The 288,358-nt window shown below is 39.5% G+C and overlaps 2 protein-coding genes and 1 long non-coding RNA gene across 4 annotated transcripts; 2 read left to right on the top strand and 1 right to left on the bottom strand.

The window, feature by feature from the left end:
- Nucleotides 1-60,003: 60,003 nt before the first annotated feature.
- On the bottom strand, nt 60,004-280,909 carry LOC124120811 (tyrosine-protein kinase SYK-like). The gene is made up of 16 exons (XM_046483671.2): nt 280,691-280,909; nt 251,558-251,785; nt 244,747-244,981; nt 225,454-225,614; nt 222,425-222,560; nt 221,917-222,010; nt 205,034-205,116; nt 187,766-187,892; nt 158,391-158,531; nt 115,573-115,682; nt 110,064-110,130; nt 100,672-100,753; nt 84,995-85,184; nt 74,519-74,659; nt 69,844-69,956; nt 60,004-66,091 (listed from the first exon to the last, which is right to left on the bottom strand). The coding sequence occupies exons 2-16, from the start codon at nt 251,734-251,736 to the stop codon at nt 66,010-66,012; spliced, it is 1,941 nt and encodes a 646-aa protein (XP_046339627.1). The 5' UTR covers nt 251,737-251,785; nt 280,691-280,909; the 3' UTR covers nt 60,004-66,009.
- LOC125382042 lies at nt 92,678-94,803 on the top strand. Of its 2 annotated transcripts, none has more exons than XM_048399801.1 (2): nt 92,678-93,100; nt 93,943-94,803. In XM_048399801.1, the coding sequence occupies exons 1-2, from the start codon at nt 93,034-93,036 to the stop codon at nt 94,218-94,220; spliced, it is 345 nt and encodes a 114-aa protein (XP_048255758.1). In that variant the 5' UTR covers nt 92,678-93,033; the 3' UTR covers nt 94,221-94,803. The 2 variants fall into 2 exon arrangements, with proteins under 2 accessions (XP_048255758.1, XP_048255757.1); XM_048399800.1 differs by having other exon boundaries at nt 92,678-93,124.
- Nucleotides 127,870-128,819, top strand: LOC125382043. Its single transcript, XR_007222203.1, has 3 exons — nt 127,870-127,904; nt 128,245-128,305; nt 128,532-128,819. It is a non-coding gene; the product is annotated as an uncharacterized LOC125382043 (long non-coding RNA).
- Nucleotides 280,910-288,358: the final 7,449 nt, after the last annotated feature.

Raw genomic sequence — 288,358 nt, 5'->3', positions numbered from 1 at the left:
ACGACCAGCTCCCAAAGCCCTGTGTCATCATGGGTGATCTAAATGGGCATAATCCTTTATAGGGAGGTTCTATCATTAATCCAAAGGGTAAAGTCATCGAGGATTTTGTTTCTGATAATGACCTCTGCATCTTTAACGATGACTCGGACACCTACTTACACCCTGCAACTGGTACGTATTCATCATTAGATCTGTCTTTGACGGATTCAGTTTTGTTGAATGAATTCTCATGGTCCGTCCATGATGACCTATGTGGGAGTGACCATTTCCCCACCGTGCTTAAACCCATTCATCCCGTTGATGATCCACCTTCACCTCGATGGAATTTTGTGAAGGCTGATTGGCTTTTATTTCAATCTTTATGCAAAGATAAATTACAACCTACGTCTTTTCAGGATGTTATTGACCCCATTCAGTTGTTCTCAGATCAACTGAATGAAATTGCTGATGAATCAATAGCTAAGTCCTCTATCAACCCACGTGTTCGTAAACCATGGTTTGATGACACGTGCAAACAAGCTAGGAAATGTCGTAAGAAGGCGGAGAAATACTTCCGTAAACATCCTACTGTCCATAATTTAAACACTGTCAAAATTTCAAATGCTAAGGCAAGACGTCTATTTAAGCAAAATAAACGTCAATCATGGAGGAACTATGTCTCCAAAATAAACACTCGTACCCCTATGTCCAAGGTATGGAATATGATCAAAAAGATCAAAGGCAAGGGATCAAATTCTACAGTTAACCATTTAAAGGATGGTGACACTTTGCTAACGGATAAATCTGCTATTGCCAATAGAATTGGGAAAACTTTATCTCAACATTCGTCTTCATCAAATTACGTTCCCGAATTTCAAAAATATCAGCTTCAACAGGAAAAGAAAAAAGTAAATTTTACATCTGATAATTGTGAAGATTACAATGAGGTATTTTCACTACATGAGCTACATACTGCCTTAGGGCAAGCTCATGATACAGCAGCAGGCGCTGATAATATTCATTATCAGCTACTTAAACACTTGCCAGAATCATGTCTTGAAACTTTGTTGAATATATTCGATGATATTTGAACAGCAGGGACATTTCCACCTTCATGGCATAATACCATTGTTATCCCCATACCCAAACCTGGGCGGGATCATTCTGATCCATCAAATTACCGACCTATCTCTCTTACTAGCTGTGTTTGTAAAACGATGGAACGCATGGTAAATAATCGATTAGTGTGGTACTTGGAAACAAATAATCTTCTTACCAATATACAATGTGGTTTCCGGAAGAACAGAAGTACTATCGATCATTTAGTGCGTTTAGAATCGTTCATTAAAAACTCCATTGTAAATAGACAACATGCTGTATCGATCTTTCTCGATTTAGAAAAAGCTTACGATACAACATGGAAACATGGTATTTTAAAAGATCTTCATGATTTTGGATTAAGAGGCCGTCTGCCTCATTTTATATCCCAGTTTTTAACAGACAGGCAATTTCAAGTCCGAGTGGGTACAACCCTGTCTGATCATTATAATCAGGATCAGGGTGTCCCACAAGGCAGTATTTTGTCTGTCACTTTATTCAGTATAAAAATTAACAGTTTGTCAAAAGTTTTAAATGATTCAGTTGATGGATCACTTTTTGTGGATGATTTTAATCTATCTTGTCGGGGTAAAAATATGCACACAATTGAAAGGCAATTACAATTATGTCTTAATAAAATTAACAAGTGGTGTCTAGAAAACGGGTTTAAATTTTCCAAATCAAAAACTAATTGCATACATTTCTGCCGAAAATATAAACCGCATAAGGACCCTGAACTATTTCTGAATGGCACTCCTATCAAAGTTGTTAAGGAAGCCAAGTTCTTGGGACTTATTTTTGATCATCACTTAACTTTTCTCCTGCATATTAAATACCTCAAAGCTAAATGCCTGAAGGCACTCGATCTATTAAAAGTTGTTTCTAATTCAAAGTGGGGAGGGGATCAAACAACCCTCTTACACTTGTACAGGTCACTAATTCGTTCCAAACTTGATTATGGCTCCATCATCTATGGTGGAGCCTGCAAAAGTAATTTACAAAAACTAGATACGATACATCATCAGGGTCTGAGGCTTTGTCTTGGAGCCTTCAGAACGTCTCCCATTCACAGTCTCTATATAGAAGCAGATGAGCCTTCTCTTAAACAACGCCGACTAAAATTATCTCTACAATACATCACTAAATTATATTCTATCCGTCAAATCCAGCTTTTGAATGTATATTCCATCCTCTCTACGAAGATCTTTACAATAAGAAATCGGCACTCCATCCACCACTCGGAATTAGAATAAAATCTGCAATATCAGCTTCAAATATTAAACTCCAAGATATAGCTCCTACTCAACTTTTCTCCTCTCCTCCTTGGCAAATGGTAAAGCCAGAGGTAGACCTGACATTAACCAAACTTAAGAAATCAGATACTAACCAATTAATATACCAACAAGAATACCACCAACTTAGAAACAATTATGACACTTATAAATCTATATTTACCGATGGATCCAAGGATGGTGGCACAGTTGCTAGTGCCACTGTCATTGGATCCAGAACAATCTCTTCCCGTTTACCTGATAACAGTTCCATATTCACTGCAGAAGCAAACGCCATTTTTACAGCACTTAAATATATCAGTAATCAATCTAAACATAAACAATTCATACTGTTTTCAGATTCTCTTTCATGTCTTCAGGCAATTAAAAATATGTCTTCAAAACATCCACTTTTAATCCAAATTCTTGAGTTATTTAATGATCTTGCTACTGGCCAATATGACATCGTCTTTTGTTGGTTACCAAGCCATGTTGGTATTAAAGGTAACACAATGGCCTATGCTGCTGCAAAAGCAGCCCTCAACAAATCTGTGACACCACTTCTGATCCCATACACTGATTTTAAACCCATGATTCGATCTTACATCCGAGATCTTATGCAACAGAAGTGGGACGCCCAAGTAGGTATCAATAAATTACATGAAATTAAACCAAATATCGGTTACACCTACTTGGGCTGTCAGTCCAGATTTGAAGAGGTCATTATGCGACGATGTCGTATTGGCCACAGCAGATATACGCACGAATATTTATTACAAGGTGAGGATCCTCCGTTTTGTATCTCTTGTGATGAAAGAATCACGGTCAAGCATGTCCTGCTTGACTGTGTTGATTTTTCCATCACAAGGGATAAATATTTCAATGTAAAAACAATTAAGGACCTTTTTAATGATGTTAATTCTCGTTTAATATTATGTTTTTTAAAGGAAATAGAGCTTTTTCATAAATTTTGATGTGTTCAATGTATTGTTTTACAAATTGGTAGTGCGAAATTCATAACTTAGATTGTTAGTGGCTGTACCCTTGAGGGGGGTTGAAGTAGCGTAAAATTATTGTCCCCCTAAGAGGGTATGTAAGTCCCAAATCATTCGAAGTATTTTTCTGCACACTAGGCTTTTAAACGTAGTATCTTCGTTATTTTAATCTAAGGCTTAACTGGTACACTGTCGCCAGTGACTGAAGGGATGATATAAATCCTGCCGGGGTCCATGCAGGAAGCAAAAGTACTGTAAGTCCCCATGGTCCCCAGTATGGTGATCTCCCTTCAGTTGCTGACGATTTCTAGCCCATTTTTAAATTGTGATGTTCATTAATGCTTACTGCCTTTTAATATTCTCAACTAGTTTTAAATCAAGTCTGTGATATTCTAGTTATTCTACTGTCCTTCGTTGACAGCTTTTTATTCAGTTTAAATATATGTATCATAAATGTATCATAAATGTACTTTCTCGTCACGATATGGCTGAAATATTGCCCATGTGACGTTAAATAATAACTCACTCACTCACTCAGATGTAAAATTTACTTTTTTCTTTTCCTGTTGGGGCACTCGTGAAGAGCAGCCTCCTCGTGGTGAGTGCTTGGTAATGCTAATAGCTCTTCCCCCTAGTGGAACTGGGGTAGAATATTTCCACAGCACCCCATTGCTGGTCGTAAGAGGCGACCAAAGTGGGCAGCCCGTTTGCCGTGGGTTGCGTCCCTGGCATTTTATTTGATAGACAAATACAGCTATTCATGTTGTTTTTACTGGAGTGTACTACCTCTGTATCCCTGATGTTTGCATGTTGGAGATCCGGTGCAATATAACATCGCTCTTTGTGGCACTCCATGGTGGGTGGGGAGCAGAGGTGCTGAATAATTTACTTTCACCATGGCAAACAATCTCTCTGGTTCAAACCGCAACGAAAAGAAAAGACGTTTAGAAGCTGAGACTTTCTCATCTGACGCTGCTTCTGTTCAACAAAATTCCAATTTATCACGATTTCTTGTAGTTGAATCTGGAACTGAACATCCTTTAAAAATGAATCCATTTGCAATTTGCAAAGCCATTGAAGGTATTTGCGGAAAGGTAAAAAATGTTTCACGGCTCCGGGGCGGCTCTCTTTTGGTGGAGTGTGCACGGAGACAGCAAGCTATCAATCTTTTTAATTGTACAATGTTTGCAAACACTGCAGTAGCTGTCTCTGAGCACAGAACGCTAAATTCAAGTCGAGGTATCATCCGCGACAGAGCCCGTTGTCTGGCTGAGATGTCAGAGGACGAAATACTTGTTGAATTAAAGGAACAACATGTCACTTCAGTGAAACGTTTCTCAAGAAAAGATGGTGAGACCTTCGTTCCTACGAACACATATTTGTTCACCTTCTCCCTTTCAACCATACCCCAATCAATAAAGGCAGGCTATTTCAACATCGGAGTTGAGTTGTATGTCCCCAATCCACTCCGATGTTATAAGTGTCAGAAGTTTGGACATGGGTCCAAGACATGCAATCGATCGTCTGTTTGTTGCCGCTGTGGTAGCAATCATGACGGTTCTGATTGTACAGCTGAACTCAAATGTGTTAATTGTAATGGCCGACATGTTGCATCTTCCAAATCCTGTCCACTGTGGAAACTTGAAAAGGATATTTTGACTGTCAAATGTCAAAATAATTTGTCTTATCTAGATGCTAAAAAACTTGTTGCCAGCCGGTCTCCTCCATCAACACAAACCTATGCTGCAGCTGTCTCTCGCCCTTCCACAACTAGATCCATAGAATGTCAAACAGATTTGACATGGACAAATTCTGAACATCCATTGCCTATTACGACAACATCTGAAAGCCAGACACCTCAATTAGCTAATACAGCATGTGACCCTTCTCCACCATCTAAGATTATGAGTGAAACTTTGACTCAATCTTTAGCAGCTCCAGAAATGTCAGCTACTGTACAAACATCAGCTGACACGTCAAGTAAAGGACCTTTTTAATCACGTACATTCTCATTTAATATTGTGCTTTTTAAAAGAAATGGAATTAATTCATAAATTTTGATGTCCATAATAAGTTTTTAGACATTGGTAGTGCTAATTAATAACTTAGATTGTTAGTGGCTGTACCCTCGAGGGGGGTTGAAGTAGCGTAAAATTATTGTCCCCTAAGAGGGTATGGTATGTAAGTCCCAAATCATTCGAAGTATTTTTATGCATGCCAGGCTTTTAAACGTAGTATTTTTGTCATTTTAATCTTAGGCTTAACTGGTCAATTATCGTCAGTGACTGTAGGGTGATATAAATCCTGCCAGGGCCCATGCAGGAAGCAAAGGTACTGTAAGTCCCAATGGTCCCTGGTGTGGTGATCTCCCTTTAGTTACTGACGATCTCTAGCCCATTTTTATATTGTGTTGTTCCTTAATACGTAATGCTTTTTAAATGTTCCACAACTAGTTTTAAATCTTATCTGTGATATTCTAGTTATCATACTGTCCTTTGATGACAGATTTTTATAAAGTTTAAATATATGTATATTTCATGTCTAATTTCTCGTCACGATATGGCTGAAATATTGCCGATGTGGCGTAAAGCATTACCTCACTCACTCACTCACTCAGATGGTTAACTGTAGAATGTGATCCCTTGCCTTTGATCTTTTTGATCTTTTTGATCATGTTCCATACCTTGGACATAGGGGTACGAGAGTTAATTTTTTAGACATAATTCTGCAGGATTGACGTTTATTTTGCTTAAATAGACGTCTTGCCTTAGCATTTGAAATTTTGACAGTGTTTAAATTATGGACAGTAGGATGTTTACGGAAGTATTTCTCCGCCTTCTTACGACATTTCCTAGCCTGTTTGCAAGTGTCATCAAACCATGGTTTACGAACACATGGGTTGATAGAGGACTTAGGAATTGATTCATCAGCAATTTCATCTGAACAACTGAATCGGGTCAGTAACATTCTGAAAAGACGTAGGTTGTAATTTATCTTTGCATAAAGATTGAAATAAAGGCCAATCAGCCTTCACAAAATTTCATCGAGGTGAAGGTGGATCATCAGTGGGATGAATGGGTTTAAGCACGGTGGGGAAATGGTCACTCCCACATAGGTCATCGTGAACGGACCAGGAGAATTCGTTTAACAAAACTGAGTCCGTCAGAGACAGATCTAAAGATGAATACGTGCCAGTAGCAAGGTGTAAGTAAGTGTTGGAGTCATCATTAAAAATGCAAAGATCATTATCGGAAACAAAATCCTCAATCACTTTTCCCTTTTGATTAATGGTTGAACTTCCCCATAAAGGATTATGCCCATTTAGATCACCCATGATGACACAGGGCTTTGGGAGCTGGTCGTATAGTTTTTGTAGATCATTACGCTGAAGATTTGAAGAAGGTGGAATGTATAAGGAGCAAAATGTGAAGGCAATATGCAGTGTAAGTCTAACTGCAACTGCTTGTAACTGAACAGGACTGTGAACAACGCCCCGCCGCACTAACATAGAAGCACCTCCAGTAGCTTTATCTCCTGGAGGAGAAAAAGAATGATAGGAACTATACTGCCTTAATTCAAATTTATCAGTATTTTTTAAGTACGTCTCTTGTAAACAAATTGCTGATGGAATAAAATCAGTTGTTAATAACTGTAGTTCGTTAAAATTGTGCCTAAGCCCTCTGCAATTCCATTGAAGTACATTTGAATGATTCATGGCGGTTCCACAGGAGATCGCTCACGTGAACGTGAAGAGGAGTCACAACTGTTGTTGTGATGTGAGGATGGAGTAACATCCATCTCTAAAGGATCAAAGAATTTGTGAACATCTACAGATGTTTCAGAAGGAGTCGGGATCTTTGTTGTAATTTTCCTGTTTTGTTTTTTCTTTTGTTTTCTTGACCTGTCAGTTGATGTTTGTACAGTAGCTGACATTTCTGGAGCTGCTGAAGATTGTGTCATAGTTTCACTCATAATCTTAGATGGTGGAGAAATGTCACATGCTGTATTAGCTAATTGAGGTGTCTGGCTTTCAGAAGTTGTCGTAATAGGCAATGGATGTTCTGAATTTGCCCATGTCAAATCTGTTTGACATTCTATGGATCTAGTTGTGGAAGGGCGAGAGACAGCTGCAGCATAGGTTTGTGTTGATGGAGGAGACTGGCTGGCAACAAGTTTTTTAGCATCCAGATAAGACAAATTATTTTGACATTTGACAGTCAAAATATCCTTTTCAAGTTTCCACAGTGGACAGGATTTGGAAGATGCAACATGTCGGCCATTACAATTAACACATTTGAGTTCAGCTGTACAATCAGAACCGTCATGATTGCTACCACAGCGGCAACAAACAGACGATCGATTGCATGTCTTGGACCCATGTCCAAACTTCTGACACTTATAACATCGGAGTGGATTGGGGACATACAACTCCACTCCGATGTTGAAATAGCCTGCCTTTATTGATTGGGGTATGGTTGAGTGTTTCCTGTCAACGATGGACAGTAAAATTACTAGAATATCACAGATTAATATTTAAAACTAGCATACAACTATAAAAGATATCACTATATATAACGGTACAATATAAAAAAGGGCTATAGATCGCCAGCAGCTGAAGGTAGATCACCATGCTAGGGTCCATGGGGACCTACAGTACTTTTGCTACCTGCATGGACCCCAGCCGGATTTACATCATCCCTTCCGCTGTTGGCGATTAATGACAAATCTAGCCAGAATAAATGAACATATATACTACGTCTAAAAACGAGCAGAAATAAACATACTTTGAAAGACGTGGTCTTACATACCCTCTCAGGGGGACAATAATTTTACACTACTTTAACCCCCTTCGAGGATATAGCCACTAACAATCCCAGTTACTGAATAATTCTACCAATTATAAAAGTTATTTATTTAATTACAAACTATAACAATCAAAATTTATGCAGTAATTCGATTTCCTTTAAAAAACCAATAATTAAATGACTACTTACCTGATAAAAAAGATCCTTGATACCTGATACCTTGAAATATTTATCCCTTGTGATGGAAAAATCAATGCAGTCAAGCAGGACATGCTTGACCGTGATTCTTTCATCACAAGGGACGCAGAATGGAGGATCTTCACCTTTTAAAATATATTCATGAGTATAACGTGAATGGCCAATACGACATCGTCTTAAAATGACCTCTTCAAATCTGGACTGACAACCCAAGTAGGTATAACCGATATTCGCTTTTATTGCATGTAATTTATTTAAACCCACTTGGGTGTCCCACTTCTTCTGCATTAGATCTCTGATGTAAGATCTAATGACAGGTTTATAATCACTGTATGGTAAAAGAAGTGGTGTCACAGATTTGTTGAGTGCTGCTTTTGCGGCAGCATCAGCCATTGTATTACCAACAATCCCAACATGGCTTGGTAACCAACAAAAAACGATGTCATATTGGCCAGTCGCAAGATCATTAAATAACTCAAGAATTTCAATTAAAAATGGATGTTTAGATGACATATTTTTAATAGCCTGAAGGCACGAAAGTGAATCTGAAAATATAATGAAGTCTTTATATTTTGATTTCTTCTTGATATATTGTAGTGCTGTTAAAATTGCGTGCGCTTCTGCAGTGAATATGGAACTATTATCGGGTAAACGTGAAGATACTGTTCTGGATCCAATGACGGTGGCACTAGCAACTGCGCCACCATCCTTGGATCCATCTGTAAATATAGATTTATATGTGTCATAAGTGTTTCGTAATTGATTGTATTCTTGTTTATAAATAAGTGGATTTGTATCAGATTTCTTAAGTTTTGTTAATGTGAGGTCTACAGTTGGTCTTACCATCTGCCAAGGAGGCGATAAAAAAAGGGGGTATGGTTGAAAGGGAGAAGGTGAACAAATATGTGTTCGTAGGAACGAAGGTCTCACCATCTTTTCTTGAGAAACGTTTCACTGACGTGACATGTTGTTCCTTTAATTCATCAAGTATTTCGTCCTCTGACATCTCAGCCAGACAACGGGCTCTGTCGCGGATGATACCTCGACTTGAATTTAGCGTTCTGTGCTCAGAGACAGCTACTGCAGTGTTTGCAAACATTGTACAACTCAAAAGATTGATAGCTTGCTGTCTCCGTGCACACTCCACCAAAAGAGAGCCGCCCCGGAGCCATGAAACATTTTTTACCTCTCCGCAAATACCTTCAATGGCCTTGCAAATTGCAAATGGATTCATTTTTAAAGGATGTTCAGTACCAGATTCAACTACAAGAAATCGTGACCAATTGGAATTTTGTTGAACAGAAGCAGCGTCAGATAAGAAAGTCTCAGCTTCTAAACGTCTTTTCTTTTCGTTGCGGTTTGAACCAGAGTGATTGTTTGCCATGGTGAAAGTAAATGATTCAGCACCCCTGCTCCCCACCCACCATGGAGTGCTACAAAGAGCGATGTTTTCCTGCACCGGATCTCCAACATGCAAACATCAGGGATACAGAGGTGTTATACTCCAGTAAGAACAACATGAATAGCTGTATTTGTCTATCAAATAAAATGTCAGGCTGGTTCTGCCCATGACAAGAAATTGAAGACATACAGAACTCAGAGGTCGAAAGTACCAGATTGGCCCATGAGCCACCGCCTTCTGGCGTAAGACTCTAGGCAATTTATTCAATGCAAAATTGAGAATTCACACAAGTTATGCACGGCCAAGACCAAAATATACAGTAAAATACAACACAGGTGTGCATATACAATATTACGCACAGGGCCTAGCATGACCAGCCGATTGATAAGACCGGGCCCATCGAACCACCCGTCTAGGCGAAGTAAGGGTCGAAGTAGTGTGTTGGGCAAAGGAACACAGTTCCAGGAACCAGTGCCCTCAACCACCAGACTCCCGTCCTCCGCCGACACAGGGACGCAACCCACGGCAAACGGGCTGCCCACTTTGGTCGCCTCTTACGACCAGCAATGGGGTGCTGTGGACATATTCTGCCCCGGTTCCACAGGGGGGAAGAGCTATTAGCGCTACCCAGCACTCACCACGAGGAGGTTGCTCTTCACGAGTGCCGCAAGCTCTTAGAAGATTTTATTTCAGACAATACTCTGGATTTTTCTGTTACAGATTCCAACCTGCTAAATGAATTCGAGTGGTCAGTCCACCATGACCTCTGTGGAAGTGACCACTTTCCATCCATTCTACACCCTATTACCCCATCTGATGTTCCTCCGTCCTCTAGATGGAACTTTACCAAAGCTAACTGGCCTCTGTATGACCTTCTATGTACAACAAAGTTAACACCTGATCACTTTACTGACATTCCTGACCCAATAACATGCTTTTCTGATGAACTCATCAAAATAGCTGAAGAATGTGTTCCCAAGTCCTCTGCAATTCCACACATACGTAAACCATGGTTTACCGATGACTGCAAGCGAGCTAGGAAGGCGAGGAAAAAGGCAGAGCATTATTTCCCCCGCCATCCTATGGTCCATAGCTTAAATAAATTTAAAATCTTAAACGCAAAAGCACGGCGTACATTTTAAAGAAAGTAAACGCCAATCTTGGCGAAATTATGAGTCAAAAATAAATTCAAGGACGCCCATGTCCAAGGTATGGAACATGGTCCAAAAAGTCAAAGGTAAGGGAACTAAATCTAGTATTCACCATCTTAAAAATGGGGACCAACTACTAACTCATAAATCAGATATTGCTAATAAACTTGGCGAAACTTTGGCAAAACACTCTTCCTTATCTATCTATGTACCTCAATTCCAAAAGTATCAAACACAGCAAGAAAAGAAACCTATAAATTTTAATTCAGATAATGGGGAAGATTATAATGAACTATTCTCTATTCATGAACTCCACACTGCCCTTGGACAAGCTCACGATACTGCTACAGGAGCTGATAACATACATTATCAACTCCTGAAGCACTTACCTGAATCATCCATAGAAACACTCTAGAATATTTCTGATGCCATTTGGACCTCAGGGAAGTTCCCTCCTCCGTGGCGTGATGCTATAGTTGTCCCGATACCCAAGCCCGGTCGAGATCATACTGACCCATCAAATTACCGACCAATATCATTGACAATCTGCGTTTGCAAAACCATGGAACGCATGGTAAACAATCGTCTCGTTTGGTACCTGGAATCCAATAATCTTATTACTAATATACAATGTGGTTTCCGGAAAAACAGAAGTACCATCGACCATTTGGTTCGCTTGGAATCATTTGTTAAAAATACCATTATAAATAAACAACATGCAGTGTCTAGAAAAAGCATATGACACTGCATGGAAACACCGTATTTTAAAAGATTTACATGATTTTGGATTACGAGGCCGTTTGCCGCAATTTATATCCAAATTTTTAACTGATAGGCAATTTCAAGTCCGCGTGGGTCCTACTCTGTCTGATAATTATAATCAGGATCAGGGTGTCCCACAAGGCAGAATCTTGTCTGTCACATTGTTAAGTATTAAGATAAATAGTATGTCCAAAATTTTCAAACTGGTGCCTTTTGATATTTTGGAATTTTTATAATTTTTACTTTTTTCCCTTTTTATGGAAACAAGTTGGACATAGACTTGATTGGGGTGGGGTTCGTTTCCTGTGTAGAATTCAAAACGTATGTAATATTATTTCACGAAACTTTGCACAATTATCAAATAGATAAGGAACTCGTGCCTTTTGCTATTTTCAGATGATTTTTTCAGTTTCCATGGAAATATGTTGGATATAGACTCAAGTGGGGGATGGGTTTGTTTACTGAGTAAAACTAAACAAACTTGGAATGTTTCTTCACAGAACTTAGTACATTTATCAACTAGTAGGTGAACAGGTGTCTTTTGCTGTTTTGATTTCTCAGATTTTATTTCTTTAGTTGACATTCTTGTATGAGGCTTTTGTGGGTGAGCTACATCCTTATGGCATTAGCATTCAGACTGGATTATTCCCAACAAAATGTTCTGCACAATTTGTTTCAAATGCAGTGCCATCTACTGTTGTTATTTCATAAAGTACAAAGAAAATATAAACTGGTTAAAACAATTCATGCGGGGGATGTTGTGCTCTCAGAGCACTCTTGTTTGGGTTTCAGTAGACCTTTATATTTTTCTGTTTTCATGGAAACATTTGGGGTTTGGTTGCTAATAACCATGTAACAGCAGTATTAATTGAAATTCAAAAGAATTAAGTGCATAACTGAGATCAGTCGGTTATTGGGTGTCATATAATATGCCGGGGATGTATGAAACATGGTTATATATTATATATGAATCCTGTGTTGTATTAAAACATGTCTGATATGTATGAAACATACTATTTTGCATTTTCATTCAACCTAATTATCTATTTCAGGCAACAAGTATATTGTTGTCATCACAGAATATCTGACCAAATGGTCTGAAGCAGAAGCGGTGGAGAACAAGTTGGCCGAAACTATCGGAGACATTCTCACACGCTTAATGTGTCGATTTGGGGTTCCAGAGACGCTTATTACAGACCAAGGTCGTGAATTCTGCAATACCTTGAATGATGAGCTGTGCGAGCGTTTGGGAATAGACCACAAGATATCATCCCCGTACCACCACAGACAGGGGGCCTAACTGAACGTTACAATATAACTCTATGTAATATAATAGCCTTGTTAAGTACACAAATGAGTGAGTGAGTGAGTACGGTTTTACGCCGCTTTTAGCAATATTCCAGCAATATAACGGCGGGGGACACCAGAAATGGGCTTCACACATTGTACCCATGTCGGGATTCGAACCCGGGTCTTCGGCGTGACGAGCGAACGCTTTAACCACTAGGCTACCCGACCGCCCCGTACACAAATGAGGCGAAGATAACTGGGACATGCATCTTCCTCAGGTGCTATTTGCCTACAGGACATCACGACAGACGTCAACCAAGAATGAACCATTCTTTCTAGTTTACGATAGAAGGCAAGGTTGCCTGTTGAGTTGAACAAGAATGTGTCCTCAGCACCCCATTGCTGGTTGTAAAAGGCGACCGAAGTGGGCAACCTGTTTGCCGTGGGTTGCATCCCTGTGTCGGCGGAGGATGGGATTCTGGTGGTTGAGGGCACTGGTTCCAGGAATAGCGTTCTTTTGCCCAATACACCACTTCGACCCTTACTTCGCCTAGACGGGTGGTAGGATGGGCCCGATCCTATCAATCGGCTGGTCATGCCAGGCCCTGTTCATTACTATTATATGGCACAAATTTGTTAAACTATAGACATATTTGAAATGTTAAAATGTTGAAAGGATCTGGTGTTGACGTGGCTAAACGATTTTGTACTTGAATTTCAAATGTATAGCTTAACTTTCATAATTTGCCTAGAGTCTTATGCCCAGAAGGCGGTGGCTCATGGGCCAATCTAGTACGTTACACTACTGGAGTATATCTATCCTGTTACCTCTTGGTGTTAGTCTGAAGGAGATCCACTGACAATCAACATCGCCAGTATAGGCGCTCCGTGGTGGGCGGGGAACAGGATTGATGAAACTTATTCTCTTAACCATGGCACCCAAAACAAATTCTAAAAAGGCGAAAAGAACACATTCTGATTCAGAAAGTGAACTTGACTCCTCGGATGATGAAAAAGTCGGTCGATTGTGTTATTCAGAGAGACACTTGGCCCAAGTTCATTGTGCTTGAGGACACTGAAGAATGCAAATTAACATCCTACTCACCCTTTCTACTAGAAAAAGAATTAAAAGGTAAAGTTGGTGAAGTCACTGATGTAAAGAAACTGAAATTTGGCTCTCTTCTAGTGGAATGCAAATCTTGTAAACAAGCTGTTACCCTTCTTGAATCCACGAAACTGGCAGATATTAGGATCAAAAGTTACGCTCATAAATCGCTCAACTTCAGCAAAGGGATCATCCGCGACCGTGATCGCAGTTTAAATGACCTATCAGTTGATGACATTGTTTCTGAGCTCAGAGATCAAGGCGTTATTGAAGCAAAACGTTTCACGTTCAAGAAAGATGGGAAAATTTCGCCTTCCAACACTTACCTCTTGACGTTTGATACACCTAAATTGCCAGAACGTTTAAAGGTAGGTTGCTTTGCTAGGCGGATTGATTTGTTCATACAACGTCCTATCCGCTGCTTAAAATGCCAAAAATTTGGTCATGGTCAAATTTCATGCAGAAATCATGTTGTATGTTATCGCTGTGGAGATCGAGACCATGAAGGCTCTGCTTGTGATGCTATTATCAAATGTCCTAACTGCCAGGAAGCTCATATGGCATCTTCCCCTGAATGCCCAGTGTTCAAATTTGAGTCAGCAGTGCAGCGGGTCAAGTCAGAACAAAATCTTGGCTACGTGGATGCACGGAAGATAGTCAGTGGCTATTCTCCTGCAGGACCAACGAAAAAAAACTTATGCATCAACTCTAAAACCTACAAAAAAATCTGTTATGTGTCAAACAGACTGTACATGGGTCAAGGCAGAGATTCCTGCATATCTTTCTTTGAACACAGATCAATCTAACAATGTATCTTCGGTTTCTGTTCAAACATCCCCTACAAATGTCCAAACACAGCAACAAACAGAAATATCACCAATAGAAGGTATACCCAAACCAGAAGTAGCACGAGCAGAAGCAGTACGCCCTTTAATTAAACAAAGGGTTCAAAACAAACCAGAAACGGACAGATGTCCAAAAGGACTACAAGATCCTGTGCAAATTTTCAACCGGTTTGGTCTCCTAGAAGAAATGGAAGTGACTCCTGAACCAGGTCAAAGTGGCCTTATACATGGCCACTCTTCAAAAAAGAAAGAGGGTAGAGGTAGATCACCTGTTCACCCTCCATGAATCATAATATTATACAATGGAATTGTCGAGGAATTAGAGGTAATTTTGATGAAATCAAACTTTTAGCTAAAGACTATAACCCTGTGGCATTTAACCTCCAAGAAACATTTTTAAGAGATGATCAACTATTTGCTTTACGTCAGTATGACAGTTATAGTTCGTTTGCAAGGGTGACGAATGGTAAGGCCTCTGGTGGCACAAGTATACTAGTGAAACAGGGAACACTACATAGCCCTGTTGCTCCAAATACTTCCTTACAGGCTGTTGCAGTGCGTATAACATTGCATATTACAATAACTCTATATTCCTTATATATTCCTCCATCATGTGCTCTTCAACTCAGGGATCTAGATAATCTTATTGATCAACTTCCCCAACCAATTTTGGTTATGGGTGACTTGAATGGTCATAATCCCTTATGGGGCTCATCCCATCATAATGATAAAGGAAAAGTACTAGAAGAGTTACTAGATAAGCATAGTCTATGCCTTTTTAATGATGGAAGTAACACCTACCTCCATCCTGCAACAGGTACGTACTCAGCTTTGGATTTGTCCATTTCTGACCCATCACTTTTTAATGAGTTTTCATGGTCAGTTCATGGTGATTTATGCGGCAGTGATCACTTTCCTACCGTGCTTAAGGTTATATCTCCCTTTGAGGATAGTTCTGTTTCCAAATGGCAATTTTCAAAAGCTGATTGGCTATCTTTTAGCTCTTTGTGTAGCACTCAATTGAAAGTTGATCATTTCATAAAAGGCCAGGACCAAATGAAACTGTTTTCTGATACCTTATTAAATATTGCCACTGAAACCATCTCTAAGAGCTCAGCAACTCCACGTATTAATACACCATGGTATAATGATGATTGCAAAACAGCTAGAAAAAAAGGAAAAAGGCTGAAAGAGTTTTCATTAAACATCCGACTCAAGATAATTTAAACCAATTAAGGATATCAAGAGCAAAAGCTCGTAGAACGATTAAAAACAATAAAAGTAACAGCTGGAGACATTTTGTTTCCAAATTGAATACCCGTACTCCCCTCAATAAAGTCTGGAATATGGTCAGAAGAATAAAAGGTAAAGGGTCCTCTAGCAGTGTTCAACACTTGAAAACTGATACTGATACACTGACATCCAAAAAGGACATAGCAAATAAGCTGGCAGAGACAATTAGTAAACATTCATCATCTACCAACTATGACCCCAAATTTCAAATCTACCAAAATCAGCAGGAAGCGAAGATTCTGAGTTTCAGATCCGATAATTCTGAAGATTATAATGAATCTTTTTCCTTAAGTGAACTGCAAGAGGCACTACATAAAGCATATGATACAGCATCTGGGCCAGATGATATCCATTATCAATTAGTGAAACATCTACCTGAGTCATCTCTTTTAACCCTCTTGTACATTTTCAATAATATTTGGGAATCGGGTAATTTCCCTTCTTCTTGGCATGAGGCTACTATCATTCCTGTGCCAAAACCAGGGAAGGATCACACAAATCCTTCTAATTACCGTCCAATAGCTTTAACAAGTTGCATCTGTAAAATCATGGAACGAATGATCAACAGGCGTCTTGTCTGGTATTTGGAATCTAATAATCTGATAACTGATATTCAGTCTGGTTTCAGACATCAGATGAGCACCATTGATCATCTAGTTAGATTAGAGTCATTTGTAAGCAACGGTTTTATTAATAAACAACATGTTGTTTCAATCTTTTTTGATTTAGAAAAGGCGTACAATACAACATGGAAATATGGCATTTTAAGAGATCTCAATAATATGGGTCTTCGAGGACGCCTGATTTTATCACACGCATTTTAGAAGATAGACAATTTAAAGTTCGAGTGGGCTCCACATTATCTGAGGTATATGATGAGGAAATGGGGGTCCCTCAGGGAAGTATATTATCAGTGACACTTTTTAGCATAAAAATAAATAGCCTTGCAAAAGTTTTAAATGATAATATTGATGGTTCGTTATTTGTTGATGATTTCAATGTTTCTTGCCATAGTAGAAATATGACTACCATTGAAAGACAATTACAACTTTGTCTCAATAAAATACATAAATGGTGTCTAGAAAATGGTTTTAAGTTCTCTAAATCTAAAACCTGCTGTATTCATTTTTGTAATAAACGGAAATTACATAAAGATCCAGAATTGACTTTGAATAAAACTCCAATAAAAGTGGTCAATGAAACCAAGTTTTTGGGTCTTACCTTTAATAATAAGTTATCTTTTATACCTCATATAAAAGATTTGAAGGCTAGATGTCTGAAAGCACTTGATATCCTTAAGGTGGTCTCAAATGTTAAATGGGGTGGAGACCAACAAACTCTGTTACATCTCTATAGAACAATGATTCGGTCCAAACTTGATTACGGCTGTTTCATATATGGTTCAGCCCGTAAATCGTACATTAAAGAGCTTAACACCATTCACCATCAAGGTCTAAGATTGTGTCTGGGGGCATTTAGAACTTCACCTGTTGAAAGTTTATATGTTGAAGCTAATGAACCTTGTCTTGATATCAGAAGGATAAAACTGGAACTGCAATACGTAACAAAACTTCATTCCAATCAATCCAATCCGGCATTTAACATTGTTTTTAATCCCCCTTATCAGACTTTGTATGACAAGAAACCAAATTCAATTCCTCCACTTGGTATCCGTATTCAACAACATATTGCAGATGCGGATCTAAATATTTCTTCCATTGCAACATATAAACTACCTGAAGTGCCACCATGGCAGTCAATGGATCCAAATATGATGAGAAGGCGTCAGCTGCAGCTGTTACGCATGATGGTATTCTATCAGTACGATTAACTGATGGAAGTTCAATTTTTACAGCAGAGGCTAAGGCTATACTGTTAGCCTTGCAACTTATTGAATGTTCAAAAGAGACCAGTTTTATCATTTTTTCTGATAGTTTATCCTGTTTACAGGGGCACTCGTGAAGAGCAACCTCCTCGTGGTGAGTGCTGGGTAGCGCTAATAGCTCTTCCCCCGTGTGGAACCTGGGTAGAATATTTCCACAGCACCCCATTGCTGGTTGTAAAAGGCGACCAAATTGGGCGACCAAATTGGGCAACCTGTTTGCCGTGGGTTGCGCCCCTGTGTTGGTGGAGGACGGGATTCTGGTGGTTGAGGGCACTGGAGCCAGGAACAGTTTTTCCTTTTGCCCAATACACCACTTCGACCCTTACTTCACCTAGACAGGTGGTAGAATTGGCCCGATTCTATCAATCGGCTGGTCACGCCATGCCCTGTGCATGGTATATTTGAATATTTCGAACTATAAAACTATTTTGGATCAGGATATGTCATAACCTTGATTGTGTGAATTTTAATTTTGCCTAGAGTCCTATGCCAGCCTGACATTTCTATTTTATTAACGACACTTGTTGACACTCCATGGCGGGTGGGGAGCAGGGATGTCAAAACCTTTTCTTACACCATGGCTCTTCCCATTCCATCTGGTTCATCGAAACATAAACAGAGACTTGTGGAATCCTTATCATCTGATGAAGGCTCTCCTGACATTGTTGACTCGTGGCCAAGGTTCATTGTTAGCTCATCTGCTGATAAATCCCATGAAACTAAACCCGTTTGCCATTTCCTTGGGCATTAAAGGCGTCTGTGGAGAGGTCAAGAACGTTACACGCCTCTGTAGCGGTTCACTATTAGTGGAATGTGCACGGAGACAACAATCTGACAATCTCTTGAAATTGTGAATAGTTTGTGAATACACCAGTTGTTGTCTCAGTGCATAGTACACTGAACTCTTGTCGAGGCATAGTTAGAGACCGGGCTCATTGTCTTTCCGATATGAGTGAGGAGGAAATTACAACTGAGCTAAAAAATCAAGGAATAATTGCTGTGAAGCGATTTACCAAAAAGAAAGAAGATGGCAGTATTACTAAATTACATACTTATCTGTTTACATTTGCCCTTGCATCTGTTCCCAAGAATATAAAAGCTGGATACTTTAACATCGGAGTGGAGGTATACGTACCAAATCCACTCCGATGCTTCAAATGTCAACAGTTTGGTCATGGGGCCAAGTTCTGTCGTAACAACACGGCGTGTTCCCGTTGTGGTGGAGCTCATGAGGGCTCTGAGTGCACCAATACCATCAAGTGTGCTAACTGCAACGGAGAACACTTGGCCTCATCCAAGTCCTGCCCCAGATATGACCGTGAAACAAAAATTCAAAAAATAAAACACACCAACAACATCTCTTACTTTGAAGCTAAAAAGTTGGTGCCTGCTCAAAATCATTCTACAATTACGTACTCAGCTGCAGTTTTCTCTCAATCGTCAATTTCCTTTGCGGCCCCTGTTGTCAGACCTTCTATGATCTCGACTTCATGCCAAACTTCACTATCTTGGGTGAATAAACAGCTCATCCTTGATGAACCAGCTCAGATCTCTCCAGCCTCGTTAACTTTGGCTACATCGGCCTCTCAGACGGACGTTTTAACACCACAGCCAACATCGGAACCAGCCTCAGACCCATCATCTGATCCGTAATCTGAGCCAGAAACTTTCAAAGAAATAGTACACGGTGAAGCCCCTCTTTAAAAATAACAAAGAAGCAATTGAAGAAAAAGGCCACGGTCCTCCAGCACTTGGAGGTGCCTGACCCTCAATCATCTCTTGTAAAGGTTCACAATCAGTTTGAACCTTTGGAGATGGAGGTCAGTCCTTCACTCCCAGTCGATGGGAGTGGGCCCCCATCCCAGTCCCGATCTCCAATTGAGCCACCATGACCAGCTCACGTACCCTTATTCAGTGGAACTGTAGAGGATTAAAGAATAATTTTAATGATTTACAGTTGTTGATACAAGATTTTAAACCATCAGCATTTTGTTTACAGGAAACCTATTTTAAAGATACCGATCAACTTGATATAAGACAATATAATTCGTATAATTTCTTTTCTCCTCCAGGGCCTAAAGCCACTGGAGGGTCTTCAATCATGGTGAAGCAGGGTGTCATCCACAGCCCTGTCTCTCTGAATACCCCACTACAGGATGTTGCTGTCCGTGTGACATTGCACATTGTTATAACCTTGTGCTCTCTCTATGTTCCTCCGTCTTCATCTCTACAGCAGGTTGATCTCAAGGCACTTTATGACCAGCTACCTTAGCCCTGCATCATCATGGGTGATTTGAATGGACACAACCCCCTATGGGGCAGTGCACATTCTAGCAATATAGGTAAAGTATTGGAAGATTATATTTCCAACAACAATTTATGTATTTTTAACGATAATTCAAACACTTATTTACATGCTGGTACAGGTACATACTCTTCCCTGGATTTGTCCATTACGGACTCTGATCTGCTGAATGAGTTTGAATGGTCAGTCCATGATGACCTGTGTGGAAGTGACCATTTTCCAACCATTCTCAAAGCTGCACTTCCATCCGATGTCCCTCCATCATCACGATGGAACTTCACTTAAGCCAACTGGCCTTTATTTGAAATTCTTTCATCTGACAAGTTAAAACCTGATCTGTTTATCGATGTCCCCGATCCTGTAAAACTGTTCTCTGCTGAACTAAACAAAATAACTGATGCATGTATCCGTAAGTCCTCTACGGTTCCACACATACGTAAACCATGGTTTACTGCTGACTGCAAACAAGCTCGGAAGGCTCGGAAAAAGGCTGAACATTATTTCCGTCGCCATCCTATGGTACATAATTTGAATGCTTTCAAAATTTTAAATGCTAAAGCCAGGCGCATCTTTAAGTAAAGCAAACGCCAGTCTTGGCGGGCTTATGTTTCAAAGATAAACTCACGAACGCCTATGTCGAAAGTATGGAACATGATCCAAAAAATCAAAGGTAAGGGTTCTAAATCTAGCATTCACCATCTTAAAAATGGGGATGAATTATTGACGGATACTTCAGATATTGCAAATAAACTTGGTGAAACTTTGGCTAAACATTCTTCCTCATCTAACTATGTACCCCAATTTCAAAAGTATCAAAAACAGCAAGAAAAGAAATCTATTAATTTTCAATCTGATAATGGGGAAGATTATAATGAAATATTTTCAATGCATGAGCTTCATACTGCCCTTGGGCAAGCTCACGATACTGCTACAGGAGCTGATAACATACATTATCAACTTCTGAAGCACTTACCAGAAACATGTTTAGAAACCCTTCTATCAACATTTGACGACATTTGGACATCTGGAAACTTTCCATCATCATGGCATGATGCCATAGTTGTTCCCATACCCAAACCTGGTCGGGATCATAATGATCCCTCAAATTAAAGACCTATTTCATTGACCAGCTGCATTTGCAAAACCATGGAACGCATGGTCAACAATAGATTAACATGGTACTTGAAATCTAATAATCTCATTACTAATATTCAGTGTGGATTTCGGAAAAATCGTAGTAGTGTTGACCATTTGGTTAGATTGGAGTCATTCGTTAAGAATGCCATTATTAACAAGCAGCATGCAGTGTCTATCTTTTTCGATCTAGAAAAAGCATACGACACTACATGGAAACATGGTATTTTAAAAGATTTACATGATTTTGGATTGAGAGGCCGTTTGCCTCAATTTATTTCCAAGTTTTTATCAGACAGACAATTTCAAGTTCGTGTGGGTTCTACCCTGTCCGATCATTTTAATCAGGATCAGGGTGTTCCACAAGGCAGTATTTTGTCAGTCACGTTGTTTAGTATTAAAATAAATAGCTTATCTAAGGTTTTAAACGATTCAGTTGAAGGATCTCTATTCGTGGATGATTTTAATATTTCGTACCGTGGTAAAAATATGAATACTGTCGAAAGGCAACTACAATTGTGTCTCAATAAAATCCATAAATGGTCATTAGAAAATGGTTTTAAATTTTCAAAATCTAAAACGAACTGTATCCACTTTTGCAGAAAATACAAACCACATAAAGACCCGGAACTAGTTTTAGATGGCACTCCTATTAAAGTAGTTAAGGAGGCCAAGTTTTTGGGCATCATTTTCGATCATCATTTGACCTTCTTACCGCACATCAAGTATTTGAAAAAAAAAATGTCTGAAAGCACTTGACTTGCTTAAAGTTATCCGATCTAAACTGGATTATGGCTCCATCATCTATGGTGCAGCCTGTAAAAGTAATTTAAAATTACTGGATACAATTCATCATCTAGGTCTGAGGCTTTGCCTTGGTGCCTTCAGAACTTCCCCCATTAATAGTTTGTATGTGGAGGCTGACGAGCCATCCCTAAAACACCATCGCATTAAATTGTCTTTACAATATATCTCGAAATTACATTCTAATAACGCGAATCCAGCATATGACTGTGTCTTTAATCCCCTTTACGAAACTCTCTACAATAACAAATCATCTCTTATCCCACTACTTGGAATAAGAATACAATCTCATATTTCTGCTGCTAACATAAATCTTGAAAATATAGCCCCCACTCAGCTTTTGTCTTCTCCACCATGGCAGTTAGTGAAACCAGAGGTGGACCTAACCTTTACTAAACTAAAGAAATCTGACACAAACCAGCTGATTTATCAACAACAATATACTGAATTAAGAAACTCTTATGATACTTTCAAATCAATCTTTACAGATGGATCTAAGGATGGTGACGCTGTTGCCAGCGCCACTGTCACTGTATCCAGGACTATATCATCCAGATTACCTGATAATTGTTCTATTTTTACAGCTGAAGCCAATGCCATTTTAGTAGCTCTCAAATATATCAGTAGACAGTCAAAATGTCAGAAGTTTATCATTTTTTTCTGATTCTCTTTCGTGCCTGCAGGCTATTCGTAACATGTCATATAAACATCCACTTTTGATCGAAATAATTGAATTGTTTAATGCTCTTGCTACTGGACAATACGACATCGTTTTTTGTTGGTTACCCAGCCATGTCGGAATAACTGGTAACACTGGTAACACAATGGCTGATGCAGCTGCAAAAGCAGCGCTCAACAAATCTGTGACACCACTTCAAATACCGTACAGTGATATTAAACCTGTTATTAGATGTTACATTAAAGATCTCATGCAACAGAAGTGGGACACCCAAGTAGGGTTACATGAAATTAAACCACATATTGGTTATACCTACATGGGTTGTCAGTCCAGATTTGATGAGGTCATTATGCGACGATGTCGTATTGGCCATTCAAGGTATACTAATGAATATATATTGAAAGGTGAGGATCCTCCACTCTGTATCCCTTGTGATGCAAGAATCACAGTCAAGCATGTACTGCTTGACTGTATTGATTTTTCTATCACAAGGGATCAATATTTCAGTGCAACATCAATTATGGATCTTTTTAATATTGTTTCGTCTCATTTAATACTTAGCTTTTTAAAAGAAATTGAACTGTTTGATAAATTTTGAATATGTGTACATAGTGAATATTTTACTGTATCAGTAGTGTTTAACTTGTAACTGAGATTGTTAGTGGCTATATCCTCAGAGGGGGTTAAAGTACTGTAAAATTATTGTCCCCCCGAGAGTGTATGTAAGACCACATCATTCGAAGTAAGTGTATTCCTACTACCGTTTTAGTCGTAGCATACTTGTTTGTTTTAATTTGGCTCAACTTGCTGATAATCGCCAGCAGCTAGGGATGGCGTAAATCCTGCTGGGGAACCGTGCAGGTAGCCGAAGTACTGTAAATCCCCACGGTTCCTAGTATGGTGGCCTACCTTTACATGCTGGCGATCCCTAGCCCCGTAGTTATACTGTCTTGTTATTTATGGTGATATCTTTTTATGGTTCAATACTAGTTTTAAAATATACATCTGTGATAATCTAGTTATTTTACTGTCCTTTGACGACAGGTTTTATAATAACATTGTATGTATTATTACTGTCTAACTTGATTTAGTCACGATATGGCTGAAATATTGCCGATGTGACTATAAATATTCACTCACTCACTCACTCACTCACTCACTCCTGTTTACAGGCAATCAACAACCGTAAAACTGACCATCCTTTTTTAGTTGAAATTTTGAAATGTCACTTGAATTTGTCCGTGGCTAATAATGACATCATCTTTTGTTGGCTCCCCAGTCATGTCGGCATCAATGGAAATACTAAAGCAGATTCTGCAGTGAAAGCAGTGAAAGCAGCTGGGAAATCGTTCTCGATGGGTACTTTCCCATATACTGACCTAAAACCTGCTATTTGCCAATATGCTAGCAATATGTGGCAGCAAAGTTGGAATAAACAAGTATTGAATAAACTCCATGCCATACAACCCTTGATTGGAAATCATGGCCCTACTGGATTAAGTCGTCAGGATGAAGTTGTTATCCGACGGTGTCGTATTGGACACAGTCATTTGACTCAGTCATTTGACTCATTCCTTTTTATTGAAGGGAGAGGATCCCCCTCAATGTATTCCTTGCCATAGTCCTTTGACTATCAAGCACCTTTTGTTGGAATGTGTTGATTTTGCACTTATTCGTCAACGCTTTTATACTGTTCAAACTATTTCTGAACTTTTCAATACTGTTTCTAACCACTTAGTTTTAGCCTATTTGAATGAAATTAAACTGTATGAAAAGATGTAGATTTTAAATTTTGAATGTCAGTTTTTACTGTTTACTGTGATAAGGGACTGAAGTTTTAGTGATCGTCGTTATCACTTTTAAATAATGTTGACTAAAGGGAATTGATTTGGTTTTTCTAGCCGCGAATAGCTGGAATATTGCTGATGCGGCTTAAAGCAACATTTACTCACTCACTCACTTACAAGAATGGTGATAAAGTGTTGCTGTTCAATTCCAGGAAACATTCTAGGAAAGGCGATAAACTGAAAACTCGCTGTTCTGGTCCGTTCATTGTAGCAGATGTACTTAACAAAGGGACGTATCGTCTTCGTGAAAAGAAGACAATAATCAATGGTTGCAATTTGAAATTGTACAAAGAATCGAAAGTTGCGAAGTACAAGTCAACTACAGCAGAAAGGAACACACTCTTCACCCAGGAATCAAGCCAGAGTACAAAAAGGCTATCGACGCTCCCATTCAAGAAAAGAAAGTTGTCAGCAGAACAGTCAGAGGATGATATTCAGCAAGGGTGTCAGGTTGGGGAGCCTACTGATACACAAAGCTCCCCGGATGTCATACCACAACGTCCCGTGAATCAGGAAAACCCAATCAGGTCGACTGCGGTCCAGACCCCCTTTTTTATTATCCAGTTGGCCCATACTGGCAAAGGGAAAAGCAAGCTTGTTTGGCGTAAATGTCAAAACACTCCATAATGAAAGCTCTTCAACTTTATTGCCTGCAAAAGCTACACCAAAGGATGTTGCTCGGATGCGAGGTGACGGAAACTGCCTTTTTCGTTCATTACGTTTTGCAATTTTTGGAAGCCAGAGTCTTCATGGTATTGTCCGAACATCTGTTGTACAGTTTATGGAGTCCCACGCACATCTTTTGGATGATATATCCATCACTCCTATAGAAGAGTATATAAGCAGAAGGAAAATGGATCTTGATGGTACTTGGGGAACAGAGATTGAGATTTTTTCCGCAGCTACAATGCTGAAGACGTCAATCCATGTCTATAGCAGAGTAGGAATGAAGAGTGGAGAACCCACATTCGGATGGCTCGTATATTCTCCTCTGGGAAACGCAACAGAAATGACTGAAGAAGCCATATATCTTGAGAATATGAGCGACCATTTCCAGCCAGTCAAAAACACCGATACTACTGGCATCCATACCCTGGAAGCCCCGTGAAGATTCGGGGTAGAATAGGTCTTCAGCAACCCATGCTTGTCGTAAAAGGCGACTAACGGGATCGGGTGGTCAGGCTCGCTGACTTGGTTGATACATGTCATCGATCCAAATTGCGTGGATCGATGCTCATGATATCAATCACTGGATAGTCTGGTCCAGACTCGATTATTTACAGACCGCCGTCATATAGCTGGAATATTGCTGAGTGCGGCGTTAAACAACAAACCAACCAACCGACCATACCCTGTAAAGAAGACCGTTCTTCAGAGTAGAAAAACATCTCCCAAGGAAGTTCTTGAAATATGTTCCCCGTGATGTTCTTGACCCCTTCTTAGTCGACAATTCAAGGACGCGCAGTTACTTGAAACTCGGTGTCCTGGGCGGGATATCATTATCCAGAAATTCCAAGATACCTACTACGATGTTGGTGCTCTAAACGAGATTGGTGAATGTGCACGCCGGGAGATGAATGCAAATCTTTTCAACATGTTGTGTAATCAGGTTTCATTTGAAGAAAAACTTCAAATTAAAGTACTGAACCTTCTAGCTTAATAGCTGACTTCATTGTCAGAAATGTGTCGAAGGTGTGGACAACTAACTACAGATTTCAAATTGACCGAGTAGAGATGGTTTGTGTGTAACATATTTCTTTCATATAAATATGCATTCAATCACAAAAATGCAAACGGTGTTGTTGTTACATGGATGTCCATTATTTCCGAGATTTACATTTCCCTGTCTTTAATTAAAACACTATTTGTGCAAATAGGATCGCAAAGGGTTGTACATTTGTCCTTTTAAGCACAGAGATGATCTCATTTTAGTGTTCTAACAAGGTCAAAGGGTTAATTTATCTAGCACTCTTTTACATAAAAGTGGACAGTCTTTATTTTAACGAAATCGCTGTAATGCTAGGGAACAAATGGTATTAAGCATCTACAATAGGAGATCCGAACCCACGATTAATGAATTTAGGCAGTACCTTTTACAAAAAGAGCCATCAATCCGTCATCGACAATCGTGATCCGCCCAGACACGAGGATACGAGGATGAGGGTCGGCGCGGATACGATAATATAACATGATCGTTGATGATGTCATCAAGAAACAGTGGGTCTATCGGTCTTGTTGTACATGAATACCAAGTGATAAAACATGCCATGCGACTGGGTTACTTTGCACAGATAATTTATATGCATGTTGTATATGTCCTGCACAAGCACCTGGTGTTAACATTATACATAGTGGAGAATACAATTCTAAGATTGTCGAGACATTTTTTATAATTTTTAAAATTGTTTTAAAAATTAAAAAATCACTTGTTGATAAACACCAGGTGCCTGTGATGTGCTGCATCGGATATTCAATGACGGGCCAGAAACTAAGAGGAAATCGCATCACCATAAATAGATTCACCTGCAATCAAGTCCATATATCAGGAGAACGAAGTAGAACACTGCTGTAAACCACAGTGTAACATTGCACCCCACCATTGCATAATATAATACGAATACCTACCACTGACAGAGTTACGTCGCCTTTGCAGAATTCGAACTTGGGATTAACTTTGATCAATGCCGAGTGTTTTAACCACTATGCTGGTATAAATCGCGCTGGGGTCAAATTACTATTGGGGCCAAAATGCTATGGACATATAATTACTAAAGGAGTCCAATTATTTTAGGTCAGGGGGTCCAATAGCCACGGAAGAGCCATAGTACTTTGGGATGGGGGGTCCAATTGCTATGTATTTTTGTCAAAGAAGTACCGGGGGGTCATAGTACTATGGGTTCAGGTCCAAATACTATGGGGTTCCAAATACTTCATTACACCGGCTGCAAACAGGAGAATCATCTTCAGCTGTAGTCAGGTTTTTCACCAAGAACCATTGGACTGTGGAACCGTTATCAGACACACGGGACAACACGTGGCCTTCCCAGATCCGGACGACCACGTATCACTATTAGAGCACAATACGTCTACGTCACTTACGTGAAAAAATCACCACGTCCACCTCTACAACAACAGGCAGAGTGGGTGAACATTCCCGAGACCACAATTCTGGATCTGATTGCTCCCATGGGACGAAGATGCTAGTCAGTTTTGGACTCTCAGGGTAGCCATAAAAGACATTGAGAACAGATGACCTTCCCTTTCAATTTCTACTGTTCCGTGTGTGCCATATGGAACCTGGGTCAACGACAGTTGTGTGTGCCAATTTTGAACACTCGATTATTAGGTGTTAATTACTTATAGATCACTTTTACGGGTTATTTTGCAGAGTAAATTAACTGTTGTCACCACATCACCTGCAATAGCTTCGCGTATTATGTAATCAGTACTTCCACTTACCAAACAGTTCCCGCGATATACACGTGACTTTCGCGCGTATCGTTTTGTGTAGACGTTGTTCTATATTTCTTATTAGTCGTAAATATTTATCTTTTATCTATACCAAAATACTTGCGTTTCACAATAGCGTCACATTACACTGATGACTAATTCTACTAAGGATAATGTTTACATCTATTTCAGTCTTCGAATCACATCAACTTGCTTGCATGTTGAGATCTTCTCTTATATACTGGTCGCGAATTTGTTTCGTTTTTACTTATTGTAAATGTAATGTTTATTTCCACAGTGGCAACTTTAAGGAGATGGCTGTCTGATTTATTTGTTTTCCTATTTTCATTGCTATATTCTTAGTTCTGTTTGTGTTTGTGATTTTGTTTCTTGATCAAGAAAATGAATCCATTACATGCTTATGTTCATTGTAACAAGCTAGACCTGTAGTTGGTGTGTGTCCGAACTATTGTTCGTGTTTTTTCAGGGCCCACTGTCTATTTGCTTCATACATTATTTTTCGAATATCGGTGACATACTGCAGTATAGACAGTCATTTGGTCCCTTTGCATATATAATTCACGCAAAATAGTTATTCAAATTTCCGATTTTCTTACATATTACCAAATTTCGTTGCCTGTATAATCACTGTGTATCTACTTTATTTTCAAGCTTGGTAGTTGTTGAACTCGCCACAAAAGTTGCGACTACTGCCAGGCCACAAGACACCAATAACAGTGCTTCTATTAATAGGGATACAGCTGAAACGGAAGTCAGAGCACCACCTGTAACTCTATCCAGGACAGGGGGAACAGGATACATCTAACCGATAAGGGTGTGGCCACGGCCAAGATTTCTGCTAATCAGCCAAATCCCAAATGCAGTGTTTATTTTGGAATATTCTGGCATTGTCAACAAACTTTCTGACTATCTTCCTCAAAATCTGCATGACTTGATTATTCCCGTGTGTCTATATTCTATATCCATCCTTATGATTCCCCATGGCTTCACACCAAATCAACAAAATATAGCATCTCAATGTTACATTATGTGACAGGATCAGATAGTTGTATATATTTTTGAGAGTTTTATTAGTTTAGATTTTTACTGAATTAAATATTCAGTCAAGTATGTTTTAAACATTATATACTTCACACTTCAGCTCTCCTAATTCTCTGTTTCAGCTTACTGCATGAGTACTTTGCCACAGCCTCAATCACCTAGTGCACTATCACACAATAGCCTGCCCAAGCGCGCCCCTCACAGCCCCTTTGTGTTTAACTTTCTAGCTTAATGTCTCCAGTTTGAAGGGTTTAGTTTTACTACAGTTTAGATCACATTTGATGTTACTGTCAAACACATGTATAGCATTGGACATTTTGGAATCCACAATTTGACTAATTGTGGTGTTTGATTTATTGACTTTGGAATTCACATCTAAAGGTTGGTCTTTTGATGATATTTTATTGTTTGTGCGTATTCCTAGGATTTGTAGGTATATTGTGTTTATGCTGTTGATAATTTGGCTGTTTTTGTCATGTTGTAAATATTAGCCAGATCATAGTAATTAGTTGTATTTCTGTATGCATTACAAGTGTTATTATTTACGTAAGGTAAATAATTCAGTAAGTGCTAAGTTTAGGCCTAAAATACTATTTAACTAAATCTTCAATCACTGTGAAGCTGATGTATGAAAGTATGAAGTATGAAAGTAAGAATGTGAAACATATGTGTTGCTAGGTAACATATTGGTATATATGAATGTGTAATGTATGAATGTATGATGTATGAATGGATCAGGGTTTTACTATTATATTTTAGAAAATGTTTTAAGTTACTCTGCAATAACACTATGTATCGGTTTGTAGTAATATTGCTGCTATCAGATTGGTCTGCACAGTGTGTATATATATTCATTTATTTGTCGTGTCTGGACTGATGAACCAGGTCCACACACTTGGTGGGTTTACTAGGTTTTATATATATTCTCATATATTGTATATTGTATGTACACATAGTAAATGTATCATGTCACGTCTATCTTACTCTATTTATATGATACACATATATAAGTATATATGCGGGTTAAGTAGGTTTATAATATAAGATTAGTTAAGTTTTGATGAGATGTAATTTTATCAATTAGAATATATAGCGTTTTGTATATATCATCAAATGTAATGAAATATTTGATGTCAGCATATGTTTATATTTTGTGTAATGAATGTTTTACAATTGTTTCAGGGTTTAAAAACATTTATCAGTAATAAACTTGGCTATAACTTCGAACAACACCTGCGTCTGTCCTTCATGTCAAGAAGCAGTCCCGGTTTCAATTACTACATTACTATTCTACAAGAAATTGATGATACGCATATTTGTTCCTCGGTGGCGACTTTAATGCCAGGAGAGCCAGTGAATCCGACTTAATAGACGATGACATCGCAGCGACTGGACCTGTGTTGACTGATTATTTCTATTATATATATACTGAACCGCAAAAGAAACGTCACCATGGATAGATATATGAGAAACCTTATTTGTCCAAACACTGTAAACATACTTTGAGACATATTAAAAAGATGAAACCTCGCAAAACTGATCATCAAGGTTGAAATTAAAGTGTCAAATGTTCTTAAAGTGAAACAGATTCTTTATTACAGTATAAAGGCCAAAGGCCCATAATACATGCTTGATTTTATTAACATGTCCAGCGCTTACGCTAATATAAAGACAGATGTACAATCATATGCAAGAAAGTGTGGTACATGTTTCAAATGTTGCCAACAGTTGTTTAACAATGAGACATTATGTGTCATTGAACTATAAATATCACTCATCATTTAAGAGTGAAGTTCCGTGTTTATAAACTTTATGTAAATACTGACAAGTATCATGAATAACATAATTATCTGATGACCTAATACTTATGCAAGAAAGTGTGGTACATGTTTCAAATATTGCCAACAGATGTTTAACATTGAACATTATGTTTAAATGAACTATAAATATCACTCTTCCTTTAAGAATGCAATTCTGTGTTTATAAACTTTATGTAAATACTGACAAGTATCATCAATTACTGACAAGTATCATGAATAACATTATAATTATCTGATGACATAATACTTATAAACGCCTGTAATGAGGCTGATCTAAAGTGGCACTCGTGAAGAGCAACCTCCTCGTGGTGAGTGCTGGGTAGCGCTAATAGCTCTTCCCCCGTGTGGAACCGGGGCAGAATATTTCCACAGCACCCCATTGCTGGTCGTAAGAGGCGACCAAAGTGGGCAGCCCGTTTGCCGTAGGTTGCGTCCCTGTGTCGGCGGAGGACGGGAGTCTGGTGGTTGAGGGCACTGGTTCCTGGAACTGTGTTCCTTTGCCCAGCACACTACTTCGACCCTTACTTCGCCTGGACGGGTGGTTCGATGGGCCCGGTCTTATCAATCGGCTGGTCATGCCAGGCCCTGTGCGTAACCATTCAATTTTTACATTTGCATGTCTTTTGCTTTTCACAAATGTATTGCTTGGTTTGTATAACACAACTGTTGTATAATATATTGCCTAGAGTCCTATGCCAGAAGGCGGTGGCTCATGGGCCAATCTGGTAATGTTGACCGCTGAATTCTGTATGTCTCTAAATTATTGTTATTGGCAGAACCAGCTTGGCAATAAATTTAGTAGACGAATATAGCTTTTCATGTCATATTTACTGGAGTATAACACCCCTGTAGCCCTGGTGTTTGTAGTTGGTTTCCACTACATCACTGTCCCTGTTGACACTCCATGGTGGGTGGGGAGCAGGGGTGCAGAACCACTTTCTCTCATTATGTCTACAAAATACCCTGGTTCAAAAAGAAAACACTTAGATGCCAGCTTTTCTGATGAAGAACCTGATCTACAATTAGATTCCTGGGCTCGATTCATTGTAATCGAAGCTTCAGATCACCAACCCTTAAAATTGAATCCGTTTGCCATTTCCAAGGCCATCAATGGTTGTTGTGGCAAAGTTGAAAATGTCTCCCGCCTGCGTAATGGCTCCATACTTGTAGAGTGTGCAAGAAGACAGCAATCTCTGAACCTGCTATCAATCAGCCAATTTGCAAATGTAGAGGTTGCTGTCTCGGCACACAGAACGCTGAACTTGTGTTGGGGCATTGTAAGAGACCGAGCCCGATGTCTGTCTGACATGACCGAAGATGAGATTGTGACTGAACTGACAAAACAAGGCGTAACAGCTGTCAAGCGATTCACGCGAAAACAAGATGACCAAATTATCAAGACTAACACCTATCTCTTTACTTTTTCCCTATCTAAAATACCAACATCTTTCAAAGCAGGATATTTTAACATCGGAGTGGAGGTTTATGTACCTAACCCACCCCGATGTTGCAAATGTCAACAATTTGGTCATGGTGCAAAGACCTGCACTCTCAGTACAATCTGTGCCCGCTGCAGTGGGTCACATGAAAGCACTGAGTGCACAGCTGCCATAAAACGTGCAAATTGCAAGGGGGACCATTTCGCCTCAGCTAAACTCTGTCCAGCATTTCTTCTTCAATCACAAATCTTAAAAATCAAGCACACAAACAATATCTCTTTTTATGAAGCTAAAAAAATAGTTCAGTCACAGTCTCCAAATACCTCAGCTAAATCTTACTCAGCCGCAGTAAGTACTATATCTGCTATCAAAGTTGCCACAGTGTCCATAGGATGCCAAACTACCGTCTCCTGGATTGGTGATCAGAGGATGCTACCAGATATTACAGCTCAACCATCTCAGAATGGTACTGCAACATCAGCTTCACAGACGGAGCTAGTAGAATCCACAACAACAGTGCCAGAATCATCTCCAATTCATGGAGACCAACATTTAACTAAAACGGAAAAAACAGCTGTCAAGCGATTCACGCGAAAACAAGATGACCAAATTATCAAGACTAACACCTATCTCTTTACTTTTTCCCTATCTAAAATACCAACATCTATCAAAGCAGGATATTTTAACATCGGAGTGGAGGTTTATGTACCTAACCCACCCCGATGTTGCAAATGTCAACAATTTGGTCATGGTGCAAAGACCTGCACTCTCAGTACAATCTGTGCCCGCTGCAGTGGGTCACATGAAAGCACTGAGTGCACAGCTGCCATAAAACGTGCAAATTGCAAGGGGGACCATTTCGCCTCAGCTAAACTCTGTCCAGCATTTCTTCTTCAATCACAAATCTTAAAAATCAAGCACACAAACAATATCTCTTTTTATGAAGCTAAAAAAATAGTTCAGTCACAGTCTCCAAATACCTCAGCTAAATCTTACTCAGCCGCAGTAAGTACTATATCTGCTATCAAAGTTGCCACAGTGTCCATAGGATGCCAAACTACCGTCTCCTGGATTGGTGATCAGAGGATGCTACCAGATATTACAGCTCAACCATCTCAGAATGGTACTGCAACATCAGCTTCACAGACGGAGCTAGTAGAATCCACAACAACAGTGCCAGAATCATCTCCAATTCATGGAGACCAACATTTAACTAAAACGGAAAAAAAGAAACTGAAAAAAAACAGCCAGGGCCCTCCAACACTTGGAGGTGCCTTCTTCTCAGCCAATACCTGTTAAGGTTCAAAATCAATTTGAACCTTTGGCGATGGAGGTTACTCCATCTCAAACAGGCCATGGGAGTGGACCTCCCTCCCGATCAAGATCCCCCGTGGAACCGCCATGACCTGTTATAACCCTATAATACAATGGAATTGCGAGGACTAAAAAACAATTTTAATGATTTTCAGCTATTAACACAGGATTTCAAGCCAACAGCCTTTTGTCTACAAGAAACATTTTTTAAAAATACAGATCAACTCAACATCAGACAATATGATTCTTATCATTTCTTTTCACCTCCAGGAGCTAAAGCAACTGGAGGATCTTCAATCCTGGTGAGGCAAGGTATTATTCATAGCCCTGTTCCTCTGAATACACCTCTACAAGCTACCGCAGTTCGTATCACTATGCACAATGTTTTTACTCTGTGCTCTCTTTACATTCCTCCATCTACCTCTCTTCAGCAAACCGATCTTCAAGCTCTCTATGACCAGCTTCCTAAGCCCTGTATTATCATAGGCGATATGAACGGTCATAATCCACTTTGGGGTAGTGATCATACAAGCAGTAAAGGCAAGCTCTTAGAAGATTTTATTTCCAACAATAATCTATGCCTTTTTAACGATAATTCCAACACATATTTACATCCTTGTACAGGCACATACTCTTCTTTGGATTTGTCTGTTACCGATTCAAACCTGCTGAATGAATTTGAGTGGTTGGTCCACGATGACCTCTGTGGAAGTGACCACTTTCCAACCATATTAAACCCTATTTCCCCATCTGATGTTCCTCCATCATCTCATGGAACTTTACAAAAGGCAACTGGCCTCTATATGCCATTCTCTGTACAGAAAAAACTAACACCTGATCATTTCACTGACGTTCCTGACCCAATACAATGTTTTTTCTGATGAACTTATCACTTTAGCTGAAAAATGTGTTCCTAAGTCCTCTGGAATTCCCCACATACGTAAACCATGGTTTACCGATGACTGCAAGCAAGCTAGGAAGGCGAGGAAAAAGGCTGAGCGTTATTTCCGTCGCCATCCTATGGTCCATAACTTAAACAAATTTAAAATATTAAATGCTAAGGCAAGGCGAACATTTAAACAAAGTAAACGCCAATCTTGGCGAAATTATGTGTCAAAAATAAATTCTCGGACGCCCATGTCCAAGGTATGGAACATGGTCCAAAAAATCAAAGGTAAGGGAACTAAATCTAGTATTCACCATCTTAAAGATGGGGACCAACTACTAACTCATAAATCAGATATTGCTAAGAAACTTGGTGAAACTTTGGCAAAACACTCTTCCTCATCTAACTATGTACCTCAATTCCAAAAGTATCAAACACAGCAGGAAAAGAAACCTATAAATTTTAATTCAGATAATGGGGAAGATTATAATGAACTATTCTCTATTCATGAACTCCACACTGCCCTTGGACAATCTCAGGAATACTGCTACAGGAGCTGATAACATACATTATCAACTCCTGAAGCACTTACCCGAATCATCCTTAGAAACACTATTGAATATTTTTGATGTCATTTGGACCTCAAGGAAGATACCCAAGCCCGGTCGAGATCATACTGACCCTTCAAATTACCGACCAATATCATTGACAAGCTGCGTTTGCAAAACAATCGTCTCGTTTGGTACCTGGAATCCAATAATCTTATTACTAATATACAATGTGGTTTCCGGAAAAACAGAAGTACCATCGACCATTTGGTTCGCTTAGAATCATTTGTTAAACATGCAATAATAAATAAACAACATGCAGTCTCTATCTTTTTCGATCTAGAAAAAGCATATGACACTACATGGAAACATGGTATTTTAAAAGATTTACATGATTTTGGATTACGAGGCCGTTTGCCTCAATTTATATCCGAATTTTTAACTGACAGGCAATTTCAGGTCCGCGTGGGTTCTACCCTGTCTGATCATTATAATCAGGATCAGGGTGTCCCACAAGGAAGCATCTTGTCTGTGACATTGTTTAGTATTAAGATAAATAGTTTGTCTAAAGTTTTAAATGATTCGATTGATGGATCGCTCTTTGTGGATGATTTTAATATTTCGTGTCGTGGCAAAAACATGCATACTATTGAAAGGCAGCTTCAGCTATGTTTAAATAAAATCCAGAAATGGTGTCTCGAAAATGGCTTTAAATTTTCAAAATCTAAAACCAACTGTATACATTTTTGTAGGAAATATAAACCCTATACAGATCCAGAATTAATTTTAGATAACACTCCCATTAAAGTTGTAAAGGAAGCCAAATTCTTAGGTCTAATATTCGATCATCATTTGACCTTTCTGCCCCACATTAAATACTTAAAGAATAGGCACACGCGAAGAGCAACCTCCTCGTGGTGAGTGCTGGGTAGCGCTAATAGCTCTTCCCCCGTGTGGAACCTGGGTAGAATATTTCCACAGCACCCCATTGCTGGTCGTAAGAGGCGACCAAAGTGGGCAGCCCGTTTGCCGTGGGTTGCGTCCTTGTGTCGGCGGAGGACGGGAGTCTGGTAGTTGAGGGCACTGGTTCCTGGAACTGTGTTCCTTTGCCCAACACACTACTTCGACCCTTACTTCGCCTAGACGGGTGGTAAGATGGGCCCGGTCTTATCAATCGGCTGGTCATGCCAGGCCCTGTGCGTAATATTGTATATGCACTCCTGTGTTGTATTATAATGTATATTTTGGACTTGGCCAAGCATACTTTGTATGAATTACCAATTTTTGATGGAATAAATTGCCTAGAGTCTTACGCCAGAAGGCGGTGGCTCATGGGCCAATCTGGTACTTTCGACCTCTGAGTTCTGTATGTCTTCAATTTCTTGCCATGGGCCGAACCAGCCTGACATTTTATTTGTTAGACAAATACAGCTATTCATGTTGTTCTCACTGGAGTATACCACCTCTGTATCCCTGATGTTTGCATGTTGGAGATCCGGTGCAGGAAAACATCGCTCTTTGTAGCACTCCATGGTGGGAGGGGAGCAGGGGTGCTGAATCATTTACTTTCACCATGGCAACCAATCACTCTGGTTCAAACCGCAACGAAAAGAAAAGACGTTTTGAAGCTGAGACTTTCTCATCTGACGCTGCTTCTGTTCAACAAAATTCAAATTGGTCACGATTTCTTGTAGTTGAATCTGGAACTGAACATCCTTTAAAAATGAATCCATTTGCAATTTGCAAAGCCATTGAAGGTATTTGCGGAGAGGTAAAAAATGTTTCACGGCTCCGGGGCGGCTCGCTTTTGGTGGAGTGTGCACGGAGACAGCAAGCTATCAATCTTTTGAATTGTACAATGTTTGCAAACACTGCAGTAGCTGTTTCTGAGCACAGAACGCTAAATTCAAGTCGAGGTATCATCCGCGACAGAGCCCGTTGTCTGGCTGAGATGTCAGAGGACGAAATACTTCTTGAATTAAAGGAACGACATGTCACGTCAGTGAAACGTTTCTCAAGAAAAGATGGTGAGACCTTCGTTCCTACGAACACATATTTGTTTACCTTCTCCCTTTCAACCATACCCCAATCAATAAAGGCAGGCTATTTCAACATCGGAGTGGAGTTGTATGTCCCCAATCCACTCCGATGTTATAAATGTCAGAAGTTTGGACATGGGTCCAAGACATGCAATCGATCGTCTGTTTGTTGCCGCTGTGGTAGCAATCACGACGGTTCTGATTGTACAGCTGAACTCAAATGTGTTAATTGTAATGGCCGACATGTTGCATCTTCCAAATCCTGTCCACTGTGGAAACTTGAAAAGGATATTTTGACTGTCAAATGTCAAAATAATTTGCCTTATCTAGATGCTAAAAAACTTGTTGCCAGCCGGTCTCCTCCATCAACACAAACCTATGCTGCAGCTGTCTCTCGCCCTTCCACAACTAGATCCATAGAATGTCAAACAGATTTGACATGGGCAAATTCTGAACATCCATTGCCTATTACGACAACATCTGAAAGCCAGACACCTCAGTTAGCTAATACAGCATGTGACCCTTCTCCACCATCTAAGATTATGAGTGAAACTTTGACTCAATCTTTAGCAGCTCCAGAAATGTCAGCTACTGTACAAACATCAGCTGACCCGTCAAGAAAACAAAAGAAAAAACAAAACAGGAAAATTACAACAAAGATCACGACTCCTACTGAAACATCTGTAGATGTTCACAACTTCTTTGATCCTTTAGAGATGGATGTTACTCCATCCTCACATCACAACAACAGTTGTGACTCCTCTTCACATTCACGTGAGCGATCTCCTGTGGAACCGCCATGAATCATTTAAATGTACTTCAATGGAATTGCAGAGGGCTTCGGCACAATTTTAACGAACTACAGTTATTAACAACTGATTTTATTCCATCAGCAATTTGTTTACAAGAGACGTACTTAAAAAATACAGATAAATTTGAATTAAGGCAGTATAGTTCCTATCATTCTTTTTCTCCTCCAGGAGATAAAGCTACTGGAGGTGCTTCTATGTTGGTGCGGCGGGGCGTTGTTCACAGTCCTGTTCCGCTTGACACGAATTTGCAAGCAGTTGCAGTTAGACTTACACTGCATATTGCCTTCACACTTTGCTCCTTATACATTCCTCCATCTTCAAATCTTCAGCGTAATGATCTACAAAAACTGTACGACCAGCTCCCAAAGCCCTGTCTCATCATGGGTGATCTAAATGGGCATAATCCTTTATAGGGAGGTTCTATCATTAATCAAAAGGGTAAAGTCATTGAGGATTTTGTTTCTGATAATGACCTCTGCATCTTTAACGATGACTCGGACACCTACTTACACCCTGCAACTGGTACGTATTCATCATTAGATCTGTCTTTGACGGATTCAGTTTTGTTGAATGAATTCTCATGGTCCGTCCATGATGACCTATGTGGGAGTGACCATTTCCCCACGGTGCTTAAACCAATTAATCCCGCTGATGATCCACCTTCACCTCGATGGAATTTTGTGAAGGCTGATTGGCTTTTATTTCAATCTTTATGCAAAGATAAATTACTACCTACGTCTTTTCAGAATGTTACTGACCCGATTCAGTTGTTCTCAGATCTACTGAATGAAATTGCTGATGAATCAATACCTAAGTCCTCGATCAACCCACGTGTTCGTAAACCGTGGTTTGATGACACTTGTAAACAAGCTAGGAAATGTCGTAAGAAGGCGGAGAAATACTTCCGTAAACATCCCACTGTCCATAACTTGAACATTGTCAAAATTTCAAATGCTAAGGCGAGACGTCTATTCAAACAAAATAAACGTCAATCCTGGCAGAATTATGTTTCCAAAATCAACTCTCGTACCCCTATGTCCAAGGTATGGAACATGATCAAAAAGATCAAAGGCAAGGGATCAAATTCTACAGTAAGCCATCTAAAGGATGGCGATACTTTGCTAACGAATAAGTCTGATATTGCCAATAGCCTTGGGAAAACGTTATCTCAACATTCGTCTTCATCAAATTACGTTCCTGAATTTCAAAAATATCAGCTCCAACAAGAAAAGAAAAAAGTAAATTTTACATCTGATAATGGTGAAGATTACAATGAGGTATTTTCACTACATGAGCTATATACTGCCTTAGGGCAAGCTCATGATACAGCAGCAGGCGCTGATAATATTCATTATCAGCTACTGAAACACTTGCCCGAATCATGCCTTGAAACTTTGTTGACTATATTTGATGACATTTGGACATCTGGGACGTTTCCACCTTCATGGCATAATGCCATTGTTATACCAATACCCAAACCTGGGCGGGATCATTCTGATCCATCAAATTACCGACCTATCTCACTAACTAGCTGTGTTTGTAAAACGATGGAACGCATGGTAAATAATCGATTAGTGTGGTACTTGGAAACAAATAATCTTCTTACCAATATACAATGTGGTTTCCGGAAGAACAGAAGTACTATCGATCATTTAGTGCGTTTAGAGTCGTTCATTAAAAATTCCATTGTAAATAGACAACATGCTGTATCGATCTTTTTCGATTTAGAAAAAGCTTACGATACAACATGGAAACATGGTATTTTAAAAGATCTTCATGATTTTGGATTAAGAGGCCGTTTGCCTCATTTCATATCACAGTTTTTAACAGACAGGCAATTTCAAGTCCGAGTGGGTACAACCCTGTCTGATCATTATAATCAGGATCAGGGTGTCCCACAAGGCAGTATTTTGTCTGTCACTTTATTCAGTATAAAAATTAACAGTTTGTCCAAAGTTTTAAATGATTCAGTTGATGGATCACTTTTTGTGGATGATTTTAATCTATCTTGTCGTGGTAAAAATATGCGCACAATAGAAAGGCAATTACAATTATGTCTTAATAAAATTCACAAGTGGTGTTTAGAAAACGGGTTTAAATTTTCCAAATCAAAAACTAATTGCATACATTTCTGCAGGAAATATAAACCGCATAAAGATCCTGAGCTTTTTCTAAATGGCACCCCTATCAAAGTTGTGAAGGAGGCCAAGTTCTTAGGACTTATTTTCGATAGCCATTTAACTTTTTTACCACACATTAAATACCTTAAAGCTAAATGCCTGAAGGCACTCGATCTATTGAAAGTTGTTTCTAATTCAAAGTGGGGAGGGGATCAAACAACCCTCTTACACTTGTACAGGTCACTAATTCGTTCCAAACTTGATTATGGCTCCATCATCTATGGAAGAGCCTGCAAAAGTAACTTAAAAAAACTCGATACCATCCATCATCAAGGACTGAGGCTTTGCCTTGGAGCTTTTAGAACGTCTCCCATTCACAGTCTCTATATAGAAGCAGATGAGCCTTCTCTTAAACAACGCCGTTTAAAATTATGTTTACAATACATCACTAAATTATATTCTAATCAGTCCAATCCAGCTTTTGAATGCATCTTCAATCCTCTCTACGAAGATCTTTACAATAAGAAATCAACACTTACTCCACCACTCGGAATCAGAATAAAATCTGCAATATCAGCTTGTAATATTCAACTCCAAGATATAGCTCCTACTAAACTTTTCTCATCTCCTCCTTGGCAAATGGTAAAGCCAGAGGTAGATCTTACATTAACAAAACTAAAGAAATCAGACACTAACGAATTAATTTACCAACAAGAATACAGTCAATTAAAAAACACATACGACACTTATAAATCTATCTTTACAGATGGATCCAAGGATGGTGGCGCAGTTGCTAGTGCCACCGTCATTGGATCCAGAACAATATCTTCACGTTTACCTGATAACAGTTCCATATTCACTGCAGAAGCAAACGCCATTTTTACAGCACTTAAATATATCAGTAATCAAGCTAAACATAAACAATTCATACTGTTTTCAGATTCTCTTTCATGCCTTCAGGCGATTAAAAATATGTCATCAAAACATCCACTTTTAATCGAAATTCTCGAATTATTTAATGATCTTGCTACTGGCCAATATGACATCGTCTTTTGGTGGTTACCAAGCCATGTTGGTATCATTGGTAACACAATGGCCGATGCTGCTGCAAAAGCAGCCCTCAACAAATCTGTGACACCACTTCTGATCCCATACACTGATTTTAAACCCATGATTCGATCTTACATCCGAGATCTTATGCAACAGAAGTGGGACGCCCAAGTAGGTATCAATAAATTACATGAAATTAAACCAAATATCGGCTATACCTACTTGGGATGTCAGTCCAGATTTGAAGAGGTCATTATGCGACGATGTCGTATTGGCCACAGCAGATACACAAATGAATATTTATTAAAAGGTGAGGATCCTCCGTTTTGTATCCCTTGTGATGAAAGAATCACGGTCAAGCATGTCCTGCTTGACTGTATTGATTTTTCCATCACAAGGGATAAATATTTCAGTGTCAAAACAGTTAAGGACCTTTTTAATGCTGTTAATTCTCATTTAATATTAAGTTTTTTAAAAGAAATAGAACTTGTCCATAAATTTTGATGTGCTTAATGTATTATTTTATAAATTGGTAGTGCTAATAAATAACTTAGATTGTGAGTGGCTGTACCCTCGAGGGGGGTTGAAGTAGCGTAAAATTATTGTCCCCCTAAGAGGGTATGTAAGTCCCAAACCATTCGTAGTATTTTTATGCATACCAGACTTTTAAATCGTAGTATATTTGTTAGTTTTATTCATTGGCTAAACTTGCATATAATCGCCAGCGACTGAAGGGATGGTGTAAATCCTGCCGGGGTCCATGCAGGAAGCAAAGGTACTGTAAGTCCCCATGGTCCCTGGTGTGGTGGTCTCCCTTTAGTTACTGCCGATCTCTAGCCCATTTTTATATTGTTTTGTTCCTTAATACTTACTTCTTTTAAATGTTCCGCAACTAGTTTTAAAATCTTATCTGTGATCTTCTAGTTCTCATACTGTCCTTCGATGACAGATTTTTATAAAGTTTAAATATATGTATATTTCATGTCTAATTTCTCGTCACGATATGGCTGAAATATTGCCGATGTGACGTAAAGCCTTACCTCACTCACTCACACTCACTTAAAGAATAAGTGCTTGAAGGCCCTAGATTTATTAAAAGTTGTCTCAAATTCTAAGTGGGGAGGGGATCAAAAAACCCTCCTCCAACTATATGAAACACTTATCCGCTCGAAACTTGATTATGGCTCCATCATATATGGTGGGGCCTGTAAGAGCAATTTAAAATTACTTGACACCATTCATCATCAGGGCCTGAGACTTTGCCTTGGGGCCTTCAGAACTTCTCCTATTCATAGTTTGTATGTGGAAGCTGACGAGCCTTCCCTAAAACACCGTCGCATTAAATTAGCTCTACAATATATCTCTAAATTACGTTCAAATGACTCCAATCCAGCATATGACTGTGTTTTTAATCCTCTTTATGGTAATCTCTACAAAACAAAATCTTCTCTTCTTCCACCACTAGGGATACGACTACAAGCAGATATTTCTGCTGCTAAAATAAACCTTGGTAATATAGCCCCCACTCAGCTTTTCTCTTCTCCACCATGGCAGTTAGTACATCCAGAGGTGGACCTAACTTTAGCTCAACCGAAGAAATCTGACACCAATCAACTTATTTATCAACAACAATATAATGAATTAAGGAACACATATCATACTTACAAATCCATATTTACAGATGGATCCAAGGATGGTGACGCAGTTGCCAGCGCCACTGTCATTGGATCCAGAACCATATCATCTAGATTACCGAATGACAGTTCCATTTTTACAGCAGAATCACAGGCAATATTAACAGCTCTCAAATATATAAATACTCAATCTAAACATACAAGGTTCATTATATTTTCTGATTCCCTTTCCTGTCTTCAGGCCTTTAAGAATATTTCCTGTCAACATCCACTTATACGTGACATCATAGAACTTCATAACGATCTTGCTACTGGCCAGTACGACATCGTCTTTTGTTGGTTACCCAGCCATGTTGGAATAACTGGTAACACAATGGCTGATGCTGCAGCCAAAGCAGCACTCAACAAACCTGTGACACCACTTCTGATCCCATATACTGATTATAAACCCGTGATAAGATCTTACATCCATGATCTAATGCAAAAGAAGGGGGACACTCAAGTCGGTATAAATAAATTACATGAAATTAAACCAATTATTGGCTACACCTACTTGGGCTGTCAGTCCAGATTTGAAGAGGTCATAATACGACGATGTCGTATTGGCCATTCCCGTTATACTCAAGAATATATTTTAAAAGGTGAGGATCCTCCATTCTGTATCCCTTGTGATGAAAGAATCACCGTCAAGCATGTCCTGCTTGACTGTGTTGATTTTCCCATCACAAGGGATAAATATTTCACATTATCATCAATGACGGATCTTTTTAATAGAATAAATTCTCATTTAATTATTGGTTTTTTAAAAGAAATTGAACTTATTAATAAATTTTGAATTGTGTAAATAGCTATATTTTCTATTAGTAATGTATAATATGTAACTTAGATTGTTAGTGGCTATATCCTCAAAGGGGGTTGAAGTAGCGTAAAATTATTGTACCCCTGAGAGGATATGTAAGACCACATCATTCCAAGTACATTTATTCTTACATTGGTTTTAAAACGTAGTATATTTGTATATTTTAAGTGTTGGCTTAATTGCATCCCATCACCAACAGCTGAAGGGTTGGTGTAAATCCTGCTGGGGAGCCGTGCAGGTAGCAAAAGTAATGTAAGTCCCCACGGTCCCTAGTGAGGTGGCCTAACTTTGGTTGCTGGTGATCTATAGCCCATTTTGATATTGTATTGTTGAATGAAATGTATTTTTTAACTGTTCTCAACTAGTTTTAACATTGAAACTGTGATACTCTAGTTATCTTACTGTCCATCGTTGACAGCTTTTAATTAAATCAAAATATAATTATTGTAACTGTTCCGTCACAATATGGCTGTAATATTGCCGATGTGACGTTAAATTCCACTCACTCACTCACTCACTGATCTAAAGTGCTTAACAATGTACATACTTCTTAAGGTATCATACTGTTTACACACAAGTAATACATGATGTTCATCTTCAATAGATGAAATACCTTCCTTGGGACAAAAAGGGCACAATCGCATTAAGTATTCAATATTATCATAACGTCCCGTTTCTATTGCAAGTCCATAATTACCACATCTAAATCTTGACATGGCTGTCCTGATAGATAAAGGTAGATTATAGGATAGATACAATTCAACATTGAGTAATGACTTAAACTGCCCATAATAATATGCTTTTGAACAACTACCTAGTTCTGGAACCCATTTTTGATGGAGATTATCAAACAATCTCTGCTTGATTGTTGAAATAAATGTATCAATATGACCCACATCCTGTGCAACCCAAACAAATTCAAATCCAAATTGAAACAGAATATGTTTTATATGTGTGACCCAATTTACTCTTCCACTCTCATCCTGTGATAACATCATGCTATAACATTAAAATGGTAATCTATTGTCTTGTCATTTTCGTCACGATATGGCTGAAATATTGCCGATGTGCCGTAAAGCATTAACTCAAACTCACACACTCTTGTCATTAGAATTAATAAGTTTAGTCCTATATTTAACTGCTCTTGTCATATAAATATACTGGAGAGGAATTCTTCCACATACCCCTAGAACCATATTATTTGTAGTACTTTTACCAACTTTAAGTATCCATTTACACAACTTTATCTGTACACTTTCAACCCTCTACAGTAATTCACACCCCATATCTCTGCACTATAACAAAGAATGGTACAACTGTAGCATCAAATATTTTAAACAAATCTTTACATGATAAATTACCAATTTTCCTGGAATATGTATAAATAGCCAATAAAGCCTTTTGAGCTTGGGCGGTAATTGAAAGATGGGCGTAAAAACCAGACCCAGATATCTATATGACGATACAACATCAATCTGTTTTCCCATAAAATACCACTTCTCATATGCACGCAAAGGGCCTCCATTACGAAAATCCATTATCTTTGTTTTATTCAAATTAACTGTCATACCCGTTACATCACAAAAGTGTTCAAAGGCATATATCTTTTTTTGTAACTGTAAACACGAATCTGCCATAGATGACACATCGTCAGCAAACATCAAAACAAACATCTCTTTAAAGGAAGGTGAAACATAGACACCCCTGCCACCAGTTTCTTGCATGAAGTACATTAACTTGTTTATAAAAATAATAAAAAACTGCGGGCTTAAGGGACATCCCTGCCTCGTACCAATGTTACACCTAAAATAATTTGATAAACCACCAGAGAGTCTTACACAAGCACTTAAATTTGAATACATTGAAACTATGATCTTAAAAAAATTGCCACTAACTCCTACTTCATTTAAGCTTTTTAACAAAACGTCATGTTTAATCGAATCAAAAGCCTTTGAAAAGTCTATAAATAAACAATAAAATCTTCCTTTTTTCCTATGGGCAATAGATTGCAAACAGAAAATACTATCAATAGTGCAGCGATGAGCCAAACTGTGCTTCATTAATGACATTATGTTCGTCACATCAAATCTGCAGTCTAGAGTTAATAGTAGAGCAAAAAACTTTACAAATATCTATCAAGGAGCTTCCACGATAATTATCAATACAGTGTTTATCTCCTGACTTGAATAAAGGACATATTATACTTTTCCCCCATTCTTTAGGGAATACACCATTATCAAATATGTTGTTAAACAATAAGACCAACACAGGTAGAATATAATCTGATGATGCTTTCAGAAATTCAGCAGCAAGGCCATCAGGACCAAGGGATTTATTTAATCCCAACTTATCAATATGAAACAAAACTTCCTTCATAGTAATAGGGCCAATATAGATGCCTCTTCTACCTCCGTATTACATATGTCATAATCAAAACCCTCAGTGGATATGTTATCTACACACAGAAGGTTACTAATCTGTTGTGAAATGCTTTCACCATAAGCACCATGTTTTAGCCTTCTCCAAAATAATTTAGCATTGTTTCTACAGTCAATTAAATTTTGTCTCATATAATTCTGGTAAACATATCTCTTAAATCTAAATTTATATTTAAACAAGTTTCGCAACTTTCTAAATTCACCAAAGTCATAACCCTCTGGGACAGCTCGTGTTAGAAGATGTGGTACGTTTACTTCTCTTCCACTGTGGGTGGCACTCAGCAACCTTCTGAAAAGATTTCTTCCTTGCTTAAAGGTATTGGTTTGAGTTGACTTCTATTGATACCTGCATGGTGTACAGTGCGGAACATGTACTGTTGGACGTATTTTCTGATATTTTGTCATGAATACTCTTAGCATTATCCGCCAATTGATTGTCAATGAACTCTGACAAAAGCTTGTCACCTCGATTCATACCATGATGATGTAATATCTTCCTTAGATCAATCTGCAGCAACACCAAATCTACTATAAACACATGAAGAGACAGATACACGAATGATGATGCATGTCATGGTTGCCTCCTGCAATGGATACGACCACATTGTCATTCACAACCGAGACACTGATGTGTTAGTACCGTTGATACATCATAAACATCGGTTTTCTGCTCAGATATAGATGGGTGCAGGTACTGCAAAGGGCCCTCTATTCATACAAGTTGATGATTCACATCAATCTCTCATTCTCTCAGATGTTGTAGCAGCTCTACCAGCATTCCATGCGGTCAAAGGTTGTGGACCTGGAACATATTTATCACACAACCATATTTGTTGCAACCAATAGAAGAAACTGGTGCCTTCAACATGAAAAAGACAGAAACATTTGTCATCAACATGTACAATCCAGCATCGACTGCAACTAGCATTAATACACTTACAGCTGACATGTTCCACAGAGTTGGAGACCTAGAGGAACTCCCACCACACAACCTCTACTCAGATGTCAGAACCAGTGCATCACATGGTGTTCTGCACACAAAGGAAAGGCTGACATTCCACCACCAGAAGAGTATAGGTGGTCGTCTACTGAGGATGTCATAGAACCAATCCCAATGACCCAGAAACGAATGCCAGCACTGTGTCTAGAATTGCTCACCTGTAAATGCACAACAGGCAGATGCTCCTCATCCAGGTGTAGCTGCGCCAAGAACATCATGGGATGTTCCCTTGGATGCAATTGTGGTATGTCATGCCTAAACAGAAACAACTTATCTACCTCTCCAGATGAGACAGACTCTGACGGTGACTAGAGATGACATTATTTCACATTGTAAATACGACTTTGGAGGTTGGTTGGTGTTGCTAGAGAAATTAGCTTTCGATATATCATTTGTTGTATTATTGGGGGATAAGATTACCACAGAAGTCAGTGAATAAGGTACATCATTGAAAAGACAATGTAAAAAAGCTTTCATATGATATATTACATGACCATGTTGAAGAACTAAAGTGCAGTATATCTACAATTTTGAGTGAAAATATGTCCATTTTAATTTAAATCTAAATTTGAGTATGGGTTAAGGTCACGAGAGAAATTCGATTTTAATATTTCCTTTTTTCATTGTTGGATGTCAATTTACTACAGGAGTCAGTGAATCATGTATATCATTGAAAAGACAATGTAAAAGGCTTTCATATGATATATTACATGACCATGTTGAAGAACTTTACAAGATCTTGATTTTGAAAACAGGTCAAAATGGCGGCCATCTTGAAATTCAAGATGGCCACCACAAATGCTCACAGAAAAACTTGAAACATCTTTTTTCTTTATGAGTTTACTATTTTGGTGTTTTTAAGCATTGTTGCAATTATCCCACCCATCCACTACAGCAACATCATCTACCACCATATCTCAATAAGCTATTTTCGTCAAAATTGGTTTTGGGGGGGTGGGGTAACATTGTATACAATATCTCAACCCCAATGTAATATACTTTCATTTTGTTTTTTGTATAGGATAGTACAATGGTTAAGGCAGATTTTAATACCCAGTTATAGTGGTTTTATTGTCACAATTCAATGGAATTAGTGTTTACCTACTCACAAGATTTGAAAATGAAGTAAAAAAACATAATTTTTACCAATGTTTCCACTGAGAATTAGAATAACAGTAAAATGAAACAAAATGTGTGCCAAATTCAGAATACCGAACATATAACCTGTAATCAAAGACATAATTTGGATAGTTTAATAACTTAATAAAAATGTTACAGGCAATTTTGTCAAATTATGCATTTTTCCTTCAATTTATGCAATTTTGACCCCCTGAAAATTCCTGCACATACTTGCAAGCTTACTACCCAATGAAAATTGTGTACAGATACCTCATTTATGCAATAGAAAAGGTTTAAGGTATACAGGAAAATATGGGAACGAAAATCTTGTTTGTCACCCCTGGCCAACTGACTACTAGTCTCTGAGAAAATGGCATCACAAGTCAGTATCTCGTGTGTCCGTCATGTGCTGTGCAACGTCGATAAATGGAACGGATGAGGTGGTTGATGAAGGCCATAGGCACCTGAGCCCACACTCTGAGGAAAGCCCGACGCAGTTCAGCTGCAGTTGTCGGCCTTGGTCGGACGTCATTCAGCCGTCTTTGAATCTCGTCCCACAGGTGCTCAATGGGATTTAAATCGGGACTGAGGGCAGGCCACTGCATAGTTCTGCTGCCATTCTGCTGGAGGAAGTCTCTTGTTGCTCTCGCAGTGTGGGCACGGGCGTTATCATGCTGAAACCCGTGGTTGCGGCGACGTGCCAACTGAGGTATGGCGTGTGGTCTCAAGACTTGATCAATGTACCGAGCTTCTGTGGCACCATTGCCTCTCCCTGGAACGATGTTCTGGAAGACCACAGGGCCGACCCTCTGTGCAAGACCAATTCCACACCATGATGCTCGGACCACCCCATGAGTCTCTCTCAACGACACAAGCATCCGAATAACGTTCTCTCTCTCTCTCTCTCTCTCTCTCTCTCTCTCTCTCTCTCTCTCTCTCTCTCTCTCTCTCTCTCTCTCTCTCTCTCTCTCTCTCTCTCTCTCTCTCTCTCTCTCTCTCTCTCTCTCTCTCTCTCTCTCTCTCTCTCTCTCTCTCTCTGCGCCATTTGCTGTTGAGATACAGTAAAGGCTCTCGTCTGAGAAGAGGACCTTTCTCCACTGCTGGTGGCGCCAATGCTGGTGCAGTGATGCCCACTGAAGACGGTCCCGGTGATGACGTGGTGTCAGAATGGGTCCTCGGTGTGGCCTGCGACAGTGGAGGTGTTTGCTTGTCAATCGTCGACGCACGGTGTCCGCACTAATGTGACACTGGTGTGTCCCCATGGCCTGTCGAGCAGTTTCCGCTGCAGTAACAAAGCGATCTTGAAGATGCTGTCGCACAATCTGGCGATCCTGACGTCGGGTGGTTACCCTTTGTCTTCCATACGTCGGTCATCTGTAGTGTTGGTGGTCTGGTACCGTTGCTGGAGCCTGTATATGGTCCTTAGGTGGACTTGAAATGCATTGGCTACTAGTCGGGCGGTTTGTCCAGCTTGCAATCGTCCAAGGGCTTGGTGTCGCTGATTTCTTGTCAATTTCTTGCGGTAGCAATTCAATAACGAATGAATGTTATCCGATCTGGTGAATTATTATGGGGGAACGCATGTGCATTTCAATTTTCACGGAACTCACGTGCATCGGGTTACCATGGCCCTTGCCGTGATGCGTTTTGGCGATCTGTTTTATTGTCATCTGCTTTGTTTTTTTATCATCAAATTCATTTTTCCGGACAAGGTAATGTTAAATTTTAGAAACTGACAAAAATAATCCAGATATTTAAATGACAACTTTTCATGCAATGTTACTTGGGGTGACGTTTCTTTTGCGGTTCAGTATATAAAAGAAATAGAAACAGATATGTTGACTGACCACCTGCATGAACTTGAGCCAGAGGCCTACATTTTTCACGAATAAAATTCACAGAATTACTTTCTTTTCACTTCTACCTTGATATCCATCTCAATTGCCGGACATAAATTCTGTCCAAGAGCATAGACTGCCCTCGGAAGGTAATTCAGTAAGACGACGGAAGACAAAACAACAGGGGTGAAGTTTAAGGAGACAGCAGCCATGTTTATTGATGATGGGGAATAACGGTCGAAAAGGTACATGTTGATAGTATTCACGTGACAGAACTCCCACAGGGACGAGTGGCCGATGTTCCGGGTGCGGAGATCCGCTCTGTCACTTACACAAAGGCAGGAAATCGGACGGCGATCGTCGTCGACCTAGCTGTTGCTGAGGTTCTTTGATTGACCATATCAGTCAGGTTTTGTAGGTGGAGGAAGTGCACAATGGGGTACAAGGTCAGTGACCCACGGACATGTAACTAAGTACGATCCGTCTACATAAGAAGGTGTTGATTGACATGCATAGATGTCGTTGGGGATGAAGGGTCCTCATTAGATGGGTTAAGCGGAATGTTTGCTGTATACATTAAATGGGTAGGTCTACAAATGTCTAATAACATTATAAGCATTTAAAATATATACAAGCTCAGTATAGTTATTTAAGTTGCCATTTATGGGGTTAAATACTTGTGGAAGGTGGGTAACACGGATATCGTCATACAGTGAGCAGTGGAGGAGAAAGTGAGTTTCGTCTTCTACACGTCCAGGGCAATATTTACAAAAACGTTGATTAACTGGCACAGGGGGATTAGAATAACGTCCCAATTCAATCTCGAGCTTCATTGAACCGCATCTTAAAGATGATAAAACCGACCTTTTATAACGGGGAAGACGGCCATAAGGCTCTGTATAAATAGCTGTTTTAAATGTTCTGTAGGTTCTCATTTTCGGTTTAGTTTCCAATGATTGAAACCAGGTGTCATTATCATTGGACTTGAATAAAAGTTCTATTCTAGATAAAACCCATCTTGTACTCTTTTCATTTCATCTTAAAATATCTAAAAGTCCATATTTGTCAAAAATACGTTGAACTCTTTTATCCCATGAGTTACCACACTGTAAGGACCATTTGTGTATCTTATATGTAAGACTCTGTACGGGAAGACGTTCATGCCTGCACCACAGACGAGCTGTTTCTAAGTAAAGTTTCAACTGTGGGTCAGTCCATCCCATGTCGCCCCGCACAGCGAGATTACATGTATTACGTTGTACTCCAAGGAAAATACGACATGCTCTATGTTGCACACTATATACCTGTGGATATTTACATATCCCCCATATTCCAGAACAATACATCAAGACTGGTTGGACAATGTTGTCGTACAGCTTAGTAAATACGTCATAGTGCATATCTCCGCACGAGAAGTACTTGTGGCTTAAATATCCAAGGGCACGTGACGCAGACTTCACGAGTTCTCTAACAGCATACCGCATATCACAATGCACGTGCAACCAGAGTCCCAGATAACGGCAGCTGTCGGCGTAATCTAGGTCATTGTCACCACAATGAAAACTTCCGTTGTGCTGAGACGTATTCCGAGGTCTGAAGTGTAAAACGTTTGTCTTCTTAATATTTACCCGCAGTTTCCACTTCTGCTTCCATCTATGGAGGATATCTCGGAGATTTTGTAGACTCTTAGCGTCAGGACTTAAGAGGACGATATCGTCGGCATAGAGCAGCACAGCTACGTTTAAGTCATCTATCTTTATTCCACAGTTACTTTCTTTAAGTTCATTAGCAAGGTCATTGATGTAAATAGCAAAGAGTGTTGGTGATAATACACATCCCTGTTTTACTCCACTCTTCACAGGAAAGGCATTTGATTCATACTGATTAACTTGAACTGTACATGTGACGTCATTATAAAGGGAACGTATAGCTTGCAATATATTTCCTGATATTCCATAGTCCATGAGCTTGAACCACAGCAAATCTCTATTAACGGTATCAAACGCCTTTTGAAAGTCAATAAAACATGTTAATGTTTCTTTTTTCTTATTTTTTCTGTTGTTTTTTCTGTTGTTTACAATACTGAAGACACTATACACATGATCCAAACAAGAGCGTCCTTTTCTAAACCCATTTTGTTCATCCACTAACATATCACGGTTTTCTAGGTACTTACTCAGTCGTTGGTTTATGACGTCGGCATATATCTTAGATGGTATAGACAATAGTGTGAGAGGTCTGTAGCTCAAAGGGTCACGTGGGTCGGTATCCTTTGATGGTTTTATTTTTCCTTTATTCCAGATGCCAGGCACTTTTCCGTTATCAAAACAGTAGGTAATGATTCTGAATATAAGTTCTATGCATACTTCGTTCTTCAATACAGAAGCAGGTATATTATCTAATCCCATTGCTTTTCCAACTTTAGCACGCTTAACGGCGTTAGCTACTTCTTCGCGTGTTATCGGAGAGTTCAGTACAGGTACAGATCTAGATCTGCTGGGTACACTATTTGTAAAAAGTTCTTCCTGAGTCGGTTTGTATAACTGCTTATATTCGCTCTCCCAAGTGTTTACCACATCTCTGGCTACTGAACCGTCCTGTTGTACGATTTCCATCGGTATAAACGTTTTTCTTTCATTACCACTTCCTATTTTGCCCAGTTCGCTCCAGAAATCTCTATCACTGTCTTCTACCAACTGATTTAGGTTATCATTTCTCTTCTGTTGATAGTTGCGTTTTGCTTTCTTTAGGTTCTTGTCAAAATGTCTGCGGTGAATGCAGAATTCTTCTTTAAGTTTTACTCTCTCCTGCTTACTGCCTTTACATTTAAGCCAAAGTCTTTCCTTCACACACACCTGTTGAAATAAATTCTGAAGATTGTCATTCCAGAATGGTTTATCTCTTTTTCCTTTCCGTTTCTGTCCACAAGGCCCAAGCTGTATTACTTTATGTTTGAGTTTACTGTCCATTTCATCGTGAACAAGGGAAGTAAGTATATTATACGGTGCATCAATGTCATTGTCGCTCAGAGCCGATGCCATTGCACAAATAGATTCGTGGATTTTAGTGTCTGCGTTGTTGTCATTTAAGAAGTTCTCTGGGATGTTACTAGTGTCATGCCGCTTTTGAGTCTTCTTAAGTTGTACAGTTTGTTCTAGAGGTTCCGGGGTCGTCTCTATGCGAATCGTCCAGGTTCTCACTGTGATCTGGAACTTTGTCAGACGGAGGTACACCCATATCCGACATGACAGCTGACAGTAGAGTAACAGAGAAATCTGAGCAGAAAGGTAACTGTTCATATGGTACAGCAACATAGTCAACAACAGACCTGCCTCTGTATGAAACGTGTGTGAAGTCATTGTACCCGAGCCTTCCGTTCAACATGCACATACTACTGCTAGTTAGGAATTCCGTGAATAGATCTCCATGTCCGTTCTCAGTTTCATCGATTACATTACGAGGCGGGATATGATCAACTTGGGCAATAAAATCAGGGTTTTGCCCACACCGCGCATTGAAATCACCACACATGTACAGTCGGCCTATATTCTGATATGAACACGTTTGCTCGTGCAGCACGCGAAAGAACTCCTCTGTGTCACTAGGTCGCGTTGACCCACCAGGCGGCAAATAACATACGCATACACAGAACTTGCAGTCCGTTGTTTTAGAGCTGAATTTAATCCACAGAACATCATCGTGTTAATCATCAAGTACCGTTGCATCAAATAATTTTAGGAACACGTGTTTCACAAACATACCCACACCACCTGATCCTATTTTGGCTGATATATGGCGACTAGAGCGATTTTTACCAAACCATGTATAATTAGGCAAAGACAAAACATTATCATCAGTTAAAAACGTTTCACACACAGAGAATATATCACTGTTCGCTAATGGCTACAGCGTTGAAACATATTAACTGTATGTTCTGACAATTGCATCTCTGGCAAATTAGAGTTAAGTTTGAGTAGTAGAGTTGTAAGAAGTTTTGTGAGAAATAGAATTTTGTTTTCTTTACTCAATGTGGGGAAGACCATGGCAAATCCAAAGAAAATTGAATGCTTGACGTTGCAGATCAGCAAGTCCTCTTAAATGGCTTCAGATACAGACTCAACAATCGGCGACTGACTAAAGGGTGGCTGTCTAGGCAAGTGTGCCACAGTGGGTCAGTTTGTCCGGAACAAATCTCCGCACAGTCACCCACCAGAATACTAGGTTGCACTGAAGATATCCAGTCCCTCTGTCAGCAAGTTCAGTCTGAGACAACGCCAATTCACGTAATTGATAATGAAGAATACGATAAAAGTCTTTGTTTCGCCACAGGTCTACGCCTGCTTCAGAAGCTGGAGACTCTTTAGATGGAATGCACCGTTTATCCCTGTCTAACTCCCTGGGACCACTTTTATGTGATCCATGGTCGTTTTGGTGGTAAGATGACCCAGTAAGTGCTCTGCCTATTGCCTCTGCCAGTCGTCAGCGACGTACCTATGAACGTCTTCAACAACTTCTTAGTGACAAGGTACAACAGGCAACAGGCACCCCCCATGCAGCCAGATGTCATCCAGATGGACTTCAAACTAGCTGCCATCAGTGCTGTAGAAAATGTATTTCAAACTGTGATGTTCAAAGGTGCGACTATCATAATGCTCATGCCCTGTAGAGGAAGATGTAGAATCTTGGTAACAGTGGAGCCTATCAACAAGACCATGACGTTCCTCCCAGTGAACATGGTACAAGAGGTTTGGGTAGAGAGCACGGAAGAAGCCCAAGCCATCCATTACCAACACATGGGTTGATGACCATGCAAAATTCCGCCTTGGGATCTGGAATCACCGCAACACTGGACTTCGGACAAATGGCCTCCTGAAGGGATGGCACTCTCATCTGAACAGGCAGTCATGAAGAGCAACCTCCGATGAGGAGAATGCTGTCCTTAAGAATTCGTCTACTAGTTTCAATTATACCGAGATGAATCAATCAATAAATCAAATACTTATCTAATGACGTTTTTTAAACCAACTCCTCCAAGAAATGTTAAAGTAGGATATTTTAACATTGAAGTGGATAAATTCATTCCAAAATCACTTCGATTTTAAAGGTACCAGCAGTTTTAGCATGGTGCACGATCATGCACCAATCCCAAGATATGCCATCGATGTGGAGAAGATGACCACAATACAGATGATAAATGTGCCAAATACCCTCATTGTGCAAATTGTTTTGAAGATCATGTGGCTCCCTACATGCCCTGTCCAAAGTTCAAACTTCAACTTCAGATTATCAAATAAAGATCAAATTTAACGTCGCATCGGTATTAAGATCTGTACAAACTGGGGTACCTCAGAGATCTGTGTTGGGACCAGTGTTGCTTATCACTCCAATTCCAGACTCGACGTACTGCAGCGAATTAAACGCTCATATATGCAATCGACATCAAAGAAGATCAGCCTGAAAATTTATATGATCAATGTTTTACTTGTTTACCTGTCCGGATTTTATTTATGAAATACAAATATGTCTAAACCAAAACTGAACAGCTGCATGGAAGGAAACATCAATGTTCTATGATATTAGATATTGTTAAAGTCCTCATGCTTCAAGCAGAGATCCGAAAAACTAATGAATCACTAGAAATGTTTGCCCACCACCACCACCACCACACCACACACACACCACACACCACACACCACCACACCACACACACACCACACACCACACACACCATATATATATATATGGTGTTTGAAAGACGAGTGGCAAATGATTTTCTGATCATTTTAACGATTTTTATTACTGAAAGAGCGGTATCAATGAGCTACACAGATCTGTCGATAAAAGCTAAAGTAGCATCATCATCTACGCACTGGTCTTCGCCTCTACAAACTATTACCTGTACCTGTAAATGTGGACAGTCTTCTTACCACCCAGAAGTGTATGTCCAATCACATGGCTTGTTTTCCGCCACGGAAATTTGACATTTTGCGACATCTGTCATTCATTATTTTACTCATTGGCTATCGAAACGAACCCACGCTAGTTCAACTATATGGCACCGGGTATGTAGGCGGCGCCCAGAATGTTTGTTTGAGAGTATCTGGCCAAACATACATCATATATCCTGATGTATAGATGGGTGGGTAGGTAGGTAGGTGTGGAACAAACATGTTTGCAAAACGAACACCTTGGACAAGAAACAAGAGTTTGCCACTAACGTGGCTATATCCCCCGCCCCTGTTGCAGAATTTATGACATTATTAAATCTAAACAAACTCTAAAAATTGTTAACCAAGGTGGAACTTTTCATGGAAATTGTAAAGAAAAGATGAGTTTGGAACCTAAGTCCATCTTGTTGCCATGGAAACGTATAAAATAAAAATTTCTACAATTTCTTAATAGCAAAAGGCACCAGTTCAGCATGTACCTGACAGACCTGCAAAGTTTAATGAAAAAATCTTGAACGGTTTATGAGTTATGCTCCGGAAACGAACCCTACCCTCACAGAACTTAAGTCCATCTTGTTGCCATGGAAACGTAAAAAATGAAAATTTCTAAAATTTCTCAATAGCAAAAGGCACCAGATCAGCATGTACCTGACAGACCTGCAAAGTTTCATGAAAAAATCTTGAACGGTTTATGAGTTATGCTCCGGAACGAAACGTGACGGACGGACGGACGTACGGACAGATGTACGGACGGACGGAGCCCGTTTCTATATCCCCCGCCAACTTCGTTGGGCGGGGGATAAAAAACCTTTGCAAATGTAATAAATCTTATGTAAAAGATTATATTCACTTTGTACCCATGCCAATCAATAAACGAGGCAAATGAAAATGACAGAGAACTTGTTTGTTCATAAATCGTCAAAGGTATATGCAGCATTATGATAATGCCATTACTATGACCACATATGGACCGTCGTGGTGGAAGTGTTTGGATTCTATGTGTTTACTTTGACATATGTATATGAGAAGGTTTCTCACTGGCTTAACCTACGAGGTGTGCGATGTTTGGCAGGAAATGACAGGGCTTTGAGAAAACTTTTTTTTCATTATTTAGCGTGGTGGGTCTCCGTACTTAACCTATACACACACTTTGATTTTTAAACCAACTCAGGGTGTTTTGTCTGGTAGTGGATAATTTGCGCGTATGTAACTGTTAATCAACTGTCAAGTTGTCAACAACAGAATTAAAAAAATGGGCCTTGTACTTTCAGAGGAGATGACATACAGACAACCGGATAACGAACAATGCGCCTTGACATAAAAATGTTATGTGTATTCTATAAAGTTGCTACACAGATAACATTGCTTCAAAAAATCTAGTGTCTGCATACTTCAAATCCATGTATTTATCTCAGCATGATTTACTACAGCGTTACACGTGCTTCGCCTAATTTGCTAGTTGATCCAGATTACTATACTTTCAACAATATCTTGTCATGATACACTGTATTGAGAACACGTCAAATGAAGTGAAGCCTGTATATTTTCAAAACACTCTAGATGGTCTCTGTTCATGGTTGGCCAAGGTGAACAAAATACACTTATACTGTACTGAGGTATCATCCAATGTATACATAATTTCTTTCGTTTAGAGACGGATTAGAATGTAATGACTTTCTCCTAGTTCCTTGTGACAGAACTACAACAAAGTGACGTAACCCCACAATACCAGGCGCTACTGAGTAGTATGTAAGTAAATACAAGCAACAAAGCCATTTCCATAACCACGAGAAATCTCTGCTGAAAGCATAGTCCACAGTACGATTCCGACTGTGTCATGGGCATGTATGGATGAATCAATCTAATAGTAATTATATACCAGGGCCCACTTGCACAAAGCCGTCTTAGCACTACGATGATCGTAACATAGACTTAAGCGCTAAGATCGCTTTGTGCAAGTGGGCCCAGGTGTTCACGAAGAGGTGAACATAACCTGCCCAAGAAGTGGCACCCGTCAAAAACATGCAAAGCAATTATTCCCCTGCAAAATATAAATAATTATAATCTTGATTCTCACTTGTGCTACACGTGGACTTACTATAAACATGGATGCTGAAGGTCAACATCTTAGAAATAAGGTAACATTTAGATAGATCTGAAGCTGAAATTGAAGTTGGCTGACGGTGAAAAAAGTATCTCCTGTGGAAGAATCAAGGAAGGAAGATTCGGTACTCTTTTAACGCTGAGACCTTGGACAATTTGTTTAAGTTTAAGTTGGCCTAACAATTCACAAAGTATGATTAGGTTGCAAAACTTGTCGATTCAGAAATTAGCGGAATCTAACAGAGACAAATAAGCTGTTAAGGGTGTGTGAGGCGAATGAACACCAATGAGAAATTATGTCACTTGTTATTTGTTTAACGTTAATAGCATGTGGATAAGCATGGCTGTTATTGGCAAATAACAAAATTATTACGTGTCATGTGTGATTGTTTCAAAATGATAAGGGCATATACGAAGATATTCTACTGTAGAAACCTGTGCCGATCTACTGCCGAGACTAACTGAGATCATGACTGTTCAGGTATATAATAATAGCAGAATATATAATGTGGCAGAATTAAACATCCCTATAAATGTTCAGAAAGTTGACTCTTTTATTTTTTTAAATCAGTGTTATTGTTTGCGCTTGGACAAAATAGAATGAAATTGTGGCCATATATGATGCATCTGGCACACAGTTTGACAATGGTGATAGTAAGACGCTCTACAATAGGGACTATATCAAACTACTGAACTGTTCCAAATGTATCTTAAAGTAAACTCAACATAGCAACTATACAGATTTCAATACTTTAGGGCATACTTAATCATAAATGCTTGACCAAAATTAGATTTGAAAAAGGGAAAGAGCTTATAACAGGCGGTTAACCAGAGGCCCATAGGGCCTGTTTCGCTTACCTGGATATTTACGCAATCATGACAAAATATGTATACATTTGCACTGTACATGTATATAATACCGCAAATATTTCGGAATTTTTATTCTGTCAGCATTTAAGATGGGTGGATGGCAAATCTAACAGCATGAACGTGTTTTTCTCGAGATACAAATGTAGCATAAAGATCCACAACTTCCCCGTTTACATTTTGAGTCATTTCTGTAGGCGTAAGACGTGGTTCAAATATGGCGCGTGTTAATATATTTCTGTCTGTGGCTGTTGCTTTCTTACCCCATCGCCCAGAAGTAAAATCGTAGTAGTATGTTCCTTGTGGATATATTTCATACAATCATGCGGATACGCCTTGCTAAATTATATAGGATGCTTATTTTTGTATGACTCGGGTGAAAAAAAAGATAAATCTATATGTAGTCCTTAGTATCTGTAGGTTAATAGTATACATATATATCTGTTTCTAGATCACGTTCACATAGTTTTTCTATTGTGTCCAAAAACGGAATTTCAAAATAATTGGAGTCCATGGTAAAATCCAGAGGTTTGTTCAAATAATTTAGGATGTCATAAGACAAGAGTTAATTTCCTGTCTTCAAAGGGCCACAGCATGATACAATCAAGGAAACGTCGCCAATTTGTTCTAAAAGTATTCAGCGACTTGAGGTCCTGTTCTCTCAGTTTGGTTTCCAGAGTTCGTTCTAAGTATCCCAAAACTAACATAGAGTAAGTATATGTACAATGAGGCGTGCTCGGTGTTTCAGTTTCGTAATTTGTGGAATAATGTGCATGAACTTCAAATTGATATCAATGATTTCAACATGATTTAGGGATTGAAGCTGTTTATTCCGACAAGATTCTCCAAGGAATTCGTCATAGAATGTGTTACGTTCTTACTGAATAACAATACGTTTAATTTTGATGTGGAACATTATAGACAAATTAAAGGGTAGAGCAATGGGTACTAAAATGGCTCCCTTTTACTCTATGTTAAAGAAGACTTTTCATGAGTCAAATTATGACATTTCTTGTTTATTCTGGTGTTGGTTTCAAGACTCCACCAGCTGTAGATTGGTGTGTACCCTGGGGGCAAGAGCAGTTTAGCTGTCATCAAAGGTCTAAAAGCATGGCCAGTAAACATGTTTGGTTGTTGTTTAACGCCGCACTCAGCAATATTCCAGCTATATGATGGCGGCCTGTAAATAATCGAGTCTGGAATACACAATCCAGTGATTGATGCCATGAGCATCAATCCACCACTATACATGTACATCGATAGTATGGGCATTTGTCAGTAAAATGTGGGTGGACAACTAACAACAGAAAAGAGAAGATTTTAGCTCATTGAGGCTATAGAAAGGATGACCCCAAAACTGTGACAATCTACAATCTACAGATATTGATATTGTTATTCTTGGCTGGTATGATGCCATATACCTAAAATGTAATATCATTCTTGTGATCTGAAAGAAAATATACCAACAGAATAATTTTTTTTATTAACATATTTATTTTAAACTGATCATTTAACACGTATGCTATAAATCCTGAAAGGTTACATTTGTTTTAGTGTTTATAATGAGTGTTCTTTCAGGAAATCACCATGCAAACAATAATGTTTTCTACTATATCTTCACTGTTCACATAAGACAAGTTCATGACTCCTAAAATAGGAAATTGTTGAATAATCATTTTTGTCAAATTGTGATTGTGGTAAACTTTCAGTATTGCCAATCCTTGTCTGAAGAACAGTGACAGTAGGTAGACAGAAAACATTGTCATGAACAAGCATAAAATATACTTTGAGCACAACTGCATTGTCAGTACAATGAGTTGGATACAATAATGCAAATAGTGCGATACAAATCAAGCAAAGTATTCATTTAGCTGTAAATAAAACTACACTTTTCATGAAGACTTATTTCCAACGGATACACGTTGAATATTTTTCTGACACTGAACGGGTCAATGTATTACCACAATATAGGGAGAAGAAGATCCTGGAATGCCAGTTTTGAAAGCCCATAGCCCTTAATCTTTGCTTACAACATATAGTCTCACCAACAACTTGTGAATGCAACATTCCTGAACAACAAGGATAAAATAATGGCACTCTGACATGTAACACCTGATTTGTTTACCACACCTGCACAATTACTTTCTCAACAGTTTAACCAACGTTTAACAACTCTTAACTGCATGTATAGAAACATTATGTGGAAATGTTTTTTCTGAAATAGTCTTATTACATGTATGTGAATCAACCAACATCTAGGTATCATTTGACAAAGAGAGCATGTACTTTTTCAACATCATAACATACTATACCCAATATAACTGAACAATATAATGACATTGGAGATATGTTAGAATTCAAAACATGATTAAACCTGAATATCTATAAAAGCTTACAAAAAAAAAAGAAAAGAAGAATTTCCAAGCCAATGCATTTGTGAGACAAACAACTTCATTTTGCAATACAGTGACATTTGTCTTTCCAACTGTACTTCTCATCTCCATTCATAACAAAATGACTCAGAGTCTTTAATTGTTTCTGGAGACTAATAAGTGTTTAAAAACATACCGACATCAACTGCAAATAATAACATCACATCATGGATATCTATGCTTACCAAAGAAACAATTTATGGCGTTAGTAATTATATCAGTAAACGTACCTCTAGAATAGGATGGCCCTATTTCTCCTGATTGCAGATGATCTCGAAGTTAAAAAAAAAAAAAAAAAATTAGTGGTACTTATAGTTCCTTGAGTTATCTCCTCTAACACAGGAAAATACTACCTCTGTGAAAATGCAAACCTCCTTATTGCATTATTTCTCCACCCCAATAAATGACAGAATTAACTTACTAATATAATTGCTAACAATATATGAAATTGTTTCTTATTATTATGTAAACATTCCCTCTAGTAGGCTGTTGGGCTCTGACACTTATACACAAACAACATACTACTTATGTTCTTGCGTATTTATGCTTAACTTGAATAACCTGACCTACACAGAGTCCTAATTAAATGAAGAAATTAGAGAATGGATGTTTCAGAGTGATCAAATCATCCTGATGACCAGACACTTAGATTTTGAATTTTTGTGTCAATTTTATCAATCCTTAGTTTTGTCACCTAAGCCTGAGTAATGATGGCTTTCTCTACCCAATCATCAATCTTGTCAATATCATCAGAAGTTTCAGATCTGAACAGGAAAAAAATAGCAATGAAGATAAAGGATTATGATTTTGATAACCATCAGATCGTTTACATTTGTCAGCCTTAGACTTGTTCCAATAAAGATCTATGTCTTTAGATTTTGCCTCTGTGGAGTCTACACAAAAATAACAATGATCAGGAAATGATCAGTTCTTGGTGGGCCAATGTCTACACAACAAGTTTGTTTGTTTGTTGTTTAACGCCAGCAATATTTTAGCTATATGATGTCCGTCTGTAAATAAATAAGTCTGGACCAGACAATCCAGTGATTGACATCATGAACATCACCCCACGCAATTAGGATACGATGACATGCATCAACCAAGTCAGCGAGCCTGACCAACCGATCCCGTAAGTCGCCTCTTACGACAAGCATAGTCGCCTTTTACAGCGAGCATGGGTTGCTGAAGACCTATTCTACCCCGGATCTTCACGGGTCTACACAACAAGTGAAGACCAATCTTTTACCTAAACAACAAGTGAAGACCTATCTTTTACATACACAACAGGTGAAGACCTATCTTTTACATACACAACAAGTGAAGACCTATCTTTTACATACACAAGTGAAGACCTATCTTTTACATACACAACAAGTGAAGACCTATCTTTTACATACACAAGTGAAGACCTATCTTTTACATACACAAGTGAAGACCTATCTTTCACATACACAACAAGTGAAGACCTATAGTGTATCTTTTACATACACAACAAGTGAAGACCTATCTCTTACATAAATGTTGTGTACTCGGTGCATTTGGGTTGACTTTGGCTAGCCATTCTGACCAATCAACGTGGAATAAAGTTATTTGATTCTATTAATTACATTGACAAAAACTCATGATTTGATGTAACAGAAGGTAATAAATGGGTAGACTAGCTAAATCACAAAATACGTAGGAATATTGAACCCAAAAATATTATAAAAAATTTACACAGCTTGCTTGGAGCAAATAAGCAGAAATAATGAAAGTTGGAGGTTTGCACATGCACAGACGTTGTATTCGCCTGCGCTAGGACAGATAACTCAATTATGGAACTACATGTTAAAAGAAAATTAGGGAATAATTACTGAATTATTTATACATTTGGTCACAATAAGTACATATCTAGGAAACAACAAAGTCATTAAGATAAAAATGTTAATAGAATCAGGCTTAAATTGCTCTCTTAGCCATTCAACAGATAAAGCAAAAAAAGTTTCAGTTCTCAGAATATTTTTGAACACAAGCAGAATATAAATTTTTAAGAACAATGGAATCTTTTTGTAGCTAAATTAAACATTAATGTTTCCATACCTACATTATCATCTTTTCAATCTTTTATAATACTCAGGTCAGACAAAAAGAATTTCTTGTATAACAGATCTGCTGTACTGTTTTCACCCTGATGTAAAAATATAACAATATTAAATATGATGATTGTATTATTTAATTATTTGCCTTGATTGTGTATAATGCGCTTTTATATTCCCCCAGCTGGGGAATTAACTACATAAATAACAGTTTCTTGTTGATAGTCTGCTTTTCAATCATCCAAGAACCCCTTGACAATAAAAATCTTCTTACAATTTCCGCCCAACAGATATTTTAGTTTGACCACCCACATTTTCTTTACAATCCTACTATCGAGGTATGGTGACCATAATCCCTAGAGACTCTGTCTATGTTGCTTCATATTAGTAGGTCATTTCATTAGACTGCTTCTCAGTGATGTATTTTTTACCCTACTTTTTATTTTTGACTACAAAAGTGACTGTCGGAGAGTTAAATAAGTGACTAAATCTGTCTCGTCTAGCAGCCGATGTGTTCAGCCTCACTCCATAAAGATAAATACCAAGGCTAATCTCGTAAAGTGCAAATACAGCTGGCATTGACCAGAAGTCGAGTTTTCATTAGAATAAAATAAAACTTGTCTTTTTTTATGACCCTGCAAAGTTCACTTTCACAGCCTTAAAAAGTTTGAAGAGAGCATTATGAAGCAGAGTTTAAGGTTGAAATCATGCACTGCATACGCACATACTTTAAAAAGTTAAATAATTATTTAATTGTGTTGATCGGACTAATTCCAACAAAAGGACTTTTGCAGTCAAATGTTACCCCAGGTATGACAACTTGTTCAGTTGTTAGTAGAATAGTACTGGCATGTCTGGGAAGGAACTGGACAGCGTGACACGAGACCAGAGATTGTTCAAACAGCTGGATTCTCTCATTCAGAAGGCACACTTGAGGATATAAAGTGGGATATTCGTCAATAAGGACTTTCATGGATCATAACCCTTTTACAAACTAATTCCATTTTCACATCATTTATCTACATTGTACCATCATATATTTTGGGAACTTGTCAGTATATTTGTGCATACTGTGATCAATATTTATTCTAATTTTACTCAAAAGAAGCAAGATTTAAGACAGATTTATGGTAATATGAAAGATTTGGGTCGTCTTTAACTTTTTTTGAGAAGTATAGTATGATTACTATTGTTTAATTATACCATCATCGTGATTATGTTGTGTTTCCTCATCCCTTCTTCATGTAAGTATTCTCAGGTTATCTTTTGAGTCATTCTCTAGGTTAAGTCGGAAAACAAAGCAAAAATAATGAATGGAAATAAAATGTTCACACTCAGATACTAAAATTAATTTCACTTTCAACAAAAGAAACAATCCTAAATGAGTGTGTTAAAGATTTGGCCTTGATATGCTTCAGGCAGTCTGGACACTGGTAACTGTCTGTTGCTTTTGATATGTCCTGGAGGTGAGTATATGACAAATTCCAGTTAAGCTGTCATTGCCATTCATCTAATATTAACTCCCCCTTCAAATACATCAATGGTAAAATGTCTACATTTTGTGCACTTACTAAATATTGATTCAAAATAACAAACAAATTTAGGCCTCTTCTGATTTGGGGCTGTGGGGAATTCTTCGTTTGGCCTACGATTCCATGAAATGTTTGAAGAACATTGGTGACATACATCAAGTATACCTTGGCTGTTACCTTTCCTCATGTCTATCTATCAAGTCTTGATAGACAGTTAAGAAGTGGTACTAAATACATCAAGTGCAGTAAGAATGTTACTTAAAGAATACATAATTTAAGATAATTTATACAAGAATCAAATATACACTACAGGCTCAACTACAGCCCATCTTGGCTTGATTACACTTATTATCAAATTGGAAAGTACATAGTCACATCAGAAGAATTAGACAAATAATAGAATTATCATGACTATTTAATATGCATGAATACTATATACAATAGAAGAAACTAGAACCACTTTCAATATAGTCAAGCAGGTGACAGAATGCTAAGTTGTATGCAGAAGGATGTGTCAAGCACTTTACAACAGCCACATGCTGAGCTGAGTAGATCATTCAGAGAAATTAGAACAAAGTGGTTCATAGTCTCAGTTAGGGGCATGCTAGTTTACACAACAGATTGAATATTATCTCGTGATGACAGACAGTGCACATGCTTGAAGTTCTTTCTTTCTTGGGTGACAATGAGACAATGTTAAAACTGAAATAACATGGTGTTGAGAACACAAGTGGAATGTGTAACATATTGGCTGCTGTGTCAATGCTCAATTGCTCCTACATCCGTTGTGCCAAAAGGCTTTCATACAAGCCCTTCATCTTCAGACTCAGCTGACTGAATGATGGACGATGAGTTTTCCTGAAAAGGATTAAAGGGATAGATAAATATAAACCTTAAACTTTGTACATGTGCCATGACACTGTAGCTCACCTGGACATGTTTCCAGTAAAAATATGTCAAAAATTGCAGTCAGCATTGTTCTTCAAGTATGTTCTGTAGAAATACTAAGGACAAAATTAGTAACAAATATGAAAATATTAATTAAATATCCACAATGTTTCTAAATCTGCAAGAATGAACATATTATTGTAGAACATTGTTGCAATACACAGCAGTTAAATTTACTTCATACAAGTTTCAATTGTGAGCTATATATACACTTTAAAGAAAAAGAGTTTTCATAATGTCATACAATTTTTCCATTTGCTTCACAAAAAAAACCCAGTAAAATCCTAATAATTTGAACCATGTCATCATAAGCAGAAAATACATGACAACGTTCAGCTTCCTCAGTCTGGAAATTACAGTTGGAAGATGTTAACAGAGCTAAAACTGCACTTTGAGAGAGTGTAATAGCATTACAGTAAATTCTAAGTAGTGAACAATGGCCATTTTTCATGTTGCAATTTTGAACTCTTGAACAAATTCAGGTGTTATCATTGATAGGAACAAGCATGTGAGGTTTCAATGTCATTGGTCAAGTGGTTTCTGAGGTGATTATGTTTACTACCATTGCCACCAATGAACACCGGCCAAGCAGGCCATGACATAAGGTCACTTGACTGTCAGTTTGATGAGCTAAAAATGAAAAAATCAATTCTACACACACAAAAATTAAATTATCAATATATGTCAGGACTTGACACATAGCAATACAGGAATCGTTAAGAAAATATAATTTGATGATCCCACCATCGTCAGTCGCCCAAATGCATCTTGCGGATGCGGCTCACAAACATGCCAATTCCCCAAAATGCTTCCAAATGCAAATGATGTGACCACTGCATTTGCCTGATCTGAACATAAAACTTGAACACCAAGGCCTAGGAGAGAGCACAGTTATCATTTACCTCTCCTCTGCAGCCACATGTCACTCCCAGAAAGCAGAATGTCAATGCTGTGTCCAAGCATGATAATGCCAGACCACACACAGCACGACTAACAACAGCATACCCACATCACAAACAACATTCAGGTCATGCCATGGCACTCTAAATTATCAGACTTGAACCCCAATGAACATTGTGGAAGGAGTCAGATAGACACTGGCACTACAAGCCAATTTGGCCACCATTCCACAAGGTCTGATTCATACCCTCCCCATTGTTTCCATCGGCAGGAGATGTCAGGCAGAGGTTAAATTTTCGAAACGATCTTAGCTAAGATTAATCTTAACAACTTACATTCAAATATAAGATATCTTAATATACAATACCATAATTTTTGAAACTATCTTAAACCTGTTGTATATTGTACAAAGTTACAACACAAATCGTAACTCATCGCAACAGAGAATTCATTTGTGTTGGATAAAAAGTGGGTATTTTATGATGACAGCAAGGTGATTTCCCAGCTGCAGACAACAGCATGGAGAAGAAACATGCATCTTCCTGAGGCAAGATTGTTAACTGACTATAAAAGTCCAGTTTCCAACCTTGCCGAACTTGGCTGGAATTACTGGGATCGATCGCAGCGCCACCAGTGGCTATTACCAGTTATGTCCCTTGTAAGCCTCTCCTGTTGAACCATTAGATTCCATCTCTCGTATCACTTGCATTTGCTTCAAACCCAATAGCGGCGTCCAGTCAGGACGATCTGATCGATAATAGAGATCTATATTGTGATAAAACGGGTCTTACATCTCAAAATGCATCAAATCACGTGAGCACCTTGATTAAAAACATGAAAAGATTTGGAAAATATCTGCTGACAACGAGTTGGCCGTGCAAGTACTTTGCAAATCCTGCAATCGATCGAAATCTGCACGACGGATTTCGATTTCGGTGCGTGATTTTGATTGGACTATGCATAGACTCGTTAGTCCATCCAAAATGTAACTCCATAATACCTGCGTAGTTCGGCAAGGGTGGAAACTGGACTTGTAAAGTCAGTTAACTCTCTTGCCTCGGGAAGATGGCCACAGACAACAGCATGGAGAAGAAACATGGAATTCATAATTGGCTAATTTTTGTCATCAGGTCACACTGTGTAATACGCATCCATGAGTAACTTTCTGCACAATCCTACATACATGTTTATTCTACATGTCAATGTATTGTTCTAATTACAACAGATGCCAAGACTACCTTAACACAATACAGAACGACTGTGAACTGAGCTTTAATCATACAACAGACCCACTTAAATCCTAATGAACATTTAATTAAATTATTCAAAGCAAGGTAATTCATTTTCACACAAAAATTAGCATTTCAACTTGTATTTTTTTAAGTAGGATATATTAAACAGGGTACAGAGTTAACTTCACCCTTAAGTACATTATCAACACCTTCTTCCTGTTAACATTAAAAGTTTAGTTGCCTCAAAAACACCATTTAATGTGTCATTTTACGCTGACCAATTTTATACTTTGTAAACAGCGACCAGCTGGTGTAAACCTTGGATTAGACAAGGTCAAGGTCATAGAATAGATCAGAGAAGCATATGAAACATGAGCAGATTATGTGCATTTAGACGTGTCATCAACAGCAAAGCATCTCTGAATGTATTGCTACAAAATAATAATGATGACTACAGTATCTTATCCAGTTATAGTCACCTCATTCACACAGAAAGGAGAATAATATTATCCTTGATTGGTATCCACTGTAAAACCCTTGCACCATAATGCATATTAGCTACTTGTATGACAACTTTCTGAAGGCCTGCATGCTATCGTCACATTTCGGAAATCTTTTTGAAGGATACATATCATATATGCAGTTGAGAATAGTTTCAACTACATTCTCGTCATACTTAAAAATACTTATAAATATGAACAACAGAATTCTAATTATTCTAATCTCAATATATTACTGAAAAAGATCTTTCCTTAAGTTTTGCTGTCAACATTTGAAATAATTGCTCTATTTAATTGAATAATTGTATGCCTTTAATCACGTTCTTAAAACATATTGTTCTACTGGCAGTAAATTTTATTCACTTGGAATCAAATAGTTATCTTTTAATACTTTATATAATCTAAAACAAAATATAAACAAAACAAACTTTAATTATTTTTGCAAGAAAAACAAAATTAAACATACACTTAAAATATTTTATCATGTGTATTTCCTTGTTAAATTATTAAATATATATATATATATTAAAAATTCAATTCTGAAAACTGTTCAATTAGACAGTCAGGCTCGCTGACTTGGTTGATACATGTCATCGTATCCCAAATGCATAGATCGGTGCTCATCATGTCAATCACTGGTTGGTCTGGTCCAGACTTATTTATTATTTATGAACCGCCGTCATCTAGCTGGAATATTTGTAAGTGTGGTGTTAAACAACAAACAAACAACAATATCATTATGGCACCCTCCCTTTAAGATTAGATTGATGTGTTTATATTGGAAAAAGCAGACAGAGTGGCTACTGCCCCTTGAAAATTTTATTTCAAGAAAGTTTCTTCCATTGCAATTATTTCTGCAAAACTCGAACGAGAATGGTCAGTTGATGACACTAATCAAACTTCATAGACTAGGTGTACCTATCGATATAAGGTCACAATAAAATAAGGTCACAATTAAATAAATGACCAGTCCCTAACATCCCTTTATCCTCAAACATCAGAGTTACTGCAATTTAAGAAAATCTCTTACTCAAACTTCCAGCATTCCATCATGATCTCATATGCTTCATCACAACATGTCTCGGGCTTCTCCAGGCGGCGGCCATCTTGTAGGAACTCAAGAATCGCTTGACCTTTCATTTTCTGCAACAAGTTAAGTGATTGAGAAAACTTTTAAGTTCAAATCTCCATAACTACAGACAGCTATATCACAGTGTTTCCCCATTGTGACTTAGGTCTTGAAAAGCAGTGGTCGTCAGGGTGAGTATGGATCCACATAAGCAAGGTAAATACTAAGGGTTACCCATTCCATCTATATTAACACTTAGCAGTCATTTCAGTCACCTAATCTTCAACTTATTTCTATCCTAGGATTAAGTAGAGTTTCAAGATGACATAAAAAGTTAGTCTCTCAAGTTTTATGTCACAATACTGCCTTGAGGGAAGTCCAGTGCTTCAAATTTAATCCCTGAATCTTTTATTGTATTTTTGGAAATAGTAAGAAATGATTTTCGACTTCCTGCATGCATCTGGCTACACTTCCTCCAAATAAGACCATGATTCCCTTAATCTGGGTTCCAGCTGAAAATGACCCTGCAGCCACGAATTTCCCATTATTGTAAGAAAACCATGAAGTTCCTCATTTTTATTCTACCCATCCTCCTGTTATTAGTGACGTTATAGCATTTTGGTGGAAGGATTACAACTGGAAGTGAATAAAGTATTCATGTATCTAGGTTGAGTCAAGAGACCATTTCTTGATGGAGATACTATTAGTACAAAGATGAGCAACTTCAGAAGGACGGCACACAGGTAAGCCACCTTGGACCTGTCAGTACCAGCTCCAGTGATTGATTGAGTTTTCCTAAGAAGTCAGGTAAGAATGGGATTGAGCCTGGTGACAAATAGACCCAGATGTGGGGGGCACCAAACCATGAGGATTTCCCCTCATCCCCTTATGAAGAGGACATCTGCCAGGACATTATCTGTACGTGATGTGCTACAAAATGATTCCATAATTGTTCAGGACTGTGATAGATCACTCGAGGGGAGCATTTTCTTCTTGTTGGCACAAGCTACTACCGATGTATCAAGATGGGGGACCCATCGACTGCTTCCATGTCCAACAATGTTCTGAGGTGACATTGAATCTCTTGTTCAATGAAAATGATTGTGAGGGTTTTGATGAATCAAGAGGTGACTTTTGAAGGAGAAACCCCTCCGAGGGCCACTGAACTACTGAGAAGCCAAGTATTTTCTCAAAACAGCCAGGAAGTGTGACAATATTGCCACAGTATTGCAACACATCCAACAGTCAGATTATATTGATAGAACAACCCATGGGAAAGAGAAAATGACAAATATCCAACAATACTTATCATTGTTAACAATTTTAAGAAAACTACCCCTATGACATCATTGCCATAAATACTGCATATTGGTTGCCATTACATTTTAACCAAATCTGCAGAAGTCCTCTTCTCTGTCAACTATCCACAATTAGTTGTGCCAGTAATAGAATCTTGGTTATCGGATATCCTTGCGCATCTGCAAAGCAGGAAACACCTCACCTCACTTCTTTCCGATGTCAGAGTTATATTTTGCAAAAGACAAAAAGTCTTTTCCTATGCCTCCTGTGAGAATTTGTAGCCGATAATGATTACTTCAAGGTACGACTGGGGCAAAGGAGATGATCCGAAAGTCAACAGTTCTTAAGCTGGAATAAGGAATTGTCTTGAACCAGAGTACCACAGTAGTAGACTGTTTTTTTGCCACAAAATTCGGGAAAGATTTGATAGTGATAGAACTCCAGTCATCAGTGTGAGTGAGTCCTGAGTAATCCAAGGCTTGAATTCCGGCCGCTGTGGCCATGGCCAGGTGAAAAACAGCTTTCCGTGACTTTTGGAGCAGAGAAGCTTTGCAAGAGTCTCATATGGTTCTGCCAGAAAAGCCAGCAGGAACAGTGAGAGATTCCATTTTTTAAAAAGTCTACGTATTTGGACATTGTCCAAGTAAAATGATTGCGTAAGCCTGTTGAATCTAGGACACGGTCTAGAAGAGACCAAGAAGGAAAGGCCTAGGCTATCATCCTGTTCCAATCCATGGATAAAGTATCCAAGTGCAGTACCTGCAGATCCAGTACTGGATTTATATACACTGGTAGTTTGTGACTGAGGCATGCAGCAAAGAAATCCTGAAGAGTTTTTATGCTCAAGGAAAACACCTCCAGATGAAGTGCCTATTCTGTCGTAAACACGGGCAGGATGTTGAGTTTCCCGGGAATGTGTCTCACTGTTATCCAGCAGTTCAAGTTGGGTAAGGCCAAATGGCTGTATATCTTCCGTCATTAAAATATGTGACCTGGTACCACCTTGTCATGGGACGTTCACAACAACTGTGGTATTGTCTGTGGCCACCAAGATCCAGGACAGATGTAAGTGGTAATTGATGAGGAGTTACTTCTCTGAATCGGTCCACAACCAATAACAGTCAGGTTGTCCATGTGAACACCCCACCCTGAGCTTGATGCATCTGTGAACAAGTGATAATCGAGCATTAGGAACACAAGTCGAATTCCCTGTATGACATTGTCTCTCTGCATTAACTAGCTGAGGTCCAGGATCATGAATCGTGGGATCTATGGAAGGAAGTCCAAGAGAAGAGATCTGTTCTTGTTGAGCCATACTACAATTGGACGTAACTGTAAATAGCCTTTGTACGTCATGTCATTGACCTTCCTGAGGTATCAGTCTTTAGGAGAACAGATGCTTGCTTCGACCGTTTGAAACCTCATTCCTGCATATACGATGTCCTGAACTGGATCCGTTTTCTGACTTGGGTCAGATGTATGAAGAAACCTAGATGAGCCTTGAGTCAGATAAGGAAGATGGTGCTTTGCTGAAGTTGACTCTTTTCCTGATCGGCCAGGAGTAAGTCATCCAGTTAACCTGGAATTCGTAACAGCGTCCATTGATTGCGAAACATGGATACTCTTCTGTGAACCCGATGAATCGGCACATGGAGATGGGCATCTTGAAGATAAACACTTAGCATCCAATCTCTACCATGAGAAACTTCCTTATGGATTCCATTTGGAACTTGGGTGAGGAACAAGAATCGATTTGTTGAGGATATTTAGATCTATAATCATCGTCAATACCATTGAATCCTCTTTGGAGCAAGAAATACTGGCAGGTAAAACTGTGCTGCAGTCCAGTGGTGTTAGTGTCTGTCTGAAATGCATCCTTTCCACTGAGGTCTGAATGGATGAGGAGGCTTCCTATAACTTCATCCCTTTCAGCTGATGTTCGATGCCTTCGTGACAACAGAGGTATAATGTGGCGTATTCCTGCCACAAACCAATTAATATAGGCACCAACATCCATTGCATGCCTAGAATTAGAATCTGACAACCCTGACTCCCAGACAGTAATCCTGGTGATGACTGTCAAGTAACATATCATCAAGTGCTGTGCTGTTCAGTATCCAGTGGTGACCAACTCTCAGATATACATTTCTTCCCTGTCCTGCATCCCTTGTGGTAACTGCCTTCGTAGACCAAGGGGATCCCACACAGTCTTTGCCTGACATCAGCACAAGCGTGGAAACTCACTATTTCATGTAGACCCCTGTCCTAGGTACTGTGGTGTGTCATCGAAAAATTGCTTTCAATTTCAAGAGTAAGGAGAGAATCTCTGGGGTTACTGATGGGGACAGGTCCCACAAGAGGTCTGTGAAGAGGAGGTAGAAGATGATTCCTTGTGACCTCTGGCCACTTGGCTAGGGGATTCTACTGAGTCTATGCTCATTTAAAAGACTGGACTTCAGCCAGCATGGTTTTGAGCCTGCTGTCGAACAGAGTCGCCATATTCTCCTTTTGTTTCGAAAATGGTTGTTCAAACATGTTCATTGAGAACGGTGGAGAAGGGTCATCTGGGAGCAACTTTGCATAGACAGGTCAGTACAGGAGAGGCATCAATAGGTAGAGACGATAGTGGAAAGGGAAGATAGAGTGTCCACTGTTTTCTTCACTGCTTCCCTACGTCATGCCTTATTCCAGACCTCTGCCATCTTGGTGAAGTTTGACAGTGATAAAGATGAGTGCGGCTCACACCGTTTAGTTTCCATACATGCAAATTACCGGAATCACCAACAGTCCATGAACTGATGAGGAAGACGGGGACGCCATCCTGGCCCCATAACAAGTCTACCTCTCTACATACTGAAATATTCTAGAAGATAACACAGAACTACAACACGAAGAATTAATTAAGCAATGTAAACTGAAAAAAAAAATTACTTATAGTCTGATAACAATACCAATATGCACTAGGATTTTAGATTTTCTATCCAGTGAGATGTTTCCACCTTGCACGTGTGCAAGGATACTGGGTTTGCGAGATGCAATTACTGGCACAACTAATTGTGGATAGATAACAGAGAAGAAGACTTCTGTTGAACCTCAGAAGATTTAGTTACAGTGTGATGGCAATGCTGTAAAAGAGGTTTTGTATTGGCAGGAATTATGCTACTCCAAGAAGGAGTGGGGCAGAGGGGGTAGTGTTACAGTTATATTCATCTCTTGAACTACTGTTATCATGTGGTGTGACATAAAATGTGACTCATTCAAACCAGAGATTAATAAACCAAAGTATTATCTTGTCTTCTGTTACACTTGATTGGGCATCTTATGTACAAATTCTTACATGGTATGGCTTCTTTCCAAAAGATAAGGCCTCCCATAGTGTGACACCATAGCTCCATACATCAGAACGGGAATCGAACTTGAAGTAGTAAATGCATTCTGGCGCATACCACTTCAATGGCCATTTCCCGGCCTCTGAGGCCTGAAAAGAACAAATGTTCAAAGTAAATAGTTAATAAAACGTCAAAGGCTTGTCTTTTCAAATGACTTATAAGGACTGTGGTTACTATGTGCTAACATTTCATTTTCTACTGAACTGTACTGGCATGACATTTTATGTATTAATGAAGCAGCCTTACATACATACCAGCACACATGTCCAGTGTGATACCAATACTGAGGACACTAAATACATATGTGCTGTAATGACATCACTTCTAGTCTAAGGGCATTATTTCTGGTATGGTAAACACATGCAAGACAATGTTAAATCAGAAAGTGGTACACACTTCCATCTAAGTAATACCACTTTCAGTTGTGAAAAACACATGTCAAATGCAGCGTGACCTGAAAAACTAGAAAGTTGCCTGTCTCTAGCTACCTAAACAAGTAGCTACAAAATGTGAGCAGAGCTCACTAATACCCCCAACTCCGACTCCAACATATTTCTTAGTTCAAAACTGGAAACAATTTTTTCTCAGGAATCAATCGAATCAAATTTTGCACTGTACCTCTGCTATTGGTATATCCAAAATATCCATGAAATAGTTGTAGGTCGCACAAATGTTGAAGTTATAAATAAAAATCAAAACATGAAAAAAATCATTTTTTTTAAAGAAAACAAACATATCGAAAGTAAGCTCTGCACTGCATCTTTCCTATTTGTAGGGTTCTATCCCTTAACTTAATAAAATAAAATGATCCATGCAGTAGTTTTAAGTTGTAGGTCACAAAAATATTTAAGTACATGTAAAAGGATTCTAAGCCAAAAAATTAAAACATGCTGTATTTTTCCAGAAAATCAAAATATTGAAATCAAACTTTACACTGTATCTCTCCCACTGGTACTGGTATAGTTTGAAAAGAATCTATACACAAAGAAAAAAGTATCGCAACATCCAGATATGTAAGCTGTCAAGTGACCATGTTGACATATATATACAGAGGCAATCTTGAAATGAAAATTATGGCATGTCCTGTCCTCCATACCAGTCATGATGAGATGCATGTCGGGCACGTGTCCGGTCTACGGCACAAGGAAAGCATGCACCTCTTGCAACGTGAAAATCATGTTTTGGAGATCTGTCACTGTATTGAGTAAAGGTTACAAGTCATTGTTTCCTCTGTCAGAATTTAGCAATGGGTCCTCAACAACTCAAAACAACAAAAAGATGGCAAGTTATTGGCATGAGCAATGCTGGTATGTCAATGAGAGAGATTGCAAGGCAGCTGGGTCACCATCCTTCAACCATTAGTCGATTGTTACGAAAGCATCATCAGACCAATGATGTCAAGGACCGCCATCGTCCTGGTAGACCTCGCTGTAAGCCAGCAAGAGAGGATGCAGCTCTTATGAGGATTGTACGGCGGTTTCCTTTTGCACGAAGCACTGTTCTGAAAAGGGAGTGGTTACCTCACCATCGCATATGCCACAGAACTGTCCGTAATCGACTTAAAGATGCTGGATATCGTGCCAGGAGACCTGTCAGAATACCTCTGTTGTCACGGCCGAAAATCCATTGGTCTGACGAGAGTCGCTTTCTGTTGTTCATGTCAGATGGTTGAGCATGTGTTTGGCGACGTAATAAGATGGCATATGCTGAGAGGAACATTCTGGAACAAGTTCCATTCTAGGGTTGTTTTCTCATATGACTGCAAGCTGCCACTGGTAACAGTGAGAGGCAACCTTAATGGCCAACGATACCAAACAGAAATCCTTGACAGGGTTGTAGTGCCTCATTTTGACAATGATGCTCTAAACACAAGGCCAGTCTTCATGGATGATAACGAGCGACCACACTGTGCGCGTGCTGTTGTGGATTTTCTGCATCAAGAGGCTGTCACTACCCTACCTTAGCCAGCCAGAAGCCCAGACCTATATCCCATCGAGCATATCTGGGACATTCTTGGACGTAAAATCCGTCAGAGGGAGCCACCAGTGCAGAATGTTGATGAATTGGAACAGGCACTACACCAGGAGTGGAACATTCTCACACAGGAACAGATCAGACAAATCATTAGGTCAATGAGGAGGAGGGTTGAACAGGTGATTCAAGCTGGAGGAGGTTACACCAGATACTGACATTTTTCACTGTTTTGCAAACTCGATGAACTTCCCGAGGATGACATGAATGGAAATTGACTTATGAATTCAGATAGACCTGTTCTAGCCATAGTTTTTCGCACTGGATACTTTCCATTTTTTTGGTCTTTTTGGTAACTCAACATAAACACATTATGATCTTTACCGACAATTTCATTCCAACGTTTTCTTATTGTTCAATATTTGCTCTACAAAGAACACTGAGACACCATTGGTTTACACACGTAATATAGCGATCACATCGAATCAAACACCAGTAGTATAATCAAATAGGGTTGTTGCGATACATTTTTCTCTGTGTATATGTAGCATTTTTCATGTTATATAGGTTGCACACATGGAAGGATGGACAGATGGAATTCCTTGGTATAACTATATATAATAAGAACGTTACATGTACTTCTGGTTTAATTACCCTCATTTGCAATCACGTTTGATTATTTCTAGTTCTTACAAACAAGTCAAGCAAATACAAGGAGTTGGTGGAGTACACTACCTTATGAATGACCATTCAAGTGATCTTGAACTAAATGAAGGCTGCTCAAAATCTTACCAACTACGAGTAAGTATCATCTGTCTGAGTAAGAGTATATGTTGGTGAAACTACAGCATGCCATTTCAGTCGGCTAGTTCAAGAAAAATGTCTGAAGTCTGGATTAGTGTGCATGCATGCAAGCACCATTATACCTCCACTCCTTTGTAAGAGAACTCTTGAGTTATGATGAACCTTATATATTTGTGAGCATATGACCTTGAAAGAGTATTGTACCTTCAATATCTGTTGAAAGTATTTCAGGAACATTGCCAGCATACACACCAAACATGTAACAATGAAAATATACCACATGCTACTCATTGAAAGTAGGTCACTACTGATAGAAGCTTGTCATAACTTTTCATGTAAAAGTTTTTGAATAATATAACTATCAGATGCATAAGATATGCATTTTCAAAGATGACCTCCACTGCGACCTCAAACATTCTCAGATCCCACTCCAAGATTGACATGCCCCAAAAACCTTCCCTCCAAAACAATGGATGATGAACCAAGTGAACATTGAACAATCATTGTTTATAATTCTAGGAATACTATACTGAAAGGCAAAAGAAACATCACTTCTGAAAATACTGATAAAACTTAACAGACACTGGCAGTTACCCGTTCTGTGGTCAATAAACTCATTTAACGTTCTACTGCTTCTTTTTGTTGACTTAAAGTCCATTTAACAATTGAGTTTAAAATGGAGTGCTTTGCCCCCCCCCCACCCCCCCCACCCCCCCCCCCACCCCCACCGACGACCGACCGCGTAGTGGTCGTCCTAGAGTCACTACACCCAGACAAGATCGGTTCATGATACGCCAACATCTGCAGAACCGATTCCGAATGGCCACTGAAACAACTCGGCAAACCATTGGCAACCTCCAGCGTGCAATTAGTGTTCGCACAGTCCGACGTCACCTAAATGCCAACAACATCTCGTGCCACCGTCCTGCTCTTGTACCCATCCTGAGAGATCGTCACAGAGAGGCCCGACTGTTATGGGCCAGGCAGCATCAAAATTGGCATCAACAGCAATGGAGAAGAATCATCTTCACTGATGAAAGTCGCTACTGTTTCAACGGTGGATGGCAGAGTCAGGGTCTGGCGAAGGAGGGGCAAATGTTATGCTGATGCTTGTGTTATGGAACGAGACCCGTGGGGCGGCCCAAGCATCATGGTTGGGTCGGAATCAGACTGAACCAGAGAGTGGGACCTGTGGTCTTTCAGAATATTGGTCCAGGCAGGGGTAATGCCATCACAGCTCTCCGCTACATTGACCAAGTCCTCAGACCCCATATCGTACCTTTTTTTGCCCATCATCAAAGCCACACCTTTCAGCAAGACAACGCCTGTCCCCACACTGCCAGAGTCACCAGGGACTTCCTCCAGCAGCACAACATCTAAACCATGCCTTGGCCTGCCCTCAGTCCGGATTTGAATCCCATTGAACACTTGTGGGATGATATCCAACGCTGACTCAATGACGTACGCCCAAGACCGACAACTGCAGCAGAACTGCATGTAGCGTTCCTGAGGATATGGGCCCATATCCCAATGGCCTTCATCAACAGGCAAGTCCACTCCATGTACAGGAGATGTGTGGCTGTAGTCAACGCCCATGGTGGCCACACCAGATACTGGTTTTGAACCCCCCAGCTGGGATGTCTTCTGGTGCCTCCCCAAATTCACAATTTGCAAAAACATTCCCCAGACTGTTAATTTTATGTGGGTCAAACACTGACGTTCTCCAATGTCTTTACTTACATATATAAGCATTTGAAAATAAAGATATTTATATGATACATCCACATGACGTTCCTTTTGCCTTTCAGTGTAGTTCTATCACATCATTCCCATAAATCCTGTATTTTGGCTGCAGTCACACTTTACTAAAACTTTCAGATTTTCAACTGGGGTCCTCTGACAACTTAGAATTAGAGCTAGCATCTTACAGCTCTTATATGTGCAAGGCAGGGAAAACTTCACTTCTTTCCCAATAATACATAAGCCTACTAGAGGCAGATGCTTAGGGAGGTGGGATGTAGTACTTCTGATGTAATAGAGGTTGTATTCTTAGCATTATAAACAATGATAACTATTGTTCGATAATTCTTGTGAATACTATACCTCTATTACATCACTGCTAGAATATACCAGAGGGAAGGCGGGTTCTGCCTCTAGTACACGCCCAGTATAGTTGACAGCAGTATCAAATAATCCTTGTGCTTCCATCGTATAACTGATCCAAATCCCTGAGAGATGTAATGTCTAAACCATTTCCAGAGGACTTGAAAATCATGTAGTGAAATCACCAGTCAATACTGTTTCTCTAGAACTACCGTTATATTGCTGATATTTCAATTGTAAGTATCCCTATACCTGGCTATCATTATTTGGTATAATTCTTATGCCACTTTTTAGGTCTTAACTACTGATTTCGGACGTCACTTCCAGGCTTATTTCTCTTCCGAATGGGAGGTCACATCCAATCATCCAGTTAACTTAACTGCAATGAAATAGATTTGCCCTGGGCACTTGTCAAATCAGTAGAAGAAGGGTACTCACCTTCTGAAGCTGTAGGTGAAACTCCCTGACGAAGAAGATCCTTGCATGACGGAAGCGGAAGAGGATCTGTCATGAGTAGAGCTAGTAGTCATTATCACCCTGTCAAGGAGCGACCAGGAGGGAATGCACACGTGAAGAGATTGGTCCAATCCATGGTCTGTAAGGCCTTTGGATCAAGAAATGGACTGATGTAGACTGGAAGTTGGTGGTTCAGACAAGTCACAAAAAGAACTACATGCGGGGTGTCCCATGTCAACGTGATCCAGGAGAATATGTACGGACGGAGGGTCCATTTCGTGGATATGATCCTGACATGTCTGGACAGGCTGTCCGCGAGGATGTTCAATTTCCCTTGTATGTGTCTTGCTACCATCCGGCAAGGCAATAAGTCAGCCAAGTTGAATAAACATGAGGCCTCCATCATCAGAGAGATGGACTTGGTTCCGCCCTGCTTCTGTAGACCACAAATGTGGTGTTGTCCGTGGTTGTCTGGGCCTACATGTAGCACTGACAATGTGAGTTCTGTCGTGAAAGCTTTACAAAACAGTGACAAACAGACAATGCAGAAGTTAAAAAATTATTCATTACTGCATTCCATGTTGCTTACCTGGGGAAACCGCTCAGTGATTTTGAATTTAATTTAGACCTACTTGACTTTGTTGGTGCCGACATTAGAAACAAGTTGAGGAACTTTGCAAGTGCACACAAGTTTATCAAAGCCATTGCATGTTCTCTCCAGAAGGAAATTATTCCCAAACTGAAGAAAGCCAGATTTGTGACAATTTTAAGTGATGGAAGCACAGGTAGTGCCATCTTGGAACAAGACTGTATTTATAAGATATGTAAGCCATGGAAAACCAGTATCCTTCCATGCAGGAACAGTACCTCTTGAACAGAATTAGAAAAGCTGTTGAATCAGTTGGAATTTGTTTTGATGATCTGTTGAGTACTACAGAAGCTAGTGGCCCTACTTTAGTATCCATGTATTTTAATGGTGCTTCAGTCATGCTTGGCAGCAAAGGTGGTGTAGCAGCAAAAATATGCAAACAAACAAAACATGTTGTACCAGTGCATTGCGTAGCACATAAGCTTGTCCGGGACGTACTGGATGCTGTCAAACATCTTCCTAGTCTGTCAAATTTTGAAGATGTCTTGAAACAAGTTTTGAAGTTTTACCATTATAGTCCTATAAGGGAAGGAACTCAAGTCAGTGTCTGAAATATTCAATACTGATCTTGCCAATCTTTCTGATGTGAAACAGGTGAGATGGCTTGCGTGCAAAATCCGAGCTGTTAGAGCACTGATGATAAGCTTTCATTCAATACTCAATCACTTTGAAAGTGTAGCCACTGGTAGATCAGATCAAAGTGCCAAGTGTTAGGGATGGCTGAGGAAAATGAAGACAGTGAAAACTATGTGCATCATTCTTGATATCCTTCCTATCCTCACAGAAATATCTCTTGTCTTCCAGAAGGAAGACCTACTCATTATTGAAGTTCCTTCAGAAATTGAAGGTCTTGTCATGACCTAAACTGTAAAATTGATCCTGTTGGAGCAGGGAAGAGTATGGAATACTTTTCAAAATGTACAACCATGAGAAATCCTCTTTTGATGGTGTGAAGCTAAATGGAGCTAAATCACTTGTTGATGGCATCATCACCTACTTAGACAAGAGATTTTCATGCTTCAAACAGAATCCTCTCAAGCATTTCTCTGTGTTTGACTTTATAGAATGGCCCACTCAAAGATAGCCCCTATCTGTGTATGGTAGCACCGACCTGTCTAAGCTGATGGAACATTTCTCTGCTCTGTTCTCAGAAGAGGAAAGAAAACAAATGTCCAAAGAATTTATTGACCTAAAAGGGCACCTGAAAGACCAGTTCTTGATATATACCAGCGGCTGCTTGAAAATACACCTGGCTTCACAACACACCAGGATCAAGGCACATCTTGAACCTGAGCCTGTATCATGCAGCAGCAAATATGTTGATTAGATTCACTGTGTACATGAGATGTGGAGTAAACATGGTAAATAAATGAGACAAATGGGTCAGTTTTAATCTTTTATTACAGAAATCCATGGAGGACAGGTGCATCTCTTAATTATTCTCAGTTCTGCAGCAGCAACATCTTACTGAATTTATTATCCTGATTTTGGGCAAGTACATTTAAAAATAGGGCAAGTAAGAATGTTGGTCATACTTGCCCTTGTTCAAGTAACATTTTTCATCAATTTTCAACCCCTGGGCCTTCTTAACGTTACATCCGTGTGGGGATCCTGACGGTACAGTCTTCTGTGAGGTAAAGTCGGCCAGCTGATTGGATGCCTGAGGTGGACTAAGCTCTTTCGGAGGTCGAGAGACTGTAGCACTGGAGGTAGAAGGGTGATTCTTCTGTGTCTGGTCTGAACCAATTCTTTTCAGCCATTCTACCTCCAGTAGTAGAGCCAAAAGTCGAGATTCAAATAGAGTTGACTTCTGAATCTCAGACTCCTGCTGAGCAAAACGTTGCTCCTGCATGGTGATTGGAAATGTGGGCTGCCTCAGTGTAACAGACCGGGAGATTAGTTTATTGTTAATGTGGAGGGGTCAGCTTGTCGGACTGTGACATGATGTCATCCACATTGTTTTTGGTGGCATCTTTTCTCTTAGCTTTGGTGAGTGCATCGCTGAGCTTGGAGAATGCCTTCTTGGAGAGGGGGAGACAAAGTAAGCAGCGATCATCTTCAGAACAAGAAGGCTCTCTGCATTTCCTACACTCAGGATGAGGGTCGCCGGAAATCATGAACCTGTCACACTTGTGACAGGCTGATTGAGGGGGAGAACATGCCATCATAAAGGGTCATAAGGGAAATAAACAAACATAATCACAAACAAATACTCACATGAATCGAGCCCAGTAACAAAATATACTAATACTGTAGAAACAAAATACAGGAAGTATAACAACATGTGTGACTACAGCTCAGTGATAGAAGAGAGTGTCTGCTGTATGGAGTTGTTGATTCTAGCACACAGGAAAGAAGTGAAGGTTTTCCCACTTTGCGCATGTGAGAGTTGTGAGCTGTTAGTGCTATTCGGGACAACTATTGTTGTATAGTTGACAGTGAAGAGGACCCCAGTTAAAAATCTGAAAGTTTTAGTATGGTGTGATTGCAGCCAAAATACAGGTTTAATGGCAATGATGTAATAGAGGTAGAGGATTCATAAGAATGATCACAATATCAGCGTAAATATAACATAGCAAATTGACTCCTTCTGGTAAACTTTTAAAGCACATGGGAATTAGTAAAGAGAGGCAAAGGAGATGAAGGTTCCCTTCCTCAAAGAGGGAGGAACTACGGAACAGCACTGCACCATGATCAGTTACACTAGTAAAAATGACATCAAGTTGAAAAAGAGTCCATTACATAGTCAGGAGGTACTTTAAGTGAGGAGTAGCAAGGTCAATTAAACCAGACATAAATATTCTAGATGGCTTAACATGGAGCCAAAGATCCAGGAGAGGCAGATGCCTGGTGATGCACATGTCATTTCTCCATGTTGCCTACACAAAGGCTTGTGTTTATGTTTTGATTTCTGCATGTGCAGTATTTATATTTCAAAGTTTGGTTCATGTTGGGTGAACTGTAATATAAATATTGACTTATTTGGGATTTCAGTGTCAATGTATTGTTCGTTTGTTGTTTAACGCTGCACTCAGCTATATTCCCGCTGTATGATGGCAGTCTGAAAATAAAGTCTGGACTAGACAATCCAGTGATTGATATGAACATTGATCTTCGCAAATGTGATCAATGACATGCATCAACCAAGTCAGCGAGCCTGACCCACTGATCCTGTTAGTTGTCTCTTTCGACAAGCCTAGACGATCCTAACAACAAGCATGTTTTGTTGAAGAACTATTCTAACCCGGATCTTCTTGGGTCGTCAAAATACTGTATTTGTTTGTTTGTTGTTTAATGCCACACTCAGCAATATTTCAGCTATATGACGGCAGTCTGGAAAATAATCGAGCCTGGAACAGACAAACCAGTGGTTGACATCATGAGCATCGATCCACACAATTTGGATCGATGACATGTATCAACCAAGTCAGCGAGCAAATATAATTAAAATCAGATCTTTGTACTCGCCACCGCTACTCAAAGATCGGAGGACATCCCATTAGGGGTCACGTCAGAACGACCTTTCATCCGACCAATCAGAGCGTCGCTTACCAGATCTAAAAGTGACAGTCGGAATGTGTTTTCTAATCATGCAGCCACGAAATATTTAACACGGGGTATTCCGAACGACATTTACGGGTTTTGTGATTATGTCCATACAATCTAGGCCATCTATAAGCCATTCCAGAGTGTTCTTCTCATCAGTTTTAATTTTTTTTCTCGAGAATACGTCAAAATATGTTTCAAAGCGTAGTCGCCAGTTTGAAACTAGTGTCGTAAAGCTTGAGAAAGCTTCTGATTGGCTAATGTCGATTTCTTGTCAGTCATTCCATTGGTCGATCAAAATTTGCGAAAGGTCCTTCTGACGTGACCTGGAATGGGATGTCCTCAGATCTTTGTTTAGCGGTAGCAAGAACTAAGATCTGATTTTAATGAGATTGGTCAGCGAGCCTAACCAACCGATCCCGTTAGTCGCCTTTTACCACAAGCATAGTGGCCTTTTATGGCAAGTATGGGTTGCTGAAGACCAACCTTCACAGGTCTCTAAATACTGTTAACATGTGTGAATAATGCAAAAGTAAAAATAATAATATTAACCTAACAAGGATGATAATGACCTGAGAATGACTATAGTCTGAATTTCAAGTTTTCATCTTTTTGTCTTTCTAAAGCAGTCACAAAGTTGAAGTGCCAGGCCAATTTTTAGATAAAAAGCTTTTCATTTTTCAAAACAAGATTTGTAAAGCTGGAATAAGAGAGTAATATGAAACTTTCAAGCTTCAATCTTTCAATGATTATGATGGAAAGCTGAACTGACATTACATTTTGAATGATACTTTTAGTACCTTTTATGAGTGGCTGACCTTGACTGTTGAGGTGACCCTTACATATGACAAGTTGACCACAGTTACAATCATACCTGAGTCAAGTCAAACTTTACCTCATAGTAGTTACTGTCTCTGTTAAGAGCCTTGGACATGCCAAAGTCACTGATCTTGGCAAATCTTTCTGTGACGAGAAGCACATTTCTTGCTGCCAGGTCTCTGTGAACAAATTTTCTGGCTTCGAGATAGGTCATGCCTTCAGCTACTTGCTTCATAAGCAGCACCACCTCAGACTGTTTTAGGTCTCTGCAGAAAATAAAGCCAGTTCAATAATGTCTGAGTTCTGGTCAAAGTAAAGATGCACAAAGCACAACATGTCCATGTCACTTAGTGATTTATGGGGTCTTAAAATATGGAAATTGAATGAGGAGATTCATTGGCATTTAAGATTCTTCAATCATGTATTTTATGATTTTGTAATATGGATGATGTCTAGTTATGGTGATAAGAAATAGGATATATTGTGTATTGCATTCTTGATTTGATTTATTAGAAATATAATGTAGCTTGTATATATTTATAGTTGTTGAAGAACTCACAGTTCAGTGAGTTATTGTTATTAGCCTTATAACTTAGTTCTATATATATTCTATATTCCATGTAAGTGTAATACTTCCTAAAAGTTACATACAGTATGTTCACTAACCCTTTATTATTGTATTAATATATTTTGTATCCGTGTATATTGATGTATTGTACAGATATGTGCAGGACTAGATGGATGTAATAGAGGTGATATCTATTAATGAAAGTGATATCTATATGTTATACATTCAAATAGTAACTGTAACAGATTGTATATATTTATTCAATTCTATTTAATATTTCTTATGCTGTTATTTCATTGTTTCAGGCTGACATTTGTTCAATCTAATAACACGTGTTTGCTACATGCCCAAATCAGTGGGAATTGGAACGATTCTACCGCTGTAAAAGGGCAATAACAAGGACAAACAGATCCAGCTACCGGTATACCGGTTATAGGGAAATAACATTAAAGAAAAGCATTTGAAAGAATTCTACTGGATAAATTAGAAAGCTTTGTGAAATAAGTGAACCCGTCATTCCCACATAACCTACAGTGCGGTTGTAGGAAAGAACATGTGGCATGTGTAACTGTACATATACCTACTGAAGGGGCTTAAAATATATATATTGGCATCCTAGACAATGAGAAAGCCTTAGACAGAATAGGGCACAATGGCTTACAGTTCAAGTCATATAACATGGGCAGACCTCTTAGTTAGACACTCTTACAAGGCCTCGTCTGCTTGTGTCCAATATAATGGTCACAAAATTCCTGTTTTTCCAGTCAGACAACGAGTCAGACAAGGAGTCGGACTAGGAAAAGTTCTATCAGCATGGTTGTTCCTTGAATACATCAAAGATTTGATCAAACGCTTAGATAACCTCAACCTAGGTCCAAAGACTGGGCAGAATCATGTACCTTCTGTGGTACTAGTGGATGACACAACACTGATCAGCACAAAAAGTCATGGCCTGCCAAGTTCTCTTAATGTTGCACACGATTACTCATGCCAATGGAGATTGTGTTAAAATGCTACAAGAGTAGAAAAATGCTACAAGAGTAGAATTCTGATATTCAAAGGCAGAAATATTCCAAGGAATAGATTTTCAACTCGATGTGCCAATGCCGATTAAGCCAAGTACAATCTATGCTGGGTCACTGATTCATATACAGATGGAGTCATCATTCTTGTAACTCAGCGAGATGCACCGTTGCTTCATTGAAAGATGTTGGATTGAGGACAGGATGTTTGACTCCTGTCATTTGTTCAAACTTATGGTGTAGAGTTATTATCCCAAGTGTACTGCATGCTTGTGAGCTTTTGACAAATATCTCTAATCTTGAATTGTGTGAATAAGAACGACTACATTGTTATTTTCCCTGTGTTGTACAAGGCTTCCACTGTCGTTCACCTACCGCTGCTACAACACAAACCCCTGAACTATGAGCATGGAGACAACAACAGACAAATGTAAACTTTTCTTACTCATATGAACTCATCCATCTCAGCAACAAGTGGGCAGAATTGTCAATGCCCCAGAAATCATTGCATCAGATACCAGTGTGTAATTCTAGTCTGAAGACATAACATTTCCCATTTGGGACAAAACAAATTCTACTAAACCCTTCACAATAACTTTATCATTCAAGGAATATATAACATCAACACTCGATAACAGCCAGATAACAGATTGAATGGATCATTAAAAATCAGTGAAAAGAGTGAGCATGTCCTGCCCTACTGGTGACACCCGTCACTTCCCCAATTTGTTTAAAAAAGTAAATGTTTCTTTGTTGCATGATGCCACACAGTAGTACTCCTGCCTTGCGGCACAGGTTTTAAACAAACCAGACAATCAAGTGACACGATAGTGCGTTTCCTTTTGTTGAAACTAAGAAACAATATGTTAATTTTCAATTATGTGTATTTCAATTTCAATTGTGTACACGTGCAAAACAATATCTGAAACGCAAAATGGCTACCTGGCCACAATATTATTTAATGCCATAAGTAAATGTATTTCTTGGTTATATCTCGGTTTTCTCGAGACATATTCATTCATTGTTGTTTGAAAACTCTGCTTATCATTACAAACTGTACATGTATTTGGGTTCAAGTGACTTTCTCTTCTGACTTATCAATGTAAATAAAACATATACTGAGTCAAATTAAAAACTTCACATTTTTAAAAGTAATCCCATATATGATATACAATGGACAAATGTATCAGAGAAGGTAATTTTTAATCATTAATGTCCAAAGAAGGATCTTAATTAACGGTGGTAACCATAATTTGTTCCAAGCACCTACGGTATTCGGTAATAACATCGACAGTTTAAATCATAAGTCCCAAGCACATGAATCTGATGGCACACAAGTTCAGTAGCGTGTATGGCCACCATGTGCGTAGACAACTGCCACACAACGCCTCCGCATGGACCTTGTGATGCTTGTGAACACATGATTGGGAAGACGACACCATTGTTGCTGCAAAATGGTGCCAAAATCTTCCAAATTCTGTGGTTGGTTCTGGAGAGTGCGCAGACTTCTGCCAAGAGCATCCCAGATGTGTTCGATAGGATTGAGGTCGGGAGACCTTGACGGCCAGTCCATGACGTTGACTCACGCATTCTGAAGAAAATTCATTGTCAAAATTGCTGTGTGGGGTCTGGCATTGTCGTGTTGGAAGATCAAACCTGGTCCATGAGCTGCCATAAAAGGCAGAAGTTCTGGTGCCAGTACCTGGTCGCGGTAAGCAGCAGCGTTGAGATTGCCACGGATGACAAGAAACCTGGAACGTGCATTGCCACAGAAAGCACCCCACACAACGACACTTCCGCCTCGAAATCTGTCAACTTCCTGTACACAACACTGGGCGTAACGTTCATGAAGGCGCCTCCACACCCTCGCCCTACCATCAGCAAATCAAAGATTTAATCGGGATTCATCACTGAAGACGACTTGATTCAAATTCCTCTCAGTCCATCGTAAGTGTCGCTGTGCCCACAATTGACGTTGACGTCTGTGTAATTGAGTCAGAATCGGCCCGCAATATTAATGTCGTGCTTGAAGGTGAGCAGTTCTCAGACGGTTTTGAACAGTTTGCGCACTCAGTCTTCCCCTAAAACAGTTCATTTCTTGTTGATGTAGCCGTCAAAATTTTTTTACGGAGGTGACGTAAGACAATCTGACGATCCTCTGCATGTGACGTCACACACGGTCGACCTGGCCGAGGGCAGTGATCAGCGGTGGTAGCCGTTTGTTGTAGACGCGTCTGTAAATTATAAACAGTCCGTCGACTACAACCCATCGTCCTTGCGACTTCAGCTACGGACGTTCCCGTCTGCAACATGCCGATGGCACGTTCACGTTGCACATTTGAAAGGCGTGGCATGACAAATGGCCGTAAAGACTTTTGTTTTCTTGTGTTTTTCTTTTTTTGATAATGACTGCTAACAAGTATGGCTGAAAACACGTGCGGTATTATGGCCACTTGACCAGTTGCACGTGAAAAAACACTTTTGCCACTATAGTGCTGTGCACATGATTTTGATCGATTCACCTGCACCAAAACGGGTGTTATCTGAAGACAATACTTGGCCATTACTGTTTAAATACACAATAAGGGCCCACAATGATAACTGGTCAAAATGTTAAAATTTTAGGATTGTGAAGTTTTTAATTTGGTTCAGTATATAATCATAATAATGCACACTGTCGATACTGACAGCAATAGTGTAATGTAATGTAATGAATTAAATGTCAGATTCTAAGGTTAACACACCATTATATGTTATGAGATTGACAACACAAAATCGTCTGCTAGTCCATTTGTGAGAGAGCAGTTATTATTTCATTGTGCACATTTTTTGTATCTTTGTCTACTATACAGGGCTTTACCAGGCCCACACAGAGCCAGAAATGATAGTTGTATGTGCATTTGTAGCATGTTTTTTACTGCTTATGTATTAATATAGAACTTCACCTTGAAAATGACCCTGAGCTTCAAATTGACCTGTTTTGAAAAATAATCGTTGACTTTGGAAATCATTAAAATATCCTATACAGAAATCAAACAATAGTTATCATTGTGTACAATTCTGAGAATACTACCTCTATTACTCTATTATAGCCATAAATTCCTGTTTGGGCATTAATTACACTTCAAAATCTTTAGATCTTTCAACAGACATCCTCTTCAATGCCAATTATCCAATTAGTTTTGAGGTATACCCTATCCTTAGTCACAATGCATCTGCACATGCATAAGGCGTGAAAACATCACTTCTTTCCAATAACCTTCATCAACTAGATGTAAGATATATTGGGGAGTTGGGAGGGACTATTTCCTGACTATTTCCTGATGTAACAGAGGTATAGAATTTTGCACAATGATAACTATTTACATTTAGTACTAACTACTAAATGACTTTATCCCGCGTATCCAAACCATTGGCTAATTACGTCTGTAACCCAATCACCCCTCGTAACTCAATCACCCCCGGGTCACCACTCTGCACCGTGCCCGGGGAATAATCGAGCGCAAGCATCATCCCGCCTTTTGTTACAGTCCATCATTCGCGCACAGTCCCTCTTCAAGTACACACGCGTTTCACAAATCGCTTTCGCTTTGTACGTTTCCTTTGTACCCAGTTGCGACCGTTTCGCCAATTACACTTTGAATACCACCTATTCCAGCACTCGCCGTATCGCATTTATTTCGTTCTACTCCCGAACTTCATCCTCGGGACATTTTTACACTTGTGGAATACCAACTCACCACCTCGACCTTTTGTGATGCCTCCCAAGAGAAGATCAGCCGTCAACCACAAGCTTGTGAGGGGAGCCAAGCAGGCCAGGACAACCAGAAGACAAGCCCCGGGAGTACACATTATGCAGGAGGCAACAGCTGATGGTGAGTCTGCCAATTACGGAAATATCAAAGGTGGCAAAACAATTAACGTGCAATCGGCGCAGCTTGTAAATGCCACGCAGGCTGCCAACTCGGCTACCCAGGTAAACGAGCAACTGGAAAATATACTCCAGTTGCTGGAACATTCAGCGCCCGGCCCAGTTAGCGCAAACCAACAGGTAAGGCTTGGTTTTAGTTCTCCCGCCATGTCGCCCAACATAGGGAGAATCACAATGCTCACAATGAGGCCGACGGTAATGCGGCTTGGCCAGCCAATCAGAACGCAGGATACGGGGATTCCCTATCCTTCCGTGCAGATGGAATAGACGCACACGTCAATCAACAGGTGAGGGAAAAAATCTGGCGTTGCGAGTTTGTCGACCTCGGCACAATCCTACCAAACACCGAGGGAAGTCACGAGGACGGTATGATTACCATGGCGTACAACTCCTCAGGTAAGATAATTTTTAAACCAATAAAGCAGCAACCAAAGCGCCTGTCCCTGGCAAGCTGGACTTCAGCTATCCACATTTTCATGTATATCTATGTTAGTAGGCACTCCGAGGTCCGCACAACCAAGGGGTTGCTGTCCTACATGGAAACCATAAGAACGGCGGCACTTCGATTCGCGGGGAATGCCTGGTCAACCTACGACACAGAATGTCAAGGGACCCCTCACGACGCTGGGACAACATCGACGGGGAGTTGTGGCTGAAGTACATGGTCACACAGCCGGTACTACAACCAGAATCAGGCGGATGGGGCGCAATGACACGCGTACAGGGGGACATCGCCAGCCAGGTATGCTGGGATTTCAATAAATTTGGCTGTAGCAGGGTCAACTGTAAGTACACTCACAAATGCGGTAAGTGTGGCAAACATTCCCACAGCTCTAGGACCTGTTTTTGAGGGAATGGGGTCCAACCGACCCCATACAAGCCCAATCAGCCTTTCCCTAACAGAAAACCAGCCGTCAAGGCAGGTAAGTTCAATGGCCTCTTCCCCCGTGGATCTCAATGAAATGGCACCCTGGTTACGCCAATATGCTAGGGTCAATTACAGAGATGCAAATTATTTATGGGTAGGTTTTAGCTTTGGCTTTAAGCTTGGTTCCAGGGAAGCCGCACGGGTCGCCTGGCACGAAACTTGCGATCAGCCACGCACCAAGACACGGCAGGCTACGTGAAACAAAAACTACAAAAGGAAGTCGACCTTGGCAGGATGGCAGGCCCCTTCAAGGACACCCCCCTGGACAACCTCCAAGTATCCCCAATAGGCCTGGTGCCCAAGAAGCAGCCAGGCTATGGTCAGCATCTGGGTAAGCATGCGGAGGAATTCCGTCTAATTCACCATCTATCCTATCACAGTGGTAAATCTATAAACGACACAGAGGCCTGCTCCGTTGTGTATGCCAGATTTGATGAAGCTACTCATATGGTTCAACAACTGGGAAAGGGAGCACTACTAGCAAAATTCGACATTCAGTCGGCCTTTAGAATTATACCAGTCCACCCATCCGATTTCGAGCTGCTAGGCATCAGATTCGAAGGTGAGTTCTATTTCGATAAATGCTTACCATTTGGCTGCTCCATATCTTGCGCCATATTTGAAACGTTTAGTACCTTCTTGCAATAGTGCATGCAATCACATCTTCCAGCGTGTCAGATCATGCATTACCTGGATGACTTCCAAACGGGGGGCACAGCAGGCACCAGCCACTGCTCAGACAACCTCAACGGATGCGTGAATACACTAGAACAGCTGGGGGTCCCTATTGCGCACGACAAGACGGTGGGCCCCACCACCAAACTGACATTCTTAGGGTTGGAAATAGACACCAATGCAATGCAGATCAGAATCCCAGAGTCCAAGATCAAGGAGGCGACAAGGGAAATCCAAGACATCCTGTCAACAGGTAACATCAAGGTCACAAAAAGGGCACTTCAGTCCCTCATAGGCAAGCTTAACTTTATGTGCAGGGCTATACCAATGGCAAGGGCATTCAGCCGAAGGCTAATCAATCTGCTTAGCAAAGGTAAGCAACCATTTCACCACCAGCTGGGTCAAGGAAGACCTACAAATGTGGTTAACATTTCTTATGAGTTATAACGGCATTTCAGTGTTTCAGGACCAACTATGGGTAGACAGCGATTTCCTCCAGCTGTTTTCAGACGCAGCGGGTGGTGCCGGCTTTGGGGCCTACATGCAGGGCAAATGGTTTAACGGTTGCATGGCCAACCCAGTGGGTGACGGATGGAACTACACGGGACTTGACGCTCCTATGAACTGTTCCCCATCACACTGGCCATCCAACTTTGGGGCAAGCAACTCACAAACAAAAAGGTCCTCTTTTACTGCGACAACCAAGCCGTCGTAGCAATAATCAACAAACAGTCGACCAAGGCCCCCAGAGTGATGAGCCTACTCTGTCGCCTAATCCTGCAGTGCCTCCGATATAATATTATGTTTAAGGCAAAGTATGTATGTTCCACTGCTAACACTATTGCCGATGTTCTCTCGAGGTTTCAGCTCAAACGCTTCCGAGAGGCAGCACCAGCCGCGGACCAGAACCCCACACCTTTCCCGTGCATCATATGGCTGATCTGAGGCAGGAGGCCGGCAGACTCCTACAACAATCTCTGTCTACAAATACATGGGCCACCTACCAAACAGGCATCAATGCCTTGCACCAGTTCCGGTCCACACACCAGCTACAAGAGGTGTGGCCAGTCCCGCTGGATCAGGTCGCAATTTTATTGCTTATCTGTCAGTCACTCACCACTCCCCTAACAGTCAAGACTTACATTGAAGTGCTGTCTTCACAGCACAAATTCCACGGGCTCACCGACTGTACAAACCATTTCCTGGTGGGCAAGATTTTAACAGGCTTACACAAATCAGCGGGCCGACCAGACACCAGAAAACCGATCACTGCAGATCTGCTGCAGGTAGTAACCAACAATCTGCCTCATGTATGCTCATCAGCATATGAAGCCAGACTGTTCAAGGCAGTCTACTGCACAGCCTTCTTCGGTTTCTTTAGGGTTAGCGAACTGGTCCAAACTGGACCCTCAAAAACAGGTTGCGCCATCCAGAATTTAAGCTTCTCGGGCAACCCCCAGCAGCTTTCAATCCATTTACCACACTCGAAGTCTGATCAGTACAGGATGGGGACAACAGTTACAATGTCATCTATACCAGGTAATCCGCTATGTCCGGTAGTCGCCATCAAGCACTACTTGGAGGCGCGCCCCTCCGGCCCACAACATGCATTCGTTCATTTCGACCATTCCCCCGTTACAAGGTACCAATTCCAGGCACTACTAAAAAAGGCCTTAGCACACAGCAACATAAACACGGCTTGCTATTCTTCGCACTCCTTCCACATTGGGGCAGCCACATCAGCAGCCATGAACGGGGTGCCGGAACACCTCATACAACAATACGGCAGGTGGAAATCAGATTGCTACAATGCTTCCATACGCTTACCAACAAATTCAATGTTGCACAATTAATTCAAATAGTCTTTCATGGTACTTACTACACTTCTTATTGTTTACAGTTTGGATGGTGGGATCCAGCTACATGGCCAGGGCACGGCAGTACTTGCTCCTGAAGGGCACCAGTCCGAACCAACCGAGGATGCTACGGCTGGCACGAGGGGGGATGAGGTGGAAGGAGCTGGACACCATTCTAGATGCACAGGTCAAGGCGACACGGCGCAGCCCCAGAGCCCTCATCATTCACCTGGGCTCCAACGACCTGTGCTCGGTCAAGGGCAGCCAACTCTACCTTGACATGGTGGCATCAATACCCTCGGATACAACTCCAGCTACCTGACACCAAGATCATCGTATCCTCAATGCTGCCCAGGCGCTACTGGCACGATGCCAAGGATCCACTAAAGATCGAGGGGATGCGGAAGAATATCAACCGCCGACTGGCCAACCGAGTCAAAGAGCTCGGCGGTACAATAGTGCCACATCCCCAGATCCTGGCATCAGACAAGACATGGTACGCCTGGGAGGGCGTCCACCTCAGTGACAAAGGACTGTGTGTGTTTACGGACAATTTATTGCATGCCCTGGCGCTTGTTTTGCGCCAGTAAGGATGTTATCTCCACAGGTTATTGTTTCTTTTCAGTACATAGGCAAGCGGGGCAACAATGCTATCTCCGCGTATCGCGTGGCCGTGGGTGTGGGGTAGTGCTTTGTGGCGGGGTTCTAGTGGGCTACACTGCTAGTAACAAATTAACTTGCTTCCAAATTAATACTCGTGCTTAAGGCTACCTGCTTTTCAGTGGGAACCTTTCCGGGGTTACTTGCTTCTAAGTGGGAACCTTGTCTTTCCCGACTTTTCAGCCGGGGAATGGTAAAATAACATACGTTGGGGCAAACAATTGCCACGTATATGGGCCCGGCGGCGGTAGCTGACAGTTGGGTCCGCGGCAGTAGTCGCACAATGGTTTTGCTAATGGGGCCAGGCAGTGGGATCTGCTTTGGCCGGCTACCTGGGGCCGGGCAGCGGTAGTCTGACTTAGGCCAGCAGCGGGAGCTGCTTTTGGCAGCGTGGTAGCGTTTAAATATGCTACCGTGGGGGCCGGACAGCGGTAGCAGTCTCAGGCCAGCAGCGCTAGCTAGTGGCCATGGCAACGGTAGCATTTTGGTATACACAATTAGCAGCTTAGTAGCCCACTAGTGCCTGCACACCCTCGGCCATTTAACCCAATCTCATTTTCTGTTTTTATTATAGGCACGGGCATCCACGGCTCGGTGGCCCGTGCCTCTCCTTGGCATATCACGGGATAATGTTTGATAATTCCTATGAATATCCTACTTCCATTACACCATAGCCAGTATTTACCAGAGGGACACTGGGATCTGTCATCTGGTACTCACAGATAATTGGCAGCAGTGAAGTTGAGCAATACATAGAAAAACAGGGGTATGAACCAATAACTTTCTGATTCTACCCTTGGCAAAACTGAAAAACTTTTGGCACTCTGTGGCATCCTTCCCATTCTATGACGTCATAATTGTTAACTGTTTTGGGGTTATATGACCTTACTTATGATATTTCCCTGCAGTCTTTCATGATTTCACTTCCGGTTCTGAAGACATCCATGATGACACTTTCGGTTCATTCTCCTTTTGTGACATCACATTTTGGTGTTGATAGCTGGGCTTGATGATAACTATCAGACATAGTGGTTTTAAGCCATCCTGCCACAGTAGTTTTAGTAATGTCGTTCCCTGATGAAGGCTTGCTAGAGATAAAAAGCTGTTTCCTCTTCTTTCTCTGGTTTTGAGGAGCTGTGGTGCAATAACTCAGAGCTCTGATGGGACATAATAGTCTATCTGGATGAACCACTGTTTTGTTCAATGATTGAATAGTGTATTGGCTATGTCCTAGTGGCCGCAACACTGAGGACTAGTTTTGGGCAATAAATTCTGGTAGCAATCTGAAGAATATCATCCTACAGTCTTGTGTATGCGTAAATGAGGAGATATAAATTGTTGACCCCAGCAGTGATAACTCACCGGAAGCCCATTGTGTACATCCTATTCTTTGAATAACATTGTTATATACTTGTTACAACTGCTGCTCAATAAACCATTTTTGTGTTTATATTTAAGTTGGTATTTCCAGTATCCAAAGTGTGCAGTGAGGCCGTCTTTTTGTTGATAGTCATTTTGGAGACATAATGACCAGGGAACCACACTCTGCAGGACCATGCTGGGGCGATCAGAATTATGATGCAATCTGAGTCTTCGATCTTTCTTATAACTCTGTCCTGGAGAGACCAAGGTGGGAAAGAGTAGGTGAACATCCCCTGCCAACTCATGGATTGAGCATTGACCTGGACTAATGGATCTGGAACTGGACTGATGTATATGGAAAGTCAATGGTTTAGGCATGTGGTAAACAGATCCAGATGAGGAGTATCCCACGTCAAGGTGATCCATTTGAATACCTCGGGATGGAGGGTCCATTCCAATGGCACAATCTTGTATCTCCGGGAAAGACAGTCTGCAAGTTTGTTCACTTTTCCTGGTATGTGCCGTGCTTCTGTCTTGCAATTCACTGAGTCTGTCAATGCAAATAAAAGCTTAACCTCCTTCAACAAAAGTGATGATCTCGTGCCCCCTTGATGTTGCATGTAAGCCACCACCGTCAGTACTGATAAGTGGTGCAGCAGATGAGACCAAGTCTTGATAGCTTGGATAATGGCTCTCATTTCAAGACAATTTATATGCTACTTCTTGTCTTGGTCTGACCACACTCCTTGGACTGTGACGTTGTCCATCTGCACACCCCAACCTTCGCCTGATGCATCTATGTATAGGTGATGTACCGGAAGGGGGTAATAGGATGGGGATAACATTTTGGTGATGGGGATGGCATAACATTTTAATGAAGAAGCCACCAATGTAGTTCCAATAGCTGGCTGTGAGGGGGTTGTGTTATATTTTCCAGTTCCATATCTCTGGTAGTTTTCATCCAAGCTTGTAGTGGATGTAACTGAAGCTTCACTCTGTAAGTAAGATCTTGATGTTAATGTTCCAAGGCAAGACATCCACCAAAGACATGACCAGATTGGTTGGATGAGTGCATTTTGGATAATCTCTCTTGCTCTTAGATATCTGTCCTTTAAGGGTTTTAAGATACCTTTTATAAGCTGAAACCTTGCCCCTACACACACAATGACTTGAGTTGGTATTAATTTCGACTTGACGGGATGTACCAGGAAACCCAAATGAGACTGGAGTTGAATAAGAAATATTGTGTTCTGCTTTTTCTGCAATATGTCTTGATCGGCTAAGAGGAAATCGTGCAGGTAAGCGTCCTGCAGATCCAGGCTGACCAGCCAATCTGCATGCCTGAAAGAGTTGTGTTGCTTTTAACTGACTCCATTTGAAACTTTGGGGGACGTACTAGGTAATCTCTGTTGAGTACCTTCAGGTACATTTTTTTCATGCACACTTTTTCCCGGATGCTGTTAGAAATGGAGTTTGTACCCTCTTTTTAACCTACCTCTTTTCTTCTTGGATTTAGATTTAGGACAATTCAGGGCTTTATAGAGCTTGAGAGGTTAAGTCCATGCAATACGTGCATCTAGACTTTGGAGTGCACAAGCTCTTTCAGGAAAGATGCATTGTGACTAAGGATGGGGTATACCTCCAAACTACTTGGATAATTGGCAGTGAAGAGAATGTCTGTTGAAACACCTAAAGATTTTATAGTGTGATTAATGCCCAAACAGGAAGTTATGGCTATGGACATTCATAGGAATTATGGTTTTAGCAAACAGTGACATGAATGTTTTGTATAAAGCTATGACTAATTAAATTGACAATGAGAGCCAACTCAGCCAACAATAGCATTTTTGGACAAAATTGTGGATGTGATAAAATCTTACCAATTTTAAAGAAAATCATAAAAGTTAAGATATGAACACAGCCATCTACACTGACGTGTAGGCACATTTTGAGATATCAAATGGCGGGCAGCTCTGCGACGGGTGGGCCACTTTAGACGTAGTAAGGCAGGATATGTATACAAATATAAAAAATATCTGGGATTTTACTAGAATTTTTAACTTATCCTGCATTACTCCTTAATGGATCTTTTTCCAACGGTATGGTGAAGGGCATACCTTCAGAAGTGATCTTCAATAAAATTCCCACAAGGATAAGCTGGCGAAGACGGTGTCTGATCGCCAGAAGCAGCCTTCCATAAGGGCGCTGTAAATGGTTGCTGCGAGGAGCCTTGGTGGAGACAACCGCCCAGATCTCGTGCAGTTTCTGGCTCTCGAAGGATCCAGTCCCGCAGCCTCGTAGGCCTGAAGAATGATGGCGATCTAGTTGTGGCTGACTTCAACCTGCAATGTCGTCGATACCTTTATGAAGAGGAGGCGTTGTTGGCCAAGCCGGACATAGAAGAAGTTCCTGTTCATCCTCGTCCTCCATCGTCAAAGATAGTGGCGGCACGAGGAAGGATATGTCAGGCTGTCCTTGGAGTTGATTATTGGCTATGAAGAGATCCAGGTGCTGCTCAAACCGGACATGTGCAATGTCTAGCGCGTGTAGCTCGCTTAATGCCGCTCTAGCCAGGGCCAGTAGGAAGACCGTCTTTTTAGGGAGGTTATAATACAATGCCAAATGAACTGGTTCAAAGAGCGCACCTCTCAGTAGTGTAAGCACCTTGAAACTCGGCCTTCTGGTCTTCCAGCTAGAGGGAGCGAAGTAAAGCTTGGAGTTCTGGGATCTTTGTCATTTTCCGATCTTCCAGGACTGCCGGGACCGCCAAAACCGATTTAAGGGCCACAAGGCAGGTTGTGATGGGCTGCCCTTCAGACGACGCCTGTGGTGTAAAAACAGTAAAAATTTGGCCAAGAATTGGGGAGACACAGAGGTTTGATCCTGGTGCTTTTCCTTGCAAAAACTTTGAAGGACTGCCACTTGTCGTCATACAGGATTCTGGTAAACGGTCTATGCTAGGGTCATGACCCTTGTCACTCTAGCTAAGGCTCTTTGTAGATGGACCATACATTCAGATATAATGACCGTTTGCTGAGCGGAAATTCCTGTATTGAAGTTCGAGAGGGTCGGCGGCAGCTATATCTCTCAGATCAACGAACCAACCTCTCGCCGACTTCTAGGGTGTGTCCAAAGTGAGATTGAGGCTCTGTGTCAATCTAATCTTTTGGAGAACCCTGGGAAGGAGTTCTGGTGGCGGAAAAGCATAAGCTTTTTGTCCTTCCTAGGGGACGCTTAAGGCATCAACTGCCCAAGCCTGTGGGTCTGTAACCAGCAATATGAAGGTCCGGACCTGGCTGGTGGCAAACAGATCTATGTTGGGGTGGCCGAGGTGCTGACAGACAGAGCAAAGGCGTCCAGATGGAGTTTCTTCTCTGTGGGAGCTATCATGTCCGGTCTGGAGAGGTCTTCTGCAAGAATGTCTGGACAGATCTTTTGCAAGAATGTTACAACAACCGGGGATGTGTTGGACCTGAAACTGGAGATCCAGTTGATCAACTAGGTGGAAACATCCGAATGTTTGACTCAGGAGTGAGTAGGAGTGGGTTGGAGTGGGTTGTGCCCTGGTTGCGGAGGCACCATACGATGCCGATGTTGTCGGTGGATATGGTGATTTAAGCGCTGGAGTGTCTGTTTCCAGTGAGAGAGAGCCAGTATGAGCGCCTATAGTTCTAGGTTATTGATGTGCCACTGTTGTTGAGCGGTGGACCACATCCTTGGAGAGAGGCATCGATGAATAGGTGTAACGAGGTCGTTAGCTCTGACGTTTGATTCCACCATCCACCATCAGAGGTGTGGTTTGAGACGGTCCGGGAGGACGATGGACACTGACTGATTCTGGCCCCTGATGTTGGGAGCAAGGAACATCTGTATGGAGCGCAGTTGGAGCCTTCCTCTGGAGGTCAGATCCTGCATTGACCTGAGGAGACCTAGGAGTACCTGCCACTGGTGCAAAGTGCTGGAAGTAGGTGGAGTTGTATTCGGTGCCACCTGTCCCATGTTACAGAGGTGAGTGAGTGAGTATGGTTTTACGCCGCTTTCAGCAATATTCCAGCAATATCACGGCGGAGGGCACCAGAAATGGGCTTCACACATTGTACCTATGTCGGGAATCGAACCCGGGTCTTTGGCGTGACGTGCGAACGCTTTAACCACTAGGCTACACGACCGCCCCTTGTTACAGAGGTCTTGATTGGTTTGCAATAGCCATCCAAAGAATTGGAGGTTGAATGAAGGTGTGAGTTCTGATTTCTGCATGTATCTGTCACCAACATATTTGACCACAACTATCATTTCCTCGTCTGCTGGATGCAATAGCATATTAAAAATTTGCTTTGTTCTACTATGGGGAGGGGTATGTCAGCAGTTTGAGAGTCTGGCCACTACTATACAAGAGGGCCAGAATTGTCATGAATTCCCCAAAATAAAAAGTTGAGAGTTTCAAGAGGGCTTCTCCCAAACATTGTTGTGAAGCCCTTATAACATGATTCTGGAAAAATACAATAAGGTTTCAGACTTTAACTTACATACTCTAAACAATTACAAACAGGTTTCAGATTTGGCTTGTAACCGTAATACCGTACATCATGCTTGAGTGTACTCAATAAACACAAAAATATGGTGAGCTTCAACGTTAATAGGATATATTTTGACACTCTTGTGAAAAGTTTAAAAAATAAACTAAACAAGTTCAATTTGTTATTCCAAGAGATTCTTAACTACTCCATTAAATGTGGATTTTTTATACTCACTTGTTCTTCACAAGGTATTTGTTGAGAGGTCCAAGGGGTGCAAGCTCCAGAACCAACATAATATTCTCCGCTTGACATAGTCCTTCAATACAGACAATTTATGATTAGAGAAATATTTCAACATACATTTTTGCAATCATTTTGGGTAACAGATGTTACATTAGTCATGGTGAGAAAAACATTCAATATGATCAGAAACTGTGTCACAGGAAGCGGTAGGCTTCTAGTAAGGTATCACCCACCAACAAGTGTTTTCTGGAATGTCAGATATTATATTTTGGCAATATCATCACTAATGAACACACAATGCCATTTGGAAAACGGTCAAATGTAACAAATGTTGTGTTTTGGATAACACTTTCTTAGTAAAGTACACATTCTAGTACTTTTTTGGGTTGAGTCCCATCTGGGATTCAAACCCACACTCCCAGAGTGAGGCACCTAATTGCCAGCACACAAAGTCAGCGATCTAACCCACTCATCCACCGAGTCTAGATTATGTACTTTGTGTACCCCTCTGACATAAGAAGAAACCTATATACCAACGTTCCAACTTCATCAGTAAATCAGTACCAGAGAAGATATAAGAGAAGAAGGTCTTTCAACTGCAAAGGTCAGTGTAAGGGTTATAGGTCATCACAGGGTCATGTTCATTAAGGTAGTCCATCATAACAAATCAAGTCCTTGTTGAAGAGCTGTATGTACCTGGACCTAGCCGGTCAAAAGCAATGGCTAAGGCCAAGATGTAACTAGTCAATTTGGCCCCATTTGGGCCTGCTTGAACTTGTTTTACAATCTTCTCCTACATCAACATGTGTAGGATGGTGAAACTTTGCCTGCATGATCCAACCATCAGCCTCTCCTAATGTTGCTAATATTTTGGATGACATCATACAATAAAATCTTTAGATTTTCGACAGAAGTTCTCTACACTGTCTACTATCCATAATTAGTTTTGCAACTAATAGCATCCTGCCTTCCAAAGCATCCTGCATTCCATCCTAGATGTAGGATATTGGGGAGGTGGATGAGATTACTCCTGAAAACAGTATTCTTTGAATTTTTAACAATGACAACTATCGTTTGAAAATACCTACGAATACAAAACCTCTATTACATCATTGCCAGAATATGCCCGAGGGATAGGTGGGTTCTAACAAACAACCTGTACTAATTGCTTGACAAATACAACAGTCTTCAGGAGATTACATATCCCTCTGTGTGATGCAATTTGGAAATGCAATTTGGCTACTTATACCCCACTTTTGGTTCATTGCCATTGGATACCTTCCGTTCAGTGAATCCAATCCTGGATTAATGCCAAGGACATATGCAAATATGTGGTAAAGTTAAAATAGAACTACTGTTACATTTTTGTCCAGTTCTCCATGTTGTGATGTCATCTATCAATCTTGTAATCTATTACCACATGATCTTCCAACTCAGTCACACATGATGTCAGTACCAGTTCTGAAGATGTCACTTCCAGTCCTGATGACGTCACTTCTGCATGGGATCATGTCACTTCCAATGCTGGTGACATAAATTCTAATATGATATCATTCCCAACTACCTTGACATAATTCCATTGCCTCTGAGTGTAAAATTTGCAGTTAAGGCGACACTTTTTTTATTTCTTGGTTTACGGATTTCAAACTCATTTCAAAAGTGAGGCAGGCCAATTTAAAAAAAAAAAAAAAGCCTCTCACATTTTTTTTACTTGAATTTTGTCCTAAAAAGTTAGGTAGGTATGAAAAAAAATATCCTGGTGTAACAAAAGTCAAATAACTCAATTTTTCAAGAACATTTTATTATATCCCTGGCACTCAGCTTGTGCACAAATGGCAACATAACAATATTCATGTCATGGGTGGAAATGCATGAAAGACGCTGCTATTTTGGCAGCATGGGCAACGTTTAACTCTTTCAACACCAGCCAACCAGAAGATTACTGCTGTGACGCCAAGTTCCCAGAGACTCTTGTGTGATAGATGAAACCAACATTTATCAAGGAAATTATCTGCTGAAATTAACATCTTTGCTACTCCATGTTTGGCCATACACTATTTGAAAGGTCTAATTAATCCTATTGTTTATAAAATATGAAAGTTATGTGTATTACATTATTTAAATAATTCATTAACAACTAAATAAAGTTCGTTTTAAATAAAAATAATGTAAGCTAAAACATTTATAACGTCCAGATTAAGGACCAATGAAGCGCAAATTTAAAGGGGCACTGATCTAACGCAATTCCCCGGGACTGGTTGTTGCCTTTGTTATTGTTTTTCCCCAGTGAGTACCCGGATGTATAGCAGAAATCTAGACTAGTTTGCGACCTCTGCTGCGCCATTCGTAAGCGCATTAGTCACTTTTATGGGTAGTAATAAGGGCGTATGGTCACATTGATCAACAAAATGAAATACAGTTTTCGAGATAATAAGGAAATGTAGGTATCTTTGTGAGTAGCATCGGTAATACTGACGAAGTTTTGATAAGTCACTTGCTTGGTAATTTTGCGATTTTCGTTTACACTATTTTGACTTGCAACACAAAGAATATATTTCACCTGAGCATATGCTTTTTTTATAGTGTGTATATTTTTTTACTGTCAAATGTGTAACACATTTATTAAACGTCTAAATATTCAGTTATTTTACAAAGTGACTGAAAAACATTTCCATCTGTATTATTATGACAACGAATTCCAAACATTTTGATGTTTAATGTCATCACCAAGAGACTGAAAATGTAACGTTGAAAAGTACATTTCTAAGTTGTTTGGCTTTTAATCCTACATAATAATCTGTTGTGATGTTTGTAGGCCCTTTTGATCGTCTTGATCAATCTGGACAGATTTTTTAGTCAAAATGACTGAAATATTTACACATTTTATAAATTGCCTGAGAGAATCACATTTAACAAATTGACGGTAATATATACACGCTTACAAAGGAAAAGACCTGTGACAACAACGACTATCACGCATTGAAAAATTTCCCAACCAAGACGTAGAGAAACAAGAACGAATCGGTTCAAATGAAGGAAAACAAAATGCAGATATCATAATTACAACCTACCAAATTTATGTGTATAAGTTTTAGGCAGCTTCCTTGTTCGAGGAATGTATCCGTGAATATCCACACAAAGGAACAATATCCCACTCGTCTGCAGCTGTACAAAGAAACTTATTCGATGTCCCGTGTCACAGTAACAATCAAATATTTTAAAAGATATATATCGTTTCGGGATATTATAACCCGTGTTCGTTTCTCAACTGATCGCTTGGATTGTTTCAGGTGTTTTACATAGGTGTCAAGTCTCAATGGTCGGCTGAGAAAGCCCACGTATTTTCATAGCGTCCACGGTTCCTAAAAATTCCATTAGTGATAGATAACAATGATCAATCAATCAACGTATTATCAGTTAACCCTTTCAACAAAGTATTTGTTTTTACATCGGCACTTCGCGCCATGATATGAGTGTATTCCCTTTGTTTTAGTAAACCTAGACATGTAAACACTCACTCTTGACATATCCACTGTGCAAGATAACAGTGATTAATCAGTCAACGTATTTTCTGTTAATCCTTTGATGACTAGGAACGATCCGTTGATTTACAAAAAAAAGTAAATCAACTGATCATTCATCTCTTGCTGGGCTGCCACGTGCATATTACATAACACACATTTCACCTCACTTCAAACCTGGATTTAGATTGAATAATTACCCCAGACACAATAAATGCCAAATGGGAACCTTTGTCAGGTAATATAAGTGGTGCTACCACTAATTGTACCTGTAATAAATTCATTAACTGAGCATCAAGTGAATGACGACAAATACACAAGTGTAGGGTTATACAAGAAAACGTGGATGACAACAAGGGAGTAGTAATCGTATTATCGACGCAAGCCGAAATCCGAAAATGCTTTCACTGCATGGATACTGTTTTTAGTATTAAACTATAACCATCTGGGGTATTTCCAAATGACGACATCCGATGAGCTCCCTTGTTCTTTTTGTCTGTTTGTTTAGGCTGAAGAAATGAATTAACATGCGCCCTTTGTCGAAATCTTTATAGATCAAAGTTAACCAATCAGTGTTCAAAAATGCATAAAATAAATATTGCCTCCAGCCTCCAAGTTTATTTAGCTGTCCTTGCAGACGGTACCCCAGTCTCTGGTCACGCTCAGTTGCGTTGCGTATCATCCGGGTACTCACGGGGGAAAAACAATAACAAAGGCAACAACCAGTCCGGCGAATTGCGTTAGATCAGTGCCCCTTTAAAGATTTTTTCGCCAAATATAAGAATTCATAAAATCCACTTACCCATTTCTTTTTTATTTTCATTTGTTTACGCTGTTGGAACATTATTTTAAAAAGAATTACAAATAATATCTGTCATCACCAATTTCCCAATGATAGTGGCTGTCCGCTCACTAACATGATGAAATACCTCCTTTTCAAAGCTTCGTATGAATAACACAAACGTCTAAGGCTGCCATGTCAGCATACATTAAAAAACCTTATATTGTTTCACCGACAAAATCTGCTACAAGGTTCGTGATTGGTCAAATTTAAGCACGTGACCTAACGCAGCCAATCAAATTACAGCAACGGTAATTTTCAGACTTTGGCGAAAGGTTTGGGTTAAATCATGTTATTCTGAACGGTTAAGCATGGAATCGCGATCTATATTAAAAATATGGAACTTTATGGATGTATAGAGCTAGGTTACGAGCTATGACAAAGATTTCTTATGCATATATTTTGGCATTAAGACATCGTGTCCGAGCCGAGAAATCGAGGCGACGAAAGGCGAGATGTCATTTGACTGGCGATTACATGCGATCGCACGAAAAGTTGGAAATAATACCTAAGATGTCAGTTTGGCAACTTTTATAGATATATTTTTGAAGATTTTATTTCTTTGTAAATAAAGACGTTTCAGCACATGAAACGTCTTTTTTTTGCTGTTTGACATCTCGATGAGGACCCGTTGTCGAAGTGTGTCCGAGAATATTTTCAATAACATTGCGGGAAATCGTGTCTAGTGAATACATTTTTAATCTATAGATAAAAAAATGATGAAATCAAATGGAATACGTATTTCAGACATTGTGAAACGTGATAGATTTAATAAATGAACGATGTGACAAGTAGGTTAATATAATTATAAACTATTTTGACGTGACTTGGACGGTCTACCGTGCGGTGTGACTTGTGGCTTTGAACGGCCAACAGTGTTGAACTAGTTAAACTGGTCACCACTGTGCTTTGCGTCGACAAGCTATGATGGTATTAGAGAAGGATCCCAGCAAGAAATATCAGAGTGACTTCCCTTTGCTTTACGCTCGACGAGAAAATGTAATCTTTATTTTGTTTGAACTTTTTGTCGAAAATATCGGCGGTCATAAAAAAAAGGGTAATTTTCATTTTTATTTTTTTTTAACATTTGGACTTTGAAAGAGCGGCGCATCCGTAAACCAAGAAATAAAAAAATTGTCGCCTAACCTATGATCTGTGCTACTAGCAGACAATATGGTGCGAAAGGTTAACTTATCTTTTCAGGCTGCTGCTGCAAAAACTCTTACCCCTTAACCTTCTTTTCCAAAATAAGGTGAGGGGAGACGATGGACTGAGCTGCTACTTCTGGACCTAAGCTATAAATACCCTCTAGGTCATGTTGAGTATCTCTCAGATAGTAGCGAAGCCTGCTCCACAGAGACTGTCTCCTCATAAGCGAGACTGGTGGATAAAGCCTAGTTCTTAGGAGTGTTAAAGGTACCAAATAAGGAAGTTGATTCCTCTGTATGCTGGTAACTTTCAGGCATCTTAGTTTTAAGCTATCCTGTGACTGCCACTTTGTTAATGTCTTTATCTGAAGCGGGTTTACATGAGTAGAAATTGATGTTTCCTGTCTCTTTGTTGCAGTTGTGTCGCTCCTAGATAGAACTGGAATGTGGGAATATATGATGATCCGCTTCATCGAAACCTTTCCTGTGGATTGGGATCGTGTACTGTTTATGGCCTATAGTCATACTAAAGTCATAGTCTGGTTTATAGCCATGAACTCTGGTAGGGTCCTGATATTAATCGAGCACAAATCATCTGTGTCCGTGAGTCCTGAGAAGTCTAGAGCATGCAGTTCTGACACCCTGGATGCTGTGGCCAAAGGAATGCCTTCTTCTTGGTCTTTTGTAGTAGTGTTGCTGATGTCAAAAGTTCAAAAGGATCCACCCAAAAAGCCGACAGGTTCCATTTTTGGAATGTGCGTTGGAGGTGAAGGGCAAGTTGACTACCATACATGACGTACATGAGTTCAAGGAGGAGATATCAACGTTCTGGTAATCTGAGGGGTTCCTCCAGGAGTAACCAGAACAGTCTGGTGAATCACAGTCGAGCTGGCAACACCGGTGCTATGATTGTGCAATCTGTGTCTTGATGTTCTGAGCAACCAAACATAGAAGGCATATGCTAATAACCCCATCTTGTCCATGGACAGCTTGTCTACTTGAAGAACTTGGCATCAGACTGAAATACACTGGAATCTTGTTTAGGCATGTGACAAACAAGTCCAGTTGAGGTGTATCCCTAACCGATGTTATCCAACACAATGACTCTGGATGGAGAGACCACTGTTGTGGCTGTCCTGCCTTGATGGGATAAGTTGTCCGCCAATATGTTGCGCTTCCCCATATGTGGCTGCTTAAATCCAGCAGTAGATGGAGTCTAGCAAGGCAAATGAACTTGTAGTCTTACTCAATGAACCACTCAACTTGTCCTCTCCTTGCATCTGGACACAATCTACTACTGTGGTGTTGTCCGTGACCGAGGATCAAGACTCATATTGAGTGCATAGTCGATCACTCTCATCTGGAGGCAATTAATGTGAAGGTCTCATCATAAGGTTGCCATAGTATCGTTATATGTTATATCGTCTATATGAGCTCTCCAACCTGAACTGGAAGCATCCAGAGTGGAATGCTCATAATGACCTTCTCCCATCCTGTCTACCAAGTGAGCTGATCCAATAACAATCAGGGACAAGTTACCAGGATGTCCAAAGTTGTCCATCAAGTTCTTCCCAGCCAGTAGGGGACGAAAGCGAAGTCTCCACCAGTAAGTCATGTCTTGAAAGTATATATAACAAGCATCGAAGAGTATTGTTGAGCCATCACATCAGCAACCATCTGTAGCATCTATCATGATCCACCTGTACGTGTCCTGATCAGCCAAGAGAAAGTCATTGATGTATCTATGGAGATGCACCAGTTGGATTTGAGCAAAACTGATGACCGGATCTGTAATCCGAGTGAACAGCCATTGTGTGATGGATATCCTGAACAGAAGCACCAGAAGATTCTTCAATTAAAGGTTAATTGGTATCAGCCAAACCCAATTCCTTAGCTAAGTGCAAAGTCTTCATACTGATTCCATCTGGAAATATGGTGGACGAAGCAAATATTTCAGCATATCTTATTTTGGCATAATAACCAATCATCGATCTTGTATCACTGAGTAATGGATATTGTATCGCTAACACCTCGCAGACTATGAGTGTTATAGTCACCGGTAGATAGGCCTAATTCATGGGACACCTTGTTGAGTTGTTTACGGAAAGAATCTGGTGAGAGTGATGAGTAACATAGCCCTTCCTGAGGTGTAGGTACAGCATCCTTGTCGAGTGGACACGCTTGTGAAAGGAACTGAGCCAAAGATGTGGAAGGACATAAGGGGTGCCCAGGATACAAAGGGTAAGATTACCTTGTGCATTCACTCCTTGCACTGTAGGATCTGAGACCTGTTGACAGACAAGTAGGTCCCACAACTCTGGAGCATTTACCATCCAGAAACACAGTAAATTCTTGCAGCAATAATTCAGTTTTCAAAGCATTGAGTGATAGTGTACCAACTGATGTCTCCAGCTAAACCCCAAGAAAAGTAAGCCATCAGTATGAGCCCTCCACCTTCTTCCAGCTGATTTGGAAGCTGAGCTATCGTAGATAATGTAGACTCAAGTTCATCGCTGCCGGACATGCCTTCCACATTGCTGTGGCTACCCAGAAGTCATCAAAATAAGGTACCAATGCACAGATGCTCTGTTGGCATTACATTCAGTTATCATTTTGTGTCCGGCTATTGAATAGGTATGGGCTTTTTGGCACAGAACCCAGTGCACTCACCATCCTCGGTTTTGTAGATACTTTAATGTAGTTGCCCTCAGCTATTTCATCCAGAATACTCACCTCTATCTTGTCCTTTTACATTACACTAGTGCAGGAAAAAGTGTTTTCAACCTCAAAGCTCACACAAATCTATTCGCGTTCATATGAGAAGGGTGATGACCATAAGAAGGCTTGTTATACTGTAGCTACTGTAATTCATAGTTCATCACTCAGGCCAATGATATCCAATCATTTGTTCCCATCTCTCATAGAATCTTCAGGGCATTTTTACATGAGGATAGTGTCAGTTGATGCACCACCACAGACACATCCAGCACTACTATGCTATTCTGACATAGTGACGGTGTCACAAATGTCCAGAAAGGAGTGCGCAATCTTTCTGCTAGGCTAGGAATGAATTCTGACTGGGGCATTTTGAAAATATTAGCAAGATCATTAGATGAGAATTCCTTTGCATACTTGCTAATTGGTCTGCAACTGGTCAGGTGCTTTGTTCTCCAGGCTCAGTGACCCAGATGGACAGTCAAAACCTTTGCCTCTTTTCCAAAAGTTATTGCCAATCCACCTCAGTGCTTTTTTAATTGGTATTTAAGCCAATGGCACATGACAACCGAAGTTGTGATCTGTCAATTCTGCTGTTCCCTCCTAGGATTTGAAACCTTGGTCCTCAAGCTCACCAACTGCGGTGGAATTTAACTGAAATCGATCCACTCACAGTGTGAAGGAACTGTTGTCTTCCTCAGATGATAGGTCCTTAAGACCTTAGAAGGTGAATTCTTTGACTTGAAATGTTGTTTGACAATTTAGCCGAATTTTGCCACGAAACATCATAAGGGAGTACCATCACCCTCAGCAAACAGGCACGACCTAGATGAAGTCATGTGACTTAAAAAGTAAATATGCAAGAATGTGTATATCATAAGGACCTTAATGATGAGGCCACCACACTGAGTGATAGACAATATACTGGATAACTGGTCTACCAGTTTACCTCAGTCAAAATTCAGAGAACATAGAAATACATCCGAGCAAAATATTTATTGTTTTTTCCCATTACACCACAAGGTCATGCGTTCATACTTTTTGAGAAAGTGTCACCACAAACATTCCTGAATTTTTTATCTTGTGACATTTACCATTGACCTTTTCATGACATGTTATATGCCCAAATAATTTCCCAAGGGCAGATTGAATACTTACCTATCATTCTGACAATGTGCTTATGGTCCAGTTCTTGCATAACCTCAGCCTCTCTGACAATTTCAGGCTGCAACAGAGTGAAGTCAATTTCACACATGCACAGGGATGCAGGAATGGGTAATTCTATGGAATTCCCTGTTATATAACATACCAATGATAGTACCACTATCTCAAAATAATTTCTCTGATTACCAAGTCTAATGGCTAACATGTCTAAAGTCTAATTTTACATATTTTCTTTTTTTTCAAACCCAGTTCATACCTTTTCAGTTCACGGTAATATCGATTTTCAAGTAAATAGAAACATAAAACTATCAAATAATGGACAAATGTATACTGGTATCCTTTTCAAGTTTTAAAATGACACATATAAGAATATTATGTTTTAATTTAGGGGGGTCTTAAAATAACTTTTTGTTTAAAAAAAATGACACATATGAAGGAATACACTAACAAGGCCTCCCAGTCAACATCATTGTGAATTTTCCTGAATTTCTGATGAATGGTTGAGAACTTATACAAGGAACAGAAAACATTGTGGGTAGACACATTGACAGATGGACAGATGGATCTGCTGAGCGCTATTTACCCCAATAAGACACTTTGAATACTGTCATCAGACAGTGTATGATAATAACTTTGGACCAGGCATTGTATAGTAATCTGAGATAAATAGTTTGGCTCAGAGAAGAAGCTCGCAGCATAGCCATAGTCAGACCTGGAAGGCTGCATGTCACGATGAATTATCTTCAATTCATTGGGAAACACGTGAAGTGAAGAAGATACATGGACAGGTTATAGAGTGAAGTTTCCACACAACAATTGCTTGGAGGAAGGGCATACAAATGATGAATCAGAGCCAAAAGCTATCACATGAAGCCTTGTGGAGTGTGTATCGGTCACTGCTGCTTAAATGGTTACCACAAGCTGGTAAATGAAAAATTCTGGCAAATGATATTGCTGATATCAACACTGTTGTAAAGTTGTGTACCAAAGTGAAAAGCAATCAAGCACTTTCAAGAATATGATTGTGCAAATGCTGCACAGTTGTATGTATTTGAGGAATTACATGGTAACAGTTAAAACTCTGAAGGATTTTCTGAGGGCTAAAAGGATGGAAATAAGAAATTGCATCTTTCATCTTTACCAAATATGCCCCCCATTCCTTTCTTTTTATGAACATTCTAACTACTCAAGATGGGGCTCATTGTATCTAGCTGATATATCTGTGCTTTGCCAAGCATCACCTTTGTCAAATAGTTTGAAGAGGACAGACAAAGGTTGATATGACATCAATCCTTGAACATGAACTTTCTACAGTTCCTTCAGCACTGGCAAAATTGGATGGCACACTGCATTGAAATAGCAAAGCTGTACTGGCATATCTATAGTCTGGAAGTTAATTTAAGGTACCGACGTTTACTACAATATCTGAAAAACTATTGGACCTACTCCAGTCAAAGTTGGTATGGAGTAATCAAACAGTCATACATAACTGGATATTACATTTAAAGACAATCGGTGCATGAATAAAAAATTAATTTCTATTTAGCTATCACTATATTTCATCAACAACCAGACCTGTTCGTCACGGGTGGAATGAGCATTCATTGTAACAGCCATCTGCATAATGCTACCCCAGCATCACAGGGCCATATGACACAGTTGAACCAATCAACTCAACTCGAAAGGTTGCACGGGAATCACGCACACACGAATACGGTGTTAGCGTTGGGCGTCTCAAGCAGTTATTTAATAAGGGATAGGTGATAGGGAGCATTGTCCATAACCACCAAGGATTTATCAGGCAGTGCTAAGAGGAGCTGCTCCTCAACATACGCAGTGAAAACTTGACTATTCATCTCGGTATGGTAGTCTCTGCCATCTGTAGATCTGGATCTGAACACTAGATCACACCCAGGGAGGAAACCTCTGTGGGAGCCTGCATGGAGGACAATCAGGCGCTCCCCTTTACCAGGGGGGATCTTGCGCTGTGGCTCTCTGGTATCTGGTATTGGTAAGCCGCTGTGTGGCAGGCGTTAACCCAGGTTTCGTCCAAATAGACATGCTCATAGCCTTCTTCTTGTTTCTTTTTAATAGTGCACAAATAATTGATATGCAAACGAATGATATCTGGTCGTTCACACATTGCTAGTTTCGACCCTTTCGTCTTTTTGTACTGATATCCAAATTTGGAAAGGAATTTACAAATGGTCCATTTGGAAATATCTAAGTCATGCTCTGTAAGGAGAATTTGTTTTAGTTTTTGTGTTGAAATAAATTCATTTTCTTGTGTTAACCGCCGAATCACGTCCCTGACAACTTTCTTATCAAAGGAATCTAACTTTAATTTCCTATCCTGTTTTGAGATGCCCCCTAAGGGCTATGCAGGGGAGCATGTGTTTTTATGAGAGTTCAAAATCTTAACTACGGTTTGTTTGGGAAGTTGTAATGCATGAATTGTTCTTTTCATGTACATTTCCAAAGTACGAGAAAAGAACATGCTTACTCATGGCTCGACCAGCATTAATACAGTGCATAGGGAAACCATCACAGGCAAAGACCTTTGGAGATTTTGCAGACTTCATCTGTGACTGTCCTTGGAAAGTTTGACACAACAGTCAAATGAATAGACGTTGTGTTTGACTGTCATGATGACTGCTCCATCAAAAATGCAACTCATGAAAAGTGGGGGGAAAACATGGCCAATTGGTAAGAAAACTTATTAACAGTTATCTACCACAAAAGTAGGAGAATTTTATTGTCCTATCAGCTAACAAGGCAGATTTGGCATCTGTTCTGTTCATAGCTAGTAGAAAGAATGGGAGACATTCCTGAGAAGGATGAACTTGAAAACAAAGTAGCCTCTTCCAAACAGAGAGATTTGGCAAATCTCATGGCAAACCATGAGAGACAGACACCTTTTGCCTACTGTAGATGCAAGATCACAAAAGAACTGGAGCTGAATGTTTCAACACAGATGTGCTTTGTCTTTGTGTGTATTTCGCCAAAAGGTTTACAGAAGATCATGAGATGTATGGTTCCTGTTCATAAAATTCATCTAACAACAACAATGCAAAAGAACCTCCTCTACTGTCAGCAGCAAATGTTTAAAAAGAAACTGATTTGTACAGATTGTTCAGCTGAAGGAAGTAAAAACTTTGTATGGAACGTGGAGAAATGTTACATATCCAAGGGTGGAAATGTTTACATAGTATTGTAATGTATTCTCAAGTGTTTCATATGTGATTAAATTGATGTTCTTTGCTTTCTTTATTCCTATTTTGTATTTATATAAATACCTTGGTCAAAACGGGTTTCATTATTTACTGAAAAAAGTAAATAAAAAGTGGCTTAATTATCACATCATTTTGAGATGACCCCTTTCCATCTCCAGATGTAACAAAACATTGCAAGTTAAAAGAAATATAGGTCTCATATTAAAGCAATAGCTGTCATAATTTTGAATTTACAATAAAAAAAAAGAAGCTTTTCATATGGCCCCCTAAAATGCAAATTCAAGGATGGCAGTAGTGTTCAGTGTCCCCTTAGCAATGGGTATGGTGATGACAAACCTAGAAACATAATCGGGGCAAAGCAGTATTCAAAACCACGACCCTAGGTTTCTGGTGTGCCCAAGGGATGCAACTCTGCACAGCGAATTACGTTGCCTAAGATGACTAGGGCCACCCATGCCCCTTACTAAGGGTGTTCTGAAGATTGTCTGAGAACATGATCGCCAATCTCATTAAAATCAGACCTTAGTTCTCACTACCGCTAAACAAAGATCTGAAGACATCCCATTAGAGGTCACGTCTGAACGACCTTTCATCTGACCAATGAGAGCGTCACTTACCAGATCATGAAAGTGACAGTCGGAATGAGATTTCTAATCATACGACCTCAAAAAATTTAACACGGGGTATTCCGAACGATAGTTACAGGTTTAACGACTGAATCCATACAATCTAGACCATCTATTAGCCATTCCAGAATGTTCTTTTGTTTAGGTTTCAAATTTGTAATCGAGAATTTGTCCAAATATGTTTCGAAGCGTAGTCGCCAATTTGAAATTAGTGCCATAAAGCAAGAGAAAGCTGCCTTCTGATTGGTCATTCTATTGGTCGGTCACAGTTTGCACAAGGTTGGTCTGACGTGACCCGTAATAGGATGTCTTCAGATCTTTGTTTAGCGGTAGCGAGAACTAAGATCTGATTTTAATGAGATTGACATGGTCGCAGGTTGCAAAGATGATGTAACAGCATCTACAGAATATGCAATACGGAGATGGTGTTGAGCATGCTGTACAGTTTCTCCTGAAGATTGTTTGGAAGCATGCATTGCAAAGATCCTCCTGAGTATTCATATGCAGTAAACCATATTTATAACAAACATGCTTATAATGTTCAAAGCGGCAAAAAATAATTGAAGGCAAGTGATTAACTGGAATAAGTTCTAACAGCTTGTCCTCACTAATTATTTACACCTTCAATTAACAATAGTTAAAGAGTGAATAGGCTAAAGCCTTCAAAATGAATATTTCTGTCTAAAAAATGTGACAACTAGAGTAAGGAACATTCAGTATTAATAAAATAACGATGACAGACACACTTTGCAAGCAGAAAGATTTAGACATTGATGTTAAGTTACAAATCAACTTATGAGATTAATAAACATAGTACATATACAGTGCACACGTTTGTTATTTATCGGGTAACACGATGTGGTCACGTGACTTGATCGAAGATGTCAGACAGTCTAACTGCTTATAATGAATTACGGTTATAATGAACTGAAATTAGTGGTCACCTGAGTTTGTTATATACATAGTTTAGTGTAGAGTAGAACATGGATATAACGAACTACAAGGGACTGGAGAAATCAGTTTGTTATATACATTGTTTGTTATATGCGTTTTCTCTCGGCCATGTTGGCCATGTTGGATAAAACAAAACACAATACAAGTGACCTGATCACTTTGACTTCATATTTACATGTTTATTTTACAGGCAAGACCAGTCCAATTACAGGTAAGATTAACATAAAGCAAGTTTAACAAAGTTGAATTATCACCGCTGAATGTGTTGATTAGCCACAATCCCTAATTAGTGGTATTTGACCTTGTCAGAGATCAAATATCAGTTTGGAAAATACTCTAATTGGTTGTAGAGACTTTGTTATATATGTATAATTTATTTGATAATAAATAGGAGATAATTCAGGGATTTTGTAACAGTGCATTGTATCCATTAGGTTTGTTCCATCCATGTTGGTTCTGTGTTCTACTGTTTAAATGTCTTAATTTCTTTATAAATAAGTCTTAATTCACATAATTTACGTAATACATATAAGTCTTTATATTCATTAATTACTAAGTAAAGTTACAAATAAGTACATTTTATAAAGGTGATGTTTTCTTTCAGGGTACCCTGTTTGTCTTGCTTTACTTACTGTTTAGATTTTAAGATTCTTTTACCTAGAAAAAGATATTTACTTTTGCAGTACTTACCTTTTGGTCTGGTTTATAATCTTCATTCTTTAGAGTCTTAATAGCAACAGGTATTTCCTTCTTGCCCAGTAGGCACACTCCTTTCACCACAGAACCAAACTGCCCAGATCCTGTTAACAATGAACAAATTAAACACCACAATGAAAATATTTTGTAATAATAAATCTAAAAGGCTTCTGGCAGCTTTCTACTTAAAATAACAAAGCACATCTCTCAAGTTTTGTACACAACATTTCCTGCATATGACTAGTTCTACCCCATTCTTTTCCTGTGTATAATGCACACCTTTTTACAAGAAAATACACCTCTGAAGAAGTGCATATCATACCATTGTACATTCAAAATGTCAATCCCAGAGAATAATCAGCCTATAGTAAAAAAGTGATGAAAATTACATGAATGAAAATCAGTGATGACACAGGTGTTCACAAGGAAAGGTTAGCATGTCCAGTGTTACCTGTAGCACTTGCCATTACTACATTTTTCATTGAGAGTAAGTGCCTGTGAGTAAGGAGGTATACAAAGGTCAAAGCATTGATGAGCTTGAGGCATCATGTATACAAGTGATGTGGCATATTTAGTCAAATCTGCTTAATGTCTACCACAAAGTTTTGGGAATGACCAAACCAGGCTCTTCATAAAAGCAAAACTAGTTACAAGTAAAATGTGTCTTTCAGTGAAATTTGAATAAAATGCTCTAAAGCACCTATACATCTGAGACATGTAGACACAGGCTGAATCTGATTTATATTGCTCAACATGAAGGGAAAATTTACAACTGGCAAACTTAAATCATCCCTCTTGTCATACAGCTTGCCACAGAGGCTGCTATCATTTTGATTTTCTAAGCACTGATGCTAATAAGACACTGAATATGGTTTCTCAGTTGTTGTTATTTATTTCCAACTCTGGTGGGTAGATGGGGTGAAGATACACAGTTTTCTGGGCATTGCTAAAAAAGAAACAAAAAAAGTGTTTGCAATACATTCATAAACAGAAGCATACCAATCTACCTGTTTCTTGATACACAATTGCCACTGCGCCAAGCTACCTTAATAACAAAGTGATGACTGTGATAATAACTACTGTAATAACAAAGTTTTCAAATACCTCATTACACATTGTTCTCATTAAAAGTGCTATTCAAAAGTGCATATCCATATGCCCCTGCAAATGGACATCAATCCGTGAGACAGGTTCACAAGTTACCTCCCCTTCACTGGGATGAGTTGTCATCATTATTCTTCCCCGCCCTTAAGGCGGGGAAGTATAAGGGAGAGGTTAAATTTGTAGCATGTAAGTCGACATGTTGGTTTCTATGAAATTTCAAGCCACACAGTTACCGAAACGAAACATACAAATCATGTGAAATGTGCGTGAAATGTTGATGTTTATCTTTTCCAGCAATAAGAGATACTTCAAAATCTTCTTGCTATTCTGAGACTTAGTCATTTTTCGTAATGCTGATAACCCATGAAATTTGTTCATTTTGTTTTTAAAAGAGCTAAAAATGATCCCATTTCGCTAAAGTTAACCGGTCTATATTTTGTAAGAATAAACTATTGCGCATTGAGCGATTATCTCCTTTAGCTATAGGCGTAGTATAGAAGTGATAAATTCACGCACTGACCTTGCATTGCTGTACATCGTGCCTTATTCAAGCTGTATCACTGAGAGTGAGTGATTATCTCCCTTACCCGAACAGCTCAATTGCGCACTACCTTTGCAATGTATCGTATGTTATTCAGGCAGCCATCGAGAAACGTTCCAGGAAGGAATTAAGGCCAAGCCTGTCACGGGCACTCAATTTTCACACTGCTTTTGCAACATATTTTTCAACAGGATTAAATAACAGGCTTCTATAAAGTATGACTTTGTTCAATAAACAACACATGTAAAACAACGGGTTTGATATGAGAATTTTTTTATTAGTTATCTTCATAATCACATGTATGGCGCTTGCTGTGCATAGTTGAGCACAGCATTGTTTTTAATACTTCACTGTATGTAATGTATGGTACATACTATTTCATGCGGCGGTTTACGTTTCTGCATGGTTTATTGCTTTGACAAAAAAACAAAAAAAATTCCAGCAGAGATCATACACCCGTATATGTTCTTTGCTTCTGGATACATAGGACAGGTTGGTCTGTAGTCTGTAGTTTGCAATTATTTTCCAAAAAGATAATACGGTTGCATGATATCTCCACGATGTTTGGGTTGAACATAGTAACATTCTTTTAAACAAATTTCAAATTTAAGCCGGAAGCAATCACAACACAAACCCAGTAAACCAAACGGAACCATACACAAGAGTGAGTGAGGTAGTTGGGTTTAACGCCGTCTTGAATAGTATTCCGTGTCAGCTTGATGTGGGAGGAAAGTCTGAAGTGATGCAGGTCTTAGACGTTCACCACTTTGGTGAAACCAACGAGCAAGGGTTTTGTGCTGACAACAAAATCGGAGCGAACCGAGATTCAAACACACTGTCATAGGTTTCTGGCGTGCCCAAGGGACACAACTCTGCATAGCGAATTGCAGCGGCTTTGGCGACTGGGCCAACAATGCCCCGTAAGCAACTGTAAGAAACTATTATACAACAAAGATGTTTTAGATGAGGTATGTATTGCGGAACATTCCATGTAGAATCAGTGGCTATATTACACAATCACAAACTACAAAATACATGCACAATAAACGACAATTAAAAAACACAGTAACATTCAACATTCCAAAGAGCTACATTATAACAATTTTATTTGTAAAACAAGTGTATTATAATGATATGGAAACAATATGGGAAGTGAGCAAAACTATGGTAATGTTGTACATACATGTGCAAGGAATTGTAAGGTTTGTAATTGTTGATATGTTAACAGATCTTGGAAGTTGTTTCTGGATAACTGTTGGTAAACTTATTAAGAATCTGCACCTTTTAACCGAGTGTACTAAATTCTTTATCATGATTGGGGATTATTTGTGATTCTCTTTCTTGGTTGTATTATGTAAGACAATGCGTAATGTTGTTCATCTTCTGAGACATCACATGTTTCACAGACGTTGTTCAAATGTTGTTGTTGTTTTTTTTTTATATCTACAATTTTTTCAATTTTTAGTTTGTGATTACTTAAACGAAGTTTTGAGAAAAGTGACCTATGTCCTTTGTTTTTACAATATGTAAGATAATTCTCAATATTTATAGATAACGTGACCAAACTGTATGTTCCTAACTTGCTGCTAGATAAATGGGAATCCATTAATGATTGCGTGAATTTTTACATTTGAACTGAAGTCTATTGAGTATATAATGAGTGGATTCATTACATTTTTTGTGTTCACTATTTTAAAAGTTTGCTTTATTTAACCCAACCAACATTTTGACCAGAAATATTAATATTTGCTGCAAAAGCATGCTTTAGAATGACATTTGTTTCGTTATCTATATAGGATTTTTTTTATTGGTACTAATAATGGGTATATATCAAGTTTTGCCTGACAGGCCCAGTTTTCTTGCCTGGGTTTTCTTTGTGCTGACCAATTAAAGACACTGTTTCTTTTATTGTGCTTTCCAAAGATAAGTACATTAATAACAACCAATTTGTACTGAACATAAATTCTCTCCTCCCATAGCTTACACTTATTTCCTCTGCACATAGCATTATATTGCGGGGAGCTATTGATGCTCTGCAGCAATCTCTACTTGTTGCTGTGTCACTTACCTATCTAACTACCCGACACAATCAAAATGGGTCCAACAGGTAGGGAATACATGATTGTGTTTAAGGTGGTAAAGTACTGTAGGTAATAGGGGTTCTACCGCAACTACACTGGAGCAAGATTTATATACCTATACTGCTACTACAGATGGAATTTTTTATGCAAAAATGATGATGCGATCCAACAATCATCATTAGATTAAATTAATTGTAATGAAAATGACTCTAGCTCACCACTACTTGGAGCCATTTTCAAACCTATCAATGCTTCTATGATACAATTTTTTATAGATGATAGGGTTCTGGCTCACTTCCACTAGAGCCAGATTCATATACCTATACCATGACTACAGATGGATTTTTTTATGTGTAAATGATGATGCGATTCAACGATAGTCATAAGATTAAACTAAATGGTAATGAAAATATTCTCTATTATTTTTACTAATACGTATACCATTATTTTTAACAAAGTGATAGTCAACATTTTTACTAAGTTCTTCGTTCATTTTACTAGGAGACCAGACTATATACTCTTCTTGGTAATTGGAAAGAAACAATTGATGACCGTATTTGGTTGGTTTGACATCACTGATATAATCTATACCTTGTGGTAATTCTCTCCATTTGATAATTTTGTCCCTGAGCATAAATGTTTTGATAGCTTTTTCGAGTTCTTCCTTTGTTGGTTTGTAATTCTCCATTATTATATATTTACGTAAGCATTCTTCTAAATGAATGTATGATTTAATGCAGTGTGATCTAATGATAGGAAGCAATCTATTTTTAATCTCCAACTAGTTCTTTGGTTTTGGCATTGAATAATTGACGCGCTTGTTGTCTCCCCTGTTCTATAAACTTTTTTTCCTCGTCTTTGCTAATACCACTGGTCTTATGAGAATTGGATTGAATCTCTTGCTTCATTACGTTGTATTTAGTGAGTTCCGACAGCACTAAACGAAACTCCTCCTCGGATATCTTACAATCAGCCATTGCTGTTGAAATATGATCCTCAATGCTGTTCAACTTTGCTTCGGTGAGTATCCGAATATTATCATGTTTTAATGCTTTCTTTTGCAACTTACCAGAAATGAATTTTATCGTTATTCCTGCCAGTCCTGAGACTCCGGCCGCTATTTCCATGCCAAGTACGATAGGCGCGGCGATTACAGAAGCCGTCACAAGCGCGGTGTCAACTCCGTCGAGAGCATTCACGGCTCTGGGATACTTTTTATACAATCCAAGTCTAAACTCCCTCTCCTTATCTATTCGATGTTTTATGTCGCTTATTTGATGTAATCGAAATCCATCAACAGTATCCATCTTTTCATCGAGCGCCATTACAGTCATATAATAGTCCTTAATTTGTCTTGATTAAATGTTTTGAGAGTATACATCAACCTTATCAAATGTATATTATATGGCATGAATATCTTAGTAAGAGAAATGCTGTCACTTTTAATAATATGGACCCCCTCAAGGGTGATGCTCCAATATGAATAAAACTGCAAAGTCGACGCTCATGTTTCTTTAGCCATTTAATTGATAGACCTGGTAATATTTTGAAGGCATCTTCCGGTGCATCTCCGTACAAGACTTCAATAATAAGCGTAGAAAGATTAGGTATTGCACTCAAGTTATCTTTAATATCATTGAATTCAGTAACCAAATTTAAACTAACATTTTTAACTGCCGGACGACTATATAACATATGACCTGGGTTTTCTGGTAGGGGAGAGACTACGACACTTTTTCGTTTTGACGGGATATAAGCCCCGAGTAAGATGCCACTATTTATTATCTTAGTTAAATTATGTGCTTACCCATCATCACATACGGTGGGGTAATGACGATATTCAGTAGCCACTCGATGTTTGCTTCGACCATAGTCCATTTATTATCATCGTTGTGAGTGAGATTGTACGAAGTGTTTTTATGGAGTCTACTAACGTCGACATCGCTTAAATCTCCTAGATTACCTGTGAATGTTACTTCTTTCCGCTTGTATACATTATCTTGTAAGTGTAAAGCGTAATAACTTACCATCGGTACCAGGTTTACCGAATCCTTCTGTGTCTCCGAGATCGGAAAGCGCAATTGTATTACATTGTCTAAGGTTATGCGTTCCAGGGCCTGATGAATCAACCATTATTTATAATATGGAGTGTCACACTCAAGTATCCTTAATTTTTTATATTGTAAGGTGACACTTTTTTTATTTCTTGGTTTACGGATTTCAAACTCATTTCAAAAGTGAGGCAGGCCAATTTAAAAAAAAAAAAAAAAAGCCTCTCACATTTTTTTTTTACTTGAATTTTGTCCTAAAAAGTTAGGTAGGTATGAAAAAAAATATCCTGGCGTAACAAAAGTCAAATAACTCAATTTTTCAAGAACATTTTATTATATCCCTGGCACTCAGCTTGTGCACAAATGGCAACATAACAATATTCATGTCATGGGTGGAAATGCATGAAAGACGCTGCTATTTTGGCAGCATGGGCAACGTTTAACTCTTTCAACACCAGCCAACCAGAAGATTACTGCTGTGACACCAAGTTCCCAGAGACTCTTGTGTGATAGATGAAACCAACATTTATCAAGGAAATTATCTGCTGAAATTAACATCTTCGCTACTCCATGTTTGGCCATACACTATTTGAAAGGTCTAATTAATCCTATTGTTTATAAAATATGAAAGTTATGTGTATTACATTATTTAAATAATTCATTAACAACTAAATAAAGTTTGTTTTAAATAAAAATAATGTAAGCTAAAACATTCATAACGTCCAGATTAAGGACCAATGAAGCACAAATTTAAAGGGGCACTGATCTAACGCAATTCCCCGGGACTGGTTGTTGCCTTTGTTATTGTTTTTCCGCAGTGAGTACCCGGATGTATAGCAGAAATCTAGACTAGTTCGTGACCTCTGCTGCGCCATTCGTAAGCGCATTAGTCACTTTTATGGGTAGTAATAAGGGCGTATGGTCACATTGATCAACAAAATGAAATACAGTTTTCGAGATAATAAGGAAATGTAGGTATCTTTGTGAGTAGCATCGGTAATGGTGACGAAGTTTTGATAAGTCACTTGCTTGGTAATTTTGCGATTTTCATTTACACTATTTTGACTTGCAACACAAAGTATATATTTCACCTGAGCATATGCTTTTTTTATAGTGTGTATATTTTTTTACTGTCAAATGTGTAACACATTTATTATTTTCTAAATATTCAGTTATTTTACAAAGTGACTGAAAAACATTTCCATCTGTATTATTATGACAACGAATTCCAAACATTTTGATGTTTAATGTCATCACCAAGAGACTGAAAATGTAACGTTGAAAAGTACATTTCTAAGTTGTTTGGCTTTTAATCCTACATAATAATCTGTTGTGATGTTTGTAGGCCCTTTTGATCGTCTTGATCAATCTGGACAGATTTTTTAGTCAAAATGACTGAAATATTTACACATTTTATAAATTGCCTGAGAGAATCACATTTTACAAATTGACGGTAATATATACACGCTTACAAAGGAAAAGACCTGTGACAACAACGACTATCACGCATTGAAAAATTTCCCAACCAAGACGTAGAGAAACAAGAACGAATCGGTTCAAATGAAGGAAAACAAAATGCAGATATCATAATTACAACCTACCAAATTTATGTGTATAAGTTTTAGGCAGCTTCCTTGTTCGAGGAATGTATCAGTGAATATCCACACAAAGGAACAATATCCCACTCGTCTGCAGCTGTACAAAGAAACTTATTCGATGTCCCGTGTCTCAGTAACAATCAAATATTTTAAAAGATATATATCGTTTCGGGATATTATAACCCGTGTTCGTTTCTCAACTGATCGCTTGGATTGTTTCAGGTGTTTTACATAGGTGTCAAGTCTCAATGGTCGGCTGAGAAAGCCCACGTATTTTCATAGCGTCCACGGTTCCTAAAAATTCCATTGAGTGATAGATAACAATGATCAATCAATCAACGTATTATCAGTTAACCCTTTCAACAAAGTATGTTGTTTTTACATCGGCACTTCGCGCCATGATATGAGTGTATTCCCTTTGTTTTAGTAAACCTAGACATGTAAACACTCACTCTTGACATATCCACTGTGCAAGATAACAGTGATTAATCAGTCAACGTATTTTCTGTTAATCCTTTGATGACTAGGAACGATCCGTTGATTTACAAAAAAAAGTAAATCAACTGATCATTCATCTCTTGCTGGGCTGCCACGTGCATATTACATAACACACATTTCACCTCACTTCAAACCTGGATTTAGATTGAATAATTACCCCAGACACAATAAATGCCAAATGGGAACCTTTGTCAGGTAATATAAGTGGTGCTACCACTAATTGTACCTGTAATAAATTCATTAACTGAGCATCAAGTGAATGACGACAAATACACAAGTGTAGGGTTATACAAGAAAACGTGGATGACAACAAGGGAGTAGTAATCGTATTATCGACGCAAGCCGAAATCCGAAAATGCTTTCACTGCATGGATACTGTTTTTAGTATTAAACTATAACCATCTGGGGTATTTCCAAATGACGACATCCGATGAGCTCCCTTGTTCTTTTTGTCTGTTTGTTTAGGCTGAAGAAATGAATTAACAGTTAACCAATCAGTGTTCAACAATGCATAAAACAAATATTGCCTCCAACCTCCAAGTTTATTTAGCTGTCCTTGCAGACGGTACCCCAGTCTCTGGTCACGCTCAGTTGCGTTGCGTATCATCCGGGTACTCACGGGGGAAAAACAATAACAAAGGCAACAACCAGTCCGGCGAATTGCGTTAGATCAGTGCCCCTTTAAAGATTTTTTCGCCAAATATAAGAATTCATAAAATCCACTTACCCATTTCTTTTTTATTTTCATTTGTTTACGCTGTTGGAACATTATTTTAAAAAGAATTACAAATAATATCTGTCATCACCAATTTCCCAATGATAGTGGCTGTCCGCTCACTAACATGATGAAATACCTCCTTTTCAAAGCTTCGTATGAATAACACAAACGTCTAAGGCTGCCATGTCAGTATACATTAGTGAGTGAGTGAGTATGGTTTTACGCCGCTTTTAGCAATATTTCAGCAATATCACGGCGGGGGACACCACACAGTATACATTAAAAAAACCTTATATTGTTTCACCGACAAAATCTTCTACAAGGTTCGTGATTGGTCAAATTTAAGCACGTGACCTAACGCAGCCAATCAAATTACAGCAACGGTAATTTTCAGACTTTGGCGAAAGGTTTGGGTTAAATCATGTTATTCTGAACGGTTAAGCATGGAATCGCGATCTATATTAAAAATATGGACATTTATGGATGTATAGAGCTAGGTTACGAGCTATGACAAAGATTTCTTATGCATATATTTTGGCATTAAGACATCGTGTCCGAGCCGAGAAATCGAGGCGACGAAAGGCGAGATGTCATTTGACTGGCGATTACATGCGATCGCACGAAAAGTTGGAAATAATACCTAAGATGTCAGTTTGGCAACTTTTATAGATATATTTTTGAAGATTTTATTTCTTTGTAAATAAAGACGTTTCAGCACATGAAACGTCTTTTTTTTGCTGTTTGACATCTCGATGAGGACCCGTTGTCGAAGTGTGTCCGAGAATATTTTCAATAACATTGCGGGAAATCGTGTCTAGTGAATACATTTTTAATCTATAGATAAAAAAATGATGAAATCAAATGGAATACGTATTTCAGACATTGTGAAATGTGATAGATTTAATAAATGAACGATGTGACAAGTAGGTTAATATAATTATAAACTATTTTGACGTGACTTGGACGGTCTACCGTGCGGTGTGACTTGTGGCTTTGAACGGCCAACAGTGTTGAACTAGTTAAACTGGTCACCACTGCGCTTTGCGTCGACAAGCTATGATGGTATTAGAGAAGGATCCCAGCAAGAAATATCAGAGGGACTTCCCTTTGCTTTACGCTCGACGAGAAAATGTAATCTTTTTTTTGTTTGAACTTTTTGTCGAAAATATCGGCGGTCATAAAAAAAAGGGTAATTTTCATTTTTATTTTTTTTTAACATTTGGACTTTGAAAGAGCGGCGCATCCGTAAACCAAGAAATAAAAAAATTGTCGCCTAATGATGAGAAAGATTCCGTTCTACCGCTATTGTATTTTTCATCTTTGACTGGAACAGCTCTGAGTAGAGTTGAAGGACTTTCTAGTTGAATATTATCCGTCGTGCTTATTTGATCAAGATGGATGCACAACTCTTTATAGGGAACTAAATCGGGTAATTTATCTCCATGCCGTGTTTGGTTGGGTGGTATTAATATTAATCCTTTTTCGTCTCCTATTACAAATCCAAGTGTATCTGCTAAGCGCTAGACAAGAACTACTTCCTTTTCTCCAGAGTTCAAAATCAGCATCCCATTCGACTCATTTTTTATGAGACTAACTCCCAAAGGCTTAAAAAATTCATCATTGAGTGAGCATACGCTGTAATACCCATCAGGTATAATGTGTTCTTTTCTAGTTATTATTATCTCATTATTATATCTCGCAGCATTTATATTGGTCCACCGCGGGTAATCCGTTACATCGCACAGAGCGACTTCAAGTTGTCCATCCGAGTTATCGATAGTATGAAGCAGTTCAATAGACTGACCATTTGTTATTCCCGGGAGTGTGACATACATATTAAATATACAATGATACTATATCATAACTTAAATATGAAATCAACTTACATTACTAATCAGTCGATTTTAGTAAGTGCCTCTGGTGCTAATTTTTTTGTTGAATTCCCTGATATCTTTGAAAAATATAGGTTCACGGCAACTAGCGATAAAATGGTGCACAATTGGTTCCACAATCTGATGCAATTTTGGCAGAATCAGTTAAACTTTGCCATATGGTGTGCCACAACAGGATGTGGTGTATCTCTTTATGCCCCAGGATTTGAACTAAATAAGTCTGTTTTATCATTTCACGTGTACTATCAGATTAGACGTATACTTAAAGAAATTAGTGCCCCATTACCGCAGGATCGAGCATGGAATGCATCAAATAATCCGTACAATAGGTTCGCGTATGAACGTATTAGTCAGGAATTTAATATTGCTACAAGTAAAGATTGGCGTATTTAAGGAATCAACCATGGTCTAGGTGTTCCGTACAGCGGACAAAAAACTGTTAAAGAAGAAAGCGATGATTTAGTTAAAAAAACTAATCAACCATTCAATCCATTTAAGTTGTTACAGAAAAACAATCTTTTTGTAAGATTACATAATCTTAATCATGGCTGGGAACTTTCGAGTAATGATTGGAGAGGAGATCTTATGAGTTTTAAGGGTGGTTTGGCTTATATTGTTACAAAATTTGTACAACTGAACGATACCGCAAACTCTTGGAATGAATTTCTATATGATAAAACAGAAAATAATTTTACTAATCCAGGAGTTGTAAGAGTTAATGAATCAATAAGAACTTATGTATGGGCAATTCTCGGTGCACAATCCCAAACACGTACATCCATTATTGGTTCTGGGACGGCACTCGATGCACAAAAACAGTTTGTTGCAAACGTGGAGGATGCTATTAATTCACCAGTTGATATACCATCTTCTATAAAACTTTATCAAGATGTATTACAGTACGCTCAATCCAAAGTAGACTACTTTTATGCGCCGGGACTATACATGTCTCCGAGTAATATGGAACTTAAGATCGGTCAAGTGATAGGTTATAATAATAAAATTGTTATTACTACCGATCAACAAAACACAGGTATAAATTCAGATATTAACACCGAATTAATAACGCAAACAAACACAGGCGAAACGGGAATAGTCAAGCCACAGTCACCACATGTTTCACAACCATCTACTAACGCACAACCACAAGAGCCACCGCATATTGCGGCTAAAAATCAACAACATATCGATGAAAAAACAGCGCTTATAGTAGGTGGAGTCGTGGCTGGTTTACTCATGATTTGGATACATAGTTCTTAGCGGATACGTACAACAGCCCTGCAATTGCTATGATCAGTGCCAACAAGTTTTGAATAGGCCAAGTGGTGGTCTTAGCTAATAAATTCAAGAGCCAGAAAACTATACTCCCTATTATACCGGGAACTGCAGACGCGGCTTTCCCAGCGAGCTTTCCCAGTGCTGAACCTAATGCTTTTAAATGCTTTTTTATCCACTCTTTTACACCATCCCTATCACTAGGCGGTGCACCACCTCCTGTATAGGGAATAATAATGTGTTTAATTTGAATAATTTACGCGAAGGGGAGAGGGAATTTCGCGAAGATTTTGGTAAAGATTTTGACGGTTTCGACAAAGTGTCCCCACCCCCCCCACCCCCCGCCAACTTTCAAGAATGGGAGTGGCAGAGGGACCACAACGGTGGAACCATGAGGGATTTTGAAGAGGCGACCGGACTCAAGAATACTTTTTGACACGGTGAGTGAAGAGTCGTGCTATTGATTTTTTCCAACTGTTTTACAATGATTCTGTGTTTGAACAGATTATCAGGGCGACGAATGAGAATGCAGCCTACACGTGAACTAGCGATCACAACAACAACAAAGGTGAGTGGCATGACGTATCTCTTTCTTTTTTTTTAAATTTATTTTTCTGATCGTAATCCGAATTGTAGTTTGCCGGTTTGTGGTATGTCCTTGTATTTCGCTCAATTTGAATAAAATTTATTTCGATATTCATGTTCGTTTTCTTGTTTTTTACATCTTAATTTAAATTTTAGTAACTGTAATAATTATTTATTTATTAATTGATTTAATAAAGTACTGATTTAATTTATTATGCAATTGTAAATAGCAGTGTATTGTAAATATGTTATCACAACTTGTATATTTGCAGAACTTGAATTTACGATCTTTCTGTCCTTTTACAATCTTTCCCTCCTTTCAGATCAATCTGTGATATCTTCCCTGTGATGTCATTCTTATAGTAGCTGTGGTTCAATGTTCAGGTAATGTGATTAATTGCTATTTAATTACTTAAATACTTAATTTTTGTTTCAAATCCTGAAAAAGAACAAAGTAAATCTGATATTTGTGTTTTTACCTGTGTTAACAAGTTTACCTGCGTTAACGAGTTTCCCTAAGAGGCTGTAAGTGTATCATAAGTAATATGTGACATCAGTATAGAAAACAAAGTCGGTACCAAGTGTTGTAAACTTGTTTATATGTTTACAGATGTGCATGAAGAGAATTTACCTGTAACACCTGGGATTACCTGTGCCGTCCAAGATGACAAGACCACTGTGTTATGTTTACCTTGTATCTGTGATTTCTTTTTGTGATTTTTAATACAATTTAAGCCAAAATTCATTGTCTGTTATCATTTTTTCAGTGTTTTCAAGTTTTATTTCACTTGTAAACACCTGTAATTAGAAAATAACAAAGGTTAAAGACAATAACAACAAAGAATATTACAGTATACTTAATCCTCTTTACAATGGTATATGATAAATGTATATTAAAAGCAAGTTTCTGGTAGAAAAAGTGCATCAAAAATGATAGTGTGATTTTCCAATAATACTGCCAGGGAGGCCAGTGTGCAGGCCTTGTCAGTGTCAGGGACTGCAGTGTTTCAAGGGACATAACTCTGGGGCATCCAGGGATGAAAGAGTTAATGTTGTTCGAGGAAACCTCCGATGCATTTAAAAGAAATACCGAGAAGTTCTACAATCCCAAGATTACAAAAGTAGAATTGACTATCGAGGGCGTTCCTAATCAACTATATAGTCAAGAAATGCTAGCGTATCAACAGAGGGATGAGATTAAAAAACTCCCTTCTATAAAACGAAGCCCAGACGTTAACGCGGTCGTGAAAGATCTGTCTCTCGGGGATGTATCGATACCTCACCAAGAAGTATGCGCTATGGCTCGACATGCGAACAACGGAAGATGACCAACTACACAGCAGTGGGAGGAGAATAGAAAATGCTAGCGAGGGTGTCACTATACAGATAACGAAGCGCCAGGAATCAGCTGGTAAATTAAACATATATTTGTACGTGATTATGGATGCACAACTTAATATACAGAATGGAAGATTCGTGCAAGCAATCTATTAATAATCTTTAACCTAAAGAACTTCACTGCGCTATCATCTACGGGCAAACAGGTTGTGGAAAAACAGCTTTTATTCTAGATATTTTTGAAAGTCATTATTGGGACGTTTTCGCCCATATTATTATTTTGTGTCCGACTATAAGCGTTAATAAAACATACCTATCGAAAGATTGGGTAATGAATGATGATGGGCTACACAGAGTTGATCCGGGCGATCATTTACAAGACTGTTTACGAGTATGCCACGAAAAATACAAAGGAGAATCAACCCTTTTCATAATAGACGATTGTAGTGCGAGTAAAGAACTAACCAAAAAGAAGATATGCTTTCATATTTAGCATTCTCCGGACGGCATACTCAACATAGCGTTTGGGTACTTACTCAAAAAAACAACTGTCCTGAAAGATCTCAGAGAGCAGACCAAATGGGTAGCCTTGTTTCATTGCAAAGACTGAGATTCATTTGAGGAATGTTTACGCGAAAATGATGTTATATATACCAAGTAAGAACGAGATAACGTCAGAAAACTGTTAGCTTCAACGAAGCACTGTCAACTTGTATTAAAAACCGATCAACCAGCTGCTTATGCAATTGCTTAACAAAATGAAGCAAAAATTATAGCAAATATAGCAAAAATATGGCAAAATTATAGCAAATATAGCAAAAAAGATAGCAAATATAGCAAAAATACGATAAATTGAACATTAGCAGTTATTATGATGTAATAATGTGGCTTGAAATCCTCATTCTTTTGCAACAGTTTATAATTACGGGCTGTATTGGGTATGCCATATTTTATTATGTTAGACTTAAATATCTCCTTAGGTGTTACATTATGGAATGCGACGAACTCATCGAACAAATGCTCAAAGATGAGCCCGATCAAGATGTAGATAAATGTTTAGATAAACATAGAGAAAGACTCGCCGCTTTGGCAGCTGGTGGAAAATGTTCCGAATATTTTGGGGAAAATTATACCATCGAAAAAATTGATAACATGACCGATGAAGAAATTAAAAAACTGTACGCACGTTATGAGTCTAGACTGGGAGTTACCATGACTAAAACAATAGGGTCGGCTATGTTACAACTATACACAGTCGTAGCTAGTATGTTTCTCCCTATCCCAGCAGAACATCGCCCGCATTTATGCGAATCTCTCGAGAAAGACCCATTCATCGAACACGCTATAAGCTCAGTAGGCTGTGAGTTTTATCATAGATATGGAATGTTCTGTTCACTCACCACAGCTTTAATAAAGGCAAGGTATTGTCAATTCAAACATAAGTGCCCACTTAATAATAATAGAGAGTCAAGTGACACCACAACAGATTGAGGAAACACAATCACAACAAGTGACACCACCACAAATTGTGGAACAAGTGAACGAGGATGCATAACAGATTGTGAATGAGGAAATACCACAAGTCAGAGTGACAAAGAACCCCCCAAAAATAGCAGCCGGAAGAAAGGGCTGGCTGGCGAGGAAAGCGAAACTAATGCATAATTCAAATATTTAACATAGTTGTCCGATTAAAACTTGGGCACTGGTAGGAGTTGTTGCTATAGCGGTGGTATGGTTGTTTTATAAGACCGGAGAAGAGAAAACATCACCCCCGATGTCACAACAAGTTCAATTAGAGGTTAGCCCTCATGTAATGTTAATGACTACTCCAGTTACAGACGGTAAAATGTTGGTAAATGCAACGTATCATTCAGCGGTGGTCAGCGGCTTGGCCATTGGCTATGCCCGTATGGCTAAAATGATTACTAAAGCCACACCTCCCAAGCTAGATTTTAATGGTTATGATATCGGTATGATGATTCTCGATATTGGATTGGCTATGGCTACAAAAGATATGCTCATCAAACAAGGGCTTATCCCAGAAGACATAATGAAGTAATTAAACATTTGAATATATTATATTGATATAAATATGGCAACAATTGCGATGATGGTTGGTGGAGCTGTTGTTAATGCTCTAGCTTTTTCGGGGAGTAATTTTTTATTTTCTAGTATGAGAGGTTCGGAGAGTAAACGACATAATAAAGCATTAGAACAACTCGAAGCAGCCCAGTCACAATGGACCAGGTGCAGAATGGAGAGATTAGATTTTATTAATGAAGAAATGCGTAGGCAGGGACATTCAATTCAAACGTTTAAGGATGTTGAATCTGCCATGCACGAATACTACCTTGTTTATGGGAAAAAACTTGACCCAATACCAAAACCAACAATAAGTCAGTTTTATACACCGTCAGAGGAACAAAAAACCCGCAATATCCCATTCATCATGTTTAGCTTATCAGTCATTGCTATTTTTAGCTACACAATAACTACGCATAAACCATGACCTAGTTAGGGTCTCACCAGTGGAGATGTGATTTGCATTTAGACAAATGATATGATAGATGTATAACCATGAATCTGTGCAGATTTACACTCATGGGGAAGCCGACTCAATGTAACCTACGTTCTATTGGTATTTACTGTGGTATCCACTCTTATTACATCAGGCGGGGAAATGTAAATTATACATGTTCTGTATGTGGGATAGGGGTCAAAGGTCGTTATTGTTTATGTAAGAAACACGGTGCTGATAGGGTCAGGAACCAGATTATTTATGCTAGGAAGAGAGATTACATCAATGAAAGGAATAGGTTAGGGAGAATACGTATTTAGATATATGAAAAAACAACCAATTAGACATTTGACTCATTTTGCATATACCATTAAACCACAATGGTTTTTGTGAGAGAGTTGAAGGCTTTAGCAAAGCAACGTGGCCTACGTGGATATTTTCGAATGAGAAAAGCTGAATTGATCGATTTACTCAGTTTGGAATACAACAAATCCCAGACTGTTAGAGAACTCAAAGCTCAAGCAAAAAACAGTGGGCTGAGAGGTTATTCTCGAATGAGAAAAGCTGAATTGATCGCTTTACTAGATAATAATGATGTTGATAATAAACAACAAGATGATGTTGATAAAAAACAACAAGATGATGTTGATAAAAAACAACAAGATGATGTTGATAAAAAACAACAAGAATTAAAATTTGTACCCACATCCACCAGCGTTGGTAAATATCTAAGAGGTTGGAAGATGGATATTAATTCCAACATGGATGTTAATGATGTTAAGTCCATCATATCGAGCAAAATTAACGAGGAGTTAGATGATTTACATAGTATAAAATACCAGCTGACGATTAAAATGTCATTGAGTAAAAGTAACACAGACGATAGCACTGAATATACCGAACCATATTTCCGGAGCAATCAAGAAGTTATAACCGAATCCGATACTATAAACGCATCATTAGATACATCAATTCAGAGGATACAGGAAACTTTAGAACGTTGGACTAATAGAGGTTCGGGTTGGGGTGTGGATAAAATCGATAGTTTATATTTAGACATAGCAAATTATATGCCTTTCAAAGGTGGATCTTATATAGATTAACTCCCGTATTATAAAAAGAAAAAAGCCATAATTAATGTAAAGAATAAATCCGATGACTGTTTAAGAGTGATGATAAGATCTGCATTGTTCCCCGTAGATTCTAAAATTGCAAATAGACCTTCGAGCTATCCTCAAAACGATGGACTCAACCTCGATGGTATAGACGAACCTACACCAATATCACAAATAATTTAGCTATAAATGTTTTCGGACATTCTTCTAAAGGAATTGTTGTACACAGGATAAGCACCGCTCCAGAAGATATTCCCTGAATCAATTCATTTCTGATAAAAAAAGATGGAAAATATCATTATACATGGATAAAGAGTTTAAACAGGCTATTATACGATCAAACTAAATATAAGGGAAAGAAATATTTCTGTGAAAGATGCCTGCATGGGTACAGCAGACAAGATCTATTGGAAGCGCATAAAGAGTGAGTGAGTGAGTGAGTTTGGTTTTACGCGGCTTTTAGCAATATTCCAGCAATATCACGGCGGGGGACACCAGAAATGGGCTTCACACATTGTACCCATGTCGGGAATCGAACCCGGGTCTTCGGCGTGACGAGCGAACGCTTTAACCACTAGGCTACCTGACCGCCCCAAGCGCATAAAGAAGACTGTAGAGGTGTTGGACAGACTGCTATCAGGATCGATATGACTAAAGAGGGGAAAAATATATTAAAATTTGAACATTATTGTAATCAAATGCCAGTACCGTACGTAATTTACGCCGACTTCAAAGCACTTATCAAACCTATAGAAAATAATCAAGATAATCAAGATAATCAAGAAAGTTTTATGTACAAAACTCAAGAACATATTCCTTGTGGGTTTGGATATATAGTTGTAAGGTATGATGGGAAAACAAACCCGCCCGTGATTTACAGAGGTCCCGATGCAGCTGGAAAGTTCCTAGAATATCTACAAAATGAAGATAGAATAATCAGGGAAAATTTATCGCGTAAGAAACCAATGTGTATGACGAGGGATGATTGGAGGACCTATAAGAAGTCAACGAGTTGTCATGTTTGTAATAAATCCCTGAATGGGGATTCCGTAAGAGATCATTGTCACGTCACGGGTAATTATCGGGGAGTCGCGCATAACGAATGTAACTTGAAACAAAAAATGAATTCTCAAACAATACCCATCCCCGTTGTGTTTCATAACCTTAGAGGATACGATTCTCATCTCATTATGCAAGCTATCTCAAAGACCGACGGTGGCTTAACATGTATTCCTAATAATATGGAAAAAGATATATCGTTCTCGTTGACTTAAACTATACATTATATGGACAAGGATGGGAAAGCCAGAATAAAGCAAAGTAATGGGCTTAGATTCATAGACTCCGTACAGTTTCTGTTATCTTCCCTGGACAATTTAGCTGATGCGAACAATCCCGATCACTTTGCGATAACAAATCAATATACCGATAGGTTAACTCGTCATTTGCTGCTGAGAAAATGTGGATATCCTTATGAATATATGGATGATTGGTCTAGATTCAACGAAACTAAATTACCACCTCTTGAATCATTCTATGGTAACTTGACAGAATCTAAAATAACCAATGCCGATTATGAACACGCCCTGATGGTTTGGGATAAATTAGGTTGTAAGAATTTAGGTGATTATCACGATCTGTACTTAAAAGCCGATGTACTGTTACTCGCCGATATATTCGAGATATTTAGAAAGACATGTTTAAAACAATACGGCTTGGACCCGGCATGGTACTATTCCAGTCCCGGACTATCGTGGGATGCATTGTTGAAGAAGACCGGCGTAGAACTAAAACTACTCACAGATTACGATATGCACTTGTTTATTGAGAAAGGATTAAGAGGTGGTATATCGATGGTAGCGAAAAGGTATTCTAAGGCTAATAATAAATTAGTGGAAGGATATGATCTGAGTAAACCCGACACGCATATATTATATCTCGACGCCAACAATTTGTACGGATGGGCTATGTGTCAACCTTTACCCACTGGTGGTTTTGAGTGGGTCGATGATATCGAAGTGAATGATATCCATAATATCAATGCGAATGATGCGAATAAAGGGTACATATTAGAAGTTGACTTGGAATATCCAAATTTGTTACATAAATATCATAACAGTTATCCGCTAGCTCCCGAAAGATTAATGGTGAATAAAGATTGGATGTCGGAATATCAACACTCCTTGATGGGTAATACTAGGTTAGCTAATGTAGAAAAACTCGTACCAAATTTGATGGATAAGACAAAATATATAGTTCACCACAGAAATCTCCAGTTATATCTATCGTAAGGCATGAAACTAATACAGAGTATACACAGAGTTCTAAAGTTTGATCAAAGACCTTGGATGGAACCCTATATAAGGCTGAACACAGATTTAAGAAAGATAGCTACCAGCGATTTCGAAAAGAATCTATATAAGCTCATGAATAACTCAGTATTTGGTAAAACTATGGAGAATCTGAGGAAGCGTGTTGATGTTAAATTAGTCAGATCTAATGAGGAAGAAAGACTCAGGAAACTTATAGCCAGACCGGCTTTTAACAGAAGCAAGATATTCGATAACAACTTAGCCGCATTGCATATGCAGAAGAGTAATATAAAATTCAACAGACCGGTGTAAGTTGGTATGAGTATTCTTGACTTGTCAAAACACTTAATGTATGACTTTTATTACAACGAACTTAAGAAGCAATACGGCGATAGATGCGAGGTGTTATATACCGACACAGATTCTTTGTTGATGGAAATACAAACTGAGGATGTGTATAAAGATATGGCAGAAAAAATAGATATGTACGACACGAGCGATTGCCCTAAAGATAATCCACTGCACAGCGTAGTAAATAAAAAGGTGTTAGGTAAGATGAAGGATGAATTTGCTGGGACCCCTATAGCGGAGTATGTCGGATTAAGACCTAAGATATATTCTATAAAGAAGTCCGATAATGGAGAGATAAGAAAAGCTAAGGATGTTAAGAAGTATGTGGTAAAAAAGCATATCAAACACGAACAGTATAAAGAAGCATTATTCAACGATAGAAAAATCAAACACGAGATGAACTCTTAAGGGACCCAATCGGATTGGTAGCACGACGTAGGCCTCCTTCGAGTTCACCGGGCTCGTATAAATATCTTACGCTTACTCTATCCGGAAGTTTTTGTTCTTTGCCTTTCCTCGGTGCTGAAAGACTGGGAAGTCGTTGAATAGCATCATCGTTTTTGCATAAAAAATTCCCCCTGTAGTAGCAGTATAGGTATATAAATCTTGCTCCAGTGGAGTTGCGGCAGAACCCCTATTACCTATACTACTTGGTAAACATACAATAATTCTTCATTGTAATGTATTATTTCAACATTAAATGTTTACCTAACCTTAAAGGGGCACTGATCTAACGGACTGGTTGTTGCCTTTGTTATTGTTTTTCCCCTGTGAGTACCCGGATGATACGCAACGCAACTGAGCGTGACCAGAGACTGGGGTACCGTCTGCAAGGACAGCTAAATAAACTTGGAGGTTGGAGGCAATATTTGTTTTACGCATTGTTGAACACTGATTGGTTAACTGTGATCTATAAAGATTTCGACAAAGGGCGCATGTTAATTCATTTCTTCAGCCTAAACAAACAGACAAAAAGAACAAGGGAGCTCATCGGATGTCGTCATTTGGAAATACCCCAGATGGTTATAGTTTAATACTAAAAACAGTATCCATGCAGTGAAAGCATTTTCGGATTTCGGCTTGCGTCGATAATACGATTACTACTCCCTTGTTGTCATCCACGTTTTCTCGTATAACCCTACACTTGTGTATTTGTCGTCATTCACTTGATGCTCAGTTAATGAATTTATTACAGGTACAATTAGTGGTAGCACCACTTATATTACCTGACAAAGGTTCCCATTTGGCATTTATTGTGTCTGGGGTAATTATTCAATCTAAATCCAGGTTTGAAGTGAGGTGAAATGTGTGTTATGTAATATGCACGTGGCAGCCCAGCAAGAGATGAATGATCAGTTGATTTACTTTTTTTTGTAAATCAACGGATCGTTCCTAGTCATCAAAGGATTAACAGAAAATACGTTGATTGATTAATCACTGTTATCTTGCACAGTGGACATGTCAAGAGTGAGTGTTTACATGTCTAGGTTTACTAAAACAAAGGGAATAACTCATTGTTATCTATCACTCAATGGAATTTTTAGGAACCGTGGACGCTATGAATAAAGTTGTCACGTGGGCTTTCTCAGCCGACCATTGAGACTTGACACCTATGTAAAACACCTGAAACAATCCAAGCAATCAGTTGAGAAACGAACACGGGTTATAATATCCCGAAACGATATATATCTTTTAAAATATTTGATTGTTACTGAGACATGTGACATAGAATAAGTTTCTTTGTACAGCTGCAGACGAGTGGGATATTGTTCCTTTGTGTGGATATTCACGGATACATTCCTCGAACAAGGAAGCTGCCTAAAACTTATACACATAAATTTGGTAGGTTGTAATTATGATATCTGCATTTTGTTTTCCTTCATTTGAACCGATTCGTTCTTGTTTCTCTACGTCTTGGTTGGGAAGCACAACTTTGCCTGAATTACACATAGGGAAATAGGGTTGAATGGGTACGTGATAGCCTCTGAGATAGACAGGCCATTAAAAGACCATGTCATCAAATACTTCACTTTGCATTTATTCCAAATTCCATTGACTCTTTGCCAAACAGTAATTAGATAAAAAACATCAACACCGTGCCAATGCTGTTCTTTCATAACACAGTTACACATGATATCAACACTACTAGGACCTCAGTCATAGTGACATTGACAATATAATAACATTTCTGGTAACATGAACATCAGCTTCCCTATGGCATCACTTCTTGTGCCGTTAACAATACTGGAAAGTTCAACAAACTACTAAATCCCGATGAGACAATTTCAGAAATCAAGCAAGTCTTCGCCATGGTTGTGGTTTTGACACAGATATCTCCCCATTGTATGACCTAGAATATATATAGAGCGTCATTGAAAATGATAAATACAAAATTCTTTGGAATGGGCCCATTTACAGCCTCAGATATATCCAGGCCAACAAACCTGATCTTGTCCTTTTTGATAAATTTATATCATTGAATTTTCTGTCCCTTTTGATTCCGGGGTAGAATAGGTCTTCAGCAACCCATGCTTGCCGTAAAAGGTGACTGTGTAAAAGGCGACTAACGGGATCGGGTGGTCGGGCTTGCTGACTTGGTTGATGCATGTCATTGATCCCAATTGCGTGGATCGATGCTCATGATATTAATCACTGGATTGTCTGGTCCAGACTCGATTATTTACAGACCACCGTCATAATGCTGGAATACTGCTGAGTGTGGCGTTAAACAACCAACCAACCAACGACAGTAATGTGATTGACAGATTGAGGAAAAACATGGCAAATATGCAGACCTCGCTTTCGAAATGTCACGCTAGCATCCCAAGTACCAAGTTGTCCGACTCCCCATTGTTCTCGGTGCCTTAGGTTTGATACCTCCCTATCAGTTGACTCACTGACATTGGGAGATTGCCCAGGTTAGCTACCAGGAATACAGCCCTTCTGACAATCTGGGTAATGCAGAAGGCTGCAGTGTTGTGGCATTCTCACATTCTCCAAAAAGTTCTTGGTGATTTTGACTAGGCAGCGCTTCCTGGGAGTCCAATTTGCTCTCTGGGCTGCGTGTAGATGGGGCAAGGGCCCTGAGCAGATGATGATCCTAACTAGCCTGACTGTGACAGGATCACCCATACCCTCTTTGATACATTTTTTATTTTAATCTGTAAATAATAATGATAATAATAATAAGAAGAAGAAAACAAATTTATATAGCGCATCTATTTCAGATACTTCCTGCTCAAGAATGGATATTTTCCTCTTCAGCTGAAATTTCTTTGCAATGGGGTGTGGTCCATAATTTGGGGGTGTTTAGGGGAAAGCCATGAGATGTTAACAAATTTGTGGCCACTAAAATATGCAGAAATTCGCGGATCCTCGGAAGATTCTCACGCCTTGATATCCTTTGATCTCCTGACATCCACATGAAACTAATTCATGGAGCAGTGCCAACTGTTTCAGGTTGTTGCCTGGGCTGGAGGCACCACCATCTGTTACTGACATGCAGATCGTAATGCTCGTTCAGGTTGGTAAGACTTTTTAAGTTCTTATGGGTACACTGGAGCCAGACCATGGAGTTATTTTTGGACAAATACCAACAGCTTTGCAGTTCTTTGAGGACCAGTGTTATGTGATGGTATATTCAACACTGTGTTTTGCACATGCTGTAGCTTGTCCAGATGATATTGCTGAATGCAAGCAGGAGACTGAGTTATACACCATGATTACCATTCGGCTGATAGGCTGATAGGAAGTTGTCGATGCAGCCATGCATTCTTTTTAACCTTAGATAAGCAAACCTGATGACAGGGTTGAAAATCCAGGTAAATAGCCATGGAGCGGTTGATATTTCAAACGGTAGAACAATGAACTCGAACCTATGCCCATTGACTGCGACTCGTAGACAAGGTCAACAACTTGAGGCAAATGGGGAAGTGAAGATGGGTGCCCTGTTAATCTAGACTTATCCATTGCCTGGTCTGAAGGTGCTCCTTAGCTTCTTGACTTCATTTGGAACTTGGGATGCCTTACTAGATAATCCTTGATGAGGACATGCAAGTTGATTATCATGTGCATGTCCAATGTAGTTTTTTTTCAGAACCAAGAAGACTGGTGAGTAGAATTCCCATGGTGGTGTATGACTCTTTTAGTGCGCTGATTGCTCCTTTGTCTACAAGCTTCTGTTTGTCTCCTGAAAGTAAAAAGGCTTCTTTGTGAAGCAATGTGAATATCCAGACCTCCGGCAGTGGTACCCTTGATCCGAACAGGAGGTCCAATTCCATCAGCCACAAACGGAGCTAATCACAGATTTCTGTCAGAAGACAGACATGAACATCAAGAGGAGAGCAGCCTAAGTTGATTATCAACATCTTGAATGGCCATAATCACATTGTGTGAATGAGTTAAAATTAAACGTCGCATGATTAGTACATGTAAATATGCATCGATAGAGATGAGGCATGAAGGGGCTGGCACAGAGAAAGAATTGATTTCTCCCTGAACCAAGAAGTGGGCATTAAAAAAGTGCTGTCTCAGAATCTTGAGATCAATTATCTTCTGGAGTTGGGAACCCACAACAAGTGGAATCAGAAACATTGAAAGTTTGATAATCAGACAAGGATCCAGGACATCCAACCAAAATCCCATGGGGATGGGAATCCCAGATTGGATGACAGTCATTGTTGACCTATCCCCAGCTTCTCTGAGAAGAGAACCTTCTCTTTGAAGGCCCGGCGACCAGAAGATGTCTGCTTGGCTAAGGTAGCCTGGAAGCCAGAAGACTAGGCCTGAGAACTCCCTGTTCACACTGGAGTTCCCTATGCCATGAAAAGAACCACAGTGGGAAGTCGACTTTGTTGGCTTGACAAGACAACAGGGAAATCTACATCTCCGAAGAGAGTGATTTGGGATTAGTCCATCAATGAACAACTGAATCTTGGGTTGACATCTCCTTCAAATCATTTAGCAATGAATGAATGCCTGAAGCCATCCAGTTGAGTTAACGAGCCATGACAATAACAAAGTGATAAGCATTGTCAAGTGAAACCTTTGGAAGAGACAGCTTGGTTTTATAGATATGGAGAGGTAGTGTAGACAACAATGGGCTGATCAAGTCCAGATAAAGGGAGATGTGGAGAAGATTTATTCTGTGAAGTAGAGAAAAAAAGAACATAAATTAACTGAGTTTTCACCAACCATGACCATTCCCCAATAACAGCAGGCCCGAACTGACTACCTATCATTCTATCAAGGAATATACGGCACAACAATCCAAACTGATTGTATGCAAACTAAGAGACAGTCTGCACCCAAAGCTAGTTATAAAGGTGACGTTTGGTTATATATCCTTATACCCTTGTCAAGCAAGACAGAATGAGGAACATTTGTACAGAGTTTCAATAAATTGTGTCTACTTAGTCATCCGTCAACTTCTAAGTAATGCCTATCAAACAATTCTACCAGCTACCATCAAGAAGTTATGGGGTATACCAGCTGCAAAAGCATTTGACATCGAAAAAAGACTCCAGATGCACACTAGAAGACGAGAACACAGGATTGACTTAACCCTGCAAGTCCATAAAGACCACAACGACTACTGGTAAACCATTAGAAATATAGTACATAAATACATAGAAATATAGTAGCCCCAGTATTAGGTTGTTTTTATGATCGGTAGTAATATCTTCATTCATATCAGAAAACACTACATGGTAATATTACACTTGTCACCATAAGTAATGACAATATATTTATACATAAAGTTAGGGTGTTGTGTCTCATAGCTAGTCCATGCACTACATTTTATTATCAACGTTGATCTGTTTGTTCTATGTTAACTAGTTAGTTCGGGAAACAAACCAGGGAAGAAAGATCATACCATCATTGTATTAACTGCACACACTTATATAGATTCACTCAATTCTTTATTATTTAACTCATGATATGAGTAAACTTGTCACATCTAGTACAATTGAAAATGCAATCATGTGACTGTTATGTGATATCTTATACTAGACAAGGTAGAATCTGTGGAAATGTGTATATTTAAAGTCGTGGGAGAAAATCATGTTAATAAATATATGAGACTACCTTTTATACCTGTCTGCATATGCTGAATCCAAATCAAGTGTATGCCATGCTTGTATTCAAGTTTTTAAAGCCCATAAAGGGCAGATGAACATAACGACCATCTTGGACATTTTTGGCGTAAAATTTGCATTTATGAGTCATATGTTCTAGATAGATGTGGGTGTATCTTAATATTACAGTGCGTATGAACATGCCGCCTGCTTACTAACTGATATCATATCAGTAATTCTCTACAGTAGGCAACAAAATAAATGGCAATGTTATATATGCTAAAGAGAAACAACAAGTGTATATTTATTCTTTTCCGGGTTTCTTCGCAAGCTTTGTGTTGCACTCTGAGTGAAAATCTAGGAATGAATAAAGGATGAAGTGGTGTTTCCTTATTTGTTTCCTTTAGTATATGTAATAAAGTGTGAAATGAATCTGATTGGACATATACATATTCATGTGTGTATTAGGCAACTTTCATCATTTAGTACATGTAATTCACACATAATTTATAACAGAGACTGTTCTTTTTTATATTGACTGTAGACCAACAATTGATGTACAAAGACCTGTAGATAAGCATGTACATATTCGCGCCGTCTTTGTTGTTGTTGTTCCGACAGTTGTCACCAAATGTCCTGGACTAGCATGCCTCAGAGCATGGAAGGCGTGGTTTCCTACAGCTACAACGTTTGCTGGTACATCCCCTCGTGCACCCACATGATATGATCTCACTACAACTGGATGGGACAGGAGACAGAGAGAGGAACCTTGGCACAAGTTGGCCGCCCAGGTACATCAATCCCATTTCATTCAGTGGAGGCAGACTTGGAATAGAATCATTGCGCCTTTGGTTCCAGACAGCATCTGAGGTCGATGGAAGAGTTTCTAAGGTATGACCTATACAAAACTACTTGACTCGTGCTTTGTTGCATGTGTCAACGTGTAACGCAGTCAACTTACAGATGAACTTTGCTATGTTTTCTTAGGAAAGACCAGTGCTGAGGCCAATCAGGTCCTTGTGTTGATACTTGAACACCTGTCATGCTTTCTCCTTGCTTTGACCACTCAACTGAGATGTAGAGTTACATCCTGACATTGCATGAAAGACAAGTATTGTGATTACTTGGTCAGCATGAAGCAACCTGTGAACTTCATACACGGAAAGTACATTAGAGCCTTTGAAGTGACACTTTTCATGTAGAGATTTCTACATGTCAATCTGTCATAGTGTGCTAGAAGTAAAAGAAGTGACACGAGCTGATATGACTATTGTCTCCATATGGGCACGAACTGATCAGACAACTTGACTGTTGACTGCAAATCCACCTCCTGTAAGCACTGTCAGTTTATCTGCGGGGCTGTTTTCAATGAGATGATCAGACAGAAGTAAAGAAAGATCAGCTTTATTTTCCTCGAGAGCCAGGACGTTTGACCAGTCAGACGGGAGAGGGACCAACTCTCTAACTGACAAGACACTGGTTGGTTTCACTTCTTGCGTTTGGTCCTCGTGCCAGCTTTGAGTGATACCTCATGAAGCAATCAAGTAATATGTCAATTCTCTGGTCTTTTGCTCCCATGTGTACTGTTCGGATGGCACAGATTAAACTTCCAGAAAAAAACAACACAATTGCACAAGCTCCAACTTTCATTCTCCCGCATTTAAGTACAGAATCCCACTGGGCATGCTTGCAAAATAACATCCAGTACATCCGGTATCCTAAAATATGGAAAAAACGAAATACTCATTTTTATGCTGAAACACTACACCATGTTGAGGACATTGGCAACAAAGGTGTTGGCATAGTCACCAAATGTTCTCGCACCTTGTGACTTCCCAAGTGCCATGACCAGTAAGTGTTTGACCATCAAAGAGCAGACAGCTGGATCATACAAGTGAAAAACTTGGAGGGATTTGCAGACATTGTGTATGTTTGCTAACACTGACTGGTTCGTAGAAAGAAGAGTTCCAATGAGTGTTGGCCAAAGATTGTGGGATGAACATGAGTTCATGTTGTAGGATGTCAATCTTGATACAGTTTTGCTTCCCTTTGATATTTTGCATAGCTGCATATAGTGACACAAATGTCTTGTTCTTTGGAATTGTTTTTTTGAGAGCAACATGCTAGTCGATATCTGAGGTCTTACATTGACTTGTGGTAACGAATGCTTTCATTTGCGCATGATTTCTTTACCCAACAGAGATTCTTGGATAGGAGGAGAAACCACATCTTTGTTAATCATGTTTATGAGTGGTGTGTGATGATTGTCCTGAGGTTATAGGACAGTGTCCATCTACTCAGTACAGATGCTATCCTCACGATGCCCACTAGCCTCCGCTCTTCTTTCCAGTTGCGTTTAGCCACTCAGAACTTTGATCTGCAGAAACCTGATTGAAGTACGATCGGAGCTTTTAACAACAAAGTTGTCTTGTCATTAAGGGCTTCCAGTGGGAGGAAAGACATTTCAGGCCAGAATACAGTTCCCCACATAACAGAAGTTCACGGAATGTCCGCAAGTAAAGAAGTATGGCCCTATACCTTTTCAGGCATAAAGGTACTGATCCCAAGATCAATCACGCAGCGCCCTCGTGAAGCATAGCAAGATGTTCACCATATACATGAAGTCTCGCCAGAATGTAGCATTCGGATCATTCTACTACTACATTGGCTCACCCAATCCAAAGCTCACACAATCCAGACTCACTCATGGGTCATCCTATAACTCCAAGAAAGTTCACAGCGGTATGAAGCCCGCCAAAGCAAGGTATTAGCAGATCCTTATACTCTTCAACTGACCACTTCAATTACCTAAGCTTCGGATACAGACCCTCACCACTGTTTACACCACACGTTGCTGCCCCACTGATTGTGCTACATGGAGCACTCGTCTGACTACCATGTTCACCGTGTCACTGAAGCAGGAGCTTGTGTGATTGGCAAGTAACCGGCTGATGTCTACTCTGGACTGGTCTCGCTAGCTGTTTGGTTGTAAAATGTCCGTGAAGCCATTAGTGTATGAGCTTGTCGGGATATGATGAATGCCATTTCAGTGGTGTGTGCCTTCTTTGCTGAAGGGCATTCTGTGGGTGACTGTGTGTGTGAACCGGTCACCCGAGAGTTAACAATAGGGTTGACATTCAATCATTCCTCTGTTAGGTGCAGCAATTACATCATTCATTGCTTCAGGAATGTGCAAGGTATCTGCCTTGGTAAAGTCAAGTGCACTAAAAATATTACTTTCCGGTGGACCACGCTGCCATGCAGCCACTTAAGTGGCGTGTACAGTTCCCTTTCCACCATGTGTGTTCACGTTGATGTTGACGGTGTCGGCTGAGAAGTGAACAAAGCACCCCTTCACTAGATTAGGGGGAACAACAGCACCATCATCACCCATGTTTATAAAGGGTTCTTTGCCAAAGCAGTACCCATACATGTCTACAGTACAATGTACAGCACACTGAAGGTATATACGAATTGAATGGAGATGCAGGAAGTCAAGTTCAATTGAAATGCATGGAATATATTTGGTTCAAATACTATTTGAACACATAATGCCACACAATGCCATTTAGAAAGTGTAACAAATGTTATATTTAGGGTAACACTTTCTGAGTAAAGTACAGACTCATACGTTTTTGAGTTTTTGCCAGAGTGAGGCACCTAATTGCCAGCACACTAAGTCAAAGATCTAAACCCACTCAGACACCAAGGCTTCCACAAAAATGAAAGTCCAATAACTGGTAGTCTAGGTCACATATTTTGTGTACCCCTCTGACAAGTGTAAATTGGCACGGCTCCCATGGCTTGTTGGGGGGTACACAACCAAGTTGACACATGAAATGAGCCGTATGTAAAGGACAGAAAACATACATGGTGAAAAAAACAAGCAAGATTAGATTTTTTTCCTTGTCTCCCAGGATGTTTAAAACACCTCGATTTAAACTGAAATTTTACCCAAATAAAAGTAAGTTTGACCATTTGGCAATTACATTTATAATATCTATTACAAATAAAACTAGGTAGATTGCATTGGAAATTGAATAAGGTCAATGAAAAATGTTAACTGTCCAGGGTTAGACGGATTTTCAATAGAAGTCTTTTGGGAAGGACTTAGGTGAATGGATGTTAGGATACATTAAACAATCATTTGACAACAATCAGCTGACTTTGACTATGATGTTATTACCTATATTCCCAAACAAGGAAAAACACTAAAAATTGTCCCCCCCCCCCCCCCTCCCCCGCCCTCATTGTTAAACTATGTATATAAAATACTCAGGTTGTATACAACAAATAGATCAAAGAGTACTCTAGATATACTGCTTCATGAGATTTAAAGTGAAATCATCCCAGGAAGATGTAGCAGTGACAACATTAAGCTCTTGTACGACATCATATTTGAAAATATGATATAAAAAAAGAACAGTTTTGTATATGTGAAATATACTCCAAATTACATCTTTAGCCAAGCTAGATCTTTGAAGTTATTGTGAAGGGAATCTTTAAAATGTCTCCAGGCCATGCCAGTCATATAGATATAGCTAGGGCCCAGACAAACCTAAGCTGTAGGGTTATCGAGTCACACCTTTAAGCTAGACTCGTAATTTCAAAAATCTAAACAACAAAATTTGTCATTTGTTACAAGTTATTAATGTGCACAGTTTGGTACAAAATTGAATGTGTTGTCTAGGACTTTGAATTCAGATTAGGGATATTCTTGGGTAAGCCACCCCCACACATATGTATATTGTATGTCAGTATTAAGTAATTAACAGCACAGCAGTATTCAGAATTTCAGAGTTTTGATGTTGGAATTAAGGATTATTATTTTTCTTTGGCATAGCACCCACAAAATCTGGGCAAGCTCCGTCAAAGACACGTGAAAAACACCCATTGTACTTAAAAGTGGAAAAGTACCCACAAGTACCGTTTGAGTTATGCGGTAAAGTTGACTCCTGGTTTCAAATTTCTTTATGCAAAATATTTGCTGAGATGTTTAATTTGTACTTTTTTTGACATTACTCATTATCATTATCATTATTCGGTACTGAGTTGCACCGCCAAGCCAGACTCCTGAATTCAAAGACCCTTCAATGATATATTTATTGAATCTGTGCAAAACGGTAATTACCTTGCAGTGAAATTGCACATTACAAGGATCACTATCATACAGTCAATGCATAGGTATATTTGATGCACAAGGATTTCAACGATATCAATGAATTCATCTAACTGATTTTGTTCACATTTGCACTATTGTTTCCGTTGGTGAAAAACTTCACACATATCAATTTCGACCAAGCTTAACGGAACGGAGGGAAGTTGTCATAGCAACTGATTTACGACAACCATTGTCTGAAGAACATTTGATTCCAAAGGCTAATTACCCTGTAGCCATGACATGTGCCTGTCTCCATAACTTAATTGTCACTATGTATTAGGCGCTAATCCCCGTTGTTAATCCTCACCAACTTGTCATTGTATATTGACTGTCAGCCAACGTGGACTACCAAATCACTTCCCGTTAATTACTGTTATTTATTGTATGACATTTACTGCCTTAATTGATCATACCCTGAGTTGTGTCGATTCATATGTCCCATGTCCAGAGCAACGTCATTGTCTCTTTGTCTGTCCATTGTTGTTCATTGCTATATATGTGTTATCATTACACTGTTAATAAGCTTGGTATTCCGAGTGCTGGTGCAGGGACAACCTCGAGCAGGATGTGCCGCTCATGGGAAACGTCCGTTCACCTCATGTATGTCTGAGCTGGGAGGTTCGCCCACCGCTGTGTTTGCGTTGTCAGAGCAGGTATTCCACTCATTGTGCAATTGTTGTTTATTGTTTACATGTTGTGCATAAAGCGTTCGGGGACAGTGATGTCGGGACTCAACCCCCCAAAAGTACGACAATCTGTACTTTACTGAGAAAGTGTTATCCCAAATATAACATTTGTTACATTTGACCACTTTCTAAATGGCACTGTGTATTCATAGCTTTCGGGCATTGGAGCCGTGTTTGAAGCCGTGCCAATTTACACTTGTCAGAGGGGTACTCAAAGTACGTGATCTAAACTACTAGTTGTCAGACTTTTCATTTTTGTGGAAGCCTCGGTGGCTGAGTGGGTTAGATCGGTGGCTTTGTGTGCTGGCGATTAGGTGCCTCACTCTAGCAAGTGTGGGTTCAAATCCCAGATAGGACCCAACCCAAAAGCTCTGATGGGACATAAAATCTGTCTGGGTGATCCACTGTTGGTCCCAATGCAGGACTGGTAGAGTGTCTATGACTAAACGGCCCCACTGTGGTAGATTGGTTCTTGGCTACAAAATCTGGGAGAGATCTTAGAGTGACTGAGGTCCAATGTTGATCATGAGTGAGACTAGAATAGTCCAAGGCATGGAGTTCTGTTGGTTCAAGTTGGACTTGGGCTCCTGTAACAGATCTCGACGGAGAAGTAACTGGCGAGGTAGACTTAATAATCCGGGGAACCCCGTTCTGCTGGTTTAAATTGGTGCTATCAATCCATCGATAGTGCGTCGATCTGGTGAGTCCCTGGGATGGGAACTGGGCTGACATAAATCAAGATGATGGTTCTTGTAGGTGACAAATAGATGTTGGTACAGTGTGTCCCATAACGTGATTATCCACGCAAAAAATCTGGGGATGTAAGATCCATTCTGTTGCCACTATTCTCCCTTGGCGTGAAAGCTGTCAGCAAGGATGTTCGGTTTCCCGGGAATATGTCTTGCTTCCATCCGACAACTGATGGAGTCTCCTCGTCTACTTCAGTCGATTCTCCATTCATGTCAGGTCATGATGAAATGTAAAAACTGTGTTGTCAGCGAACCAATGCCAAATCCCTGGCAGTTCTGAACCGGCTACATGATGTAGAGCGACAGGCGTATGGTCCAGTGGTTGTAGTGTTGGGCATAAGTGATCATGTAAGTCAGTCTGTACAAATACTGTATACTATACGGATCCCACAAGGTCGGTTGACCTGATTACGGTCAAAGATGTTGACAGTCTTGACACGTGACATGTAATTTTTCCTGTGGAGTAAACTGTAATCCTGTATGCTGAGTCGACTAGTTTCAAGCTCTACACACGGCAGACCAGTGAAATGTCCGAGTTCTAAGTAGGAACTGTCATATTGCCAGTGTAGGAGCAAGTTGATCCCCATGGAAATAATTTATGACTGGTCCGGTGTTTTAGGTCAATTCTCATTCTCATGTTGGTCGTATTCTTCTTTCAGAACTATGAATACCAGAGAATAAAACCTTGGTCTTATTGGTCTTTGCTAGTCTCCGAATGGCTTGCTTCTGAAGTAGCTTCCTGACATCCAGATCTGCTGCCGCTAGCTTGGCTCCGACTAGATGAAGTCTGCGTCCGACAGCTTGAGATTTCAAAATAGGATGTTTCTTGAAATGCAGTTGATTCCTGAAAAGACTGGCGCTTATTGTACCCCCTACTCGGTTGGAATGAATCCTACCCGGAACTTCTTCACTTCTTCTCTAAGGAGGCTGTTTCATTGACGAGTCCTTCGGATCCACAGTACGCTTCTGGGGATGGGAAGATCCATGTGCCTTGGCAGCTAGGCTGATAGTTTATGCTTGGAATCATTACTTGTATCTTGTCTGACTTGGTCTATGATAAGTCCCAATTTGTCGTTGAATGTCTTGGGAGCAGAAATTGGTTGTGACATTATCAACTTCTTGGTTTGGCTGGAAACAGCTCATGAGCGAATTTGTGCTAGTATTTGTTGACGCTGAACCCATAATAGCTGTGAAGACATACAGATTTGGGAATAACCGGGTCAGGACCAAACAATCTAGTGATCGATATCACAAGCATCAGACTTTGGCATTCTGACTATGGTGTCTAGCAGGCTGTGGATGAGTCCGACTTGATCTGTTCTATAAGTGTCATAAGTGTCTCTCCGGGTATGTCTTCGTATGATGTCTGTAATGGTGGAATGATGTGTCTGGAGACAAACCAGTTGATATAAGCGCCAATGTCTATTGAATATCTGGATACCGAGGACAGATCCTTAATCCGTGAAGCAGGTAACGTGACATTAGTATTAGGGTTGTGGAGTAGCTTCATAAATTCTTCGTCCAAACTTTGATGATCTGGAAGTGGAGCATAATGTGTTCTTTACAACAGTGGAGGTAAGGGTAGTCGTTCATTGTGTCTGAGCTTGAGTAGACTTTCCGACATCTGGTCTACTACCTTGCCTGCATAACACGGCCAAGGCTATGTATGGTGGATGTGTTGAGATGATGTAGGAGCATGACATCCTCATATTCCAGCATCTTAGGTGGTGAATTTCTGTCATAGGAGGTTGGAGTACAGGCATGAGGTGACATAACTCCTCGATTAGTTCCACAAAAGTATATCCCCCCTGTATAATCCCTCTAGGGTGAGTCATCAGCCTGATTAATCTCTTCATAAAACTCAGCTTCCGCCTCTGAGTGACTGTGGGTAGCTCCCAGGGGGTGGATATTTGTAATATTCCTTACCCTGTACGGTAATCTTTGTCTTGGTTGGTTTGACGGTCCCGTGTGGTCCGTGCGGCTGGCTTTGGTACCACTGATGGTGATCATACGGTGGCCAGTCGCCTGGATGGTCGGCAGGTTTACCGTGGACTCCGTGTGGTAACCGTACAGTGTCTTAGCTGGGGAGTATGGCTTGCGGTACACTGCTGGGACCCAAGCAAAGATTTAGCTGACCATGTTTCACCGTAGGGATAGCTTGCGAGTTTATACGCGGCTGGATGGAAGGCTGGTTGGATGGCTGATCGGTTGGCTGATGGATCGGCGGACCGGTCGTTTGATCGGTCAATAGGACAATCCTGTGTGATCCTGTGGGAGGCAGGTATCTCGACTGATGACCTCCACCTTCTTCTTGGCTGCCTCAGCTAATTTGATGAAGGCTTTCTTAGAAGTGTTCGTTCACTGCTCACTTCTCTTTTCCTCAGTGCAAGTCGTCCTTAACATGAGGATCTCCCATGATCATGAATCGACCACACTTCTTGCACCCGGGAGTAGGACGAGACTCCATTTCTACCTCACAAACACCTAGCACCAGTTAATACTCACGTGCGTGCTATCGTCACTCCAGTGCTATTAATATCTACTTATTGTGTCTGTTTATAGAAAACTATTAGAATAATTTTATATTAATGTTACTTACTACCAAAGATAGTACTACTATCTACCGTTACTACTATTACAATAGGTGTTGACTCCAGCACACAAAGGAAAAAAGTGAGGTTCCTGCCATTGCATACCTTACAGCTTGGGTGGTTACAATGTTATTTGGGAACAACTAATTGTGTTTGATTGACAGGATTTAAGGCAGAGATGTAATAGAGGTAGAGATTTCATAAGAATTATACATTTTCATTTTGTGTCAGTATATATACTCTTAAAAAAAGTAGGGATCATGAAACAAAATGTTAATACTAAGTATTAGAACAAAGATAAGTGTTGATGACAAACATCCTATGAAAAACATTTAAAACTCCAACACACATCCTATAGTTTGCACTTGCCACATGCAATAGCGCCACCGGTGAGTAGGGTGTCTTTCCTGATTTTGACACTTTCAAGAAAGGTCAATTGATCTCTGTGGACCATTATTTCTGTGAATGTTATTGATTCTGCTTATCGTACAGTTGTGATTCACTTGATTTCATTCATTGTTTGTGTATGAACTAGCATTGTGGATTCTGCAATGTTGATGACCCAGTTCAGAGTGTCCCAGGTCAACAAGTATGGGCTCAATTGATCCACAACCAGGCTCTACGAAAATGAGTCCAAACAGCAAATCAAATTGTTGCAAACTTTATCAGGCTACAGGAGTATGAGTTACGGGTCAGATGATTAGAAATCGTCTACATGCAGCTCATCTCCATGCTTAAAGACCATGTGTTGTGCCACCCCTTACAAAGTGTCATATTGCCAACAGACATCAATGAAGTACACAACAACGAGACTACGGTAATCATCATGTTTTCAGATGAGTCCTGATTCACTTTGCATTTCCTTGATAGACGAGGTCATGTCTGGCGATGTCGAAATGAATGTCACGCTAATGTCAGCCTGAGACCCAATGACAGATTTGGCGGTGGATCGGTTATGCTGCGGGGTGACATCACCATGTATGAGTAAACTCAACTCCATATCATGCAAGGAAGGGTCACTGGACAATTGCAACAGGACAACTTACTGACACCCTTTTTTGTCCTGTTTGCAAGGTGATTTGAAAATGATTTCATTAGATTGATAAGCTTTCGTCTGTATTGGCATCGGTGACATGTGAGTGTGGCCTAGTTCACAGTTTGTTTTGTTGAAACAACACCACAAGCAAGTGAAATATGTGATACTCCATACACAGAATGTATTAACAAAACATTCTAACCAAATGATTCAACAGCGAAACCTAATGCAGGTTAAACCAAATAATAAATATACTTGTACTTGCAAAAGCAATACATAGAGCACTGTTAAAATCAAAAGTACCAAAAAGTAAATGGTAATTTATTATTTTAGTTTGTGCAGGGACAAAGAAGTTTACGCTAGTCATATCGACAGGTTTCACTACCTATGTAGTCATATGCGTACTTCTACGCCCAGTCTACTATACCCTGTTATTTTCTCACCATAATTACACTCTTCACTAGCAAGTACATGCTTATGTCTTACATTTACCTACCGTCACTTCTTATATTTTATTTTCACGTCACATCATTAGCCATGCTTTTCTGTTATGTATAAGGTTACCAGCTTCATATCCCACAATGCATCAATTTCTCAGCCACGCATGCTCAGTAAAGTTTCCGGTGACGTCATGCCTCGAGGCTATTTAACCCCAAAGATCTCTCTTTGTCTTTCTTGTAAATTCTATTGTCACGGCGTAATTCTCTCAAAATCTCTCACGAATCCACCACTGAATACGCCATCCAGCATTATTCTTCACCGGAGAAACTTCCCATTGTGTTGACAATGTCGGATCCAAAGAGGAAACGTGTCGCACACACAAGGAAATCCGGGCGGAGCAAAAGAGTTAATCTACCTTCCACAACATCCGATGTAAACAACCAAGATGGCGGACCACCCCCTCGTACATCTCGCCAGTCTCACGCAATCAATCCACCGTATCTGACAGCCACAGACCTCAGAAACAGACTGGAACAACTGGGGATGAAAGTTCCAGCTGCGTGGTCTCGAAAATTCTTGCTACAACTGTACAAGGAAAATGTAGCAAGTGGCCGGCTGATAGATGACCCCAGCGACAACAGCAGACCAACTAGGAACGACAGTCCGCAGACACAATCAGCAATCCAGACTCCAGATGACTTAGCCAGAGAATGCACGACAGGAGAAACATTCAACCCTCCAACTACCATGACTACACTTGGCAGTGTTTACGACAATCTGCATTCCATCTCTGACCTGCGCAGTAACCAGACGGAAGTTCCGGTATCCAACATGGCGGATAAAAACCTGAGAGACGAGGTCAGAGAGTTGAAGGAACTTATCTGTGCCATGCGCCAAGAGAATGTAAACAGAGCCCCACACCAGATGCGGCAAGCGGTGCCCTCAGACAGCCTGCCCCCAATTGACACAGTGCCAGAAGCGATCAAGGATAAGATCAAAGCCGGTAAATACGTGAATTTAGCTCTCCTATTACAAGACATAGATTACGGCGAAAAGGGATTAAGTCAAGATAGCCCAAATGGCAACTTATCAAGAACCCTGTCGTTACCAGATTTCATTGTGGCTTTCACCACATTCAAGAACATCTATTGTGAAAACAACGACAAACTCAGGCGCCAGTTGGACGCTCACGAAAGGACAGTCATAAATCTAGCACAACAATTCCCAGGAAAGAGCAACCACTACGATTACCATAAACTGTTTGCTTCTCGTGTGGCCTCCTATGCTGAGAAAGGCCAACCCATCAGGTGGGATATGCCTGAAAAAGGATTCTCACTAGGTGCTCTACAAGAACCTCCAAGTCTTGTCATATCTGCCATAGCGTGACACATGATAGTGACCATTGCCATGAGTTCAAACCACGGAGGTTCAACATACCAGTCTCCGACAGACCGCAAGGATATCGACAAGACAAGGCCGATATCAGGGGACGTCCCAAGGTCAGGTTCAACGGAAAAGAAATTTGCAACAATTTCAACGACCAGGGTTGCGCCAGAAGAAACTGTCTGTTTGAGCACGTCTGCCTAACATGCAAGGAGCCAAGCCACGGGAAAAACAATTGTAGTGACAAGAGAAAGAAGGTTTGACTGGATACCACCCCTAATGAATCCGCCATACCCATGGAAACAGTGCCCACATCATCTTCACTCACTCCTATTAACCACGCCCGTCTACAACTCGAACTGGCTCTTCATCCGGATATCCAGTTCACCAACTATTTGATCAATGGTCTAAGATACGGTTTCAACCCTTTAATTAATCCACTACCTACAACTTCCATAGAGTGCAACAACAATTACAGTGCTAGAAAAGACCAGGCTGCAGTGTCACTTCTCGTCAAATCGGAAGTTACAAAGGATTATGTTGCAGGTCCATTTTTGACAGTGCCATATGCCGTATACAGGGTGAGCCCCCTCGGGTTGGCCATTGGGAAATACAGCCAGAAGAAGAGACTGATTCTAGACCTATCAGCCCCCCACGACAAACCTGAAATACTAAGCATCAACGAACTCATCGACAAAGATCAGTGTTCTCTTTCTGATGTGACAATTGACCACGCTATCGCTATCATCTCAAATCAAGGGCGTGGCGCCAAACTATGTAAACTTGACATTTCGGACGCTTTCAAACAGGTCCCGATAGCAAATGCATTTATACCTTTCTTTGGTTTCAAGTGGCAACAGCAGTACTACTTTTACAAACGGCTGGCCTTTGGATGTCGTTCAAGCCCAAAATTGTTTGACACTCTGTCAGAAGCTTTATGCTGGATACTGCATCATACATTCTCCATCTCCTGGATGATTTCCTCACTATAGACTCCCCTGAAGCCGATGCCCAACAAACCATGACGAACCTGCGTAAACTGTTCCAAGAGATATGACAACCTTGGAATACCTGGGCATTAATCTGGATACCAACACCATGACAGCTAGCCTACCACAAGATAAGCTGGACAGGATATCAGCCTTACTTCACGAGTTCTCCCAGAAGAGAAAATGTACAAAGAGAGAACTCTTATCTTTATTGGGACACTTAAGCTATGCCTGTAAGGTCATCATTCCCGGCAGATCTTTCTTTTCTCATCTGTTGGATATGGCCAAATCAGTGAAGAAACTGCATTACCAGATACATTTGTCTACAGAGTGCCAACAAGATCTACACATGTGGCATATCTTTCTACAACAGTGGAATGGCGTGTCCCTATTCCATGATGCTTACGCTACCTCCAATCAGGACATGGACTCGTTTACCGATGCCTCTACTTCGTTCGGATTCGGCGGATACTTTCAAGGAGCGTGGTTCTCAGAGAAGTGGCCAGACAACCTACTCACAGAATTAAGCGTTGAACATTCTCTCGCCTTCCTCGAACTGTATCCTATCGTAATAGCATCTGTACTTTGGGGACATAGTTGGACTCGGTTAAGAGTATTATTCCATTGCGACAACCAAGCCACCGTACACATCATTCGCAAAGGGAGATCTAAATGCCGAAAAGTCATGTCTCTTATGCGTACCCTAACATGGACGGCAGCTAAAGGCAATTTCATAGTATTAGCTAAGCACATCCCTGGGGCGCACAATACTTTAGATGATGCTCTTTCTCATTCACAGCTGGACCTGTTCCGCTCCCTAGCCCCGGCAGCCCAGATCGAACCCATACAGTGCCCTCCAGCCTCTCAAATCATGTGGAATTGACAAGGCACCTGGACACATTATGGTCAGCAGCCCTCACCCCGCGGACAAAGGATACATATGCTACCGGTGTTCAGTGCTACACCAACTTCATGATTAGTGTGAATTTGCTCTCTAGGACATGTCCAGGACTCCCACCGCTACACGAAAGCTACATTCAGTTTTTCCTCGCCCACTGCTTCGGCAAGCTCAAGCTATCCTAAAGTACGGTTAAAACTTACCTTGCGGGCATCAGATATACTTACTTACAAGCAGGAATACCAACACTCTTCGACTCTGCCAACTCGGGCGCCAACGCACGTATTCAAACTCTTCTGCGTGGATACAAGAAACTACAAGCCCCACCAAAAAGCAAGAGACTACCCATCACTTACAATATTCTGTGTCAAATTATCACTCTGCTGAAGAACAGCGTTCTGGGTCCTTTTAATGACTTTATCATGATTACTATGTGTACCGTTGCCTTCTTCCGCTTCCTCAGGTGTGGCGAGTTCACCTGTTCAGACAGTTTTGATGCAGATGTCAATTTATGTGTCCAAGATGTCATCTGCGATTATAACAGAAACAGATGTATCCTCACATTGAAAACTTCAAAAACTGACCCTTTCCGACTAGGAGTGGCCATCTCCCTGTTTGCCACAAACAAGCCAGCTTGCCCGGTTCGAAGCCTCTCACAACTGATCCTCATAAGACCCAAGTGCGGGGCTCAGGCCCACGATCCCCTCTTCGTGGACAGCTGTTTCCATGCTATTACGAGGACTACATTTCTAAGATGGCTCAACATTATCATGTGTCGGATAGGCTTGAGCTCCAAATCTTATTCAGGACATTCATTCAGGATCGGCACAGCTACCACGGCTGCTCAAGTGAGAATGGAGGACCATCTCATCAAAACCCTGGGAAGGTGGAGTTCAGATTGCTTCACCAGGAACATTCGAACCCCGGAAGATACCTTGAGACAAGCACAGATCTCCTTGTGTAACGTATAATGTTTAACCAACAGAGTGCAATCTGCATAGTAACTTACCCCATCTTATGCAACGTTCAGGCTCGTGACTCCAGTGCAGTGTGACTTGTGATATTTATGATGCAATCTGTGACTCCGTGGTACGCAACTCAATCATATTGTATCCCGTACAATGTGACACAAACTGTACTCTTGTGTAATAGTGGTGCTGGAGGAACTACAGACCCAGATAGTAGCCATGCCGTGCACGTGACTACTGCCACATACTGTGCCGTGTCCAAATGTGCATTCCGACTTTGACACTTGGTTTTAACTGTGATTGATGCTATCACGGAACTTCGCATGGAGCCAGTGACTGTGGTTACAATGTACTCAGTGTGAAGACTCCTGTCCTGGTTCACATGTACTGCCTTATTTAGGTCAAGGATGCCATACCATTGTCATTTAGTAGCCGCAACGGCGTTTAGTTCAAGCATGCTTAGGTTGCATCACTGCCACTAAATGTTGGTAACTTTCACATTTTTAAGTTTTTCTCCTTACATCTTACATATATATCCCTACTATTCATTGGGGGCTCTCGGTTGCCAACCTCCTTTGGGCCTTCAGCTCATTCAGTGCTTTTAAGCGCCAGTACGGAAGCACGGAATGAGCTGACTAGCCCCCAATTCATACGGCGGCAGGACACTATCTACATGGGCTTCCTGATCTTACACCAGGAACCGTCCATAGGTATGTCCGGGTCCACGACCCCAGGGCAACTAATCCCACCATTAGGTCCTCGCCGTCCTAACCACGGGTCCACGACCTACAGGTTACTTCCCTTGCCTTCTAACCGTGGGTCCACGACCTACAGGTTATCCTTCACCTCTAACATACCCAGGGTTGGCGACCCTCCGGCAACCGAAGTAGCCCCCTCAATTCTCCAAAGATGTTGTAAATAAACATATTTTTACCTACATCATGTTTTGTTGTTTCTGAACAAAATGGTAATTTATTATTTTAGTTTGTGCAGGGACAAAGAAGTTTACGCTAGTCATATCGACAGGTTTCACTACCTACGTAGTCATATGCGTACTTCTACATCCAGTCTACTATACCCTGTTATTTTCTCACCATAATTACACTCTTCACTAGCAAGTACATGCTTATGTCTTACATTTACCTACCGTCACTTCTTATATTTTATTTTCACGTCACATCATTAGCCATGCTTTTCTGTTATGTATAAGGTTACCAGCTTCATATCCCACAATGCATCAATTTCTCAGCCACGCATGCTCAGTAAAGTTTCCGGTGACGTCATGCCTCGAGGCTATTTAACCCCAAAGATCTCGCTTTGTCTTTCTTGTAAATTCTATTGTCACGGCGTAATTCTCTCAAAATCTCTCCCACCATCCTCCCCTGCTTGCCGCCTCGTAGGGGGGGCTTCTTCGGTTGCCCCTTTCAGCTCCTTCCATAGGCTAGGCCTTCAGCTCATTCAGTGCTTTTAAGCGCCAGTACGGAAGCACGGAATGAGCTGACTAGCCCCCAATTCATACGGCGGCAGGACACTATCTACATGGGCTTCCTGATCTTACACCAGGAACCGTCCATAGGGATGTCCAGGTCCACGACCCCAGGGCAACTAATCCCACCATTAGGTCCTCGCCGTCCTAACCACGGGTCCACGACCTACAGGTTACTTCCCTTGCCTTCTAACCGCGGGTCCACGACCTACAGGTTATCCTTCACCTCTAACATACCCAGGGTTGGCGACCCTCCGGCAACCGAAGTAGCCCCCTCAATTCTCCAAAGATGTTGCAAATAAACATATTTTTACCTACATCATGTTTTGTTGTTTCTGCACAAATGTAAATTATTCTTGCATTTACTTACCTAGTTTGTCTTGGAGCTGTATCTGTGACGGGTTCAACTGGAAGCGTTTGGATTCCCTCCGAACTTTCACATATTCATCCTCTAAGTTGTCTCCATCAATAGAAATCTGTATATCTCGAGCAGCTCCAAAATCCAGAGTATCTAAAATGAGACAATTAACATCATGAAAGTAAAACCATTTTGATTCTATACATGTATACATCTACAGATCCATATAAAAGGGGCATACCCCAAATTGTTAGACAGTGGAGTAGAGATGGCCTGTCAAAACATATAAGATTTACCTGTTGTGGTAATTGACTAGTCTATAACGACTAAATCCCCGGGTATAATTAAGATCAAATAAATAAATAACGTGTGGTGTTAAAGGGTTAAAAAAAATGGCCTTCTCAGATACAATATGATAATATGTTTTTTTCAAGTTTATACCCGTTTGATACCATTTGATCATGAAAGCAATATAATGAGAATATCATAAGTTGTAGAAGAACTCATGGGGTACATGTGGTTTTATGCATTCCCATGATCCGGAGGCAAGTGGAACAAAACCTAATGAAAGACGCCTAAAACAACATGTACCCTGAGCTACACTGCTACAACAAAATTTATCTTACCAACATATTATATTTTGCCATTGTAAAAGAACTAAAACAAATTCAAAATTGATAGAAACAGCTGTTCGTTTTAGCTGAGGTGAACTTGTGTTATGTCACATGACTTTTATTGACTGGCTTCAAAGTGGGGTTTATTGACCTTTTTCAAACGTCGCTACTTCTGGTTTGAAAGCGAGGCTCTGAAAGCAGAAGGTGAAGGCTGGATAGCACATGATACACATGGAGATGTCAACAAGGCACACAATCGCGACAAACTGTGACAATTTAACCATTTCGGTACTATCACGGCAACATTTATCGTAAGTATTGAACATTATTCTTATTCTTATCATTAACAAAATATTCTGAAGCATAATATCACAAGTCGTGCTGAACTGGTTACATACAGATTCCTGAGAAATGGCGGAGCTCTCAACCGTAGGAACAACTTAGACAGCATCAAAATAGAAGAGGCACACAAGAAAGCCATGATATCAGTGTCGGAAGTTGTCAACAGCAAGAAACCGAAAGAGAAGACTACAGGAGAAAAGTGCAAGCGTGTCAATCGAACCTAATTGGTAGGCCTTTCGTACAGCTGAGTCGACATCAATCTGTTGTACACGATTAATGATTGGAAATGTCCCATGTGACAAAATATCTTGGTAGGGCTTGTAGTTTTCAATTTTTTTCTTTAGCTTGGTACTCCTGTGGTCTTGGTTTGGGTGTGCAGTATCCTGAAGACTATCGGTATACACCTTCAGTAGATCTTCTTCTCTTTCAGTATCTTGCTGTTGATAACTTCCGACTGTTGAGAGCTCCGCCATTTCTCAGGAATCTGTATGTAACCAGTTCGGCACGACTTGTGATATTTTGCTTCACAGGCAAATAGGTCCTTCCTTCTGATCCGCAGCAGGAGAGGCTCATCGTTTTGACGTTGAGCTACTTCGATGACATGCTGGCATCCATCCCGACTGAAGTTTGTGAGGCCTTCTGTTGTCCAGCTTCCTTTCGACTTGAATTTCTTTCATGAATACGAAGTACAAAAGATGCAGTCAGGTTGGAAGATGGGCTCATAGGATGGACACCGAATTGGGTGGCCAGCTAGTTCCAAAGAATCAATTTCAGGTTGTTTCAAACGGTCAAGGTTCATTGTAAAACGCTGATAACATTCTCTGTGATAGCCATGGGTTTCTTTCAGAACTGCCAGCAGGCTTGTACATGACACTTCCATTTGATTTGGCATTTCTAGAGGTTCTGCCATCCTTCTAAGCTTGATCTCTCCTTCAGCTTTTCCATCTTCTCATCAGGATCTTTGGCTTTGCTCAGATGTTGTAGTGGGCCAGACTTCAAGCCAGGTACATGTATGATGCACACTGGCTCTGGATCACTCGGGATACGTTTCCGTTTAGGTTGACATGTCAAAGCTGTCTTCGAGTTCCCGGTTGTATAAGATGTTGGTCTCAGTCACAACAGTTCAACCTCAAAAGACACATAATCACGGGTTGACATTGTTACACGGTGGGACATTTCCATATATACTAACTTGGGTATTCTGTAAGAGAATCTTAAGTATTTAATTGGAATATCATTTATTTCTGTGAATGCATGGTCCCTGTTCATTTCAAGCCATTCATATACGATTTGGACAATTCGCATTTGGACATTTTCTGTAAATTGGAAACTTAAGTAGGTAAGTTATGTATGAATTAAATGTTAGTAAGTGAATTCGTCTTTTACCCTCGGTGCTGCCCCCTGCAAATTCACCTTAACTAGTAGCTGTACTAAAGAATCTGAAACTCAACTTGAAATGGCAATTTTTTTCAAAATATCAAGCCTGCGTCCAAGAAATTGATTTGTATATTTGCTGAAATAAATAACATTTACATTATGATCAGTTTTTTTGCATCTTGAATATGTTTCACATAGGTACATTTCATTCAAAGTTCTAAAATCGACTCGAGCATTATACTGTGAACCTCTTATATGCATACAAAAGTGAGTGATATCAGAGTTGTCAAGAAGTATTCTGTATGATTGTCCACAAGTAGATCAATAATCAGCCTACATCAAATTATGGTGTTTATATATGGTTTCCTATGGTATATAACACATCGAGGTCGGTGAATAACACACAAGATGACAAGCCAAATCCTGAGCATACATCCAAGCGTTGTTCCGATGTAGCTAAGCCGAGAATGAAAGATTGGGTATCCTACTCTGATATTATAAGAGTAAATTTGTTCCAAATTGTGCAAAAGATTTTCACCTTGTAACATCACATGTTAAGAAGTACTTCAAGAGATGTACTGGAACATGTGTTAGAAGATTATAGTGGAATAGCACAAATACATAGAACATATACCGGATTAAAGGTTTCTGTGAGAAGAATTTGGTTTTGTCGGGATATATGACGTTCGATTTGCCATGGGTTGGTCCATATTTACACAATACCAATTATTGATACCTCATTGAAGAGGTACTTATAAATGGCTTCCAGTGGTATATCACACTTGAAGATCAGTGGATCACTAGTGAGATGACAACCCAAAACGTAATCATACCCCCAAGTGATATACGGCAAAACCGGGCAAACGCGATATAGGGTACCATACTTTGAAAGGCTGTAAGAACAAGTTCATCACAACTTTTTTCTTAACATTCAAAATCATGTTTAGTATGTTTATGGGCTTTAAAAAAAATTAGTGGGGTTTGGATGGGTGGGGGGGGGGCTGCTCGTGGGTCATACCTAGCCCACGGCCTATTGTAAAATTTAACATTACCTTGTCTGGAAAAATGAAATTTGATGATAAAAAAACAAAGCAGATGACAATCGCCCAAACGAATTACGGCAACAGCCATGGTAACCTGATACACGTGAGTTCCATGCAGATTGAAATGCACATACGTTCCCATTTCTTGCCCTATAAAAATCCTCAAAGATTGTATAACATTCATTCATTATGAATTGCTACCACATGCCAAGATTGACAAGAAATCAGCGACACCAAGCCCTTGGACGATTGCAAGCTGGACAAACCGCCCGACAAGTAGCCAATGCATTTTAAGTCCACGTAAGGACCATATACAGACTCCAGCAACAGTACCAGACCACCAACACTACAGATGACCGCCCATGTAGTGGAAGACCAAGGGTCACCACCACCTGACGTCAGGATCCTCAGATTGTGCGACAGCATCTTCAAGATCGCTATATTACTGCTGCAGAAACTGCTTGACAGACCATTAGGACACACCAGCTACACATAAGTGCAGACACCCTGCGTCAACGATTGACAAGCAAACACCTCCACTGTCGCAGGCCACACCGAGGACCCATTCTGACACCACGTCATCGCCAGAACCATCTTCAGTGGGCAACAGCATTGGCGCCACCAGCAGTGGAGAAGAGTCCTCTTCTCAGAGCACCTGTGGGACAAGATTCAAAGACGGCTGAATGACATCCGACCAGGGCTGACAACTGCAGCTGAACTGCGTCAGGTGTTCCTCAGAGTGTTGGCTCAAGTGCCTATGGCCTTCATCAACCACCTCATCCATTTCATGTATCGACGTTGCACGATAGTCATCAATGCACATAGCGGACACAAGAGATACTGACTTGTGATACCATTTTCCCAGAAACTAGTGTTGTGTTTCACTTTAAGAACATTTGACACTTTAATTTCAACCTTGATGATCAGTTTTGCCAAGATTCATCTTTTTAATATGTCTCAAAGTATGCATACAGTGTTTGGACAAATAAGGTTTCTCATATATCTGTCCAGGGTGATGTTTTTTTTGCAGTTCAGTATAGATAGATGTCAGAAACTAACTATTATGTTGATATAATTTATCTTATTGTAAACTATTAAGAATTTACAATCATAAACAAATCAGAATTTTGCATCAGTTTTGTATTTGATGTAAATTATAAGTGACTCAAATACATTCCAATAAAATATTCATAGATAGAATAACAGTAAATCTCTCATTGTCAAATTTAGAGACTATGGTACGAAAGAGTCTATCCTTAGAAATGCTAAACGACTCAAAGGTACTTCATACAGTATTTTGGAAGATTATTCATTAAACGTTAGAAATAAGCATAAAATGTTAAAAACAATAATGGATGATTCAAAGGCACTTGGTGAGAAATGCAAGCTTAGATTTGATAAACTGATTTATGAAAATGGAAAGGTTCTCATACATGACCTTGAAAATGAAAGGCCAGTTGAGATTAATAGAACGGTATTCAGCGCAGGTCGCGGCCGCGGCCATTCTGCGTTTCGTTCACATGGAGGTCATGGTTGGGGCGGACCCGCACGTGGCACTTACAGCTCGGATCTTGGCCAGGCCGTGGATTGTAACGGTAAAAGAAGAGACTTTTCGTTTATGTCATGGAACGTTAACGGTTTGAATTAAAGGAGATTTAAATGTAAGAACTGGTATTTTGCAAGATTTTATTACATCTGACGATGATGAGAGTGAAAAATATATCTCAACGTTAAATGAAATGGAGTATTCAGGTGATACATTCAATACTCCGAGGTTCTCTCAAGACACTGTTATTAATGAATATGGAAAAGATCTTATCAGTCTATGCTGTACATTTGATATGCATATTCTTAACGGTCGTTTTCCAGGAGATATAAATGGCTCTTTTACCTGTTTTGCCAATAACGGTGCTAGTTTAGTTGATTATATTGTCTGTTCAACAGCATTGTTTGGTTCTATTGAGGATTTTTGTGTTCATACACGTGCAGAGTCTGATCATTTTCCTATACCATGTTCCTGAGTTGGTGATTCTCCATCGCTTCAACATTCAGAATCAGAGACTATACCAAGCAAGTTTGATAAATATGTCTGGAAGGAATCTCAGGCAGCAGATTTTATTGATACATTAAATGTGAATATTCAAAAAATAGATGTAGATTATTTTAGTTCTCTTTGTAATCATGACACTTCAGAGGCAGCAGAACTGTTATCTACTACCATTCAGCAGTGTGCAGGTGAAAATAATATGAAAGTAAAATGTCGAACTTCGAATGTGTGCACAAATGAAGCTTGGTATGATTACGAATGTCACTCATTAAAAACTGAGAAGTATATGTACCTTGCTAAGTTTAGATTTTCAGGAAATCTTGATTTTTTGCATAGTTTTAGACGTACAAGAAATAAGTATAGAGAGGTTTGCGTGCTAAATCATCCGTCTATGCAAATACACTTGCTGTAGATATCGTCAACTCTAGTATGCAAAATCCAAAAGCTTTTTGGTCTTATGTAAAGTCCATTATTAGATATCCTAGTAATAAACGCCAAGGCGATATAAGCAGTAAAGCATGGATTGAATACTTTACTCAGGTGCTCAATATTCAAGACAATGTTACAGAAACAGAATTCATGTCTTTTGTCAGTAGTTATATTGATGATATAGATAATTTGGAGAGTGATGAGGGTATAAATGACATGATAAACCAGCCCATAACTGAAGAGGAGATCGTCTTTGCTATTTCATCTTTAAAAAATAATAAAGCACCTGGCCCTGACAGCATTCCCCCGGAGGTCTACAATGTGGTGCGAGTATTTTGTTACCTTACCTTAAGATTTTGTTCAATTTCATATTTATGAAAGGGACATATCCTCCACAGTGGTCAAAGAGTATTATAATTCCTTTACATAAGAAAGGAAGTACAAGTGGTGTTAATAATTATAGAGGCATTTCTTTGATTGACATATGTGGGAAAATATTTACTTTTATTCTTAACAAAAGACTCAACGATCTTGTATGTTTTTATGACAAATTACCAGAATGTCAGGCGGGTTTTCGCAAAGGATATTCTACAGTTGATAATGTTTTTTCTCTACAGTGCCTAATCCAAAAATACTTGTCTAAATCAAAAGGTAGATTTTATTGTAAATATGTTGATTTTCAAAAGGCTTTTGATTCGGTGAATAGAGATTTGCTATAATATGTTTTATCTACAAATTGTATCAATGGAAAGATGCTGAATATGATACGTGATATTTATGCAAAAACAATTTCTTGTGTGAAACTTGATAACTTTTCTTTATCAGATTATTTCAAATGTCTTAGTGGAGTTAGACAAGGTTGCGTTTTGAGTCCTCTTTTATTTTCTATTTTAATCAATCAATTGGAAGACTCATTACAGACGTATGGTGGTAGAGGTATATTTGTCGGAGAAGATTTCACTGCAAACACGAAAACGTCGTTTTTTTCCGTATATGGTCATTGGACGGAAAAACAACGTTATTTGGACGTTTTCAAACCATCGTTTTTCCGTCCAAATAACGTCGTTATTTGACATCGGAATTTACTGGGAGAGAACGATACCGTTAAGCTCCTCCCTTTCTTGATTGACATTGTCAATCAAGCAACAGCGTCTACCAGTATTTCTACTTCTCAGATTTCATTGGTCAGTCCTCGCGTGTTAGATTACAGGCCCGCGTTTGACGCTGCACTCGAAGCGCTAAGCGGAAGTACTGAAATCAATCGTTCTGCGCATGCTGATTACTTAATGCCTTGACCAAATTTCCGTTCTGTGCATGCGCGATTTCGCGTATTGTTTCCTAGATTTAATGTCACCACTATTTGACAATGATTCATAAACACAGTCACGTGAAGGTTCGGAATCGTAACAAGTTAACTCCATTTAAATTGAAGAGGATCCCCAGTGATATGGGAGATTCCAAGATGAAACTATTCTATGGCTATCTAGGCTGCCACCCAAACCGAACGGGACCCGATAGCTTATTGTATGCTGTATAGTCATATAGAAGTGGACAAGAACTATACAATGTATTCCGGCCGATTGTTCTTGCATTTACTTATAAGTCAGGAAAATGGACTTAAAAGGGGAGTTGTTGAATGTAATTATTTTAATTATTAAATGTTGCCTATACACTAATCTGGACGAACTTCTCATTGTTCTGTTTATGTCATCCTATATACTATTAGTATGTTACCGTTCCAAAGTCAACCTCTCACATAACATTATATTGTTTATAGTATCAAAGTTTAATCAACAATATCAAGAGCAGCAATTTAAACCACTGAAACACCCAAACACAAGGCTGTTATCAAGCGCTAGTGCAGACGTGATGCATCGTAAAAACTGTATCGTGATGTCTTCAGAAATTCAATTTATTATACTACGAGATAGTACGGCTAACGATTGAATCACGGGGGAACGAAGACAATATCGCTAATACAGATATAACGTATTTGAATGTTAGTACTAAAGACAAACAATCATTATTTTTGCAGTGACGATATAACACTTATACACGTTTATTGGTAACTTTCATCAGTTTTGCTCTTCATTTTAATAACTGTGTTTTCACATATGAATGTAGCAATACCCGAAAAGCATGTCATACATAATTATGGGGCAGTTTTCAATCTTGTACTGACTTAATCTGGTGTTAATGAGCGAAGTTTATTGGCTTGTGTGTAAAACCCCGTTTTTCTGGTAATCCTATTATTACTTAGTTTATTTCTATCTAATGACACCCTGTTTTCTGGATCATGGCTCCGTGACTATCCATAACAATTAAGATGAACATTCAGTTCAAGTAAATGATTGAGTTTGTTTTGACGCTACAGTCAGTCAAAAAAACAATGCTGTGAGGTTTGATAACACACTTCTACCAGGTCGAACATCGTGGATCCTCATTTTCTGCCTAATGAGAACCATAGTTCATATGCTAATCCATCTGCGAATACCCTCCCACTCAAGATGACCTTACTTGTTGCTAAATCTATCATCTATCCCCCCCATCTCACCCCCACGCCCCCACCCCACACACGCACGCACGCACGCACGCACGCACGCACGCAAACACGTACACACACACACGCACACGCACACACACACACAAACAACGGACCTAAATAACCTGGACAGTAAATACTGCTGATAGCCTCTAGTCAACTCAGCCGCGCCACCGCAGAATGTTCGTCCAACTCTGCAGGGGGCATTCTCAGTGGCTTCAAACGCGCTGAAATGTTTTCGCCTTGCATCCAAGATGGTGGACAAGTGAAATCGTATGAAATTTGGCTATTTTAGGTCCTTTCTCTTTTTTGATTACCCAATAAAGTCAATTCATAGTTACACGGTTGTGAAGAAGCTTACAACTTTATAAGACTTATTCATCTCATTCCAAAAAAGCTACTCGCACTCACATAAAGTTGTAGTTATTATGTCACTGTTTTATTTCTTTAAAAATATATTACATGTTCAACAATAACAATTAAGATGAACATTCAATTTCCGATATAAGTAAATGAATAAGTGTGTTTTACGCCACAATCAGTCAAAGACCAACGTTGTCCGGTCTGATGACACACAATCTACCAGGCAGCATATTGTGTACACCCTATCCCCATTGAAGTCTCCACTGTCGGTATTCCTGGGGACGAAAAGGGCCCATGTACCTAGGAATTTCATCAATACATTCATGCGCGGCATTCTCTGCCTAAAGAAGATCATATAGTTAACATGCTTATCCAACTCGAACTACCATCACGCTCAAGACGAATGTCTTATGTAACATCCAACAGGCCCACATTTACGCACGCACGCACGCACGCACGCACGCGCACACACATATTTGGATTTACCAATCCCTGAATTGAGAAGACGTGCGCTACAAAGCTCCTCCAAGTCATCATCAATATCCGTATATGTCTGTGATATCATTACCTATCCAAAGCCAATTATACATGTATTGTGCTTTCTTGACAACAAATGTTATAAATGGGATAACACTTTCGGAGTAAAGTACAGATTCTCGTACTTTCTTGGGTTGAGTCCCGTCCGGGATTTGAACCCACACTGTGAGTGGGGCACCCAATCGCCAGAACACAAAGTTGGCAATCTAACCCAGCCACCGAACCAAAAATGTTAGTCCAGATGACGTATACTTTGTGTTCTCCTCTGACAAGAGAAAAATGGCACGGCTTCTATGGCCGAAAGCTTTGAACCAACAATGCCTTTAAGAAAGTTGTCAACAGTAACACACATTATATTTGGATACCACTTTCTCAGTACACTACATATTTTTAGGGTGGAGATAATAGACGTTGATGGTTGATTATCAATGGACAAATTAAAGCCAAAACTTAACTTATGAATGATTGGTAATGGGAAATGGACAATGGGCAAACGGGAGGCGGGTAAATCAGCGCCAGTTATCTGTAGGCTTCCCTTGTTGCGTTCCCTTCTTTGCTATCTTTTTACTTTTGTTGTTCTTACAGGTACAAATATATGTTCTCTGCCTCTTAGCATTTAATAATATTCACCTGATGAAGGAGAAAGTATATATTCCGAAACGCAGTGTTCCTCCGTTGACATCCATAAATATTTTTCCTTGTGTGTATCAGTTCTTAATGCCCTTCAAAGACTCAATCTAGCTTTCTTTTTAAATGTGGTGATATTTGCGTAGAATATAATATGGTCATGCCTATATACATTTGGGTCCTTGTCTACATAAGCATTTAGACATACAATTTAGAGCTAAGGACATTGCTAATTCTGCAGGAATGAAGTACACGTCATAGCAAGCTGTGATCTTTATTCATACTTCGATATTCGTAATGGAGATCTGTAACTGAAGTTTACCGTAATCTTCCGCAACTCTCACCTCCTGACCAGTTGAACGTCTTAGTGCATTCAGATGCCATTGTAAAATTCCAGGCTGCCCCTCTTTCTGTGATGTTTTGACGGATGAAATCTATTGCGTTATAATACTCTATGTTTGCTGATATATAATATGTACATGATGTAAAATATTTACGATATTTTAAACGTGTAATTCGATGCATATGCAATGCAACGTGAACATAAGTGCGGATGCACGAAGGCGGTTATAGTCATAGTTATACTGCGATGGATGTAGGGGAATGGTAGGGGGGTGTATGTATGTATGAAAGCACGAATACCGATACATGAGGGCGGATATAGTTATAGTTCGATGGATGTTGGGGAATGGTGGGAGGATGGATTATGTATGAAAGCATGCGCATGGATCCATGCTGGCTGACGTGGACATAATGGTGGGGAAAGAAGAATGTGAATCTTTTGTTTCACTCACTTATAGTGTTTTCTTTCACTCAAATACTGTTTTACGCATTTTAATGACTGAAACTGTAGTGACTCAAAGGTCATACTGGCCGGGCTTTTAACATATCTACCCCAACTACATACGTAGCCATTTTTATGGTGTACAATTCACACACACACACACACACACACACGCATTAATTGTTTTATTAAATGTATCTTCGAGAGTCAGTAAGAAACTAGAAATAACTGCCTTTGTTCTGTAAACCTCACGAACTTTCAGCTTTCGCCTCTTCCTTTGTGGACTGAGGTTTCACATTTGTAAAATGATCTCTCTTATCTGTCTGTACCATCAACTTAACTGCCCTCACCCCCTGCAGATTTCCCGTCCCATATTGCCAAGCAGGTGACCCACAAGGAGGAATACCGCCCTCCCTCAGTCCAGTGATACTGTGCCTAGTACAATATGTTGGGGATACGTAGCCTTGCTGTGGGCAAACATTTTGTAACAATTTGGCAAACTTTGATATGTAAACAGCAAATATAATTCAGTTTTATTTCAACAAAAACGGACAAAATCGGATCCTACTTATTTTGTGGATACCATAACAATAAATCAAGCCAATAGATCGTTTGAGCTGGCATGAATATAAAAAAAATAATTAGCAAGTCGATAGTCATAATTCCCTCTGTTGGTCCCACGTGAAATGTTCTTCATGAATAGAATAGATGGCTGATAGACATTCGACCGAATAATATCATTTGCTAACTTCAACTGTTCATCTAATTTCCATGAATGTATGTTACATAGTTCATATGTTCATGGGCTTCTTCACTGAATGTATAGTGTGGAGGACTACTTCACTTGAGGATAAGTAACATAAATAATGATGATAATTATGATAGTATTGCCATTATTATTCCTTCAGATTATTAAAAAAAAGTCATTATGTTTTCATAGAGAGAAAGAGGTATGGAGATTGTGAGATTATTTTTAGCATCGGAATTGTTAACATAATTCTTAAAGATATTATGTTTTGTTTGTTTGTTGTTTAATGCTGCACTCAGCAACGTAAGGATATTAAAACATTAGATTTAGGTTCAGTTGTATTTTTATATTTGTATCATTTTGCAAATGTTACAGAGACCTGATAAGGGATATAATAATGTATAGTCGCTATTCTTAAAGTAAGGATATGTTAGATTTATCAACCAGAAATATTGCCAACAAGAGGATAATCATATTTCATGACACTATTCAACGTCGAAGTCAACGATATTTGTGTATGTTATTGCTACATGACACGGATTCGTCATGATAAAGCAATTAGAAGTAGGCATTTGATGATATAAGATAGCTACGCGATGTTGCTGGAGAATCCGAAAGTGAGAGTGATATGACAATTGGTATTGGGAGAAAAGGTACAGATGATTGACGAGAAAATTGTGAGAATATGCGGGACCAAACTCAAATCCTAAAATGGATTTATCTAGCATGGCCGCTGTCGGATTCTATTCAAGGAATCATCATTATTTAAGTACGGGTAAATATTGTAAAGCGTGTATTTTTTCCTAATTTAACACCTCCAGAGAGGCTGTACGTAATGTTGATATCTCATATAGAAATAAACATGTCTCTGGCGTTGTTTATCGTACAATAAACAACTCCCACTCGTCGTTTGTTTCTTAATTACATGACCATATACACTAACATTATATCTTTTCATGTGTATCGGTCAACAAAAGCAACATAAGCATTTCCATTATCATGAGAAACCCTTGCCAAAAGTAGCGCCAACTGCACCATTGCGACAACATCAGGAGCATGTTTCATGATTCATCATAATAAATGATGACATTGGATGCTCGCAAAAACGCGAGCTCATTCCGATCCACTAGTGGCACCCGCCACAAACACATCCAAAGGCAAGCCAATTGTTCACCCAAAAAGGCAGAGAATTGCATCTGACATCATTTTTGTCATTGATACGTCAAACCTTGAAATGCCGTCTACACGTCCAACACAAAGCCCAAGCCAGGACCCAAATCCTTCAAACCCGGCCAAAGTTCTGTTAATTACATACATTTCCCCCTAACCTTAAATAATCTATACAAGTTCCGAAGTAAATCGTATTTACCCGTATGAATCGTATTATGTTATTTATTGCCGATAAACAGAATATGCGCACTTTCTGAAAGTACTGTGTGATAAGTCACGCACCAAACCTGTACTCTCGATATACATGCTGCTCTTACTTAAAAAAGAATATCGGGTTAACAAGATACGTATATTAAAGTACCATGCTTTCCTGATGTGCTCTCATTCTAATTTGAAATAATGGCATAAATAGTTACCACTCATCTTTCAATATTTTTCAAGGTTTGGTTAATCACGAACATATTTTAATATGTACAACATCTATACTTACTTATCTTTATACTTAAAGGCATCAGGTTTGTCTGCCATAAGACCCCGAAACAAATATGTCCAACATTTGGCTCTTGGCTCCTTGTTCTTATATTTTATAACTATTGTTTAAACAACTGTTTTTTTCTGTAAAATATGTTCATTTCAGAAATTAGATGTTATTCTAGCATTAGGTCTGTGGTACGTTTACTGCATCAGCATTACATTAAAACGATATTACATTATATAAATCTATACAGAGGAAATACTTAACATTTATCTTTTAAGGAAGAGTGCAGGACGACTTGCTTTATACATATAAATGTGGACATATATGTATGGACATTTGGATGATACAGATATACCTCCTTAAAGATAGTGTTCGTAGATGACTGTAGAAAGTGGAATAATTATGTGAGTAATCGGGTTAATACCACGTTCAGCAATATTTAGCCATATTGCGATATTGGTTTCCAACATACAAGACGGACCATGAAATTATGACTTGAATTTGGACCTGGCTTTCTGGTGTGATGTAACACCCCAGAATCTCCGGTAGAAAAAGGGCTCAAAGCACGAATTAAGATCACGAGATGATACTGATGTATGCATCTGGACATATATTTGCGTAGTATTACTACCTTAATTCATCAGTATATATGTATTTTGCATAAAAGGATATTATAGGATCGACGCTGACATGCGCATATAACCTATTCACCAGTGCTGTAATATTTCATTTCTTCTGACACATATCGACACGAGAAACTATAATTTAAATCTAAAAGGAGCCCAAGTGGGATGGAAATATCAGTCTGAACCTGTTGAACAAGGCTTGTTTCATTTTGGGCTATAGCACTGCCGCAAGGCCTGGGCGGAAGGGAACACCTGTTTGCACCCATCAGATACCAATCACAACTTCTCTCTCCAAACGAAAACAAAATACGAAAAATGTCGGAAGTGTATCCTTCTAATTTTCTATTTAGATACATGTTTTAACTTTATAGTAATTATATGTATCTCATGTATTATTGGTATCTGTGATGCTGGTACCGTTTTGTTGCCATTGTGTAGCTTTTGTGGAGTTATTATGAATATCAAATACATGTCTTGAAATATGGACTTGTGAAAGAACTCATCATTGAATCATTTGCATTTAAATTAATGCATATACCATTTACTTGGCGTGTATGGACATATTATCCATCTACTTATACACACTTATTATGGACATATACAGAATTTCATTGTACCTTATTATTTAAAAAAATACCCGTGAAGATCCGGGTTAGAATAGGCATTCAACAACCCATGCTTGTACGAAGGCGACTTGGCTCGCTGACTTGGTTGATGCATGTCATCGTATCCCAAATGCGTAGATCGGTGCTCTTGATGATAATAACTAAATTGTTTGGTCCAGACTGGATTATTTACGAACCACCGTCATATAGCTGGTATATTGCTGAGTGCGGCGTTAAACAACAAACAATCAAACAAAATCTATATAATTATTAAACACCTTCCAACAAAGAGAAATTAAACTTATATTTTCTAAATATTCTGTTATATTTATAACATAATTTGATTCATAATTTAATTATTGCGTACGTTGCTTTCTTCCCTGTCATTCAATGTGCATGTTCAAACCCCTAAACTTCTAATATTTCATTTTTCATAAATGGCTACGTTAGTGAGTTGCCTAGATCTCTCGTTACCTACTCACAAGAATATATTAAAAAAATTTGTTTTACTATCATATTTCTGTTTATCTAATTCATAATACGAAATTGATAATTCATTTATCATAGTATAGATCATATTCGTGTTTTTCACTATCTGATGCTGAGGTTTTATTTCAGAAAATATAATTAATTCAAAATGTAGAAAGATACACAATTTGCCATTATTTGACTTTTAAACTGTACAAAGTATGATATAATGATCAGAATGCCTGTAACGGGTAGTATTTAAGAAAGAAATATTTGTCGAGAAGTCCCATTTTTCAGATATGCCCTTCAGTAGTATTATTGTATATCTCCAGAGAGAGGTTTACATTGTAGTTCTTATTATTTGTGGATAATTCAAAAAGCAACATAGAAAATATGTATGCTACCATGACGAAAGAATACAGAGTATACATAACTCGCAATTCTATATATTCAGCAAACAGCCCAAAACCGAAACTCCACAACATATCCGATTACACTGATTAAGGCTGCCCCAGTTCTCCATGCGATACTGACGCCCGTTCGTCTCCCAGACCATACCGAATAAATCTAAAAGGAATCCAGCTCAAGTCTAGAACGATTTGGCAAGCCTAGATTGCCTTAATTCTATCCATGAAAGTAAGCATTAATAAAAAAATATTGTTCTTGTCTGCTTCAGATTATATTTTGTAGATACTTATTTTAACTAGGAAAATTGTACTGACACCGGCGCTGTCCCTATTGAAGCTATTTATAAGAATTTCGAATTGCCGTCCATTGTTCGATGTCAATACATCGATGACAAGTGAGGATATCATAAAGTAATCGTTGATGCCGCGCTACACTTTGATAAAAATTATAATCAAGTTGACTGGTGTGTACATTACTACAGTGAACATGTACATGATCATGCCCTAATAATCAAATGCCGTAATGTCAAATACTAATTTATTATTGTGTGATGAATTTAACTGGATCAGTTGTAACATGTGATATTAATATTCCATCAATTTCTTTCCTGGTTGGTCCATCCATGTCTACAAAATGAAAACAATACAATTAAAATGGAGCATAGAACAATTCTTAATTTCAGGCTAGAGCTGTGGAAATCTAGACTTTCCCAATCATTATAGACTTGAGTTGGTCTCATGTTTTACTTTATTCTCTTGGGTCAACGTCACAGCTCATACCATACACTAACAAGACCAGCTTGACCCCCGCCGGAGCTCCCGGATTTTGGTTATATCATCTAACATGGCCAACTCTGCTCTTAAGTAAACAAGAACCTAATCAGCGAGGGGTCCTTTATCATCCCTATGTGGCTGCTTATAAAAATCTGATATCTTTTCCCAAAGACCTGGTTAATAATATATTTTCTGCTGAATATTCGAAACAAATAGAGTGAGTTGGTACTACATGTACATATGTATACGGTTCTATTTTAAATGACTGCAGCGCTCCATTGTGAAAACAATTTGTTTTAACCCCGCTCTCAGCAGTATTCCAGTGATATATGACGGCGGTCTGTTGTATATGAAATATATGCAAATTGAATCTTGAATCTTGAAATTTCCGCAAATAAGTATCACATGCAGTATACAGTATATCAACTGCAATATACTGTATACAACATTCAGTATGTCGTGTGTCGCGAGCTCTGCGCTGGGCTGGAGCACACACTTCCTACACCTCTCCCTTCGGCAAACACATCACGAGGGTTGCAACGAGGTCACAGGTCAGGCGTGCACTCGTCAGTTGTCTAATACGGTCAAGAGTAAGATCTTCCGGAAGACCACTGCACTGGATGTATGTGGATTATTGAGGAGGTACTACGTGTTTGGAACTGGGAGTTGAACACTAAACACTTTTAGAGAAGAGCTCACAATAAAACGTTATGGACTCGCGGACGGACTTGTGTTTTCATTTCAAGAAGTTCATTTATCAGGTTGAACTTCCTAACTGTAACAATAACTGAACTTTACGCCTTTTATACACATTTGGGATGGGGCGACAATGCGACAACGAGACATATTTTGACCTTGAAAATGTTGCGTTACGGCATCGTCGACCTTTTGTAAAATAAAGAAAAGGATTATCAAAGAGCAACAATGCGAACACGCGACAATGCGACAAATGGCCAATTGTCGCGCTTTTGTTAATTTTGACACGTTTTGCTTGTTTTTGTAAAGGCGTCAATGCGACAATGCGACAACGAGACAATGTCCCTTCCATAGTAATCCGTGCAAATAAAACTGAGTTATGAAATAGAAGTCTGACATGCCAGTTAAAAGATAGAGTGTTGCATAGATCTTCAAGAAGGGTTATCAATAATGGGGCGGGTGATGAGTTCAACTGCATACGCTGTGATTAACAATAAAGCTCCGAGTCAATACACATTTTGTCAAATGTATGACATGTATTACGTGAATGAAGATATTGTTTATACTCGTCCATGTTTTTGACGGACAAAATAATTTACATGCTCGGTAAAAGTGAGGACGGGCATCACTGTGTGTTTCCGTGTTTTGTTCAGGTGAACATTTGACTTGTCCTTGCATGTGTTTGTGACGGGTGCCACTTGTGTGGCAGGATACGCTCACCTTTTCCCGAACACCCATTGGATGACCTGAACCACTTCGGATTTTTATCCCACATCAGTCTGATACACCATGATATGACTGAAATACTGAAATACTGTACAGTTAAAAAAGATGTTTAATGCGATTACCGTAGTGTGTTACTGCAACTGTTCATATTTTGTGCAGTGATGTTATGTAATATGTAAAAGAAAGCATATTCAATTATCCAATTGATTTGAATAGAATATACTTGCGTCAGTGTATTTTATTAACGCCCCAAATCGTAATTTAAACACATAAAATAACAGATCACGCATGGTGCCTTGACTTACTACTAGATTTAATGGGCCACCCCGGAATAAAATAGTTCCCCCAAAGCGAGGAACATATGTTTTAGTATGTTTACAAGAAATATATTCCAAACAATATCCTCATTAGATGAGAAGATCTTTTACAGAATTACCTCAGTAAGTCAATTACAATGACAGAGCGTTGTAATACATTTACATCAAGTACAATACGTCAAAATGGCCGACACGATAAACGTGACGGGAGATATTTCCGAAGTTGTTAATTAACCTGTGGCTATTTCAAGCCTTTGGCATCACTGATCAATTGGCCGATCATTGAAAGGTGATTTGATTGTGAAGATGTGTCAAATAGATACTAAGGTAAATTCATAGATTTCTGTAAATTGTCACTGCGACAGTTTGGATTTTTTTTTCGTGTTTTTTCTCTCTGGGATGGGTTGTAGCGAGGGTATCCTTAAATTGGGTTGCAACCACGCTTCTGTATGAATTCGTACCAGGAAATTCCAAGGGTTTTCCCCAGGAATGTGGAAGTAGTCAGTGTTTGCGCCTTTTCAAGAATACAGTCACGTGAAGAACGTCATGTGACCGACCTCGCGTCCAAGTCGTATATCTTGTAAACTTCACATTAAAAAATTAGTTATTGTTATAACCAAATGAAACACAACCCATTATCCGATAGGGTAACTGTACATAGCCGTTACCACAATAAACTTAGTAACATTGTTTGGTTTGACTTCTTGGCGCGTGTCTGAATTCCATTAACATGTTACATATCCTAAAACTAGCTTATCAGCAAATCTCGCTGCACTGCGCGCGACAGATACTAGAGCAAGGCATGCCAGAAATACGAAACCTAAAGCTTCCGAAAGGAAGCCTTGGATATCACGTGCGTCGGGGGACCAGCGCCATCTGATTGGCCGTTAACAGTTGTACAAGGCGGAGCAAAAAGCATCGTTTTTCCGTCCATTTTACGCTTGAAAAACTCGACCCTTTTCTGGACACTTTCTAGACGCTGACCAATTAATCAATTTTAATGAATTTTTAGTCGTTTTTCCGTCCAATGACCATATACGGAAAAAAACGACGTTTTCGTGTTTGCAGTGTTTTAATGATCTGTTTTTATTGCTGTATGCTGATGATCTATGTATATTTGATGACTCAGTTATTGGTTTGCAAAGAAAAATTAATATTTTATCTTCTTTTTGTAAAAAATGGGGTTTGAAAGTTAACTTTGATAAAACTTAAATATTAGTTTTCCGAAATGGTGGAAAACTTAAAAATGCTGAAAAATGGTTTTATGATGATGTACATATAAAGATAGGAACATATTTTAGTTATTTAGGTGTTGTTTTTTCAAACCGATTATCATGGTCAAAATGTGTGCAAACTTTAGTCCAGAAAGCTAATAAAGCTCTTATTCCCATTAAGCAATTACACATTAAACTTAACTCCTTCCTTTACCAATATTGTTTCAAATGTTTGATACACAAATAAAACCAATATTATTTTACTGTTCAGAAATCTGGGGAACCCACAATTGTAATGTTTTAGAAGCCATACAAACTAAATTTTGTAAATATTTACTGGGTGTGGGGAAATCTTGTACAAATGTTGCTATTTTGGGTGAATGTGGACGCTATAAATTGTATTGTGAGACTTATGTACATTGTGTGAAATATTGGTATAAACTAACCACTATGTCAAATGAAAGATATCCTAGACAATGTTATAACATGATATATAGATTAGATCAAGTAGGAAGAGTTACATGGGCTACTAACATTAAGAATATTTTGTATTTATATGGTTTTGGTTTTGTATGGGAAAATCAATCTGTTGGTCACACTGATTTATTTATATGTGAGTTTTCACAAAGAGTTAAAGATTGTTATATACAAACATGGCATTCACAAGTTAATGATTATAAACATTTAGAATTTTATTCGTCACTCAAAACAGCAATTGTTATTGAACCGTATATTTTAAAAATCACTTGTAAAGAACTAAGAAGAATGTTATCACTATTAAGAATTGGAGAATTAAATATCATGGTGAATATTGGAAGAAAAAGTAATAATGATTTTAATTTTAGATTTTGTCCTTTTTGTAAGAACATCATTGAAACTGAAAAACATTTTCTGCTATCATGTCCATTATATGATGATATCAGACAGAAACACATTCCAAATATATATTGTAAATATCAGTTATTTAAGCATATAAGCTCAGGCAAACTAACTGATTTACTTCAATGCTGTAAATATATTAAAGAGGCTATTGTATTACGTTCATCCCATTTGTAATGTTGCACCAATATGTATATTCTATATGTCAATATTTATCTGTACATGGGCCTGTGGCCTTTATACTGAATAAAGAAATTGAATTGAATAAAATATTAGACCTCTAGATCTACTAGTACTGCTGTGATTGTGAACAGTTGTTATTTTGATTGTCAATGTTGACAGATTAGATAGCATAAGGTGTAACATTTCAACAGAATTATTACATAAAGGGTGTGTAAATATCCAAAGTGAAGTACAGTTCGATCTGCAATTTCGTAAATTATATTTCTACCAAAATTATATTTACTTTTCTGTACCAAATTAATCATGTCATGAAATGAACAAAAACCCAACTAATTAATGGCCAGCAGATGTTCAATCTACATCTGATCTTAATGTAATGTGCAAAGACAGATAACTCTTTAACAGTCAGTATTCAAATATTTCAAATTCATAAACTGAGATTGAGATTACTATAAACAGACATTTGAGACCAACTTGTGTTATTCTGTGACAAGCAAAATAGCGACTTGTGCCCCTCTAATGGCCATTTTTGCAACCGGGTTTTGCATACAGGCATACCTAAAACATTTGGTTGTTTTTTTGCCTTATGCCGCACACAGCAATATTCCAGCTATATGACGTCAGTCTGTAAATAATCGAGTCTGGACCAGACAATCCAGTGATTGATATCATGAGCATCGATCCACGCAATTGGGATTGATGACATGCGTCAACCAAGTCAGCAAGTCTGACCCCCCGATCCCGTTAGTCGCCTTTTACGAGAAGCATAGTCGCCTTTTACGGCAAGTATTGGTTGCTGAAGAGCTATTCTACCTCACATCTTCATGGGTCGAAAACAATTGTCAACTCGTTGCGTAATGGTTCACATATATTTCCCCATATACCATATATATTTCAAATTAGAAGATAAACCTACTGTGTTTTGAAAATTGATGTAGTCCCACTGTAGAATAGATACCTCTTCATTATAATTTGGAACCGAGTATATCCATTCTACCATGACGGCAACAACGCTTTGAAAACGGGGTTCTCTTGCAACACGTAATAACACAGGTGCACAGGTCTGCAATCTTAGAACATTCCGAAAAGTGGTCACAGGTACCTATATATGTAACAATTATTACTAAAGTTCAAGATTAAAAACACTATAGTCGTGAGTAGTTCATAATAAGTGTTCAAAACACATAGTTTTTAAAAGAAGTTGACAAATAACACTCCCAACTTAGTCCAAAGAGAGATGTTTTACTTTCCACCAAACTGTTGTACACTGTTGTACACTGTGGACTGGCTGTCATTTCTCGGAACTTTGTGAGAGAGGTCATTTCTTGGAAATCGAACATGCCATCATTTCTATTGTAGGGGTGACAGGGAATAGAAAAAGGTTTTAAAATGCTAAACGAATATATTTCTACAGCAAACTTTTATGAATTAAACATTCTATTATACATTTAACATGTGTAAGTGTTAGTAGTTAGTTAGCAATTATCCCCACTAAACAATAATAAAATCAAAATAAATGCCTCTCCACCCCGAACTTGGATGTGGCAGAACTTGACCTACATCACGGTTACTCACACCTCACTGCTGTCAATGGCTGACAACCAGTGTTTACATTCTCCGTAACGAGTTATAGAAAGAAGCAAGATGACAACCCCGATCTATGATGTGGTTCAACATTAACAGGTAGATTATCTGGGATTGATCGAGCCTGCTGGTACATCCATATGATTACCAAGGTGACTGAGTATGACTGAACAGCCGCTTTTTAGGCTGCAGACGAGCCAGATATTTTGAAACGAGGAATCTGCATGGTGTGACCTATTAATTTCAAGATTTCACGGATCCAAAGCCAAATAGTGACAGAACTTAGACATTTGTGTCCCAGAAATAGTGGATCGTGTATGATTTTCTTAATTGTGTGTGTTCTGAAATGAATTTCATCAAGTTTGATAAGCTGTCACTTCAGTTGGGACATTGTTTTCGTGGACTTTCAAAGGGGAGTGTTTTCTGATGGACTTTCAAATTCCCTCCTGACAAATTCTAACGGTGGTGGTTGACGGAGATGGCAACGAATATCGATCATAAAAAGGTTTGTAAACAACATGTTGTCATGAATAAAGTTTCTTCAAACAGTTTTTATGATGTTATATTTTACTTTCATTGTCGGTTGTTTGAGGAAATAGCTGAAATTGTTCCGATTCTGGTCACCATAGAACATTTCTCTAACAGTTTCATAAACATTTCATTTGTATGCAAAAGATATGCCTTTGTTAAATCTTTTAATGTCATCATCGAAGCAGTCAGGGTTGCGGCCTACAACACCCCAAACATCCGATGTCAAACTACTGTATTTCCTCTATTTGACACTACGCCGTCTATTAATTTCATGAGCGCCCTTGACTCGGCGTGTATTAGAGACATGGCTGGTATTAGAGACCAAGCATGTATTAGAGGAAATATAGATATGATTTACCGTTCATATGGGGGTGATCGATCGGCAGCTATTTTCTATGAATCGATATGTAGGCTATCTATATATTCATACGCACGTTTTTTGTTGAAAAGGCTTAAAATATTTGAAAGGGGTTTCCGTAGCAAAAAGGAAACCTCTTTTTAACAAATCAGAATCAAGCATTCATCAATGTCATGGTAGAATGCAATTTAAAGCACATGTGGACGTGCAGAATTATACAGTATGATTGAACACATTTAACTGTGTCTTGGGCATATTTTTAGATGCACGGCATATGTAAAATCAAAAATTATTTATGAGGGATTTTTTAACAAAGAACTTGAAATCATACGTGCATTCTGATTAGATTGTCGTATTTTCTCACATAACAATCATCGATAGGGGGACGAGTCATCTTGCAGGTTACAGAACGGGGCGAGTGGTGACGAATGTATAAACAGAATTACTTTTATGAATGTTGTGTAATTCCCAAGGGTATTGCAATCATAACTCATTTATTCCCTTTGTTTAATTGTTTAATTATAACAAAAAGTATAAATACATAGAGGAAATTTGTTTTCCTTGTCAAAAAACGATGATAGCATGAATGTATCTCATCTTGTGATCTGACAAAGTTAATATTTTCATGAGTAAGCACAGCCACAAGTCAAAATATCAACTTTAGTAAACCACAAGATGAGATAAACATTTCATTTTACCACACAAAATACAAGTCTTATATTTTCTTTGTAAACTTCATGACCCTACTCAGAAAACCATAGTGTCAATGATGCAGACTGACCTGATTTTAATAATCTTATTTATTTCACTCTTGTAAAAGTATGTTTTCAGCATGGTCGGACTAAACAAAGTAATTCATGATTAAATACATAATACAAATATTAAAACAAAAAAATCATAGAAGTAGAAATATTATTACAATATTATTGAATTATCTATTTCAGGCTTTGAGTCCAGAGAGTCAACACAATGAAGTAATTGGTGATGGATGTCTGGAGGAGCTTTTTGCTAACAGTAACGCACTGGTTACTATGTGCTTCCTGTCACATTTCACTTAAATAGGACGAGGAAGTGAAAAGCCATATTCAATCACTCAACAAATGCGCTTCCTGTCACATTTCACTTAAATAGGACAAGGAAGTGAAAAGCCTTATTCACTCATTCAACAACATGGCCAATATTTATCAGACTCATGATGTTTGAATAAAACTATTCTAAAAAAAGACATTGTACAATTTGTTTACAAGCAAAAAAAATATTTTCTCTTGGAATTTAATAAGGTGCATTTGACTGACAAAGACACCTGGGTTATGTTAAGTTATGAAAAGTCTCAATTACTGAAGTGAACGATAAACAAACTTATATTGTGAGAAATAAAGACATGAATTTTTTTCTTTGTTAAATATGAAGAATCCAGATGATTTTAGATAGATGCATATCAGACAATCACTGATATCCAACCATAAAATTAATCAGTATTATTTAATTGAACCAACACACATTCTATTTGCCTCTTCTAGATATAAGAATTGATTTTAATTATTTAGTTTCCAGGTTGTCCAAATTAGAATAATAGTGATTCCTTAAATGTATTGCCAGGTTTTGGAAACATAGAAAAAATACAATGTTTGGGGATGACATGTCAGATAGTTTTTCCCCCGACCCACTTTGACATTTTTATTACTGACTGAACAGACTGTGGGAACATTAGTAATTCTCCAAGATGAAATTTTATTCCATTTCGGGGGTAAAATTTGAGGTTGATATGATCATAGGTAACATAAAACACCATTTACATTTTGCTGGCAGATAATAATATCAGATATTGGTAATATCTGGAAAAAACTAAATAACATGAACATGATAGATATATTTTAAGCATGCTGAACTTTTTGTGAGATATCTCAATGATTTAATATTTAAAATTATAATACAATGGCATAATTTCAATACTTCCTTCGAAACTCAGATTTTCTCATCATGAAACTTTATAATCTACATGTATGATATGGTGGTGTATAAAATCAGTTTGGGATAATTCATAAACAATGTAATATTTACATATATCCAGCTTTCAAGATAGATTGTAAATGGAATGTAAATATATATTTGTATATTTATTTTTGAAACTTTATGAAAAGAGTACTTTGATATTTTTGTTTGGTCATAAGTATTATCAAGCCATACATTCATCTGCATGAACTTCATTATTAAGACCTGCCACACTTACTGGTAGATTTGAAAACCTGTTTCACTAATTCTTATCCTGGAGGTTGCCAAATTTAATTTTTATATTCCACAATACTTGTGTAATTTTGTTTAGTAGATTTAGTGTATGAATAGTTTGGTAGCCAGTAGTTTCATGGTCAGTGTCAAAGAAAGAATACACAAAAGTTTGAAAGAAGACAAGTTAATTTATTCTTGTCACTCTGCACTGAAGTGCAACAAAATCTATCTACAGATCCAGATCACAACCTTAATTCTTTTATCAATCTACTGACATGGTTTCTATTGTCATTCTGAAATCAAACAAACAATGAATTTTTGTCCTGCTATGACTAAAAAAGGAACAGCAAACTTATATTTGGCTTTCAATTTGATGTCATAAATGACACATCACATATTTTAACCTCTTTACAGTGATTGATAAATGCTGATTAGCTTATGTTCAATTTTGTCTCATTCCATCAACATAATTTGTACAGGTACATTTATTTTATCTTGGCTTGATTACCAATTGAAGTTGATTCCTTTTCATCTCTTGTTTTTTTTATCTTTACTCATATCTGAGTATACCTTTTGGTATACAATTACCTATCATCATATAGGATTAGGTCAGGGGGTTCAAGAAGTTGGTGTTTGTATCAATTCTTCTATTTCATGCATTATAAGTTTCATTTTAACTTATTTTAAACATTTCACACAAAATTACTTTTGTCGGCACAGTGCAATCTTAATTGCCAATAATCAGTTAAATAAGTGATGTTTGAAGGAAAAGCAACGTTTCATCTGTCATTGTACACGCTGTATATCGCTGAGTTAACGCCCCTTCTGAATATTTGTTTTGATACACAAGTCATTTTGTGAACTAATTTCATTTACATCGTAATATGTTTGGATGAAAATCATAGCAGAAAATGTGTCTTATGTCAACTGGACTCATGGCAAAACGATAGTGAGTGGTGCAGCAAACGCCACTATGAAACGTGAAATAAACATGATCGATGATCTCGATTTCGCCAAGCCAAACGTTAACTGAGCAAATTAGCGAATGCTATGCAGTTCATTTACGATACAAACTTCTGTCATTGAATATACTATCACGTTGTACCTATATGCCGACAAAGTTATGTTAAAACATATATTGAAAACATTCTAAAACAACACTAAAGTGTGTAGTTTATGGTTAAATAATTCAATTTTTATTATCTGTCCTGTGTGTGATCCACAAGTAGGATTTAAAGTTTTTCAAGTTTTTTTTATTTTTATGTGCTTCAGTATGGTTACATAACACAGAATATTCCACATTTGCATTGTAGGGTCATGTCATCTCAAGTAAACATAGCCTAAGTTTGGTTTAGCTGGTTATCACAAGATAACTTTGATCCAGAGGATCAACATGGCACAAAGAAATGGCACAAAGAAATCGACCTATTGATGCATGTACTTATACTGTCATAAAGCACACATGTGTAACCCAGAAGATAAAACATACTGAAATTTGCATGTGGTACCTTCAGAATCAGAAATTTGAATATTGCACATTTCAGTTCAGATATTTATGTAAATTAAAAGTAGAAAACAAACATATTATCTATACAAGATAAAATGCTTTCACAACAATGACTTCCTGAAACATTTGTTAGTGTTTTCAAGGTACAAGGGGTATTGTTGTTGTAATCATAGTGGTTTACATGACACTGTTGACATTTTATAATTAACCTTTCAAAGTAATAGCTACATTATTGTAATATTATTTAATAACGAAGTAGATCAGTGGACTGGAGACATCGTTGTGAGTGGTTTTTTTATTTAACCATGAACCACACTTTTCTATGAGCGTTATCTTCCTAAGGCTAATATTCTTAGTCCTGTAGCCTGACATGCCTGTTATTCGCACTGTCCAAAAGTGCGTTCCCGCATGGCGATATACTGTAGGCCTGTCCCCGACCCTCTCAACAGACAGACCCGCTACACGAAATGGGCCAATGTTTCATCACTGAGAAATGCTGTATGGGGAAATAGGTCAGATAGAGCTAGACTCCAGGTACCCTGACCTTTGCCTTCTGGTGGCTGGTGGTGAGGAGTGCAAGCGCTCTAGGGCAGGGAAACCAGTCTAGGACAGGACGTGGCTCCCAGTTATGATTATGCCAAATAACATAAATATGTTTAGTGTAATTAGATTTACACATAGGAATGTCTTAAAAAGAATTTCCATAATTATTTATGCATTTTGTATGTATCATTATAGATATGTGTGACAAAGATAAAGTTTCTTTAAAAGTTTCTTTAGATCTTTCCAACTATTACTCATCTCCATGTAACTTTCTCAAACCAAAAACAAACAAGAGTTTGCCACTAACGTGTCTACATCCCCCGCCCCTGTTGCAGAATTTATGACATAATTAAATCTAAACAAACCCTAACCTTTTTTAACCGAGGTAGAACTTGTCATGGAAATTGTAAAAAAAGAAAAGTTTGGAACCTAAGTCCATCTTGTTGCCATGTACCTGACAAACCTGCAAAGTTTCATGAAAAAATATTGAACGGTTTATGAGTTATGCTCCGGAAATGAACCTTACCCTCACAGAACCTAAGTCCATCTTGCTGCCATGGAAACGTACAAAATAAAAATTTCTAAAATGTCTAAATAGCAAAAGGCACCAGTTCAGCATGTACCTGACAGACCTGCAAAGTTTGATGAAAAATATATTAAACGGTTTATGATTTATGCTCCAGAAACGAACCCTACCCTCATAGAACCTTAGTCCATCTTGTTGCCATGGAAACATAAAAAATAAAAATTTCTAAAATGTCTAAATAGCAAAAGGCACCAGTTCAGCATGTACTTGACAGTCCTGCAAAGTTTCATGTGAAAATATTGAACGGTTGCTGAGTTATGCTCCGGAAACGAAACGTGATGGACGGACGGAGCCCGTTTTTAAATCCCCCACCAACTTTGTTTGGCGGGGGATAATAAAGCACAGCGCCTGTCACAGTGCAATGAAATAGAGTGCTTACTGAGTTGGTTGCACTAAATGATACTGTAACCGGCATCAATCAACGACTTGAGGCGTGAAATGGTGTCACGTTAGGAGTAACATGAAGGAGGAAGAGCAACAGTGGTCGTTTTGTTTGACTGCAGCATGTTGCTAAATGCCTTATGCTGAGCAACTGGTGTGCATATGATTATGAAATGTTTCAAGGACGGCTCAGTCCTGTGTCCAAAGACATAATATTTACAGGGCACCAACACCTGCCTGAGACAACTTTGTGGCTGCTGTGGAATGGACACAGTGATTTCAATTTGCTTGGGATTTGCATGAGAAATGGTTGACACTGTCTTGCCATATTTCTTCCCAGAGGATAAAAAGTCACCAAGTTTTAAGAATTTATTTCATCAATTGATAACTATTGTGGATGTGCCACCTTGATTGACAGTAATGATCGAACAATGTTAACAAGGATATGTTTCATCACAGGGGAGGTATTTTGAACAGCATCATGACGTCAGCCAATAATTATGTAACTCAAAAGTGTACTCTATCGTAGGATAAAGTACAGTCGATGCCTTTGATCTTTTAGAGAAACATCTCTGAATAAAACTTTGAAAAGAACTGATAAATAATGTATAACATTGTACATACAGGCAACTAACTAAAAATATACAGTGTCAGATTTCTATCCTTACTGTAGATCTCACAGTTTAGCAGATATGTGAGTAAGAATTGTGAAAGGATAATCCTGGATTAGAGAGTGTAAATTACACGACATTAGAAGGAGTTACACAGACTTTACTTGATGTTGATTTTACTTGACCACATTGTTGGGCTGGGGTGGGTAACTCAGGTACTCGGGTACTGAGTAGGCCAGGGCTACTGTCAAACTATTCCCAATCGGACATTTTGTACTTATCTCATGAGACCAACAGTAGGTACCCGGGTAGGGTCGGGTAATAGGGGTGTGGGTACCCAGGTAAAGTTAGCTTTGCCAAGTTTCGATCAAATACACTGAATGGTTTTCCAATTCTGCCCTGGAAACGAACCCCATCCCCAATTGAGTCTATGTCCAACTTCATTCCATAAAAATTTAAAAAAAAAAAAATTAGAAAAATCCCAAAATATCAAAAGGCACCCCTTCAGTATGTGCCTGATAGATTTGCCAAGTTTCGATCAAATACACTGAATGGTTTTGGAATTCTGCCCCGGAAAAGGAAATGATTACGGACGGACAGACGGGCAGACGGACAGACGGACGGACAGACAGACTGGCTGATCGCTATATCCCCCCGCATTATATGCCGGGGGAATAAAAATGGGTTTTCAAATCTACTGAACATGGGATCTGGATTCTGTGACCAGTTCATATGGAACACAGAATCAGAGATTCTCACGAAGAAATGTACAAGTCATCAATCTTCATCATGAACCAGTTTCAATGGCACAATAATTTCAAAGGAACAAATGTTTAAAGATGACAGCACATAATCAGGCCACAACATAGGCTCACTTGGATTTATTTTGTAGTCCATGTTATTCAGAACTTGGAAATTTCAAATCACATCTGAAACCAATCTCAGTGACAATTACTACCATTCATGAGAAGGGGGGTTAACCTAATACATGGAAACATGTACTCTTTCACAGATGATTATCTTCCTTTATATTCATTCAATCATATTCAGTAACAGTAAAGTACCTTGCTCCCACTCTCCTTGCAGCTTTGCTGGAACTGGTGGGAGAGGGCGCCGACTGGATCCAGATGGCCGACGGTGCATGTAGGGGGGACTAGGTGCTGGCACATCAGGAGGGTCATCCAACTCACTCTGTCAGACACAAGACAATATATATGCCAAATTACATTCAATTTAATGTTGTTTTCACTATTTGCTTCTACTTTTTAGCAACAATTTAACATGGTGCTGCTGTGTTAGTATTTGATGTTATTTATATTTTCCATAACAGGCTTATTCTAAACACTAAAGGGGTTAAAATGGAACTGCTCGATTGTTCTAAAATAACTACATAGAGGTGTCAAATATTTCTAAAAATATATCATCAAACACATAATCTCAGAGCCAAACTTAGCTAAAACCACCTCACATACCAATGGAACAGATATTTAAACATGCATCGACCTCCAAATCCATATGTTGACATTCACTACACACAGTTTTACAATATGCATCGACCTCTAAATCCATGTTGACATTCACGACACAGTTTTACAATATGCATCAACCTCTAAATCCATGTTGACATTCACTACACACAGTTTTACAATATGCATCAACCTCTAAATCCATATGTTTACATTCACTACAGTTTTACACTATGCATTGACCCCTAAATCCATGTTCACATTCACTTCACACAGTTTTACAATATGCAAACCTCCAAATCCATATGTTGACATTCACTACACAAAGTTTTACAATATGCATCGACCTCCCAATCCATATGTTGCCATTCACTACACACAGTTTTACAATATGCATCAACCCCTAAATCCATGTTCACATTCACTACACACAGTTTTACAATATGCAAACCTCCAAATCCATATGTTGACATTCACTACACACAGTTTTACAATATGCATCGACCTCCCAATCCATATGTTGCCAATCACTACACACAGTTTTACAATATGCATCAACCTCTAAATCCACCTATTCACATTCACTACACAGTTTTACAATATGTATCGACCTCCAAATCCATATGTTGACATTCACTACACACAGTTTTACAATATGCATCGACCTCCCAATCCATATGTTGCCATTCACTACACACAGTTTTACAATACCGTATATCGCTGTGTATAAGGCGACCCCACGTATAAGACGCCCCCCCTGTACACGCCTTAAAAATCAACCCAAAATCCTATACTCCGTGTATAAGGCGACCTGGAATGAAACACATCACAAGTCTGACTGATATACCGGTAGAAGATTTAACGTGCTCTTGCCGACTGTAGCGTATTTCGCACACGGACATCACAAATTAGTTAGTTAGTTACTTTGGAGATTTAATGTGCGCTTTCCGACTGATGCGTATTTCGCACACATCACAAGTGCACACACAAACCTTATATATGCAATAAAAATATGTTTATCTTGCGTTGTTTTTTTTCTACAATGATAGGTCGCGTGTGTAACTCCGTCACACGTCGCCATTTTGTGTTTACACGGTACGACACCAAATTGGTGCCCGTAAAATAAAATTCATTTATGAAGTAATAACATATAAGAGACAATGTTGAGTAATTTAATCGCCAATTAACTATTAACTAACTATTCTTATGTTTGCTTCACATTCAGCGTGTTTATTCCACAATCACTTGTACACACCGTCTCCAACACTTGTTAATACAACTGTAAAAACAGCGGGAATTGATTTCAGCTTCACCGGTTATCACATGTTAGGTCACATGTGCAATATGCAAATGATTACCAGTACTTCCGGCTCTCTACTCACGGATGTTGATTGTTTTACCGTGTCAGCTGGTTTGACAATCTGCATCGAGGAGAGGGTCATTTCAACTTTATTTGCAGAAATTATTAAACTTTATTCAAGGAAAAGAGATACAAATCATGTTTATGTATGGAAATAGTTATTGGAACAGTTATTTAGGACGAAATGCGAAGTTTTATTGTCAAATGCTGGGCTGGCTATCGGACGCCGGTTGACATCGCCAGTGGAAAAAAATGTGAGATCTTCAACTCCGTGTATAAGACGACCCCCCTTCTTAGCCCCCTCATTTTAGGTACGAAAAACTCGCCTTATACACAGCGATATACGGTATGCATCAACCTCTAAATCCACCTATTCAAATTCACTACACAGTTTTACAATATGTATCGACCTCCAAATCCACCTATTCACATTCACTACAAAGTTTTACAATATGTATCGACCTCCAAATCCATATGTTGACATTCACTACACAGTTTTACAATATGCATTGACCTCTAAATCCATGTTCACAGTCACTACACATAGGTTTACAATATTCATCGACCTTCAAATCAATGTTGACATTCACTACACACAGTTTACACAAGACCAAATAGCGTCCATTCCAATTTGGAATGAACGTTGGAATGCTTTGGAAAGATCGCTCATTCCAAACTTTCCAAAGCTTGGAAAGATCGATCTTTCCAAAAAATCCAAAATTGGAATGGCAACATTTCCAAACATATTTCCAACATTGGAAATGTTTGGAATGACTTGGAATGGTTTGGAATGGTTTGGAAATATGGTTAGAAGGAACAAGTTAAAATATGTTTTATCAGTAATTTGAACAATAAAAAGTACTATGAATTAGGGGCTTTAGGGGTTGCTTATATAGTAATTTTGAAATTTTGAGATTTGGAAAGAATGCCAAGAGTCGGTGGGGGACGAACTAAGGGAGCTGTGTCTGTTGGGTGGTTGTTAGATAAGGTAGTTTTGGTTTTATTATTTTATTGGGGGTTTAAATGCGACTAATTAGTCCTGTTTTAATTAGGTATAAACCTAAGGCTTTGAATTTTTCTAATTTATTTTATGGATTTAGGATTGATTCTAGTGTAAGTCCGGTTTTAAGATTTAGGGTGGTCTGTAGTGTTGTTCGGTGTGTTTGGTAGTGTGTGCAGTGAATGAGTACGTGTTCTGGTGTTTCTTGTTGTTTGCAATGTGGGCAGTTTCCTGTTGTGTGTAGATTAGCTATTTTACGGTGATTATTTAGTTTGGTGCGGCCTGTTTGTAGTTTAGTAATTATTCTGTCAATTGTTTTGGATGGGTGTAGAATTTTTGGTTTATTTATTTTTTTTTAGTACTTTCCTGATTTGGCTATTTAAGTTTTGGTATATATTTTGCCATTTTTTGTTGATTTTTTGTTTAGTGAGACTTTTGATTTCTGATTTTGAGCTGGGTAAGTTTAAGCTTATTTCTGGGAGTTAAAGGGATAATTTTGCTGCTTTATCTGCCTTTTCATTTCCAAAGATTTCTACGTGGGCGGGGGTCCAAATGAACTCTATTTGTTTACCTGCCCTAGTTAAGTTGTTTGAGCTATTGAGTATTTGATTTATTAGTTTGGGGTGGTTTTTAGTGTTTTTATTTTTGAGGGCTTGTAGTCCACTGAGGTAGTCGGTTAGGATGAGGATTTTTGTTTTGTTTTTTAGATTGCTGATTGTGTAGTGCTGAGACAACTACTGACTGATATAGAAGATTTAACGTGCGCTTTCCGACTGCAGCGTATTTCGCACACGGGCCTGGCCAGACCATTTAGTGTATTCCGAGGAGGGTGAAAGTGGTGTGTGCAACACAAGAGGGGGCTTTTAGGGGCTGCTTATATTGAATTTTTGAGATTTTTAAATTTGGAATAAATGCCGAGGTGGGTGGAGGAGGGAACTAAGGGAGCCGGGTGAGGTGGGTGTTTGTATGTTTATTGGATTTTGGATTGGTAGATTAATTAGTTTTTAGATGCGCTTAATTAGGTCTGTTTTGATTAGGAATACGCCTAGGGCCTTGAAGTTTTCTAGTTTATTTTGAGGGTTTAGTATTTCATCTAGAGTAGGAACCTTATTTAGATTGAGGGTGGTTTGTAGAGTGGTTCTGTGTGTTTGGTAGTGGGTGCAGTGGATGAATGCGTGTTCTGTGGTTTCGGGTTGTTTGCAGTGGGGGCAGTTGCCTGTGGTGTGTCTTTTAAGTTTTTTTAGGTGGTTATTTAGGTTCGTGTGTCCTGTTTGGAGTTTTGTAATTAATCTGTCAATTTTTTTAGAGGGGTGTAGGATTTTAGATTGGCTAGTGGTTTTCTGAGCACTTTTTTGATTTGTCTATTTGAGTTTTGATATTGATTATGCCATTTTTTGTTTATTATTTGTTTGTTTACACTTTTAATTTCTGATTTTGAGATGGGTAGGTTAAGGCTTATTTCTGGTATTTTAAGAGATAATTTTGCTGCTTTATCGGTGCTTTCGTTGCCGTAAATTCCTACGTGGGCGGGGATCTACAAGAAGGTTATTTGTTTGCCTGCTTTTGTTAGGTCGTTGGAGCTTTTAAGTATTTGGTTTATTAATTTAGGTCGTTTTTTGGTATTTTTGTTTTGGAGGGCTTGTAGTCCACTAAGGGAGTCGGTGAGAATTAGGATTTTATTGTTGTTTTTAGATTGTTGGTTATGCAGGGCTGAGGCCATGCCCATAAGTTCGGCCGTGAATATTGATTGGTTGTTAGGTTGTGTGGTATGGACTCCGAAGCCTGTGTGGTTGGAGATCGGGTCTGAAGATCCGTCAGTGTATATGTGACACCCATTTGGCCAATTTTCGTGTATGTATGCAAGTGTGGTTGTTTTAGCTATGTTTGGGTCGGTTTGTTTATTTATTTGGCTAGCTAGCGTTGTGTCTATTTTGGGTATTTTGAGTTTAGGGGTGAAGATATTTGATTTTTTGCAGTTTTGTTTAAGATTTTGAGTTTGGTGTTCATTGAGGTAGTTAGTTATTCTTTAGGATATTGGGGTGAGTAAGGGGTGTTTGCGAGCTAGAGTTTGGTTTCTTGGGCTAATGTTTTGGTTAATTATGAGACAACTAATAGGTCTCAAGATTAAGTATTCAGCTGGATGGCAGCTGCCATTTAATTACAAAACAGACAGTTGTCTAGACGGCTCACATGTAAGTGCGCCGACATGTGCCTAAGATCATAAAATGGACAATCTTTGGTAACATCTAATTTATTGTTGTCTCACGCCAGAACTGTGAATAATTCTGTTCATTGAACAATTGGAATTCAGGAAGTTATCAATAATTGTTTTACTTAACATAAGATAAGATAAGTTGTTTACAACATAATATTATGATGTCAGGACGTACTACAGTCAAAACCATATATTTTAAAATCAATTTAATGACAGACTATGATTTCCAAGTCCCGATTAGCAAATCAATGAGGTATCAGTTTCACCACATGTGCACAGACCGCCTATACTTATATATATATTTTTCATAACTATTCTCAAGTTAAAGTCCTATCCTCTTATCAAAAAATCTGTGAAAGTGATCATCATTAACGAAACTCATTCTCGTCAAAGAATACAGAACAAATGAAGAATCAGATGCATACATTTATTGCCATGCTTCATTCATCACGAAGTAGATTTACATACATTTGTGAATAGCACTTAAACTGTGATAATGAATTTTACCATTGTCCATATTATATTATAAATATTAACCATAATATGGATTTCCGAATATATAAACGACTCCAAACATTGATATTTCAGACAAAAACAAAGTCAGCTGTGTTTTAACGTTCAGGGGAAAAGGGTTTGCTTTCACAATTGAACATTTGTTTTCACCGAAGGACAATCAAATCAAGCCAAAAACAGTAAAAATACACATATATGGTTAGCGACCGTCATTATACAGCGAGGGGGGAAATTCGTCTGCTCTAACTGCCTTCACAAAAACATTCCAGCCCTTAATTACCGAGGCAGCTGTGACGTAGTAGCATTTACATTCGCTGCGTTTGCAGCATATAAGATGTGTAATCTGTGGAGTGACTAAAGTAATATTACGGCATGAAATCTTACTTGCATGGTTGTTTTAATAGAAAACTTACGGTTTAAAAACACAATTGTTCTTATATAATGTTTTTAGGTTTGGTTTATAAATACAAGAGAAGATTTTTTATACATATAAAACTGGTCGAAAATACAGCTGAACAATAAAAAAATAAAAATAGGAGTTGTGAATAGTGACAAATTTTAATTACATCACCGTGTCAATAATTATTGATTGATTCCGTCAAACAACTGTCAAACCATATATTGCCATGTACGTACATGTACACAGGAAGTCGGCGCTGTCAGAGGCTCCAGGTAAATAAACATAGTGGTTTTATGACGGGAGATCAGACGAACCGTGAACCAGGGGCATGCGACGTAATTACACCTAAAGGTGGTAGAACCAGGGTATTGTCTCTTGGACTGGCTAATTGACCGTATGTATAATTGGTAAATATATTCGTTTTGACACCCGTGTTTCATGCGCATCCCGGCTCATAAGCAGAATACAGACAAATGAGGCCCCGTGATCAGCGGAGCGTGAACAACATGGATGCCGCCTTACGGCCGTACCGAACAGTCAAGCTGCGATCTCGGAACTGAATCCAATTGCAAGCGGAGACAAGATTACTTCCCTTACCCACACATGATCGTTGCTCAGAAATGTTCAAATCTATCTTCAGTAAATCATGAAATTAATGTGAGCATGACATTTATGCGAAAAATGCGATCGTCAGTCCCTCTGATTATTTTAATATGTTTCATTTCATCATGATAAAAAAGTTAGTCACTTATAAGGTTACCACGTTGAAAATGGAAACGATCGTTAACAAAAATAACAAAATGTATTCTCTCATCACTCAGCCTAACAGTGATATAACTGCAAATTAAACAATCAAGTATGCTAAAGTATTACACATGGTGGGTGGAGGACCAGGGGCACTTTGAGTTTGACAGGTGTCATCAACTGGTCAAGTAACATCACGGTTTGTATATTCACGTTGATTGGACAGTCTAGACTGGCGCCAACTAATCATGACGGCGTCTTCAGAACAGAACAGAACTTTATTTCTCCCAGGTTTAGGCTTACGTGGATAACGGAAAATTTTGTTTAAATGATAGCCCATTTGTAATTCAATCTAATATACTTTCCTTGATTGATTATATGGCTGCGGTCGTAGATCCGGATGTATCTAAATATGCTCAGTATATACACAGGGTTTATTGTTATACTATTAGGATTAATAGATACAATTGAGTATTTATGCCCTTGATCATAAAGTTAGTCACTACTTTCACACTTTGATTTGTATGATTTGGGTTATGATTAAATTGACAAAATAAGAAATCATTCCGTGTATATGTGTATTATATATTGTACCCCAATACGTATTTAAATTGTGTATAAATAAGGACACTAGGTTAATGACTGTAATTGATTATTTGATAAACATATTCACATTTAGTTGTATGATATGTCACAGAGGTAAAGCTAATTCATAACAACTAATTGTCCCATTTTTTGGTTTCTATCTTTTATATGAAACAAATGCTATAACATGGGGTGATAAACTTCATTGGCAATAGACGTAGCATATAATTGTCCACATGAACAGTCTACTCTGTTCCAGATATGTTTATTCATTTTGTCAGCATTTAAATCGTTGCATTCCTGGCTCAATGATTCATTTGACGAAATCTTGTTCCCTGTTTTGAATTACCGTCAGATAGTTCCAGAACAATTATAAAACTTTCAGCCCTATGTGTTAATGGATAATTCAAAGTTCATATTCTTGTACGAACACTTATCAAAATTCATTTATACCTAGTACTATTATGTACATATGTATATTAGTTCAAATTATAATAATGAGGCCCTCTATATTCTCGAAACGGTCTTTGTTCTACGACAACTGTAAGTCGGTATGGGAAAACAAAATATTTGTTTAATTGTTCAAAGTTCAAAGTCAGTGTCATATGATTATAGACAAGGAAGATAAGAAATTGAATATAAAGAGTAGCCACTTTAAATGACAGAATTTCTTTTAGTTAAATTTGCTCATGATTTGGTCTTTTCGTGGTACATAGTGCCAAAATACTCTTAATTATTTACTTTCATGTCATTACTAATCTCACATAAGGTCAAAGTTGTACAACTTTTAACAGATATGATTATGACATGTTGTATCCAAACATTTCCAAACAAATCCTAGCTTGGAAATATGACCTTTCCAAATATTGGAATTGTCATATTTCCAATTGGAATGGTGGTATTTCCAAGTTTTGGATTTTTTTGAATGGATGATATTTTGTCCAGTGTTACTGAGCTTATAGCGTGTTCGATGAATGGGTCTTTCCTCGAGAGATTCGCATAAACACGGGCAATGTTCTGCCGGGATAGGAAGAAACGTACTAGCTACGACTGTGTATAGTTGTAACATAGCCAAACCTATTGTTTTAGTCATGGTGGCTCCTAGTATAGACTCGTAACGTGCGTACAGTTTTTTAATTTCTTCATCGGTCATGTTATCAATTTTTTCAATGGTATATTTTTCCCCAAAATATTCGGAACATTTTCCACCGGCTGCCAAAGCGGCGAGTCTTTCTCTATGTTTATCTAAAGATTTATCTGGCTCATCTTTGAGCATTTGTTCCATGAGTTCGTCGCATTCCATAATGTAATACCTAAGGAGATATTTAAGTCTAACATAATAAAATATGACATATCCAATACAGCTCGTAATAATAAACTGTTGCGAAAGAATGAGGATTTCAAGCCACATTATGTCATAATAACTGCTAATGTTCAATTTATCGTATTTTTGCTATTTTTGCCTTATTTTTGCTATATTTGCTATAATTTTGTCATATTTTTGCTTTTTTTGCTATAATTGCATAAGCAGCTGGTTGATCAGTTTTTAATACGAGTTTACAGTGGTTCGTTGAAGCTAACAGTTTTCTGACTTTATCTCGTTCTGACTTGGTATAAATAACATCATCTTCAGTCATCTATTATGAAAAGGGTTGATTCTCCTTTGTATTGTTCGTGACATACTCGTATACAGTTTTATAAACCATCGCCTGGATCAACTCTGTGTACCCCATCGTCATTCATTACCCAATCTCTCGATAGGTATGTTTTATTAACGCTTATAGTCGGGCACAGAATAATAATATGATTGAAAACGTCCCGATAATGACTTTCTAAAATATCTAGAATAAAAGCTGTTTTTCCACAACCCGTTTGCCCGCAGATGATAGCGCAGTGCGGTTCTTTAGGTAAAAGATTATTAATACGAATCTTCCATTCTGTATACTGAGTTGCGCATCCATAATCACGTACAAATATATGTTTAATTTACCAGCCGATTCCTGGAGCTTCGTTTTCTGTATAGTGACACCCTCGCTAGCATTTTCTATTCTCCTCCCACTGCCGTGTAGTTGGTCATCATCCGTGGTTCGCATGTCGAGCCATAGCGCGTACTTCGTGGTGAGGTATTCACCCATCGATACATCCCTGAGAGACAGATCTTTCACGACCGCGTTAACTTCTGGGCTTCGTTTTATAGAAGGTTTTTTAATCTCATCCCACTGTTGATACGCTAGCATTCCTTGACTATATAGTTGATTAGGAACGCCCTCAATAGTAAGTTCTACTTCTGTAATCTTGGGATTGTAGAACTTCTCGGTATTTCTTTTAAATGCATCGGAGGTTTCTCGAACAACATTAAAATATCCTTCAACGATCTCGTGGGGACGTTCAGATTGATATTCCACGTCATATCTTTTTTGCTCCTTGTGATCTTTCAGTGTCGAAGCACGCGATCGTACAAATGGCTAAACTTCCGGTATACTGGTTACGAATTTGTCTGGCTAATTCGGGATCTGTTATCACATCAAACTCCAGCGAGATATTTTCAATGGAATAGCTAGCATCTTCAGCAGCTCTGATTACTCTACCGTAGTCATTAAAAGTGGGTTCGTATTCTAACCTATCGCCTAGGGATGCTTGATAGAAGGGCATGTGGGAATCTAGTAATTCAAAGTCTAGTGGAATATAGAATCGGTTATGATTATTACGATACCTTTATCTGGTTCTGCCAAAATTGCTTTGGATTGTGGAACCAATCATACACCATTTTATTGCAAGTTGCCGTGAACCTGGATTTTTCAAAGATATCAGGGAATTCAACAAAAAAATTAGCACCAGAGGCACTTACTAAAATCGACTGATTAGTAATGTAAGTTGATTTCATATTTAAGTTATGATATAGTATCATTGTATATTTAATATGTATGTCACACTCCCGGGAATAACAAGTTGCCGATAAAGAGTTGTGCATCCATCTTGATCAAATAAGCACGACGGATAATATTCAACTAGAAAGTCCTTCAACTCTACTCAGAGCTATTCCAGTGAAAGATGAAAAATACAATAGCGGTAGAATGGAATCTTTCTCATCATTACAATATAAAAAATTAAAGCGTGGTATTATTTCAGACCTCAAAATTTCTGTATTAGATGTAAAACACCAACCTGTAAATATAGGATACTTGAGTGTAACAATCTATATTATAAATAATGGTTGATTCATCAGGCCCTGGAACGCATAACCTTAAACAATGTAATACAATTGTGCTTTCCGATCTCGGAGACACAGAAGGATTCGAAAACCCGGTACCGATTGTAAATTATACGCTTTACACTTACAAGATAATGTATACACGCGGAAAGAAGTTACATTCACAGGTAATCTAGGAGATTTAAGCGATGTCAACGTTAGTAGACTCCATAAAAACACTTCGTATAATCTTACTCACAACGATGATAATAAATGGACTATGATCAAAGCAAACATCGAGTGGCTATTGAAAATCGTCATTACCCCACCGTATGTGATGATGGGTAAGGCACATAATTTAACTAAGATAATAAATAGTGGGGTCGTACTCGTGGCTTATATCCCGTCAAAATGAAAAAGTGTGTTAGTCTCTCCCCTATCAGAAAACCCAGGTCATATGTTATATAGTCGTCCGTCCGACATTAAAAATGTTAGTTTAAATTTGGTTACTGAATTCAATGATATTAAACAGAACTTGAGTGCAATACCTAATCTTTCTACGCTTATTATTGAAGTCTTGTTCGGAGATGCACCGGAAGATGCCTTGGAAATATTACCAGGTCTATCGATTAAATGGCTAAAGAAACACCAACGTCAACGTTGCAGTATTATTCATATTGGAGCATCACCCGTTGCAACCCATGAGGGGGTCCAAATTATTAAAAGTGACAGAATTTCTCTTACTAAGATATTCATGCCGTATAATATACATTTGATAAGGTTGATGTATACTCTCAAAACATTTAAGCAAGACCAATTAAAGACTATTATATGATATAATAATAATAATATGGATTTATATCCAGCGCTCGATGAAGTTGATGGATTTCGATTACATCAAATAAGCGACATAAAACATCGAATAGAGAAGGAGAGGGAGTTAAGACTTGGATTGTATAAAAAGTATCGCAGAGCCGTGAATGCTCTCGACGGAGTTGACACCGCGCTTGTGACGGCTAACATGGGACTCGGTGTAGCCGGTGTTGGTTTATTATTAACTATAATTGCCGCGCCTATCGTACTTGGCATGCAAATAGCCGCCAGAGTCTCAAGACTGGCAGGAATAGCCATAAAATTCATAGAACAGGGGAGACAACAATTATTCCGTGTCAAAACCAACATTTAGAAGAATGCTTACATAAATATATAATAATATCTCATGACGATCGTTGAATAGCATAATCATTTTTGCATAAAAAATTCCCCCTGTAGTAGCAGTATAGGTATATAATATAAATCTGGCTCCAGTTGAAGTGGTCCAGAACCCCCATTACCTATACTACTGCTTTCGTATGGCCACTTCTGCTGCAATTAACTTTCGTCCTGATAGATGGAATCGGGGTCCGGTAGGATGGATGACTCGTCTTGGGCGTTTTAAGAAGTGAAGTTTGTAGCCTCTTCTTACTACTTTGAGCTGCCATGAGTCGTCTGTGATGGCTTTCCAGTTGTCTGAGTACTGCATAAGACGATCTCCGACTGGTCCCGGAATAGGGGGAGTGCTGAACTTGGGTAGTCTTAGGTCGATGTCTGTGAGACAGGCTAGTTCGACGAGATTCAATGTGGTTGTAGCGTTGATCTTCTGAAGTTCTAAATCGTTGTCCACTGGACAGGCAAATTCGGTAGGATCTGAAGGGATCTGAAGGAATCTGTAGATCTCAGGTTGAGTCATATCCGGCAGTATCCCCCTCAGAGACTTCCTCTGCCTCTGCCTCTTGCTCTCTGTGAAGTGGGATGATCATCTTTGGAGTTCCTATACTTGTAGTGAGACGATCTGTCCTTCCATATAGAGGCTCGTAAGGTATGACCAGAATTCACATGACGAGATCTAGGATTCTGTTGTTGATGCAGAAGCTCTGCAGGATTTTGGATGCCAATGAGATCGTGGATTCTTGAAACTTCTGACTAGTTGATGATGCAATGGCTTCCTACACTGACTTCAGTCTGAATATATCAGTTGAATATCTGTGGAGCTGTAATAGGCTGTGTAAGCATGGATCTTCTTCGTGGCTCTGGGATCATATAATGAGCTTGCTGTAGTAGATGATTTCTTTGCATGAGCAGGAACTGTGCTGACATCCAAACTTGTGCTGATTGAAGATCTTCCTGCATCTTCAGCATATGGTCCAGTGAGCTGTGAATAAACCCGGTCTGCTGTAGTGTCAACTCCGTGAGGGTGTCTAAGGGAAGACCTTTGCTTCGATTGTTCGGGGGAATGACGTGGCGAATTCCAGCTGCAACCCAGTTAATATATGAACTGATATTAATCATCTGTTTATTGATGTTGTCAAAATCCCTGATTTTGGCCATGTCAACGTGCATCCTGGTCTTAGGTTTCATAACCAGATCATAGAAATCTTCATCAATACTAGGCTGTTGAGCGAAGGGGGTATCGTGTGTCCTGTAAGCACTTTTATTAATAGCCAGCATACCAAGTTTGATATTATGCGCCGATGAAGCGTTCAATGATGCTTCGATTTTCTTGATGACGTCATCAATATATGACGGACGGGGGAGGGTAATTCTTCAGTCTTGCTGACAGGTTCTTCATACCCAGCATGTTCTAACAAGGGTTTGGCAGCCGTTTTGTCTTTGTTTAGATTATAAAGTTCTGCAATGATATCTTTAATGGAATAATTATTTGGTTTGTAACTATTCTCCGTAGTAGAGTCCCCATTGCATGAAGAACCAGTGTTAGTGATAGAACCACACTCCCTGCTCAGGCTGCGCTGGGGGTAGGACATATGCCTGGGGGTAGAGTCATCCCGGTCATCTGATCTAAGGCTAGCGGGGCGGGAATCACGTGTTCTGTAACTGTATGACTGTGACGTAACATCCACTTCGCTTTCCCCGCCCGTATAACTGGACTGTGTGACAGTATGGGAATGCGCACGCCTAGGAACTCTATCCTGATTTGCACGAGCTTTGTCAGTTCGTCTATCATAGTGGCTAGAAGGTGACTGGTGTGTATTTCTGTGCATACTGCGATGCGATGTTCGTGATTCACGATCTACCCTATGATGTGCATGGTAGGGAGGGAATGGCGTCCCAGTGTGACACTCGCTTGTTACCCACGTGATTATCTTTAGGTGTCACAACGGACTTAATCACTTTCTTACATGAAGCAGATGAATATTTTGCTGACGCTCAAGTGTTCTTCTTATAATCAGGGTCATTGAGCCATGCCTTAGAAAGTTTTTCAAACTTCTCCTTAGACAAAGGTTCACAATAATTGCACCTTGATTTTTGCATGCAATTGCTTTTCTTGCATGACAGGCATCTAGGGTGAGGGTCACCAGGGATCTGATGTTGCCAACAACCTGAACAGACGGGCGTCTGTTTTGGGGACGAAGTCCTCATCCCACAACCCATTCTCTAATTACTTACGAGAGCCTTCAGCCTTCTTATAACCCTGTTCTCTGCTTGTAGAGCCGCTCACTGCTTGTCTTTAGTGAAGCTTGAGATGGTCTAGTGTGGCTTGTAAGTGTGGAACAGCAATCAAGTGTACAGATGTATGCAACAAAATATTTTCCTTGTTGTCATCTGGACACACAGGAAAGAAGTGAGGTGATTCCCGCCTTGCGCATGCGCAGTGGCATCTCTGGCGAGGGATAGGGTTTTCCTCACAACTATTAAATATGTTGGCAGTGAAGAGGAGTTGAGTTGAAAGGCATGCTGCCAAATTTATTAACATATACTAAGTATACTCTTTTTTCAGGTAGTCTATATGAGAGGGAGTGGTCAGTCAGCAATTTCCGCTGGATCACATCCACAATTTCTTCATATGCATAGATGTCATGAAATTGTTTGCTCTATATTTGCAATGATTTGTCATATACTTCTGCCATCTAAAAACTGTGAGGCTTTAGAAGGTGACCATTCATACTTATGGCATTTTGTTCATGCTAAAACAATTCTGTCAAATTCAATAAATTCCAAATTTGAAAGATTTCTGAAATTAAACACAGATAATGGTCGTTTAATGTTTGTTTTGTTCTAAAAAAAAACATTTCTTGCTCCTTTCATTTCCCAAAGATTGCATTGTTTCTCACCTGATGCTTTATGCTTCGTCGGCTATGACCATACACAGATTATGGCCGTTTATAGTTTTTAATTTGTCTTATTTTTTAAAAATAAATTATTTCGTATTCATTTAGTCTTCAAAAGATTGAAGCATTTTTTACCGAGTGTGGGACATTTTCCTACATTGATTCCAAAAGTGATATAATTTATTTCACAGTTTTTATTTACAATTTAACAAACTATAAAATATGAATATTAAAATTCCCCATCACTTGTCAAGTTCATTAAAGTGTCACCAACTAGAAACAGATCTTCTTCGACAAATAATCCAATATACCATTTCTTTTTCAATACTTTTACAGTGGAAGGTAAGAGAAGATATTGGGATGAAAAAGATGCTAATAAATATTCACTACCAAATCTCTCCAGTAATAAACTGTTTGCTTTGGTTTTGCTTAGCATCAATAATCAGCATGTTAACTGGGCAATTGTCAAAATCACAAACCCCAATGAGATCCTGTCTACATGGTCACACCTGGTGATTATTGAGATCACAGATCCTGCAACATATCCTCTTATAACTAGTGATAAATGTTAGAAAATCACCTTCTGAAAAGATTTCTTTGATAGGCTCTTAGAAGTTTGAGTACTAAGTAAGGATAAGCTTTATGGATGAACAACTTCTTTATTACAATTAAGTAAGGTGTAAGCAAGGTGTAGGTTCTAACACCATTATAAAGCAAGTGACGTCGCTCTTAATTGTAATAAAGGGTTGTTCATCCATAAATCTGATCCTTACTTCTGTAAAGATATCCTCACTAAACTTCCTCTTATTAATTCACACAAAAACAAAAAGAGGGGTGTTGGGAACTGTCCATGTGAGGAAATGTCTGGACCTTTTTTGTACATAGCTTTGTGGCTTTGTCAGTCTATAGCATTATAAACTGAAATAAATTACATGTACATACATTTTTTTTAAATTCACTTTATAAATATTGATATTAGTCTTAACAAGTTTTGTCTTTAGATGATGTTGATGGAATCCACAGCCATATCATGAGCAGGAAGTAAACAGCTTAAGAAGGGATGTAACAGTGTCAGATTGACATTATTGTTGTTGTTGTTGTTGTTGTTCTAGCATTGACATTATTGTTGCTGTAACAGCATTGACATTATTGTTGTTGTTCTAGCATTGATATTATTGTTGTTGTTCTAGCATCGGCATTATTGTTATTGTGCTAGCATGGATTCAATCCTTAATGATGCAGAATGTATTAGAAACAATACATAGCTGTAAATGAGCCAGCTTCCACAGTACATTAGAAAGTTTATCCCTCAATAACTATGTCATACTGACACATACACAACTGGACCAGACACTGTCTTTCTTTATGTCATTTTGTGTGTATGTGGTTCTACATTCAATTCATTGTTTCCTTCATGTGTCAAATAGTCATTGATGTGGTGCCCATGCTAAAGATAGCATCAAGTTATGACCAATGAAATTGCAGAGCACATTCGCTCTGAGAACTTCAAGTACAATAAATTGATATGTGCTCTAAATAACTTGTCCTCAGATCCGACCTCAAAACACACAGGTTTCGGAGTCCATACCACACAACCAACTAAAACCACACGATCCTTCCGACTCCCAAACAACCAATCAATATTCACGGCAGAACTAATGGGCATGGCCTCAGCCCTACATAATCAAGAATCCAAAAAACACAAAAATATCCTAATACTTACCGACTCCCTAAGTGGACTGCAAGCCCTCCAAAACAAAAATACCAAAAACCGACCTAAATTAATAAATCAAATACTTAAAAGCTCCAACGACCTAACTAACGCAGGCAAACAAATAACTTTCTTGTGGATACCCGCCCACGTAGGAATATACGGTAATGAAAACGCCGATAAGGCAGCTAAACTATCCCTCAAAATCCCAGAAATAAGCTTAAACTTACCCATCTCAAAATCAGAAATTAAAAGTGTAAATAAGCAAAAAATCACCAAAAAATGGCATAACCTATATCTAAACTCAAATAGCCAAATCAAAAAAGTACTCAGCAAACCACTAACCAAACCAAAAATTCACCATCCATCAAAAAAAATCGACAGAGTAATCACTAAACTCCAAACAGGACACACCAACCTAAATAACCACCTAAAAAAAATAAAAAAACATACTACAGGTAACTGCCCACACTGCAAACAACTAGAAACCCCAGAACACGCACTCATCTACTGCACACACTACCTAACACATCGAACCGCATTACAAACCACCCTCAATATAAACCAGGCTCTCACTCTAGAAGCAATACTAAACCCACAAAATAAACTAGAAAACTTCAAGGCCTTAGGCGTATTCTTAATCAAAACGGAACTAATAAAACGCATCTAAAAACACTATAATCCACCAAATCAAAATTACATAAACACACAAAAATCCACCATACCCAGCTCCCTTAGTTCTCCTCCCCCACCCCATCGGCATCTATTCCAAATCTCAAAATTCCCAAATTCTATATAAGCAACCCCTAAAGCCCCCTCTTGGGTTGCACACACCACTTTCGCCCCTTTCGGAAACACATTAAATGGCCTGGCCGGGCCCGTGTGCGAAATACGCATCAGTCGGAAAGCGCACGTTAAATCTCCAAAGTAAGTAAGTAAGTAATAACTTGTCTGTGTTGGCACTGTATGATACAGTGCAGGCTTGGGTCATCCTGTGCTGTCAACTCCAGGAATATCTAGTAAATCAGTACAAAGTACCTACCTGCATACACGAGTTGCCAACAGAGTGTCTTTGATTCTGTAGTGACTGGTATAAGACATTATTAGTGCTGTTGTCAATGTAACCTGAAATGGGTAAGGAAAGGTTATGTATGATTATTTGTCATTACTCAATGCAACATTTAGCCATTGCAATCTTACCAAAAATCTTTTAAGTGTACTGTCCCAAACATTATTGTCAGTAGATTTTAGTGTTATTATATGGACTATTATTAGCTGCGCTTTGAAGACTGAACAAAATGTTACTAGATGCAGTCTCAAGACCAGTGGCCAAAATTGTAGCAGATTGTTCTTGGACTTGCACCAGCTTGTAAAACTCCATACAATCCAGCTGGTTGGATATCCTCTATGGATATCACAACATCATCTGTTTAATGTGATGTCATTTATCATGTGACCATTGCCTCTGTCTACCATACTAAGAGTCCACTGGGAATCACTGGATAGATCTATATTGACCTTCACAGTATTTCACTGAAAAAAAACAACTTTTACTTGTGAGATAAATTTGATACATGTATCACTATACAAGTAAGCCAGAATATTGTCCATCCGGGTTGTTAACTACACTACTAACATGTGAAACTCATAATCCATAAATAACAAACAAGTAAGGAAATAGTATGAGATATCCTAAGTAAAGGGGCACTAATCCTCCTGGCTGTCTAGCTGCCGTGAGTCGATTTGCTCGCCAACACAACTGAGCATGACAAGAGACTGGGCTACCGTCTGTAAGGACAGAGCAAATAAACTTTGAGGCAATATCCATACACATTAATGAACACTGACTGGATACCCGTGATCTATGAAGTTTTCTATATTGCAAAGGGCGCATGTTAATCAAATTCTTCAACCTAAGCAGACAGAAAAATACAACGGTTTTGACGGTTTTGTTAAATATGCATGATATTTTGTTCTCGCAGTTATCTTACTATTGTCAGTGTTCCTGATCACACTACCACACACCTATGAGAAGTATGTATATATTCATCTTACCCAATGGGTAATGATATAATTCAAAACCGTGTGATGATCAGGGTTTTCAATTGTATTTTGTGTCAAAAGAACCTGCGTAGCCTAAGTTAACATTCACTGTATCTTTTCTCAGCCAATTTTTATACATTGTGTGATATATTTCATGTCGAATGCAGAGCGTGCAGTGTGTTTGTATTTCTTTGTTTCATGCAAGCTCAGCTAATGTAACAATTGTATTGTTATTGTTGCTTATGCTGGCCGGGGATGTGCATCCAAATCCTGGACCACCAAACCATGACAACGCTGACCAGTCACTGTCTATGTAAATGCTAGAAGTATACCTAACAAACTCTTTTATTTGAGTGAATACCTTTCAGATTGTTTACCGAGACACACCTAGATGACTGTATTCAAAATGAAAACTTGAGCTGGGGAAGATTTTACGAACCAGTACAAAAAGACAGAAATATGTTCGGAGGTGGTGTTTTGAAATATGTTAATAAGCTGTTGTCTTTTAAAAGAAGACATGAATTAGAAAACATGAAAGACGAATCGATAAGGATTCAAATATGCTTACCTCAAAGCTCAATTTTATTGTGCTCTGTTTACTGACTGGAACATAATTCAGTGAATTTTTGGACTCGCTTAGATGATAGCATTGAAAATGCCCTGGATATTTCTTGCAAGATTACTGTTGTTGGTGACATAAATGAAAATATGTTATCGTCTAGGAGCTTAAACGTAAATGAATTACTCAATAGGAAAAATCTACACAATATCATAACCGAGCCTACCAGAATTACTGACCATACCAGTAGTTTATTGGATCCTATTATTATCAGTGAAGATATAAACGTCATCGACAGTGGTGTAATTGATTTTGATAGTAAAATAAGCAACCATAGGGGAACTAACATTGAAACAGACACTAATTTGAGAACAAAATTAGCATATAAGAGAGAAATTTCATGTTTTAAAAACGGTGACTATGAAAAACTTAATTTGCTCATTGAAAACATTTGTTGGAATAAATTATTTAGTCAAAATTCAAAACTTGATGAAGCATGTAGTCTGTTCTATAAATACTTGAATAAATATGTTAAAATATGCAATCCAACCAAAATAGTAACCATTCGTTCGAAGGACAAACCTTGGTATGATTTCAGTTTAAGACGAGAATCCAGAAAAAAGAGATAGATTAAAAAAGAAGGCTAGAAAAAGTAAGAAGGAAAACGACATTCGGGCCTATAGAAATCAAATAACAAAGTTATTAACATGAAATGTCACGCTAAAGAACATTTTTATTCAAACCTTAATGAATTACTTTCTATCAGAAATACATGCAGAAAACAAATCCTCTTACTGGAAAGTTTTTCGTTATGTTGTGAAGAACTCTGGCTCAGCTAACAACATAACCGCTCTTAAAAAGTATGATACGGACGAACACCCAACAATATTTACTGATATTGAAAAGGCAGAGAAACTGAATAAATATTTTCAATCTATATCTAATGTCTATGATACAAGAACAACTATGCCCACTTCACATTTCAGACAGATGAACAACATAGTCATATCTAAAAAAGAAATTAAAGACATAATACAATGTTTGCCTCTGAAAAAAGCCTCTGGATCAGAGAAAATTTGTCATAAATTATAAAAGAAAACTGTATATTCTATTAGCGAAGCATTATGTTTACTGTTCAATATGTCGCCACAACCAAGTATATTTTCATTAGTGTGGAAAAAAGCAAATGTAATACCATTAATTAAGAAAGGCGATCAGACTATTGTTTCTAATTATAGACTGATATCACTAATTAGCTGTTTAGGAAAATTGTTTAAGAGAGTTGTGTTCAAACATTTATATAATTACTTTCATGAGAACAAGTTGTTGTATAAGTACCAATCTGGGTTTCAGGCTGGTCACTCAACTGTCCATCAACTAATAGAACTTTATCATCAAATTTGTACAGCGTTAGATAACAAAGAAAACTATTGTATTGTATTCTGTGATGTATCAAAAGCCTTTGATCGTGGATGGCACAGTGGGCTTACTAGTTACATAAGTAATCTTAGCCAAAGCATCTTTGTGAATGGGGAAATAACCAAACCAAGATACATGAAGGCTGGCGTGACACAGGGGTCCGTGCTTTATTGATATGTAAATGACATTGCTGATAAATTAGACTGTATGACAAGACCTTTTTCTGACAATACATTAATTGGCATGTCATCCAATGATAACAGTGTACTGGAATGTTCCTTCAGCACAAATTTAGCAATCTTAAGTGAATGGGCGAAACTTTGGCTGATAACTTACAATCCTGAAAAGACTAAATCTGTTTCATTCTCTCGCAAAGACAACATAGGAGGTTTAAAACTATATTTCAACAGAAAAGAAATCAGCTCTGTAAATAGTCATAAGCACTTGGGTGTTATACTTGAAGCCAGTGGCAAATGGTCTTGTCATACAGATACCATAATAAAGACAACTTCCAAGATGATTTACTCAATGAGAAAACTGAAACATCTCCTTCACGGAAATACTATTAACAATATGTATAAAATGTTCATAAGACCAGACTTTGAATACGCATGTGAGGTTTGGGGTGGTTGCACCAAAGGACAAAGTGAGAAATTAGAACAATTACAATTAGAAGCTGCACGCATTGTAACTGGTCTACCTACCTAATATGCCCCCAGGCATCATTATATTAAGAATCCGGTTGGGAACCCTTAGTTGAGCGTAGAAAGAAAAATAAACTTTGTCTTTTCTTCAAAATTAATCATAATATGGCCCTTTCCTATCTAACAGATATTCTACCAAAAAACGTCGCTGCAAAAACCTCATACAGTCTCAGAAACTCTGAAAACATCAGTGTTCCTCTCACAAGATTAAGACATTTGTTTGAATCCTTTTACCCGTCGACTTGATTGTGGAACTCTATTCTGTTATCAGATCGAAATTCTACGATTTCTTGTTTTAAAATTTCTTTACAAATATGGAAAAAGCAAATATAATATCTTACACACAAAACTGAGATACATGTGCAGTCAATTGAAATATGATTTATATAGAACTGGTATATAAGATCACCCGAACTGTACATGTTCAAATACATGTGAAAATGCATATCATTATCCTATGGAATGTACATTCTTTAGTCATCAGCATGAAATTATATTTAACAGCCTTAAAAATATTGTTCATAACATACCTGTTGATGTACACCTACTGTTATACGGCAATGCAGATCACGTTGTAACAGAAAATGAAGCTATATTTAAGGCAGTACAACAATATATATGTACAACTAAAAGATTTGTGTAAAGAACTGTTCTTTCAACAATGCATCTCTCCCCTTCAAACTCTTCTCATCCACACTGCTTGGACTGCATTCAGGTTTGCACTCAAATTTTTGTTCATTTCTCTCTCTCTCTCTCTCTCTCTCTTGGTGTTACAAGGAAGATGTGTCAGTCGCAGGACGCTACAAGCCTCAAGTCTCCGGTGATTACCACCCAACCCATCGATCAGGAGGAGCATTGTCCACGATGATAGTGACTACCGACATTCACTCCCCTCCATGTTGTACGACCTCGGGCTCTACTGTGAGTATCGCACCTATTTCAAATTTCAGGCATCCATGGCCTCCAGTGTGACGGTCCCAGCGACGCTAGTGCATGCACCTTATGATGGCGCATGCGTCTTATGATGCCTCTACGATGAATCAGTCAACACCTACGGGCATCTCATCACAATGGCTTGCACCGTGTCTGGACGCTTCTACAATGACAACAGCCTCAGAGCTTCCAGCTTATCCTGTGATGTCATCAACGCTAGGTCAGCTTACCTCTGCACCCCCTGCCTGCCCACTCGTGCAACAGATGTACATGCAGCCTTCGGTGCCGTTTAGGAGAACAATTGGATGCTAAACATCATGCAATCCATGTGGCAGCAGTTCGTAGCACAGATGTACAAGGCACCTACGCTGACATACCAACCTCCAGCATCAGCTACAACACTTATGCATCAGACAACTCAAGTGGTAGCTCCTACACTTGCGTCAAACGTTTATCAGGCGCCAGATGCACGATGTGTTTAAACTAGTAGTCTTCGTTAAACACCAACACCACTGCTCATTCATTAAAGCACTCTGTTTGAGCAAGAGCTAAGCACTGCAGCAGGAGTCACTCACCTACAAGGAAGGCGCATAACCACTATTTGGATTCATCAGATGTATCAGTCGGCGAGGATGGAGATTCCTCTGGTGATTGGAATACTCACCTTAGCCTAGCACAAATGCCTGAGTGGGTAGCAACTGTCTTGTGTCAGTAGCACCTTCCCCCGGTAATGGGCCGATAAGAAGGATACCATATCCTACTTTGATACCAGTGGATGCGATGCTCAAGGATATGGTTAGGGCGCTATATGAATACTTTTCAAGGCTTACTATTGCGCCATCAATGAGGAAAGATGATTTTCCTACCCATGCCTTCGCTGTAGTGGATCAGCCACACCCTTTGGATGAGGACTTACAGAGGATGACTGCTTCTTCCTAGGACGCCAGATTTGCTTTCATTGAGACTGAAATCAGGCGTGTACTTAAACCTTTATCCGCACTAGCATCCGCAATCCGTGTGATGGAGCAGGATTTATCAGAGGTTAACCCTAACCACATAGGCCATTTTCAGACTGTGACTTTCAACAACGTCAGATCGACCACATGAGGAACCACCTCCGAGCAACCCTTGCGGAGATTACCGTCACCTGCAGGCTTGGTTATTTAGAGCTATCCAACTGGGATTCGGGGCTCCTCCGTCAACCATGGTCAACTCGCATTCTGTTCATTGACCAAGTCACGGGCAATTATAAACGTAAAGGGCATGGGAGAGGCAAACCACTAGGCCTATATCAGTCTTGCTGTGGTAAATTCCAGGGCAAGGACGGTGATAAGAGGCAGAAACACTGAAGAGTTGGACAATTCCCTTCCCCAGTCGTCCCAATCGTCACCACCCCCGCAGGTGGGAGACTGAGCCTATTCTGGCAGAACTGGGCCATACTGAAGGACACTTTCGTACTCAACGTACTCAACAAACTGCGCTACAGCAACCATCTGAACATAGAGGTAGCTCTACCGTTGACCACAGCTCCACCACCTTGGGATTATCAAAGGAAGCAACATCAGCTACTTACAGGGCTAGACAGCCTCAGGGCTGTGGCCTGGTGCACAACAAACTTGGCACATAAACAATCTTAGTAAAATCTAAATATTTTTTACATTTGTATACTTATCCTGCATTACTCCGTATTGCATTTACTGCTGTCTTTGACAGAGAGACGAACTGTGTGAGATCCAGCTGCTGAAGAAAGTTGTCCCAACCAGCCCAGGAGGCAGCGCCCTCTCACAGTCGGCACGTGACCCGGAAGTCATGACGTCACACCAAAAGACATAACTGCTTTAAACATAACATCTGAAACTTCGTGGGGAGGTAGCGTAGCGAAAGGGAGGGCACTTAGACTTCGTAATGCAGGATAAGTATACAAATGTAAAAAATATTTAGATTTTACTAAATTTTTTAACTTATCCTGCATTACTCCGTATTGCATCTTTATCAGACGGCATGGCCGGTGGGCATACCTGCAGATGTGAACCATATTAAACCCTCGTCAAGGTCTGATGAATCCGCACCGCATACAAGTGATGACCGGAACATCTACGACCATTCCTGTCTTCAGGAAACAAGAGTCGATGCAAAAACGAAACGCCCGAATAGGTAACCGAAATACGAGGCGTGTAGCCAAAATATATAACTTACCAAAGAGCGAAAGCGAAACGCAGTAGAGCCCTCTAATCTGAGGCGATAAACACCAGAGAGTTCGACGGGCCCCGCTCGGGGAATCGAAGAATCGGCGTCGGCGGCAAAATCTACGACCAATCCCAAGAGCGAATGCGAAACGCAGGAGAGCCCTCTAGGCTGGAGGCAAGGAACACCGGTGAGGTCGAAGGGCACCGCTCAGGTATCAGAGAAGCAGCGGCGTTGGCGTCGGCGCCGGTGTCCACATCAACTACCATTCCTGTCGTCAGGAAACGAGAGTTGATGCAAAAAGTAAAACCCGGATAGGTGACAGCAATAGAATGAGTCGGGTAACCCAAAACTAAAACTGACCTAAGAGCGAATGCGGAACGCAAGAGAGCCGTCTCGTCTGGGGTGATAAACACCAGAGAGGTCGATGGGCCCCGCTCAGGGTATCGGAGAATCAGTGGCGTCGGAGATAGATGACCTGTTGGGCTACAACCAGGGACCAAAACTGTGAACGCCGGCGACAACTTTCAAGTGATAGCCTTTGGGGGGAGGGTCCAATCCGGCGGCTCATAAGCTTTAAGGATGACCGCCCGGAGCCACAGGGAAAAGTATACCGGCTGACCAACGACTGCGACGAAGGGGAGACCGGCAGAAAAAGGTGTTTCCTAGACTTGCGGCAGTCTTTAGATCGTAGAATAACCTTCAGTGCCCTTACTGGGCATAATGACGCTCATCCTCATCCTCGGCACCCACACTGGACGAGGGGGGAGGGGACAAGGAATGATCTATCAGGCTGTCCTGGGAGTTGAGTCTTTACGCTGACGTCCCAGTACGGTCCATGATGAACGGCGCCCTGGGTACCGCATTCGAACCGGGCACGGGAGACCTCGAGGGCGTGCTGTACATGGACTCGAGCGGCAGTAGTCAAAACCAGTAGAAACACCCGTCTTCTACTTAAGGTCAAGGGGAGTGGTTCGAAGGGCGTTGAAGACCACATTCAGATCCAACGCAGGCGGTCCGAACTTGGCCTTCAGGTCTTCAAGACTGAACAAGCGCAGCCAGGCCCGTAGGTCGGGAATTTTCGTCTTTCTCCGATCGTCCGGGATGGCCAGAACGGAGTAGATGGCGACCAGGTATGTGGGGGTGGTAAGCCCTTCAACCGACAGGTGCTACGCAAGTACAGAAGGAACTGATCCAGGATCTGCGGTGACGCTGTCATCGGATCCTGGTGTTTGTCAGAACAAAATGCCTGGAACAAGCATCATTTATCAGCATACAGTCCCCCTGTAGATGGACGGTGGGCTGAAGCAATAGCCTTGGTCGCTCTAGCCGAATAGCCCTTGGCTTTCTGCATGTGTGTCAGGCGTGCAGACGATAACATGCGGGTATGAGGGTGTGGCAACAGACCGTGTGGATGGAGCAGAAGGTTGGACCACACCGGAAGTTCCAGGGGTTGTCTCTGGCTATGTTTCGGAGGTCGATAACCCAACTTCTGGCTGACCAATAAGGCGAGACCAAAGTCAATGGCAGGGGTCGAGTGGCCTGGATCTCTGAAGAACCGTGGGAGGGAGAACCGGAGTCGGAAAAGGGTACGCGAGTTATCCTTCTCAGGAACGATGGAAGGCTTCCACTGCCACAGCGGTCGTATCCGGCACAGGTGGAATGGAAGACGACAGCTGGCCACATTCAGATATGAGGCAAACAGATCTAGGGTTGGGGTGTCGACCGTTTGACATAGTCTGGCCCGAGGCGCCGGAGAGCGTGAGGCGTCGGAGAGCTTGAGGCGCCTGGAACGCCGAAGATGGTGATTCTCGGGGGTGCTGGTCGAGTTTGTAGCGCCGGGAGAGGGGCGAGTACTCTGGGTCCGCAAACACCACACTACGGTGACGTCGTCAGTGGACATGATCAACAGGGCGTGACCGAGAATGCACTGTCAGCAAGTTATGTCCTGGATAAGCCTTTATCTCGAGGCTGTTGCTGTGCCAATGGTGTTGATCTCTGGATCACAGGTGGTCACAATGTGGGCTGGTGTGGGCCACTAGCCACTGACAAGGTGGCAGGGGAGGTAGTCAGCAACAGGGGTCTGCGATTGCGTACCGTCGGTACGATTCGGAAAAAGGTGTGATCGCCTGCGAGCCAACCTCAAGTAGACGAAGTAAACCAGCTTCACAATCGACCGCCGGGGCATCGACGTAACTGGGTAGTAGGAAGTCGAGGCAATATGGCCATCGCACGAAGTAATGAGATCGTTTTCATCCCTGAAGCGGCGTATAAGTACTCCTGTTCTTATATCGAGGTGACGATGGAGGACGACAACACGATACGAGGCAGGTATGCAACAGGGGTCAGTGGGACGGCCGAGGGACTTTAAGTATCAAATCGACACTGTGTCCGGTAGTCAAGGCGGAAGATAGGAAGGTGTCGTAGTCGAAAAGATCAAACCGGACGAAGGAAGGCGATCTTTTCCATCCCTTGAACGCCTATAGGCGCTATCGTTCTTATAGCGAAGGGTTGATGAAACAAGGTTCCTCGTGACAGCCGTGTTGGTAGAGGAGGTCTATTGTTTCCAACATCCGTGCATGGATGGACTGCGACAGGCGCCTGGTTGAGTGGTATCACCAAGCGTACAGGTAGACATGGAAACCAATCTGTAGAAATACATGGCACCCCTTGCCATGGTAAGTTGACCTAAATCCTGTCGGAGTTGTTGACAGTCCGAGTACTTGACACGTGACATGTAAATCACTCTGCGCAGTAGCCGAGAAAACCGCCTTGGAGTCGGAACTGAGGTGCAAACTCCACACACATACAATCCTCAATGAACTGTGTGAGAGACGATCAAGTGGTGTACCCGAGTTTTGCGATAAAACACGGAACCCCATGGGCGTCGTGGAAAACCCGGGGAGCGCCGAGGAAGAGTCTCTTTCAGGAACGCTGGCGCTAGGGTAGGGTTGAACAGCGTTGATGTCTGCGATGTCGACGAAGTAAACTCTTTGTAAGTGGATGTCGTCGTCGAATCTGATACAGATGCTGTTCACATGACGCTCTGTTTCGATGGAAACCCGCAGGTCATCTCTCCGGAATCATAGCGCTTTAAACGACGGGATTATGGATAACGTCTCAGTGGGCAAGTTGAATCAGACCAACTGTCTATTGGTTGAAATGATTCCACCCAGGAAGTAGAACGATAGTCTCGATCCCGAAGACCGACGGGAGAGTAGTGACAGGAGCGGCGACAGTTGTTTCACCATGCTTCTCCGTGTGTTGAGTTATGAGACGGCAGCAAGAGAAGAGGGCAGTGGCGCCGGGGAGGCGATTCCCGATGGTGCCCCTTAAGCCGCAGTAGAAGATTGGATGGTCGACTCGTTGATCTGAGCTTGATAAAGCTTGTTGATCTGAAGCTTGTTGAGCGCCGAAGACATCAGAGGATGCGGAGGCGCCGGAGCGCGGAGACATCAGAGGCGCCGGAGGCGCGGAGACATCAGAGGCGCCGAGACATCGGAGGCGCCGAGACATCGGAGGCGCCGGGAGCGCCGAGACAACAGAGGCGCCGGGAGCGCCGGGAGCGCCGGAAGCGCCGGAAGCGCCGGAGGCGCTGAGACAACAGAGGCGCCGGGAGCGCCGAGTCATCGGAGGTGCTGGGAGCGCCGGGAGCGCCGGGAGCGCCGGGACATCAGAGGCGCCGGAGACATCAGCGTTGACGGTGTTGGAGACAGTGAACGGTCGTATGTCGTGCCAGGGGAGGCAGACTCTACGTTGGGAGCGCTGGAGCCGCCGGTGGAGTAGGAGACTGTGAACGGTCGTATGTCGTGCCATGGGAGGCAGACTCTACATTGGGAGCGCTGGAGCCGCCGGTGGAGTAGGAGACCGTGAACGGTCGTATGTCGTGCCATGGGAGGCAGACTCTACGTTGGGAGCCGCCGTGAAGCTCCGCTGAGCGCTGCTGCCGTCAACGTAGGTGGGGGTCGACGAGCACGTTGAGCGAGGTGTGTCCTGGATACTCGCATGAGCTGAAGGATCACAGCGACGAATGACTGCAACATCGGCACTGCCTTGTGAAAGTACAGGGCGTCGTACAATCACGGCAGAAAGGGGCGGCCCCGACCAGATTTGTTCCCGCGGCAACAAGTGCTGGAATTTAAGCAAAACATAACTATGTGGCAAAGCCACAAAGTGCGGGAAGCATAATGTGATTCAGAAACTTTGTATTTCAATGAAGTTTATGAGATCAAACAATGACGCTAAAAGGTAGCGAAAAAGCATAGCTTTAAGCAAACACATAACCATGTGGCCATTCACAAAGTATGGGAAGCATAATGTGATTCAGAAACTTTGTATTTCAATGAAGTTTATGAGATCAAAGAATGACGCTAAAAGGTAGCGAAAAAGCATAGCTTTAAGCAAACACATAACCATGTGGCCAATCACAAAGTATGGGAGACATAATGTAACTCAAAAACTTTGTATTATATTGAAGTTTATGAGAAGAAACAATTACGCTGAGAGGTAGTGAAAAGGCAAGGCTTTAAGCACACCAAAACAACATACATAAATGTAATGTATTACCCAAGCCAAAGAGAGAATTCAAAACGCAGAACACGACATTACGTGGCCACGTGGTGAATGGCCAAAATGGCGGGAACAACATTGCACCCGTAAATTACTGTGACGTGAGCCACAGACGAGCGATAAACGTTACAATTTACGAATGGGAAGACCCTAAGGTCACGGCCCATAACAGGTAACAATGTAGCAGCATATAATGAATGTAGAAACACGCAAAATATAAAAAACAAATAATAAGCTTTAATTTCCACAAGGGATACAAAGTACGTCCGTCCGTGGAGGTGACAAAGCAGTTATGTCTTTTGGTGTGACGTCATGACTTCCTGGTCACGTGCCGACTGTGCCTCCTGGGCTGGTTGGGACAACTTTCTTCAGCAGCTGGATCTCACACAGTTCGTCTCTCTGTCAAAGACAGCAGTAAATGCAATACGGAGTAATGCAGGATAGGTTAAAAAATTTGAGTTTGATGCTCTCATTCTGGCCATCTCACATTGGCAGGAGCAGCTACAGTCCACCCAACTTGCAATATCCACCGACAACAGCATGGTGGTGTGGTGCCTGCGCAATCAAGGGACAATGTACTCCCACACCCTTCTTCAACAGACATTCAGGTTCTTTCATCTAGTGGATCGTCTGAGGCTTCAATTCCTAGTCCAGCACATCCCAGCTGACGCCTTATCCCAGGCAGATAGGGTGGCTCCCACAGAGTGGAATTTCACTCAGGTGTGCTCCAACTGTTCAGCGCTTCCGGCAACAAAACATCAAACTGTTTGTGACTTACCAGAACCACCAACTTATGAAGATGCCTCACGCTCTCGGATCCACAGGCTTGGGCAGTAGACTCGTACCATCTGTACTACTTCCCAGGGAGATACAAAAGGTGGCGCCTTGGTGTCTTAAAAAGGAGTTATTTGGGTTATTTGGGGCCCTCTACAAGTGGCGATCATTTGAAACCTTTTGTGAGGATAAAAATCAAGATCCCACGACAGTATCACCGCAAAATTTCCTAGGGGAATACCTCCTTGCGTACCAAAAGACACTTGAAAGGTAGCACCATTACAATGTATTTTGTAGCGCTTAATTCAGGGTTGGCTGCAAAATGACTATGGTCCAGGAACTACAGGCCCTATTATGCTCTTTTAGGCTTGAGGATGAGGACAAATTCTGTCCCCCGTCGCAACGGTTGCAACGGTCCCCCTTTGAGCCCCTCAATGCATCTTCATTTTATGACCTCACCAAGATTTTTTTCCTCTGTTGGCTTTAGCCACTGCAGGGCGGGTCAGTGAGTTACACACTCTTGACATCAACCCCCCTCCCCCCGTGTCCATTTTGAGCATGGCATGGGGTGAGCGGTTTGTTCATCTTGGGTTGTGCTGGGATTTCATGGTGAAAAATCAACTTCCAGGCCAACCACATATCTCAACGATTGTGGGAGTTGAAGATGCTGGTGAACTCCTCTTGTGCCTGGGTGCACAATACAAGTTTTAATCTGCCACTCCAAAACTAGGCGTGTCTCGCAGAAACAGTTATTCATTCCGGTATCCCTCACGTCCATGACCGAAGTTAGTCTCAACACCATATCTCTGTGGTTACACGCAGTCATCCTGGAGGCTTTTGAGGTAAACTTGATCCACCCAGAGTGAACAACCTTCATGGGATCAGGGTGGTAGCCACTACCATGGTTCATACAGTAATTGTCCTATTAGAGCAATCATGGAAGGATGTTTTTGGAGGTCCAACACAGTTTTTGCAAGTCAATATCTTCGCGATGTGGCTCTTGAAGACGTCGAAGGCGTTCACAGTTTTGGACCTCTGGTAGTAGCGCAGCAGGTAACAAATCCCAGACGCAAATAATGAACTCGTCCTTCTCTTCCCATGCAGCACTATCTACAACACGCCAGGTGAGAGATATTTCTCAAGATTTTTATCAGCTTTGGCTTGATAACACAGTGTGTAAAGATTTGAGCTAATACTATCTTCTGTTTTTACAAGTTTGACTACACAGATTTATCCTCATTTTGTATGTTCAGTAAATAAGATTGAACCAGCCCTAATGTTCCAGTGTTTTCTGCATTTTTCGCCTTACAGTTATTTGACAAGTTTGTCTTTTGAAGGGTTTCATTTATTGATGTTTATGACATCTGAAGGTATACCCTCCACCATACCATCTGATACTGATGCCTTAAGGAGTAATGCAGGATAAGTAAAAAAAAATTAGTAAAATCTAAATAATTTTGACATTTGTATACTTTGTATATTCAGAAACCTTTTTTTGATAAGCTCGGGGGACAAGTGGTAATATTACTTGATGTGACATATCATCAAGGTCACATCACAGCGACAACTAAGAAAAGCAGGACTTAGAACGGAAACTGCATCTTCTCTTTCAACCAGGAAAGGGTGTCTCTTTTTGTCGCAAGGTTAGCAGTAAATACATTCGGGAGTAATGCAGGATAAGTATACAAATGTAAAAGATATCCAGATTTTACTTTTATGGACAGATTTTTCAGTCAATATTTATGCGTTTAATAAATTGCCCAAGTGAAATGTTTAGTCATTTAACACATTGACTATAACATATACACATGATAAATAAGCAATGCTCAGGTGTATCCGTAGCGGATTCTTACAAAAGTTTGCACATCGGTTTTTCAATTCATACCTCAATGAGCCGGAAAAACTACATAGTCAATGCTTATAATTAGATTGGACAACGAAAACATATAATAGTTTAACCAAATACAGTTGTTTTTATAAAAGCAGACGAAAATGACGAGATTGATAAACAATCCCGGTGTAGGAATACATACTGTGGCATGACATGAATCGTGTGATTGTTTAATTTATGCACATAACTTGACATGCCCACACAGTCAGTAGCTAATCAACGGAGAGTGGGATTAAAACAAAGTTCATAGGACCTGTCAATCAAGGAAAGAGGCGAGAAGAACTGCAACAGTCAGACTGTAACGAGCCGGAACAAATATGTCCGAGAGAAGGCGACTTGTTTCAAATTACATAGTCAGTTACTGCCAGATTTGAGCATTAGTGCCCTGAGAACGGGAAGACCTAGTTGGAAAAATGCTAGTTAGAAATGAAACCCGAAGAAATGAAAGTTGTGGCACCGAGGCGAGCGGGACAAAAACAGGCGAGAGAGTCTGCACATTTGAAGTTTCATTCCTTCTCAGCCCTGGGTCTCAAGGGTTGTATGGACAAGGAATATGCATGAAAGTCGCTAAATGTCCAGTGCATGGCGATACACATGAGCAGAAAGGGAATTCCCTCGCATGTAATATTAGGATTCCCTGACATTCTGTAGTAATAAAAGTCGTCCACTTCGGTGGGCGTGGTTTACTTTTTTACATTCATTGGGAATTGAATGCAATAACACGTGACCAATTCAGCTAATCAGAATGCAGGAATTTCAATGAACATAAGGAAAATTAAATCCATATCAATAACAGCGACAAATGTGCTTCTTGTTGGTGCAGCACAGGTCACAAACTAGTTGAGATTCTGGGATATCTTCTGGGTACTAATGGGCAAGAAACAATAACAAAGGCAACAACCAGTCCCATGCAAATGCTGTAGATCAGTGCCCCTTTAAGGTATATCATATATGATCATCTTGAAGTATTGTCAGTGCACCCAAAATGTTTCACTGTTTGAGTTTGTGAACTACTTAATAATCTCCAACAGCCTACTAAGAACTAATAGATGAAATTATTGACACATCATCCAGCACTGACCTTTGTACATTAAGTGTGCTTCTTTAAAGGCAAAACACCCCAAATGTCTGATGTATAGTACACCCGCCACCCTATACACATACTACACATTTCAGGTGTTGAGCCCCTATACTGACTATACACATACTACACATGTTTCAGGTGTTGAGCCCCACTACTGACTATACACATACTACACGTTTCAGGTGTTGAGTCCAACTACTGACTATACACATACTACACATGTTTCAGGTGTTGAGCCCCTATACTGACTATACACATACTACACGTTTCAGGTGTTGAGCCCCTATACTGACTATACACATACTACACATGTTTCAGGTGTTGAGCCCCTATACTGACTATACACATACTACACATGTTTCAGGTGTTGAGCCCCTATACTGACTATACACATACTACACGTTTCAGGTGTTGAGCCCCTATACTGACTATACACATACTACACGTTTCAGGTGTTGAGCCCCTATACTGACTATACACATAGTACACATTTCAGGTGTTTAGCCCCTATACTGACTATACATATACTACACATGTTTCAGGTGTTAAGCCCCTATACTGACTATACACATACTACACGTTTCAGGTGTTGAGTCCTACTACTGACTATACACATACTACACATGTTTCAGGTGTTGAGCCCCACTACTGACTATACACATACTACACATGTTTCAGGTGTTGAGCCCCACTACTGACTATACACATACTACACATGTTTCAGGTGTTGAGTCCTACTACTGACTATACACATACTACACATGTTTCAGGTGTTGAGCCCCACTACTGTCTATACACATACTACACATGTTTCAGGTGTTGAGTCCTACTACTGACTATACACATACTACACATGTTTCAGGTGTTGAGCCCCACTACTGACTATACACATACTACACATGTTTCAGGTGTTGAGTCCTACTACTGACTATACACATACTACACATGTTTCAGGTGTTGAGCCCCACTACTGTCTATACACATACTACACATGTTTCAGGTGTTGAGTCCTACTACTGACTATACACATACTACACATGTTTCAGGTGTTGAGTCCTACTACTGACTATACACATACTACACATGTTTCAGGTGTTGAGCCCCTATACTGACTATACACATACTACACGTTTCAGGTGTTGAGCCCCTATACTGACTATACACATACTACACGTTTCAGGTGTTGAGTCCTACTACTGACTATACACATACTACACATGTTTCAGGTGTTGAGCCCCTATACTGACTATACACATACTACACATGTTTCAGGTGTTGAGCGCCACTACTGACTATACACATACTACACATGTTTCAGGTGTTGAGTCCTACTACTGACTATACACATACTACACATGTTTCAGGTGTTGAGCCCCTATACTGACTATACACATACTACACATGTTTCAGGTGTTGAGCCCCTATACTGACTATACACATACTACACATATTTCAGGTGTTGTGCCCCTATACTGACTATACACATACTACACATGTTTCAGGTGTTGAGCCCCTATACTGACTATACACATACTACACATGTTTCAGGTGTTGAGCCCCTATACTGACTATACACATGTTTCAGGTGTTGAGCACCTATACTGACTATAGACATACTACACATGTTTCACATGCTATGATATATATTCACTTGACTTTAAGTCAGGTCACGTAAAACTGATTGTGTAATGGTTCTGTAATTAAATAATTTCTCAAAATATTTCCCCAAATTTAACTTGAAAAAGTTGCTTTTTCGAGTACATACTTTTGAACTTGTCTTTGTCATACTTGGGGCAACAGACAGGGCGTGTGAGTTTGCAGGCCAATCCATCTTGTTTATTGTGGTAGTGGTCTATCAGCTGAGAACAAAAGATGATGCTGCTTGACATGTTAAAAGCATCATTGATGCCATTTTCCTGGAGATTACATGGTACATTTTTATTGATACAACTACAAGGGGAACAATTCAGACACTTGCAATTGGATCCAGTGATCTTTTTACCATCAAGTCAAATATCTGCAGTGGTATACAGTGAACTGTCTTTGAAAAGTGAATAAATAAAATGTGAAAAGTGAAAATGTCCCATTATGTGAATGGATAAAGTGACACTGACAAGATAACATTCTGCAAGTTTTTGTCTTTATTTAAAAACTATGTGTGTGTCCCCTGGTTTCATCAAATGTCCCCAATTCTCAGAACGTTCGGGGTCAGTGGATGCCATTTTTCCAATTTCTTAAATGAACACATTTCTTATGAATCAAAACTGGTTTACCATTATGAGACATTCAAACTTTGGCCCATCTTCAATGGAGAGTTTCTCTGCATTGATGTTGATGAAGTAATGCTTGGGGCAGACCTTGGAGCTGAGAGTTAGGGCATAACTCTTGTGGTCATCTCTCTCCCGCACACTACAAAAAACACAAGAGAAAACACCTTTTGGGATGAGTCCCATCCAGAACACAAGAGGGGTACACAAGTACGTGATCTAGACTACCAGTTAGCAGACTTTCATTTGAGTGGAAGCCTTGGTGGCTGAGTGGGTTAGAACGCTGACTTTGTGTGCTGGTGATTCAGTGAGAGTGTGGGTTTAAATCCATGATGGGACTCAACCCAAACAAGTACTAGAATTTCTTCTTTACAAAGACAGAGTATTCCAAATATAATAATTGTTATAAATACTACAAGGAAAGTGTAATCCCAAATATAAAATTTGTTATACAAGCCAAAGGCTATTTCAGATGGTTCATGGGGGGAATTTACACTGCCAATTATACATTTTGAGAGAACTTATGAGCATGGTCAAAACAAGGTCAAAGTTGAAAATATGCAAAACATGCAATGTAGCTCACCTGGATATGTAGTCAACAGCTCAAACAACTAAGACAGCCACTGAGAAATAGTTGCTGTCACAGCATTAATGTCGTCCAAAGTACAAACATACATGCCAAAGTTCATCTACTTCAGTCTGACAATTTCAAAATAGAAATTGACAGAGACAAAATTGTATTTTGAGAGAATTTAAGAGCATGGTCTAAACAAGGTCAAAAAGTAAAACCTTTGAAAAATTTGGTGAATTCCACAACCTAAAAACAAGTTATAGCCATGAATATTTTTTTCAATATGGCCTCTGTGATGGCCATATTAAAATTCAGATTCTAACCTCTTGAACAAATTCAAGTGTCATCATTGGTTGGAACAAGAATGTGAAGTTTAATATTCATTGGTCTGGTTGTTTTTGAGATGCAAATAAATGTAATTTGAAAGAATTTAGGAGCATGGTCCAAGTGCAAAGGTAAAATCAGTGTCAGAATTGGCCATATTGTGAAAATAGAGAACAAATATGTTGAACTATACTAAATACCATCATTTCAATTTGAACAAGAATGACTGAGCAATGGACATAAACAGCTTTTTCAAAATGACTGTTCACCAATATAAGCTTGTCCACAATTGCAGGGAATGTGGTACACTGCTCCTAATGGTTCCAGCTTGTGGCTGGATGGTGGCTTTCCTGTGGCTTTAATTGTGTTCTGAATGCTGTGACTTCTTTTGGAAACTACATCAATGTTGGCCTGTTTCTTTAATTGTGGACAAGCTTATATAGGCGAAACATCTAGCCATAAACACTACCTTTGATCCTGTATATATACTTGTCAATTAAAGTCTGTACATCATTTGCTTGATAACGGTGTAAGAACCTACACCGAAATGTCGCTTCTAATGGTAATAATGAAGTTGTTCATCCATATATAACTTTTTCAGGATTTAAATAGGAAGACCACAGGAAGCTTCAACAGTGACTGGTCTTATTGTTCCATATCAACAAAATATCAGGCAATAGCAATAACCTGTACCAAAGTGGTATACTTATATGGTTATTGGTACTTTCAATATATATAGTAAAAGCTGCAACTATTAAAGAGCACAATATTGAATTCCCTGCTAAAATATTATCAGGTATATTCTAACTGAATCACTGGTAGATCTGGAAGAAATTTGTACAGCTAATTGGTATTTCTGGCATAGTTCATGAGAAAATACACAAGGTAATCTTAATCCATGCATACAAAACAATGCCCAGCAGAATGGGAAATACAACTTAAATGGTAAATGTAATGTCTAATAATGTAATGTCTAATAATGTTTGTTATCACCTGCTCATTTACCGAACTCGCTGAAGGGATACAATGTAGTTTCTTACCCTGCATAATATTTAAAAAAATCTTTCTTCCCCAAAATACTGCATCCCCTAGTGATGTATGCATTATGCTTGGGTCTGCTCACCTTACTCCAGAACATACAATTAGCCATTGAAAGACAGAGTAGCCCCTCATTGCTTCATGAGCACATATGTTGGGGTATCTACAATTTATATCACAACTCTTATAGCATGTCAAACCATGTTGCAGCAATTTAAAGTTTTCTTGGCATGTTTAAGAGGGTGACAAGAGACAGAGAGAGGAAATTTGGGATAAAAGATATAGTTGGGATAGAAAGGGTCATAACCCAAACTAATGTCCTTTGATCTCTTGTCCTATGATCACTCACATCTGTGAAATGAAAAGCAGTAAATGCCAAATAAGACATTTTCAAATTCGAATGGTCGGTCAACCGACAGTGATTCAAAAAATTTCAAGTGTTTGACAGAGTTCAGAAGAATCTTTTGAATATAAACAAGTAATGTTATCTAGTTATTTACCATAGCCTTCTGTTTCTGCACTAAGAAAATTCATTATGCTAATAAGCCGTGTTCTCTCCAAAACTAGACAAAGCAGGTGTTGCAGCTTGGATTCAAAACATTGCCAGGATGTGCAATGTAAATCAGCTGTATATTGCCTATTGTGGGATAGGCCAAGGCATACCAAGTCATACCATGTAGGTAGTGATTTAGAGGAGGTGAGGTGAAATGAGGTTTAAAGTTGCGTTCAAGATTATAGCACTTATACAGTGACATGCATGCACATGTTTGTGTGTGTGTGGCAGCTTATACTAGTCCGGACTAATGCTGAGTGGGCAAACGATCTATCCACTAGATGATGGAGGTGAACTGATTTAATGGATGATGTTAGGGAGTTGACCAAGGCATACCACATGTAGGTAGTGATTTAAAGGAATATAACACCTGTAAGCCTTGATTCCAAATTAAAATAAAAGGTCTCAACTCTACAAATCTCAAAACACAGTGGGTTTATCTCATAATTATATTTTTATGAAAATAGGGTTTGCGGACAAATTATAAAATAATTGGTAAGCTCACGAGGACCTTCTGTCTAGTTGTGCCAAAAATTACTGCTCACTTACAGAAATTTTCCATCCATATGTCCATCTTTAAGCAGCCTTACTTCTGCTTCTTCCCTCGATATTCTCTGATGATACCATGGCATTTTCAGATGAAGATCCTTGGCAACCATCTTAATCAAGGAGTCACGCATTGTGCCCATTGCCTTGTCCATTCGCACATTCTGTAAAAACAATAAATCATATTTTTTTCATGTTTCAGGCTAATTTTGGCGTTTTACTACAAACCATATAAACAAATATCTAAGTATCATTGGGGACTTGTTTCCACTCATCTTTGCTTGCAATCATTGAATGTAAGATAACAAATGGTCGTATTTTAAAATTCTTCTATATTTTGAGATAATGGAAGGGCAAGAAAAATCTTCAATTCTAATGGACATGTCAAATTTCATTCAAAACAATTCAAACATCAAAACAATAGTTATCATTGTTAATAATTCTGAGAATACTACCTCAATTACATCATTGCCATCATCCTGTATTTTGGCTGTATTCACACTATTACTAAATCTTCAGAAGTCCTCTTCCCTGTCAACTACATATGAGTTGTTGTACCCATATAAGCACTTTGCTGTCTTGTCACTCTCTCATGTCCAAGGTGGGAAAACCTCACTTCTTTCCAAAACTAGATGCAGATGACTGGGGAGGTGGGAGGTCACTTCAGGCATGATTCAGCTATTTCGCCTCTTCTACTCTAAGTAGATAATGATGATATAAAAAAATTGTAAGGCCGATCGATAGAACTCTATAGTGCCATGACGAAAAGTAGTTGTCTTGACAGAGATGTAAGAGGAAATTTGCCAACACAAGGATCATTACAACATCATCTATTGAAACTTGTCATGTCACCACTGGCGGAATATGTCCCATTGGTTATCAGAGAGGAGGGAGGAGGAGGATGGTTGCCAAGATTGCGCTACAGCTGCTGAAGCAGACTCGGAAGAGCCAGAAGCCTGCATCTTGTTTGTAAAACTTCCAGGCGTATAGATGAAGATTTGGAAGATTGTTGTAGAATATATATGACTGGGGCTGACGGGGAAGATCTCAACTGAGAGGTAGGCAGAGATGATCCTCCATGAGCAGTGGAAATAGTTAGGGCAACCATGTCCATAGCCAGGAAGCTGATTGTTCAGACACAAAAGACCAAGGTGCTGTGTGTCTCATAACAATGTTATTCAGGAAAACACCTCTGGTTAAGAGACCATTCCATCATTACTTACCTCCCTTGTTGAGAAAAGATTGTTTGCTAGGATGTTGAACTTCCCAGGAATATGAGGAGCATGTCCAGCAGCTGATGGAGTCTGCCAAAGCAAGAATTGTGTAGTTTCGATCATCAAGAAACTGGACTTCTCCAGCCTCTGATTTACTTTACCTCCGTTGTGTTGTCCATGGCAATAAGATCAAAAGAGCGAAACAGTAGAGATTCCCAGACGTGAGGGCATAATAGATTGTCTTCATCTAACGGTAATTGATGTGGAGTTCTTTCTCGGAAACAGTCCACCAGCACTGAATCATGAAACCGTCCATGTGGGCTCCCCAATCCGAATTGGAGGTGTCCCTGAAAAGATGATGTTTCGGGATAAAATGGACAGACAAATGGACTGTCCCTCATTACTTGGTCCCTCTGAATCCATGATTCAAATTCTGGGATGAATTTGGGGGGCATCTGTACAATAGGAAACCAAGAAGAGCCATAAGTTGAATGAAAAAGATTGTATTTCGATGGAGCTGAGATCTGTCTTAATCAACAGATAGGAAATCATCCAAATATCTGTGAAGGCAGAGTAACTGTATGTTGGCAAAGCTGATGATGGGAGAAGTGGTCTTGGTGAACAACCAAGGTGCGGTTGTAATCCCAAACAGGAGGACCTGAAACTTGTGGCATCTGCTGTTGACTGCAAAGAGTAGATACTTTCCATACCCCTGATGAATGGGTACATGGAAATAAGCATCCTTCAGGTCGAGGCTGACCACCCAGATCTCCCATTTTATGTGAGAATGCAACTTCTGTATTGACTCAATCTGGAACATAGGACAAACTAGAAATGATTTGTTGAGAACCTTAAGGTCAATGATCATGTCTGTGGACTTTTTCTTCGGGTCTAGCAAAACTTGCTGTGATCGGTATCCTGTAGTTCCTGAATGACACATTTGTCTAGTAACATTCTGATGTCCAAGGTGGCTGCGGCTAACTTGGTCCCTTCCAGATGGAATACAAGAAGAGGGTAGTGTTGAAAGTGTAACTTGTTTCCCTCTGTAACACTGTTTAAAATCTGGGATCGGTCGTGATCTGCTTCCACTTTTTGGTGTATGAAGAAAGACATCCTCCCACTGGACCTGGCATCTGTGTTATTTGAAAAGCGGTAGACAATCATCTGAGTCAGTAGACAAAACCAGGTCAACAGGATCGAAAACAAAGGAAGAGGTACATACAATGTCAGGTTCGATGATCACCACGACACCCGGTGTAAAGTCTGGAAGTATACCCACCCTTCAAAGTATACCTAGGTAGATTCTGGGGCCTTCCAGATTCTACCCGGCTTTCCCAGAATCAACCCCCAGGGGTATACTCTGGTAGTTCCCAGAATCTACCCAGTGGTTATAACTATAATCTAGGAGCTCCCAGAATCTACTCCAGCTCTTTTTCATTTAAACATTTATATTTCGTGAATTTACATGAAGTTTTCTTTTTTGGTATGCATCTAACTCAGTCTTGATCTCTCCTGGGTCCACTTGCACTAAGCGATCTTAGCAATACAATTATTGTAAATCCTTAAGATCGCGATCTTAGGCTTCGGCTACAATCGCACAAAGCGCACAAGCTGCACAAAGCGATTGTAGCCCAAGATCATTGTAAGCTACAATTGAAACTTATAATTGGTCTGGACCAATCTTAAGTAGCTAAGATCGTTTTAGTCCCTTGAATAAACTTGACAAAATGGCGTGCAAGGCTTGGTCTGTTACACATAAATAATCTGCTTTACGTCCAAACATTGCCTCTTTATTTTGTTAAACTTTATAATTCAAATCGACACTTTAACAACATGAAGAACGCACCACAGATTTAACGTCAGAAACATTGTTAATTACCATCATTAAACACGTAACTATTGAGTCGATAGCTAAAAGAAATATTCCCATCCGACTCAATACTGAAAGAAATGTGAAACAACATACCTTTTTGCTAAACAAGGGAAGAATAAAAACCTAAGTCGTCCCACAAGCGATTTGTAACGTCCTTGACCTTTTCGATAAATCAAGGACAGCTAATCTTAGTTTATACTCTAGATGGGAGTGGTTTCCCTTTGTATAAGCCCATAGAGTCCAACCTACCTTACCCAGTGTATCAATGTTGTTGAATCGCTGAGCTCCCCCTATATTTCTTTTGGGTCACATTTGTGTCAGTTATTTTGTCTTTAGTTTATCATTAAATTAATCTACAAATAAATACAAGCTGAAGAGCAAATCGTACATGTTTAAATCAAAAATCAAATGGGACGGGGACGAGCGGTTAAATAATAGAGTTTAAAAGATAAAAATACAAGTATTTATCAAACAAGCAAATATATATGATGAAACATTTGAACTTTTTGCAAAATATGCCATAAACAGCAAAAATAAAATTCACACTTTAAAAAAAAATAATTAAAAATTAATACCCAGTGAATATATATATATAAACAATTGCTTTCTCAAAACATTATTCATTATTCTTATTTCCCGTCTATGTGTTTTTGAAAGTTCCCATATTTCTGTGTTTTGAAATGGTAGTCATAACATCCTTTGTTGTAGCAACGAAACGAAAACATGAAGGATATATTTAGGATTTTACAAAAAGCTCCCCCAAATAGATGACGATCATGCATTTACGCATTATGGTTTTAGGAAATATTATTATTATTTATTTTAATTATCATAATAATTGTGTTACTGAATAATGTATTCATTCGTATTTCAATACTTTGAATAAAAACATGAGTAGGTATTTCTCTTGTTGAAATAGAAAACAATTCCTAAATCATGACAGTATTAATGCCGGCAAGAATATATGCCTTCATACTAGTAATCGTTTCCTTCAAATAATTGGGACTTTTCCTGAAACTGTGCAAAGTGCAATGGAGGGAGGTACGTGTTGCGTGTCGTTACCGGTTCCACTTATTGTATGCGCATTTGCAGACAACTGTAGACAAGAGTCGAGTTTAAAATCTTCATACCTCCACCGTTGAAGATTTCAATCTTAGCTAAGATCGCGATCTTAACTCCAAGCCGTCTTACAATCGCGCTAAGATGGTTTTGTGCAAGTGGAATAGGACAATTGTATATTGATTGTAAAGTTGATTGTAGCCGACTAAGATCGATTGTAACTAAGATTGTTCTGTGCAAGTGGGCCCAGGTCAATTACTGTAACAACATTGTCGTCTGATTATGTTTACATAAATGCCTATCTAGTACTGTAGTATTCATTTCACAATAACAAATGCTCCCTAGAGCACAAGTAAAGAACTGCTCCCCAGCGTGGGGCCTCTTGGGATTGTAATATGGCGGTTGACCATCAGTGTTTATCACAATAAACTTTATCTGGACCATCCCGAGTCAGTTCGACTTATCAGGAAGCAAACACTACATTGGCGACGAGGATAATAACTCAGCTACGACTTCCTACGGAAATATCGGCAAATTCCACAACGACAAGGAATCATGGATCGCGTATTCTGAACGGCTTGCAGCTTACTTTCAAGCTAATGACATTACTGATAAAACCCAGCAACAGTCAATTTTTATCAGTACAGTTGGATCAAGGACGTATTCCTTACTCAGAAGTTTGGTTTCTCCAGCTAAGCCCAATGTAACAGACTTTGCAGTTTTGATCAAAACTTTGGAAAACCATTTTGAACCGAAGCTGTCAGCCATCGTGCAGCGTTTCAAATTTAACACGTGCACGAGAAAATCAGGATAGATGGTTGCAGCATTTGTCGCGGATGTGAGGACCATTGCAGAACATTGCAGTTACGGTGGTGAAATTGAAAATATGCTACGTGACAGGTTAGTGTGTGGCATATCTGATGACAGAATTCAGAGAAGGTTATTGTCGGAGCTGGAGTTGAGCTACAAGAAAGCATTAGAAATAACTCAAGGAATGGAGACTGCTGCAAAGAACATTACTGATATTCAGAAAGCATTACTTCAGCCAAAACAGTTGAAGGGGGAAAGCATTGTGAATCAATTATCTGGAAAGAAAATGAATAACAGAAAACAGAAAGTACAGAAACAAGAAAAACATTTTAAGCCGGGTAACCATGGCAACAGTGAGAGACAATATGAATGTTATCGCTGTGGGGGTGAAGATCATTACAGCAACGAGTGTAAGTTCAAAGAAAAATTCTGCAAATATATTCATTTAAAGGGACATATTGTGAAGATGTGTAGACGTCGCAAACATTCAAAGAAGCATAACCACAGTGCAAATGCTGTTGATGAAGACCATTCACACCAGGTGGACGATTACGACAGTGATTGTGCTCAGGATTACGGATTATATTTTGTCAGTGATACCGGTACTCCAGTTCCAGCATACACAGTTGATCTCGAAGTCAACAACAAATCTCTACAACTACAGTTACACACCGGTGCAACTTACTCCATTATAACCAAGAAAACATTTGACAAGACTTGGTCAAGCACTGAAGCTCCTGTCATCCGGAAAACTAATACAGTTCTGCGTTCATACACCGGAAACAAGTTGAAGATGGTCGGCGTTGCTAATGTCGACATCCAGTACTGCGAACAAAAGGTTGCTGCATCTGTCCTCATTGGTGATGAAGATCGCCCATGTCTCCTCAGGAGAGATCTCCTCAACCTGCTAAAACTCGACAGGAAGAAACACAGTCTACGAAGTTGGTGAACAAGTGACTTTCTTTGAGAAATGAAACAGAAAGTCGACAATGAGATAGACAGACTGTTGAAAGAGAACATCATAGAACCAGTCCAGTTTTCAGAATGGGCTACACCCATTGTACCTGTGCTCAAAAGTGACCAGAGTGTTCGCATCTGTGGGGACTACAAAACAACAGTGAATCAGGTGGCAAAATTGGATACATATCCAATCCCAAGAATAGAAAATCTGTATGCTACTCTGTCCGGTGGTAAGACTTTCACTAAGATAGATCTAGCAAGCGCTTATCTACAGTTACCTTTGGATGAAAAGTCAAAGGACTACAAGACTATCAACACACATCGGGGGTTATTCCATTATAACAGACTTCCGTTTGGAATATATTCATCTCTGTCAATTTTCCAGAGATTCATGGATAATCTCCTGCAAGGTATTCCCATGACTGTGGGATACCAGGATGATGTAATCATTTCTGGAAAGGATGAGTCTGATCACGACAGTAATGTTGATTCTGTTCTGAAGAAACTCTCTGACACGGGTGTAAGAGTCAAGAAGAGTAAGTGTGTGTTCAAGGCAAATGAGGTAATTTACCTGGGTCACAGGATTGATGCCGAGGGACTACACCCAGTCCAGGACAAAGTTGATGCCATCAACAATGCTCCCGTCCCAAGCAATGTCACAGAGCTGAAATCATTCCTGGGTCTTCTAAACTACTACGGACGCTTCATACCCAACACAGCGACTGTATTAGCTCCTTTGCATGTACTCCTCAGAAAGGAGGAAAAGAGGAAGTGGACACCTGCACAACAACGATCATTTGACGAGGCAAAACGTCTCATGAGGCAAACACTACAAGTACACATCTAATTAGTTTCAAAACATTCATAACCAGTTTTTTTCCAAACAGTAATCATAATTAAAGAAATCTCACATGTGAGATGAGAATGTGACTCATTTGAATAGGTTATACACATGTATATATATAAATGCAAAGGTACCGATTTTGTCCACTTTCAATTATGGATGTTCAAGTTTATGACACTGTGAGATACCTGACCAAATCTGACCACAGCTATCCAGAGGAGATCTACAAGCTCAAGGGTGATCTTCGTACCAATGCCAAGTCCAAGTTCAGACAAGTTGCCAAGCCTTACACAGCACAGAATGACACTAAGGAAGTGTTGCCACAGCGAAGATTTAAGGGAGTACTGGAGGCCTGTCATGACAACCCAACCACTGGTGGTCACCAGCCACACAAGTTCAAAAGCTTTGTCAGCCCTACCGTACCTATCAGCCACAACACCAGGTTTACGATTTCTACCAGCCGCACCAGTCCCATCAAGCCCAAGAAGCCCAGCACCACAAGCAACCCCCCCCCCCTCCCCCCAAGGTGCCACATTATAGCTTCCAGCCAATGACCATTCCAAGAAGAAGGGAACTTTCTAAACAGTTAGATTTACCTTCATTTAAGTCTGTTTATTTTGGAAGAGAGAAAGAATTTGAGACACCACTGCTTCTCTTCTGCAAACTGACATTGTTGTCTATACCAATTATGGAAGGGAGTTGAAATAGCTATTCTACCCGTCATCATTCACGCTTGAGAAGCTGTCCATTGGTGCTGTGTATCTTACCAACCTCCATGAACACTTTAACGTAGTAATAAATGTCCCTTGACATTGAAACAAGAGTTTGCCACTAACGTGGCTATATCCCCCGCCCCTGTTGCAGAATTTATGACATAATTAAATCTAAACAAACCCTAACCTTTTTTAACCGAGGTGGAACTTGTCATGGAAATTGTAAAAAAAGATGAGTTTGGAACCGAAGTCCATCTTGTTGCCACGGAAACGTAAAAAATAAAAATTTCTGAAATTTCTCAATAGCAAAAGGCACCAGTTCAGCATGTACCTGACAGACCTGCAAAGTTTGATGAAAAAATATTGAACGGTTTATGAGTTATGCTCCGGAAACGAACCCTACCCTCACAAGAACCAAAGTCCATCTTGTTGCCATGGAAACGTAAAAAAATAAAAATTTCTAAAATTTCTCAATAGCAAAAGGCACCAGTTCAGCATGTACCTGACAGACCTGCAAAGTTTGATGAAAAAATATTGAATGGTTTATGAGTTATGCTCCGGAAACGAACCCTACCCTCACAGAACCTAAGTCCATTTTGTTGCCATGGAAACGTAAAAATTAAAATTTCTGAAATTTCTCCATAGCAAAAGGCACCAGTTCAGCATGTACCTGACAGACCTGCCAAGTTTGATGAAAAAATATTGAACGGTTTATGAGTTATGCTCCGGAAACGAAACGTGACGGACGGACGGACGGACGGACAGACAGAGCCCGTTTCTATATCACCCGCCAACTTCGTTGGGCGGGGGATAATAATTCATGGAATCATTGGATATTGGTTTTCAGAATAAGATTGCTGTCATATTTTATGTTAATTTTCTCTGTTTGTTATGGATAATAATATAAAAACTCTGACTAAGTCAATGACAATTGCTTCGTGAAATTTATTACACCCATCTGACTATATTTAGAAGAATAAGAATGTTAACAGACAAAAAATTAGATGGTTTTAATGATGAGATGTCTTCAATAGTCAGAATATATTCTTGATACTGTGAGACATTATACAATGTTGTCATTATTAAAACAATGTTATGCATGTTACTTAATTGGTTTCATAATGATTTTATATGCAATCAAAAGTAGTTAGGTTTATTCACAAAGCATATTTAAGCTTATTCAATTACATAAGTGTAAGACCAAGGCTCGCTTAATACAATGTTTATTCCTAATTCAGGATATTTACCATCCCCAAACACATTCACGTGATAACCTCTATTTATCATCTACACCAGGGTAGATTCTGGGAACTCCCAGATTATACCCCTGGGGTATACTCTGAAGGGGGGTAGATTTTGGCAGCTTACACCGGGTCTGGTCCTCTGTGGCCACTCCCACTGTGTTTAGAAGTGTCAGGTCCTGGAGTGCTCAAACATTGTCCTAAATGAATGTAAATTCACTGTAGGACACTGTACCTTGCTCTCTTGTGTACTCTTAACCTATTAAAAATGTTGTCTGACCTAATAAATATGGTTACCGAAACCTTATTTATTTTTATGTAAACAACAAAAACACTGGGCCTAGATCTATAACATTTGGTAGCCACGGCAGATCATCTTCATGTTGAAGGCTGTTTGGTGTGCTGAAATGATGTGATGTGACATAACCCAAACAGGAAGTACTAATAACTAAGTTACAAAGTAAACTACAGCCATAATTCTTTCCCCTTTGAAAGATGACTAGAAGTGCCAGTAACGTTTTTTACTAACCGAGATAGAACCAGATAGACCTATACTGTGTTCCTGTGACACCAATATTTATTTTTCAAACAAGTAAAGTAAAAATTGAATGTTTTGCCAGAATTGCGATCCTGCAGCACTTGGTCTACTTCTGACTATAAAATTACACAGAGATGTAGAATATTAAATTTCCTGATAGTGTAAAATTGACTGCAAAAATTTAACTGGTTTAAGTGTTGTCCAAGATACTGTTGTGCATAAAAAAAGAAGAAGAACGTTTTGCTACTTTTAATCGTACAATAATAAAATTACTGTGTGACAATGTTTTTTATTTAACAGCTATATGGAATCTGTGAGCAAACAAAATACTGCCTATTATCTGAACGATATAATGATATATCAATCAAATGGATTAGTATGTTTATGTCTTATGTTGCACACTCGATATGAAAAATAGCTTGCTATTAATGATGAAAATCAATTTTCTCACACACTCACAATGAAAAGGGCCAGAACTCCGCTATGCTTTACACGAGGCAACTGAAATTAAGGTCACTTGTTGGGAATTTTTTTGTGGATAGCGACAATATATTTTAACAAGGAACCAAACTATTTCAACACAAATATCAATACTGAGACCATATACTGTAAATCATGAAATTAATGCGAGCGTGAATTAAATGTGAAAAATGCGAGTGGTCTTTGCTCTCATTATTAAACATCACATTTATATCAACAATGAGACATTTTGGATAGCAGAAATACCAACTTAGACATACAGTCAAGTCCCGTTAATCTGACATTGTTGGTTGCATATGAGTATGCCAGATAAACAAAATTAGGGAGTATAAATTCGTGATCCAAAATTGGACAACTACACGATAGATAACAATAAGAACATGTAGGGAAACGAAAAATGAAATTTTCATATTTTTGTGTTACATAGTCAGCCGAATATGTTTTCTAATCATGCAACCACTATAGTTTAACACAAAACTACTGTTACGGACTGTATGACTGATTCAAAATTGACTGATTTTTAAAGCATAGTCTGGAATGGAAGTCGCCAATTTGAAACTAGTGCCGCAATGCTTAAGAAAGCTGCTAGCTAATGTCAATTTCCTGTTAGTAATTTCATTGTTCTATCATGGAACTGTTCTGGGTGAACAATACCTTCCAAATGACGTGCTGGTTTTCTTGGGGAATTAGTCAGCAAAGAGCCAGAGTCACAGGAGACTAATCACAATTTTATTTACAAGAACAATTAACAATTTACAATATACTTAGATAATAACTGAGGGTGCCACAGAGAGTCGGTACACACTCTGGGCTGTGGGAGAGAGGTCTGCTTGGTAAGAGAGTCAAACCCCTTCTCTGCTAAAACTTACTTACTTACTTACTTACTTTGGAGATTTAACGTGCGCTTTCCGACTGATGCGTATTTCGCACACGGGCCCGGCCAGGCCATTTAATGTGTTTCCGAAAGGGGCGAAAGTGGTCTGTGCAACCCAAGAGGGGGGTTTTAGGGGTTGCTTATATAGAATTTGGGGATTGGGGAGGAGAACTAAGGGAGCTGGGTATGGTGGATGTTTGTTTGTTTATGTGATTTTGATTTGGTAGGTTATTGTGTTTTTAGATGCGTTTTATTAGTTCCGTTTTGATTAAGAATACGCCTAAGGCCTTGAAGTTTTCTAGTTTATTTTGTGGGTTTAGTATTGCTTCTAGAGTTAGAGCCTTGTTTAGATTGAGGGTGGTTTGTAATGCGGTTCGATGTGTTAGGTAGTGTGTGCAGTGGATGAGTGCGTGTTCTGGGGTTTCTGGTTGTTTGCAGTGTGGGCAGTTACCTGTAGTGTGTTTTTTAAAATTTTTTAGGTGGTTATTTAGGTTGGTGTGTCCTGTTTGGAGTTTAGTGATTACTCTGTCGATTTTTTTCGATGGATGGAGAATTTTGGGTTTGGTTAGTGGTTTGCTGAGCACTTTTTTGATTTGGCTATTTGAGTTTAGATATAGGTTATGCCATTTTTTGTGATTTTTTGCTTGTTTACACTTTTAATTTCTGATTTTGACATGGGTAAGTTTAAGCTTATTTCTGGGATTTTGAGGGATAGTTTAGCTGCTTTATCGGCTTTTTCGTTACCGTATATTCCTACGTGGGCGGGTATCCACAAGAAGGTTATTTGTTTGCCTGCCTTAGTTAGGTCGTTGGAGCTTTTAAGTATTTGATTTATTAATTTAGGTCGGTTTTTGGTATTTTTGTTTTGGAGGGCTTGCAGTCCACTTAGGGAGTCGGTAAGTATTAGGATATTTTTGTGTTTTTTGGATTCTTGATTATGTAGGGCTGAGGCCATGCCCATTAGTTCTGCCGTGAATATTGATTGGTTGTTTGGGAGTCGGAAGGATCGTGTGGTTTAAGTTGGTTGTGTGGTATGGACTCCGAAACCTGTGTGTTTTGAGGTCGGATCTGAGGATCCGTCCGTGTAAATGTGACACCAATTTGGCCAATTTTCGTGTATGTATGCTAGTGTGGTAGTTTTAGCTATGTTTGGGTCGGTTTGTTTATTTATTTGGCTAGCTAGTGTTGTGTCTATTTTGGGTATTTTAAGTTTAGGGGTGAAGATATTTGATTGTTTGCAGTTTTGTTTAAGATTTTTAATTTGGTGTTCATTTAGGTAGTTTGTTATTCTTTGGGATATTGGGGTAAGTAAGGGGTGTTTGCGAGCTAGAGCTTGGTTTTTGGGGCTGATGTTTTGGTTTATTAAGTTTTGGATGAGAGGGTTTGATTGGGACGCGGCCCAGAAATTTAAGCTTAGCTGTTCCCTGCGTAGACTTAGTGGCATTTCTCCTGTTAAGGCCTGAAGTGAGGTGTAGGAGGTGCCATGTTGGGTGCCTGTAATTAGTTTGAGAGCCTGATATTGTATTGAGTCAAGTTTTTTAGATAGAGAGTTGTTTATGCTAAAACTTAGCTACAGTATGTATTTAACAAAAATTTGAACAATAAAAAGGAATAGGATTGGTTGATACACGATTGGTTGTGCCCTATGCTAAATGGATGGCTAGACAGAGAGGAATACTTAATCCTGTTAATCCTGTTGGACTGGCACTAATCTTGTTGACATATTTACTGGATGCTTTGGAAAGAGATTATGGTGTCACTATAGACGAGGTTGTGTTGGGGCTAATCCTTAATGCACTATAAACAAGCTTGTATGGGGGCTAATCCTTAATGCACTATAGACGAGCTTGTATGGGGGCTAATCCTTAATGAGTCTAAATTGCTGAATGTTATTCTAATATAGGTGATGACAGATTTACTTAAATAAAATAGTTCAAGGTAATCTAGCACGACGTCCCGCTAGGTAGTGACCACTTCCCCATAAACATAACCATAGGAAATACAAACGTACCAATCCAAACAGAAAACCAAGAACCAAAATTCCATTACAATAAAGCTAACTGGGACCAATTCCAAGATATCTGCAACGAAGCTAACTTAAACGAAATAGAAAATAATGATCCAGAAACCTATTGTAAAAACCTAACAGACTATATAATAAACGCAGCCAAAACCTCCATCCCCTTCAAAACATCTAAGACAGGCAAACCGACGGTACCATGGTGGAATGAGGAAATAGAGCAGACTAGACGAAAACGTAAATCAGCCTTCAATAAAGCAAAACGCGACTACAAATATTTAAACATAGCCCACGAACTAAACCACCAGGTTCAAAAACTAGTCCAAATAGCCAAAAGTAGAGACTGGAACAAATTCTGCGAAGGTATAAATAACCGTACAGATGCCAGAATGGTCTGGCGCAAAATCCACGCCATCAGAGGCTTAATACGACATAAAAAAAACCCTAACATTGACAACTCAACCAACCCCGCCCAAAAAGCAAATAATCTCGCCAACCACTTTTCGGCCGTTAGCAGTAACACCAACTTCAGTAAAAAATTCCAAGATAAACTTAAAACAGAAAACAAACCCACAAAAGAACCAAACAATAACAATCTATAAATAAATCAACCCTACACAATGGAGGAGCTCCTCTACGTAATCCAAAACAGGAAAAAGGGCACAGCCCCAGGATTAGACCTAACTTCTTACCAAATAATTAAAAAACTCCCCCTAAAACTACTCCATCAAGTACTATGTAATCAATGGCTAAAAATAGATTACAACATTACTTAACCCAAAATAACATCATAAACCCAGATCAAAGCGGTTTCACTCCTGGCCGCTCAACCCTAGATAACCTCGCCCGACTAGAACAAGATATTAGACAGGACAACTAAATAAACAATATACCACAGGCATCTTCTTAGACTTCTCTAAAGCTTTCGACATGGTATGGCACGATGGGCTAATACAAAAACTTAAAAAAATAGGACTCAAAGGTCAGATAATAAACTACATCCAGGACTTCCTAAACAATCGTAAAATAACCGTGGGTATAGACCAAACTCTATCGGACCAATGTCCCCTAGAAAATGGTACTCCACAGGGCAGTATCCTCAGCCCCACCCTCTTCAATATAATGATAAACGATCTATTCGAGGGCCTATCCCCTAAAGTAAACACATCAAAATTCGCGGATGATGGAGCCATCTGGATCCTCACTAAAAGCATGAACATGGTCCAAAATTTACTCCAAAAATCTCTTAATAAAATACAACAATGGGCTGACAAATGGGGCTTCTCCCTTAACTCAGAAAAAACAACAGGAATAGTATTCAAACATAAAAACATGAAACCCGTTTCCCCAATCCTCCAGCTAAACAATCAAACAATCAAATTTCAAAAACAAACCAAATTCTTAGGACTTATTTTCGATGAACATCTCACCTGGGATGCTCAAATCCAAAACCTAACAACTAAATGCAGTAAAGACCTAAACACCCTAAGATGCCTAACTGGCTCTAACTGGGGAGCATCCAAAGATACCCTCCTCTCTCTCTACATATCACTAATTAGATCAAAACTAGACTACGGCTGCGCCATATACAATACCCTAAACAACTCTCTATCTAAAAAACTTGACTCAATACAATATCAGGCTCTCAAACTAATTACACGCACCCAACATGGCACCTCCTACACCTCACTTCAGGCCTTAACAGGAGAAATGCCACTAAGTCTACGCAGGGAACAGCTAAGCTTAAATTTCTGGGCCGCGTCCCAATCAAACCCTCTCATCCAAAACTTAATAAACCAAAACATCAGCCCCAAAAACCAAGCTCTAGCTCGTAAACACCCCTTACTTACCCCAATATCCCAAAGAATAACAAACTACCTAAATGAACACCAAATTAAAAATCTTAATTTAATCTTATAGCTAAAACTACCACACTAGCATACATACACGAAAATTGGCCAAATTGGTGTCACATTTACACGGACGGATCCTCAGATCCGACCTCAAAACACACAGGTTTCGGAGTCCATACCACACAACCAACTAAAACCACACAATCCTTCCGACTCCCAAACAACCAATCAATATTCACGGCAGAACTAATGGGCATGGCCTCAGCCCTCCATAATCAAGAATCCAAAAAACACAAAAAAATCCTAATACTTACCGAATCCCTAAGTGGACTGCAAGCCCTCCAAAACAAAAATACCAAAAACCGACCTAAATTAATAAATCAAATACTTAAAAGCTCCAACGACCTAACTAAGGCAGGCAAACAAATAACCTTCTTGTGGATACCCGCCCACGTAGGAATATACGGTAACGAAAAAGCCGATAAAGCAGCTAAACTATCCCTCAAAATCCCAGAAATAAGCTTAAACTTACCCATCTCAAAATCAGAAATTAAAAGTGTAAACAAGCAAAAAATCACAAAAAATGGCATAACCTATATCTAAACTCAAATAGCCAAATCAAAAAAGTGCTCAGCAAACCACTAACCAAACCCAAAATTCTCCATCCATCGAAAAAAATCGACAGAGTAATCACTAAACTCCAAACAGGACACACCAACCTAAATAACCACCTAAAAAATTAAAAAAAACACACTACAGGTAACTGCCCACACTGCAAACAACCAGAAACCCCAGAACACACGCTCATTCACTGCACACACTACCTAACACATCGAACCGCATTACAAACCACCCTCAATCTAAACAAGGCTCTAACTCTAGAAGCAATACTAAACCCACAAAATAAACTAGAAAACTTCAAGGCCTTAGGCGTATTCTTAATCAAAACGGAACTAATAAAACGCATCTAAAAACACAATAACCTACCAAATCAAAATCACATAAACAAACAAACATCCACCATACCCAGCTCCCTTAGTTCTCCTCCCCAATCCCATCGGCATCTATTCCAAATCTCAAAATTCCCAAATTCTATATAAGCAACCCCTAAAACCCCCCTCTTGGGTTGCACAGACCACTTTCGCCCCTTTCGGAAACATTAAATGGCCTGGCCGGGCCCGTGTGCGAAATACGCATCAGTCGGAAAGCGCACGTTAAATCTCCAAAGTAAGTAAGTAAGTAAGTAAGTAAGTAATCTATAAGACTATGTAGACATATCTTTTGTCTGGGAGATGGGATCTTGATACCTTAGGCTAGCATTTATCTAAAAGCTTCAAATCTATTAAACTATGTAGACGTAACTCTTGTCTTATTGAATAGTATGTCTAGATGCGCTCCCATTACCTTAGGCTAGCATCTATCTAAAAAGCTATAACTGAAACTACTGATATTTTATATATACATTTTACCTGATGATAAATATTACTTGCTTAACTATAATTATATGAAATGATTTATAAATATTACACCATGATAACTCATAAAAGTACTTGATGTGGATCTAATTATTATAGGATAACTTAGTATAAATGTTATACCATTAACTATAATTATATGAAATGATGTATAAATATTACACCATGATAACTCATAAAAGCACTTGATGTGGATCTAATTATTATAGGATAACTTAGTATAAATGTTATACCATGATAGTTCTGTCAAAGTTCGCGAAAGGTCGTTCTGACGTGACCTGTAATGGGATATCCTCAGCAGTAGCAATCTTGTGTCCGATTTTAATAAGAATGAGGTAATCTAGGTATGTGATTAATCCTGTTTTGTTTATTTAATGCAGTAATTGTTCATTGTTAAGCCAGTTTATCTCTGCAGACGTTGAAATATGCAGCTATTTGCCGACTAGTCTCGCATCAATACACAGGGCTGTGTACTTGAGGGCAGATTACCACGGAGTACGCTGATCACTGTGTCGGATTAACTAGGCTGATAAATTAGTGGCTTCAGCCATTTGTTGCAAATTTGGTGTGTCGGAGTCAGAGTGTGAGACTGAAAACAAACAACTATGTATTCCACATCACTGTTTATTAAGCAACACTTGTACCAAGGATATAAACAATGTCATTCAAACACTAATTGCATCCTGTGAATTGTCACTGCTGGGGTCAAGACAAGAGTTCTACTCACTTATGTCATCACTGATCACACCTGCAAATCCAGACAGATGCCAGGCATCAAAATGTAAATCAAATATTGAAAAGAATATCTCAAAACAAACAAAAACTGTTTTGATATTGGACATGTATTTGTTATTATTTATGAGGATATTTCTCTTCCTCTGATCTTGGATCATACAACAACAGATGCGGCAAAAGCTGCTTTGTATGGCATTATCAGGATAATCGCATAAGGTTCTGTCATCAAAGTACTCAATACAATTCCAAGACCAAGATAATTCCTTCTACAAATGTGTTTTTGGTGACGAAATGATGTTTTAGGCCGACTGCTTGGATGATGAGATTACAGAACTTTATGAAGGCATATCTTTTGCATACAAATGAAATGTTTATGAAAATGTTAGGGACATGTTCGATAGTGAAAAGACTGGGAACAGGCAATTCCGTCATTGAAACAACTGACAATTGTTTTAAGAAACTTTATTCATGACAACATGCTTTTTACAAACCTTTTTGTGATCGATATGCATTGCCATCTTCATGAACGACCACCGTGAGGATTTGGCAGGAGGGGTTTCGAAAGTCCATCAGAAAACAATGTCCTGATATCACTGACATCACAGCACTGGCACTTGATCATATCTTATCAAACTTGATGAAATTCATTTCTGAACACACACAATTAAGAAAATCAGATATGAACCACTGTTTCTGGGCCACAATTGTCTCATTGCTTTCACACGCTGGCTTTGAAAGCGTGAAATCTTAAAATTGACAGGTCAAATCAGATTTGTCGCGTCAAAAGAGCCTGCTCGTCTGCAGCCTAAAAAGCATCTGTTCAGTCATACTCCAGTTCCACTGGTAATCAATCACAACATACATCAGGCTCATTCCCATTATATCTACAGGCTAATGTTGAACCACATCCTAAATCAGGGTTGTCATCTTGCTTCATGTAACTTGTCTGAGGCACAGAAAATGTAAACAACAACATTGGCAGCCATTGACAGTTGTGAGGTGTGAGTAACCGTGATGTAGGTCAAGTTCTGCCACATCTATGTTCAGGTAGGAGAGGCATTTATTTTGATTTTTTTATTATTTACTGGGGGTAATTAATAACTAACTAATAAGTCTTAAACATGTAAAATAAATAGTAGAATGTTAATTCATAAAGTTTGTTCGAGAAATTCGTTAAGCATTTTTATAACTATTTCTACAACCTATCACCCCTACAATGGGAAATGGCATTTTCGATTTCCAAGAAATGACTTGGTGAGTCCAAACAGTGCAGAGCAGGTTGCAATGAAATTAAAACATCTATCTTTGGACTAAGTTTAGAGGGTTATTTGTCAACTTATTTAATTATTTCTTATTTATACATTTGAAACCTTGTGCTAAAGTGTGCTCGGTTCAAAATTAAAATAAGAGGTCTCTACTCTACAGTGGGACTACATCGAATTTGAAAACACAGTAGGTTTATCTCCTAAATGGTTATTCATTAATCTGTTTATATGCAATTACAATGTTAATACTACACTCAAAAGGAGTTCAGTTAAATTTACATTTCATCTTCTAACACTTGTCTAATGGAAAGATATACAACACTATTTACATCAGAAACTGGCAAATCTAATGTTTGAACAAACAGGAAATTATCAAAGGTTCCCATTCTAAACGATTCAAGAGACTAGGGTCATTGGCGACATTTCAGAATGATCACTGGTTGATTTGCTACATTACAGATACCCATGATTACTAACAAGTATTTGTCACAAAGTGACGAAATGTCCCCCGCCTGTATATACACCATAGTACCAAATATGAAGACAATCCAGTGATTAGTTCTTGAGATATTGCGGCAACACCGTTTTCCATTTGCCTGCTGTGACCTTGAAAATGGGGTCAAGGTCACCAAAACCGACTGGTGTCTGCGGAGTCTGTATATACACCATAGTTCCAAATATGAAAACAATCCAGTGTTTAGTTCTTGAGATATCGCGGCAACACCGTTTTCTAACTCCAAAAGCAGATTTGCCCGCTGTGACCTTGAAAATGGGATCAAGGTCACCAAAACCGACTGGTGTCTGCGGAGTCTGTATATACACCATAGTTCCAAATATGAAGACAATCCAGCGATTAGTTCTTGAGATATCGCGGCAACACCGTTTTCCAACTCCAAAAGCAGATTTGCCTGCTGTGACCTTGAAATTGGGGTCAAGGTCACCAAAACCGACTGGTGTCTGCGGAATTTGTATATACACCATAGTTCCAAATATGAAGACAATCCAGTGTTTAGTTCTTGAGATATCGCGGCAACAAACAGGTGGGACGTACGGACGGACGGACGGACGTACGGACGGTCGTGAATACTATATCCCCCGCTTCGCGCTTTCGCGCGGCGGGGGACAATAATCTTTAACTTCTTCTCCTACTGAATAGTTCCTGTATGTTATTGGATTTCCAGTCTAAGTGATCGAATCGAAACTCCACATTGTTCAATGCTATAAAATACCTGATGCCTAGCACACAATACACATGATGACAGGAATCATGGACACAAGTCAACCAAAAAAATATATTCTCATTCAATTTAAGAATTGGAATAGATTAAGAAATATGTTTAACCTTAATAGACTTGGCCCTCTGCATGAGCTCCTTCTCCAGATCATGGTAGGTCATGCCCCTGAAAGCAACAGGTGTCTGGTTAGAACCCCTGTTGCATGGTGCTGTGGGCCTTGTCACAAATCCATCAGGGTTGTTCTGGTAAAATTTGATAAGTTCTATAGGTCCTTGGAATCTCCGTCCTTCAGGTATCATGAACGTTCCATCAACCTGTTTCTCAATTATGTAGTGGTGCACCCTGAAACAAAGGCCAATGACATGTCATACAAATATGTCATCTCATGAAAACATTAATAGTTAGAAAAAGTTTTAGCATTTTAATATACACCCAATGTTGCAATTTAATAAGATAAGATGAGATAATATTCATATCAATATGATCTATTTCATGGAGTGTGCATCTATTATTATTTGTTGTTTAACACTGCACTCAGCAATATTCCAGGTATATGAGAGCAGCCTGTAAATGTTCCAGCCTGGACCAGACAACTAGTGATTGAGATCATCAGCTTCGATACACACAATTGGGACACGGTGACATGCATCAACCAAGTAAGCTAGCCTGAAAAAAACCTCATCTCTTACAAGCATGGGTTGTTGATGACAACTTCTCGGTATCCCTTGACCCCGTACCCCAAGTCTCGGTAATAAAAGTCTCCGTGAAGCTAATCAATGATCCTATATATGAAGCTAGTCCATGGTCTTATACATGAAGCTAGTCCATGGTCCTATACATGAAACTAATCCATGGTCCTATACATGAAGCTAATCCATGGTCCTATACATGAAGCTAGTCCATGGTCCTATACATGAAGCTAATCCATGGACCTATACATGAAGCAAGTCTATGGACCTATACATGAAACTAATCCATGGTCCTATACATGAAGCTAATCCATGGACCTATACATGAAGCAAGTCTATGGTCCTATACATGAAGCTAGTCCATGGTCCTATACATGAAGCTAATCCATGGACCTATACATGAAGCTAGTCTATGGTCCTATACATGAAGCTAGTCCATGGTCCTATACATGAAGCTAGTGTATGGTCCTTTACATAAAGCTAGTCCATAGTCCTATACATGAAGCTAGTCCATGGTCCTATACATGAAGCTAATCCATGGTCCTATACATGAAGCTAATCCATGGTCCTATACATGAAGCTAGTCTATGGTCCTATACATGAAGCTAGTCCATGGTCCTATACATGAAGCTAGTCCATAGTCCTATACATGAAGCTAGTCCATAGTCCTATACATGAAGCTAGTCCATAGTCCTATACATGAAGCTAGTCCATGGTCTTATACATGAAGCTAGTCCATGGTCTTATACATGAAGCTAGTCCATAGTCCTATACATGAAGCTAGTCCTATACATGAAGCTAGTGTATGGTCCTATACATGAAGTTAATCAATGGTCCTAAACATGAAGCTAATCCATGGACCTATACATGATGCAAGTCTATGGTCCTATACATGAAATTAATCCATGGTCCTATACATGAAGCTAATCCATGGACCTATACATGAAGCAAGTCTATGGTCCTATACATGAAGCTAGTCCATGGTCCTATACATGAAGCTAATCCATGGACCTATACATGAAGCTAGTCTATGGTCCTATACATGAAGCTAGTCCATGGTCCTATACATGAAGCTAGTGTATGGTCCTTTACATAAAGCTAGTCCATAGTCCTATACATGAAGCTAGTCCATGGTCCTATACATGAAGCTAATCCATGGTCCTATACATGAAGCTAGTGTATAATCCTTTCCATAAAGCTAGTCCATAGTCCTATACATGAAGCTAGTGTATGGTCCTTTACATGAAGCTAGTCCATAGTCCTATACATGAAGCTAGTGTATGGTCCTTTCCATAAAGCTAGTCCATAGTCCTATACATGAAGCTAGTGTATGGTCCTATACATGAAGCTAGTCCATAGTCCTATACATGAAGCTAGTGTATGGTCCTTTCCATAAAGCTAGTCCATAGTCCTATACATGAAGCTAGTGTATGGTCATTTACAGGAAGCTAGTCCATAGTCCTATACATGAAGCTAGTCCATAGTCCTATACATGAAGCTAGTGTATGGTCCTTTACATAAAGCTAGTCCATAGTCCTATACATGAAGCTAGTCCATAGTCCTATACATGAAGCTAGTCCATGGTCTTATACATGAAGCTAGTCCATAGTCCTATACATGAAGCTAGTCCATAGTCCTATACATGAAGCTAGTCCATGGTCTTATACATGAAGCTAGTCTATGGTCCTATACATTAAAGCTAGTCCATAGTCCTATACATGAAGCTAATCCATGGTCCTATACATGAAGCTAGTCCATAGTCCTATACATGAAGCTAGTCCATGGTCTTATACATGAAGCTAGTCCATAGTCCTATACATGAAGCTAGTCCATGGTCTTATACATGAAGCTAGTCCATAGTCCTATACATGAAGCTAGTCCTATACATGAAGCTAGTCCATGGTCTTATACATGAAGCTAGTCTATGGTCCTATACATTAAAGCTAGTCCATGGTCCTATAGATGAAGCTAATCCATGGTCCTATACATGAAGCTAGTCCATGGTCCTATACATGAAGCTAGTGTATGGTCCTATACATGAAGCTAGTCCATAGTCCTATACATGAAGCTAGTCCATAGTCCTATACATGAAGCTAGTCTATAGTCCTATACATGAAGCTAGTCCATGGTCTTATACATAAAGCTAGTCCATAGTCCTATACATGAAGCTAGTCCATAGTCCTATACATGAAGCTAGTCCATAGTCCTATACATGAAGCTAGTCCATGGTCTTATACATAAAGCTAGTCCATAGTCCTATACATGAAGCTAGTCCATAGTCCTATACATGAAGCTAGTCCATAGTCCTATACATGAAGCTAATCCATGGACCTATACATGAAGCTAGTCTATGGTCCTATACGTGAAGTTAATCAGTGGTCCTATACATGAAGCTAGTCCATAGTCCTATACATGAAACTAATCCGTGGTCCTATACATGAAGCTAATCCATGGACCTATACATGAAGCTAGTCCATAGTCCTATACATGAAGCTAGTCCAAAGTCCTATACATGAAGCTAGTCCATAGTCCTATACATGAAGCTAATCCATGGACCTATACATCAAGCTAGTCCATAGTCCTATACATGAAACTAGTCCATAGTCCTATACATGAAGCTAGTTCATAGTCCTATACATGAAGCTAGTCCATAGTCCTATACATGAAGCTAGTCCATAGTCCTATACATGAAACTAATCCATGGTCCTATACGTGAAGCTAATCCATGGACCTATAAATGAAGCTAGTTCATAGTCCTATACATGAAGCTAGTGTATGGTCCTATACATGAAGTTAATCAATGGTCCTAAACATGAAGCTAATCCATGGACCTATACATGAAGCTAGTCTATGGTCCTATACATAAAGCTAGTCCATGGTCCTATACATGAAGCTAGTCCATGGTCCTATACATGAAACTAAACCATGGTCCTATACATGAAGCTAGTCCATAGTCCTATACATGAAACTTGTCCATAGTCCTATACATGAATCTAGTCCATGGTCCTATACATGAAGCTAGTCCATAGTCCTATACATGAAACTAATCCATGGTCCTATACATGAAGCTAGTCCATAGTCCTATACATGAAGCTAGTCCATAGTCCTATACATGAAACTAGTCCATGGTCTTATACATGAAGCTAGTCCATAGCCCTATACATGAAGCTAGTCCATAGTCCTATACATGAAGCTAGTCCATGGTCTTATACATGAAGCTAGTCCATAGTCCTATACATGAAGCTAGTCCATAGTCCTATACATGAAACTAATCCATGGTCCTATACATGAAGCTAGTCCATAGTCCTATACATGAAGCTAGTCCATAGTCCTATACATGAAACTAGTCCATGGTCTTATACATGAAGCTAGTCCATGGTCCTATACATGAAGCTAGTCCATGGTCCTATACATGAAGCTAGTCCATGGTCCTATACATAAAGCTAGTCCATGGTCCTATACATGAAGCTAATCCATGGTCTTATACATGAAGCTAGTCTATGGCCCTATACGTGAAGCTAGTCCATAGTCCTATACATGAATCTTGTCCATGGTCCTATACATGAAGCTAGTCCATAGTCCTATACATGAAACTAGTCCATAGTCCTATACATGAAGCTAGTGTATGGTCCTTTACATAAAGCTAGTCCATAGTCCTATACATGAAGCTAGTCCATAGTCCTATACATGAAGCTAGTCCATGGTCTTATACATGAAGCTAGTCCATAGTCCTATACATGAAGCTAGTCCATAGTCCTATACATGAAGCTAGTCCATAGTCCTATACATGAAGCTAGTCCATAGTCCTATACATGAAGCTAGTCCATAGTCCTATACATGAAACTAGTCCATGGTCTTATACATGAAGCTAGTCCATAGCCCTATACATGAAGCTAGTCCATAGTCCTATACATGAAGCTAGTCCATGGTCTTATACATGAAGCTAGTCCATAGTCCTATACATGAAGCTAGTCCATAGTCCTATACATGAAACTAATCCATGGTCCTATACATGAAGCTAGTCCATAGTCCTATACATGAAGCTAGTCCATAGTCCTATACATGAAACTAGTCCATGGTCTTATACATGAAGCTAGTCCATGGTCCTATACATGAAGCTAGTCCATGGTCCTATACATGAAGCTAGTCCATGGTCCTATACATAAAGCTAGTCCATGGTCCTATACATGAAGCTAATCCATGGTCTTATACATGAAGCTAGTCTATGGCCCTATACGTGAAGCTAGTCCATAGTCCTATACATGAATCTTGTCCATGGTCCTATACATGAAGCTAGTCCATAGTCCTATACATGAAACTAGTCCATAGTCCTATACATGAAGCTAGTGTATGGTCCTTTACATAAAGCTAGTCCATAGTCCTATACATGAAGCTAGTCCATAGTCCTATACATGAAGCTAGTCCATGGTCTTATACATGAAGCTAGTCCATAGTCCTATACATGAAGCTAGTCCATGGTCTTATACATGAAGCTAGTCCATAGTCCTATACATGAAGCTAGTCCATAGTCCTATACATGAAGCTAGTCCATGGTCTTATACATGAAGCTAGTCCATAGTCCTATACATGAAGCTAGTCCATGGTCTTATACATGAAGCTAGTCCATAGTCCTATACATGAAGCTAGTCCATAGTCCTATACATGAAGCTAGTCCATGGTCTTATACATGAAGCTAGTCCATAGTCCTATACATGAAGCTAGTCCATAGTCCTATACATGAAGCTAGTCCATGGTCTTATACATGAAGCTAGTCTATGGTCCTATACATGAAGCTAGTCCATGGTCCTATACATGAAGCTAGTCCATGGTCCTATACATGAAGCTAGTGTATGGTCCTATACATGAAGCTAGTCCATAGTCCTATACATGAAGCTAGTCCATGGTCCTATACATGAAGCTAGTCCATAGTCTTATACATGAAGCTAGTCCATAGTCCTATACATGAAGCTTGTCCATAGTCCTATACATGAAGCTAGTCCATAGTCCTATACATGAAGCTAGTCCATGGTCTTATACATGAAACTAGTCCATAGTCCTATACATGAAGCTAGTCCATAGTCCTATACATGAAGCTAGTCCATAGTCCTATACATGAAGCTAATCAATGGACCTATACATGAAGCTAGTCTATGGTCCTATACGTGAAGTTAATCAATGGTCCTATACATGAAGCTAGTCCATAGTCCTATACATGAAACTAATCCATGGTCCTATACATGAAGCTAATCCATGGACCTATACATGAAGCTAGTCCATAGTCCTATACATGAAGCTAGTCCATAGTCCTATACATGAAGCTAGTCCATAGTCCTATACATGAAGCTAGTCCATAGTCCTATACATGAAGCTAATCCATGGACCTATACATGAAGCTAGTCCATAGTCCTATACATGAAGCTAGTGTATGGTCCTATACATGAAGTTAATCAATGGTCCTATACATGAAACTAATCCATGGACCTATACATGAAGATAGTCTATGGTCCTATACATAAAGCTAGTCCATGGTCCTATACATGAAGCTAGTCCATGGTCCTATACATGAAACTTATCCATGGTCCTATACATGAAGCTTGTCCATAGTCCTATACATGAAACTAGTCCATAGTCCTATACATGAATCTAGTCCATGGTCCTATACATGAAGCTAGTCCATGGTCCTATACATGCAACTAATCCATGGTCCTATACATGAAGCTAGTCCATAGTCCTATACATGAAGCTAGTCCATGGTCTTATACATGAAGCTAGTCCATAGTCCTATACATGAAGCTAGTCCATAGTCCTATACATGAAACTAATCCATGGTCCTATACATGAAGCTAGTCCATAGTCCTATACATGAAGCTAGTCCATAGTCCTATACATGAAACTAGTCCATGGTCCTATACATGAAGCTAGTCCATGGTCCTATACATGAAACTAATCCATGGTCCTATACATGAAGCTAATCCATAGTCCTATACATGAAGCTAGTCTATGGCCCTATACATGAAGCTAGTCCATAGTCCTATACATGAAGCTAGTGTATGGTCCTTTACATGAAGCTAGTCCATAGTCCTATACATGAAGCTAGTCCATAGTCCTATACATGAAGCTAGTCCATGGTCTTATACATGAAGCTAGTCCATAGTCCTATACATGAAGCTAGTCCATGGTCTTATACATGAAGCTAGTCTAAGACTCCCAATTCAAGAACTACACATACTTGTTGTGGTGACAGATGCTGATGGCATAGTTCCCCAGTGGACTGATGCTCTCTCGCAAAAGATAGAGGCCTTCATTGCAGCCTCGCTCTTTTAAAATGACTTCTGCTTCGTCTCGCGTTATACGTCCATAAAAGAATCTGGCTGATGAAGCTTTTTCTGGAAGTGCCAAACTAGCCATAATGCATTGTTCAGTTCCTTTTCACTTCACAAGAAGACAGAGCACAAACCTGGAATTAATGCACAAAATTAATTACAAAAACAATTGTATATTTCTGCTCCTGCAAAAGAGTGTGAAACCTTAAAATCTATAATTCCAAATATAAACATGATATGCAGGAAAAGATTCAGACCGAGATGGCCTATTCATGAAGCTGTCTTAGCCAAAAAGATTGGCATAAAGGTGTCATAGTGAAAGAAAATCTAAGTTAAGTCTATTCTCGAGGCTGTCTTAGCGCAAAGTTATCTACAGTTAAGGACAAAAATTAAGCCAGGTTCGGAGCCTACGACAGAAAAATGGTGGCCAAAAACCGCTATGTTCAAGTAAACAATTGGAGAGTGTGTGTCTACTGTATCCTTTCTAACCACAAAACTGCATGAGTGGTTTTCACTTGCACTTTCAAAACACAAACAACACATCGTAGCAAACACCACTGAAACATCATATTTACTGATTATGACAAGCCTAACAATGAGTCGATAACAGATGATACTTTAACATTCATTCCCTATAAAAAGTTGCTTGAAACAACATACTTTTTCAAATATTTTAGTTGAAACACAAGCACCGTGATTAACTGCTCTTGCAATAACTGTGATTTTTTATTATCAAGGGTGGTATTTATATAGAGAGTGTTTTTTCTTTGACTGCGAGTACAACGTATGAAATATATAGCACCTAATGGAGTGAGCACCGTATTGATTATGGATAGCTAGATGGCATGCTGTTTGAAAATTATTTTTGTCCATGAATGAATATTCCACTATGTATGATAAAAGAAAACGATTCAAGTTTAGATTCTTTAGAGTTGAGTAAAAACATATTAAAGATATACTGTAAATCTTGAAGTTAACGTGAGCGTGAATTAAAATATGAAAAATGTGAGTGGTCTTTGTTCGCATTAATGAAACTTCACATTTATGTCTCCAAAATGATTATCAACAATAAGACGGCCTCATTGCCCACTTTTGGTAGAGGAAATACCAACTATAACATAAACACCAACACATTTGTTTGAGCAGCAGTTGTTACAAGCATATAACAATGTCATTCAAAGAATAGGAATTACATAATGAGCTTCTGGTGAGTTATCACAGTCGCAAAAGCCGACTGACTGGGGATTTTACGTGCACTTTCCGACTGCAAGCATATGTCGCACACAGGCCGACCAGGCCATTTAATGTATTTGGAATGAATGGCGTGGGGGGGGGGGGGGGGGGAGAGAGAGACTGAGGGAGGTGTGAGTGTTGAGCGAGATGTTTGGTTTGTTTATTTTTTTTTTTTTTTGTTACTTAATTTGTTTTGTTTTGATTATTTGTGGGTTATATTCGGTTAATAAGATCTGTTTTAATTAGGTATTTGCCTTTAAGACACACAACACTTCGCAAAAGCCGACTGACTGACTGAGGTTGGGGATTTTACATGCGCTTTCCAACTGCAAGCAGGCCAGGCCAATTATTGTATTTGGAATGAATGGCAAGGGGGGAAGAGACTGAGGGAGGTGTGAGTGTTGAGCGAGTTGTTTGGTTTGTTTATTTATTATTATTGTTTTTTTTAATTAGTTTTGTTTATTATTTGAGGGTTATATTCGGTTAATAAGATCTGTTTTAATTAGGTATTTGCCTAGAGCTTTAAAGTTGATTTTTTTCTAGAGTTAACTCAGAGTTTAAGTTTAGTGTGTTTTGGAGTGTTGTTCTGTGTGTCTTCTGTTTGCCTGCTTTAGTTAGTTCACTGAGGGAGTCTGTGAGGATGAGGATGTTTTGGTGGGTTTTTATTTGTGGGTTTCGAAGGGCTGTGGCCATGTCCATGAGTTCGGTCTTAAAGATTGATTGATTATTGGGGAGTCGGTAAGATTTTGTTTGTTTTAGAGGTTGAGAGATGTGGATGCCAAAGCCGGTGTGCTGTCAACGCGCATGTTGACGGGGAATTAGATCTTGGGGGAATAAAGGACAAAATCGATATCACTGTACCGGAATGCTATATGCACAACATGTAAACAATAAAAACAATTGCACAATGAGCTGAATACCTGCTCTGACAACACAAACACAGCGATGAGCGGACCTTCCGGCTCAGGCATGCATATGGTGAGCGGAGTTCCAGCTCAACCTCAGGACGTTTCCTACGAGCGGCACATCCTGCTCGAGATCGTCCTTACACCAACGCTCGGAATACCAAGCTTGCCTAACACCATGTAATGGTAACACATATATAGTAACGAACAACAATGGACAGACAAAGAGACAATGACGTTGCTTTGGACATTTTCCCATATGGGCTTGATGAACAGACACAGTTCAGGGATGATCAATTAAGGCAATAAATGCCATACTATAAAGCAAAAGCAGTAGTTAACAAGAAGTGATATGGTAGTCCAGGCTGACTGACAGTCAATATACAATGAAATGTTGGTGAAGATTAACAACTGGGATTAGCGCCTAATACTTAGTGACAATTAAGTTATGGAGACATGCACATGTCATGGCTACAGGGTAATTAGCCTTTGGAATGTTCTTCAGACAATGGTTGTCGCAAATCAGTTGCTATGACAACTTCCCTCCGTTCCGTGAAGCTCGGAGCACAAGCTTAATCAAGTACAAATTGATATGTGTGAACTTTTTCACAGACAGAAACAACAGTGCAAAATGTGAACAAAATCAGTTAGATGAGTTAAGGATGTCGTTGAAATACTTGTGCATGTATACCTATCCAATGACGGTATGAAAATGATCATATAGCCAGTTTCATTAAGTGCCAGTTTGAAAACTAACCAAGTATTGAACACAGGAATGATATCCCAAATATAACATTTGTTACTTTAACCAAGTATTCTTTGTAATGTGCAATTTCCCTACGAGGAAAATACAACTTTGCACAGATTCAATAAATATATCATTGAAGGGTCTTTGAATTCAGGAGTCTGGCTTGGTGGTGCAACTCAGTACCGAATAATGATAATGATAATGAGTCATGTCATAAAAAGTACGAATTAAACATCTCAGCAAATATTTCGCAAAAAGAAATTTGAAACCAGGAGTCTAACTTTACCGCGCGACTCAAACGGTACTTGTGGGTATGTTTACCCTTTTAAGTACAATGGTTGCTCTTCCCGTGTCTTTAACGGAGCTTGCCCAGATATTGTGGGTGCTATGCCCAAGAAAAATAAAAATCCTTAATTCCAACATCAAAACTCTGAAATGCTGAATACTGCTGTGCTGTTAATTACTTAATACTGACATACAATATACATATGTGTGGGGGTGGCTTACCCAAGAATATCCCTCATCTGAATTCAAAGTCCTAAACAATACATTCATTTTTGTACCAAACTGTGCACATTAATAACTTCTAACAAATGACAAATTTTGTTGTTTAGATTTTTGAAATTACGAGTCTAACTTTAAGGTGTGACTCGATAACCCTACAGCTTAGGTTTGTCTGGGCCCTAGCTGTATCTATATGACTGGCATGGCCTGGAGACATTTCAAAAATTCCCTACACAATAACTTCAAAGATCTAGCGTGATTAAAGATGTAAAATTGGAGAATATTGCACATATACAAAACTGAACTTTGGAAAGACACATTTTGGCATTAATATACTGGCTTTGATCAAACATACTTGGTTGCACTATTCAACAGTCACACAATATATGTCCTGGATTGAGTCCCTTAAGTAAACACAAATTAGTAAGTCCCAATGAGATATCTTGTACACAGTGTCCATCTTGTAGGTGCCCGTGAGGTGGCTTCTGTATTGTGCAGGGTCTGCATGATGATGGCTGTGGGATTAACAAAATCTTGAATGGAAAATTTCATCAGGAAAGTTGGCATCAGAGAGATTCTTGTTGTTTTCTTCAATCTTGTTTCTTTGCTCTTCATGGCTTGAGTTGATGATTGTTCTTCAGGATGGCAGGCATATAGAGAGGTTACTGGATCGGGAGTAAACGCAAGAGTTACTCCAGCTGGATTCTAACACCAGTTGTCAACGTGCATGTTGACGGGCAATTAGCTCTTAGGGGAATATAGGACAAAATTGACATCACTGTCAACAATAGATGTACATGACAATAACATGAGACAACAGCATTAATCATAAGGGCTGTTTATTGTTTATTTTTAAAACTCAAATAAAATAAAACAAATAATAATGATAAAATTCCAATAAAGGGAATATCCTGATAAATTGATGATGTTATCATGATGTAACATTACACAAACGCTCGGAATACCAAGCTTTACTAACACCATGTAATGGTAACACATATATAGTAATGAACAACATTTATACTAAGTTTTCATAAATAATTAGATCCACAGCAAGGGCTTTTATAAGTTATCATTGTGTAACATTTATACAACATTTCATATAATTATAGTTAGCACGTAATACATTAATCAAGGTAAAACGCAGATACAAAATATCAGTAGTTTCAGTTATAGCTTTTTAGATAGATGCTAGCCTAAGGTTTTGAGAACACATCTCCCAGACATACTCTTCAGGAAGACAAAAGTTATGAATGCATAGTTTAAAAGATTTCAGTAAAATCTAAATATTTTTAACATTTGTATTCTTATCCTGCATTACTCAGTATTGCATTTACTGCTGTCTTTGACAGAGAGACAAATTGTGTGAGATCCAGCTGCTGAAGAAAGTTGTTTCCATCTGTCCAGGAAGCAGCGCCCCCTCCCACACAGTCGGCACGTGACCCGGAAGTCATGACGTCATGTCAAAACACATAACTGCTTTAACATAACATCGGAAAGTTCGTGGGGAGGCAGCGGAGCGCAGGGGGGTCACTTAGACTTCGTAATGCAGGATAAGTATACAAATGTAAAAAATATTTAGATTTTACTTATATTTTTAACTTATCCTGCATAACTCCGTATTGCATCTTTATCAGACAGCACGGCCCGTGGGCATACCTTCAGATGTGAGCCATAAGAAACCCTCGACAAGGTCCGATGAAACCGCACCGCATATACAAGAGATGACCGGAACACCAGCGACCATTCCTGTCCAAGGAAACGAGAGTCGATGCAAAAGAGGGAACCCGAAATAGGTGACAGAAATAGTATGAGGCGGGAAAGCCAAAACTAGAACTAAGGGCGAATGCGGAACACAGTAGAGCCTCCTAATATAGGGTGATAAACACCAGAGAGTTCGACGGGCCCCGCTCAGGGTAACGGAGAATCAGTGGCGTCGGGGGTTGGTGACCTGTTGAGCTACCACCAGGGGACCAAAGCTATGAACGCCGGCGACATCTTCCAAGGCTACATCACGAAGGTAGTGGCTGGCGAAAACAGTGTCGGATCGCCAAAAACAGCCTTCCATGATCGATTTGAGGGAACAGTTACTGTGTAGAGCCATGGTAGATGCAACCACCAGAATCTTGTGTGCGTTGTTAGCCTTGGGGGGGGGGGGCCAGTCGGGCGACTTTATAAGCTTGGAGGATGACCGCCCGGAGCCAAAGGGAGATAGTATTCCGGCTGACCTCCAACTGCGACGAAGGGGAGACTGGCAGGAAAAGGCGTTTCCTAGACTTGCGGCAGGCTTTAGACCGTCGTAGGAAAACCTTCAGGGCCCTAACAGGGCATAATAAAAGCTCCTCCACATCGTCGGCACCCACAATCGACGAAAGGGGAGGGATGGTGAAGGATCTATCAGGCTGTCCTGGGAGTTGATTTTTTGCGATGAAGTCCCAGCACAGCCCAAGATGAACTAGGCCATGAGTCCCGCGTTCGAACCGGACACAAGAGACGTCGATGGCGTGGAGCTCACTAACCCGGGGGGCAGTAGCCAAGGCCAGTAGAAACACCGTCTTCTTCGTTAAGTCTTAAAAGGAAGACGAGTGGAGTGGTTAGAAGGGAGCCTCCCGAAGAGCCTTTAAGACCACATTCAGATCGCACGCAGGCGGGCTTTCTGGTCTTCGACAAGGCAACAAGGCCTGAAGTTCATGAATTTTCGTCATTCTCCGGTTGTCCGGGATGGCAAGAACGGTGTTGATGGCTACCAAGTACGTGGAGATGGTAGAGCCTTTTAATCGACGTGTGCTGCGCAAGTACAGAAAAAAACTCAGCCAGGAACTGCGGTGACGCTGTCATCGGATCCTGGTGCTTGTCAGAGCAGAATGCCTGGAACCAGGACCATTTATCATCATATAGTCCCCGTGTTGATGGACGATGGGCTAAAGCAATAGCCTTGGCCGCTCTTGTTCAATAGCCCTTGGCTCCTAGGGCATTCTGCAGATGTGCCAGGCGTGCAGACGAAACCGAGCGGGGCTTGGGTGTGGCAACCGACTGTGTGGGTGGAGCAGTAGGTTGGGCCGGAAGTTTCAGAGGGTTGTCTCTGGCGATGTTTCGACCACCTGTCCCTGGGGACTTGAAGGAGGTCTTGATCCGTGAGAAACAGGCCCCCGATGAACTGCAGACGGAACGATGGGGTCAGCCCCGACTTAGTCTGATTGACGATCCATCCCAACTGATTGAAGAGCCGCAGGGTAAAATCCCTGTGGCGCAGCAGCAACTTCGAGTCCCGGTTGTTGAGGAGACAGTCGTTGATGTATGGATCGAAGTTGATGTTCCTCAGGTGTAGGTAGGCGGCGACAGACTTGGTGATCAGTGTGAAAAGCCACGGGGCCGTGGAAATTCCAAATGGTAGGACTGCTCACTGGTAATGGGTACCATTGAAAATGAACCTGAGGAAGCGCCGAGGATAGGCGTCCTGGATGTCGAGGCTGATCAGGGAATCGCCTGCTGTGATTCTTGTCCTGAGCAGTCGCAACGTCGTCATTTGGAAGTAAGGAGGACGTTCCAGGTAGCGCCAGTTGAAAGTGGAGAGATTGTGTATCATGCGCCAGCTGGTGGTTCCCTTCTTGGGAACCAGAAACACCGGGGAGTAAAATCCTTGGTTTCGAGCCGGGTCGTGCACGATCTCTATGGCCTCCTTCAGAAGTAGGGAGTCGATGCTGTCCTGAAGGGGTGTGTCGAATAAGCGGCTGTTGTTGGAGTGGACCTCTGGGGAGGACGTACTGCCAATGGGAGCTGGTACCCTGACGGCGGATGTTTGTGATGAATGGGTCCTCCAGTATAGACCAGTTTCTCCCAAACCGGCCTAATCTCCCACGCCACGAAAGGACGAGGCATGTTTGGAGAGGTCCTTGAGAGAGGAGCGGTGAGGTTTGTAGTTGCCTTTGAAGGACTTGGCTGTTGACTGGTGCGTGACATGCTCCAAGGCTCTGAGAGCCGTTTCATCCCTCGCGAAGCTGGAGACCCGGGCGTGTGTCGTGGAAATGGCACCATTAAAAAGGGTAAGACCCGACCAAGGTTGTCGTAGTAAGGAACGCTTGAAGTCAAGTAACCCAACTCGTGTAGCGGTGATCTCCGCAAGAGCGGCTCTTAGATGATTTCGCAAATGGTCGACCTGGCGAAGACTGAAGGTCATAACAGTGCGTAGGTGGTCGATCCTGTTATGATTGGACTCCGAGAGATCTTGCTCAATGACTCTGGCAGAGGAGGCGAGTGTAGACAGTGGCTTTAACGAACGCCGCAGTTCCGTTTCCACGAAAGCGAGTCGGGAGTCCGGCATACATATGGTGGCGGACTGGGATGACCCGGTCATTCGATGTAAGTCCTCGTCCAGGATGTGCACACCGTCAGCCACATCAAAGGAGTGGAAAGGGAAACCATTAGCCGAAAACGAGGAGCCTTGAACGACGGCGTGAGGGACAACCTAGCGAAGTCCTCGTCCAACATCGTAACAAGGTCCGTCAGCATTGGGTCGGGTGGTAGCGGACTTGGACGAGTGCAGAGAGGCAGTCGGAGGCGACGAGGTGTAAGACGATCGAGACCGATGAGCACCCGAAGTAGAGGGGGCCGCAGGAATCGGAGTGTCTGTAGTCGGGGCCGTCAGTGGCGCCAGTGTCGCAGGATGCACCATCGGCGCCGCTGAGGTGGGAGTCACTTGCGCAAACAATGACTGCATCCAAGCTTGCATCCAAGATGGAACCATAAACGATGACGGGAGGGCATGTCCATACGCCGGACAAACAACAATACGCTTGTAAATACTGTCACGAGAGCCACAAACATGAGCGAGAAATGTTACCAATTAACAACAGAATGAAGTCAAAGGTAACAAACCAAATACAAGAAACAAACAGCAGACTCTGTCGTAGTAAACATCACAAAGTAAGGATCATATAAAGCTTTAATATTTCAAAGAGGGTTACAGATACGTCCGTTCCGTGTGGCTAACAAAGCAGTTATGTGTTTTGACGTGACGTCATGACTTTCAGGTCACGTGCCGACTGTGTGGGACGGGGCGCTGCTTCTTGGACAGATGGAAACAACTTTCTTCAGCAGCTGGATCTCACACAGTTCGTCTCTCTGTCAAAGACAGCAGTAAATGCAATACGGAGTAATGCAGGATAAGTTAAAAAATTAAAACATTTAGATAAATACTAGCCTAAAGTAACAAGTTCCGATCTCTCAGATATAATATTATCTAGGAAAAAAGATATGTCTACATAGTTTTATAGATTTGCTTGAACTATTTTATTTAAGTAAATCTGTCATCACCTATATTAGAATAACATTCAGCAAATACTTCAATTTAGACTAATTAAGGATTAGCCCCATAAAAGCTAGTCTATAGTGATACCGTAATCTCTTTCCAAGCACCCAGTAAATATAGTCTATTATAATATGACAACAAGATTAGTGCCAGTCGAACAGGATGAAGAGGATTAAGTGTTCCCCTCCGTCTGGCCATTCATTAACTGTAGGACTCACCCCATAATGTAGGCTCACCTCTCCCACAGCCCCGAGGGTTGTACCAACTCTCTGTGGCACCTTCAGTTGTAGTTAAGAAATTTTTAACTGTGCTTGTAAATAAAATTGTGATTAGTCTCCTGTGACTCTGGCTCTTTGCTGACTAATTCCCCTTAGAAAACCAGCACGCCATTTGGAAGGCTTTGTTCATGCGAACAGAACCATGATAATTGGGAACCACACAGCTTATTTTACCTCTGTCACAAAAGAGTTCACTGTCTTAGCTAAGATTTGTGTCATAATTAAGATAATGTTTAATAACAATATAGGTTTAAAGAGCTTCGAGAATAGCTCTTATGGCAGTAATATCTTTAGCGGAAAGCTGCTAAGATGCACACAGACTCATACCGGAACTTCCAGAAGCAAAGGCAGTCGTTCTGTCAGACTTGCTAAGTGCACATCAAGCCATCAGTGGCAGAACCTCAAACGCCGAACTCAAAACACAGTCAACAATATTCTATACGAATATACAAAACTATTGCACCAACAGGTGGAGCTGTGTTGGATCCACTCTCACATAGATATTCATGGAAATGAAAAAGCAGACTCACTGGCAAAGCTAGCTCTAAACAAAGCGGATATACAGCCTATACTCCCTTTAATAAACTAGAGATAAAAAGCAAAATCAAAGCCTCTTTAGCAGAAAGATGGCAAGCCCAATGGGACGCAAGTAAGATTGGCAGATGGCTATACAAAATTCAACCCTAGATCCAACAAAAGCCAAACTCATACTCAAAGGAAAGGAAAATAGAAATTCCCATTTCACGCCTCAGGCTCACAAAAAGCACTATCACCTATTTATCCCCCTCAACACACACTTAGTGAAGGAAGATCACCAATGTATCATCCCCAACACACACTTAGTGAAGGGAGATCACCCATGTATCACCCCCAACACACACTTAGAGAAGGAAGATCACCCATGTACCACCCCAAACACACACTTAGTGAAGGAAGATCACCCATGTATCACCCCCAACACACACTTAGTGAAGGGAGATCACCCATGTATCACCCCCAACACACACTTAGTGAAGGAAGATCACCCATGTACCACCCCAAACACACACTTAGTGAAGGAAGATCACCCATGTATCACCCCCAACACACACTTAGTGAAGGGAGATCACCCATGTATCACCCCCAACACACACTTGGTGAAGGAAGATCACCCATGTACCACCCCAAACACACACTTAGTGAAGGGAGATCACATATTTATAATTATCACCCTCAACACACTTAGTGAAGGGAGATCACCCATGTATCACCCCTAACACACATTAAGTGAAGGAAGATCACCCATGTATTACCCCCAACACACACTTAGTGAAGGAAGATCACCTACACTACTGCCTAAAAGTTCATTCCCCTAACACGCGTTGAGAACGAGTGTAACACGCATGTGACACGGGTGCTCAACGGGTTGCACACGGGGTGAGCACCCGTTGGACACGAGGGTGCAACGGGTGTGCAGCGCGTGTGCAACCCGTTGCACACGCGTGTGCCACGCGTGTAACACGGGACCGGGTTCCAGTTGAAGTTGACAAAATTATCAAATGAATAGTGAGATAAAACAAAACAATGAGATGTGAAATTTGAGTTAATGAGCGGCCATTGAGCTGTGTTCACCAGACCGTAAATACAAGGTCAGCCCATCTTAATTAGTGTTCGGTTGTTAGACTTTTATGGTATGAACCATTCAACTAGGGTCCCATCTAGCCATTGTGGCTAGCCGACAGTAGAACAGTAGTGAATTTAGATGTGAGTTTATTGCTAGGGGAACCCCCGTGTTGACACCATTGTCGCGGGTTGGTAAATGTTCGCCATTAATAAAATGATTGTTTGTGGATTGCGAACATATTCATTTGCCAACACGAGTCATTCCATTTGATTGCAATTATAATGTTTTTCGTTCGCCAAATTTATGCTTTAGACAGTACAATTATGATATAGCCGTCACCACTACTAATGTCTCATTATTTCGCGTAGGAATATGTCCCATTTCCCCACACCCCACATTCTGTTTTGTATTTTGAAAGAATAAATAAAAGAAGGTTTTGTGTGGGACACTTTTATACCAATTATAAGAGGATGTTGTAAATGAATATGAACAGCCATGCTGTCTGACTGTTGATAGAATTTGAGATCTTCACAATCACCGGGTGTGACCATGTAGACAGAATCTCGTTAGGGTTTGTGATTTTTACATTTGCCCAATGACCATAGTGAGTATTGCTGGGGATACCAAACGTAACAGTTTATTATTAGAGGTTGTGAGTACCTATACCACATAGATAGGATATCTTTAGGATTTTAATCCTTCTTTGAGAGGCATTTAGAAGTTGGAGTACTACGTTAGGATAAGATTTACTGGTGACTTTAATGCTTTCTTTCTCTGTGGGTAATCCTTTCACGTTGATTGGAGGATTTAGTCACTCAACCAGGTCATGACAGGTCGTGAGTTTACTCACTAACTACTGTGAGTGTTTTTGGCATAACATCTTTTCTTGTATAAACATAGAAACGATGTTCACTCACTCACTGTTAATCTTCTGCAGTTTGCTGGCAAAGTGGGGATAAACCTCAGTGTCAAAGACGATCAAACTTAGTTCGAATCCTTGTTTATATGTGACATCTCCCAAATGGGGACATTTTCATAAACTTGGCAAGTGATGATGAATTTTAATATTAATATTATTATAGTTTATGAAATTGTTAATAAAACTTTAATAAAATTGTGCTTCACTCTCACTTAAAATATATTGTCTGTGAGTAAATTTATATGTCACGTTTCATCAGAATTTTTCAGTGATATTGGGACTACATGAAACATGGCTGGTTTTACATTTCTGATACAGGTGCTTGACTGACTGAGTAGTTCATGATCAATTAGATATGTTTAAATCAGTCAAGTTTGCAACAATAGATGAATAAGTTGATACATTTGGACCGCAGTTACCGATTAACAACTTAAGACATAGAGACAGGGAGGAGATATATAACCAAACCTATGGTCCTGTTGAGACAGTTGACAGTTAGAACGTTGGATTAAATGACAGTAACTAATTTGAACATTCCCCAGTAATATCATAAAATACATCATAACTCATAACAGTCCGAGAAACAGGTTCCAGCCATATACTAGTATTGAAGGGACAATCGCTTTTGACAGTTTAAAAATAAACTCACCTTAAGGTGCTTGGCAAGTCAAAACTGACCTCCCTGAATATGTTTTTTAGGTTTGACAGCAACTATGCTTGTGGATTTCAGAGATAGACATGATTTGTTAGCTAGATGTTATTACAATAAGCGAAAATGTCTTAAAAGTCCACAGTTTGTTTAATAGTACAAAAAGTGGGTTATAGATCTATCAACGTTTTCTTTTATTGAACATAATATTTGCACTATATTGCTGTTAGCTGTAAATAATCTAGCCTTCCCATGTAAGTAACTTACATATATTTATGTATGACCAGAACAGCAAATAAAGTTCTGGTAGATAGGTACCTCGGAGATTTAACGTGCGCTTTCCGACTTAAGCCTATCTCGCACATGGGGAAGCACTTATACTATTAGGGTAAAAAAGCGTAATAATTAAATAAAGAAGTGCACCCCCCCAAAAAAATATAAGTTTACAACCTATTCTAATAAAATTAAGGGGGTTGGGGTTTGGTTGGGTGGGAGTGGGTGATAAAAGAATATTCAATAATATGGAAAAGTGTGGGCCTGGGGGTGGGGGGGGGGCAAGCGTGGGAAGGCACGGCGTCGGCTGGCGAGCATGTGTGGCTAGAAGTCTAGCGGCGGTATCCTTCTAGTAGTCTCTTGGTCAGCTTCTCATCCTGGGGGTCGGGATTCTGGTAGAGACTCTTGGCAAGGAGGGCGGCGGTATTGGCGACAAAGTGGTTTGAGGTCGGTACACCACTACTCTGGAAGAAGTGGTACAAGGCTGTGTAGTTTGTGATGTCGTACTCGATGTCCTGTCCCCCCTTCTTGTGCACCATGACGAAAGGGACTCCTTGTTTGGCGTAGAGATGTTCCTTTAGGGTGTTGATCTGGTCAACCTTGAGATCCGGCCGGGCCTTGTAGTGGTTGATCGGAATGTCTGACTTTTCCACTAGTAAATAAAGTTCTTTGGTATGACCTCTTTTATCCCTGCTGACGTTATCCTAATGTTCAATTTCAGTCTGCCTTACCAAGTGTAAGAAAGCATTGTACATGTTCTGATAAACCACACTGATGCAATTAAGCAAATGAATATTTGCTGTGGGCAAATATCTATTTTCTATATATATATATTTGTGGATATGAAGCATTCTAGTTAATTGTGGATACACTGGGCAGACAGAATTGTGTTTATTTCCAGGCCATCCTGATCGTCGTTTACTACTGTAAGGTGTATGTTTTGAGGCAAGATCAAAGGCGCCGCACAGCCCTTATTAGATAACAGACGGGGTCGTCCGTTTCGCTTTAAACAACCACCCCACCCTGTCTGTAGGAGTTATATAATCGGTGCGCAAATAACTGTGTCAAGTCCACTGCCGGGCTGATGTGGTGTCAGTGTCAGCGATGAACATGAATGCTCAAATTATAGACCTGTAGCACTCACAAGTTGCTTAGCCAAAATATTTGAAAAGTGTATATTCAATTCTCTGATAACAGCAAATATAACCTTAGAAATGGATTCAACATACAAACAATCAAATGTAGAACACAGACCTATGCTTAATAATAATTTCTTCTGGATATGATCAAGCTGCGGAACCCTCTATCCGATGAAGTAACTAATGCTCGCTCATTAAAAGAAATCAAATCATTAATTAATCGTTCTGATGCAATTACTAATAATTTTGACTTCAAATATTTTCATAGATCATGCCAAATTGTCCACTGTCGCCTTAGGCTCGTCTGCAGTGACTTAAACGCTCATCGGATAAGTTTAGACGACACGTATCAGACATACCAGACTGCACTTGTGGATATCACCTTGAAGATGCAATTCACTTTTTCTATAACTGTCAAAAAATACGATAATATCAGAAACACTGTGTATTTCTACACACATGGGTATGGTCTAAAAATGATATTACGTGGCAGTAGTTAAGCAGTTCTACAAACATGACTCTTCTTAAATCAGTTCACGACATCATTGTCAAAAGCAAAAGGTTTGAGTAGCTTAATTTTATGCATGTAGTAAAGGAAAACTGCATTACCTTATTTCACAGACACCACTTGCTTCAGTGTATTGGCTTCATGTATTTCATTTGTGCATTTTGTATGTTTATGTTCATCACTCTCTTATATATATCCAGCTGTTGTTAAGTTGTTACCTGGAGTGGTATTACATAAGCAAGTTTTGCTCGTTTACCGATCCAGATTTCTTTTGAAATAAAAATATGTTTAAGCCAACACAGCTAACCCTAAAACACATGATTGTAAACTATTCAAAAAGGGGCACTAATCTCTGGCTTCTTCTCGGGTGTCGGACTCAAACTCAAACTCATTTATTCTAAGAATAACATGACATACAATTATCTACAATATTTATTATGTACAATTTAACAAAAATAATAAAAATAGTATACGTGGATACTAATACAATTTACCAATTGTATTGTACACATTGTTAAGGAATTTAGATAGGCCTTTTAGATTTCTAACACTGTTAGTGGTCATAATTTTCTTAAATGTTTGGAAACTTAAGATATTGCTTATTTAAGAGTTCATATCGCCGTTGGTGAAAAGCTTCACATATGAATAAATAATGCAATTCATCTCCCACAGCGAAAGATTAACAGAGTGGACACTGGCTGTCTTCCCTGGGAATGTTCAGCCATCGACCAGTTTCAACTGGTAATGCTTGGTTAGAAAGTTCTGACTTTAATTTTGAGAGCAGTAGATATTTCGCAAATGAAGGTTGATTCTTCAGGTAATACGACCTTTGGATTTCCGCTTGGGCTTACTAGCTGCCGTGAGTCAATTTGCTCGTTAACGCAACCGAGCGTGACAAGAGACTGGGCTACCAGTCTGCAAGGACAGCTAAATAAGCTTACGCATTTTTGAAAACTGATTGGTTACCCGTGATCTATGAAGATTTCAACAAAGGGCGCATGGTAATTAATTTCTTCAGCCTAAACAAACAGACAAATAACGGCGAAAGCTCATCGGATGTCGTTATTTGGAAATACCCCTGATGGTTACAGTTTAATAATAAAAAAGTATCCCTGAGTGAAAGCATTTGCGGATTTCGGATTGCGTGGATGATACAATTACTACTCCCTTGTTGTCATCCACATTTTCTGGTATAACCCTACACTTGTGTATTTGTCGTAATTCACTTGCTGCTCAGTTAATGAATTTATAACATGTATACTTAGTTGTAGCACCACTCAGATTATAAAGGTTCAAATTAGGTCTTTCTTGTACCTGGGGTAATTATTCAATCTAAATCCAGGTTTGAAGTGAGGTGGAATGTGAGTTATGTGATATGCACGTGGCAGCCCAGCAAGAGATGTATGGTCAGTTGCTTTACTTTTTTTGTAAATCAACTGATCATTCCCAGACATCAAAGGATCAACAGGAAATACGTTGATTGATTAATTACTGTTATCTTGCACAGTGGATATGTCAAAAGTAAGTGTTTACATGTGAAGGTAGGTTTACTTAACCTAGGGAATACACTCATATCATGGCGTGAAGTACAGATGTAAAAACAACATACTTTGTTCAAAGGGTAACCGATAATACACTGACTGGTTGTTCATTGTTATCTAACTCAATGTATGTTTTTAAGAACCGTGGACATTATAAAAATAGTTGTCACGTGGGCTTTCTGAGCTAACTTGGCACCTATGTGAAACAATTGAAACAAACTAAGTGATCAGTTAAGAAACAAACACGGGTTATAATATTCGATACATTTAAATAACGTTTAAAAACGATATATTTCAATATTTTAATATATTTCATATATATTCCAAATATTGTTTCCAAATAATCATTATTAAAGTATTTGATTCTCACATAGACATTTGACATCGAATAAGTATTTTTGTACAGCTGCAGACGCAATGGATATTGTTCCTTTATGTTGATATTCCCGGATACATTATAACTTTGGTAGGTTGTAATAATGATATTTGCATTTTGTTTTCATTCATTCGCTGCAGCTTTGAACAGAATCATTCTTGTTCCTTTCCGTTTGGTTGGGAAGTTTTTCGATGCGCGGTAGACGTTGTTTTCACAAGTATTTTCTTTTGTAAGCGTGTATATGTTACAGTCAATGTGTAAGATATGATTCACTCAGGCAATTTATTAAATATCTAAATATTTCAGTCATTTTACAAATTGACTGAATAATCCATTCATTTATTTAACCGACTGACTAAAAATGATAAAGACGATCAAAAGAGCTTAAACACATCATAATATATTAATTATGCTAAGAAAAGAAGCCAAACAATACAGAACTGTACTTGGTGATGATATTAAACATAAACAAATATTTGGAATTCGTTATCATATTAATAAAGATGGACATATTTTTCAGTTAATTTGTAAAATAAACTGAATATTTAGGCGTTTAATAAATTTCCTTAGTGAAATCTGTTTACATTTTGAATGTAAACATATACACACGGTAAAATAAGCAATGTTCAGATGAAATATTTACTTTGTGTTGCAAGTCAAAATAGTGTACACAAAGATCGCACAATTACCAAGCAAGTGACTTACCAAAACTGCATCAGCATTACCGATGCTCCCCACAAATATACCTACATTTCCAAAACTGTATTTCATTTTTGTTGATCAATGTGACCATACGTCCTTCTACTTTCAATAAAAATGCGCTTACGAATGGCGAGCACAGGTCGCGAACAAGTCTAGATTTCTGCTATATCATCCGGGTACTCACTGGGAAAATACAGTAATGCACAGGTAACAACTACTCCCGCGGAATTGCTTTAGATCAGTGCTCCTTTGTACGTTGAAATACTATATATTGTGAATGCCAAAATGATGTATCAAGGATCAAGTAGAAGATACATTGACTGTAGCGCTGGGAGTTTATTCAACAGACCCGTGAAAATAACACTGCTGTATCTTATTATTTATTTTCGATGACGCAGTCAAAGCTCACTTCTCCTGGCGGCCATTATCGAACGGCCAGCTAAAACACAACCCCGCGCTTACGTCTACAGGTCTCTTCCTGTGGTACGGCAATTAGTATTCTCTCCCTCAAGTGTATCCTCAATGATATAACCCACCCTCATTAATTACATGCTGCTCTTTTCCAGCCTCACGGCTATGGAGCTGAGGTAAAGAGTCCAAGTCATCATAAAGTAATTAGGGTCCAATAAAAACAATGCGCCGCCAAACCTCATACATATTATCACTGAAAGTCGTACTACAGACGGTTAATGTCAAATCACAATAAAAGCATTTCAATTGCAATAACATGTTCCAGGACCATGTATTCTCTTAACACCATCGGATTTAGAAGCAATGGTCGTATAAAACAAGACAGATCTATTTAAACACAACAGTATTCATGTTATTCCCACAAAATCACATAAAGAAAGGAGACATTAGCAAATACATGTGTATTATCATTTTTCGTCAGGATAACAAAATTTTCTCTCCTTGTTACCACCTCCAGGTTCAGCTTAAGACGGGTCCTCCTTTGGTCAAAAGTTTGTTCCCCCTCTAATGAGTGTGTCACGCGTTGCACACGGGTATCACACGCGTGACCAACCCGATGCACACTGGTTGCGTAACGCGTTGCCCATGCGTGTAAGGGGAATGAACTTCTAGGCAGTAGTGTACATATAATTCCCAACACACTTAGTGAAGGGAGATAACCGATGTATCATCCCCACCACACACTTAGTGAAGGGAGATCACCCATTTATCACCCCCAACACACACTTAGAGAAGGACGATCAACCATGTATCACCCCCAACACACACTTAGTGAAGGGAGATCACCCACCTATCATCCCCAACACACACTTAGTGAAGGGAGATCACCCAATTATCACCCCCAACTCACACTCAGTGAAGGGAGATCACCCATTTATCATCCCAAACACACACTCACTGAAGGAAGATCAACCATGTACCACCCCCAACACACACTCACTGAAGGAAGATCACCCATGTATCATCCCCAACACACACTTGGTGAAGGAAGATCACCCATGTATCATCCCCAACACACACTTAAAGAAGGAAGATCAACCATGTACTACCCCCAACACACACTTGGTGAAGGAAGATCACTCATGTATCATCAACACACACTTGGTGAAGGGAGATAACCCATGTATCATCCTCAACACACACTTGGTGAAGGAAGATCACCCATGTATCATCCTCAACACACACTTGGTGAAGGAAGATCACCCATGTACCACCCCCAACACACACTTGGTGAAGGAAGATCACCCATGTATCATCCTCAACACACTTGGTGAAGGAAGATCACCCATGTATCACCCCCAACACACACTTAGTGAAGGAAGATCACCCATGTATCATCCTCAACACACACTTGGTGAAGGAAGGTCACCCATGCATCATCCCCAACACACACTTAAAGAAGGAAGATCACCCATGCACCACCCCAACACACACTTGGTGAAGGAAGATCACCCATGTATCATCCCCAACACACACTTGGTGAAGGAAGATCACCCATGTATCATCCCCAACACACACTTGGTGAAGGAAGATCACCCATGTATCATCCCCAACACACACTTGTTGAAGGAAGATCACCCATGTATCATCCTCAACACACACTTGGTGAAGGAAGATCACCCATGTACCACCCCCAACACACACTTGGTGAAGGAAGATCACCCATGTATCATCCTCAACACACACTTGGTGAAGGAAGATCACCCATGTACCACCCCCAACACACACTTGGTGAAGGAAGATCACCCATGTATCATCCCCAACACACTTGGTGAAGGAAGATCACCCATGTACCACCCCCAACACACACTTAGTGAAGGAAGATCACCCATGTATCATCCTCAATACACACTTAAAGAAGGAAGATCACCCATGTATCATCCCCAACACACACTTGGTGAAGGAAGATCACCCATGTATCATCCCCAACACACACTTGGTGAAGGAAGATCGCCCATGCATCATCCCCAACACACACTTAAAGAAGGAAGATCACCCATGCACCACCCCAACACACACTTGGTGAAGGAAGATCACCCATGTATCATCCCCAACACACACTTGGTGAAGGAAGATCACCCATGTATCATCCCCAACACACACTTGGTGAAGGAAGATCACCCATGTATCATCCCCAACACACACTTGTTGAAGGAAGATCACCCATGTACCACCCCCAACACACACTTAGTGAAGGGAGATCACCCATGTATCATCCTCAACACACAGTTAAAGAAGGAAGATCACCCATGTATCATCCCCAACACACACTTGGTGAAGGAAGATCACCCATGTATCATCCTCAACACACACTTGGTGAATGAAGATCACCCATGTATCATCCTCAACACACACTTAAAGAAGGAAGATCACCCATGTATCATCCTTAATACACACTTAAAGAAGAAAGATCACCCATGTACCATCCCCAACACACACTTGGTGAAGGAAGATCACCCATGTATCATCCTCAACACACACTTAAAGAAGAAAGATCACCCATGTACCATCCCCAACACACACTTGGTGAAGGAAGATCACCCATGTATCACCCCCAACACACACTTGATGAAGGAAGATCACCCATGTATCATCCCCAACACACACTTGGTGAAGGAAGATCACCCATTTATCATCCCCAACACACACTTGGTGAAGGAGGATCACCCATGTATCATCCCCAACACACACTTGGTGAAGGAAGATCACCCATGTACCACCCCCAACACACACTTGGAGAAGGAAGATCACCCATGTACCACCCCCAACACACACTTGGTGAAGGGAGATCACCATAAATCATCCCCAACACACACACAAGCTCCTTCCCAGCGCGTGACACCTTCGTTACACTCTCGGTAACATCGCTGCCACCGGTGTGGGCATGGCCATTACAAGAATCTTGAAATTTGCCCTTTAACCCCAAATGTAGTAACGTACATACGTTTGTTTATGTCTTTGGGAATGCCATCATAGTTAATCTTGAAAAGGTTTATGACTGACCATGTTTTCCATATCAATTTACTTTGTTGTTTGTATAATTAGATTGGTTCGAGATTGCAGACTAACTGAAAATCAACCAACTTCTCCTTTACATTCTTACCATATCAATGAGATGATAGATTTAATGAAATAGAAATTCACATTGATATACAAAGAAAGTAATTTACCAAGGGTAAGTGTATTCAGCATCAAGACAGTCGTCACTTGTTTGTAAACACAACTGTCATTCGGTTGCGAGTTCAACTCCAGGCATGGTTGTGGCCACCTATCACAGTGGGGAGTTTTGACTGGTGGCAGCGATAGTATAGAGAGCTCCGCGAATGGGTTATCGCTGTGAGGAGCTTGACACACACATAGTGAAGGGAGATCACTCTTGTATCATCCCCAACACACACTTGGTGAAGGAAGATCACCTATTATCATCCAAAACTGGCTCCCACAGTTGATAAAAGTGGCAAAAATCCTCGGCAAGCCTCGGAAGTTTTCCACTTTTATCAACTTGTGTTGATATATTTGATATCAAAAGACACGAGGGTGAGATTCTCTATTTATCACTCTCAACACACTTAGTGAAGGAAGATCACCCATGTATCACCCCCAACACATTTAGTGAATGAAGATCACCCATGTATCACCCCCAAAAACATTTAGTGAAGGAAGATCACCCATGTATCACCCAAAAAACATTTAGTGAAGGAAGATCACCCATGTATCAGTCCCAACACATTTAGTGAATGAAGATCACCCATGTATCACCCCCAACACATTTAGTGAATGAAGATCACCCATGTATCACCCCCAACACATTAAGTGAAGGAAGATCACCCATGTATCACCCCCAACACACACTTGGTGAAGGAAGATCACCCATGTACCACCCCAAACACACACTTAGTGAAGGAAGATCACCCATGTATCACCCTTAACACACTTAGTGAAGGGAGATCACCCATGTATCACCCCCAACACACACTTGGTGAAGGAAGATCACCCATGTACCACCCCAAACACACACTTAGTGAAGGAAGATCACCTATTTATCACCCTCAACACACTTAGTGAAGGGAGATCACCCATGTATCACCCCTAACACACATTAATTGAAGGAAGATCACCCATGTATTACCCCCAACACACACTTAGTGAAGGAAGATCACCTACATATAATTCCCAGCACACTTAGTGAAGGGAGATAACCCATGTATCATCCCCACCACACACTTAGTGAAGGAAGATCACACATGTATCACCCCCAACACACACTTAGTGAAGGGAGATCACCCACGTATCATCCCCAACTCATTTAGTGAATGAAGATCACCCATGTATCACCCCTAACACATTTAGTGAAGGAAGATCACACATGTATCATCCCCAACACACAATGAAGGAAGATCACCCATATATCACCCCTAACACACACTTAGTGAAGGGAAATCACCCTTGTATTACCCCTAACACACACTTGGTGAAGGAAGATCGATTGTATCATCCCCAACACACAATGAAGGAAGATCACCCATATATCACCCCTAACACACACTTAGTGAAGGGAAATCACCCTTGTATTACCCCTAACACACACTTGGTGAAGGAAGATTGTATCATCCCCAACACACAATGAAGGAAGATCACCCATATATCACCCCTAACACACACTTAGTGAAGGGAAATCACCCTTGTATTACCCCTAACACACACTTGGTGAAGGAAGATCGATTGTATCATCCCCAACACACAATGAAGGAAGATCACCCATATATCACCCCTAACACACACTTAGTGAAGGGAAATCACCCTTGTATTACCCCTAACACACACTTGGTGAAGGAAGATCGATTGTATCATCCCCAACACACAATGAAGGAAGATCACCCATATATCACCCCTAACACACACTTAGTGAAGGGAAATCACCCTTGTATTACCCCTAACACACACTTGGTGAAGGAAGATTGTATCATCCCCAACACACAATGAAGGAAGATCACCCATATATCACCCCTAACACACACTTAGTGAAGGGAAATCACCCTTGTATTACCCCTAACACACACTTGGTGAAGGAAGATTGTATCATCCCCAACACACAATGAAGGAAGATCACCCATATATCACCCCTAACACACACTTAGTGAAGGGAAATCACCCTTGTATTACCCCTAACACACACTTGGTGAAGGAAGATTGTATCATCCCCAACACACATTCACCTGATTGTATTGCTGGTATTGTTTTAACTTTAACCACCCTAACATTATGTGAGTGTAACTTTATGGATCTGTTGACGAGACTAGATGACTTGGTTGAGAGTGTGTCAACATACTATGATATGGATCAGTGCTCATAATTTCAGTTACTGGATTGTCTGGTCCTGATTTGATCTGCCCATCATATAGAGTAGTATAGATGATGGAGGTTCTGGACCACTTCCACAAGAGCCAGATTTATATACCTATACTACTACTACAGAGGGAATTTTTTATGTCAAAATGATGATGCGATTTAACAATCGTCATGATTCGTATTAAAAGAAACATCAATATTTTTACTAATGTAAGCATTCGTTTAAATGTGATCCAACGATAGGAGGCAATCTATTTTTAATCTCAAACTAGTTCTTTGGTTTGGGCACGGAATAATTGACGTGCTTGTTGTCTCCCTTGTTCTATAAACTTTTTTTTCTCATCTTCGCTAATACCACTGGTCTTACGAGAATTAGATCGAATCTCCTGCTTCATTGCGTTGTATTTTGTGAGTTCTGACAACACTAAACGAAACTCATCCTCGGATATCTTACAACCAGCCAGTGCTGTTGAAATATGATCCTCAATGCTGTTCAACTTTAATTCGCTGAGTATCCGAATATTGTCATGTTTTAATGCTTTCTTTTGCAACTTACGAGAAATAAATTTTATCGCTATTCCCGCCAGTCCTGAGAATCCAGCCGCTACTTCCATACCAAGTACGAAAGGTGCGGCGATTATAGTTGATAATAAACCAACACCGGCTACACCAAGTCCCATGCCAGCTGTTACAAGCGCAGTATCAACTCCATCGAGAGCATTCGCGGCTCTGCGATACTATTTATACAATCCAAGTCTAAACTCCCTATCCTTCTCTATTCGATGTTTTATGTCGCTTATTTGAGGTAATCGAAATCCATCAACGGTATCCCATCTTTTCAGATGCTTCATCGGGCGCCGGATATAAACCCATAATGTATATTATCATATCATATAATAGTCTTTAATTGGTCTTGCTTCAATGTTTTGAGAGTATACATCAACCTTATCAAATGTATATTATACGGCATAAATATCTTAGTAAGAGAAATGCTATCACTTTTATTAACTTGGACCCCCTCAAGGGTTGCTACGGATGATGCTCCCATATAAATAATACTGCAACGTTGACGTTGTTGTTTCTCCAGCCATTTAATTGATAGACCTGGTAATATTTCGAAGGCATCTACCGGTACATCTCCAAACAAGACTTCAATAATAAGCGTAGAAAGATTAGGTATAGCACTCAAGTTCTGTTTTATATCATTGAATTCAGTAACAAAATTTAAACTAACATTTTTTACTGCCGCACGACTCAATAACATATGACCTGGGTTTTCTGGCAGGGGAGAGACTAACACACTTTTTCGTTTTGAGGGGATATAAGCCCCGAGTACGATCCCACTATTTATTATCTTAGTTAATTGATGTCCCTTACCCGTCATCACATATGGTGGGGCAATGACGATACTCAATAGCCACTCGATTTTTTCTTCGATCATAGTCCATTTATTATCATCGTTGATTGAGTAAGATTGTACGAAGTGTTTTTATTGAGTCTACTAACGTCAACATCACTTAAATCTCCTAGATTACTTTGAGTGCAACTTCTTTCCACTTGTATACATTATCTTCTAAGTGTAAAGCGTATAACTTTCTATTGGTACCGGGTTTACCGAATCCTTCTGTGTCTCTAAGATCGGAAAGGGCAATTGTATTACATCGTTTAAGGTTATGCACTCCAGGGCCAAATGAATCAACCATTATTTATAATATGGAGCGTTACACTCAAGTATCCTATATGTACTGGTTGATGTTTTACATCTAATACAGAAATTTTGAGGTCTGAAATAATACCCCGCTTTAATTTTTTTTATTGTAATGATGAGAAAGATTCCGTTCTACCGCTATTATGTTTTTCATCTTTGACTGGAATAGCTCTCAGCAGAGTTGAAGGACTTTCGAGTTGAATATTATCCATTGTACTGATTTGATCAAGATGGATGCACAACTCTTTATAGGGAACTACATCAGGCAATTTAGTTCCATGCACTGTTTCATTGGGTAGTATTATTGTTTTTCATCTAAAAAATCCAAGTGTATCTGACAAGTATGGGAGAAGATTTACAACCTTTTCTCCAGCGCTTAAAATCAGCATCCCATTCGACTCATTTTGTGTGAAACTATGTCCAAAAGGCTTAAAAATTTCATCATTGAGTGAGCATACGCTGTAATACCCATCAGATATAATGCGCCAGTCTATACCCAGTATTAACTCATTATTACTTCTCGCAGCACTTACATTGGTCCACCGCGGGTAATATGTTACATCGCATAGAGCGACTTCAAGTTGACCAACCGAGTAATCGATAACGTGAAGCAGTTAAATAGACTGGCCATTTGTTATTCCTGGGAGTGTAACAAACATATTAAATATACAAAGATACTATATCATAACTTAAATATGAAATCAACTTACATTACTAATCAATCAATTTTAGTAAGTGCCTCTGGTGCTAATTTTTTTGGTTAAATTCCCTGATATCTTTGAAAAAATATAGGGTCACAGCAACTTGCGATAAAATGGTGTATGATTGGTTCCACAATCCAAAGCAATTTTGGCAGAACCAGTTAAACTTTACCATATGGTGTGCCACAACAGGATGTGGTGTATCTCTTAATGCCCCAGGATTTGAACTAAATAAGTCTGTTTTATCATTTCACGTGTACTATCAGATTAGACGTATACTTAAAGAAATTAGTGCACCATTACCGCAGGATCGAGCATGGAATGCATCAAATAATCTGTAAATAGGTTTGCGTATGAACGTATTTGTCAGGAATTTAATATTTCTACGAGTAAAGATTGGCGTCTGCATGGAGTTAACCATGGTCTAGGTATTCCATACGCTGGTGCACACTCTGTTAAAGAAGTCAGCGATGATTTACTGAAAAGAGGTCGGCTTCTTCGGAGCTTTGCTCTCTCGAGTAATGAGTGGAGAGATGATCGTATGAACTTTAAGGGCGGTGTTGCTTTCACCGTCCAAAAGGTTGAGCAACCACCTGGAAATGCTTGGAATGAATTTCTGTATGTTAAAACAGAAAATACTTTTACAAACCCAGGAGTTGTAAGAGTTAATGAATCAATAAAAACTTATGTATGGGCAATTCTTGGTGCACAATCACAAACACGAACGGGAATAATTGGTTCAGAAATACCGAAAACAATACTGAATGTAGTTTTACGTACAAAACTCAAGAACATATTCCTTGTGGGTTTGGATACATAGTTGTAAGGTATGATGGAAAAACAAACCCAACCCTGATTTATAGAGGCCCCGATGCAGCGGGAAAGTTCCTAGAATTCCCACAAAAAGAAGAGAGAATATCAGGGTAAAATAATCGCATAAGAAACCCATGTGTATGACGGGAGATGATTGGAGGGCCTATAAGAAGTCGGCGATTTGTCATGTTTGTAATAAACCACTCAATGGGGATCCGTAAGAGATCATTGTCACGTCACAGGGAAATTATCGGGGAGCCGCGCATAACGAGTGTAACTTGAAACTAAAAATGAATTCTTAAACAATACCCATCCCTGTTGTGTTTCGCAACCTTAGAGGATATGATACCCATCTCATTATGCAAGCTATCTCAAAGACATATGGTGGCTTAACGTGTATTCCTAATAATATGAAAAATACATATCATTCTCGTTGACTAAAACTATACATTATACAGACAAGGATGGGAAAGCTAGAACAAAGCAAAGTCAACCTTTACCCACGGGTGGTTTTGAGTGGGTCGATGTGAATGATATCGAAGTGAATGATATCCCCTTAGATGTGAATAAAGGGTACATACTAGAAGTTGACTTGGAATATCCAAATTCATTACATGAAGATCATAACAGTTATTCGCTAGCTCCCGAAAGATTAATGGTTAATAAAGATTGGATGTTGGAATATCAACACTCCTTGATGGGTAATACAAGGTTAGCTAACGTAGAAAAACTCGTACCAAATTTGATGGATAAGACAAAATATATAGTTCACCACAGAAATCTCCAGCTATATCTATCATTAGGTATGAAACTAAAGAAAATACACAGAGTTCTAAAGTTTGATCAAAGCCCTTGGATGGAACCCTATATAAGGCTGAACACACATTTAAGAAAGATAGATACCAGCGATTTTGAAAAGAATCTATATCAGCTCATGAATAACTCAGTATTTGGTAAAACTATGGAGAATCTAAGGAAGCGTGTTGATGTTAAATTAGTCAGATCTAATGAGGAAGAAAGACTCAGGAAACTTATAGCCAGTCCGGCTTTTAACAGAAGCAGGATATTTGATAAAGACTTAGCCGCACTACATATGCAGAAAAGTAATATCAAATTAAACAGACTGGTGTACGTTGGTATGAGTATTCTTGACTTGTCAAAACACTTAATGTATGACTTTTATTACAACGAACTTAAGAAGCAATACGGTGATAGATGCGAGGTGTTATATACCAACACAGATTCTTTGTTGATGGAAATACAAACCGAGGATGTGTATACAGATATGGCAGAAAAATTAGATATGTGCGATACGAGCGATTACCCAAAAGATAATCCACTGCACAGCATAGTAAATAAAAAGGTGTCAGGTAAGATGAAAGATGAATTTGCTGGGACCCCTATAGCGGAGTATGTCGGATTAAGACCTAAGATGTATTCTATAAAGAAGTATGTTGTAAAAAAGCATATCAAACACGAACAGTATAAAGAAGCATTATTCAACGGTAGAACGTTCAAACACGAGATGAACTCTTTAAGAAGTTACAATCATAGGATATATGGATTAAGAATGAACAAGACATCTTTATCCCCCTTAGATACAAAGAGATGGATTGATAAGGATGGTGTAACTACCTATGCTTATGGTTATGGCGGTAATACTATATCGTTGGGAACTATGAGCAACTCTTCTCGTACAAATGCCCTGCCCGGTCCATCTTTAAGATAATAAAGAATAGGCTCTCCTTCTTTCATAACCAACCGACTAATCTTATATATCTTAAGGGACCAAATCAGATCGGTTGCACAACGTAGGCCTCCTTCGAGTTCGACGGGTTGGTATAAATATCTTACACTTACTCTATCCGGAAGTTTTTGTTCTTTGCCTCTCCTCGGGGCTGAAGATTCGGAAGTCACAGATTTCATTTTAATCGCATCAGGTGGTTTCTTCCCGATTAAAGTCGTTACTTCATTATTCAGCGCTGATACAAAAGCTGATAATCGTGTCACCCATTCGGTTGATCTTAATCGTTCCGATTTCATTTCAATCCCATACTGATAGCCAAACAAACATTCTGCTAATGTCCGGTTAAATCTTTCAACGATAGCTTGACTACGGTGGGCCTCTTTTTCACCACGCCTGATTTCGACATCGTGCTTTGTTAACAGCTTAGTAAACCGATCCCATAAACTCGCGACCTGGATCTACTTGAAATAACTTGGGCCATTTTAGTGGTCCGCGTTTATATATGTGACTCAGTGCATTAGCTACTTCTGTTGAATCTTTCGAGGTTAATGGCTCAGCCTCTTTGTATCGACTAGCCACATCCACTACGGTTAAAGCGTATTTATATGTTTTGCGTCTTATCTTATCATGGGGAAGAAACAAGAGGTCAGCCTGATGAACTTCATTCGTTGTAAAAATATCAAACTTCTTCCTCGGTATATAACGCGGTGCAGGTAAGTATATTTGCCTCATCGCTTGTTTCTTTAGACAATCCTTGGCCACATCTTTAGATACCTTAGTCGCAGTGGCTAATTTTTGTACTGCTTCTATACATTTCCAATATCCTCGTGGGCTATAGTAAATTTTATCCATTAATAATTAAAATTGATGTTTCTTTTAATAAAATCTCATGACGATTGTTGAATCGCACCATCATTTTTGCATAAAAAATTCCCTCTGTAGTGGTGGTATAGGTATATAAATCTGGCTCCAGTGGAAGTGAGCCAGAACCCTATCATCTATACTACTTATGGCAGCAGGAGAATTGCTGTGAGCAGTGTTAAACAACACACACACATACACACACACACACACACACACACACACACACATGCATGAGTTTTGTTTTGAGTGATCAATAATCATTTTAAAACCTTGTTAGATTAAATTCATTCCTATATCTCACATTATTTCACATAGCCTGAACGTGGAAAAAACTTGTGGTATCTCTTCCCAACAAATAGGAGGATGATATGCAACTTATAGGGTCTGTTAAAGCTGAAGAGCAAACATATTTTAAAAATATCCACAAAACTGGCAAAGAATGTGACAAAATGTTCGCATAAACATGATATAGTTCATTTCTATCTCATCAGCGAATGTAGTGACGAGGGACAAGGAAGTAGAATAGGTACAAGTAGACATTTAGAACCAAACGGAGTATCGTCAAACAGTATTCACATAAGATCAAAAACATTCAAAATGGTGTGTTTAAACTGATAAAGGCAATATTTAAACCAAGAAGATTTAAAGGAGAACACATTCATCCTTTTCTTAGAGACAATCTCGAAGTTGATCTACTTACTGTTCTCCTGCACAACAAGGTCCACACAGCCCGTGAGAAGTCCAATGTATCAAGTGTTTCACACGAATAGGGAAGTGATTCCACGTGCGACAATTGGTGTAAAAAAAAGAAACTGACAATTGACAGAAATGTACATTTACTTAAAATACTTGGAACGAGATGCCAGCAAAGAACCCAATAAACAAGGAAGTGGAAACAAGGAAGTTAGAGTTATCTCCCTTCTTCACTCATACACATCATCACTCGGGCCCGCCCGGATATATATATCCCGTTATCGAACGGGGTCATTCGTCCCCATTCGCATCTTTCCGTAACCTACAAGAATAGATGTCCCGGAATGGCACGAGTTGGTCACGAATGGCCAAAAGCCTTTCGCATACAACTTGCGTGATTACGTAACCTGTACGAAATGGAGAGTCGCCGATGAAATGACCTTTTCCCCGGTTGATCGGAACACTTATCCTTATCCACATTATATGGTAACTTAGGCATCTTTTGGGGTTGCATCGGTAACGGTGACGATTTTCATTTAGATATATACTATTTTCACTTGTCACACAAACTAATGATTTCAACTGAGCATTTCTCATCATTATCGTGTGTATTTATCACAGCCATGTGTGAAATGACTGAGATAGCTCACGTTTGTAGCGACCAGAACTGGGATAAACAGAATTATATCTCTGGCATGCAACTATGTGTTTAATTGATAAACATTTAATAAGAGCAAAATCATCTGCACTTCTTGTGTTTTGTATTTTTACTCCGTTCTGCAAAGCGCGCCAATGGCAATGCCACTCGATATTCGATATCCTACATTTGCAGCTAAATATAGCAGCGTACAATTTCTTCTTTTTATGCAGATCGCTCATGAAATAAATGCAATTCCTAAAAATGGTCGTGTTGCTTATTATCTGTAATTACTGCCCATTGCCTTGTTTAATTTCTAACCATGATATCACTCCCAAATGTATTATTTAATTGTCTATCATATCATAACCTTTGTGAGGTGGTGACATGTTTAATAACAGAGTAAATTTTCTGTTAAATAGCTATCTTGGCCACTTCTGAACACAGTGTTTTCCTACAAAATAGCAAAAGCCAAATGAAAATATAATTATTCTATAATTTATGTACTTTAAAGATGTTATGCAGTAGTATAGGTAATGGTGATTCTCCTGCTGCCATAAGTAGTATAGATGATAGGGTTCTGGCTCACTTCCACTGGAGCCAGGTTTATATACCTATACCACCACTACAGAGGGAATTTTTTATGCAAAAATGATGATGTGATTTAACAATCATCATGATATCATATTAAAAGAATCATCAATATTATTTAATAATGTATAAAATTTACTATAGCCCACAAAGATATTGGAAAGGTATAGGAGCAGTACAAAAATTAGCCACCCGTCTAAGGTATCTAAAGATGTGGCCAAGGATTGGTTAAAGAAACAAGCGATGTGGCAAATATACTTACCGGCACTGCGTTATACACCGAGGAAGAAGTTTGATATTTTTACAACGAATGAAGTTCATCAGGCTGACCTCTTGTTTCTTCCCCACAATAAAGTAAGACGCAAAACGTATAAATACGCTTTAACCGTAGTGGATGTGGCTAGTCGATACAAAGAGGCTGAGCCATTAACCTCAAAAGATTCAACAGAAGTAGCTAATGCACTGAGTCGCATATATAAACGCGGACCACTAAAATGGCCTAAGCTATTTCAAGTAGATCCTGGTCGCGAGTTTATGGGATCCGTAACTAAACTGTTAACAAAGCACGATGTCGAAATCAGGCGTGGTGAAAAAGAGGCCCACCGTAGTCAAGCTATCGTTGAAAGATTTAACCGGACATTAGCAGAATGTTTGTTTGGCTATCAGTATGGGATCGAAATGAAATCCGAACGATTATGATCAACCGAATGGGTGACACGTTTATGTGACTTCCGAATCTTCAGCCCCGAGGAGAGGCAAAGAACAAAAACTTCCGGATAGAGTAAGTGTAAGATATTTATACCAACCCGTCGAACTCGAAGGAGGCCTACGTTGTGCAACCGATCCGATTTGGTCCCTTAAGACATATAACATTAGTCGATTGGTTCTGAAAGAAGGAGACGCTATTCTTTATTATCTTAAAGATGGACCGGGCAGGGCATTTGTACGAGAAGAGTTGTTCATAGTTCCCAACGATACAGTATTACCACCATAACCATTAGCATAGGTAGTTACACCATCCTTATCAATCCATCTCTTTGTATCTAAGGGAGATAATGATGTCTTGTTCATTCTTAATCCATATATCCTATGATTGTAACTTCTTAAAGAGTTCATCTCGTGTTTGAACGTTCTACCATTGAATAATGATTCTTTATACTGTTCGTGTTTGATATGCTTTTTTACCACATACTTCTTAACACCCTTAGCTTTTCTTATCTCTCCATTATCGGACTTCTTTATAGAATACAACTTAGGTCTTAATCCTACATACTCCGCTATAGGGGTTCCAGCACATTCATCCCTCATCTTACCTAACACCTTTTTATTTACTATGCTGTGCAGTGGATTATCTTTTGGGTAATCGCTCGTGTCGTACATATCTATTTTTTCTGCCATATCTTTATACACATCCTCGGTTTGTATTTCCCTCAACAAAGAATCTGTGTCGGTATATAACACCTCGCATTTATCGCCGTAAAGCTTCTAAAGTTCGTTGTAATAAAAGTCATACATTAAGTGTTTTGACAAGTCAAGAATACTCATACCAACGTACACCAGTCTGTTGAATTTATATTACTCTTCTGCATATGCAACGCGGCTAAGTTGTTATCGAATATCTTGCTTCTGTTAAAAGCCGGACTGGCTATAAGTTTCCTGAGTCTTTCTTCCTCATTAGATCTGACTAATTTAACATCAACACGCTTCCTTAGATTCTCCATAGTTTTACCAAATACTGAGTTATTCATGAGCTGATATAGATTCTTTTCAAAATCGATGGTAGCTATCTTTCTTAAATCTGTATTCAGCCTTATATAGGGTTCCATCCAAGGGCTTTGATCAAACTTTAGAACTCTGTGTATTTTCTTTAGTTTCATACCAAACGATAGATATAACTGGAGATTTCTGTAGTGAACTATATATTTTGTCTTATCCATCAAATTTGGTACGAGTTTTTCTACGTTAGCTAACCTTGTATTACCCATCAAGGAGTGTTGATATTCCAACATCCAATCTTTATTAACCATTAATCTTTCGGGAGCTAGCGGATAACTGTTATGGTCTTTATGTAACGAATTTGGATATTCCAAGTCAACTTCTAGTATGTACCCTTTATTCACATCGACCTCATGGATATCATTCACATCAAACCACTCAAAACCACCCGTGGGTAAAGGTTGAATCATAGCCCATCCGTACAAATTGTTGGCGTCGAGATATCATATATGCGTGTCGGGTTTACTCGGATCATATCCTTCCACTAATTTATTATTAGCCTTAGAATACCGTTTAGCCGCCAACGATATACCACCTCTTAATCCTTTCTCAATAAGCAAGTGCATATCGTAATCGGTGAGTAGTTTTAGTTCTACACCGGTCTTCTTCAACAATGCATCCCACGATAGTCCGGGACTGGAATAGTACCATGCCGCGTCCAAGCCGTATTGTTTTAAACATGTCTTTCTAAATATCTCGAATATATCCGCGAGTAACAGTACATCGGTTTTAAAGTACAGATCGTGATAATCGCCTAAATTCTTACAACCTAATTTATCCCACACCGTCAGAGCATGTTCATAATCGGCATCGGTTATTTTAGATTCTGTTAAGTTACTATAGAATGATTCAAGGGGTGATAATTTAGTTTCGTCAAACCTAGACCAATCATCCATATATTCGTAAGGATATACACCTTTTCTCAGCAACAAATGACGACTTAACCGATCGGTATATTGATTTGTTATCGCAAAGTGATCGGGATTGTTAGCATTAGCTAAATTGTCCAGGGAAGATAACAGAAACTGTACGGAGTCTATGAATCTAAGTCCATTACTTTGCTTTATTCTGGATTTCCCATCCTTGTCCGTATAATGTATAGTTTTAGTCAACGAGAATGATATGTATTTTTCCATATTATTAGGAATGCACGTTAAACCGCCGTCGGTCTTTGAGATAGCTTGCATAATGAGATGTGAATCGTATCCTCTAAGGTTATGAAACACAACAGGCATGGGTATTGTTTGAGAATTCATTTTTGTATTTTGACCAATACACAACTGACTCCAGACCAACGACACAGACTTCTTAGATTCTTGGGACAAAACAGAGACATGTTTTCAACAAGTCTTGCAGATTTAGGAAAGACGGACATGCACTAACATATCATTGACACTGGCAACCACCCACCCGTTAAGAGTAGACCATCTTGACAATCTCCTCATGTCCAAAAAGTCACCGAAGAACTTATAGATGATTTTCTGAAGTATGATTTGATCAAGAAGTCTACTTCTATGTATTCAGCTCCCATTATCCTAGTCAAGAAACATGATGGCTCATATAGATTTGTTTGTGACTACAGAAAGTTGAATTCTGTCACTTTACCAATGTCATGGCCTCTTCCTGTTTTTGATGATGTTGTTGATCACATCGCCAATGCACAAGCTAAGATCTTCTCAACTTTAGATCTTGCTAATGGCTTCTTTCAAGTGCCATTACATGAAGATTCTAAGCATAAAACTGCTTTCGTCACCCATCAAGGCCTTTATCAATTCAAACATTTGCCCCAAGGTTTGACAAATTCTCCACTTTGTTTTCAACAGCTCATGAGCAAAGTGCTAAGAAAATTGCTTTTTAAGGTTGCGCTGATTTACATAATTTGATAATTTACAGCACAAACTTCGAAGAGCATCTCCAACATTTGGAGCAAGTATTTTACTATCTGAAACAGGCAAAATTAACACTAAAGCCATCCAAATGCAATTTTGCAACGGACAAAGTTTCTTTTCTGGGTCATGTTTTATCATGTGGAGGTGTTCAAGTTGATGACAAAAAGATTGAAGCAATTAGAACCTTTCAAGTGCCCAAATCACAAAAACAGATTCGCTCCTTCTTAGGCCTCACAAACTTCTACAGGAAGTATGTGAAAAATTATGCTCACATAGCGCTTCCACTGAATGCTTTGCTAAAGAAGCATTCAGAGTCAGAAGTAGGAAAGAAACCAAAGTTCCAATGGTCACTTGAGTGTGATCAGGCATTCAACACACTCAAACATGCTATGAGTAATACACCTGTTCTGGCTTATCCAAATTTTGACAAAGAATTTCTTCTTGCAAATGATGCCAGTGATATGAGCATAGGTTTTGTTTTGAGTCAAAAAGATGAGAAAAATAATGAACATCCAATAGCTTTTGGTGGTAGAGCTCTTCATGGCAGCGAAAAGAACTGGAGCATTACAGAAAAGGAAGGCTTAGCTCTAGTTGAAGCCATTAGATCCTTTCGTCCATACCTTGCAAATTCCAAATTTACAGTCTACACTGATCATATAGCATTGAAATGGCTGAAATCCATCAAGGATGCCACAGGTAGGTTAGGGCGATGGTCTTAGGAACTTTCTACCTACACTTTTGACATTGTTCACAGCAGCGGCAAAGCCAATGGGAATGCCGATGCTCTCTCACGTAGGGAATATGGGGAAAATATTAACTGTAATGATCAGACAGAAGAAGATGCTGAGAAAACAGTGTTCTCAGTAACTTCAACTCGGCAAAGCAAATCAACTAGCAGTACCACTTTATTGCCAAACACCCATTCACCCACACAGGTCACACAGAAAAGTCAGACTGAGGATATTTGCACACCTATTGTCAATCACTTAGAATCAGACACACGCACAACACATTGGTCAGTCACCTTTGAATATGAAGAGGATTATCAGTCAGTACCAGTTAATGTTGTTGCAGCATTACATGCTACAAATGCCAATGTTACTCAAGACACATTGGTTGAAGTAAGTATAAAAGAACATCCAAATTTACGTCACCTACAAAGGATTTGTCCAGATTTCATCCAAATCTTTGACTACAAAGAGGATGATGTCCTTCCACAAAATGAAAAGGATCGTCAAAAGATTCTTATCGAAGCCAATACTTTTGAAATTGATGAAGGCATCCTATACAGATTCGTTCCACAAAGACAGAAAGGCCATGCAGACAAGTTCATTAAACAGCTGGCAGTCCCAAGAACCCTCAGGAATCAAGTCCTGCAATCCTATCATGACTCAGAGTTTGGCGGTTGCCACCATGGGAAAGAAAGGATGCACAGCACCATGAGACCTAAGTACTACTGGCCCAAAGTGTACAGCGATATTGCTACTTATGTCCAGACATGTGAGGTATGTCAACAGACAAAGAGGCACTACCATGGCAAGAAGGCACCACTTCGTCCACTACCTGTAGAAGAGGTCTTCACCCGATGGCACGTTGACATTCTCGGTCCCCTGCCAACAACACCAGACAAGTACAAGTACATTTTGGTCATCACAGATGCATCATCCAGATGGTGTGAAGCCTTTCCACTTCGGACCCAAGAAGCCAAAGAAGTAGCAGATGTTCTCGTTAAAGAAATATTTTGTCGGTATGGCGCTCCAAGGACCTTAATTTCAGACAGAGGTCAGAACTTCATGTCCAAACTTATCAAAGCAATTTGTGAACTTTTGGCAATTAAATTTACCCATACCATCCTCAAACAAACAGCTGTGTAGAAAGGCTCAATTCTTACATCAATCAATCACTAAGAGCCTATTGTAACAAGTCTCAAAATGATTGGCCCCGTTTTATTCCTGGCATCATGATGGCCTATCGGATGGCCCCAAATACATCAACACAAAAATTCCCATATGTTATGCTTTTTGGACGAGAAATGAGAGCTCCACAAGATGTAGCATTAATTCCAAAAGAAAATTTAGGCCACAATAACAAAAGTTATCTTTCAAATTTGCTTGAGGAGCTGGAAATCACTAGAACAATTGCAGCTGAAAACACTGCTCGGGCTAAGGAGGTGTATTCAGAACAATATAATCGAAAGGCTAAAGAACCAGAATTTGCCCCAGGTCAAAGAGTTTGGCTTTATTGTCAAAAGGTTGAAAAAGGTCTTTCCAACAAATTAACCAAAAAGTGGTATGGTAGCTATTATATCATCCATATAGGTCCAAATTATACCTACAAACTACGCCGAAGTTCTGACGACAAAATACACAAACCACTGGTCCATGCCAACCGTCTGAAGCCATATTTTGATCCTGTTGATCATCCACAGTATCCTCCAGAACCATACCTCAATGACCCAAGTAACATAGATTCAGGAGTCATGGATGACAACGAGGAACCAGTCAATGATACTCAGCTTGACAGCAACAATTCCCCATCAACAAGTTCAACTTACCAGGCTACTGATCAATCACCTCCACAACCGGAAGGTCAGAAGGTCAATTCCAAAACAAAGGCAGGCACTTCCAGCAACAAGAGTTCGAAGCAAAAGACCCCAACAAAGAAGAAAAACCCTGCTCCAAATACAACAGCAAAACCTGCAGGTTCCAGAACGACAACTATGAAGGAAAATCATGCCACACCAGGTCCTAGTGCTCCAACCAAGGTAAATGAAAAGGTAAAC

Source organism: Haliotis rufescens, unplaced genomic scaffold (genome assembly GCF_023055435.1).
Source record: "Haliotis rufescens isolate VD_foot unplaced genomic scaffold, xgHalRufe1.0.p SCAF_2, whole genome shotgun sequence".
Classification (NCBI taxonomy): Eukaryota; Metazoa; Mollusca; class Gastropoda; order Lepetellida; family Haliotidae; genus Haliotis; species Haliotis rufescens.
The sequence above is the reverse complement of the archived record's forward strand: the minus strand, read 5'-3'. Positions and strand labels throughout refer to the sequence as shown.

Excerpts from the sequence above, each read along its gene's own strand:
- LOC125382042 (XM_048399800.1), top strand. The coding sequence starts at position 93,034 with ATGGGCCACCTACCAAACAGGCATCAATGCCTTGCACCAGTTCCGGTC. Across the intron at positions 93,125-93,942 it reads GGCCAGTCCCGCTGGATCAG|TTTGGATGGTGGGATCCAGC; the intron begins GTCGCAATTTTA and ends TATTGTTTACAG.
- LOC124120811 (XM_046483671.2), bottom strand. The coding sequence starts at position 251,736 with ATGGCTAGTTTGGCACTTCCAGAAAAAGCTTCATCAGCCAGATTCTTT. Across the intron at positions 244,982-251,557 it reads AGCATCTGTCACCACAACAA|GGTGCACCACTACATAATTG; the intron begins GTATGTGTAGTT and ends CCTTTGTTTCAG. Across the intron at positions 66,092-69,843 it reads ATGGAATGCTGGAAGTTTGA|GAAAACTCATCGTCCATCAT; the intron begins GTAAGAGATTTT and ends AATCCTTTTCAG.